General features: G+C 38.9%; 3 protein-coding genes across 4 annotated transcripts; 2 read left to right on the top strand and 1 right to left on the bottom strand.

The window, feature by feature from the left end:
• The first annotated feature begins 109867 nt into the window (after nucleotides 1–109867).
• On the top strand, nucleotides 109868–174631 carry VWC2 (von Willebrand factor C domain containing 2). Of its 2 annotated transcripts, none has more exons than XM_065832054.2 (4): nucleotides 109868–110435; nucleotides 111519–112300; nucleotides 119209–119338; nucleotides 167025–174631. In XM_065832054.2, the coding sequence occupies exons 2-4, from the start codon at nucleotides 111587–111589 to the stop codon at nucleotides 167174–167176; spliced, it is 996 nt and encodes a 331-aa protein (XP_065688126.1). In that variant the 5' UTR covers nucleotides 109868–110435; nucleotides 111519–111586; the 3' UTR covers nucleotides 167177–174631. The 2 variants fall into 2 exon arrangements, with proteins under 2 accessions (XP_065688126.1, XP_071660540.1); XM_071804439.1 differs by lacking the exon at nucleotides 109868–110435 and adding an exon at nucleotides 110668–110759.
• Nucleotides 174632–175890: 1259 nt separating this feature from the next.
• Nucleotides 175891–205858, bottom strand: ZPBP (zona pellucida binding protein). Its single transcript, XM_065832569.2, has 8 exons — nucleotides 205762–205858; nucleotides 200174–200254; nucleotides 197410–197535; nucleotides 189568–189711; nucleotides 187588–187806; nucleotides 186042–186112; nucleotides 184222–184399; nucleotides 175891–176075 (listed from the first exon to the last, which is right to left on the bottom strand). Exons 1-8 carry the CDS (start codon nucleotides 205853–205855, stop codon nucleotides 175984–175986), a joined length of 1005 nt encoding a protein of 334 aa, XP_065688641.1. The 5' UTR covers nucleotides 205856–205858; the 3' UTR covers nucleotides 175891–175983.
• A 2926-nt stretch (nucleotides 205859–208784) lies between these two features.
• Nucleotides 208785–234941, top strand: SPMIP7 (sperm microtubule inner protein 7). The gene is made up of 9 exons (XM_065830513.1): nucleotides 208785–209298; nucleotides 215833–215915; nucleotides 217886–217959; nucleotides 218613–218751; nucleotides 219217–219284; nucleotides 220348–220389; nucleotides 220925–221032; nucleotides 231849–231956; nucleotides 234818–234941. The coding sequence occupies exons 1-9, from the start codon at nucleotides 208785–208787 to the stop codon at nucleotides 234939–234941; spliced, it is 1260 nt and encodes a 419-aa protein (XP_065686585.1).
• The last annotated feature ends 53417 nt before the right edge of the window (nucleotides 234942–288358 follow it).

Genomic DNA, 288358 nt, shown 5'->3' with positions numbered 1-288358 from the left:
TGTTTTCTAAGGAAAAACATGAATAAATCTAACCTTACTCCATCTCAGTCAGTGGAATTAATAGGAATTTATTCTAGGCTCACAGGTGGTTAAAGCCACAGGAAAATTGTTTCATATCATCTTTCAGCTCAGAACAGAGCTTCAGATCTTTGGTCATTGGTCAAACTGAGCCTCAGGTTATTTGGACATTTGGTTCACAGATTTTCTCAACACTATTTGTTCAAGAAGTCTGTAACCTGTTTGCAAGCCCAGCTGGCAGAGGATGATCCTTGCAGTGAGCTCTGGCATGTATATTTTTTTCTCACTTCAGTGGTGCACAAGTTTGTGAAATGCATGCCAAATAATTCTGTTTTGTATCCCAGTATCTGGTGCTTCAAAGACCTGGTAGTCAGAGTGAGTATGTGTCAAGAAAGCTTCTCTGGATCACCATGAGGTATGTTTTCCACTGGATGCTGAAAAATCACACAAAAGAGCTGTAACAGACTGCAATAAGAAACAAATGTCTAACGTAAACTTACAGGCAGATGTAAAATGAGACCATTTTATCAAGATCTTAGTGTCAATGTAGCTACCAGTGACAGTGAAAGAATCAGTGGGCCAGCTAGGCAGAAAGTCATCATTATTCTCATCATCACACCTATGATCTCTAAAGAAATCAAAGTTGAACAGTGCTTTCAGAAACAAGTCCCATTGCATCTGGTAAAAACTATCAGAATCAAGGACTGGTCTGAAGGAGGCGTAAGTCAGAGCACCAGTGCTGAAGTTTACTTAGTCATATAGTTCTGTTTACCTGGCATGCATTTCCCCATTGCTTCTTCAAAATCCAGTTCTTAAGAATGTATCATACACTTCTACACTTAAAAGCATGAGCTACTATGTGGTGAGCTTTCAAGACAGTCTGTCAGCTGAGACACTCAATTGCAACCAGCTCTTATAAAAGAGGCTTATTCATTACTCTAGTGCAACATCTTGCTTGTTTACTAATTTTATGCAATCCATGCATCTGTATTAATTCCTCTAAGAAGGGAAATCTCTTTGTAATAAGCTAGTGATAACAAAAAACTTCACCTGTAGCACCACAACTGGCTCTTTCCTAGAAGTATTTCTTTGATTATGTTACATTAATTACATAATATGTGACAACTAGGAATAAATTAAAGTATCAGTGATGTTGAAATTAGACTCCACTAGTTTCATCTTGTTTTTCTGGAAGACAGCCTTGTGTTAGGACACATATGTAAAGAAAAGTCAGTTCCTCTAGTCAGTACTGGCAGCTTGATTTTTTAAGACTGTGATGCTTTTCATAATCACTAATCACTTCTTAAGTTGGTCTGAGCTTCAGGGTTCTTCAGAATTGAAATGAGCCCTGTGAAACTTCAGCAGGACCATGTAATCTGAGAGAGGTAAAGGACCGATAGTTCGTACAGTTCAATAGCAAGACATGTAGTTTTAGATTCTTTCAGAAGACTTGAGCACAGTTGACCTGGAATAATATAAGAAAGCCTGAACAGTTATTTTTTTCTAATAGGAAGGAGGAACAAGGGACTTGCTTCCTACCTTCCACTCAGATGTTCAGAAAAAACAAACAAACAAACAAACAAAAAAAAAAAAAAAAAAAAGAAACCAACAGCAAAATCAGTATTGGTATTTGTGAACTAGGTACCTAATTGCTCATACTTTACCTGTATAGCTGTGTACTTCAACTTGGAGAGGAATTAACCTGCTCTGTTTTTGCATTGCATAAACTGAGCTACCTGAACCATTCTGGGTAATTTCCTAAAATAATTTCAGTCAACTTACTTGCACTTTGTATCTACAGATGCAAAAGATTCTATAGCACCTTCTTCTGCCCTTAGACATCAGACACATTCCAGATTGAAGTTAACATTTCTGTAGGTGAAAACATCCAAACATGCAACATAATAGGTTTTGGTGGACTTGTGATTCTGTATCCACATCTCGCTGAATCCCTGGAGTATCTGAACTGCCTTTTGAAAGGAACAGTCTCATAAGTTCTGGAAGCACAAGATGAAAGTAATTGCCTGTTTAACAGCACAGAGAATACCCTCGGCTCAGTGCTACACCCTGAGAGCTGTCCTTTGGGGAAATTATTTCATCCAAAACTAAAAAGTCTCACTGGAAAGAAAGAAAACTCTTATCTTTACAATCAAATGAACTATCAGTGAGAAAAATCTTACACATGACTCATTAATTTCCTTTCTAGAATAATACAGAGTTTTTATGTGCAGCTTCATCATGACTTACAAAATATATGTGTGTCTACTTGTGAATAGGAGGTGGATTGGATTTGCATGCCAAGGTGTGGGTAGTGGGGAGCTGGAGGAGTGGCATCCATAAGGAGAGTCTTGGGCTGTCCCATGCCTGACACAGATGGCTCCAAACAGACCCACTGCAGGGCACAGCTGAGCCCATCAGCCATGGATGGCTGCCTCAGGGAAAATGTATCTAACAAAGGGCAGAAAATTCTGCACAGACAGTGAATGAGGGAACAAAAAATATGAGGAACAGTAGAGGGAACTTCAAGGCCAGAGGAGGAGAAGGAGGAGGTGCTTCATGTTGAGCAGATGTCCACACTGCAGCCCATGAAGGATGCTGTGCTGCAGCAGGTGGACATGCCTGAAGGAAGATGCAGCCCATGGAAAGCCCACATTTGAGCAAGGGAAAAGAGTGAGGAGAAAGGAGTAGCAGAGAGAAACTGTTGTGTACTTACCCCGAATTCCTCATTTTCTCTGCAATGCTGGACTCTAGAATGAAGGAATGTATTTGAGTCTATGAAAAAAAGGTGGTGGATTAAGGGTATTGCTCTTTGTTTCTCACCATCTACATATATTTTAATTGACAATAATTTAAATTAATTTTCCCAAAGTCCAGTCTGTTTTCCTGCTGACTGTAACTGGTTAAGCAATCTTCCTATATTTATGAGACTTTTCAGATTATTTTCTACCCCTGCTCTGGAGAGGGTGAACAAGTGAGAGGCTGGGTAGATGTCCAGCTGCTAGTCCAGGTTAACCCACCACAGGAGGGTTGACAGATGTTCCTGTGAACATCTTTGCAGGAAGACAAATCTTATGTCTTCCTAGGAGCATTGCTAATATAAACAGAGTTATTTATTTCTATAGCGTTTGTTATATGAAACTCAGTGGAAAAGTTTTCTGTGATCTTTCACCACCTGGACTCATCCTACTTAATTGAGGCATAGTAGTTAGAAGCTTAGTCACCCTAGTCAACGAAAAGGAACAGCTGCCTTCAAAGGATGATTCAAATCTTTAATTGGACAACATTTCACTCTGGAGGTGTTGGGCTCTCTCCACTCATTATAAAATGATGCACAATCAAGTGCATTTTTAACAAGGTGTTGCAGTTAAGTACCTTAGGTTAAGCAGGATGAACTGGGGTGTCTGTGGCTGAAGACTTACTGTGCTTGATCTTTTTCTACAAAAGGAGAACCTGGTAATAACACTTTATAAACTGCTTTTAACATATTGCTCATGCTAGACATGCAGTTTATTCTAACCTTTAATACACAATTGAAATGTCTCTTTCTCCTTAGTGTATGACACTATTTTAACAGTTTATCTTTTTGGACTCACAGTTTAAGGTAGATGTACATGTTATTGTTGCAGTTCTTTTTTACACAAGCTGTGCTTCCCCAGTAATATTTCTTGCAAAGGAAAGCATTACAATGGAAAGCACGTGAATCTGAAGGGCAGCCTTGGCTGCAATCACCATGAAATGGTGGAGTTCAAGATCCTTAGGCAGCAAGGAGGGTGCATGGCAAGCTCACTACCCTGGACTTCAGGAGAGCAGACTTTGGCGTCTTCAGTGGTCTGATTGGCAAAATACCATGGGATAAAGCCCTGGAGGGAAGAGGGGCCCAAGCGACCTGGTTAATAGTCAAGAGTCACCTTGTCCAGGCTCAGGAGCAATGCATCCTAACAAAGAAAGTCAAGCAAAACCACCAGGAAGCCTGCATGAATGAATAAGGAACTCCTGGACACACTCAAACACAAGAAAGAAACCTACAGAAGGTAGAAACAAAGACAAGTAGCATGGGAATAGTACAGATAAATTGTCTGAGCAGGAATCAGGTTAGGAAAGCTAAAGACCTGATAAAATTAAATCTGGACAGGGACATCAAGGGCAACAAGAAACACTTCTATAGGTAAATTAGTGATAAAAATAAGACTAGGGAAAATGTGGGCCCTTTCCAGAAGGAAATAGGAGACATGATTACCTGGCACATGGAGAAAGCTGTGGTATTCAACAACTTTTTAGTCTCAGTCTTCACTGGCAAGTGCTCCAGCCACACTGCCTAAGTCACAGAAGGCAAAGGCAGGGACTGTGAGAATGAAGAACTACCAATTGTAGGAGAAGACCAGTTTAGGGACCGTTTAAGGACCCCAAAGGTGTACAAGTCCGTAGGACCTGATGAGATGCACCTGTGGGTCCTGAGTGAACTGGCAGATGAAGCTGCTAAATCACTAACCATCACATTTAGAAGTTGTGGCAGTTCAGTGAAGTTCCCACTGACTGAAAATGGGAAAAGTAACCCTCATTTTTAAAAAGGGGAAAAATCAAGACCTGTGGAACTACAGGCCAGTCAGTGTGCCCTCCATACTCAGCAAGATTATGGAGCAGATCCTCCTACCAACTGTGCTAAGGCATGTGGAAAATAAGGAGGTGACTGGTGACAGCCAACATGGCTTAATTAAGGGCAGATCATGCCTGACAAATTTGGTGGCCTTCTACAACAGGGTTATAGCAATCGTGGATAAGGAAGAGCAACTGATGTCATCTACCTGGACTTGTGCAAAATGTTTGACACTGTCCCTCATGACAACCTTGTCTCTAAATTGAAAAGACATTTATTTGACAGATGGACTACTCAGTGTATAAGGAATTAACTGGATGGTCACACTCAAAGAGTTCCGGTCAATGGCTCAATGTCCAAACAGAGACCAGTGATGAGTGGCTTTCCTCAGAGGTTGGTATTGGGACCAGTGCTGTTTAAGATCTTTGTCAGTGACATGGACAGTGGGACTGAGTGCATCCTCTGGAAGTTTTCCAACAACACCAAGCTGCGTGGTGCCATTGACATGCTGGATGGAAGGGATGCCATCCAGAGAGACCTTGACAGGCTTGAGAGGTGGCTCTGTGCAAACTTCATGAAGTTCAACAAAGCCAAGAGCAAGGTCCTGCACATGGGTCAGGATAGTCCCAACCACAAATATAGCCTGGGCAGAAAATGGCTTGAGAACAGCCTTGACGGGAAGGACTTGGGGGTGTTGTTGATTGACGACAAGTTCAATATGAGCCAGCGATGTGCACTTGCATCTCAGAAAGCCAACCATACCCTGGGCAGCATCAAAAGAACCATCACCAGCAGGTTGAGGAAAGTGATTCTCACCCTCTACTCCACTCTCATGAGGTCCAACCTGGAGTACTATGTTCAGCTCTGGGGCTTCCAGTGTATGAAGGACATGGACCTGTAGAGTGAGTTCAGAGGAGGGCCATGAAGAGGATCAGAGGGGCTGAAGCACCTCTCCTATGAGGACAGGCTGAGAGAGTTGGGGTTGTTCAGCCTGGAGAAGAGAAGGCTGTGGGGAGACCATATAGCAACCTTCCAGTGTCTAAAAGGGACCTATAAGAAAGCTGGAGAGGGACTTTTTGGAGGGGAAGGTAGTAATAAGACAAGGGCTAATGGTTTTAAACTAACAGAGGGTAGATTCAGGCTAGACATGAGGAAGGAATTCTTGACTATGAGGGTGGTGAGGCACTGGAACAGGCTGCCCAGAGAAGTTGTGGATGTGCCATCACTGGAAGTGTTCAAGGCCAGGCTGGACAGGCCTTTGAGTAACCTGGTCTAGTGGTAGGTGTCCCTACCCATGGCAGGGGGGAGGGAACTAAGTGATCTCTAAGGTCCCTTAAAACCCAAATTATTCTGTGATTCTATGGTTACCAAAATGAACTAAACCATATTAAAAATGGACATAAGATTAGGAGGTAATTAAGTGGAGGTGTGTAATTTTAAAATCCAAATGGCACAGTTTTATCATTGAGCAAATATTACGTAACAGGTTAAATCATCCCTCTCAAATTTAACTTTTGGATAAAATATTAATTTCATTTATTGGCATGCCCATTCTAGAAATCATGACATAACACTTGTCCAAAACTAGAAGTTGATGAAAGACAGATGATATTTTTTGTAGCAGTGATATTAGTCAAACTATGGGTTTAAATATTTTTGTGTTAAATAATGCCCCCTTTCAACAGTTTTCCTTCTATCCTCTTGAACTGATTGTTGAGATGCTTTCTTTCTTGAGTGTACAGAAAAGAAACACAAGCAATTCCTGTTAAATGAAACTATTATTTTGGGTAATTTTAGTGATTTGATAGTAAGGAGCAGATCTGGTCAAGCTTAGTCTTCATGCATGTTAAGGTCACTTCATACATACAGTGATTAACATTACTGACAAGAGGAACCTGGACAGCTGGAAAAAAAATTTTAAAAAATTTAAAAAGAGGTATAGATCTCCAACGAATTTTTAATGACATTGTTATACCTGGGTTGAGTTTTTGGGTTTTTTTTCAACTATGTACTTCATAACCATTTTTATCTTCCTGTCCGTCTACCTCCCATTGTAAACTTCATTTGTTTAGTTCCTGTTGAATTTCACAGACTTTGGATTTACCTCTATTCCTGTACTTTCATGCACTTTCTGAATTTTTACCTCATAGAGGTTGTTGATGCAGGGTGCTGCATTTTCTTTAACAATAATAATATAATTTGAATTATCTTCTTGCTCTTGAAGGGTGCCAGGTTGCTTTTCTGCTTAGGTTTCCACATATAATCATTTTCTGTAGCAAATTATCTTGTGAGTTTTGTTTTTGTTTTAAATAATGAAAACTGTAAAAATGGGTAAGAGGAAACAGTAAGGTCTCCATTACATTGCCTGTAATTCATCTGGTTTGTTCTCAATTTTTCTCTAGGCAAAACATTGTAACAGATTTGCAGTGGATATGCAGAAGCAGGACTTTGTACAAAAAGCATAGGATACTCCCCTCACCTATTCTCCAGGAAAAAAAGAAGTAAGGCTAGTTTATTTGCTGATATCTTTGACATAACAAAAATATTACATGCAACAAAGGCCAAAAAAAAAAAAGTGCATATATATATATATATATATATATATATTTTCAGTACTGTATTTCAAATTAAGCTTTTATGCTTGCATATCAAGGAAACAAAATTATGAACTCAAAAGGAAACTGTTGAAATTCCTGAAGATAAATATCTCAGTATAAGTCATTTGTACCAAGTACAACATGTACAGTCATAATAGAAGTGCCCAGGTACTGTGATAATAGACAACTCTGTTGACTGTGAGATTGACTCGTATTTTGACAACTGGAAAAAAATGGTGCTCATAGGCAGTCTTATTTTAACATACTTAATGTAAGGCTTGAGCTGGTAAATATTATTGCATTTTGTTTGACAGTTTCACAAGCCACTCACTTCAGACCATGGGCTTTTGAAAACACTTGCTCTTCTGCTGCCTGTCTTTAGCTTTAATTTATATAAAGGGGCAAATGCAAGTGGCTGCATCAAGAAAGACATAATTACCGATTAGAAACATGAAAATGTATATATTTGTTTTGTAAAACTTCAGTTCTCCGTTTTGAGTAGCATAATCTTTTTAACAACATTAAGGAATACAAAATCTGGAGGCTTCTTATTGGCCTTTATGGAATTAAACTTTTTACCCAGTGATTTAAGACATATCTTTTGACACTTTTACTGAACTGAGCTCCCCTGACTCTCTGATTCAGTCACTTACGAGGTGATATCATTCAAAAAGGCAGTGGCTACATATTAAAGACAGGAGCCACAATTGAAAAGAGCTACTTAATTCAGTTTTTGTCCCAGTTGTGTACTCTAATAAGGTAATTTGCAATATGTATGATATTAAAATGAGTCAAATCAGCCTTCTAAATCTGACAAACCCATGTGTTGTTGACAGATGATTGTGCATCCAGGATTAGGTGTTAATCAGCATTTCAGCAAATGTGCAAAGGACTGTGGAATTCTATGGCCGTTGATTGAACTCCTGATAAAGAAACAGCAGTATGAACAACTTCTACAGAAGTTGAATAGTCATTTTCATTGAGTATTTCGTCTAAGATCAAAATGCTTAGCCAATGGTACAAGGTATAAATACATACCCTAAAAGCTATTCGGGATGTGGTAAGGGGTATTCTAGTGAAGGCGGATGTGTCCACTCCCTATTTTGCCGTATGTTACAGGTGCTTACACTATCTCATATGATGTCCTGTTGGAGTCCCCTTGCTTGACTTGGAAATGTGATTCTCCTGATGTCCCAACAGTCCTAAAGCTCACTAGTTGACAAAAAAAGTCCAAACCATCAAAAACTTTAATCATGCTGTGCTGAAACATTTTTGTACCAATTTCCTTTTAGTCCATTGGCACAATAAGGTATTCATAACAATGTGATGAGATCAGGAACACTGTAAGTGTTGCAGGTTGCTTGAGCAATATCAAGATTTTTTTTCTCCCGGATTTTTCTGGTGTAGCTGTCCTGCAACACACAACAGCACTATATTTTCATAGCCCACCTCTCCATGAGACTAATCAGTCACATGTATGCTTCCTGCTTGCTGAAAGCCTTTTCCTTCATCGTGTAGTTGACTTATGCTATTTAGACTTAAAAATTGCTTCTTTGACACTCTTAGAAGAAAAAAACAAAATGAAATAGTTAAATTACAGCAGGAACAAGTTGTACCAGCACTAAGGTTTTATTGCAATATAATGAAATTCTATCATCAGGCAAAGAAAAACACAGAGCTGATAAGAAAAGCAGTTTAAAACTCCTGTATCATAGCTGCCCTTCCTCAAGTGATTACAACATGAAAAGAGGTGTAAGAATAAATCTGTGCTGTTTTTTGTGTTATTGGAACAGAAATTGATTATTTGAATGGTTTCTTGATGATCTAATAATTGACTTGGGGGGCTTAAAGAAGCAAAATTTCTCTGGTGCAGCCTCTGTCTCATTTTTAGAGAAGATAAGGATTAAGAATACAAATTGCCTAATAGAAAGTAATTTTTTTTTCTCTTAACCGTATTTTGCTCCCTCCTGTCACAAGGGAAACTGAAAATGCTTAGATACCTATTAAGAAAAATTTCTTAACCAACTTAAAACACACTCCTATGCCAGGAAAAATGTGTAGTTTTCAGCTTCTTGTTGCATGGCACTAAGTATGACCCTGGTTTACCCTTCCTACTGGATGACACCAAAGTCCTACCTATATCAGTACAATTCCTTTAATGACAAGTAGATGTTTGTGGAGAAGTTCAGTATTCAGGCCTTTCCCAATGTATCATATTTCTAGCTTCTATGGTGCATCAACATAAGGATTTCCAAATCAGAGAACATGACTGGATCATTGTATTTAAAAACATGAATAACTTTAAATATGATTTTTCCAGCCTCCTTCTTTGAACCCTTTTTTATGTTTTCCCTCTAAAAAATTCTGTGACACCGGATTCCACAGTACAAGCTGTATGAAAAGATATGTCCCTTTGCCATAAATTACATGCCTTAAACCTGGTAAGAGGGTCATTGTGTGCTTTCAGCTTCTCGTTTTGTGAGGAATAGTGAATTATGATGTCACAGGCAATCCCACGATTTTATGGACCTGTATCATATTCCTTCTCAGTTAATTTATTTTGAGAAAAAATAATTCAAAGGCTTAGCTTCTCCTCATAAAATACTATTGGCTAAGATGGTCATTATTGGTTTCCTTCTATGTTTTTCTACTTCTATTCTACTTCTTTTCTACTTCTATTAAAATTTGATAGCTAGAGCAGCTATCTGAAGTCTGTAACCAACTACTTCCACAGCTGAACAGAAGCTACCAAAAAGAAAGCTCATTTGGATATGATATTTACTTTAGTTTTCTCTTTCCTTTTGAAAGCTGAATATGTACTACAAGGTGTTTCCTGTGAATATTCAGTAGTAGTTTTAAAGAAATCTACCTTAGTTCCATTTAGCCTCCTGTTGCTTCTTTGGTAGTCATCACAGATATGTTAGAAAATGTCTTTGTTTGCTGTTCTGTTTATTAAAACAGCCTGTGCTTAAGAAGAAATTGTGAAGTTTTGGAAATAAAATTTTGAATTCATGTTTATAAGAATTCACAAGAGGAAACATAAAGGAATAATTTCTATCTACTGAAGTGTGGGATGATTTATTGAGGTTGGTTAATATAATAATTTAGTTACTTCAGGTCCTTGGAAGAAATAAAGGAAGAAACCTTTTAGCATTGATTTCTCACACCTGCTGATTTAAAGGTGACATTGTACGTTTTTCTTGGTGTTAGTGTTCCATTATTGGCTCTTGAAATGAAATCAGACTTCTTATTCAACAAAGAGATTTCTACCAGCTATGTTGGTGCCATGCTATCTCTCTTCTAAAATGAAATTATGGCATTTCATTAGAAGTATTGAAAATGTAAGAGCCATGCATCAGTTCGCACTTCGTTTGGCACATCAACTATAACAAATGCAAAATTGTATGAAACGCTTTTATTTAATGGTCACAAAGGACATAAATATCAGTGTTCAGAAAGCTCTAATGCCCAAATGTAGAGTACAGAGAGACAGAATGGAACTTGCAGAATGTCCTTTTGCAAAGCACAGGATGCTGATACCACCATATTCTTGCCACAGAATGTTTTCTTGTTCTCTCTGTCATGGTTTAACCCCAGCCAGCAACTAAGCCGCACACAGCCACTTGCTCACTTACCCCCCGGTGGGATGGGGGAGAGAATCAGAAGGATAAAAAGTGAGAAAACTCAGGAGTTGAGATAAAGACAGTTAAACAGGTAAAGTAAAAGCCACGCACACAAGCAAAGCAAAACAAATAATTAATTCACTACTTCCCATTGGCAAGCAGATGTTCAGCCATCTCCAGGAAAGCTGGGCTCCATCATGTGTAGCAGTTTCTTGGGAGGACAAATGCCATCACTCCAAATGTCCCTCACTTTTTTCTTCTTCCTCCAAAATATATACTGAGCATGACACCATATGGCATGGAATATCCCTTTGGTCATTTGGGGTCAGATGTCCTGGCTGTGTTCCCTTCCACCTTCTTGTGCACCCCCAGCCTACTGGCTGGTGGGGTGGTGTGAGAAGCAGAAAAGTCCTTGACTCTGTAAGCACTGCTTAGCCATAACAAAAACATCTCTGAATTATCAACACTGTTCTCAGCACAAACCAAAACATAACCTCATACTAGCTACTATTGAGAAAATTAACTCCCTCCCAGTCAAAACCAGCACAACTTCTCATCTTTTCCTTTTAATAAAAATCTTGAAAGAAAACATTGCAAAACACATCCAAAAAGTGGTTATTGAGCACTCAGCAGGATCAATTATAGGATGCATCAGCCTTGCTTCTCAGGTACCACTGATGTGCTTTTGAAACCCTGACCTATTTTTATTTTCCTAGATGTCCAAACAATGACAGGCAAGAGTTATACAACAGAAAAAAAAAAAAAGTAACAAAAGCTACTTATTTGGATAGCCTGAATGCCACTGAAATCTGTTGCAGAGCAGATGGAATTGATCCCCTTGTGTAAGAGTCCTGCTCTTCTGTTTCTTCCATATCTTACAATTATTTCACCATTTGTTCAAGTAAACACAATGAAGGAAGATCAAGTTGACCTTGGGGTATGTAGATGAACAGATAGATGAAAACCTTTGTAGAAAGCATGTAATGTTCTAAATAATATTCCAAAATTGGCTTTGTCCTGGCGTAGAATAGATCCTGTTTCTCTGAAAAGGGTGTAACATGAACCATGATATTTAATAAAATATTACTGTTCTGTTGTGACTTTTTATGTGTCTGAAACTAGCACATACAATGCAGGAGGATATCTGTGTCTTTCATGAAAGGGTAGATCAGTGGTCAAGGGATATACATCATTTGCCTTCCAGTCAGTTGGATAGCTTTGAGAATCAGGCAGTCATGAGTCCAGAAGCTTGAAAACAAGGAATAGCCATAAAGCTGTCTCAGACTAGGGTATGGAAATACTGAGAATCTCTTGAAATAATGTCTGAGACAGAAGTCCTAAGCTAAAGATTTTCATGATAGAGAGCTTCAACTCTTGAAAAAGTCAAACTAGTAGAAGGTTTTGGGTTTGTTTGGCATGGTTTGTTTTTTGTTTATTTTTTTTTCATTTTTGGAGTAGGACACAAGCAAACAGAGCGCAGAGCATGGTTGTGTTTGTTTATAATCATTGAATAGGAGGTAAAAAGGCATATCTAGGTGTTCCTACTCTGGCAGGGGGATTGGACTAGATGATCTTTTGAGGTCGCTTCCAATCCCTAACATTCTGTGATTCTGTGTGTTGAGGGTTTTGACCATGGGGTGACAATAAAACCGTGGCAGATGTATTGTTAACCTCCTCTCCCCCCCACTGCCCTTTTGCCCCTCTCTCTCCCCCCTTCCCAATAAGGACAGGTGATTGGAGGAAAAGAAGGACAGAGAGAAGAGAGTTGGAAAAATTAAAAATGTTTTACTAATACTACTAATAAGGAGAAAATAATACAAAATATACAAAACCAATCTTGAAAGTCTCAGCAACTGCAGAGCTGGCACCCAAAGTCCTGGATTGGACTCTGCAGCCAACCGGAGCTGGATTCAGTCTGTCACTAGACCTCAGTTCGCAGGGACGACTAGCAAGGTCCTCTCCTAATGTTGGCCATAAGCAAAAGGGAAAAGGGACGAGATCCTCGTGATCTCCTACTTTTATATGAAGTATTCACGTGAATGGAATGTTATACACAGTTGGTCAGTTTCTAGGTCACCTGTTTCTCATTGCCCCTCTTGGAAGATGTGCATCCATGCTTATCAATAACTTTGCATTCCATTGCTATGTTTACCAAAACATTTATCTGGTTCTCCAAGAAAATGCAGCTAATATGAAGGCTTTAGCTGACAGGCAAATTCACTAAAAGATAAACTTGCTTTTAACAAAACCAGGACACTGTGATAAGAGGTTAGAATGCCTTCCTAGTCAAAAAGCAGAAGTTCTGTTAATGTTTTTAGGTATAATGCCCTGTTTTCAATTTTTATAGAGAAAAGGTGTTAAAGGAAGAAATTATTCCTTTAGGGACTGTGGGAAGGTTAGTCTTTTTAGGAAAAACTGAAGTGACTATCTCATGGTATTTTAACAGCACTACACTGCCTCCAGCTTCCTTGCAAGATCAGGGTTATAAACTCCTGCAGTAATTTTACCAATGATTTCTCATTTGGAAAGCAGTTTTCATTCTTTTTCCTGTAACCTTTCTTCCATTTTTACCTCACGTTATTTACCTATAAATAGGTTTATTCTTTACCTGCCTTTATACAACTTCTGTAGATTACATGAAAACTGAAGGCCATCTTAACTGAATCCAAGGTCTATGTACCAAGTGTGACTGAGACACTTTCTGTACTTTGCGGACAGATAAAATTCTGGTCATACTTTGGCAACACATACATCATCAAAGCAATTGACATGCAATTAGTTAGGTGGAATGGCTGAAAAATAGTTTGTGATTTCCGAGGACCACACCTCAAGACAAGGAGCATGCTAATTGAAAGCCTTTAATGTGCTTCTTCAAAGGAAAGTATGACTTATGTGCAGAATAATATATTAAAAAAAAAAAAAAGCTCAAAGTCATCTCATGACCTTTTTTATAGCTAAAATTCATTTTAGAAGAAAGTGAAAAAAGTAATTTAAAAACTTATACCTTATTTGTTTCAATTTCAACTTAAGAAAAAAATAGTATTTTCTGTTTCTATATATACTACATTCAATTATCTTTCTAAAGTGTGAAGCACATGAGCAAGTAAGAGACAAGAAAAACAGAAAATTCATATACCCAGTCTAGTATATATGATTGCTCAAGTCAGACGGAGTAGGTTTGTATTTGCAGACACATTTATAAAATTCTTCAAAATCAGCTACAGCAGCAATATACTATTTCAAAATGACTTTTACAAAAGGTTCAAACACTGTGTGTAATTTGTCAGAACTGCCTTGTTTTGTAGCCCCTCTTATTCCTGGGTTACTAGCTTAAAAAATGTCAAAGAAATGAAATCTGGAAGAGCTGTCAAATTTCAGACAAATGCTTTGAGCTGAATTCTCTGTTTATCTGAAATACTGCGGCATGAAAAATAAGAACTGCCAAAGAACTGCCAGTGTTTAAAGAAAATCAAGGTGTCAGCAGAAAGAAATCTGTTATCAATAAAATTTCCATACTAAAAACACAGGATTTGTTTTCAAACAGTGTCACTTTAGATGTTCAAAAATAAAAGGTAGTTTTCCTTCCTGGTAAAGCTTCCTGTTGTGGCTCATTTCACTGTTATAAACTCATTGATGTGCAGTCATTTCACTGTAATTCTTGTCAGAAAGTTCAGCTATTACCCTGGGCTTGCCTGGCATTGGTGACAATTTCCACAGCCTCCTAAAGGTTCAGTTAGCAGCAGATAACTCAGCATCTTCAGCCCTAAACAAAAGGTTTCTCTCTCTATAGTCAAGGGAGAGTTGCAGTCACATGCAAACATATCAGTTTAGTTAATCCCAGACTCTTCATCTAACAGTAAGAACAAAATAGTCAGCCAGAGGTAAAGTCTTAAAGTTTGGTAGTGGTAGAATTAAGATTGTTAGAGCAATAGAAATTTGTCGTCTTATATATGTGCAACAAGAAGCTGTCTTTAACTGCCAGATAGACTCAGCTTTCACCTCATTCTGAGGGTTCCTCCACTGGGCTCCCACTTCAGATTTCTCAGCCAGTCTTTTGCCCTTATTCTCCACCTCTAGGCATGTGTTTTCAATGTCTAATATTCTAATAAATGTTGCTTTTGTATTTAGCTTCAGGGCGCTCTTCTTCATTGCCCATCAGGCAAGCAGGGAAAATACAGATTGGTAGAGGTGCCTGATATACCCACTGCCAGACTCAAGATCTGCAAGAAAAGTCCTGCTCTTCACCAGACAAACAGTGAGGTTTTCTTAATCCAGAATTCATCTTCAATGATTTTGTTTAACTGATAAGACTCCACTCAACATGTGTGAACAAACTTTTTTTTCAGCATGATCCTAAAATGGATAAAATGTATAAGCATAGACAAAAACACATTGTGGTTGGTTGGGGTTTTTGTTCGTTTTGTTTTTTTTTTTTCCCTTTGAGGTTGTTTCATATCTTTGAGTACTTTAATGTGTTCCATTTAAATTTTGTTTATATAACAGTATTATTACTATTAGTACATACTATTAATAGTTACAGTAACACTTGACATGTCTAGTGTTGAACATGCCTGTGCTAATGGCTCTAGTCTTGGCAAAATTATAATTGATGGCGATCAAGTCTTATGAGAAATATTAGAGCACTTTAAGAGGCAGTCCTACTAACACCACTGATAATAATTTTTCATTACTATCTGTTTCTTTACCCAACAGCTATCCAAGAGTCCCTTACTGTTTTACTCTTGAGCTCTAGACAATCAAATACATTTAATGTTTATTTGTTAGTGGATATTTGTGTACCTGAGTGGGATTTGCATTTCCCTTTCAGCTCTGCTAATTCCACAGTTTTTTGTACTATTATCCCTTGAACTGAACACTAAAGTAATTTTCATGTTTAAGAAGTCACTATCTGTAGATTTGTTTAAAATAAGTGAAGATTGGGTTCTTTGGAAGATTAGGTTCTTAGGGACACGGTTTAGAGATGGACCTGATTGTGTTATGTTAACAGTTGGACTTGATCTTAAAGGTTTTTTCCAACCAAATTGTGCTATGATTCTAGGATTCTATGACTGATGCTTTGTGGGGAAACACTGCCCTGAAGAGCCAGATTTGGATGTTTTTTCCATGTGTGCGTTTTTTTACTGATTCCAAAAGTATTGTGATCAATATGCTATTTATAAGGTGAATTATGACCAGGAGCTTTAGAAACTGGCCTGTGTCTAAAAGCCTTCACATCTGCTGGTACTAACCTATCACTTTTTCCTAGAGATCTAGCAAAAGGTGATCTGAACAAGAAATATCCCTTACTGTTCCCACACAGAAGAGCCAAGCCTAAACTCTTGGACTTTGCAGCCTGAGGCAAAAGCTTCCATGAAAATTGAGTGGAATAGGTGATTAAGTAAAGGCTCATGCTAGGAGTTGCATAAACAGAGCATCATAAACATGACGCTGTCAGAGGGAGGACTAAGTGTGCCAAGACAGACCTAATGTAATAAGGAAGTCAAGCAGACTTCCTTATAACTAAACCTTTTCCCTTGAAATACTTGCTTCCGTGTTCATGCATTGAAATCTATGAATCATTTCAAAAGAAAAAAAAAAAGGAGATAGTATAGAATTGTACCCATCTAGAAGACTGTATTCAATCTCACAATCCTCACAGGTGGCATTACCTTCCCACTCACATATGCACACACAAAATTAAAAAAAAAATAAATAGGTAAAATAAACTGATCATCACCTTAGATATTTTTTGACAAATTGTTCCATCAACATATATGCAGCATTCTCAAGTTTAGAACATGACATTTGGATTTCTAAAAAAAGTTCTGGAAAAGTTTGCAGTGCATAATTTTGATAAAAGAAACAGATATTTTAACAATTTCACTAAACATGTAAATTAGATGTATTTCAACTTCACAGTTGTGTTGTGGTTTAACCCAGCAGGTAGTTGAACATCACACATCAATTTGCTACACCCTCCCTGACCAGTGAGATAGGGGAGAGAATCAGAAAAAAAATATATTCCTGTGGGATCACAATGTTTTTTAATATGCCATTTTGAAGCTTACATATGTTTTCTCCCATTTCTGAATAAATGTTTTTTCTGTAGGTGTTATGTGGAGGGAAGTTTTGGAAGTTTACTGTGCACCAGGTGCTCTTGAGTGAACATAACTCGTTTCAGACTTATTTAAAATGTATCGAATAAGATGATTGCTTACCAACTGCAAATACTACTATTTCACTTCTAGGACAGAATATTTCTGTTAGGCCTCTCTGCCTGCCTACACTGCACATTTTGACCTCCACTTTCATTTTATCTTTATAAGCATAACCATCACTATCAAATACTGTGGCAAAACCATTTTAAGAAAAGTGAGAAAAGAAAAAAAAAAAAGCCTGTCTTAAAATCAATGTTTCCTGCCACTCAAAAGAAAAAAAAAAAAAAGAAATCTAGCTATTAATACTAGCCTTCTTTATCTTTGTACTAGCAAGTTATTACTTGGTATAAAAAAGTGATTTTTACATCTTGAAATTTCTTCACTACGAGCCCTCCAAAACTATGGAGTATTTGAACTATAGTTTAGTGTTAGCTATACCTTTTCTGCTTTTTGCCACTGGTTGTTACTAACTGAAGTAGGAGAAGAGAAGTGAAAGTATGGTGGTGCACACTCCCAAAGATTAACTTTTCTGAGTCTTTGTCAGTCTTTAAATATTGAACAGTATGTGATATTGGTTCTTTTTAGTCTCTTTAATGCAAATTAATTAATTGAGAATAAAAAAGGAAATTTTCATAGAAATGTACAGTTTTGGAAAAGTGGCATCAAAAGGAATAAAACCTTAAATCTGCAGTCTTGTATAGTTTATACATTAGTTTTGCTGGTAGTGCTACGTACTTAAAATAAAATTCACCTAGACTTTCTGTCTTTTACAAGTCCTTTGTTTCATTTTCCTCTGCTCTTGCTTATTCTTGTACTTTATCCCATTAAATGAACCACTGATTAACAGGAGGGGTAAATATTGTTTTCCATTTACTTTTTCTAGCCAGGCCACTATGTTGATCTGTCTGTCCTATCAATGACATTTTAATCCTGCAAAAAATCAGGTATGTCCAAAATCAGAAAACTAATTAGAAATTGGGCAATAAATGAAACTTGTTTTACTCACGTTCTGGGCTATTCAGAACCTGAACAGTTAAGCCACATTTCGTTTATTTTAGATAACATAGTCATGGCCCTCTCACAGAGCGTGTGCAGTGACCAGTAAAGGGAAAGCTGAAGAGCTCTTCAGAAAGTGTATTGAGCTCCGCACTTCCTTATACTAAACTAAATTGTGGCCTAAACCCTGTGCTAGGCACGGTATACTGCAGTGAAATGAATATTTTGTGTTAGTTTCTTTAGTTTTCTTTTAACTCTAGCATAACGGTCTTACTCGTAACTATCCATATATCCTCATGTCTATTTATATATATTTGTATGTGTATATTATTCAATATATTCATTAACGATTTAGACGAGGGAATTGAGTGTACTATCAGCAAGTTTGCTGATGACACTAAGCTGGGAGGAGTGGCTGACACGCCAGAAGGCTGTGCTGCCATCCAGCGGGACCTGGACAGGCTGGAGAGTTGGGCAGGGGATAACCTGATGGAATTTAACAAGGGAAAGTGTAGAGTCCTGCATCTGGGCAGGAACAACCCCAGGTTCCAGTATAGGTTGGGGAATGACCTATTAGAGAGCAGTGCAGGGGAAAGGGACCTGGCGGTCCTGATAGACAACAGGATGACCATGAGCCAGCACTGTGCCCTTGTGGCCAGGAAGGTCAATGGCATCCTTGGGTGTATTACAAGGGGGGTGGTCAGTAGATCGAGAGAGGTCCTCCTTCCCCTCTACTCCACCCTGGTGAGACCCCATCTGGAATATTGTGTCCAGTTCTGGGCCCCTCAGTTCAAGAAGGACAGGGAACTGCTGGAGAGGGTCCAGCGTAGGGCAACAAAGATGATTAAGGGAGTGGAGCGCCTCCCTTATGAAGAAAGGCTGAGGGAGCTGGGGCTCTTTAGTTTGGAGAAGAGGAGACTGAGGGGTGACCTTATTAATGTTTATAAATATATAAAGGGTGAGTGCCACGAGGATGGAGTCAGGCTCTTCTCAGTGGCAAACAATGATAGGACAAGGGGCAATGGGATCAAGCTGGATCACAAGAGGTTCCACTTAAATTTGAGAAAGAACTTCTTCTCAGTGAGGGTAACAGAGTACTGGAACAGGCTGCCCAGGGAGGTTGTGGAGTCTCCTTCCCTGGAGACATTCAAAGCCCGCCTGGACACATTCCTGTGCGACCTCACCTAGGCGTTCCTGCTCCAGCAGGGGGATTGGACTAGATGATCTTTTGAGGTCCCTTCCAATCCCAAACATACTGTGATACTGTGATATATATGTGCAGGTGTGCGTATACATACACACATATGTAGTATGTATAAGGCTTCACGTAAGAGAGGATAGTATAAACCGTACTCTGTTCTTAGCTGTATTTTATTTCACTGTTCCTCATTCCAGTTTTCAAAGTATTACGGACTTGCCTTAGCAATGCATCACACCAATACAAAAGATATTAAGAGACAGAGTTTGAGAACACTAGGGTTATTCATCATATCTGAGTACACATAAAATTAATTTGGAAAGGATACAGATATTAGTAGATAGAAAATAATGTGTTATACTTGAGTCCTACTGTAGTTAGTTAAAAATAGAGACAACTGAACTGCCACCAACATAGCTGCAGAGTTAAGCACTTCTTGAGATGAATGGCTTCTTTCTGGATGAAAATGTTGTCATCATTTATATTCAGTTCTTATTTTTAAGGTTATCTATGTCATCATGTGCAGTAAGAACATTTTTTGCTTCAGTGAAAACTGAGATTCTAGGACACACTTGATACAATAATATTTTTTCTGGAGATTAAGGGGATGGAAATGTACAACCACTTAGGTTTACAAATGATAATTTAAATAAGGGTAATGTAACTGTGTATACATGCAAAATTTTAATTTCGGTCCCTTTTCCTCAAGAGATTTTTTTAGTGAATACTTTCAAAGTATGCAATAGCAATTCCATTTAAGGGCAAATATTTCTTTATTATACAAAAACAGTTTCTATCATGTTGATGTCACTATTGTGAAGAAAATGGCAGTTTCAAAGTTTGGTGTTTTAGTCTGTAATAGATATTTGTTCAAACCAGTGGTAAGATTCTGAGTTCATATCCATCATAGCTAGTATGTTGTCGTTTTAAGTTGGTGCTAATCTTTTATGAATATTCATTAACAGATGCCCAAGATATAGTCACAACTAAGAAGATACATACTATCTCATTAGCATTTTTGAATTTGAAATTTTAAGACTTTTTTCTGCATTTTTTCAATAAAGATGTTATTAGGCCAGGACAGTTACCTTTTTTTATGTATCATTTATTTTTCAAAATATCTCTTTTCCCTAGTTAGTTTGTTCAAAACTTGTTAGCTGGAAGGTTTGTGTTGTTTATGTCTGTTTGTCATATTAGATTCAAAGAATCATATTAGAACCATGTCAAACTATATCAATCTAAGCCGTGTCCTGGGCTTCAGCTAACAGAGTGCTATAGGAAAAGCATGGCTTGAAGGTTGCTGGAAGACAAATAGCTTTGTCATCATTACCGAAGTACTATAAGAGATGCAATAATTTACTGAATGTTCATACGATTTTTTTTTTGTTATACCTTAGTAACCTGAAATTTTCAGCAACCTATTCTTCATGAAAAGTGTACAAAACACTGAGCTTAAATTTATATGGGCATTTGTAACCCTTCTAGTGGAAAGACTCTCTTTCTCCAAAGGCAGAAGTTAATGAAGTAGAGATAGTTTTTATTCTGGCCCCAGAAAAGAGACAAATACTGAAACAGGAAATTAAAAAATTCTCCCTGAAGTTAAATATGTTACGAGATACTGCTGCCCTAGCTATAGAGCTAGGAACGTAGCAAAATTGCATCCTCTGTCTGCACGAGCTCTACCAGCAAATCTTCTGGCATAGATGCAGATAAAACCAGGCGGAGTGCCTTTCTGCTTCTGCATTATGTAGTACATGACAAAAGACAGTCTATCAGGAAAATATACATTATCATATGCTGCTGCTACTGCTATGCTTCTGTGCCTTTAGAGTTACGACAAGGCCAGGCACACAGAGAATGAACCTTTCTCATTTCATCCCTGGACTAGTGAAGCACAGAGACTAAGTCTGTCAGAACCAATGAAAAATTATCCTGTTTCTTGAAGTGTGCTATGGCTTTCTCTGGAAAAGTTCATATCTTTTGGAGAAAACTGCTTAATTTCCCCCCCCCTTTTTTTTTTCCCCCACATTTTGTCAATGATTGAAAAGATCTGGCAGGAGATTTCATACACTGCCCTAAATTTTCTCATGAGCAAGCAAAAGTTTTGAAGGGACAAATCTCATTTTTTTTCTCCAACTTCCCTACTCTGCTCAGGCTAGTTACTGTTGCACAAGGCTTAACTTGCATAAATCCCTTAAATTATCCAATATCCTTTTGGGACTGAGATTAGAAAAATTTTCAGGCTGCAATTACCAGCTCATGGAGAGAGGGAAAACAAAAACAAAACAAACCAGAATATATTCCTGAAAGTTGTTTCACAATGAAGGCCAGCAATGTCATCTCAGCCAGTATTTTCTATTTGCTGAAGTGATTCACTCAGTAAGAATGACACCTTATCCAGTATGTATGTTCTTACTATTCGTTTCCCACACATCTTGCCCTAATGAGCCTCCTAGCCAGTGGTACACAGTATAATGCATTGTCTTTTTCATATTGGGGATTTATTGATGCTATAGAGTAAATTATACGTAACTGCTGTTGCAAATCTGATGCTAGGAACATGTTTAAAAGACCATTTATGTGATTCTCTAGCAGTGGATCCATCTGCCTCTGAGACCCAGAAGATTGCCTTCGCTGTATTTAATAGTAACAGAAAACTCAATTTCCTATAGGTCAGTCAAAAACACCAGCCACCTGTACACCAAAGCTCTGTCAACTCCTTTCAGAAAGTCTCACTGGAGATTTCCTATGCAGTGTTCTCTATTTTATTGTAAGTCTTATGAATATTGGTGCTTTTAGCACTCACAGTCATAAGAAAAAAAACCAAAACCAGATATATTCAATATGACAAAAGCAAAGAAATATCTAGCATTTCTTCATTTTTTTTAAAATCATATAGCTTTTATTCCAGTTGTGACTTCAGTAGGATAGACTAATAGATTCTAAAAAAAATAAATATCAATGACATTGGATTCCAAATACAACGTTCTTTTGGACTGAACACACACTTCCCTTGTAGCAAAGGGACTCTCTTTGACTTCTGTGGAGTTTGGCTTAAACTCAGGAAGTCATGTGCATAATCATTAAGGAAGTAAAATATAGCAATTTCATTCCTGCTTTTGGGCTCTGTCAAGTACAGCCTAGGTTTTACGTATCTGTGTTTCCACCTCTCTGGTGCCACCACTGCTGCAAAATGTGACAGTAAGTTTCAACTTAAGGAGGGCTTCTCAATTCTCAAAAGATGTCTCTGAGGTTACATTTTCTGCTGAGTTAGCCTACATTAAGCTAATCTAGTCTGAGTGGCTGCACCCCAGTGAAATAATACCTGAACTCCAATGTCCAAAGTAGTGTCACTAGTTCACTTGCAGCTCTAAGACCTTTTACTGACACATCTTATCATTTTTATTGCTGCAATAATATGATCTACATTAGGAATTCCTTTGTGCTAATACAGCAAAGAAAACTTTCTGTCCTATTGGATACACATGGAAGTTGTGAGACGATATCAGAGGTCTAATAGAATTTGAAAAATTTCATCTGCATTGACACAGCTCTGTGGTTGTTTTAAAACACGATGAGATCAAAATTCAGCTTGTTATCCCTGGACAGGCCAGCTGTGCTGATATGATAGAGAGTGAGTTAATTTTCTTCATGCAGTTAGAAACTTGTATCTTTCATAGCTGGCACAGTTGTTGTATGGATTTAGTTTGAGAACAAGGAGATAACACACCAGGGCAGAATTAATACTTTCTATTCAAGTAAGTTTCCAGTGGTTTTGAGTTGGAACAAAGAGAAAGTAAGAGCTTATTGTTATCTTAGTTGTTGTCTGGCAGCCAAGGTCTTTTTGAGGTCTCTATCTGAAGGTGTGATGCAGCTGGGAAGAGGAGCATAGGTGAGACAACTTGCATACAGACTGATCAAGAAGAATATTTCATGCCATTAGCATCATGCTTCGTGTTTAGGGAGAGTCAGGTTTTCTGGCCAGGAGGACAGGTTATCGTTCTGCCCTGTTTCGGTTGAATTCCACTCACTACTTCCTTTAGTTTGGCCTTTTGCCATCCTGCTGTTTTATAGTTGGACTCTGGGCCTTTCCGCCTTTCTTTCCCCTAGGATCAGCTGTTTTGGACCAGGGTTGCCTCTCTTTTTCTGGGAATGGTTGCTTCCTTGCAGACTGAGTTCAAGAGGAATTGAGCTGAGTGTATTTTATATTCTATTTTCCATTTTTTATATACTATTAGCATATTAGCATTATTAGCATATTAGCATTAGTATATTAGTATTATTTTCTTACTTTTCTAATCTATGTTTGTCTCAATCCATGAGCTTCTCCCTTCCCTTTTGATTCTCTTCCCTGTTTGGGTGGGAGGAGGGGAGAGCGAGAGAACAGCTATTGATTGCTAGTTCAGGTTAAACCAAAACACCAGCAGAACAAGTAAAACAATGTGCTCACAGTTTCAAATGTACATAGACTCTAGCTAGAACCAACCCCCTTGCTTTAACTTGAGTCTTTACAGCAAAGACAAGGCTTGTAACTGTTCAGATTGGGTGGATAGGTCATATTGTATTGTTAAAACTACCAAAGTTTACAAGTTATTTCTGGCATGCTACATGTATGCAATGTTGCCATCAAATATATTACATTGACAAGGAAGGGAAAAAATAGCTTGGGAAACAAGCATGAGCATTTGACTGATTCTGTGGAAAGCCCAGCTCTTTAGTACACACAGTGGGAGTTTTGTCAGTTGGTTATGTTTTTGATTGCAAACTGAAGTCACGAGGGACAAACTACAGTGAAATCAGTATCTCTGAGCTGACTGTTAGACAGCCAGAAGCCCCTCAGCCAGGGAATAGAATTCTCTTTCTTTGGTATAAATTTCCATTGTTTGCTAAATAAATTATGAGGTACATTGGCTCACAGTTTCCAAACTCTTGTGCAGCTCAGTCTGATACCAGGAAATTCATGAATAATTAGGAACTCGTGTTCCTCCCATTGTCTGTTGGTGCCAAAATTCTTATTTATTTTACTAGGAACAGGAGAAGGTCTTTCTCACTCAACCTTGCTTACTAGTAAGAAAAAACAAATTAATTCTAAGGCAAAATATGTGCTAACAACTCCATATTTTTATGGTGACAGCAGTAAATAAACTTAATCTAGCAGTTTTTCAGTTTTGCCAAATTGTCATCTAAAGCAACAATAAGAATATGAGTCCAGTGTGTTCTGCCAATTTCTGAAGGTATCATAGAGGTTAAATAACAAGTACCTCATGTTTCTGCTTTGGATGGTGTTATAAAGGAAATTGGATAAACACTGGAACATAAATAAAGAAAAGGTGCTAGAAAATGACGCCATCAGTTAGAAAAATGTGCCATACTAACACCTAATCTGTCCGCTTACTTGCTGGAAGTAGAAAAGAGAAAAGCATTTAGTATCTTGAGTGGTCCGGGCACTGATTGATTGCATCCCATAATGCTTTCTAATGTATCTTCTAGAATACCTTGTAAATCATATATTGGCTTTTCCTCTTTAAATGCTACTTTATCAATTCTCAATTGCTCAGTTTTCAAAACTAAGAAAGAAAATTAGGGTCTGAGTGATTGGGGTTTATCTTCATACTGCAGGCCTTTATTCAGTTCAGTATTTAGGCACATGTGTAGCCTGAAGCAGTTGTCCAGTTGCATTAAAGACATGTGCTCAAGTACCTTTGTGAATAAAGACCATTTTTGGTCTTTCAAAACACTGTGACATTTGGTGCGTGTTTGACAATCATCCTACGGGAAAAAGTTCACACAAAGAAACAAGGAAAGCAGTTCTTTTCATAAATAAAACCTTGAGCTGGAGTTTCACATCTGTGATATGGTGAGCTTTATATGCCTTCACATCTTGCTGCTGTTGTGTGTGTGTGTCTCTGTGTGTGTCTTCTAGACTAGAGAATTGTAACCACCCTAACGAGCCCCACATCATGAGAGAGCTCTGAAACTCCTCTGCTGTGACAATTGTGCATAGCATGAACTGGAGAAGGCAGGTGTGCTTGTTCCACCCTGCTCTTTGCAAACTTTTTACCTGGCAAAAGCAGACGGGGAGATCTTGAGAGGTTTGGAATCTATATTTATGCGGTGTTGAGAATCACCAGGATCTTATCACAGCCAGTGTCTCAACAGAATCTTTAATCTCTCTGATCTGGCTAACCCTGCTGAAAATTCTTCAAACTAATAAATAAGTCTAGGAGTAGTCCAGCACAAATCATTTTTTTCTTATCAAGCAAGGAAAAAAAAGAGCAAGAGAAGATGTCAAAAAGCAGGTCGCTGGGATAGAAGGAGGGTGCACATTTGAAAAAGAGGAAAAGTAACTAACAGAGCCTTGGCCACTCAAGCATTATGTACATTTCTGTGATGTTCATTTTGATTTATTTCAGGCTCCTGGGCACTGCCATCTCCTTCTCCTGAGCTGTAGTTGATTTCAACCCTATGTTTTCAAATCTGGAAAACTATTCAAGCTTTGGTGTATTTGTAACTCCTTGTGGGGAATGTCTTGCAAAGCCTTCTTTAGGCAAGATCTACACCTTGAATTTCTTTAAGCATGGATGCACACATGGTTTTGAAATGGATTTGGAAATACATAGTCATGATGGAGAATGTCTTAGCTCTGACAGAAAGCGTGGTTCTGCAAAATGTTGATAATTATGGGGTTTTACAGAAACTGCCAATCTCATTGAATAGAGATGAAATAACTGTGTTTAGTACTTACTCCTTTAGCCCACTTTTTAAAAAGATGTAGGAAATAAGGCTGAGAGATTATGTAAAACAGACAACAAAGCAAGTCTGTATCTGAGCCAGGAAACCAAGTTCAGGGTACCTTCTACTGTTACCTTCCCTCTCACCTGCTGATGAAAGAAAGCAGAGCACGATATCCCAGTCAGTATTTGGATCTGTTTTAAATTGCAATCAACTTATAAGCTGTCCTTCTGAAATTCACAAGTGGAAATTTCTTCTAAAAATATTCTAATGTTACATTTCATGTATGGTTATGATAATATGAAATGATATTCCAATTTTCTGTATAGGCATCTTTTGATGTTCTCCTTATTTTTCCATCAAAAAATGTTATTCATGAAATCAGAAGTCATAAATGGAAAACAGCTTATTAGATCACTCAGTCCATCTGCAGTCAAGGGGAAAGACTAATAAACATAACCCTTTTATATATGTATATATATATAAATAGTCATCAAGAATGATGCAGAAAATTGTAAGCAAAGCAAGTCCATGTGTAGCATACAGTAGTGACTTTCCTAACTATAATGATAGGGAAATTCAGAGATTTGTAGGATACTTGTCTTAAAACTGCACTCATTTTGTAGCTAATGTGTGCATGATTTTCCAGCTTCAGATAAAATTCATCTCTCCTTCAGATATGTTATACTCTTCATGCCAGACTTGTTTGGGGGGCTTTGAAGACTAACATGAACTGGATTTGAAAATATTTCCAGAATCTGACTTCAAACTGAATTATCTACCCTTTAGTATGTGAACAGATTGAGCTGGAATCTGCTTATAATCTAGTTCAAGGTGTTTGTCATCCTTGCAGAGAAGAATCATGATGGCTGAGTTCCTCACAAGGGCTATACATGTGGGAGCAGCACATCACACCACAGTTGCAGAGTTAGTGTTAACTGTGCCAGTGTCAAGTAATCCACCCTAGTCTGTCATTTGCCTCTCCTGATATGAAGTCTTGACAGTCCTGGCAGTTTTAGTCATCATGGTGCAGCCTCATCATGGTGCAAAAGCAATTTTCCTGGAATAAACAAGTTCCTTGCAGTGAGAAGGAGAGGGGAAAAGAAAGAAATGGGATTGTTCAGCATAGTACAACAATAAAGCACAGCTTTTAAAAGCATGTCTGCCCGAGGTAGACTTTCCTATGAAGTAACACTGTTTTCCTGCTAAATTATTGTTGAAAGCATTCACATTTAATGGGAGCAATGAAAAATCCTCCTCATTCTTCATTCATCCCATCAATGAGCTCATGTACTATGCAGGACTTAGGGCTTATCACAAAATGCTAGAGGATAAGGGAACTGCAGGGATAAAGTGACTGTCAAGTTCTGCTTAAACTAGAAAACACAGAGCTGTATTGAGTTGCCAGACCTGCTCAGATTATCAATACTGAAGGCTGGTATTGCACATAGTGCTGTATCCAACCTTCTCATAGCAAGACTCACCACTTTAGTAAGTACATTTTGTTCAGGAGTGAGACCGAAGTCTGAAAGTAAGGAGCTTGTTCCTTTCCACATTGAACTGACATAGATCAAGATTAGTTCTTTATAAATCACTGAATTAAAACCAGTGTAAAATAGATGAGACAAAAAAGAGAGACCATTGCTTATTTTTTGTTATGTCACGCTTTTCTCCACTAGCTCTCCACCTCTGAAATATCTGCTTGAGAATATGAGGATTATTGGATGCATGTGGCGACAAGGGTAGAGCTGATACCAGATGCATTGTGTGAACATGAGCAAGGTTTCATCTTCTAAAAACTGTCAGATAAGCACCATATGCCAGAAAGAAACACATGTGAAAATGTTAATTAACAAAGAAAGTAGCCTTTTTAGATGCTTCATGATACAAATTAGTATATTATTTATGTCAGGTACAGTAAAAGTACAGCACTGGTGCCTTGCTTTTTCCTCCAATAATTTGTTCCACATGCAAGAACGGTCCAAAGGATAGACCTTAGTATTTCGTGAAACATTGGTTAAAGGACCATGCACCAGACGGCAAGTAGTTCTATCTGCACTGTTCTCCTGACCATGTGGAATAGGATTTTTTTTTTATGTTTTCAAAGCCACTCCAGTGCTGTTTATGTTCTCTGAGCAGTTCCTTGGAGACAGATATCTTTCTCATAACTGACATGCCAGACAGCACATTTAACAGAGAGACAAAGGATCACAACAGTAGCACAGAGGTTGAACTTCTGCCTCTTTCTCTTCTACCTGACATATTCCACGAACACTAATTTCCATTCAAAAATCAAAATAAAACAAAGTGGTCTTTTCCAGAAAATCCTCCCATCTTGGAAAGAAACCCATTGATCAGGGCAGTAGAAAGCCCCATGAGAGCCATCACTCACAGGGCTTCCTGGTGCTCACAGCATCAGTGCTCCACTGTGTCATGTCACAAAGTCAGCCTCTCTCCTGCTGGGCATCAACTCTGCGAGTGGTCCATCGAACATTGTAGAAATAAAGGAAGTCAGGGAAAGTAAAAATGAGGAGGGACTACAATGGAAATGTCAATATTCTCAGCACCATTCCTTATCAAAAGACTATGAAGAATAGCTATAAAAGTTAAGCTACTCTGGAAAGAAAAGAAAGATGTTGTGAACTGCTGCTCCAAAATATCATATCTCTGATTTGAAAAATGATAAGTCTTATGCAGAAGAGTGCTTTAAAAAAAAAAATAAATAAAAAATTCAGTTTTTGTAAACAGAAAAGCCTGAAAGTCCCCCTCATGACAAACAGAAATTATATAGTGATACCTGCACTTATTTATTACCTGCCTTCATTAATTCAATCCTCTGTGCATATTTTCTGTACAATTTTTTCTCTATATTATAAATACATTCCTTTATAATAATGTGAGCTCTTTAATGTGTTTCACCTAAAATTTTCACAATATGCTCAGTTTGAAAAATTTTATTTTCTCTTCTCATATGTTCAGTCACAAAATCCACATTTAAAAATTTCCTCAAAGCTATGAAAAATGTGGTAAGGTTGAAAGAAATATTCTTCATAGAGTCTACAGAGTTTGTTCAAACAAACATCTGACAGAAAGCAAGACTACAACTCAAGAGTACTATGATTTAGAAAATCAATTTAAAAAAATCGGAAAAAAGACACAGAGAATTACAAAGTGATAAACAACAGACTGAAAATACGGGTGAGAGCTCAGAGAAAACCCCAAACCTTAAGTAATCTGAACAAGTACACAACTACAGATGATACAGAAATCTTAACCACACAGAGTTTATCTTTGGATTAATATTTTTTAAGCAATGTGTGTTATTAGAAAATTGAACCATCTCAAGGAGGAAGCAGAGCTACATGCTGAATATTAGGAAAAAAACAGCCTCTGAGAGAATGTAAGTACTGAGAAAAAGTGAAATGTGAGTTGTTACATCAACATAAAATATAAGCTAAAAAATTTCATTTATTCATGCTGATTTGAAATGGGGATGTATCTGAACTTAGTTATTTTCTTTTCTAGTTATTATGGAAGACAGAATGAACCCTATAGCACAAGACAAGACAGATTCTTTAAAGCATGTAAGTGTGTAGGTTGTTTAAAATAGTAAACAGGCTTTTTTGTAATAGTAAGCAGCCTTGGCTTTTTGCAGAGAGTGGTCTAAAAGTTTAAGACTCAGCAAGGTACCACTCACTGTGCAGGATGAGAAGCAACACAGTTGTTCCTCCATTAAAATTTTACTTTCACTGGAGAAACTGTAGTGCTGAGACAGAGGACTTACAAATAACTTCAGAGAAGGCAAGTTGCCACAGCCTCTGAAGTCGTTGCAGGCAGTGCTCATCATCAACGCCCAAAGGCTGGATGCAGGAGACTAATTATTGAAGCTGTCAAGATGATATGGGAGACACAGAAGTTGCAAGAGCCCACCCGGAGAAGGCCCTGGAGATTCAGTAGAACATACAAACATCTGTCACCCAAACACCTTTAGGTAAAGAGTCACGCCCAGAGTCCTCCTATCTCAGCTGAGGAATGCTGAGCAAGCCTGTATTGCCTAACACCAGCCAAGACAAGGTTTAATTTGAAAGTCTCCATTAGCTGGTGTTCCAGTCTAAGAAAATTTTTGAAAGTCATCTCTCTTTTGAATATCTCAAAAAATGTTAATGGCTCCTTTATGAAGCAACTTTTCAACAACTCTGCATACTATAAACTCTTTCTTAAATTGACATGATCTCCTATCAGTATCAGGGCACAGAAGTAAATTTAACTGTATTGGTGTGCAGATGTGTATGCATGAAAGCTAGATCAAAACCCTAGAGAGTGTATAACTCTCTGCATTCAAGCAACAAGGTTACACCACCTTACATTTTCTCAGAAAATTCCCTACAATCGTATTGATTATAGATAACATTTGAAATTATCTGTGGCCATGTGATCTGGGCCAACCACCTTTCTAGCAGTCCATTCTATAAGAATAATTTTGGCAACTTTAACATTTGATGAGTTGTTAAAACTATGAGAAAACACTGATTTCTGTTACTGCATTTGTTACACATTTCATGCAAGTTATGTTTATGAGTTATTTATAGATTGTATTTACACTGATTGTTATGCATGGTGTGATCCTCTAAATCTGTCAGGTTGTTTCTCCTTCTCTTAAGGAGATTGAAATGTCTTAAACAGGAGCACAACAAATACTGAATGACAAATATCAGACAGTGAAGTACTTCTTCAACACCAACTTTAATATTACTGATGAGCAATTATTTTTTTGTTATGCTTGAAACATGCTGGATTTAGCAAGGCAAATTCACTGCCTGTTAATTGCAACATCTTTTGGAAGGTTTTTTTTTTAAACATTGAAAAGCTCTAATTTCAATTATAATATCTTCTGATGTAGAGTTTATATAAATTATTGTTGCTGACTGAGGGTATCTAAACCAGTAGAAGCACTTCTGTGACTATTCAGATCTGGTAAAGTCAAGTTTCATTTCATTTTAATCACATTTTATTCTTTAAAACTACTCCATTTTTTCACATCAAAGGATAAGATTAATTAACTATTTGGCATGTCTATCCCTGTTCTTTAGTATAAGCATTGTAATTGCTTGTTCTCTATCTATAATTATATCATTTAATTGATGTTATAAAAAGGGGCAGTTCTGGTCTGTATGTTGTCCCATTTGACTCTGTTTAACATGAAGATGAGAGAAGTGACAAGGTTGAGACATGGATTTCAGTTTCTGCACGTGAACAGGGCAGATCGTCAAATAGGGAAGCTCAGAAAGATGCAGTGTGAAGAGGTTGTAGGAGATGCACATGACTGCAGAATACTCCTACTGGCATGTACTCCTAGGAGGATCCGTTCTCTTGAGTTCAGAGAATCAAAGATGGGGAAATTTGTTTCTTCTGTGTATGTCACAAGTGCCAATGAGTAAGGTGTTGGAAGGAATGTATTCTGATAGAGCGACATCCCTCCAAGACTCTCCTTTGCCACTAGGTCACAGCACGGTTGGGCAAATTCACTTGCTTGGAAGGAGATTTTTTTTCATCACTTCATCTGGTGTAGACAAATAGCATATATTATATGATATAGTCCTATGACACAAGGAAAGAAGAAGAGAATCATGGAGCCAAGATACTGAAAAAACAACATTCTCAGTGGATGAAAATTATGTGGCAATTGCTCTCATGAGGGAATTTTCTGCGTCTTAGCTAGTATGTTAGTTTGTCCCTGTGATAGTTGGCGTTGCTGTTTTTCCAGCTTTTTAACACCTCAGAGGTGCTGAATCCCAATGCTGATGGAAATGAAACCAGTTTGTAAAATGCTATGAGATCATTTGGGTTGAAAGATGCTATATAAATATTATTTTTAAAAATAAATGTGCTGTAAATTATGGGACAGCTTTGATTTACAACTACTTCAGGAGTTTTAAATATTATCTTTCATACAGTCACTTTGATAACTTGGATGCTACAAGAATAAGTAGTCTCAGAGCAATACAAAGGCAGAGGGAAAGAAAATTAAAGACCTGTGATTTTTCTTTCCTTCTTTCTTTTGATTTGACAATATGATTCACCAAAACCAACATTTAAAACAAAATGGCTTTTTCATTGGTCAATCATTTGAAGAAATATAACAATTAAATGGCACATTGATTTTAAATTTCCTTCTTCCACACTTCAAATGCATCTTCTCTGGGAACTAACAATGAAATACTGTTATTTTACATCCAATTCCAGCTATGGTGCAGTTCTTCACAAACCATGCTTGCACAGCATTCTACAAGGTGGAGCCCAGCAAATTAAGCTGACCTCACATTCTCCTTAAGAGAATAAAGTATTGAGGGGTGAGAAGCTTGTGTTTGGGTTAAGCTAGGGATAGCTTTTGAGCTAGGTATCTCAAAAGTTGTGTTGAAAAATTAGTTGGAACAGATATTCCAAATAATACTGAGCATTAGACTTCAGCTTTTCTCTCCTGTGGCAAGGGAAGTAGCCATATGGACCCTGCCTGGATTAACCATAAGGCCAGAAGAACAGCTATATCCAGTCCAGTAGAAGATCCCTGTCACACAGCAGCCTGTCACTGACAGCACCCAAGACCAGACACCTAAGGAAAAGTATAAGATTAGATAATGTACATTCTGATATTCTTCCAGTGTCCAACAATTAGGAGCTCATATTTGAACCTAAGGTGGTATCTTTACATTTAATAGTCCTCGGTAGAGGACTATTCAATTTGACTATTCACTTTGAAACCATATAAATATTACTATTCAGAGTAACCTACCACAAGCAAATTAGGTAGCTAGTTCATGCACTAAAACTTAGGAAAAATGCACTTTTAATGTTAATTTTTACTTCATGCAAATAAAATTAAACACCATATAAGGAAGGTTGAGATTTATGTATAGGCAGAAGAGATACTTCAAAATATGATCCCTTTCATTATGTTTTTTCAAATCCATTTGGACCATAGGAAGAAGCTTGTATACATCACAAAGCAGCAATGTAATACGTTGTTCAGCACAAACTAACAGGGATATTTGCTTTCAGGTAAGGAACTCCTTTTTATGAATCAAATAAGAGATTCCTCTGTTTTTTTGGTTGGTTGGTTGGTTTGGTATTGTTTTTGTTGAAGGGATTGTCTTAAAGTCAAATAATAAAATTTTGAATTTTAGATGGACAATAACTTAAAAAGTTATCAGATTAATTTTAATTATGTGATAGCTTTAACTGTGAAACTCTTTCATTTAAAGTGTTGTTTGGCTTCTTTTTTTAAACGAATTGATCTAAAAACATTCTGTGTCTTTTGTTCTTTTTGTGCTGATCAAAATTTAACTTTCCTTAGATGTAAGTGAACTGTGATCTCCAGGTTATAAAAAACACCTTCCACCTAATTTGCTTCTAATGTGGATGCATCCTGGAACTCAGTTCAGTTAAAATGCTGGAGTGCAGTCATAATTTACAGGCTTGTTATGGAGACATGTCTCTCTGCATTTTCAACCACAAAGGTTGCTCTGTTATCAGGTATGATACCAGCTTCACGCTTGACAGCCTACTTTAGGGTATTCACTTCCACTGTAGGTAGACAGCTCAGATGATTAAAGAAAAGCTACTGTGTGTGAGCTATCAGTAATCAAATCTTTCATACACCCTTACTGAAGAAAAATAGATTTTTAAATTCAGATTTAGATAGGAGGAAATGAAAAAGAAATCCTCCATCTTCATAGTCATAAATTCAAGTTTGGAATTGTTATTTTGTGTTTCCCCTTACATAAAAGAGGGGGGAAACATAATTATTATCAGTAAACACAATAGTAAATCCAAGGAATTATGCAATACTCTTCATCTCAAGAGCCTGAGCAGTTTATAATCACTAATTAATTAAGCCTTGAAGCACTTCTGGAAGGGATATGCAACTTTAATAATGCATTTCTCAGAGGAACCAAATTGTAGTCTTTGTGTGACCCACAGGTAAACTGAAAAATTCTATACCCAACATATCTCAAGACCTAAGATGTTAATATATTTTTAAACTCTTTCAACTCCAGAGAAACAGTCCCACTGTGAGTCTTGCCCCACAGAGGTGGAGGAAATAGAGCGTAAACAGGAGTGTGTGGTTATAGTGACTGCAAAATAATGGAGAAAGAAAGTGACGGAAATTTAGAACTGATTGCACTTGACTCCACATGCTCAGTTAAGGCTTGTTTGTCTGGTGTGTTCTTCCAGATTAATTTCTTATCATGCAAAGCAGGCCTGTAAAACACTGTACAATGATTATGTGTCTCACTTTCATTAATGCCTTCCATAAATATAAGGTATAACACAGCTACTTTAAATCTAAGGGCCAGAAGTACTTCTACAGATAGTATGTTTACTGTACCAAAACCCCAGTCTGTAGAGTCTGCTGTCATTTATTCAATCAGTAATCTAGATCAGCTTTGGTAAAGTTGTTAAGTGGGTTCAGATCAGCACATATGAAGTTTAGTCCAAAAGCAAAACGACAATATGAAATAATAATGATCTCTGAGAGACAGAAAAAAAATATGGAGATTTGTGGCCTAATTAAGTCTTTCAGTAAAGCACTTTTTGATGCCCACTCTACAACTGGATTTTTTCCTCTCAGATATATCTGAAAAACAAACATGTCTTTAAGGTTCCTTCAGTCTTTCAATAAACCTAAGTTCTGCTGCTGATTTCTAAAATACTTTTTTATATTTTAGAGTACTTAGAGGACTATAGATCCAAAAGTGTACAGAGAGATTCTCTGAGCTGCTTTCACACTAAAGTAGACAGCTCTTTTACTTATAATACTAATTATCTGATCTATCATTTATAATTTGAATTAGAGTGTTAAATGATACAAGTGAAGATGGATTTGTAGAACTGATTTGTAAAAACTTGAATGGAAGGGAAGATTTATGTTAAAGTACTGCTGTTCTACCACAATGTGTGCTAATAAGGAAGAACACGACAGTGCGCTGATTAATGCAATACAGAAAACAACAGGAAAAATAAAGCAAACTGGAAAAATAAAGGAGTTATATGGATTCTTCTCAATTTAGAAACATGACACTTGAATGGGATTTTCTCCAAGTTAGGGGAAGAAAACCGTCCTTCTCCATTTCAGTATCTGGTCCTCACCAAAACTGATTAACCTAAGAAGTGCTCTCATGTTATGAGGAAGTAGTCAAAAGATCCAAGGTAATCACAAGTAAAAACCAACAAACAAACAAATAAACAAACAAGGACATTGACTGTTTATTAGCTTATTATTCAACAGTCCACTGTTAAGTCCACATAAGTAGGTGAGATAGCTAATCGATTATGTTTGTTCTGTTTAATATGTCTCTGTTTTGCATGAAACCAACTATGATCTGTAGATCTCTTGGATTCATCCTGTGATAAAGCTAAGATTTGAATTTTTTTTTCTTTAATGCATGTACTAACTACATGCATGGCTACATGATTATGCTTTGTAGAAAAATTTGCTTGAAAATGTCCTAATGCTAGCATATTTTCATATTGAGTCATTGGTGTGGAGTTACTGCATGCAGTCTAGTCAGTCTGTTTGCTAATCCAGAGTTAGTCTATTTGATAATCCAAACATTGACCTAATTTTATTATTCTCAAATTTGGACACTTTCTCTGCGTATCCAAAATGATACCAGCTTCTTGACAAGGGTTCAGTATGTTTCTGTCCTCCTCCCCAGTCTTAAACTGAGACCAGACAAAGAAAACCATGCACATATCCTTTTTAAAGGTCAAGTTCTGCTCTCAGTGACAGCAACATACCTGAATATAGATTTAGACCCTAGTGGCTCTCTTCTGTCAGGCTATCCGATGACTAAAAATGGCAATAATTTCTCCCTTTCAGTAGTTAATGAGTTACAAAAAATAACATTAGAACAAGAAAAGTGCTGTTGATGAGTGAAGTTTTGATTGCAAGGGCATAAATATGTTATCATTGATCTAAATCTGAAAGTAACAGAAAAATAGGCGTACTGAGTATACTGACACAGATGACGGTTTGTGGCTTGCATAGTATTTCTTCTGCACCTCTATCCTATAGCAGTTTTGCCTAAATAGGAACAAACAAACATCATAGTAGCTCCAATTGAGTCTGAAGTAGACCCTTTAAAGGCCACCATATCATGATATGGCTGTGACTCAGTGTAAATGCCATCACCAGTAATCACTTGTTGTACACAAATCTAGTAACTGACTTGGTTGCATAAATGTTTTTGTTCTTGGTGGTGGTTTGCAAACTTGAATATGATCTATTTATTTACCGCTCCTTAAATGTTTGCCTTCTTGCAATATTGAGACAGATTTAGGGGGATCTATGTCTGTGATCTGTAGAAGTTTTAGTTCTAAACCAGTACATTTCCACATGCCTCACAGTACCACTTAGACAACAGGCAGCCACAGTCATTGCTAAAATGAAATTGTACTATTTGTCAGTGCTTTTCCAATTTAAGCGAATATAAGCAAAAACCAATATTATGCAAATGTTCTTTTGTTTTCATTACGTCTGGCATTTTTTGCATACAAACTTTACAAAGAGTCATCTAAGGAAAAATGTGGTGAATATTCAAAAAAAATCTATGTCTGTTTTCTTTAATGTCAACTGAAATAATATGTGAAATGCATTTGGAAGTGACATGCAACTGGTGAAAAAAGAAATTTAAATTCAGTGGAAGAATTAGACGTAGTCTGAAACTTGGGGCTACAAGATTAAACCAAGTGGAAAGAATGGATGCACAGGTCTGATTCTTGATGGGGGTAAATTAATGAATCTCCATTGCAGTAGACCTATACCAAAGGAGAGCAATGGGGAATGTAATGACATGATGACATATGGAGTTTGCTATACGATTTATTTTTATGCAAGACTTTTCTATGAAATTTCTCTATTGTTTTTAATTCTTCTGTTTATTCTAATGTTTCCTTATTTTTATTTATGTCACTATTTGTATTTTGTACTACCAGCAAGCTCCAGCTGGGTTGGGAAATCACTGGTTTCAGGCGATTCAGATTTCACAAACCTGTTCTTGTCTGTTGATCAGACAATAACTGTATTGGGCTTTGGGAAAGATATTTAGGACATGAACAGAGTGAAAAATATGGTGTTCTTCAAGTCTAACTCAAATGTCATTATACTTGATATTCTGGGGGATTTTACTTTCAGCTGAGACCAGAAGAAAAGGGCAATAAATTATACATGTCTTCAGCTAAGGACAAGAGACCTTGAAGGAGAGAATTGGAACCAGACTACTGACAGAACAAAGAATTTTCAGAGTAAAAACTGTATCATGGCAAAAGAAAATGGATGGTTCTCTGCTCATCCAGTCCTTGCTATTGCTAAGCTATCTGTACTCACTTACCTTCAATATTCTGACTGACAGCCTCTAGAAATTTTTTCTGGGCATGTGATCATGTTATTTTGGAGGTAGACTGTTTGGAAAAGCAGACTGCACAGTTTGAAAAGCATTTTTTGAATTTTCTCATTCACAGAGAACAGTATCACTGGTAATATCAGAGTTGTGAATAAGAAGTCCTGATGACCATTTGTTTATGATTAATATTTTGTATTCACTTCCTGTTGATGCATCTATGGGTTTCAAAGTGCACTGCAGCCAGGATGGAAGAACAGCTCAATCTGCAGGTAGTATCAGCAAGCAGACCCAGTACAGTTGCCTGGGTGCTCCTGTTCTGCCCTGCACCTACCTACCCAGGGCACAAACACACGAGTGCATGGTACTTGCCTGTGTACTGTGACAAGACCCTGAGGCTTTGCTCTGCAACGGAGGTCATAAAATGCTTTTAAAAGATTTTTTTAGGTCTTTCAAAAGGTAAAAAAGACAAGTTACCCACTCATGAAATCTTTGTTTTCCAATCTCAATGGCATGTTTGTGCAGAAACCTCAAAGAAGATGAATCTTGCTGTTTGAAATTGTGTATGATTTGGGTAATACATGGCCAAGGAAAAGAGGTAGTTTCAGCTTTTAGAGCTTGTGTATAAATCCTGGCATGATTTTAGGTATTTCCAGTAAAACCACAGTGCTGTTCAGATTCTCCTGAGTATTCACCTACTTCAGTTTTCAACAAACCTAGGTGAGCTGCTGTAGAGTTGTCTGCAGGCCCTGACTATGTTTCAGACTTTGGATTACCTGATGGCTCCACTATATATTGTAGCTGGAAAACTAAGACAAACGTAGCCCCAATATTTAAATGGCTTGATGTTCTGCACACACCGTCTACAAGTCAGGGAGGAACTGAAGCACACCCAATATGACCTGTGCTGCAAAACTGAGGATTTATTGAGAAAAAAGACTGATATTCTTGAAATTGCCTGAACTGCATTTTCTCACCCTTAAACAGCTTAGCTCCAGAAAAAACAGAACAGTTTTTGATAAAACTTTGCTGGGGCTGATAAGAGCAGATAAAGACGAAATTTGAAAAATTAAAATTAAGCAGGTACACTGTGATAAAGTTTCAAGCAACTGGAAGAAGAGTACTAATGGAAAGTTTTGACCTCCTAACATATCTGTTGCTACCAGCTTCAGACTTACTCTAAAAAACACCCCAAGGTAAACAGATAAAGCCACTTAGACAGTTTTGGTCTCTGTCTGGGCTTTCTCCAAGTTCTCTGAGCTCTATTTGAGACAACAAAGAATTGTGCTACCTTCCAATGTGTCGCTTATCTGAAGTCACAGAAACATTATGCTTACTCAGCAAAATGTACTCTGCTTTTGAAGATCAGTTCACTGAATCAGATTACCTGCTGCTGGCAAGACTAGATGGAAAAGGATTTAATGTAACCAGTATCTAGTTCTTCAAAAATATATATAAACTCACTTATTTCTATTGCTTAAACAGATCCAAATATTTCCCATTCACAACAACATTTGAAATGTGGAACAGAAAATATAAGGCTTCAGCTTGTGTCAGTTTTCATAATTTGATGTAAGCCCCTGTGTTGCTTTTCTTACTAAAATAGAAAATACTGAAATGATGTGCATTACAGCATCATGGATTTGTCAACAAGCTATGAAATCTTTCAATGACTTCAAAAAAAAGGCAGATAATTTGGTATGGATATTCTTTAGCCACAGTACTATTCACCTAAAATTGCATACAGCCTGAAAAGCAATCCCATAGAAATATAAAGAAGGGGGAAAAAAGTTATAATCACAATTATGAAGCCATTCCTCAGAAGATGAGTTGCAAATTGGAAAAAGCAAACTTATAAAAAGTCTCTTTGTTGATTAATTATTTATTTTAGATTGTTATTGTTTGTCTATTTAGGTTGTTTATTGTCAAAACAAACAAATGGTTCCTGAAAGTGTACCTGACAGTAGGAGGTCAAATGTTTTGAGATTTCTTTTATAAATTATATTTGTGATAAAGGCTTGCCACAACTGGTAAGAAGGAACATTGATAGGACCTCAGTACCTAGAAATAAATTCAGTTCTGTTGTGTGGAGTAGCATATTTCATGTAGGAGAAACAGTCATCTATTTTTGGTTCAGCTGTACTCCTAAGAAATGCACCTTTCCTCCTACAGTAAGAACTTATTGTACTTTCACACCTCAGTGGACTGTTAGTAAAACATTTGAAGCACAAAATCCAGTAAGATTCAGTCAAGTGTATTACAGATTTGAGTCACTCACTGAAAATTGTAAATGCTCCATGAGAGTTAATTAAGTCCAATTCCTCCCTGATTAGCACAAATACTTCAGCTCTTCCTTCTCATTCTTTGGTTAAATCCCTCATGTGCAGTGTAAATCCCTTTTAAGTTTGTTTGTTTGTATTTTGTCTTATGATATTAAAAACTCATTCATTCAAATTCTGTTAAATAGTAAGTTAAGTTTCCAATAACATTCTGTAGATAATATGCAGCCCAAATGAAGTTTTCAAAAATCATATTCTATTTGATGAATTTTATACAGAAGTTTGTTCACTGTTAGAAACAATATTCTATCCACAGAATAAATTAGGCAGCTGGTATTACCATTGAAAAAAAACCCAGTAATGTCAAACATTTTTCACCATATAACCTCTTTCTGAATTGCTTATGATGGGCACAGTAACCATTTGAAAAGAAAACTTGTCATGGCTCCATCATGTTGTTTTTGAGGTGTTTTACTTATTTTATTGAAAGTAATTTGTCCATTTTAAAGTACAAAACAATAGAGTTCTGTCAAAATTTAAGATTTCCTTAGCCATTTATTTGAAGAAGACAAGCAGCTCCACACTTTGGAAGACGTGCTTTTGAAGCCAGCACAAGCATAATCCTGGAGAGAGTTGTAAAATAATCAAACAAGGTTTGGTCACGTTGCACTTCTAGGAAAAACATGCATTTGCATAAGACCAGTACTTGGCAACATGTCCTTACTAAGGTTTTCTTCAGGTTTACCCAAAGTCATATAATCTGTATGATACCAACTATATTAAAAACTAAAACAATACCAGACTACGTCTGAGCATCAGCATTTAATTAACTCTCTCCTTTGATAACTCACACTCTTGCAATTCCTGGAAATGGGTCAGAGTTTAGCACAGGTCAGGAATGAGTCCCAGATATATCGAAAAGTTGGTGCTAATCTGGCATGCTGCGCTGGCCTCATTCCCCAGTCATATCTTAGCAGGCCTTGCCTGTTTGCATGATGCACATGCAATCCCAATCCACCCACAGGAGCAGTGGAGATAGCCTCATTACTTTCCTTGACCAAGCAGATAGGGAGGAGATAGGATCAAAGGGGAGCCTCTCCTCATCCTGGGGGCCCTGCATTGGGCTTGCTCCATGAAGTTGCTCACTAGTATGCACAGGCTGGGGAGCCCAAACTGAATACGGTCCTCCCAGCAAGGTCTCACATGGGCCAAAGAGAGGGAAGGAATCAGCTACACTCTGGATTCACACACTGTGTGAGTATCCTCCATCATCATAGAGGTCTACTGTTAACTTTTGATCAGTTGCTTCTCTACCAAGAACCAAGGTGGTTTTCTGCAAGGCTGATCCCCACCCAGTCTTTCTCCAGCCCACACTGCAGCAAGTGCAGGACACTCCTCTTGCCTTTGTTAAATTTTATGAGGTATCTGTTAGCCTGATTCTCCAGTTTGTGGAGGTTCTTTTGAACAGCGGCCCTGGTCTTCAAAGCATTCACCTATGCCTAGTTTGGTGTCACCCACAAATTTGCTAAGGGTTGTTACCGGTGGAATTACACAGTATTTGTCGTAGCATTGTTCCATGATGGCACCACTAGTAGTCTCCTGTCAGTTTTACACGGGTAATTAATCACAGCCCTTGGTGTTGCATGATCCAGCCAGCAATCAAGCCACTTGTAGTCCATTGTAAGTTCACATCTTATCCATTTCTCTTGCTAAAGTCTAAACAACATTATTTACCTTGCTTACCTTAGCTTTTCTCTTGCCCACCAAACCAGTTGAACAAATGTCAAGCAGAGGGGGAAGAATCTCTTTCCTCAACCTGCTGGCTGTCCTCTTCCATGTGAAGGAGCACTGCTGACTCCTGCCCAGCTAACTGTCCACCAAGACCCTCAGGTCTTATTCTGCAAAATTGTTTTCTAGGCTGTGAGCTCCCAGTTTGTATTTTGCTGCCTGAATCCATATCAGGAACCACTGATGCTGTACAGGTTGGTATAGACACCCATTTGAGTTACTCAACTCTACTGTATGTCTGGCCAAAGGGATATCATCTAGCAACCCATGTCCTGAGGTTTCAATTTAGTGGCTTCCGTGACCCACATCAGAACTGAACCTCATTTCTCTGAGGACCATGAGAGGAAGTGAGGATGCCTAGGAGGATTGTTCTCTTGGTTAGCTCTGTTCACTACCACCACTTGATCACCTATCTCCATGTCAAAAGCAAAGCCAGGGCAATGCTCTGGAGAGTGTCCATGTAGCAGAAGTGTCAGGTTCCGGGCTGACAACTGGGTGACAGTGGGCAACATATCCAGTGGAACTGGATTTGGGAGGGCAGTGAGTGAATCTGCCTTCCTCTTATGCAACAGTCTGCCATTGACCGTATCTCAGATAAAAACATAGCCACAGAGGTTTATCTCTGCATAGCAACCAGTTATATCACGTTTCAGGGTACCCAACTAGGAGCATTTATGCCACAGTAGAGGTAAATAGAGTCAGATACACAGGCCTACCAGACATGAATGATCCTAGCAGAAATCTATAAATGGCTATGCCTGAAAATCTCCACTGACCTGTCCACCTCCAGTAAAAGGACATGCTGCTGTTTCCAGCATGGTTCCAAAGCCACTCATAAAAAAACCAAACCAACAAACAAACAAAAAACAACAAACACCACCACCACCACCAACAACAACAACTCTGACTTTTCCACATACCCCAGAAGCAAGAAGTACAGCTGGTAGATCCAGACTTTTCTTGATTTGAAGGATGCAATTTATACAAAGAAAGTTCTATAGCAACCTACCTACCTCTTTCATTCATGTGTATTCAGTAGTCTGCAGCCCAAACTTTTTTGCAGAGTCTACCACAAAAACACAACTTTTGTTTGTGCTCACTGCATTCTTTGCCCTGCTCTCAGATCCCTTTTTTCTGGCACTTGCCTGGATTACCACTCTCTATCAGGGCTTTGTAGAGTCCATAATAGCACATAAAGCAGAAGGCTTGTGTTTCATCTGTCATTTAGAGGCCAGATCCTCAGATCCTAGGATAGGGAAGGTTCAGTGTCCAAAGATGTTGCAGGAGAGATAAATCTGGATGTGGACTCTTCCATTAACAGGCACATGGTCTCCAGTCTGCATCCTCACTTTCTAGTGAATCATGGTGTTCATGGCTATCTATAGAAGAAAAAGCCTCTCAACGTTCCAAGTGGCTGCCTGGGAATAGCAGGAATTCAGAGGTTCCCTGAGGTGTTTTGGCAGCAACAGTGAGCAGGGTTCTCAAAGGACAACCTCCTAAACCTTATAGGCAGGTTGATGTCTCATGAATGGAACAAACAAAAATGGAATATATGGCCTTAAAATGTACAGAAAGTAAGTGTCAAGGCCAATCACAACTAACAGAGTTACTACACGCCAGTTACTCCAGAGACTAATGAGTTTAACAGACCAGGTGTGAGATATCAGCTGTGCTATGCCAATTAACCTTAAGAGCAAAGCACAATTTTGGAGATGCTTTATTTACTAGTGTAAACATAGCAGAAGAGTTGCCATCCTCAGTAACTTTTCTTTATGAAAACACTAGTGCAGGGCATATAACAGCAAAAAACATTGGGTTAGAGTTGTACTTGGTTGCAAACCTTGAGGAAACCTCTTAGTCTCAACATGTACAGTAACTATTCTTTACTTTGTCTTAATTGTCTTTTTTCTAGTGATCAAGACTTCACATTTCTGACTTATAAAACAAATAAGAATGTAATTTATATGTTAAAAAGAAGGTTGGAAATTAATAGGAAATTAAGACAATCAGTAGTTTGTGCAAAATTATTATTTACAGAGTAGAAAATCTAGGTCTCAGATAGTCTCAGTGCCTTTTGGGATGAATAGGACACAGTTTTGAACTTAACTCTTTTCTCTGGAGTAAGCTTGTTCATTCCTTCCACAAAGTAAATATACCCTCTTTAGCCGGTGGTTTGTGCATGATTAGGAAACTGGGGCATGTCCCCCTCAACAGGTTAGTATTGGTTAAAGGTAATATTAGACCTACTATGTATTTGAAGTTGATCTGTGCTCTAAGAATCAGGGGCTTGTACTCCAGCCTGTTGATAAGAACATGTTAGGAAAATAAGGCAAAAGAGACTTCCAAGTTCAATGAATCCAGCATCCTGCTATTTCTGGCAACCATGGTGATAATTTGCCTAATTTGTTGTTGACAACCAGTAAATGAGCTGATCTTTTGTAAAATTCTTGCTGTGGTTTTGGTGTTTGTAATTTTCTATGGCAATAAGTTCCACAGTTTACAGTTAATGAATGGAAATCTCCTTGAATCAGTTTTTAATTGACAGCTTTTTAATGTCATCGCATTTATTTGTATTTGTTTTCTGAGACAAAGGAACAGAAAGTTCTGATTTCTAATGCTTTTCTTATATAATGTACTTTTATCATGCATTTTTCTTCTGCTTCTTCACGAATCAGTCCTAATTACTCAGTTTATTTTCCTGTGCAAGCACTTCCAGTCCACTGGTCATACCTTTCAATATCCTAAAAACTAACTTAAGTTCTGCAATGTCCCTTTTGGGATAGGTGATCAGCACTGCACACTCCAAATGAGGTCATACCATTAATTATAAAAAGTCATTATATGCCAATGTTAATTACCCTATTAGTCTTCATGTAACCTAACTTCTTGTTAGACTCCCAAGTACAGCTGCATATCAAACAATCTACAGCAATTTCCAGGTCTGCTATTGGAGTGGCTTCCATGAATTTAGAGCCCTCTGAGATGCTGGAGAAGTGGGAACTTTCCCTTTCAATATGAAATTAAAAATTTATTATGTCGATGAGTAAACTACTTGAATCAGGCCTCTCCAAAGTTTCTTTCAATCTCTGTGATCTTTCCTTATTTAAATAACTCAGTGATACCTGGGAAGTTTAATAAATAGAATTACTACTGTCCTACACTTCTTTTAAAACCATTGATAAACACTAGACAATAGAAGTTTCAGTGCAGTAGAGTCCTTGTTCTGTTCAGTTGGTTGTTTTGGTATGGTGTTTTTTTTAACTGATCATGTAATTGTACTCTTTGACCTTTTCTTCATTATAATATTGCTACTCCTCTCAAGATTATTTTATTTCATACAATCATAGAATATCTCAATTTGGAAGTTAGCCATAAGGATCATCTTGTCCAGCTCCCTGATCCTTGCAGGACTACCTAAAACTAAACCATATGACTAAGAGTGTTGTCCAGATGCTCCTTGAACTCTGTCAGGCTTGGTGCCTTGACCATTTCCCCAAGGAGTCTGTTCCAGTGACCGATCACCCTCTCAGTTAAGAACTTTTTCTTAATGTGCCATCTTAGCTTCCCCTGATGTAGTTTCATTCATTTTCCTCGTGTCCTGTTACTGGGCAACAAAGAGATCAGCACCTCCTCCTCCACTGCCCTTCTTGAGGAAGGCGTGGACTGTGATGTGGTCATCCCTCAACCTTCTCTTCTCTGAGATGAACAAGCCAAGTGACTTCAGTTGATCCTCATAAATCTTGCCCTCAAGGCCTTTCACCATCTTGCTTGCCCATCTCTGGACACACTCTAATAGTTTAATGTCCTTCTTATACTGAGGCACCCAAAACTGTATGCAGTACTCAAGGTGGGACCAGTGTATTGTAGAGTGAGACAATCGCGTACCTCAATGAGACAGCTAGAATGTGCTTGATGCACTCCAGAACATGGATTTTGTTTGGTTTGAAACAAATTGTTTGTTTCTTCTGTAGAATCTTATTCCCGAAAATGTCAAAGGCTCTTTGGTAGTTTTATTAAATTATGTGAATCAGTTTTCCTTCATCTATCCCTTTATAGATACATTCAAAGAACTTTAAAAAACAAACAAACAAACAAACAAACAAAAACGAACAAGATTTTCTTTTGCAAAAACTGTGCTGGTTTTATTCAACTTCATGATATCCCAGACACTTTATTTTTGTCTTTATTTTTCTCCCTTGGTAAACAACATTTCAACTACAGACTTAGGCCTTAATTCTCTAAATATTTTGAAGAGTTTCTTACTATGAACTGGACCAGAGGTTAATCTAAGAATTCTATTAAAAATAGCTCTACCAATATAACAAATATAACAAAATTTAGGTATTCCTAAAAAAGAGTAGCATTGATGTTATGGCTTTAATTCACAATAGAAGAAAATTAATTAGCCTAGAGAGGTCATTGTGCTATTAATTTAATTGACTCAGGTTCTATTCTCTCTGTAATTTTTTGGAATATTTGTACCCTGGGATTTCCACTAGTTAAAATGCTCTTACCGTTTTGTTTGAAGAAGAAAACAAGGACAAGAAAAAAATTTTATTCAAAACTGTCAATAACTTTTTCCTAATCTAGAAACTGGTCACACCAAAGGTCTATTGAGCTGAACAGCTATTACAATGGTCAACGGAAGATACCCAAGATAAAGTACAAGGACAAGACAAGTAAACAGCGATATTTCTTCAAAATACTCTGTAGCTTCAGCTTAGGGACTTCTTCAGCTAGATACCATAACTGTTCATTTAATAACCCTTGATGGAATTTTCTATGATATTGTTCAATCACTCAACTTCTGTTAAAGTTTTAGCATCCACATCACCCTTACTAGCTGGAGATTAGGTGATGAGTAAGATGGTCAACCCTGTACTTTTTAGTTCAAACCTTCAGTGAATCTCAACAAAAGCTAACTAATTTTTATTGCTTTGTGGAAGGTGCTCAAGTCACTTTACCGATGTTAGAAATGGTTTAGTAAAATAAGTTTACCTTTTTTTCCAGCACAGAAAAGATCTTAGGGTTTACAGTGAAATTCTGTCTTGAAGGAGTATTTATTTCTGCTGCTGTTAGTGACTATTTTGTGCTTGGCATCAGAGTAGAATCAGTCTATTAGGCAACAAGGCTTTTGCAGAATAAATTATGAGATTCCATGATTTCACCATTAGACCAAATGTGTACAAAGAAGAGCTTATTCTCTTTCTAACATCAATTTGCATATATTACTCCTGCCTGGTATAGTTTCAGGGGTGATTAGTCTTCAATATAGGCCCTGAGTAGTGACCTTAGCAAAGAAGGGAGAGGCCTCTGTCACATTCACAAAGCAACCCTTAAAGACATGGAGAAGGAGTGGAAAAGCTCAAACCTGAACTTTATACTCTAATAACCTTCTGTATAATTTCACTGCAAATACATTTTCCAATTGTAGGCTCATACTGCTCTCTATTAGCATGTGGAACTTTTGTTAGTACTTTCAGTGATGTCAAGAATGTCAACTTTGATGTATCTAGAAGCATTTTTCAGTTATCAAAGTTTTTATTAACCAGAATCTCTCCTGTCCTTGCCTCATAAGTATACTAGACAATCTAATCAGACAGTTCTAAACTTTCTGAAATTAATTGACACCCGTGGATTTCTGTCTGTTTGAGGACAAGAACATCAGGATAAAGTATGATATGAAAGAAGTCATACTTTAACCATATATTTCTAAGATAAGTCCTGATTTTTGTTGCAGGTGGCAATAAAAAAAAAAAAAAAAAAAAAGGCAAAAATTTTGTTTAAAACAAAAGACCCTGACTCGCTCTGGAGATGTACTACTAACATTATGGCAAATCACTTCAATTCATTTTTGTTCTAGTTTGAAACCTACAAATTGGCAAAGCTGCTGCTTAAGACATCTTTCCATAGAAATTGCTTTAAGGTAGCTACATGTAAAGATTCACAGAAAGAGAAATAGTAATTATCATTGCAGACAGCTCAAGCTGAAGAGAACTCTGCACTTCACAGCAGCAATTAGAGAAAGTAAACTTGGTAAGATGGATAATGAACAGGAGATAAAGCACAGAAGTATCACATTGGAAATCAATGGAACACTCTTTTCAGATTCAGTCCTGAAATGGATGAAGAAATAGAGAGTGTCCAGAAACAAAAAATTAGAATGATTAGGTGTATGGCATACAGAAAACTGTTTTATGAAGAGACATTATGAGATCAAGATTTAGTAATCTGGCAAGTTGATTCATACAAGCTACACATTTAAACATATCACAGAGAATCGCAGGATAGTTTAGGTTAAAGAGACCTCTGGAAATCATCAGTCAAGTCCCCTACTCAAGCAGGGTCAACTAGATCATATCTCCACAGATGCAGACTGCACAATCTCCTCAGGTAACTTGCTCCAGCATTTGACAACTGTCATTGTAAAAAAAGGGGAGGCCACAAAAGCTGGAAGGTGTCTATGTAACATGTATATATAGATATCGCTACAGCTATATAGATACATACACATGTATTTACCATCATCCCGCAATCCCATGTGAGCAGGAGTGTATGCAGGTAAGAGGAAAAATTTATGTAAGAATTCTTACTTACAGAATCTTTGTTTCTTTCTAGTATGATATCAGGCAAAGAGGTTATCAGAGGTGGTGGGTTTGCTAAGAATTTATTTTCAAGTTCCAGTACCTATAAGAAGATATGAACTGTCTTAGATTTGTTTTAACTACATAAAAATATTATTGCTTGTTTAACTCATTCTCAAAAGGTGAGGTCAGAAGCTTGCTGATGTTATTCTCATTTTAAATTGATAAAAGAATGTGTATTTCAGAATCAGATTTAGAATGTTGTAACTCTTTTGAGTTTGAAGATATTTTGGAGAAATACTTCCAAAGGTAGAAATATTTTAACCTTACAGCAGATCTCTCTGTAACTGAAGAGTGAAGGATTTCAGAATCTTCCCCTAAATTATCAGCTGTACTTTAGTAACAGAGATTTGTCACTGGATTGTGAAAATGCTGTCTCTGGTCTGTTTTAGTCATTCATGGGTAAGTTCAAACACCATTGGATTTTTCCAGAAAACCATGTTGCAATATTTTAACATTTCTCTTGATTTCTGTCTGTAAATAGTAATTTTAAAAATATAATCGGGAATTTTACATAATGTGAGAAATATCTGATAGCACCTACCAACATATTTTCTCAGTAAATGACACAGAATGGTTTACCAAATAATGAAATGAAAGTGTACATTTTTTTCCAGAATATTCAAAAAAGAAATTTATAAAAATCCTTTTCCCTTTTTGGTTTAGTTTTCTCATGTATCCAAATTTCTCTTGTCCAAATTAATCTCTGCAGTCTGTTCTATTATTCCCACTTTCTATTCTGATCCAGATACGTTAACATTTCTCAGAAAACAAATACTTTGGCTGCAGTGCAGAAAAATAAGAAAGTATCCTGGGGCATCTCTTGTATGTTAATTATAGCTCTGGCTGTTTTCCAGGAGCAACTGTTTTAGAAACTTGTGCATGGAAAGCAACACTGATGAAAGAATCAGTATTGAAAATACTGTTTATTAAAAAATAAAAAAATAAAACAAAACAAACAAACAAACAAAAGATTACTTTCAGACGCAAAATGTAATAGTGGATGCAAGGGTTTAGACACGATAGTCACAAAGAAGAAAGAAGGAAATAAGCAAGCCAAACACTTGAGATCTGTTTAGTGACATAGTAAGAAATATATAGATAGAAAGAATGCAAACATAGGCACCTACAAACACACACACATACATGGACACACACATGTCATCCACTTTATAAATTTTCTGAGTATTGCTTATTATCTTGTCAAACACCATATGCAAAGACAATACAACATCTTGTGTACTAACCTAACCTCTTGTCCAGAACTGTGGCATGTGAGTTGGTTACATGTTATTTTTTTTTCAGAGTAGCCTCCAATTTTTACATCTCAGATTTTCAGTGTGCTGTTTGAGTCTGATTTAAAAAAAAAAAAAAGGAATATTCTTATCCATAAATGGAGAAAACAGAAGTAGATGGGAAGTAGACTTTTACTGGATGTCAAACTCAGACTGATAAGAGAAGAACTTCTTGCCCCTTTGTATCACAGTTGGTACCTGGGAGTTATGGACGATGTGGCACAAGTAGATGTAAGAAAGATCTAGCTCCACCACTCTCAGAAGTTGTGGGTAAAATCTTGAATCAACTGCTTGTCCCTAATGGTAATCATGAGGTGAATTAGGAAAGATTATCCCTTTCAAGTGTTGCCCATTACAACAGTCACTAAGATATTCACCTCCTTTGATATCACATTGTTTATTAAAATAGTGGTCCCCCTGTTTGCAAGGCAATTTATACAATTTGCAGTTTCCAGTATAAAACTATCAAGCCCATTTAAACTCTATTTTGACTATTGTGTGGTCTTGTGCAGAAGAAAATAACATGATCTTGCCATGTCAAGGTAGACCTAAAAACATAGATTTGCCCAGGAACTGTACAGTGCAATGCAAAAGGATTGTTGATAGTGTACCATAGGTTCTTTCTGAAGATCTCAAGAATTTATGCTTCACTCATGATTTTCAGGACTTCTCTCTGGAATTCAGAATAACCATTAGCTTTTGTTTTAGGAAAGATTCCCAATCCTTCACAACTACTGGTTTCAGAATTTCTGTTGTGAGATCTTCATCGATCAGTCCATGAAACCTCTGGTGCCAGAAAGAGAATGGCCACAAGGATGGTGCCTTGCCATAGTCAGCTCTGCTGTAGTTATAGGTCTGCGTATTTCAGGTTAATGCATTTGTAGGTGCTTATTTTCTGCAGCTCACACAGATTACAAAGAAAATAGCAAGTTCACAACAGTTCAGTTTGCTTTTTGTCTAAATTGTTAAGAACGACATTTTTTTCATCACCTTATATAAGTAAAAAGTTATGGCCCTCTTTTGCTCTGTTTTCACTTCCATCCTATGAAACAAAGAGTTCTTGTCTACTTCTTTGAGGAAGGATGAAAAGGCATTTCAGTAATTAGTGTTTGCAAAGTTCTAAGAAGGAGACGTCCTAAATTTAAGTCACCAGGATCAAAATAATAGGAAAAATTCTCTGTTCCAGAACTTTCATAAATGTTCTCACATATACACAGCCTTTGATCAATTGATCAAGACGATTGTGATGCCTTTACTCATGTGGAGTAGATTATTACACAACATAAATAGTCCTGTAGAGATCCCACTGAAAGTACTTGTGGTTTGCAGTAGTATTTGATGCAAGCAAGAGCGTTTACTATCAATTGAAAATGAGTAAAGAGGGTCCACATCAGTTTTAATTAAATCAATAGGAGTGTTGTCATTTGCTTCACTAGGTAGGTGCTTTGCCTTTTTTACAAGCTTTCTAATAGTCCATTGTAAAATATGTTTCTCTCTAGTGAGATCAAAATGCATCCAATACTGTCATAACAGAGCACATTCTCACTGCCATTCTTCAGCTCAGAAAGGCTTTTCAATGTGGTTGCAGTCACTGTGCTATTTTACAGAGTGTAGCATTTACAATGGTTGGCACTTGTTTGGACATTTGTGTTCCTCTGAAATAATGAGACCGACACAACACAGTGTGACATGCAAATATTAAAGAATGCTTTCCTAAGCCATGGAACAGATAATAATATGTTCAGCTCCTCTAAATTAAAAGCATCACTGTTTTTAACCATGAAAACATAAAAAGAAAAAAACATTGTTACACTGACTAACTACTGTAAAGGATGCAGCACCTCCACCTCCAAGAGAGATCTTAAAAACTGATGGGCCTTGTAACTTGCCAAAGCTTCAAACTATTTCAGTACATGTAGGTTTTTTTTATAAAAACTGAAAAAAAACTTAGAACAGACTCATTAAAGTGCATGCAAATATTCAAAGCAAACTTTCACCTAGTAGAGCTTTCTCTTTAAAATGTAAATGTTTTGCCACTTATGAGTTTAACAGTTTGGAAAATCAAAAAACTTTAAGATTTTTATTAAAGATCTGCATTATCTGAAAGTGACTGGGATGGATAGTCCTCAAAAGCACAAAATGGATGGCTTGTGTATATGCTAATACTCGTGCTATTGTAGCTCATATACATCCCAGCCAGCAACTGTTTACAATGTCTTTTCATATAATGCTGGGAATCAGACTCGAAGGGGAACTCTTTTATTGGTTTATAGGGCCAGGTTGTGAAATAATGCTTTCAATTCTATTAGGCAACCCATGCAACTTCTTAGGCGTAGACAAACACCTGGTAACATTTTTAAAAACAGAGGTATTTTCACAGCCTACCATTTTCCCATTTCAGGTTAATTATTATGACCCAGAATTTTAGCTTGCAATGTATGAAATACAAGGCTACTTGTGACCTACTGAGGTTTACTTATTTCTAATTTAAATAATGGACAGATATGCTCTTTGACAATTGCCAGAGCGAGTCATTCAGTGGCCCAGTGTCACTGAGGCTGTACACATGTAAATCAGAAGAAAATTTGGCCTGCAGTCTGGGCTTTGCAGTCTACATTTGTGTTTATTTGTGTTTATATGTGTTCATGAGTACAAACTAGTACTGCTTTCCTTTTGTTTAGCAGGCAACATGCTATCACAGTTGTCTGTAGCAAGTGAGTGGTTTCCAGCGTCTTTAGAAAAAATTGACACAGCAGCCAGGCTGTGTTCTTGAGCATAACACTCGAGGCAAAAACATGCACATGATGAGTATATTTTGTGTATGATTTCTACGTGCTTATTGCACAGGACCTGGGGGTCCTGGTGGACAGCAGGATGACCATGAGCCAGCACTGTGCCCTTGTGACCAGGAAGGCCAATGGCATCCTGGGGTGAACTAGAAGGGGGGTGGTTAGTAGGTCAAGAGAGGTTCTCCTTCCCCTCTACTCTGCCCTGGTGAGGCCACATCTGGAATATTGTGTCCAGTTCTGGGCCCCTCAGTTCCAGAAGGACAGGGAACTGCTGGAGAGAGTCCAGCATAGGGCAACAAAGATGATTAAGGGAGCGGAACATCTCCTGTATGACAAAAGGCTGAGGGAGCTGGGTCTCTTTAGCTTGGAGGAGAGGAGACTGAGGGGTGCCCTCGTACATGTTTATAAATAAGTAAAGAGTGAGTGTCACAAGGATGGAGCCAGGCTCTTTTCCGCGACAAGCAATGATAGGACAAGCAGCAATGGGTGCAAACTGGAATACAGGAGGTTTCACTTAAATATGAGAAGAAACTTCTTCACAGATAGGATGACAGAACCCTGGAAAAGGCTGCCCAGGGAGGTTGCGGAGTCTCCTTCTCTGGAGACATTCAGAACCTGCCTGGACGCCTTCCTGTGTAACGTCATCTAGGTGTTCCTGCTCCGGCAGGTGGATTGGACTAGATGATCTTTTGAGGTCCCTTCCAATCCCTAACATCCTGTGATTCTGTGATTGCAAGAAAGAAGGCTGAAGTTCCTCGGAAAGTTCAGGAGTTTTTAAGTATATTCCATGAATACCAATTCCAAGTCCTCAGTCTGTCTACCTATAATATTTTGGTAATGTAATTTAAGTTTTTCTATTTTATGTAAGACTGGATTCTACAAAGAAAATGCCTTTAAAAGTGTGAATGCACTGACTGAGCTCAATTAAACTAGATTATTGATAATAATAATTATAAATACCAGAAGGAAAAAGCAAAACCAAAAAAAGCTCAATTTACTTTGTTACAGATATGCTTTTTTGTAACTGCAGCTAAAAGCAAAGTCCTGGTTGAATGCTTCCCTTGAGTACTCTAGCAAGCAAGGCCAATATAGATAATCCTTCAAAGTAGACAGTGATAGATCACTTTTTTTTCAGGACAGCACAGGTGATGTCAGCAGTTCAGAAATGGCATTGTAGGACTTCAGACCATTTATGAAATCCATTTGAAAAACTCAAGTAGACTCTCAGGTGAATAATCCACACTCACCTCTGTTTTCTGCAAAAACACAGCCAAGCTTAAAGATAGTCTAGATATATTTACTGGAGCTGCAGGTGTGTAGTGTAAAAATCTGGATCCAGGATATGTAGGTATGTGTGCAATATTATTTTAAATTAAGAAATCTGAAATAGATTTTTCAAGTTGCTCTGATGAATTTGATACAATTTGAACTATATGTCTCGTATGAGACTGCAAACAAACACAACCCAAATTAAAACAAACAGGTTTAGTAGTTTTTCACAATTATAGTATACCAAATTTTATCCACAAGCAGGTATTACAGGGCTTATTAAAACAGACTCTCCTTCCTTTGACAGATTAGCAATGACTCTTTTCCACCTCTCCTTTTAGTTACATTTAATAGGGCTTTAAACCTGGGAGAACCTACCAGCTGCAGCCTCCAGGGACCCATTTCATATTCTTGCAATTTAGTGGTGAAGCCTGTGATTCCTTTTTTCTCTGTATCCACTAAACATTTCGAATTTTGATGGTGGTGGTGTTTTTTTCTTGGTTCTTATCTCCAGCCGCTGATAAGTGTTTGTGTCTTGTTGTAGCTGCTTGGATGTTTTAGAAAAGGATTAGCTTTTCCCTGGAGTGGTTTGAGGCCTTTGGTACTCTGCTGTGTTTGGGGTGAGTTTGTTAAGGAGCTTTTACCCAAGTGCTTGCTTTGCTTCTGTTACCCTGAAGCCAGTACTGGAGACAGCAGGGAATGTCCTTCTGACCTGTATGCATACAACTGTTCTTCTTAGAGGGGTTAGATATTTGTTCTTTATTTTATTATGCATATAATGTGCCTTGGGCTAAAGTAAAATCCAGGTTAGCTCATGATCCTGCTTGTGGAAGAAGTATTTTACTGCCAACAGGTCTATGCAAGGCTTTCTACAAATTCATAATAGGGACATAAACTGTATCTGGTCTAAGTTACTACTTAGCAAACTCTGTAGAAGTGTTCATAGTCTTATGACTCAATATTTATGACTGAACTCTGTTGGGGCTATACAAAAGTAAGAGTAGGATTAGATAAAATGTTTGGTGTGATTCTTTCCTTCTATTGACTGCATTTCCCTTGTATTTTCTCTTTCGTTTCAGTATGGTTTACCAGGTTGGCTTGGATCTAATTGCTGAATTTCATCTTGATTTGTCAGCTTCTCATTTATTGTCCTAATATAATATTGACAGTGTTTGGTTTTGTTACTTTACAAATACTCTGTAATATATACAATATAAGCAGTCAGAAGGATGTAGAATGTAGAAAAAGAAAGCCTGCAACGCAAGCAGTGAGAGAATATGCATATGCCCTGTAATTTTCCAGTGGTAAAGGTACAGAAAAAGGCTGCTTTGTAAATCCTCTGATAGCAGGCTCTATAACCAGGGTTTTATTTTCTGAAATGCAATGTAATTTTCTCTTTGAAATTAATATGAATCTTGATTTTCAAAACATATATAAATAGGAATTTCAGTTGTCAGAGTTCTACTTACTACCTTATGACAGGCCCAGCTATAGTCTTTTTTTGTGGAGGATTATATATTTATTAAGCCATTATAAATAATTGGAAAGAGTCTGAAGAACTGACTTGAATTCCACCGTCAGTTTACTCTGGCATATGTTTGTGCTGCTGCTGAAAAGGTCATTTCTACTCTTGTCTTTATGCTGGACCTAATGTTCATGTGGCCTCAGCACTGACTGATTAAAATGGTGTAAGGTGAAAACTGAGAGGAGTGAGAGGTGATTTCCTGAAGAATTTTGCTGTGTGACTGCATGAATGCCAGCCCTGACAAGTGGTAACTTGGAGAAGGAGCTTCAGGACATGATGGCTGTGACTGCTTCTTGGGGCACTAGCCTGTGCCAGATTTAAACCTGAACCACTAAAAGACAGCATTTGACCCTTCGTTTCCCCAGCCTGTGCTGTGTTACCCATCTGTAACTCTGCCTCAGAGACGTGACTAAGCTTCTTTGTACTGACCCACTTAAACATGACAACAAACAGCACCCAGCCAAGAAGCAATTTATCTTGCAGAAAAATAAAATTGAATTCTTCATGTAGCACACTATATTCCCCAAACCCGCAGGCTGGTTTTGCTTGTGGCCTAGCAGACAGTACTCTATGTAATTTTCATTAATTTAAGTGATTTCTGGCCATGTCAGTTTAGTTTCATGGTGAACTAAACATACAATGTAACAGTCCAAATAAAGGCAGGATCTGCAGAAGCCCAGCAAACATTACTGTGGATCTTCATGAAACAGTGAAGATTGTATGTCCTAATGTGTTTGCAATTCTAGTTTGAGAGAATACTGTCTCTGCCCACTGTGTTTATTCTTCTCAAAATCAGCATAACTGAATTTTGTCTCCAAATACTTTAGAAATTACAGGCACCTTTCTTTGACAAATATTTTGGGCTTTTGTTTGGTTGGGGTTTTTATACATTTAGACTGAATGTGTGCTCATTTTCTAAATCATAATCCTATTCCTCTCTCCAATTTTGGGGTTTTTTTTGTCCCTGGAGTTTAGAAAAACATAATTTCAAATGTTGCAGAAGTAGTATAAAGATGTACTGTCCCATACATTAAAAAGCACTGCCTTTATCTTGTACCTTGGTGACTTATAAGAGCGAAGAAAAATGTCTGTTCACTACACATTAAAATCCCTGGTGAGTTAAATTTTTCCAGTTATAGGGCTGTTTTGAGTGATTTATGGTGTATGGTGCATGGGTGGAAACTCACAAGCAACATTTAATAGGCTTGTTCCAAAATCCAAGCAACAATATGGATTGCACATGCTACGTGTTGGGGTCAGTATTTAATATTATATATAACAAAAGCCATTACTTTATGACAGTAGCTGATGTCAACACAACATGTTCTGCCTCACAGAAGTAAATTTGTGGGTCTCTGTTCCCAGTATTCCAACCAGAGGTTTCTTCTAAGTCTTGTGAGAAGAACACATTTCTGACTGTGCTCACAGTAAAGGTACTGTCAGTATGAACTTAAATGTTTAAGCTAAATTTTATGTATGGTAATGAAGGGTGAAATGCCCATGGTTCTCTGTGCCATTGTCTCCCAGCTCACTCCTACTGGAACTACAGTGCCTAGTGATGGCTCTAATATAAAAATTCAGTTCTGTTTCAGCATGCTTTGTGTTACTCTTGTTAGCCGCGGGACAGCCTTTCATTACTGTTTCTGTACAAATCAGGAACATCTTAAGTGTATTTTCACCATTTTCCTTCTTTATTTAAAGCACTATGAATGTTTAAATGTTTCAGATTGTCTCTACATATATATGTACATAAGTATTTCCCTCTCTCATAATTACTTGTGACATGGTGAAACTGTACTATGAAACCAACTACAATAAATACTTCTCCACTTATCTTGTAGAACTGATGGTTAAGACTAAATCTACATTTTTAGTGTCAAAAACCAGTAGGCCATATTGTCCCTATTGCATTACAGTCTCTCTTCGTTTTAGCCAAACCACACAAAAAAGAAGGACAGGTATCACAGTAGATGTATATGGAATCATTTCTTGAAAGATATGAGCCTGGGTCAAAATAAACAACCAAATCTTAATTTATCAATCAGTTTTAATCAGTGTTTATTTACACAAAAGCTTGCATAGTAGCTTAAAAAATAACAAATGACACATGGCTGCTGGATATTAGCCTGTTCTCCTAGACTACAGCAACGTAAGATATTCTGTGCTGATGCAAGACTAAAATCAGGGGGTATTTTTCAGTCCTCAAGAAGGAAGTGCAATGCAAAAGCAATGTATGATCTTAGATATTATACCTTTGGTGTATATTTTTATGTTGATAATTTTGTGATCCTATCACTGGTGTAAACAATCTGTGCCTACAGTTGGTTTCTATGTTGGCACACAGACACCCTGGGTCCAGTAGAAGTGGTCTGCTGAAAAGTAGTCCCAAGAAATGCCTTAGAGTATGAATGAAGCTGGAGAGATGGACAATTATTGTATTGGCCATATTAGAAGTATAGCAATTACAAGATAGTAGTTGGCATTTCATCGATGATGTTATTGAGAAAAGAGCTTGGAACAGAATGCACTTCCACACACAGCTTTCATTTGAAATGTTACTGATTGGGAAATTGTTTGAAGTGCATATAGCTGAACTGTCATTTGGTCCCATACTGATTACTTGTATCATTTGCTTTTGTTTTTCAAATAGTTATCAAATTGCTCTGAATGAATGGGAGTGGTACAAACATGGCGAAGAATTATCCACATAATTCCAGTCTGTGAACACGATCTACATTAACTTAACAGAAAACCATGCTTTCATGTAAGCGTTCTCAGGCCTAAGGAATTTAATAGAGCCTCCATACAAATATCGAGGATTCTGCGTTGGGTCCCTTGCTTCAGGTTTGTAGCCAAAATATATGATTATAATTAAAATTTGCTCATTTCAACAATTAAAAAATCCTTTCCCCCTCAACATGTTTGTGATAGAGATTTCATTTTCAGAAAAACAAGGCTTTTTAAATGCCTCGATAGCAGATGTTGCTGTTAACGAAGTATCCCAAGGATATATGCATTATGAAACAATCACCTGGAAAAGATGTAAACTGAGCAAGGGAAATTCACTGCAGAATCATAAATATCTCATTCTGCATAGAGTAACTGCTTGTTACTGCTATCAATATAAAACTATAGCTGTAACACAGAAAGAAAAACAAAAGTAAAACAAATTAGCCATAGACACCTGGTCAATAAGAATTGCTGCCAGGGCTAAAGCAAGTAAAACAAAGCTGCAGGCAGGTCAAGAAACCTTCCAATAAGGCAGATCAGACAAGTCTCAGTCTTGAGGCCTTGCAAACTCACTAGAAGTACCAGGAATACTGCATTACAGGGCTACCTGGCTACATAGGTAAAACAATCATAATAAAGGGCGAAATTTAATAGTGAGTCAGGAGAACATGTAAGGACCACTGATTCCTTAATTAATGAAGGGAACAGATGAATGTTTCAATGTGTAATTCTACTTCTTGTTAATGGTAAATGTGAAGTCTCAAATCGATGTATGTAATTCTGACCCCATAGTTATTATTGCAGTTGATTAACTCTTTATTGAGAGTCATGATCCTTCCTAAGTATCTCTGGATATGATATTGAATTATTTTGTGTTTTACACTAGCACTGCTGAAATATTTGAAGTGAAACAAAAGTAAACCCCATCTGTATCTCGGGCAATAATGAAATAAACACATTGCACTTCTTTGCACTTGACCTTGTTTATAGGTTTATATCCTGCAAAGAGAGAGTGGTCTTCCATGGCCTTTACAGAACCAGACACCACTAGGAAAGCAATTAAGAGACCAGTCCGAAGCAGCAAAAAGAAAATCAAAAGCGAATCTGAATGGGATCACTTATTTAATCTCATTAGCCTTTGTAAACTCACAGGTTCTTCATGAGCTTGTGAGACACTCTCTTATTCTATAAAAATGAGTGGCATTTCTGTAAGGAAGCTGTACCTCCATACACTGTTTGGCAAAAGGCAGTAAGAAAGATGAGTTAGCATTCTTGTGACTCGCATTGTTGTCAGTTGCAGGTTCACACCCTGCCTGAATATCAACAAGGAACAATACTACAGAAAAGCTCTACGATGTGAGTTGCTCTTTCCCACCTTTCATTTTGCCTTTCTTTCCTGTGTTTGCTTCACGGTCCAAGTTCATTAGCTTCTAACAGAAAACTTGCTTATTATAAATTCTTTCAAAACTGCAATGCAGTCCAATAGATGCCAAATCTCCTCCTACATTTTGGGTACATCTTAAGCTGCCAACAAAGTGTTATTGTTTTGTTGTTCTGTGGTCTGCTAAGCTCTTCCACATGAACAATTCCAGAATATACATGAATTTTTTTAATAGACAATCTACTTGCAGGACTTTTTTTAAACCTTTCACCATCCCTTCCATTTGGATATCAACTGTCTCCAAATACCCACAATCTATTGTTATAGAAGTAGCTCCAATTCTTGAGCATTCTTTTTACTGGAACTGTGTATGAGCTAAAAGTCTAAGTTCAGTGGTACAGTAATAGTCTTGAACTCCAGAGCACATACGGTGTCTCAGGTTTTAAGCAGGAGACTCACTCTTCTGCCTGTTTGTAGTGGTAGTAAATTCGACGAATCCAGACGCCGGCATAAGCTCTTTGATCGAACGGGCGGGCCGGGCGAGAGTAAGGAGTCTAATTCAATGTGAATTTACCATCCGTACTCTTTAATGAACTCTTAAACAACACTGAATATCAATGTCCCCAAGACCACGTTTTTCCAAGCCTTATATACTCTATACCAAAAGGCCATGCGGCAAGTGCAGGCTACAATTGGTTACACTCACAGTCACTCATCCCCCCCACTATGGTGATTGGCTGCAGGGCACTGTTCACAGACTGTTCATGGGCAGCGGCAACGCCCCTCCTGCAGCCTGGGTCGAGGGCAGAGCAGCTTCTGTTTACTTTCCTTTTGTCTCTGGTGTCTCAGGGAAATCCTTCCGTGTAGCACAGCCGCATCAAGCCCTGGCTTGTTCACAGCACACAGCCAGAGACTCTCCACAATTCCTCCTTTTTTTTTTTCTTTTTGGACAAGCCAGGATTGATTAGCTGTGTGTTCTAATCCTTTTTTGATATGTGATAAAAAACAACTTATACATAACATATAAATAACAACAACAATCAACGTAAACAGTGCACTTTGCAATAAACCTGAGGTATTCCATTGCCGTTTAAATATCGCAATGGATTGATTAAACAAATTCCAAGAACTTTGGTTTAAAGATACTCAACTTATAACAAACGATGTGCTGGGTGTTGATAAACTTACTCAAGAGGTAGTGGTGTTTAAAGATCTACTTATATAACTATAGTACGCATACATGTCACAGCTAAATCAATGCAAAGGTTACACCTCACTCTGTGACCTCCGAAGGTTCTGCTGCAGGGAGTTGACTTGGTTGAGTTTGTTTCAACTCCGGCTTTACTGCTCGGCTTGGAACCCACAATGGACCTTGATCTGTGGAGAGACACAATATACCCTCTACCATTAAAAATAACAGGTACTGGTCCCTTCCACAATCCAGTGGTGGGATCACGATATCTCACCATGAATTCCGGTAAAGTGTTTTTCCTTCCTAGTCTGATCTGATAATGATGAATGATCACAGGAGGCTCCTCATGATCTCCAGTTAGACATAAATAATTCAAGGTAAACAACACCTTTGCTAAACGCTGTTGACAATCTAACTCTTCCTGCTTCTGTTTGCTCAAATACCCTTTAATCATTTGATGTGCTCTCTCGATGATTCCTTGGCCTGTTGGGGAATGAGGTATTCCTGTAACGTGTTTCACTCCCCATTTCATTAGAAAAGTTCTAACTTTCTGGCTAACATAGGCAGGGCCATTGTCTGTCTTAATCTTTTCTGGGACACCCATTACAGCAAAACAAGCTGTGAGATGTTTACATACATGTAGTGCTTTTTCTCCTGGTAAAGCAGTAGCCCATATCATTTTTGAAAAAGTATCAATTGTGACATGCACATATTTAAGTCTTCCAAATTCTGGCACATGTGTCACATCCATTTGCCATACTTCTAAGGCTTTTAAACCTCGAGGATTGACACCGATTCCTATACCTAACATCTGGCTTCCACACTGAGGACATGCCTGTACAATACTTCTTGCTTCATTTAAAGTTAAATCAAATTGTCTTTGGAGACCTCTGGCATTCTGATGAAAGCTCTCATGACTTTGTCTCGCTTGTTGGAATTTATCTGTTGGAGGCCTGTGCTGTACTGAACTTACTAAACTATCTGCAATTCTCTTTTGAACCTTCAATTAAATGCTGTTTCCATTGACTATTCTCTTGCCAGACACATGCTGCCTGGTGTCTTCGTTTTCCTGCATCTGTATATACTGTAAGGCCTTCAACAGGTTTTGCTTTTACTTTGCTTCTCTCTAACCACTGATTTGTTCTAAGGAATTGCCATAGTTTACCTTTTGGTTGTCGTGAATGTACCTTGCCTATAAATCCTAATAATGCATTCTGTATAGGCATCGAATGTCTCAGCCACCATTCTAAATCGGCTCCATTTATCGGAATACTGATGTCATCTGGTTCCTGACCACTAAATTCTAATATTCGAGATCTTCCTTTTCGAATCAATTCTCCAATTGCTTCTGGTCTCGTTTGAATACTGAATTTTGGTTGGACACTGAGAAAAATCCACTCTAATAATCGCAAATCATTTTCTGTTTTCAATCTGACAGTGGCACAAAAGGAAGAATCTGTAGCAACATCTATGGGGAATTCCCCGTTTTTGTTTTGCCACTGGCAGATGATTGCACACGGATGTTCTAGATTGCTAATAAGGAGGGAAATTGGTCGATCAGAAAGTCTTCGGCTAGACCAATTTGTCTGTACTTTTTGTGTAATATCAGAAAGACATTTGAGATGCACGGACTCTAAGCTTATTTTCTTAGCTGGATCACCTCCTTTTAGAAGTGAAGTAAGAGGTGCTATATCATTGTTAGTAATGCCTACGCAATTTCTAATCCATTGTATGTCCCCTAACAATTTTTGGACATCATTTAATGTCTGTAAATCAGTATGTAATTCAATTTTTTGTGGACGAATCTGTGCATCACAAATGGACCAACCAAGGTATTTCCAAGGTGCAGACTTTTGAACTTTCTCTGGAGCTATAACCAACCCCTTTTCTTTGAGTTTGATCGTAATTTGGACTATGGAACTTTCTGTGAACTCAGCTTGTTGACAGAACAGAATATCATCCATATAATGATAAATAATTGTTTGTTTCCATGATACACGAATAGGTTGAAGTGCCCATGCAACATACATTTGGCACAGTGTAGGAGAATTTTTCATACCTTGCGGTAGCACTACCCACTCATACCTTTTAGCTGGTTCCGCTTTGTTTACTGAAGGCAGTGTAAATGCAAAACGCTGTGTATCTTGCTTATGTAAAGGAATGGTAAAGAAACAATCCTTTAAATCTATAATTAGAATATGCCAATTTTCTCGTAACATTACAGGTGATGGTAATCCAGGCTGCAAAGCACCCATGGCTTGCATTTGATCATTTACCTTTCGCAAGTCATGTAATAATCGCCACTTTCCACTCTTTTTTGGTATTACAAAAATTGGGGTATTCCATGGACTAGTAGAAGGCTTGATATGGCCTGCAACTAATTGCTCTTCTACTAATTCACGTGCCTTTTGCAGTCGCTCTTCTGTTAGTGGCCACTGGTCAACCCAAACTGGGCTATCTGTTAACCAGGTCAATGGAGGGTTGGGCAACTGCTTTCCAGTGACCACTAAGGAAAAGGTGAAGTAGTTAACACAGCACCAAGTTGCCCCAAGACGTCACGGCCAATAAGCGCCTCAAGGCTGCTTGGCAATTCCATTACATACACCCTAAGGGTAACACATTGACCTTCAGGGAAACTAATGGAAATGGGATCAACATTTATATTTGGAGTAGTTTGACCCCCTACTCCAGCAACAGTGGAAGAGATTGATTTTTGAAGTTTCCAATTTCGTGGCCATTTGAATTGACTAATGATGGAGACATCAGCTCCAGTATCAAGCATTGCATTTACATCTACAACAACAGTAGAATCAGATTGAAATAGTTGCACACGTAACATGGGACGCTGAGTCATTTATGAGGTGAAGCAAACCGCAGGACCTGTCGATCCAAATCCTTTATCACGCCTTTCTGTTGAGGATGCTGGAGGAACTCCTGGAAGCATTGGTAGGCAGTTTTCCAGTGCTACTACCTGAGCTATTCTACTCCCAGAAGGAATAAAAATTGGCGGATGCAGAGTGTAGGCCAGGATTTGAACAGTTCCTGTGAAATCTGCATCAATTATACCTGGTATTACTATAAGACCTTTGATACTAGCAGAAGAACGGCCAATCAACAGGCCTCCAATGAGACTATCTTGTCGAAATAAAGGTCCTTTAGCATTAGTTGGTATTCTATGAATTGCAGTATTGGTCAATGTTATATCTACTGCTGTCTTCACATCAACTCCGAGGCTTCCTGCGGTGCTTGGCTTGTTGAGGTGAAAGAAGCCTGGTTCACGGTTGGTCGCTGATTGTGATACAGGTTCGGAGATGTTCTTTATGTCTGGTAGCTGCTGAACGTATACCATAGCTTGTGGTTGTTTGTTTTGCTTGCTGCAAAATTTTCCAATTGTGTGGTTCCCATACCGCTGTCTGAGTGTTCATATTTTGAATTACCGGTAGGGCTAATTTTGCTGGAGACCAATCACCTTCTAGAATGGCATCTTTGATGACCCCTGACCATCTGCCACGTCGGGGCTGTGGTTGGTCAGTAGAATCTATAGGTACTTTTGATTGCATTGTTTGTGAAGGGCAAGCTGGTTTTTGAAACTCAATTTGTTCCTTATTTTTCCCTACATTTGACACTCTTAAGTTGTTCAAGCTTGTTGGTAATGACTTGCAGTAACTGCTCTACTGCTTGGGGTGAGCCCAATGATGTAGGAGGAGGCTCACAAAAAACTTCCGCGGTTGCTTGCGGAGGCAAAGTTTGAGGCGGCCCCGGCCCTCGCGGCGGCGGTCCGGCCGGTCCGGGCCCGGCCCCCACGCTTTTCTCGGAGGGAGGGGGGGCGTCCGGCTCGGGGCAGGGCAGAGGCGGAGCGGTAGGAGGACTTCCGCCTTCTTGGCACATAGCCCCAGAGACTCGGAGGGGCAAACTTCCGGTCCTTTGTTTACGAGCCGCGAAGTTTCTAATCCGCGTTGCAGATCGGATTGTGAAAGTATTGGCTGAGCCGGGACCCCGCGACCACCCCGAACGGCAGGCAGACCCCACAGAGTAGCCCACAGGCCCCTCTTTTCTTTTGGACAAGTTTTATCAGTCCAGGTTTGTTCTGGGACAAGCGCCTCCGCGGCTCTTAGGGCGGCACGTTGTTCCGATTTCATAATTTCTAATGATTCTAATACGGTTTTCCACAATTCTCTCACAGCTTTAATTTCTTTCTCTTCTTCCCCTCTGATAGTTTTGTCCCACATAGTGTCCCCCACTGATCTCCATTCCGTTGGGGAAAACAAAAGTGGAACTTCTCGAAAGTGTCCCCACTTCTGAGCTAAAAAAATCAATGTGATTAGCTTTTCCTGTGACGATTCAATACCTCTCTTAGAGAGAATAGTCGTCAGCAGTGCCGCGGCTGTTTCAATATCCATTATCTTATCAGCGCGGTCTTAACGTAGGATGCGAGTGGCCAGCTCGACAGGTGCCCGTCTTTTGATATCGGACTAAGCACACTATCCCACACCCCGGCTTGGCTCCGTTTTTATGAACGCTGCTCACCGCAGTAATGTCGATCCGGAGCGTTATGCTTTGCTAACGATCCATCCTTCTGCTACCATTTGTAGATCCGGAGCGTTATGCTTTGCTAACGAACCATCCTCTGCTACCAATTGTAGTGGTAGTAAATTCGACAAATCCAGACGCCGGCATAAGCTCTTTGATCGAACGGGCGGGCCGGGCGAGAGTAAGGAGTCTAATTCAATGTGAATTTACCATCCGTACTCTTTAATGAACTCTTAAACAACACTGAATATCAATGTCCCCAAGACCACGTTTTTCCAAGCCTTATATACTCTATGCCAAAAGGCCATGCAGCAAGTGCAGGCTATAATTGGTTACACTCACAGTCACTCATCCCCCCCACTATGGTGATTAGCTGCAGGGCACTGTTCACAGACTGTTCATGGGCAGCGGCAACGCCCCTCCTGCAGCCTGGGTCGAGGGCAGAGCAGCTTCTGTTTACTTTCCTTTTGTCTCTGGTGTCTCAGGGAAATCCTTCCGTGTAGCACAGCCGCATCAAGCCCTGGCTTGTTCACAGCACACAGCCAGAGACTCTCCACACCTGTTGTCTTGTGTTTTCCCACTGTGTGGCTTCCAGTGCACCATCTCTGCCCCTTCTTGCACTGTATCTCAGTAACCTGGATGAAGGCCATTAGCAAATCTGTCATGCAACCCACCAAGTGGAGCTGCTTCAGGGAGCCTGAAGCAAAGCAGAGAAAGCTGAAATAATGTTTTAAAGGAAGCTATACTCCTTAAAAGTATCTTAACATTGTGGACCCAGTCCTAGATATGATACATAAACTAAAATTATACACAAAATCAGTATACAGTCTTTCTGAAACAAGACATCCATGCCAAGAGTTGAAACTTCAGTCTCACAGACTGCTTACTCTTCCAGGAGTTGAAGAAGCTTCGTGTTTTCTTCAGTCCCATAAATGGAACTGCAGTACCTTTATGAGAAATGTATGAGTGCTTCTGCCATGTCTTTGTGCGGGGTTAACTCATCCTTTCTCCACCAGAAGCTACTGTGTTTGAATTAGGGAACTCCTTGCTGAACTTAGATGCAAAATGGAAGTAGACAGAAGGTGGAAACAGGGGCAGGCTGTCCAAGAACAATACAGAAACAATGCCTGAGCATGCAGAGGAGGATGCATGCACCTGTGGCAGTTAGACAATGTCACCACAAGGCTGCTGTCTACCACGTTTCAGAAGTCATGGCAATTGGGGAATTTCCCAATGACTGAAAGAAAACAACTGCTATGACCATGTCCAAGAAGAACAAAAAAGAAGATCCAGGTCAGCATCATCTCAGTTCCTGGGGCAGCCATGGAACAAACCCTTCTCAAGATCATTTCTAACTACACAAAGGACAAGATTATTGTGAAATGGTAGTATGGATTCAGTGAGGGCATATCATACCTGGTTAACCTTATTGCCTTCTGCAATCAGAAGAATGACTCTGTCAGTAGATATTGTATACCTTGACTTTGACAAGGCCATCGTCTTGCATAGTGTCCCTACAGCCAAAGTAATGAATATTTGTCTGGATGAGTGGACAATAAGGTGGATGGAAAATTGGCTGAACTGTCAGGTTCAAAAGGTGTTCATCAGTGTCAGAAATTTCAGCTGGTGTCCTGTTATGAGTGGTATCCCTCAGGGATAAATACTGAGGCAAACAACGCTTAAAGTCTTTATTTGTTAATAACCTGTGTAATATTGCAAGTCCACAAATGACACTAAAATGGGTGGGAGAAGGGAGAGGAGGTGGGGGGGCTCATATGCCAGTGACAGGACTGCTATTTAAAGGTTCCTCCATAAAGACCCATTTTGCTTAGTCAAAATATTCCAAGGCCCTTACTTTTTAATTTTCTAAAGCATTTTGGTTGATTCATGATTTTACAAAAGTAGCTCTCCAAGGAAGACAAATGTGAGGACTTTATGGAGAACAGCAACGTGAGAAAACAGCACTGCAGTTTGGCAAAAGCTGAGTCTAAAATAAGCAGCAAAGAAGTTGATCCAGTTGTAATCCCCAGGGAGCTATATCAGCAAACGTTGATTTGGCCCTAAGAGCAAAGGAACTATCTTCTTCCTTCTCTTCTTCTCTTGAACATGTCTCTTACTATCTTTTCTCCACCTGATGATGAGGGGGAGAGAGGGCAAAAGCTATAAAGACTCTTTAATCCTGAAGCTCAGGAGAATTTCCTCATCTTATTTTATCCCATTGTCTATTCTTTTTCTTAGTCTCCACTAAGAAGAATGTCTTAGAATTAAAAACAACAAAATCTCAATTGAAAAACCTGCAGAAAGATAAGAATACCCAGCATTCCTGAGCTAAATCAGGAGTCAGAAGACAACCTGTTTAGCTGCATTTATAGTTTTATGCATTATATCTTCTTTTCTTTGTTCCAGCTAAATTTAATTATTATATTTCCATGATCATTTGTTAATAATACAGAAGATAAATTTAAAAACTTTTCCTTTGAAGTTGAAGCTTTATACCAGAATAAAACAGGTGCTTTGACCAGAGACTCTGTATCCATCACTGTGCTAGGATAAGAATGACCAACCCTTTACAGGATGCCAATGTAGATACGGAATGTTATCATTTGCTGCACAGTTTTATTACATAAATTATTTTGAGTCAATTATTATTTACTCCTGGAATTTAATGCTGAACTGAAGGCAGCCTCCAGAGAACTACTGTCTACTCAACTCACTTGGTGCTTGCTTGTGTTTAATATAAGCAAATTGTAGCATACACTGTGGGGAAAAAAAAAAAGAAAGAAAGAAAAAAGAAAAAAGAAAAAAAAAACGGTGGTAAAGGATTCATGACATGTAGTTGGGCAAAATTCCAGTCATGCTTCATGTCAGCAAAGTGAGGTATTTGGGGATCAGCACGGTCCCTTGATAGGATAAGCGTTCAAAGTCTGTGAGGCAAAGTTTCTAGATGAGAAAAGGATACCTCTGTGGGGAAGGAAAGTTACAGAGACTCTCTCTGAATTGATGACAGCCTTTGATTTAGAGGTGGAGATTATAATTTAAGAAGTGTCAGCCAAAATGAAATTGTAAGCAAAACCCCAAGGGACAGCATGGGGTGAGTGCATCTCCTAGGTAGCAGATGCAATGACCACCACCCTGGCCAGGTCCTGCAGGTAGGAACGCTCTTCCCAGGACGGTGTCAGCAGTGGGTGTAGCAGCACGAGCTTTATAGCAGCGAGACTGAATGCAATGGGCCTCTGGACCCACATACAGATCTAGTTCTCATGAACCTGTAAGAAATGGCGCATAGTAAGAAATTATTGAACTCCTGGAGGGAGTAACTCCAGGTCCATGCAGCTGCTTCGACACTGTTTTCAGGGTTGTGACTATGTGTTGCGATGAAGCCTTCAGTTTTGTGTGCATATGTACTTGGAGAATGTTAAACAGTTTACATTTGTAGCAGTGTTTGTCCTGTGTTGTACTTTTTCATTTACATCAATTTTGCTGTCATTTTGCATGGCATGGTAGTGATTAAGTAATCCAACTTGCTCTATTCTCATGACCTAAACAGAAATTCAGTTATTCTGATAAGTCAGGTTCTGTGTGGCATGGGCACTTAAAGACCTCATTTAATTCATTAGGAAAAAAAAATATGCTCATTATCTATCAGAATTTGTCCTTTTATTGATTGTCTACCCTTCTGCATTTGATTTTCTAATATATTTCTTACTGCATATTTGAACACTAAAGGATATTTTAATATCACTCTGAAACATAATTTATGGAGTTAAAATTAAGACCCTACTTCATTGTGCAAAATATATGCAGCGAGTGAACCTGAAGTATTTTCTATTTTAACAATTTATTTTCATTCCAGTGAAACTTAGTCCAAATCACCAAACTCATCTTCTTGGTTATTAGAAGCTTCAGTCCTAATAGTTCCCCAAAACAGAGAGAATTTAGCAATATTCAACTGTATTCTACTTAATTCAGCGAGTAGAATATTTGTTTCCTTACATTAACATGTTTTGTGGCAGAATATGCTTGTACTTCTGTGGTGACTGAACTCACTGATTCTTTCAGGTCAGGTATTTTTACAGCTGTATAATTTTTTCAGACATATGTGCTCCATGCACCTTGCTCCTTTTCTAATAAGCATTGCTTACAGTGGCGTGGTGCCAGAGTTGGTACCAAAGCTGCTATGGCTTGGAAGTTTCCGTATCACACCTATGTGTCTGCATGTGGTGCTGCTTCTGCCCGATAAACCTCCCCGAGAGCCAGGAGCTGCTGCCATGGTATCAGCAGCACAAAAATTAACCTGTGGGGAATTACTGCTGCAAATTGCAATCCATACCAAGCATTTACAGTAGAGCCAACTCATTCTGAAGAGGATGAGGTAATTCATCGTTTCACAGGATGACATTCCCTCTCCAGTGTTATCTTCAATTTAAGAAGTAGAAAGCTGACTGTGATGCTCTAAATGGCGATCTGTGGTTGGGAGTACTTGCTACATCTGTGTTCAAAAAGGAGCAAACCATTTTTTAGAGCGCAGCACCATTGTGCTGCAAAAAACTGAGGAAGAGCAAAGAACCTGGAACAGATGCAATGCGAAGGAATTCACTGCAGGCAGGCCACTGCAAAGAGGGGTGGAACAAAATGGACAGTGGTAGGCCACTAGGAGTTACATTAAAGAGAGGAGGGAGGAAGAAGGGAAGGATGCTCAAAAGTTGGTTAGATGGAGTGTGCAAGTCTGCAAAGAATCTTCCTGGGAATTGCAAGCACCCTTGCACGAGAAACATGAGAGCATGGCAGACATGTAAAATATGTCACCATCCTGTTTCCACAGGTCACTTCTGTTTTTAGAGGATTTGGTCAAACCTGCAAGGACATTAAGCAAACTCAGAACAGTTTTTAGGATAAACACTGAGCTCAGAGATTAGAAAAATCAGTATTGACAGTAGCTGTGCTTCTGACACTTTCCAATATGCCACATTATCTGTTCTCCCTCCCACCCTCCAGGTATTAAACCTGTTTCAACACTACCATATCCTAATGGGTTGCATTATATCAGAACAAGGAATACATGAAGACTTCAGGTTTTTGGCTTTTGAGGATTTTTTTTGTTATTTTTTCTTTAATAAGCCTCTCCTCATTGCTTGAAAATGTCATTCTAGCCTAAGATCCTTGATAATTAAAGAGCAAAACTGTCCAACTAATTAGAAGTTTTCTCTTGCCCTGAGCATAGCTCTGGGCATAGAAACAGGGAATTTAAGGCAAACTGCACAGCAGTCGAAGTAATTGAATTATTTAAAATGAATGTCTCCTTTCTAAACCCTGTTCAGTGGGAAAAAAAAATAAACAGCAAGATAAGAACAAAAGAAAAATGATAAGAGACTTTCCTTAGGAAAGTTATCAAAGCAAAAGTTACAAAATCCTCTCTAAATTGCATTGAAACAGTGGGATTTTGTGAAAGCCACTTACTGTCAGGCCCCTAGGGCTTCTGGCCTTGATTATGCAATTGCTGCACACTCAGGACTGGCTGCCAGCAGTAGCTTTCATATGAATTTCCTAAATAAAATATTATAATAAAATACAAGTTTAGATGCTTTTCATTCAGAAGATATTGCCTGCAGTAGAAATCCTTGGGGTTGTTCTCAGTTTCTGATGATGGAGGGAGAAAAGAGACTTGTCTAATTAGGCATATCTCAACCAAGATTCCCTCTTGCACATCTCCCATCTCTGATAATGAGGTGTTCCTGCTCCCTCTGCAGGGGCTAAGCAGGCTGCAGTCATAAAACAGGCAGCTTTTGCATGCCTGAGAACCAGGTGAAGGCACAACCTCGACTGTAATTGTCCTCTCACTAGTGCAGCACTGAAAAATTTGCTCGGCTGAGTGTTTGAGCCAAGTATTATTTGGGGTCTTTTATAACTGCCCTTCTCACTGTTTTTTTGTAGTGTGGTAATGGCAAAAAACATGTTAACTTATTCTGTGCTTGTGTTGATTGCATTTTTGTTTTGCTAGGCTGGTTTTCAGAGTATGAAGTGGTATGGCACCCTTAGGGACCGGCAGCTTACCTTCTTTCACTGGTGAAACATCAGTGCTATCAATGCTGCTTGGTAGAAAGGATACAGTTAAATGGGACAGAACAAAAGAGAAGCAATATATAAGCACACCTGTGCTAGCTGTAGAGTAAGTTCCTTATAGCAAACTTTGAACAAAACTCTGCTTCTTGTACAAAGTCCTGGGCTGCACACATGCATTTCAATAGAGTTTCATTCTTTTAATGAAGCTGCATTTCACTTATTTACTTTAAAATACTTATGTGGCTGTCACCCGAGTGTTTGAAATAGAGAAAACAACTACTCCCCTTTCTTCTTCCTCGGAGACAGAAGAAATGGCTTAATTAATTTATCATACGTTTTTGTTTGCTTTATGTTTGCATGGATGACTGGGTGCAATGTGCTGGAGACTGGTGGGAATAAATTATCAAAGGAAAGCTGTAGCAGAGCTGAAAAAGGGAAATTTGCCAATGTTTGTTTCACCTGAGGGTGCTTGCCATAACCTGAAGTGCTTCTGTTAGTGAGTTCTCTTACTAATAGGATGCATTGCTGCACTTGCTGACAGTTTTGAATTTTCAGGCTATCTGGCTTCCTGTCTATATTTTGTTTGCTACCATCAATTCTAGCATCCATCACATATATTTTATTAGTTTATACTCTTCCCCATAATGAGCATCACAATTTTCTGTCCCTGGAATTCTTTGAGTAAAATACTCATCATCGTGTACATATTTTCAGACTTCAAATGAAAAAAAGATTTACAATTACACTCTTATTTGCTGTGATGTAAATATAGTATTCTTAGGATAGAGGCTAAAAAGGCATTCTTTCTTTTATCTCCTTAGCTGTGGCAAGTGGAAGAGGAAATTTATGTCTTACTTCCCTCTGTGGGAAAGGAAGAGGAGATTTCCACTAGAGATTGAATAGATGCCCATCACCTAAGGGAGCTTTTAGCTGGAAAATGGAGATTTTAAACTGGTCTTTAAATGATGCTCCACGATTATTTGGGCCCAAAGTGGTAGAATTTTTTCAATAAACTCAGTTACAACTTCAGCCTTGGCTTTGAAGCAAGTCTCTTTATCCAAAGCTAATAAATCCTCTTCCAGTGGTGAACAGGCTATAACGATGCCTCTAGGGTAAAGAGAAATGTAAACCAGCCAGAGAGACCTTTCCTTATCGCAGTGCAATAGCAGTGATGGGGAGGAAGGGGAGCATCACGACAAACCATGCCACTGCAAGAAGGCCATAACTGCACACAGAAAATGATGTGAATGCTCGTTCTTGGCATCCTTGATGATTTTTTGGAGTACTGTGTGCATGTACATTTATCAGCCAACTGCACACAAGCAGCATGAGAGACAAAAGTCCCAATCTGGTACAAGGTAGAGCCTGGAAGCAACTCTGTTAGAAACGCTCTTGAAATATAATGCTTTCATCTCTTGGGGTTTTATAGCACTTTAATGCCCTAAACTGCATATGCCTGAATGTCTGCACACACACATTTCACTGGTACAAGATTTAATTTAATATTTTCCTAGACACTGAGGCAGAGAGAGGAACTGGTAACTGCTCAGTGAGCTCTCTTGCCTGCTTTCTAAGGTAGCAAAGATGACTGATTAGTATGAAATGGAATTGCATAACCATATTAAAACCTAGAGATTTTGTAGACAGACTTATCTTTGTATTACACTTCAAATTAGCTTGTAATTTCCTTTAGGTCTTTCCTGCACCATCAATGAGCTTCTCTTTGCCCTTGCTGATTACTTTTTCAACTGTTCTTGCCCATGCTCCAGTAGAGTACATAGTATAAACAAACACTGTAAAATTCTAAAAATGGCAAGAGTAAGAAAGCATGTAGTCAGCAAGTTAATTTGGAAGGAGGAGGCAGAAAGAATTTAAAAGAGAAAGGAAAGATAAATCAAAACCAGATTTCATTGCTTAATTTATAATTTTTAATTTATAACCCCTCTGACAGAAATGGATTTTTATTTTGAGGCAAACAAACCTCAGATTATGGCCAAAAAAAAAACCCAAACAAACAAAAACCACACCACCAAAACAAACAAACAAACAAAAAAAACCAAAAACAAAACAAAACCAAAAACAAAACAAAACAAACCACTACCACCATAACAAAAAAACAGAAGCTAGTAATTGTATATGAACAACTGGAGATACCAGATAATGACAGAAGTTTTCAGGGACAAGTGGCTAGGATCTTCTGAGACGTTAAAATTTGATATCTAGATATCTAAACACTAAATAGTTCTGAAAATTTCAGGCCATATTTGGATGATAGAGTATCATTATTATTTCTGTCTATGGGTTATACGTGCATAGGCAAAATCTATTTTGGGAAACGTAGGATTCTCTGTTTTCCACAGTCAGCATTTCAAAACTCAGACATATGCCCCAAGATTCAGGATGCTCATTCAAATGGTCAAGTAAGTTTTTGGTTAATCTGTCTCAAAGGACTGGAGATTTGCATTAACTGTGCATTTGAACCACTTTGTGGAGAATCTAGGCACTTAATTTCTAATACTTTTATTCTTCTCCTTGAGGAGTCAAAAGAGATCTATAGATCTTTGGGGGAAATGGCTGGCTTTATAAATTATTGAGGCACAACTGCAATAATTAGCTGGCTTCATCAGCACCAGACTCCATATACAGCAGAGCTGCTAATCTCTCACTATTTTTCAGTGTTTTTGTCTCTTTAGCAGATTGTATCTGTATGATTGGTTTTGATCACTTTGTAATGAATATTGTATCACAAAGTGCTAAGTAGACTAGTTACATGTTACTTACTTCTTTAGGATTAAAATGTATGTGGGTAGTTTTAAAAGGTATTCGCGTTGACTGGAAAAATCTAGTGTTTTTTAAACTAGATTCTGCAGATTAGGGCAGTCTTTGATTGTATGAGATATTACTCTGATGTTACTGAGCACAGTAAGTTCACATGAAGCTGTTCCAGTTCTAAATTGGCTCACAATGACAATTCATCATTGTCTCCATCCTGAGGTGTATACATTCATCGTGTGCTTCGGGGGATGGTAGCAAGTATTTTAATCCTGCTTTACTGATAAAAAAACCTCAACAATGAGAGCTGAACCATTTTATCAGACATGACAGTACAGACCAAGTGAAGCAAGAAATGGAGCTATGGGATACTCTGATGTCCTAGACATTAGAAGTATAAGGCCTTCCTAGAAAAACTGGACAAAGATGGATCTGCATTTTATTTAATTATCCAGACTCAGCTTTTGAGAACTTCTGACTGTGAAATTAATCCGATTAATTTCAGCATGCTAATAGCTGCCAGTGTCTCAGGTGTAAATCACTACATCCACGCTCCTGGCTTTTCTTTGTACTTACACAGTGTTAGTTTGTGTTGGCTTTTAAAAACTCCTAGGGCATGTGAAACTTCTCTTCTGTGGCAGATGGTGCTATGTTGGCGTGTTACAAAGTAATGATCTTGCTGAGCATGGCCTCCTAACATTTCAGTGGTTTGCTTCTCCCGTCACCATGCTTCAATGGGCCATAGAAAATAGCATGGGGCAACATGTAGGCCATTGTACACAATGAAATACGGTAGAGGGTAGAGAGTCAAATACCAGATTTAATGTTCAGTAGCCCCCTGATTCATCTGAGAAATAAAAATGAGGCCCAGGAAACATTGGTCAACGTGTGCTGAACTGAGCCTGCAACTTCTGCATCTGGTTTGGATGCTCTTCTACAGGGTTGAACAGACATCAAATCCCAAATGACAGAGTCATTTGTCACCACCATCTGAACCATTCTTTCAATGCAGAAGGTCTGTGAAATGAATCAAAATGCTGCACTCAAACTCTTGAAAGCATTTCACACACAGAGTGTCGCTCTGTTTAGCACATTTCAAACTATAGCAACTGCTAATAAGATTAAAAGCAGCGACGAATCAGAGAATATCGCCTCCAACAACCATGCATGACTTACTATGGCAAACACATCCTTGCTGAGGAAGGAGAGCGCTCAGCGTCCATTTCAGGCCCCCTGCTGTAGCCTTTTATGCTTTTTATTTTTATCCCATTTGTCAAAATAACAGCCCTTTATCAGTGCTGATTGCAGAGATTTTGACTACTTGCCTGCTGGGTTCCCCCTCTGCTCCATAGGGGTTTCCTAATTGAGTATTTCCCTTATGAATAGAAAAGCTTTGAATAAGAACAGGAAAAAATTATTAGCAGTCTTTGAAACCCCCCCCAAGTCTTCCAGCCCAGTCCTGCATACAAGCTCCTTTTCTCTCCCCAAAGTGCCGAATATTCTTCTTTCAGTGAGCAGCCTCAGCTCTTTTTCTGAAGCTAATTACATTTATTATACAGTCAACATCGTAAATGAATCGCAGTAAGATCCTAACATGAGGAGGAGGGAAAGGAGAGAGAGATATTACACAGAATCACAAAATATTAGGGATTGGAAGGGACCTCAAAAGATCATCTAGTCCAATTCCCCCTGCTGGAGCAGGAACACCTAGATGAGGTTACACACGAAGGCGTCCAGGCGGGTTTTGAATGTCTCCAGAGAAGGAGACTCCACAACCACCCTGGGTAGCCTGTTCCAGTGCTCTGTCATCCTCAGTGTGAAGTAGTTTCTTCTCATATTTAAGTGAAACCTCCTGTGTTCCAATTTGTACCGATTGCCTCTTGTCCTATCACTGGTTGTCACCGAGAAGAGCCTGGCTCCATCCTCATGACATTCACCCGTTACGTATTTATAAACATTAATGAGGTCACCCCTTAATCTCCTCTTCTCCAAGCTAAGGAGACCCAGCTCCCTCAGCCTTTCCACATTCATTTAAAATAACTTATAAAAGGTGTCTGGTTTGGCTACAGTCACTGATACTTCATTTCTCACATCTGTGAGTCAAAAGCCAGAAACATTTACTGTCTGTGTTAGAAACCTCGAATTAACAATTTCTGCCCATGTATTGGTGAATGGCATAGGACTTTGAACTCATCAAAGGATGAATTACAAACTCTCTTTTCTGGCACTATCATTCCTACTAAAGCACTGGCAGGCTGCATGCTGCGGTTCACTTGAGGAAGGACCAAAAACTCGTGTTTCTGCTCTTGATGTGTGTGGGAGCAGGTACTTTGGATTAAGACAGAAGTAGGACTTTATCTGCCAAGTTCTTACCCTGACCATGATAGCTATGGTAAATGCTCATGTTTCCTTTCTAATCAGAAGCCACTGCTCAGGTGGTCTCACCACATCCCTCAGCAAATGAGGCATGAAAAGTCACAGCTTCAAAGCCAAATATGCAAAGTGGAACCTACCTTGCTTGTCTGTTAAAAAAAAAAAAAAAAAAAAAAAGTCAATCAGGCTGTTGTACACACCTGTCTTCTTTGTCTTCTTCAAAGTAAGGCAGACTTTTCTAGAAAAGGGAGGGTCTGCTGTATTGTTCCCTGGGATTTCTCAGCTAAGTGTTTCCTGAGTTTCAGAAAACTCCCTACACTTTTACACACAAGATGACTAGCTAAATAAATGGTAAATGAATGGAGAGGATATATGAAAAAGGAGTGAATCAGAGAGGACAGAAAAGCGTGGGAAGGATTTAAGAGGGCTGAAGGGAAATTCTTATCTCTACATCCTTGCTCCTTCAGCCTCTATGCCATCATGGATTTTTTTTTTTCTTCATTTTTAAAGGGGGGTTTGTTCTTCAGATGCTTGTGGAAATAGTCTCACAAAGATATTCCTTGTAATCTTTCAATTGCAATAGCTCAAAATAACGAGAAAACCTGAGGTTTTCCCACTCTCTGATCTAGGCCAGTTACATCCCATTGAGGGAGGGCAATCTGCACGTTCTGCTCCTGCTTTCCCACCTCCAGGGTTATACATCCTTTAGCCTTTTCCCATATCATTTTACCTCTGTATGAAGCAGGTTGGTGAATCCATTAATCTGTTATCCAGCTGCATGTGTAACAAGAAGACTGCAGCAGGGAGTTATCTCTCATAGTGAGAGTGAGCAAAGGGCCCCCCCTCAGTACCCATCTTCAAAAATCATCTGTTCTCCTTTCAAGTGACCTGCTGTTGAATTTCGGCTTTGATGTAAAATCATCTTGAGAGGAATGCCTGTTAGGGATACTTAACCAGACTCTAGTACTCCCTGTAGATTATTAACAAAAGGTTAATTGCATTCTAATTCCTTGAACAAGACAGATGAAAAAAAAAAGTGGATTTCAGTAAGTTTCCCTGTGTGTGTACATTGGTCTACAAAGCCAATGCTGGTACAACAGAAAAGAAAGAAACAGAGAGACCTGAGTCTGCTGCAGATCAGGCTCAGGTGTTTCCAGGTGGGTAGGCAACATGGGATTCTGGTTACAGGACAGATTCAGCCATCACCTGAGAAGGAGGATGAGCTGGGCTAGATGACCAAGGTGGAGGGTTCCTGTGGCAGCAGGCTGAAACCACTATGGACAGTCAGGTTTGAAGGAACTCCTTAGCAGCTGAGTCTGCTGTCATTCCTGTCAACATGAGAGCAGGAAACAGTTGCAGTCACTTCTGGGAAGCACTGGACAGAGGCTGCCACCTTACTCACCAGCTCTGCTTCTGTCCCTTACCTGAGCAAAGCAGCAGTGGCTCTGCCTTTGTAGGGTGTATGAGCAACAGGGAGAACAAGGTCCCGGACATTCAGCTGCTCCTGAGAACTTGCTGACAATTTTTGATTGTGCCTGGAAACAGCCCTGGTTGCAGGCAAGAAAAAGTAAATAATTATTTTGTAAATGAAGAAGTTTTATGCAGCTGTACAGGTAGGGAGACTAAAAGTGGGACCAGAGCTTTGAATTCCCACAGGTACTCTTTAGAGCAACATGCTTCTTCTTACGAGATCCCACCGGATATGTGCATGTGCATAGCAAATGTGCTTTGCACTGTGCGATTTGCACTTGCATATGTTGAGTAGCAGAGAAATGGTTAAAGGCCATAGCAGAAGGATGCATAGTGCTACTTGCTGTGGCTCTTCTGGCTGTTCACAAATTTCTCTATAAGTGCAGCAGGAGTGAGCTATTAATAGTTCTGCTCATCATGGCTGCACAGTGAAACATCATAATCCTAGCACGAGGGAATATATGAGGCATGAACTGTAAAGCAAAAATTTCAGGCACAGAAGACAGCCTCAAAACTATGTAATAATTAAGAGGGGAAGAATATGTTTAATATGGGCTATTTGTGAAGCTACAGAAAAACGCCTCTTCATTAAATAAAATTTAAATGAAGGTCTGCACTTGAGTGCTGGAAAGTAAAATGTGGGAAAGCAAGATGTGCGGTTCCAGCCACCTGGATGATAAAGGAAGATTAATACTAACATGACCATCTGGATGGTCAGAGACATAATACTAACATAATACTAACATAATAATACATAAAGGGCCTTGGACAGATTATTTTGAAGTACGTTTCTCATAATTGTAAAACGTTATAGCCCAGACTAGTGAGAATGGTATCTCGGGCCAGATAACCGCCCCCCAGTGCATGGGATGTGTGAACGTCCTTGGGCCTGCTCTGTGAATGAGTGGAAAAACGAGACAAACACCATGTGAGTTTAGTGTGTTTTTAATAACAATTAGTGGAAAAACACCTTTTGTAAACATCTTAGTCCAGGCCCGTACCTCTAATCCTATAAATTGTCAATGGTGAATAAAGAAGGCGACCTAGGTCAGCTCTCTGCTTGGCCAGGCTCTATGCTTTTTTCCAGAACAAGATCTCTGTCTCTGCATGAATCTCTGTCTGTGTCCTGGTATGCGTCGTTCCTAATCGCCGCACTTGAGCCCAAGAGCAGTGTCCCAGCTTACTCTCACAAACCCTATAAATGTTTTTTGTGAACAGATCAATTAAAGTGCCTGGCATACAGATGTCTAATAAATATTATATGTGATGGAATATGTTCAACTCATTTTGATACACATCTGTGTCTTCATGAAGGTTCAAGTGTGCCTCTACAGCTATGAACTTCTATGAATTCTACAAGTCATGTGCTTTTAGAAATTGTTGGCAGAAGAATGCAGGCCTGCATTTCTATCAAAAGCCTTGATAGAAAATGCACATTTGTTCAGTTTAACAACGTCCTCAGATAGTACTTTCCAATTAAGTCTGTGATAAAATAGTATAATGCCATTTTTGTACATGCTGAAGACTTACATAAATACACATCTAATTTTACTGCATAAAGTACATTCACAGTTTCCTGAAATTGCCAATACTATGATCGTGACTTTCAGGCAGGAAGAAGAAGAAAACCCTATTAGTGCATTCACATAGAAAAAACCAGTGTGTTTTGGAATAACTGAAGTTCTTGAAGATTATATATGTAGGACATAATATTTGAGTAAATATAATATTTCTATGTGAGTATTATACAATATATTTATGAAGAAAGTTTCTTTGTTAAATGCTTATACCTTGAATTAAATCCTTTAAAAATGCTAAGTGTATTTTGAAGCAGACATCTATTAGCACTGTACAACATCTGGATCACTTGTATTCAGAAGGTATGCAAATGACTTCAGCTGGGTCATCTTTCAGCTGGTATTTCTAACACATATAATGCCATGGGGCATTATTCCTATTGTCAGAACACATTATCTAGATGATCATGGCTGTATTTTTTCTTCACATATTCTGCTTTGATGATATGCTGAATTCTCATATTTTCAACAAATGTTTACAATACAACCACTTTAAATACAATATGTTTTGATATATAGTGTATTTTATCCCTCATTTTCAGACATTTGAAAGTATTAAATTTCTGACAAAACTACCAAAGCGAACAAATTGGTTATAGCCCCTCTACATAGGTGGAACTATCATTGATGTTGGGCAAAAAAATGTCATAAATGTTAAAAACAAGTACAATAAAGTATGCAAATGGTCACATACAGAGTTTAGAAGAGACAGAGCTGGAGGTTACTTATTTCATTATTCCAAATTAATTAACAATAACAATTGTTAATACAATAACAATCTATAGGAAATGTTATTGTTGAAGAATTTGTTTTAATTCAAGGTCTGGAATAAAAAGAAAAAACAATTTATTCTTTAAAAAAGGGGAGTTGAATATGAATTCTAACCCTCTAAAATGTCTTATTAATCAAACCTTAATGTCATTTCTATTACTGCTTTAACATGAAATGTCACTGTGAAAAAGAAATAAGAAGGTATTTGAAATGTCCTCTATATCCTAGCTGTCTGACTTTTCAGATGCTAGGCTAATAACTCACTTCTAATGGTTCTCATTTGTTTCATATTCTCTCAGTTTTCTATTATGACTTTATCAAAATTATTCTTTTTTTTTTTTTTCTGTTCACTCCCTTCTCTCTCCAAATACACTAACATTAAAGTTTGAAAAATAGCCTGGCTAGGAAGGAAATACATCTGTACTACAGCATGTAAAATGTTTTTTATAAGGTTTACCAGAGAAGAAAGCACAGGATTATGAAAGAATAAAAATTAAGATATACCAGAGGAGGGATTTTTCTGAGTCATCATGCTCCTCTAGAAATAGCTTACTTGCAATGTACAGGAAAAGAGATGTAGCATAAGTAATTAATACCAAATTCATCTAAATCTTGTGGCAATGATTTCATTAATAATGTGATTAATATACTGTAACTTTTGTCCTGGTTGTAAAAATGACTAGCAAATAATTAATTAATCCTTCTATGATGAGTAATAGGCAAGATTAGCCAAATATGCCTGGATCAAAATCTAGGCAGCCTAACGTCAAGTGGGGTCCTGTCAATAGAGCTGTTGTTGATGGGAAATGCCCCAACTGAGTGCCAAACAAGTTCTTCTCTGATAGACCTCATGACCTTAAAACCAGATTAGGGTGAGTTTGGTCTCCTATCTGTCAAATGTAGTATAGGCATATACTTAAATGTTGACATTTTATGGGTATTCTATCAGTTTGCTACAGGCAGTATGAAAATATTGGAAAAAGCAAAGTCTGCAATGATATTGGAGCCAAATAAAATTTTCAGAAATTGATCTTGATTGTCTGGATCTCTTGTTTCCATTTAACCACGATTGCAAAGCTTGAAGGCTACGCTGATGGTACTACAGGCCAGATACATTTCTAGGGAATCCAGTCTCTGGTCTCTGCTAGCCATAAAACATTCCCATAGGCAAGATGAATTATTTCGAATCTGCCATGTTTCGTTGTTTGCTTTTTTGTTTGTTTTTCATGTTAATAATACTGCAGTCCTTTAGCTTCTTAAACACCTCATGACATTTGACTGAGAAGAAGTTCAGAGGAGGACAAGTGAGGATGTGACTGTATAGGGTAGCACATCTGCGGGTGGGGGATGATGCTTGTGTCTGCCAGCATCTGTCTTTGGGCTGATACCACCCTCCCTCTGCGTCATGGCTCTGTCTCGAGGGCACGTCCCCCTGGGGATCTACAGCAGGAAAGGGGTTGGCAGGGTTTGGAGAGGAGCAAGGCATCTGGACAACACCTTCCATTTTCTTTCAATGATGTAGTATGCTTTCCAGAAGAAAATATTCTCCAGAGAAGTCCATAAGCACCAAATATTAACCTGTTAGCAAAAGAGAGAAAAAAAGTTTTCATGAATTGTTTAGTAGTGTAGATGTATTAATCCTGGTATCTTAGACTGGTACCAGTCCTTCCCACACTTTATGTCCTATAATATCTTTGCTTAAGAAAAAAAAAAGTTGTGAAATAAAGTGATGTGCTGTTGAGCTTGAGCCAGTTCCTCTGAATGGGGTTTGTTGCTATTTGATGTTAGTAAATTAGGGAAGAACAAGCACAGAGTTGCTTTAATTACTTGAACTATTCACCTAAAGCTCCAGATAAACTTCCTCTCCAAAGGAAATCACTATTTTCTTTGCTACTGGAAAGGGAGATACTGACCCTAAAAAAAAAATAAAAAATAAAATAAAATAAAATAAAATAAAATAAAATAAAATAAAATAAAATAAAATAAAATAAAATAAAATAAAATAAAATAAAATAAAATAAAACAAAACAAAACAAAACAAAACAAAATAAGTTAGTTTGCCTGAGATTTCTACCCAGAATTCCTCCCGTGACAGCTGGATAAAGGAAGTGAATATTCAAGATGCACAAAAACCAGATCCCATTTTCCCATTTTTGGTAGGACAGGTACTGCCAGCAGCACCCCCTGCTCTCCAGTCTCTGTCTTTTATCAATAGGGGAGAAATGACATGAAGCTGGCACCTCCTGTGATAACATGCAATACCACTGCCTTTTTGTTCCAGCATCCTGGGACAGTCTTCCCTATTCGGCTACTAAAGCTGAAATCATGAGAACTGGACCAACATTTTCCCAAGGAGCTGGAGACAGTTTTGCTTGAGGACGCCTTAGATTTGAAGAACGGAGGACTGTGTTCCTGGAGAACCGACAGAGGCCAGTGGGATGTGCTGCTTAGTTGTTCAGAGGTAAGAAAGCAGTCCAAAGTTCTCTGGTCTGCCATTTATCAGCAACTCCCTGTGGACTTCTCCTTCTGTGTTTGAATTTATACCTTTCCTACCTATGGGTAGGTCATACTATGTTTTTGTGACTCCTTTGTACTAATGCAGTAAACTTTGTAGAACAGTTCTTCTTTTTTGAGTATCATCTGTGCAGCAATTACTTGTTGATGGAGACATGTCAGCAGACTTCATCAGGACAAGGAAAGAGAGGATTTATATGTCAAGGAGACACCTACTTACTGAAAGACAAGCCACAAAGGGGGAAGAAGGAGTTAATTGCTGTTAAAGTTGCTTCTGGTAAGTGGTGTGTTTTGTTTTTCATATAACTAGTTACTGTGTTTCTGCAAGTTGAGGCTGCATCTTCCATAACAGATTGTTCCTGGATATTTTAGAAACTAATCAGGAATTAATTTCAAAGAAATAACAAGATATGGAGAGGTAAAGTCTATTGTAACTGTGAAATCCTGTTTTTCTGCAACATTAATCAACACGGGTATAATTTTTTCAATTTACTTTTTCCATCAGAAAGTACTAGAAAACACATAGCCTATTTTGGAAATATTTAAAGTACAACACACAAGAAAGACAAAGTCAAACCCAATTGCAATAAATTCTGAAACTGGACCTGCGGGGTTATGCAAGACAAACTACTGAAGCCTATGCAAGCCCCTTTGCCCCAAAGAGGCTACCAGAGAGTCTCCTAGGCTGTCAAATAAAGCTGGAAAGAAAGTTGTGTTCACTTTTCAAGCTGATTTCTGTGACAATAGGGGTGATTTTCTCATACTTGACAAAGCAGACACAAAAGAGAAAGAGACAGTGTAGCAAAAAGTAGGGAAGCATGTTTCTGTGTTCACGTTCTCTAAGTGGCAGCTGGTCAGTCACGGATGCCCTGGGCTGGTAGGTCGGTCATGACAGCTGTTGCTTTAAACCTTGGCTTGCTTCCCTGGTCTGAAGCATCACCAGGATAGGATGAATAAACCTCTTTCCTTCCCTCATTCTCTGCAGGCTAGACACAAGTGAAAGGATAATTCTGTAGCATGGCATTGGTGCAGTGCAATGCAGCTCGTTTCCAGGTCAGGAGGAATGATGAGAGAGGGGACAGGACAAGGTGGGTGTCAGTGAAGGATGTACAATCATGAGATGATGGAGCAAGAACTCATGTATCTCAGAGCAACCGAGCTAGATATCCCAACAGCTTAGGCTTTTGCATAAAGATCAGAGTTACCCAGCCTTGTCAGCATTCTACCAGTGTAACCTGCATCAACTCATCACCTCTTCATTTTGGTCCATAGTGTTGTGTTTCTGTTTGAGTGTGTGTATATAAAGCTCCTCAGACTCTAAACTAATGTCTGATATAAATAAAGTAATATATATTGGAGTCATCAATTAGGCCTAAATTTTATCCATTACTGAAAGGTCTTGACAATACCCCAGCCCTTGAAAATTAATAGTTTATTGTTTATTGTATTTGAATTATCCTATAATTGTCTCTTTTTTGTATTCTTTCTGTCATTAGTCATTAGAGACTATCTAATGACCACTGACTACTGCCATAGATAAAGACATACAACATACGATGAACTTTCACCAGTTTCCTACAAGTGAAATAGCAGATCAGTGGCCTCAATTAATGCCAGTATCTTTTTCTATTACAGATGAATGCTACTCAGAATCAAGCATTTGTTCAGAAGATTGCAATCACAAAAGGAAGAAATAAGAAAAATATTACTGATAGCTCTTTGTTCCTTGCCCCAGATCACCCCAGAGACAGTTGTGTACTAAACATCTATAAATGTCCCTTTCCTCTCTCTGTTTTGAATGCTTACAACCTGTGATCCAGCAGTCACTGCCCTGATGTCACCAGACAGGACTGGCTAAATGATCAGGATTTTTAAGTCTCACCTTGGGCCTTCCTATGCCCTCAGCCCCATGGGGCACAACTTTGCAGTAAGACATACTACAACATGGGATATCTGGTGTGAAGACATTGCTAAAAATATCAGCTAGCTGTGCTTCCTGGGTAGGAAGTCCCATGAGGAGAAACTTCCTATCTTAGACACAGAGCTGTAAGTTCTTTATTGCTTGGGGACCACAAGAGCAGCTGTGAGAACCTGTGGCAGGGAAGGAGACATGTAAGGGAGGAACAGCTAGATGTACCCTGAATTCAAGGTGTAAGAGATGATGTCTCATGTGTTGAATGCTGCTGGACAGACTGGGAAAATATCTATGTACTCTGAGCTCGCAGCTGCCAAGACAGAAATGTTTTATTCATAGTTTCTAGCAAAGTCTGGGAGCATACGGTGAAGAACCAGAAGAGCACTGTTGCCTCCAGGAAATTCCAAAAAACTTTTGGATTTTGGTGAAATCATGACTGGGAACTCCTGAAAGACATTTCCTTTGATACACTGTACAAGGGGCAAACATAACTGTATTGCGTTTACTTCCTTCATTTAAAATGTCATCTGCCTCACTGTTCTGGTAATAATTGTTGAGGGATAGGTATGATCACAGCCAATGTTTTCTAAAATAGACTATGTAGATGCCAATCTACATACATAAATAGTGCTTCAGCACAGTTAGTATTCAGTATTCACAGTCCTGTGTTGGTTTGAAATTGGAACATATTTATGCATTTGTATTTATTTAAAACTGTTTTTTTACACAAATGCACTCATTAGAGAAATAATGTTCTGTACAGCTGAAGAAATATAAGGATCTTTAACAATTAATCTTAAAAATGGGATTTATATGTATCTAATGCATGTATGCATAACATTTATATAAGTATGTATGTATAACTCTAACATATGTGCAGATTTTTAATATGGAAATTCAGGAATGATGCAGTGTTTTCAGTTCAAATAGCATGAGCATATTAATTTTAAAAGCATAAACAAGAGCAAAATGTACCATTTGGTCTTCCAAACATTGGAGAATATTCCATTTAAGAGAAAGTGAGGGCCAAAGCATTCCAGCACTTGGAGAATGCGAATTATCACATTGTTAATTTATTCTGGGCAGATGAGCTGCGTTTCCTGGAGGGCAGGGCCTCTCTCTAGAGAAAAAAACACACAGATTACATCAAGTTTACATTTATGAGAAGGAAAAGTTAAATTTGTTTACAAAAACTGAATACAGGGATTTTCCTGCATGCAGAAAATGATGTCTTCCGATTTCATTATGCATGGTCTTTGCCGTGCTGGGAGTCAGGAGCTAAGTAGTGCTTTTCTCTGCTCCTCTACCCCCATCTCCAAGGTACTTGGGCAAATTCTAGACACCCTTCAGTTCCTTGGGGCCTGGTGCAGAGACACTGGCCAGCCTCTTTGGTTTTGTAGCCTATCACAGACTGAATAAAAATATAATAACAAAATGGGATTCCTGAAAAGAAAATTCGATAACCTGGCCTTAGTGGCAGCAGAAGAGAGATTTGTGGCTCTGCCACCCATTGCAGCCGGGCTGCCCTGCAAACAAGGGAAGAGGGAGATGTGCTTTGTACCGAAACCTGCATGACCTATACCCTGGAGCAGCACTGATGAGGAAAGTACACCTTCCTCTCTGCTCTCTTCCCAGCAGAGCAAAAAGGGAAAACCAGCTTCTCCCTCAGTGCCTTCAGAGCCCTGCTGACAAGGAAAATAAGTTGTCAATGCTTCCATTTCACAAAACTTCAGCTAGACAACCAGAGAATTATTTTTCCCACAAAACAAGGCCTCCTTTACCCTCTTTCTGCAAGTTTTGTGTGGCAAATTTGAGGCTTTTTTATATAAAAGTAAGTCTAGATTAACTTTTCTGAAGACAATGAGATTATGCAGGGTTAATTTCTGTTTCAGAGAGGAAGATGAACTGAAAAATGCTGAAAGTGAATAGATGTATAAGAATTTCTTCAGCGTCTATATTCCTCTTCAGCAGATTGTTCAGCCAGGCTGCGTGTAAGACTTTATCTGCTGGGACTGTGGTTTTCAATTTCAGTTTTATTTTAAGTAGCATCCATAGGAATCTTGCCAAGCAAAGCACTTGTGCCAACTCATATGCTGTGTGTGGCCTGAAGTGCTGGTCTCTTTTGTTTGGGCATGGGGAAGAGAACAATGTTTTGGTTCACACATATGATCCCCAAGTTCTCCCATTTCCTTGAGTTTTCAGGAAATGGACATATGGCTTTGGAAACTCCAGCTGTGTCAGCTGTAATAAGGAGAGGAGCAGCACAAAACACAGGCAAGCCACTTGAACATATGTGTCTAGCACAGGAAGGATGTCTTCAAAGAAAGCTGAAGGAGTCAGATGTTTCATTTGGAAGACAGCACTAGGATTTGGCTGCTAAATACTGTCATCTTTCTGGAAGTCAAAGCTGTATGCTTTCAGAAGTCTACAGCTGTATGCTGTAGAGGGGCTGTATTGATCTGTTGTGCATCATTACCGAGAAAATATTACAATCTCTTAATTCTCTAGTCAAAAAACTGGTCTTCAGCACAAAGATAAATGCTCATCTTTGTGAGGGTTGGGCTTCAAGCTACAATTTTTCTGTGATACTGCTCAAGAGAGGTCACAATTTATTTTCTTTAACATAAGGAAATAATTTCTTTTCTAACCCTTGTCCACAAGTCGCTGAAACTGTAATTTTTTCAGACTAGAGAATGCAAACACAGATAAGCAATTGAAACTCTGGGGATTTTCAGCTTGATAGCTGAAATTTTACTAAGAAAAGAAGATAACTCAGTGTGTCTGTGCACTGTGGAAGTGAAGGGGAGCTCTACTGTTTGCTGCGGTAAGTACAGACCAGGCCATCCACTAAATATCACTAGCCCTGTTGTCACATGCTGTATGAAGAGAGTGGAATTCTGCAATAATAAGAAAAACAAATTTTATTCTACTTAGGTTATTTTCAGTAACTATTTCATTTCATTTCTATTATTTTTTTTTTTCTGAATTTCTGGACTAAGGACTCATATCGCACATGTCAAGAAAATAAGCAGTTCCTGAAGAATTTCTAAGCCTGTCGGAAGCGAGAAGCTCTGCATTTTAAAATCCATTGTCATTAAACTAAATCTCAATAACTGATTAATCCCACTATTATGCAAATTTATAGTTCCACTGATGGAGGAAAATAGGACTTTGCTAGTATGTTTCGAGCTTTGCTGTCTAAATGAATGGTTATAGCTTGTTGCTTCATGCATGGTATCTTCACAGCTTCTACCCAGTGAACTTAAAAGGGTAGGCACTTGAAATGAAAATGTGAATGAAGTCAAGTTTCCAGTATCACCTAGTCAGTAAAATACAGCTGCAGTTCTGAAGACTAGAGGACCAAGATCAACGGTGCTTCAGAAGTTCCCTGAAATTGTTTACTGCCATTAAAGCACAAATGCCTTTGATTGGATGTGAAACTAGGGTATTAGATTTCTGCTCTTGTTCCAACATCTCTTAAATGAACAAGCTTTAAATACATTGCTTTTTACACGCTGCACTTGTGCTACTTTTTATGCAATGGATTATTCAGAGCACTTTCTTTGGGATAGAGTTTCTCAGTCAGATGGAAGTTATTTGATTTCACAAATACATTCACATAACGAGACGTGTGTCTTTTATACTGAACATTAATGCAAATACATGCATTCTACCAAATTCAAGGAGACACCGTTCTGTTAGAGCTCCCATGCTAATCTGCAGCTTTGCTCTGGCCCCTTTACACAAAATCAAATTGAAGAAAATGTATGAAGATGTTGAAAAGTCCCTGGCAATAGCAATATGGTAACTCCTCTGACCATGCACAGCAGAAAGCAGTCATGAAATTGCCCTTTGAGTATTTCATGCAAGTTTAAACATGAGAATATGAAGTGTAGGACCTGACAGACAGGTATCAAAAATTATACAGAGTTTTAGGGTGAGTCCGTATTACACAGGACAACTCCCAGGGGAGATGATTGTACTTGAAACATTCTCAGAGCTAAGTTATATGGGCTCCAGGGTAGACAGAAATGCACAAGTATTTATGCCCTATTATGACCTGATCTCAATTTAAGAGTGCTGTTGTTCTTTCTACTTATGGATAGGAGGATGAGGCTCACTATGATCTGTATTTTACTTTTTTTTCCCTATAGGGATTTTCTAGCCAGGAAGAGGAAAAAAAAAATCAAACCTGCTGCAATGTGTTATGTAACTTCTTTTTATTCCTCCGCATGAAAATGTGTTGATCCTTTCCTTTTCACAGGTTGGCTTCCCAGCTGCTGGCTTCCTCACTTTTATTACAAAGCTCTGCTACTTTAATCAGATCCTTTTGCTGTGCTACATCTTTCTCTCACTTTAGCTTGTGAAGTTTATTCCAAGTGGACTTCATTTATTTTAAACAAATTGACTGCTTTCAACTTTAACCAGGCTGAAGTTGTGATTGTGTGTTGTTTACCCATACTATGAAGGGGAAAAATCTTTTTCGCTTGGGAGAGATCAGAGGAGATCATTTACCCTAAACTGTCTCCACTCCCAGAACTGAGACTTCCTTAAGTAAGCTTGTTGATATGTGGAACATCAATTTCCTTAATAATTTGCATTTTTTCCTATCATTTTAATATTACTACCCCCATCTCTCGTGGTTATATGCTACTATCACGAGATGCAATTTATTTGCTGCTGAAAACAGTTAAGATTCTGTAGCATCCTATATTATTTCTTCATACATCGCAGGCAAAAAGTGGTATATTTTCAAACTGTTTCATTGTTTCTCAGCTCCATCAACACAGCTGCTTTCTGTGCAACTACAAACATTTGAAAACATAAGGCTTGTGCATAACAGCCAGAGTCACTTGTAAGAGGTGCTTCATGGCCTATTAACAAAGCTGTCATATATGACTTGTCTGTAATTAAATATTGACAGGGATTTAGTCTTGGTGCAACATTTCAGGCTACTATAGAAAAATCCTTTCAACCTGCATAGCAGGTCAACATGCCACTACACTTCGTATCCCTGTACTTCTGGCTACATGAAGCTGACACACAAAATGAGAATGTTGTTCAGCTTTTGGTCCCAGTTGAATCCCTACTGTCTCCTAACACTACAATTAAGGATGCCAGTTAATATCAGTGATCATTTATGTGAATGGTCGTGTATAAACTATGGTATTTTAATTTCCATGAGGGGAATCACCAACCTGTTTCACAACAGTTTATCAATAGGGTTTTTTTCCTAGGTTTGAATTTACTCCCAAAAAAATAAGAGGTCTGTAGAAGTTTCACAGCTCAGTATCAGCCTTACAAAGTTCAATAAATAAATAGTTTTCCAATGGAATGATTCCATCCTAAGAAGAATTTCATTACATGCTGCCCACTCCCTTGTGCAGGGCAGGTACCCCTGAAGATCGCATGTCTCTCTGGAACACTTGCCTGTAAGTTAGTTATCTTCGTGCACAATTGCCATAGCTGCTAAAGTGTCTTATGTGACTTGGATGATCAATGCTGTAGTGCACAGGAGAGAAAGGACACTCCTCTTTTTTTAAGCCATAGCCTGTGTATTTGGTGATTCTTTCACTTTTAGGCCTGCCTTTTTTCATTAGCCTTTGATTAAGTACTTGTAACAAGTGAGCTGTAAACTTTTTTTTTTTTTAATAGCTCAAGGTAAAAAAAAGATAATGTGCTGACTGGAAATTTTATTTCAGTATTTAAGATTTCTTTTAAGTTTTTAAAAAACACATTTCAGACTCAGGAGACATTCCATGAATTCCAGTAAATTCTGACAAGTATGAATTATTAATTTACACTGTTGTCCTGGTACTGACTGGGATAAAGTTCATTTTCTTCCTAGTAGTAGGTATAATGCTGTGTATTGAACATAGTATGAGAAGAATACAATGATGGTTGTTGCCAAACAATATTTATACCAAGCCAAGGGCTTTTCAGAAGGCTGCAGATGTACAAGAAGCTGTGAGGGGACACAGCTGGGACAGCTGGTCCCAACTGACCAAAGGAATATCCCATACTATCTGATGTCATGCTCAGTTGGGCGAAGAAGAAGGAAGTGGGGGATGTTTGGAGTGATGGTATGTGTCTTCCCAAGAAACCATTATGCATGATGGAGCCCAGCTTTCCTGGAGATGGCTGAACACCTGCCTGTCAATGGGAAGTAGTGAATTCATTCCTTGTTTTGCTTTGTTTGCATGCACAGCTTTTGCATTATTTATAGAATTGTCTTTATCTCAACCCATGAGTTTTCTCACTTTCACTCTTCTGTTTCTCTCCTCATCCCACTGGCGAGGGGATGAAGTGAGCAACTGTGTGGGGTTAGTTGTTGGCTGAGGTTAAACCATTAGAACTGTATTTTTCTACTGTGTGGTGCTCATTTCTTCTGATGCTTAGCTTTACTGGCAAAATTGTCTTTGAAGAGTACAAACGAGCTACTACCTGGATGTATAACATGCTTCATATTGCAACTTTGCATGAATTAGTTGATTAGTCTACTTCTAAGACAAATTTCTTCTAAATTTGCTTTTCTTCACTATATTCAGTCTCACTTAAATATTTTCCTTCCTGAAATGATATAGAATTCAATTAAAGAAAAACATCAACAAGCTTAATTCTATCACTTAGAGCATTTTATTCTTTTCATATCTCATCCATAGGAATGACATTCTTTTCTCTCTCCTAAGCTTATAAACATCAGCCATAGCAGCATTGTACAACATAAGTAAAATGCAGGTCTAGAAACATTTAACTTTAAGAACAAGCAGTTTCAAGTGAGCTGCTTGTTGGAGTCTGATCTGTAAAATCTGGTACAGGCATTTTCCTCAGGAAATGTTTCAGGCCAGCAGTGCTTGACAGAGGTCCTGTTTGCTGATGTATTTCCAAGTGCTGTCGTTCCTTGACCATGTAGTTCTACACCTGTCTTCCTCCAGTGAGGAAACTAGTGTTTTTAAAGGAGAGATCTCTAATGCTATGGCCAATGGATTCTATTTCTTCATGCACTTACCATGTGTTTTTGAGCTGTAGGGAACAAACAAAGCCTATAGCACTAGGTGTTCTTTTAGGATCTAAGCACAGGTTGGAGGGTAAATCCAGCTCTGCAGATGTTTTCTTTTGGCAGGGCTCATATCGACAGAAACGGCACTTTGATTATTAGGAATGCTTCTTCCAGCACTCAGTTCTGAGTTGTTAGTTTTTGGAACCCTGTCCTGAGATATAAGAGGTTCTTACTTTATTGCCAAATCCCTGAGAAATGGGTAGTCTTTACAACTGTTTCAAAACTCCTTCACATTTGTGTTCTTTTGGCCTGCTTTGCATCTGGATGCGTCTGCGTGATCTTACGTTAAGTAAGAAAAAAAATACAATCCAAAACTAAAATTAAACTCAAAAAAACCCTCAAAACAACAAAACAAACAAACTTCATAACCCCCAAGATGCTTCAAGAGGTAAAGAAAACAGAGAAAATTAATAGATCCTAGTTAAGCATTACTTTGTATTGGGGAGTCACAGAAATGTTAGGCAAAGAGGCACAACATGAGTAAATCTAATAATTCTGCAAGACATAATGGTAATATTAGTCTACTTAGTAGTTATTACAGAGCAAAAAAGATGAAACTCATAGAAAGCAGAATAAGTCATAGCAAATTTTTTTTCAAGAGAGTTTAAGAATCCTGCCTATTCTGTAAAAACGAATTTTATTCAGGGATGCTGAATAGCACCTGTAAAGTTGAAGACTTCAGCAAGAGAGGGTGAATATTACAGGTTCAAGAATATATTGATTACTGCAGTGATGAGAGAGGTTGTGCCAGTGAAACCGTGATATCTTCATTCTTCTGAATCCAAATAATGAGACCGTGTGTGGTGCCTCTGCAAGAGTTATTTCAGCACATATAAGATTCACTAATAGGTCTTTATTATCCTCAAATATGTATGGGATAGTTAAAAAGCTTCCCTATTCTGTACATGTAGAATTGAAGGGTAGGCTAGATTAAGAGACTTTCCCAAGGGCATAGAGGGAGACTGAATCCAACCATTGCTCTTGTCAACTGGTGCACCATTTATCAGGTTGCTGATTATGTGGAGAGTTCTACATTCTATTATTGGCGATGCTGGTCTGACAAGAAGAATGTATTAGCCCTGGTAAGGTGGCATACAAATGAACCATGTTAATTTAAGTACCATTAGAAACACAAGACAGAAGGAAGAAAATCAATGTTTTGTTTTATAATAAAGAAAAAATCAATAAGGAAAGAAATGGTATTTTCTAGGAACCCAGAAAATGTGTTGGACAATGGGGAATAGTTAGAGGGAATTTAAACTATTTAATAAGTTTCTGGTGTCCTTTTAGAGAATGATAGTCTAGACCTATCTTTTTGTAATAAAAATCTGAATAAAATCCAAACATACGAAGTTGTGAGAAGAAAATAATATCAAGTAGAGGCTGGTGGTTGGTGGGGTTTGTTGTGGTTGTTTGGTTTGTGTTTTTTTCCATTGTTCTGTTTTATTTTGGGTTTGAGTTTGTTTTGTTTTAAAATAAACTGGTAGCAAATTGCAGTGGATCTGTGAAAACTGCAGAAAATATGCCAACAAATAAAGTTAAAAAATAAACATATATGTCAAATGAGAGACTACATGTTATCCCAAAAAAACCTGGCAGAGGTCCATTTCTAGAGTTGTTTTTCTGTATCTTATGGTAGCCTATAGCAAACGGTTAGGTAAAAAATGTAAAAACAGGCCAAAAACAGAATAAAGTTTTCATGGTGTTGACTCTTTCTCTTGGCAGTCTGCAGTTTAGAGACACCCTGGCCAGAGTATCTGGAGTGTCCTATTTAGTAGTTTTTGACATTGCTTTCATAATTTTTAACTGCTTTTTAATGGCAAGATTCTGTCAAAACAAATCCCACCATTTAAGTATGTACTATATGAAAAATCAGTGAGTTTGGTTTGCATTAAACTTGTTTACTCATCATTGTGTACCCCTACTTTCTACAGAATAACAAATGATGAAAAATTGTTCCCTTAACTCCTTCTTCAAATAGCTTCATAGTTCTGCAACAAATTTCTGTTTCTCCTTTCTTCCTGTGCCCAAAAGTCATATCTGTTGTGTTCTTCGGTATTTATTTGCTCTGAAATATAAATCATCAAATAAATTGTTCTAAATATAATTTTGCTCTTCAGTTTACCTTCATAGGTAATTTTGGTACCATACATAACATTTGGGATACGAATTTCTGCAGTGTCATAATCATGGCCTCCTATTTGTTTTCTGCTTCTTCCTAACTATTTTTTTTTTTTTTAATTTTTGACTGTCAGAGAGTTTTGAACAGTAGATTTCAAATACCTACCAACAATGGCTTAGGAGTCTTTCCTAAGTGATAATATACCTGATGTTGAGTCCATCAGGCGTTTGCCCTTTGTTTTAGTGTTGAATGTCACACTATATGAAACTTTCTCATTCTTCTTTTCACTCCTTCTCCAGATCTCTCGTATTATGTTGGAAAAAAAAAAAAAAAAGCTGCCCCCAGGGAATGCTGCCACTCCTGTCTGCCTGTCTGTCCATGTTGTTTCGTGCATTTTAGACAGTTTTCTGTACAGAGTAGTTTAATTTTTTTAGTACCTTTCGATGAAAGATTTTGTCTACAGTTTTACAGCAAACTGCAATTTAGTCCACTTCACTAGTTGCATCATTCTTCACCAGATTTCCATGTACTGGTTTTTTGGAGAATTTTAAGAAATTTGTGAGGCATGATTCATTCCTTGTTATAACACATTTGCCATCTGTTTATACATTCATGTATGTATCATGGCCTCACATAAATTATATGTTAGACAAATCAAAGTTGCTCATCTACAGGTACTTTCGTATGCCTTTTAAAAATATGTAACTGGCATTATAAAGATATCTTCCATTTCTCTGACAACAAGGCAAATATAAATGATACACTGCATATTACTTAACTGTTACAAATTTAATATTTAAATTCAATTAGAATTCCTGGAATTCAATTAGAAATCTTAGAACTCTGTTTTGATGGTTCATTAAGAATTTGATTTATTTGTTGCAAAGGCTCTTCTGCTGATACTTCAGTTTTGGCCACAGTTTCATAAACCAGTATCCTGTAAAGGACTCTGGCACAGGAATCTATCTAAGGCTGTCTGTTTCATGGACATAAAACAAGATTACTTTGATTTTTTTTTTTCCCTACAGTCTTATGCCCCGACTACTCCTATCGTATCTCTTATTCTATTTAGCATTTTATTAGTTTTATTACTTCTAGTGTTTCAGAGAAGGTTCTTAACAGATTTGAATTGTTTTAACAAGTGTTCCATAAAATACTTTTTTGGTCGGTTATGATCTGAGTTTACATTTAACTTGTCAGTTTTGTGTTTATAACATCTCTGTGTATATAATACATCTATATTGTGTAAATATTATTATATCCCTAAAATACATTCTGTATGGTATACAATTTATTTTAGATTGTATCGAAGTTCTACATGTATATCACCAGCTTCATATTTCCACCATTTGAACACAATTTCAAACATAGAAGTAGTCTACTAATTCTGTTAAACTCTTCTACTTTGCTATTAAAACTATGCCATCTTTCTCTTGTTGTTCTAGTAATGTTTTCTTGATAGGCAATCTCAGTTTAGTCTGGGCCACCAACATGGTGTCTTCCTGATGTTTCAAAGCATTTTATCCTTTCTAATTCTTCTTTCAGTCTTTTTCCATACCTTTTGATGTAATTCCCTTTAGTGAAGCTAATTGTTAGGTAGTGGATGTTTTGGTGTCTTGAGTACTGTGACAGAGCAGATCACTGTCAGATACACATTTACCGGGTTCTGTGTTGCTTGGATTAGATTTTCCTTTCATAATTTTTTTATACTTCCAAGAAGTAATCTAACATAATATGCAAATCATCACCATGTCTAAAAACTTAGCCTCTGCATCAGCTCTTGTGAAATGTATCCAAATGCTTACCATTGGGGATGAGTTCTATTATTGAATTTTCTGTACTTACAGTATATGTAATATTTTTAAGCGTTATGCAATCTTCACCACCACACTGGTTGGGTGGTCAGTTATATCTTATGTAACACATTTGTTATATACTGATCACATTTTGGTATGGAACTTTCATATGTAATGATTTTGTACAGTCAAGATCTCCTGATTCTTTCATGTTTTATCTGTATCCTTTTGCTCCATTCCACCTTGTTCTTTTTCTCTTCCCTATATTTAGATAAAACAGTCCTAAAAGGCATGCCATTCATGGAGATGAAGCACTGCATTGTGCCAGAAGTTGCATTGAAACTGGGAGACACCCACCACTCTGAACTTAAGATTAACTTCAGAGGAACTAAGCACTGTTGGGAAAGACTTTCAGAACATGCAGAATTATTCCTGAAATAGCACTTCACAGGCCTCTTAGAGGAGATGGGGGATACACAACCCCTTGCTAGTGCAGTAAAGGACACAAAAACATCTGTTGTGTTCTAGATTAAAACTCCAAAGCTGGGTGTTTTCCTTCTGAAGTGGGACAAAGGGAGAGTAGAGCTAGCACACCGTATAGCTGTATGTCTCTATCTAAGTCAGTTTGTTTCCTGAAACCATTTCTGTCCACAAGATCTTTGGCAAGCATTTTCACAGTTCAGTATGGAAGATATGGTCAAAATATGTCTTCATTTGCTTTCTTCTAATTCTGATACTATGAAAAAGTGTGAATCATCATTCTCTGTTTACCTTCTAGGTGTCACTCCTGACTAACGTGTTTTCATAGAGTCATCTCTTTTATAGGTTGAAAAGTCCTGGTATATGCAGTCTCTCCCTGTTGGCTGAATTCTTTGTTTGTGCTTGACACATTTTTCAGTTCCTTTCCTCAGCCAGCTATATTCATTAGGAGAAGATGGGAATCAAAAGTGTGTGTATGGCAGTTCTCCATACTTTTCAAAATAATGCCTAACATCCTAGTCCCTTTTTGGTTAGCATCGAGCTGACATTTTCTTAGAGTTAGCTATTATAACTCCAAAATCTCTTTCCTGAGTAGCAGCAGCTACTTTATCTTTCATCATTATGAACTAGCTGGATTTTTTTCCTCATGCTTTACTTTAATGATGCAGAATTTTGTCTGCAATTTATTCTTTTTTTTTTTTTTTTTTTTTTTTTTTTTTTTTGTAGTTTAAGACATCCTCTGCAATGGCTCTCAGTCAGCTTCTGTTTTTACCCCTCAGACTACTTCCTTCCTATCCAAATCCCTTTTCTAGATCATTTATGAATACAGTAGATTGAACAGGCCAAGCACAGATGCTTATTTCCTTCCACTATGAAAACTAATGCTTTATTCCTGCCCTTGTTTTCCTATGTTTTAGTCCATTATTAATTCATGAGAATGCCTTCCCTTCCACCCATCCTAGTTAAAGTCTTTTGGGAAAGACTTTTAAAAGCTTTCTTTGCTTCAGATTAATGTTAACAGCTGGATCACATTCATCTACACAGTTTTTGGTTTTCTCAAACAATCCCAACAGGTTTGCGAGGCATTTATGTCCTTCTTGACTCTCCGTAGTACATGATTGTGTTTAGATGTCTATTAGCCAATACATAAGTCAGATTTTCTTCTACAGATTTTCACATTGTCAGGCTTTTCTGCTATCTCTGGAACCCCATGAAACCCCTACAGAAGTTCACATTACATTCTTCTGATACCAAGGTTGATGTCAGAAATTGCACATTGCTATTATACATCACTATTAGGCTAGAACTCTTGGCTGAATCCTGAGAAAGGGTTGCTGTTCTTACACCAACTTTGTTCTGAAACCTTCAGTTTGAGATACTACCTGGAATGCATCCCTGTTAAAAAGGTCTCCCACAGTGAATAGACATGAAAAATTAATTTAGCTTCTCTGTTATGGCCTTGATTCTCCAAGAGCTCCTCATGTACTTTGTTTCAAAGAGATGTCTATGTTTCTATTTCTTTCACAAAACTAAAACATTGTATTCTCCAGTGAGAGGAACGAAGGAACAGATTATGCTGGGCCATCCTGTTATGGTCACTACCAAGAACATACATGCACTGACACAGACATGCACACTTGGGCTGTACCCGCGTTTTGGATACTGTGGAGGAGAAGGGTGTATGGTATAAAGGGGGAAAGATGGGAAGATTTATTCTATTCTTACTTTACATGCGCACAGGAGTAATTCTGCTGAAGCAGCTGAATAAAATCAATATTGTAACTAAGCCCAGATACTCAAAGAAGAGGAGCGGAGGAGAAAAAGTCTAGTAGGTCTGTCTTGAGGTAGAAGTGAAAGCAAGAAACAGAAGAGATTCTCTTCTCTCACAAGTCAAAGCCTTGCAACAGAGTTCTGCACTCTGCTGGAAGAAGACTTCTTAATGAGAAGTTTCTGTCAAGCGGTCCTGATTGACTGAGTTAGACTGAATGCAGACATAGAAGTGTAGCTGCTTCACTAGGATTTTCATCAAGAGGTATTTGAGTGGCAGTAGAATAATTGTTACTTGGTGGCTGAAGCAATTGCATAGGATACAGGAAATCTTCATGTTTATGTTTTACTGCCCTCATAATTTGCTAGTGAGTAATTTTCTGCATACCTATGTAAATAACCCTTGATTTGGAGACAATGTTGAGGTCTATAAATCATGGATGTGGGGCTGGGCAACATGAAGATGCAGCATTGAGAGTGTTACAGAAGTAACTGTGGCTTTGGGGAATGAAAATCAGATATTCTGGGATGTCATTCAGCCCTTCATGAACAAATACAATTTAATATGAATTATTTAATTTTATTACAATCCAACTTTCTACTTCTCAAAAAGAATGGAAAATCACTTTGTTTATTAGACATCAGTGATCCAGAAACACTGCAGAAGTCTCTCTCAGATGTTTTCTCCCTCCTGAACACATCCTTTCATATTCTGCCTTTCAGGGTGTGTCAATCTCAAACAAAACCCTAAATAGAGACAGTAAACCAGAGGATTGGGCTAGTTCAGTAAATCTACTAACCATACTTTTCTATTAATTTACATACCTGTCAAAAATAAAAGGGTTTTGCAAACACAGTGTGATGATGCTGAAGTTTCCAGCCAACCCTCCCCATGAAACCCACCTTCTGGCCCTCTGTCTTCTTCTCGCTTCCCTGCTTTTCTCCCAGGCAGGCTGCTTGCTGCATTGCCAGAGCAATTCTCCAGGCGGTGTTGAGACACCTTTTATTTTTCATTACAGTGAGGTTTTATTGTGTGAGGGAGGGAAAAGTTTGGAGGAAAGAGGAGGATTTTTTTTTTTTTTTGGGAGGGGAGTGGGGTGCGATGGAATTCTGTTTTGGTTTAATGTTTAAAGCATGCAATTCTGAGACAACATTTTCAGGTCTGTTTTCTGAACTATTCTTAGATGACTAGAGCTAAAATAATTCATTATTTCTTTATGCTAGTTCTATTTTGAGTATGAAAAATCCAAGTTGTGATGCCCCCCAAAATTTGGGCAAAGTACTCCAGCTTTACCTGTATTACTGCCTCTTTCTTTCCCTGATGCAGCATCAGTGCAGCTGACAAAATGTTGCATATATCTGTGCTGAGAGATTTGACCGGAGGCTTGTCATCAACCTCCTACAGTCTTGATATAATAGACTGTTTGGCTTTGACAGCCCTTTTCAGCAGTTGTATCAATTAACCCTAGGGACTGAGGACTCCTCACCCCAGCACAACACTAAATTTTTCTCCTCTAGACAAGAACTTGACGGATCATCTAAAGTGCGTTTCTTCTTGAATCACCTACTGAAACCTCTGTTTAAGATGGAGGAGAATTGTGGGACCTGTTTCCCATAACTCAACAACCAAATAATAAAACTTTTCTAATAATTCAAGAGCCCTTGATTGTCCAGCTGCCAACTGACAAGTAGAAAGAGTAACATACCTATCCACTCAGCTTCTTTGATCTTGTGGTGTGTTTGGGAATCTTGAGTTGCTAAGAATAAGGGTAAGATGTTATTCTCTAATTTGAACCCAACTTTCTGGCAAGTTTATCTCTCTTAGGTACACATCAAAATAGAGAAGCTTTCTCTTGTGTAATCTCAGCACTGCAGCACAAAAGAGTACAGAAATTAAAATACAGTTGTGATCTGTGCAATGTAGACTCTAAAAAGCAATGTATAACACCGAACCTGGAAACCAAACATATGAACTAAGGCAGCAAAGGAAGTTGTGAACATATTCTCATTAAATCTTGCTTCTATCAAAAGCCTGAGTCAACCTATCAAATAAATCCCATTAGTACCAAAGCAAGAACCTAGATACAGACCTGGTGAACTACTACTGGATTTTTGCCTCTGCTTGAGGGATTTTTTTTCATCTACAATTCACCATGGATTTGTTTAACAGCAGGAACTGTTTGTTTAAAAACTCAGGTGTGCTTGATATTTTCTTTTTCCAAAAGCAGTTATAACCTCTGTTTTTCTAAAGAAAAATTAATCCCAACTGAGAAAAAAGCACTGGAGGAGGAAGGAGGGGTTTTTGTTGGTGGTGTTTTTTTTTCCTTTATCTCGTTCAATTCTGTCTAATTGAAAAAGTAGAAAAGTACTGAGAGCCTGCTCTTACATGTTTACTTCTTACTTAAGTCCTCCCTAGGAAAAAAAAAAAAAAAAAGGTGTTTTAAAATAAACTCCAGGCAAAAACCTTTGAGAAGGAGAGTTGGGAGTCTGTGCCATATCTGTGAAAAGCACAAAAGTGTTTTTCACTAGGTTTTTAGCCAAAGATAGCTAGCTCATATTAATAACATATTTGTACTCTGGGAGAAAACCAGCCTAGGGGTCTGAGCTATAGAGGAACCGGTCATCTGCAGCTCTGATCAACTTCAATGGGAAGTAGATGTCTCTGTAGATCAGAATTTGCTGGAATAGAAATTCAGCCTCAGGATAAAATGAGACTTTTTAAAGAAATTTAATTTGTAGAGAGAAATGTGACTATTCAGAGTGGTTGCAAGCTGCTGTGAAAGGATCTTTCCAAAGGCCTCACCCAGCAAGTGTTTGATGGACTAATGGCAAGGGCATCTACTGTTGTGGCTACAACTCATATCAGTTGTTAGTCTCCTTAATTAAAAAACAAAACAAAACAAAACCAACAACAAAACAACCAAACAAAAAAGCCACAATTGGAAGTGATTGACTTCCAACTGATACAGAAGGAAAATGAAACTCCAACAGAATATCAGGCATAAATGAGTGAATGGTACAATACATTTAGTGCTAGGGAATAACTTAGGTTCCCAAATCTTTGAATGATCTTTATGTAGAAGTTACTGGTGTAAAACGAAAACTAATTTCTTCAATAAAAGTTCTAGAATTCATCCCAATTGTCCATGACAATTGTAAATGTGCAAATAAACACCTGTTCTTGAATCTGTCAGGAAAAAAAAAAAAAACTTCAACTGGCACCTTGCAACAAAAAGAAGACAAAAGATGACATGAGGAAAAAAAGAATTGTAATTGCCTAAGTTTCAGAAACCAAACAGCTGGTGAAACAAAGCTCATTTCCATGTCAAAACCTATATTGCTTTCTCAGCTGACAGTTATATTTGAGAAAAAAGTGATGGGGCTGGACTATGGTTAGGAACCAAGTGAAAGAACTGGGCAGTGTTTTAGGGCAAGCTGGGGGCTAAATTTTCGTAAGTCTTGGACATTCATGTCCACTGTGATACTGATTGTCACATTTTTCAGAGAGCTCAATGCCCAGTAGGCTGAGGTCTTTTAACAAACTGACACCTTGTTATTGTAGTTACTTACTTCACTAACTAGGACTGTGGAAAGCCTTCCTGAGCCTTGAAGGTACCAGATGTATTGATCTTCCTTTCCTTTTCTTCTTCTCTATGGCTGCTGCTGTTCCTAGGCAGAAGCTGAGGTATAGCTCTGTATGAAATTATTACATCAGTTCAGCAGGCTGAATCTGCTTTAGGAATCAGTAATCATGTTAAAGCCTCATTAATTTTAAAAATGTGGGAAGGAAGGATGTATTCTGAAAACCTCTAAGGCAAGAGTTTAACACTCCAAGGATTACCAAGTTAGGGCTGGTTGGTTCAGGAAAATTAATTTGTGGCTGATTTGGTTTAATAACCTTATATGTCTCCAACAACCATTTTAGTCTTAGAACAGGATGCAGCTTTTTATTTTTTTTAGCCAGACTTTTTGGCAGTTCTTGGTTTATGACCTCTGTTCGAAAGCAAGTTGAACATGGTTTGCAGAAGTAGGGACTGACACCTTAGAGCACATGAAAATTTATTTGGGTCATGTTTATGGAATATGTTCTGGTTAGGGTTATATTTCACAGAACTATTAAAAGAAAACACACCTAGAATCCAATCTGTTTCTAAGCTCTGAGCAGATCTGTAGACCAGCATTAGACAAAGTTTGCTTACATTTTCCTGCTGGAGTTGTTCTGCCATGACAATGGTGATGACTGACTCCTGGTCTCTTCTCCAACAAAATGTTTTTTAGGTATAAAGCAGAACAGTATTAAGTGAGAAATTAGTCGCCAGTAGCCTCGTGGTTAGGGAAGGTAGGAGTATGGGGTTAAATGTCCTCAGGCAGGGGAGGGAGGGAACTTGTAGTTCTGTATGGTGTTTGGTCTCTGATTTACTGGTCACTAGTGTCACAGGGGAGTTTTTGTGAGCATCTAAGCTGTGACTTTCTTCATTGATCTTGCAAGCATCTAATCTGAAAAGTCAATTATTTACCAGGCCATACTGTTACTAACTTTCAAGCAGTACTGTGGGTAGCCAGGGACATTGCATTGTTCCCTGTTATCTTCTCCCAACAAATAGTAAACACAACTAGCACGACCAACTTGCATTCATTATCACAATTACAAAATACGTCTTTTTCCTTCATGTTAGACTTTGTGCCATGGTACTTCAGCACCCTGTTCCTGACAGTAGTCCTAAAGACATCAGTACACCAAGGCTTGCTGGTAGCAACCAAACAAGGCACCAAGTTTTTGTACAACTGAGAACCCAAATTTTTGTACACATTTAAGGGACATAGTATATCAGCTATTCAGCTACAGAGTCAATATCTTATGAAGGCATAAGTCAATGTGGACTAGTAAATGGAGCATTGAAAAGGGAAGATGAGAAGGAACCAGGAGCTTTACATTAACTTCTCAGCTCAGTTACTGACCCGCTGTACAATTCCAGGCCGCTTGTTTCTGCTCTCCTTTCCGTTCTTTCCTGGTCACTGGAGGATGCACAGATATAGGGATGCCAGTCAATTCACTAAGAGTTTGTGCAGTGCCTACATATGAGGAACCCAGTTGCATCTGGGGTGTCTAGGTCCTGTGTGCAAACACCTGATGGTGTTTAGGGTTTTTTTTCTCCATTTCCTATCTCAAGTTCTAGACCAAAGATTGTTTACTCTGACTTCTTTTGCGTTCAGCAGTTTGTTCAGCTCGTAGCCTAAATTATGATTTCTGAGCCATGTAACATTTTTCATTAGAGAGAAAACTTTATCACCAGCCTCTGTGGTCACAGAAGCTCCTGAATGTAATCATCTCCAGTAATTAGATCTAGAGACAGAACACTTGGGAATCTGCAATTCATGAGACTTTCAAAATGTAACATTTTTCCCAGTTTTTAAAACTATGACATTATCAAATGTGTATGAATTAATTCAAAGGCCTCACCAGGCCTTCAACTTAAAAAGAGCAACAAAATAATCCATTGCTTACCTGGTACAGTATCAGAGGTACTTGCTAAGGGACACAGGGACTTCTACAATAACATAGAGAAGGGTAATGACAGGAAACCAACATAATCTGAATGCCAGAGTTAGCAGAACTTTATTGTAGATTGGTATATTTGAATAAGTCAACCCCAGCATCTCAGAAGGTGTAAGCCACAGCTACCTGGCATAGCCTGGGCATTTCTCTGGGTACTGGCTCATGTGGAGTTGCTGGTACATAACAAGGGATCAGGTCACAGCACTCCTTCGGTGACAACCAATGTAACATTGCTTTTCTCTATCAATCCACCTCTTTTTATGAAGCTTTAACAATTAAATTTCTTTGTCAAGTTTGGTTGAACTTGGCCAGTAGATTCAAAAAGTAAGGGGAGACGTATGCATTATGCATGAAGTGTCATTGCAAAAGCTTCAGTTTCTAAAAATTGGACTGTAACAAGGAGAGAAAAGGAGGAAAAATAGAAAAAGTTTGAAGATGTGTTCTGGAAAGCATATCACTGAAGTTTTCACATCTAGCAGTTAGTGCTCAGTAGGCTTTGGAGAGTATCCCATAAGAGGCATGATGGTTCTGTGAGTCTGCAAACAGTTATATTACAGGATCAGATGCCTGGTAGTTATACTGTAATTCTATAGACCATGGGAACAATGCAGCCTTTCGCACACATACTGTGAATTGCTTAACTTTTGAATTCTTGACTTCGCAAACTTAAGTTCAACATATCACAGAATCACAAAATGTTAGGGATTGGAAGGGACCTCGAAAGATCATCCAGTCCAATCCCCCCGCCGGAGCAGGAACACCGAGATGAGGTTACACAGGAATGTGTCCAGGTGGGTTTTGAATGTCTCCAGAGAAGGAGACTCCACAATCTCCCTCGGCAACCTGTTCCAGTGTTCTGTTACCCTCACTGTGAAGAAGTTTCTTCTCATATTTGAGTGGAACCTCCTGTGTTCCAGTTTGTACCCATTTCCCCTTGTCTTACCATTGGTTGTCACCCAGAAGAGCCTGGCTCCATGCTCGTGACACTCACATGAATGAGGTCACCCTTCAGTCTCCTCTTCTCCTAGCTAAAGAGACCCAGCTCCCTCAGCCTTTCCTCATATGGGAGATGCTCCACTCCACTACTTACTCAGTTTCTCCAACAAAAATGAAAAAACGGAAAAAAGAAAAAAAAAAGGTTCAGTTGTGATACAAAGGATTTTGCATATTGGATGATGAAAAACTGTAAAGACTTTTAAAAATTAGTTCTAAAGGGTTTGTCTTTGTAGAAGACAAGAGTTTATAATTACCAACCAAACAATAAATGTTTTTACGCTAATAAAGGCAACATGAGTATTTGAATATGCACAATGTCTTAAAAAAGAAATCATATATATATACACACATATAACAGTCAGAAAACAATCTATGCTGTGTTTTCAAGTAATTTAAAGAAAAACAAATTCTAAACAGTATAATTTCTGTTGCAGAAGCTTTAAAGACATTTAGAAAATGGAACTAGATACTGTTGTGAGTTACAGTGTTAAATCAGTTTTTACAATAATAGCTTTTCTTTTTCCCTGTCTTCCTGTAGGGTACAAAAGAATTTTTTTGTTTAATTCCATTTACTCATCAAGTTCAGTTCAACGTTTAATGCAATAAAATTCAAGAAATCCTGTGAGAACTGAGGAGAGAGCAAGGCTGAAGTTTTAGGTTTGGGGGGTTTAGTTTTTCCTCAATAATATTAAAAAGCAGTGAAAGCATGAGAACTATCAACTTAAAATGTGAAGCAATACAGAAAATCTATTTGTTTTTCATAAACCTTGTGATAGTTGATGTTGCCTTTATCAAAGAACTTTACTGTAAACACAAATATATCTGGAGAAACTTAAATATAAATAAAACAAGAATACAATTATAAATAATAAAAGGAAAAGTTAATACTAAGCTGTTTTTCAGATACCATCTGAACAGAGCTAAACACAAGCTTAGGAAATACTTTGTTCAGTTTTCCCACAGAATGACAATGTAAAAACTAAAAATGTTAGTAGTGCCTTCTTTGGCTTTGCAAAAGGGAAGAACAAGGTATAGTATTAATACTATGTTTATAGGAAAGATTATATATGTAAATGTTCCTTGTTATTTTGTGTATGTACCTGCAAAAATTATTTGTTACCTCTTTTCAAGCAAAAAGGCACAAATATCCAGTAACATTGTGAGCCATGATTAACATCCGATTTCCCCAGGCTACTGAAATAGTGGTGAAAAGAGGTGCACCAAAATCCATTTATAATCACCCTTATGTTCCATGATTACAAACACAAAATACTGCACTTTGAACAGGCAATTATTTTTTTCCTCAGAACGAGCCCATACACACAGGTCCTGAATTGAATCCTCCTGGCTCTCCAAAGGTTTCATTATGCAAAGTTTTATATTATTTAACTATTGTGATTAAGATGGTAATAACACATTGGTAAAACCTCAATTAGACATGCAATGGGTATGTCAGAATAGAAAAGTGATTTGAAGTGATAGAATTGCAGACATCTCATATACAAAAAGGCAGCATGTTTTTCGCTGTCTCTTTCGTGGACTTAGAAGCAAACTGCTACTTAGGTGGAGGAATATGTGCATTAGAGTCTCCTCGGAGCTGAGAGGGCAGAGAAATTGATCTCACCAAAGAAAGAGAGCTTTTCTGAGTTGGTTTAAACAAAACCAGTCTTCTCCCCTGCATTTTGGAACAAGCCTTGTTATGAATAATTTTAATTAAGGATATTTTAAACTAAAAAAAATTATATTTACATTTGGCTGAATAAAAGAGAAATCATAAGCTAAAGGGGGAGTTCTTGGAACACCAACAAGTAGTAGCAAAAATTTCCTTTAAAAGTTGTTTCATAAATTTTTGACTTCCAAAGTTTAAATATCCCACTGGTCTACAGAAATTTTGGTTTTGTATTACCAGTAATAAGTAAATAAATAAAATTTAAAATTAAAAAAATAATAATTATTTATTTCCCAGCATGCAGACTGTGATTTATAGAAGTGTAGAGTCCTTGCACCGAAGAGCCTAAATTTTAAATGACAGAGGTTTTTAAAGTTTTGTTTTCATGCACATGAAGCAGAAAAAAATAATGTTGTAACATATCATTATCTGTGACAAACTGAATAATTTAAAAACAATTAATGAAGACGTGATTGTAACTACAGCTTGTGTAATACTTCTTCAATAACTAATTATCAGTCAACTAACAAGACAGCAGACTAGTGAAAAAAGAAAGAGCTGGAGCAGTATGTCTTCAGTATCCTTTGACAAGTGGCATAAGGAAAACAGAAGAAATAAAAACGAAAAGATGAAAGCTAACTTAGTTTAAAAATAGTTATGGAAGCTTACTTTTTTTTTAAGAGTTTTTTAAACTGCTTATTTATAATCCAGCCTTTTAAATACACATGATTTGTTAGAGTAATATGTACCTTGGCTTTGTTTCTCTCTTTCTGTCTTCAGACTGACTGCTGTTTGAAGGCCTTATTTTATACAGTTGGACTAATACTATTGCACAAATTGCTACCTTTCGAAAGCTGTGATGTGAACCTCCTTGAACAACTGGTACTTTAGTACCACAAGAAAAAATACCTTTCAAATAACATCTCTCTTCCCTTCAGAAGGAATAATGAAACCAAGCAAAATAAAAACACGGCCATCCTTTTTCCCAGAGGAGTCATGCTTTGGGGATGTTTTCTCCTGTCTCAAGTTCTGGAGCTGCTGAGCTGAAATGGGCACAGGTGGTTCACCCCTCCTAAGGCACTGTTCCCCCTAAGCATGCCCCGTTCTCATCAAGTGCTCAGCAGACACCGTGTCACCAAAGCCCATCTTGCTGTTGTTGTGAGGTTTTCTAAATACCCCCCACAGCCCCAGTTGCACTGGAGGTCCTCTACTGTCCCCCACCTGTCATGCCCTGCCTGGTTCCCCAGGCTTTCGTGGACCTTCCTCCTCTTTTCTTTCCCTCTTCTCACTGAAGACAGGAGACACTAGAGGATACATCTTTAACAAAAGTAGGGATGATGGGGCACGCTCCCTGCATGAGGTCATGCAAAGGGATGTGTGTGTTAGAGTGAGGATGAGTATGTGTGTATCCTCACTTTACCTATATATTAGGATAAAAATGGTTATCCTCAGCACTCTTAGATGTCCAGATGAAGTGCCTGCATAGCTGTGAGGTTTTGTGTTTATATTGATATTAACCAGACAAACAACTGATTTTAATTTGATAAAGAATATATCTTGTGCTTGGGTGCCAATCTTTCACACCAAGGTTACTCTCAAAAACATCGTTCAAAATTTCAGTCTCCCTAATCTCATGGAGTAGATGTTTAACTTTCCCTGACTAATAGCCAGCTGTCTTCAGCAAGGATGTCTATTCTCACTGTCTTGAACCTGATCTAATGGAGATGGTCATCACACCAGTTTAACTTAAGTCATTCCTTGCCAGCATCATTTTTATTTCAGCTGCTGTGTTCCTGTTTGTTTTCTATTCAGCTGTTCCTAGTAAAATTAAGCCAATTCCTAGTAAAATTAAGTTAAACCAGCACAGACTGTTTTGTGCACAGGCCAGCTCTGATTTAGCTAATGCAAAGTTCTCATCGCATAGACAAGACCCAGCAGAAGGGAAAGCATCTTGAGCGAGATGCAGATTTTGATGCTCATCCAGAGACACAGTGGTCCTTCCTACTGCTGCCTGGGGGGAAAGCAGAGTGGGGAGACCTGCGCCTGTGGTTTTATTCTGTGAATAAACAGAAGGACTTCAGTCTCCAGGGTTTTCTGTGTTATACCAGGACTATAAAACTCACATTAAAGACCTTGTTAATAGCAGCCTTCAAGTAATACATTCTCATGTTTCTCTCTTCTTCTAGTTCAGAATTGACACTGAAGGAAACACCAAACCTTTCTTAAATATCTGCTGTTTGACTATAATATATGACAGTTTGATACTAGGGCAGCAGTCAGGTCTCAGTTCTGCAAGGGTCCTAATGTCAGGTACCATCTGCCACTTAATATACCCGTGAATCTGAATAAACAGAAACTGAAGTCCAACGAGAAATATTTTAGATAAAGAAATGAGGGTATGAGGGTATTTACCTCTTACTTTGCCAGGAAGGCTTTGACGAGCTGCCGTTTGTTGCTATGAAAGTGCTCTGAGGCTTTGCCCTTCTTATTACACAGTGGTATCTTGAACTTTCAGCCCTGGCTGATTTGTGTGCCGTATAATTAGATCTGGGTGAGGCAGACCTTCTACAAAGAGAGGTCTGGATGCTGAAGATCTCAGGTCTTGTGCCAAAGTTTCATCTGGAAACATGAAAGTGCTAGAACCATAAATTGGCTTCTCTCTCCTCTTTATTACAGAAGTAGCATTGCCCTCCCAAATCCCCCATTTCCTTCTGTCTTACTCTAGCTACAATTAGCTACTGTTTACAGCAAAACTTACATGCTTGTAAATGCAAAAGCTCAAGTTCTTCTTCTAGAATTAGTGATGCGGTGTCAATGTTTAAGCTACATAAGTCATAAAATTACTGTTTTTAGAAGAGGCAAAGATTCCATTCTTTATTCAGAGGTAATTAGATGATAATTTTAAGACAAATACTTCTTAATTATTATTAATCAGGTAATGAGAAAGGTCTACCTTAACTCTATAAGACTTAGTCTAGAAGCCCCATAGCAATCTGCAATTTCATTTTACTAGCACAACCTACAGAAATATTTGAATTCTTGGTATCCTTCAAAACTTTAGTCTTGCATTTTAAAGTTTCAGAAGATTAAACCATTGTTTAGCTGGTGAATATCTGACTGAGAGATATGAGATGGTGTCAACAGAAATAATTTGGTAGACAGGACTCATAGATGTTTATAGCGAGAACCCAGCAGCCAAAAAAGAGTTTAGCACCTGCATCTTCCTGTGGAGGAGTTCGAGCGTCTGGGTTTTCACAAATAACAGGCACTCATGAAGGTACTTAACAGTGAAACATTAGTATCCAGCAGATTTTCATTGCTCTTCTGAGTATCAATATTGCAGTGCCACCATTTTAATGAAAAATAAAAAAAATCTGAAAATTTTACCTAGCCTTAAAATTTCAGTTATAATGCCAAGTACTTTGGGAAAACCAGCCCTAGCTCTGAGTAGGGCACAGTAGGATATGCAAAAGAGCTACTGCGGCAGAAGGGTTAGTGCGGCTGGGACTGCTCTGGAACATCTGTAAAGCAAAACTCATAGAAGATTATACCGGTGTGTCAGTTAATGCAGCTTAAAAACAAATAAACACATAAATAAATAACCTTTTGGGTTCCAAGCCCTTGCTCAGCTCCAAAACAAAAACATCAAGCTTAAAGATCTCTGTCTCTCTTTTCTTTTGCATTTCTGTCCCAACAGTCTCGCTATCTCTGTTTCAGCCATGATCTTTATAATAGACCATTCTGCCCATTTTCTGTATCAAAAAGTATAAAGGAGGAAAACATAATTATATTTAAGTACAAAAGCGTTCATCAGCTATTCAAAAGAACGGGTAAATATTTCAACGAGCAAATCATATACCACTTCATGGCTAGAAAACGCTGTAGACAAGAGGGAGTTAAAGCAGAGCGATCTGATGCTGCAGTGTGGACAGAGACAGGCACAGCCTGCGCTGCCCCGATTAAGCGCTGCTTAACCACCACCGCCCGCGCCCAGGGCTCGGCTATAGCGCGGGTTTGCAGCTGAGCCCCGCAGGTGCGTGCGGCGGTGCCAGCCGGGCACCCGCGCTCCTCTCCCGAGGGGGCAACCTCGGCAGCGGGTACGCGCCGCACACAGCGGGGAGCGCGCCCATCTCCGCCGCATCGCGCCGCAGGCTTTGCGCGGGTACGGAGCTCACGTCCCGAAGCGGCACCGTTACACCGGCAAAAGTTTCAGCCGTCGTTGTGCGGGACTGACCGCAAACGAGCCGCGCTGCACGCCGTTGCCTCCCGACAGCCACTCGCCCTCCTGCTGCGCCAGGCTCCCCCCTCCCCTGGCGCGGCTGAGAGGCCCGGAGCGTGCCCGCCGTGGAGCCCTGCGGGACGAGTGGGTTTGCCCCAGCACGCACCTCCCCCGCACACACATGCCGCGGGCGGGGAGGCGCGCGTAGGGGCACTGCGCGGCCGCACCAGGCGCTGCCGTCCCTCGGCGAGCGGCGAGTCCCCTCCCCGCCGGCCCGGCAGCGCACCGAACGAGGGGGCGCACCTGCAGTTCTGCCCCGTTGCCGCCGCCCCCGGGGTCGGGGGCGCACGGCCGCCATGTGAAGGAAACGGGGGCCACGGCGGAGCCCGCCCCTGGGGCGGCGGGGCCGGATCGGCTGGCCGCCGCGCTGCGCTGCAGGCTTTGCGGGTCCGCGGAGGCGCGGCGGGCGGGCAGCAACAAGACGACGCCGGCCGCCCGCCCGCGGCCCCGCCATGGGAGCCGAGCGAGGGGCGAGACTCGCCCTTCCGAGCCGCCGGGTCTGAGCCCGGCTCCAGCGCAGGTAGGGAAGCACCGCGCCGGGCCGGGTCACTGCGGAAGCTGCCGGGCTGGGGAAGGGGCTGGCGCCGGCTCCCTCCCATCCCAGCGTGGAGGGGGTCGGGCGGCGCTGCCCGGCCCGCGGAAAGTTTGGGCAGGCGGCGCGGCGGCCGGGCAGCGTGTGGCGGGCGGAGCGCGCTGCCCCGCGGTGCCGGCGGTGAGGGCCGGGGGAGGCGGGCGGACGGGCAGGGAGGCTTTTAAATGGCTTTGAGCAGCGGTACCTCGGAGGTGGGGCCGTGCCGGGAGGCTGGAGCATCTTTGCTTATCGTGGCCGGAATAGCGGAATAGTGTACGTATTGTGGTTTGTGGCGTTTTAATTTCTTTTTTTTTTTTTTCCGATTTAATGTTCAGTGTTTTAAGGACAGGAGCCGGGAGTGCTGCTGAACTCCTGGAATACGAGGGTTAAATTATAACCCTCTGCTGCGGAAACTCTTAACGGCCCTGCTTTGCCTTTAAATCACGGGGAGAAAGGTGGTGTGTGCTTGTTTAGGTAGTTTGGAAGAGAAGTAGTTTAGCTCTACTTGCTTTAATATACTTGTTTTTAGTTGTCTTTAAAAGAAATGTGCTCAGCGGCAGGTATTAAAAAAAGAAATACCCAGCACACTTCAGAGTGAATAAGAGGTTAATGGAAATACCGTTCATGCAGTCTAGCAAATAGGGCTCAATTGGCTGATTTCTGTTCCGCACTCTACTGTGTTTTGGGGAGCTCCATTTAATTTAGCATCCGTACTCTTCACATCTTGTCATTTGAAAGGAAAAATAGCCCCCATATGTCCTGTTTTTGCATGCATCTGCTTTTGCACACCCTAACTTCCCGAGTTCTGTGTGGTGCTCTCACAGAGCCGAAGATGCCCGGTCTGTGTCCAGAGCCCTGCTATTTATAAGACTTGGCAGAGCCAGGGAGGAGGGATGCAGCACTAGGCTGTTGTTTGCCTTTTGCATAAACTACCGAGACAGGTTGCATATTGTTTGAGATGTTGTATCGGTGGAGGCGTGGGGAGGGGGAGAAGTGCAGAAGCTGTAGCATTCCTAATCTTTCTCTTCCTAGGGACTGGGGATCTGAGAAGCACTTCCCTCCGATGTGAATGCAGTGTCCCCTGTGGGATGCAGTAGGTGATGCCCAGCTCTACTGCAATGGCAATTGGAGCTCTCTCTAGCTCTCTTCTCGTAACCTGCTGCCTCATGGTTGCCCTCTGTAGCTCCACCATACCTGTACAAAAACTGGCCAAGGCTCAAGACAAACAGGAGATAAAGGCGAGCCAGGAAAAGAGAGATCACACATCGACACGGGACAGCCAGACAGGCCCGGGGAAAATGAATGAGATCGGCAGGAGCGGAAGGGAGGAGGGCAACAGGGACTGGAAGAGCAAAGGAAACAGGAACTACTCGAACAAGGAGTCTTGGACTAAGCAGAAGCAGGCTTGGAGCAGTCAGGGGACCAGCGGTAAATCCAGGAGCATCCAAGTACAAGAGCAAAGAGATGCCGCTCTCGAGGAACCTCAGGTGACTGAAGATTCGACTCTCCCAGAAGCTGTTGCGAGCGCCACTCCCGAGCCTCCAGAGGAGTACGTCTACCCGGACTACCGCGGGAAAGGCTGTGTGGACGAGAGTGGCTTCGTCTACGCCATCGGAGAGAAGTTTACGCCGGGCCCCTCAGCCTGCCCCTGCCTGTGCACTGAGGAGGGCCCACTGTGCATCCAGCCCGAGTGCCCCAGGCTCCACCCTCGCTGCCTGCATGTGGACACCACGCAGTGCTGCCCGCAGTGCAAGGAGAGGAAGAACTACTGCGAGTTCCGAGGGAAGACCTACCAGACCCTGGAGGAGTTCATGGTAAGGGCTGAAGCCAGAAGTCGTTTTTGTGAGTTCTTCTGTCGTTTCTTTCCTCACCTGCTCTCTCAGAGGGCGTTCTGGGCCACCCCCTCCCTGCTTCATTTCTGTGTTAACGCTGCTTCTTCAGCACTGTGAAATATCCCCCTTAAACACAACCTTTCTTACTCTACTGTAACATCTTTTAATGAGGTGGCTGATCTTGATTAGTTCCTTTGGTATTTACAGTAAAAAATGCTACTTGAAAGGATGGTACTTGATGTTGACATGGATTTTACAAGAATTTCCAACATTATGTTTGTTTCCTGTGAAACTTACACCTTGCAGGAATCAAGCAGGGTTTTGTGGGCTGACTTCTGTTGCTAGTATTCGATCTGTGATGATACCTTTTCCCTAACGGTCATTTTTCTTTTGGGTTTTTTTTGCTGTTTGAACTGTGCTACCAATGTTGCATAATGTTTGCTTTCCGAGAATGACTATGGACCTTCTTTTTCATAAGAACGTGGTGTGCAGTCTGCATTACAGTGATACCTAAACTTGAAAAGCTTTATGTTGAGGGAAGTCCTTTTAGAGCAGGGCCTTTTTAGCATCACTGTACAATGTTATTGCCATTGAAAATGCAGCTTATTGCACTACACTGAAAAGTTTTGGGAGTTGAGGCCAATTCCCTGGTTGCCAGCTTTCCTTTTTTCCCATTAGGATTTTATTGTGGCTGAGATCTGCAAGCACACTCTAAGAACTTGGCTTGTGAGTGACTGTTAGGTACAGGGATGGTTCAAAACCCATTTCTGAATACACCTGAGATTTTTGAGCTGAATATGCTGAGGAGAGTACGAAGTCCAGTTCAGGGTTCTAGCAGCTTGAGTCTCTCTCAGAATGGAGAAGAAGAAATGTGTTTGTGAAGGCTGTAAATAAGTTGCTGCCTCTGCTCTCTGTTGGTATCTCTGTGTTCTTGGAAACTTAATTTTGGTTCATAATGTCTTTCCACATTATTCAGCCTTCTTGAAAAACAAACAAGTGCATTAAGGAGAAGAATCACTCTCTCTGGTATAAATCACAGTGTTTCTCCTTGTTCTCTTTAGGCAGTAATGTGTGAATCGTCAGTGATTTTTCAAACCATGGCAGAAAGCATCATGTCATCCTCCCCTTTTTCCATGTCAACCTCAAGGATTGCATTCAGCTTCAGGGTGACAGTACTTTAAGAGGGAGAAGGTACTTCTAACAGCAACTAGTTGGTATGACCTTTTTGGAAATGGATTGTGAGATCCCTCCTTTTCCAGAGAAGTTAATTCTGAGGGGTGGTTCAAAACAGTGATGCTTCTGCACATTGACTGCATAAGTCTCACGGTCCAAGTTTTAAAGGCTTCTGCTGCATGCTCTTCTAATTAGTTGCTTTTCTTTATGTAGTGTAAAGCAAACCTAATGTACCTTATTGTACTGAGCATGTAGTGAGAGGATAAAACTGTAGGGCTTCTTGTTACCTTGGAACATGTCTGGCAGCCTTGATAAAAAGGGAATGCCGAATGGTGACATTTACAGAAATGTTCTGAAAAGACTTTGGCTTTCAGTTTTCTGTTTAACCACATTCAGTCTTTATCTCTTGTGCTGATACCGTCTTGTAATGAAACATCATTTTCCTTCCTGCTTTACTTTCCCTGCCAGCTTTGGAAACATGAGTGAGAAGGGATGCCCACTTGGGATGTACAAGGAAAGTTACCAGCGCAATTAGGCTGTGGAACTGCAGCCTGTTTATTTTGACATGTGGGGGCCTTGATTTTAAGTTGAGCTTCAATGTTGGTTTCAATATTGTGAGTACAAAGAAAGTAAATGCAGCTATGTGCCCATGCTACTGCGATGTGGAGAGGTAAAGTATAGATGTAATCAGATTGCTGCTGCTCTGTGGAAGCCATTGCAAATGCAAGTAGTTGCACACAATTTCAAAGGTCATTTATAGAGTTTAAAGTTGATGGTCTTGGAGAGGTTACTAATATGCCATTTCTTGATTAAGGTCAGGGAAGGTGTTATAAATGGATCGCAATCTGATTTTTCTCTGTATCTGCACCTACTGTTTGTGGCAAAGAGTACTGAAGGAAGGAAAAGGTGACCTCCTAACTTCTAAGTGACAGTACCTGCACAAACATTTATGCATAGTTTCATAAATATGCATGCAAGTTTGGGAGTTTGCTTATATTAAATTCATATATGGGTTGGCATGGCAAAAAAAAATACCCTGACCAGAGCCAGTGCTAACTCGGAAACTGAGTATGCCAGGGAATGGGAGGTTTGATGTATTTCTTCTTTGATTCACAGACCTCCTGTAGGTTTTTCTCATGCGTGTGTGTATGTGCACGTGTTTTTCTGTTTTCAAAAAGGACATGGATGGTGACACAAAACGTGTAGGGGAAGGATGAGGTCTCGTAAAGCTGTTTCCATCAGCACCCCATCTACTCTTCTGTGCATATCATAAGGCAGGATGGCAGAGGGATCTCAGCATCCATGTGAGTGGAACTGGGAGCAGAAGCCTTTATCAGTGAAATGGAATGAGAATAAAACTGTACGCAGGGGCTGGAAATTGCTGAGCATGTGCTCCACTAGATGTTTTGTAATCTCACAGTAAGATTTGAAAATGCAGGCTGACTTAAAAAGTCTTACAAGGACCTTAAATTCTCTTCAGAAGTATAATATGGTTTGGGAAAGACCTAGTGTTTTTGAAAGCTGTTGTTTTGTATGTTTTGTTTAGAATTTCTCTGCTACCAAATTCCCTATTTATTTATGAGTAACTTGGAAATCTGTAGTCAACAAGTCCAAATGGATATTGAAACATCTGTGACACAGAAGGCACAGAGAAGTAAAAACAAGGCTGATACGTTTATTCTTATCAGCCTAACCCCATTCTTGTTCTCCTGAGATGTATAGGCAAGGGAATATTACTAGAAATTCCAGGACACTAGCAAATCAGTTTGGGATTATGATTGATTTTTTTAAAAAACGTAAATGTTTTCAAGACTCAAGGAACCAAATGCACAACATATATATTTATATATTTTAATTCAGACTTTTTTTGGTTTGTTTTTGGATTATTTTGGTTTTTAATTAGAGTTTGACATGCAGAAAGGGGGAAGAGAAAGCTCAAATTACTTTGGACCAGAACTTCAATGAGTGCAAATGATTTGTCATTTCTCAATTATGGCAATTTAAACTAAGTTGCTGGATAAACCTGCCTTCCTTACTAAACTACTGTTTTCTTCATGGCCCACTAGTGGGAAATCTACCTGTTTACACAATGGTGTGTTTGCTTTCTTACATCATCTACAACTCTATTTATACATCTGGTCATAAACTTCCCTTTAAACAATTTTAAATACATGTTTTGTTTTGTTTGTTTGTTTTTGTTGTTTTTGTTGTTTTTGTTTGTTTGTTTTCCTTTTTTGCCATATGTACTCTATTTTCCACAGGTTTTACAGCTGCCTGGTGAATAGTCAAGACTTCTCTGTCTCTTGTTTTCTTCCCCCAGGTTTTGCATAGGCAGAACTACTGCTGCTGTAGAGTTAATAGCTTCATCTATAGGCCACGGAGAGTTAGCATCATCAGTCTTCAGAGGGAGGTTGATAGATGGTGTTATTTCCAGTCCAGCCTGGTTACGTCAGATGTGCTGAGCCTGAGTGCTGCTGGGCTGGTGGTTTCCAGATGTGCAAGCGGGATGCTCACTGCATTGGCTGCCACTGGGAACTGTGCTGCAGAGAGTGTGCTTACCTTGTAGGAATAGAAGAAAAGATATGAAGGGCCAAATCTGTCTTTTCATTCTGATTCATTTAGCTGTTGTTATATATATGTGCTCCTCTCTCCCTGTCTCTAGTGATGATTATGTTTCCAAGTATTAAGCTGCCATTAAGATGCAGAAAGAAGTGGCATTTTTCTACAGTTCCTGCTACATCCTGATGATATATAAAAAGCCATACACTACCATTTAGTCCAAAGGCTAACAGATAAAAGTTGATGCTAGTACCATTTTAGCAGCCACTGTGGTTCACTTACATGTCGTAAAAGAGCTTTGTACAAATAAGCGCGTGGAGACCTTCCTTAACTCTGTTACCATTACTTGTATCGGTGGGTTGTACAGACTACAGTAGTTCTTAAAGGTGTACTACAGTTATTCCTCTGAAATCCCATGATCATGGGAAGGGTATTAATGACTGCAGTATCATGTTAACAATGTTCTCCATTCATGGAAGACGAAGTCTTCAAGTGTATGTGCTATATAGGATGGAAATGCATTATTCTGAATAATCATTGTTAGATAAACATTAGATCAATGTTGTTTCTCATTCAGTACCCTGTTTCCCTGATAATAAGACCTACCCCAAAAATAAGCCCTAGCATGATTTTTCAGGATTTTTGAGGATGCTCAGAATATAAGCCCTACTCCAAAAACAAGCCCTAGTTACAGTTCATTAAAAAAGTTAAGTTAAATAGTGTCCAGGCAGCTATCCATTTTAAAAAGTAAGTATTTTTTGGAGCAAAAAATGCTATAAGACCCTGTCTTATTTTCAGGAGAACAGGGTAGTATTTTCAATGCTTCATTAAATGGCTGCTTCTTCTAGGAATTTTAGGCTTCTGTCAGATTTGGAGTTCTGGTAAACGATCTAATTAATTAGAATATGTTTGAATTTTACAGTTGAGAGATTTTAGGAATAACATCTATGTGCTGTCTTATTTCCTGATTATCGTCAGATACTCTAATTTCTAATATTGAGTGTCATGGCTACTAAGTGGAGTCCTGGGAGAGGGAATATCTGTAGTAGTTACTGATCTCATTGAAGTGTGGTCATTGGCAAATTGTCATCTTTTTCAAGTGCTGGCAAAAAATGTTGAAAGCAGTTGAAAGCTATAGGCTTGCCTTGTTGAGCCTTATCCTTGGAATGGAGGTCTAGTAGGATTAATTTTTAAAAATCAATCAATTCTCCCCAAAAAGCGTGTTTTCATAACTTAGTAGGTATTGCTGCTGAATTTAACTCCAGAGGGAAGGCTTCTTACTATTGACTTGCAGATACTTAGGAGCTCGGGTTTGCTGACGCTCAAAATTTCACGTGCATTTCAAGTGATTACCTGGAACACCTCAGCCTCTCAGTTCTGAACACCAGATCAGAAACCTCCTCAGCCACTGACACTCTGGTTCTGCAAGTGAACATGGCACTTTATAAACAATCACAGGAGAAATTTTTTGTCCCAAAGCCTGCAATAAAAATCTGCAGTACTGGGCTGTCAGCCTTCTTACTGCATTTTATAAATCTGCGGTGTGGTGTTATCTTTGGTGGAGTGTAAAGAGAAAACTGGAAGTGAGTAGCTGGCAAAGGGAGCCTGAAAGAAATAATAGCAATAAAAGCAGAAAGCAGCACAGTAAGAAACCCTGTTTAGGCTTTCTAAGCAGAGGGGATGCCATGAAAAGGGATGTGAGTGCAGAAGCAAATAACAGCCCTGGCAGGTGGGAAGAAAAGTGGCAAAGCATGGATGAGCATTTAGTTGGAAATGATGCTGTGCAAGCACCAGCATGTTTGAACTTTGGAAGTGAGAAGGATGTGAAAGAAGCAAGCAAGCAGAGAATGGATTTGAGGAAAAATGTGATGGGCTGCCTAAGAAACAGGGAGAAGAAAGCAGATGATGTGCAAGTTAGATGGCTGGATGGTTCTTCACAAAGCATATTTTGTTTGAGGTTACTCTGCTTTTATTGAAGAAATGCAATGGATGGTTGTTTGGCATTAACTGGAGTCTGGAATGAAAAAGGGTCTATAAAAATTACCTCATCCTTAAGTAAACCTAGAATTTGCACAGACTGTAGATTTAGAGGATTGCTGATGATAACATTCAGCTGCATTTTCGTCCTCAAATCTTAGCGTGGATGCCAGTGTGGGTTTTTTTGGAGTACAGCAATGAGATTTACAGTATACCATTTATTGCTCTTTAGCACCCTTGCTTCTCTCTACCTCCAGCTCCTTGTGTGGTACAAGGACATCAGCAATGCAATGTGCAGTGCCTGGTCAGCAACGCTATAGGGTACAACTGGAACTGTACACATGGCAAATGCAGACATTTGAAAGTCCATTTTTTCCTAAATAGGGCCTTGATGTTGTTTTGTTTGGAATTAATTTCATTGAAGTAGGTCATTCAAGTAATCATCTCATGGTACTCCTATTCCATAGAGTTCTTCAAATCCAGTAACATTTCAGTATGTAAAAGGGATGACCTGTATTTTGCTTCACCCATTTCTTTGAATTGCAGTTTCTTTTCAGAAAGTTACAAGTATTACAAGAATGATCCAAATACAATTAATCTATGGGAAATACCTGTATTCAAAGAATGTTTCTTCCCTGACTTCTCCTTGAAAATGATAATTTTCAATAAAATTAAACTTCCTGGTACCAAAAAGCTTTCAAACCTGGAAAAATTGCAATTAGGATTTCTGTGAAAGGAAGTTTCATATTTGATTTAGCAAAATTTTGCTTCCTTAAATACAGTATTTTTTGCTGAATTACTTTTGAACCTCTAATAGTATTAAACAGAATTTCATCTCAGTTATGAACTTTATTTACTGGAAGTTCATTAGAAATGTGTCAGGGAAATTTTTGCTTCATTTGTATTAAAAGTCTAAAGTGTTCTTGTTCCCAGGATCCCTTTGACTTTCCCATTTGGTGTTCACATTCAGAGCAGAACCTGTGTTGTTTTGTGTTGTGGTTTTTACTCTTCAGGAGCCCAGCTTCAATCTCTGCATTATTCAGACCAAAATAAGGGGTTTTTTTAAGGGGGGAAGAAAAAGAGATGAAAGAAAGAGCAACACAGATGGAAAAGTAGTCATTGCACACTTCAGGAGGGCATTAAGTGACGAGAGTTAAAAGATGACTGGATTTGTGTTTCAGGTTTCTCCGTGTGAGAAGTGTCGCTGTGAAGCCAATGGTGAGGTGCTGTGCACTGTCTCAGCTTGTCCCCAGACGGAGTGTGTGGATCCGGTGTATGAGCCTGATCAGTGCTGCCCTATCTGCAAAAATGGTAAGTGACAGCTGCAGAACTAGATGGGGGCTTCTGTCAGAGAGATCCAAGTTGCTCTGCTCTGGATTTGAAAAAGAATTCAAATATTTTCCTTTTTTGACCAAACGCAGATGGAGAAGAGTTGTCTATGGGTGGTATGTTCCCAGTGTGGGGAGCCAGATCTTCTCTTAACTGCAGTGGACTCGATTATGACCTACAGGGATTTTTGTTACCCAGGAGACAATTAGGGTGTTAATATCAGAGATTCATGTAGCTTCTGAATATAAATTTTGCATGAACTCATTGTGGATGTGTTTTATGTAGGCACACAAAACAGAACTCAGGCTCTTCATGTTATCCACCTTTCAATGTGAGCATTAAAAGTTACTTTTGTTCTCCCTTCTTATTTGTTTCCCTTTCAGAGATTCTTCTTTTTATTTTTTTTTCCTGAGGCGAATCAAATGTACCTTATTGAGCTCATTTAATTTTCATAACTAAATGAATTAAACTCCCAAGTTTAATTGAATATTTTTCATAACTAAATTAGACAGAAAGTCTTTCTACTCCCACCAAGGGCTTGCATTAGATCAAAGTCTTGGTCTATTTAGAGGAAAAAATTACATGACACACTAGCTCATCACTTATAAAGAAAAAATGATAATTTATTAATAGAAATGAAAGCTGCAAAATCCCAAATGAAATTATATTTAAAATTAAAAAAGACATTTAAAAATACTCAGATAATTTCCAACCATATGTTATTTCTCTAGAATAGGTAGGTTCCATTATATTAGCTAAAACAAACTGATTGAAATTGTGGAAAAGCCAGAGGAGGAGAGAGTGTACAGCATGTGCTTTCCAAAAATTCAACAGTAGATGACAAGAGATAGTTAATTGCATTGGTGGAGTTTCATTTGTATGGATATAAAGGTAATTGCTTCACATCCCTTAGCTGGTTGGTACAACCCTGTACGAATTTGTTCTCAGCTGTACAGCTTAAGGGCACTCTGCCTTTGGAGATGAGGACAGGCAAATTTTGAGGCATTTAGTGACAGTTCCTGAAAAAGGCTGAATTTGGGTGATGTGATAGCTAGCCCATCCAGAGGATCCTTTAGCACTTGTTTGATGGCAAGAGCTTTCCGACGTGATCACAGGCTTTTTGTGTGCACCGTGCTCTGCATCAGTTCCCAGGTCACGGTGACTCTTGGTGGGCAAAAGGTCTGTTTTCAGTAGTAGGCATGGAGTTACAAACATAATGGAGTCTTTGGAATCTTTCCCACTGAATTTCTCTGGTGGTGTTAACACTGAAGCTGTATTGACTTTACATTGGTGCACGTTCTCCCACAAGCATCAACACAACGCGCTGCAGTGGCCATCCCCCAGCAGTGGCTTGTCTTTGGATTGAGGAGGTGCAGCAGTGCCGGGCATGGCTTGGATGTTCACACAGATCCCTCAACATGTTTCCCAGAAATGGAGGCTGTTTAAAAAATTGTGTATAAACATGCCTTGTTTATGAGGAGGCTGCCCTCTCTGAGTGCTAGAGCTGAACTACCAAAGTTCTGCCTGCTGGAAAAGGGTGGCCTTGTCCTCAGCATCTGAATCCCCAGATAAATGCATATTCCTTGGGTACACCCATAAGCTGGCATCCCTGACCCAGTTTCAGACCAAGGTGACCAGAGCTGACTGTTTCCAGTGAGCTGTACTGTCACTTCTCTGCATGTCAGAGAACCAAGAGTGGCTTTCCTTGTTAGCTTTTAGACAAGGAAAAAAGCCATTAACAATAACAACAAAAACAGGATAGTTCAGAAGCAGCTTGAATTTTCTGGTTCAGCAGTTTCAGTATAGTATCACAAAGAAATTTCTGAGGAATCTTCTCCATCTGGATAGTGCATTTAAAAAATAATATCAGGCTATTTGCTTTCCAGTCTTATTTTAAAGTATGGGACATGTGCAGTATGCAAGGAACTTCAGCAAATTGCTGAATGTTTTTAATTAGATTGAAGCAAAAACCGAGCAGGAAAGCCTAGCCTGCCTTGTCCCCTCATTTTCAAGCCTACTGGAAAAAATGTGCTGTGAATGTGAGTCAGGGAAACAATCATCACGTTGTGCTTCAGCGTTGATAGTTGCAGCAATGACATCAAAGACATCGTGTTAGTGACCCAAGAGAGCTTGAGTGATGTACAGGGAGCTCAGCCACATAACCTGAGCGGTGGGAAAGGTGGAGCTGTGGGAAGCGTGTAAGTGGGGTGACTGCCCTCATGCTCTTCATTCTGCCTTTGGTAGAGCAAGAAGGGGTGGGAGGTGAGGTTTGGGTTCTCTACATGTGCTAACATTTGTGTATTAGAAATGCACAAGCTCCAGCTCAGATTTCCCTCCATTTTCTGGCACTCTGTAACCGATAAGACTTTCCCAGTTTGCCTGACCTGCAGATTGCGGGCGGTGAACCAACGGTGCCAGGGCTAAGCAACTACATCCATCACTGGTAAGACCACATACAGATGCCTGATTAAAAATTATGCAGGAGACCTGGTGAAAGCCTGCCATTATTAGAAATGAATGAATTTGGTCTCTTGGCAGGTGTGAGACACTTTGCATTATCCATTGTGGAAAGGAGTCACTGTAGTTCACTTACCCAGCCTGATTCAGCAAAAGTGCTGGCAACCTTTCAGATGAGGGATGGAGAAGTAACTGTTCATCAGGCTTAGACAACGTAAGAAGTAGTGAATGGAAAACTTTCAGAGTGAAGAACAGTCTTATATATAGGATTTAATAATCTTCTATATCACATCCTGACTTTCAAGAAGGAGCCTAGATACTTCCATAGCTGAAGATGTTTTCTTCTTTGTGAATAGGGACAGGGAGTACTTCAAAGAAGTATCTGCTCGGAACAGTAGTCTATGGAAGGGATAAAAGGTGACACCTCACTGAGAAAATCTTGGGCTGAGGGGAATTTTCTTGCTTTTCATGTCTCAAGTCACTCCAGCTAAGGGAGCAGTTTCGTGTTTGCATGCCCTGCAAGGAAGCAGGGTATGGACAGATGGGGATGGAGGAGAGGCTTTCTTCTTGTGTGGGTTGACATGTTGAGCTTCATGCTTTCAGTAATCAAACAGCAGCAGCAACAAGAAAAAAACATCCAGAAAGTTAAATCTGACTTCAGAGAGTTGCATTAACACATGCCCAATTCATATCTCCATCCTACTTTACAGTATTAGGAACGTTGTTACTTCTGTGGAAGCTGTACCTGTTCACAGCGATATCAATAAGCTCAGAATTGGGTACAGAGAGTTATGCAGTTTGTATAGAATGAAGGGTAGAGATAATTGGCATACAATTCCCTTTCTGTTAGGAAAAGTCTGTGTAGTTGTCACTGATTCATTTGGGGCAGTGGGAGGGGGTGGAGGGTAATACTGAAAGTGCATTATCGTGGTAGATTAAATTACCTTGGTTGTCTGTTCCACTTCTGTTTCCAGTATTAGAGCCCTGATAGGCGTACACAGCTGAATGCCACTTTGCCTGAAGCGTGTGGCTGCGGAGCAGTCGGTGGAGTTAAGGGGTGGCTCTGCTCCAGCCAGTGTCTTTGCAGGAGGATTAAACCTACGGCCCGCGTGGAGTCTGGAAGGGGAGGTGTGGTTGCTGGACGAAAAAACGTTTTGTTCTAAGGTCCTTGAGAGATTTTTATTTCATTATATGGCTGAAAGAATGCCCCAGAGAAGATGAAGCTGATCCTGGTGCCTTCCTAGCATTTATCTGTCTGTGCATCAGTGTGGTTTCTGTGTCTGCAGTAGGGAGAGCTGAACTTCTCTTGTCAGTGAAGGGTTGTAGCTGATCAGTCGAAAAGAAAAGTGTTGATGGCCAGGGGGTCATGTGTGTCCACAGGAGATGTCTTGTCTGTTCTCACTGGCCTTGCAGTAGAGAGACTTTACTCTGGACATAGTCATCTCAGGTGTCTTAGGCAGGATGCATCAGGACTTTATTTCATATTTAGGTTCACAGTTACGGTTGAAATACATGCATCATGTGGTTGAAATGGTGGCCACTAGTAAGGTGCAGGTCATCTAGCATGATGTGGCCAGAGACGATGAATGATCATGGTTTTGCATACCAGTACTGTGAGGCTGACTCACTGGAACTTGCTTTAGTACCTTTATGTACAATTACAATATTTAGGCATGGAGTTACTTGAGAGTGCCTGTGAATGGCAAGTGGGGACCTCCGTGTGTGCGAAAGAGGTCCAGGGAGGGTCAAAAACCTGATAAAGACTGAAGGAGCTGCTGTCTCCTTCTGTGACTGTTGTTACATCAGGACTTTGTCACCACAGGGCTTGAATCTATTAAAATATGTTGCTGGTCAAGGCAGTACCATAGTCCCTGTGAACTGTTATGCCTCTAAAATCCACATGTAGAGAGGGTTTGTTGGGCTGAGTGACCTGTGCAGCCACGACAAGCCTGAGGATGCTTATTCTGGGTGAATAAAGGGAAGCTGCCCCTTGGCAGTGAGCTGGCTTTGCTCTTGCCTACAGCCCCAACTTGGCTCAAGCACCATAGAGAATCTGACCTGTAAAACTGAATGTCTTTCTGCAGTGTGTTTGAATAAAATATTATATTCTTTTGACCATATATGCCTTGATCTCAGCGATGAAGAAAATATCATAATGCTGTCTAGGTAGAGGTCAAGGAAGGACTATTGCAAACATCAGGAGTTTAAGCTGTTGTGAAATTTAAATAAACAGTGCCTTTGATTGTCCTCTTCTCCTCATTCTGTTTTTATTTTAAATGACTTTTTCAGTCATGCTTTGGCAGCTAACTTATATATAGCAAAGATCCAGAAGTTTTAAAGCCTGAGAGTGGTTCTTCAGTCTGCATTAAGTAAGGGATCAAATGTGGTGGTTATGGCGGTCTCTTCTAGATGTAAAACACAGGAATCATAAGATGATTGTAAAGTCTAGTTTCTAAGATTAAAAAAGTATTTCATTTATGAAAAATGGATTTACATTAAAAAATAATAACCTAATGAACATGAAATCACTTTGAGTAATCCCATTTCCACTCATACTGTGTGCGCCAATGTGATTTGTTCCCTTCTGATGTGTTTAGTTCAAGCATTTCAATGCCGGTGTATGTATGGTAGTATTTGTTCCATGCTTCTGTGTGCATGACTTGCTTAACAAAAACTTCTGCACAAACTTCACAGAATCACAGAATGGTTGAGGTTGGAAGGGACCTCTGGAGATCATCTCAACCCAGCTGCTGAAGCAGGTTCACCCAGAGCAGATTGCACAGGAATGTGCCCAGGCGAGTTTGGAATGTCTCCAGAGTAGGAGACTCCACAACCTCTCTGGGCAGCCTGTTCCAGTGCTCTGGCACCCTCAAAGTAAAGAAGTTTCTCCTCATATTCAGATGGAACCTCCTGTGCTTCAGTCTGTGCCCATTGCCCCTCATCCTATCGTTGGGCACCATTGAAAGGAGTCTGGTCCCATCCTCTTGACATACACCCTTGAGATATTTATAAGCACAAATAGCATCCCATCTCAGCCTTCTCCACAGGGCTGTTCTTGATCCCTTCGTCCCCCAGCCTGTATTGATACCAGGGGTTGCCCCAACCCAGGTGCAGGACCTTGCACGTGGCCTTGTTGAACCTCATGAGGTTTGCATGGGCCCACTTCTCAACCTTGTCCATGTTCATCTGGATGGCATCCTGTCCTTCAGGTATGTCAACTGTACCACTCAGCTTGGTGTCATCTGTAAACTTGCTGAGGATGCACTTGATCCCACTGTCTATGTCATTGATGAAGATATTAAATAGTACTGGTCCCAGTACAGACCCCTGAGGGACACCACTTGTTACTGGTGTTCATGTAGATATTGAACCACTGACTATTACCCTCTGGATGCAACTGTCCATCCAGTTGCTCATCTACCGAACAGTCCACCCATCAAATCCATATCTCTCAAACTTAGAGATAAACGTGTATTTTTTACTTTTTTTCACCAGGAAACCATAATGCTTTCAATTGGGAGTTCTGCTGTCAAAAGGCAGCAGTAAGTGTCCCTGAGTGTATAGCATCCTGTTGTTTTGCTCAGACACATGAGGACAATCAGAAGTTATAATAGTGTTTGCTATTTAAAGTGGTACGTTGTACTTTAGTAGGAGGATGTAGAAGAGCCTATTAAAATATAAAAGCAGTGTATCCTATAAGCTTTCCAGAACCCACTTGGCAATATTTTCTCATTACAGGCTGCTATAGTGAGCCTGAGAAGCATTTCTTTGGCAGTCAGTTTTTCTCCTCTTACCTGATACTGCAGGTTTAACTCATATATCACAGCTAAATTCTGCTGTATCAGTCACTTTCATTGCAGCCGTTTGCAGGGGCTGTCACTTTGCTGTGAGTTGAAGCAAAAACCAATGATGATGTGCCCAAACTGTTATTTAGCAGTGACAGTCCCAGGTGAATGTGGGAAACAAGCTGTCAGCGCCTTGTGGTGGAGTCAGAACTTCAGTGTGTCGTGGTTCCTGGGTTCTTAAAAGATGTTTTACTTCAGCTCCAGGAGCAAAAAGATGAAAATGCTCTCTGTGCTGATAGAAAAAAAGAAACACTTAAATCCTTGGATGAGGGGAGATGGAGAAGAATAAGAATAACTTTTCTGGCAACATTCATGTAGAAAAAAAAAAAAAAGACAGGGAGAAAGGGGTCTGATGTACTTTATGCTGCTCACCGTGGCATTTTGACGTATCTGCCATCCTATGTAGTCCTGGATGCTGGTCTGGTTCAGGCAGAAAGGTGCCTTTGTGCTAATATCCACCAGGGTATTGGGGTAAACAGTGTGCTAGTGATTGGATTGTTTTCCCTGACAGCATCTCTTTTACACAGAGACACGTTTGGTGGTTTTCTTGTTTCCTAGTGAAACAGTTAACCCATGCTTCTCAAAATGAAGTCATCAGTTGCTTTGGGTTTTTGCTAGTTTGTTTTTTAAGTTCTTCATATAAGAATAGTCTGAGTTTGTATTGCAGTTTTATTTACACGCATACATGGAGATAGGTAAGATGTTAAAAAAAAAATCCTGGAGCTCATGTGGTACCCCGTTCCTCCTCCACACACTGCCCCCAGCATTTGTTCTTTGCTGTTCAAAGAAAGTTAGAAAACTAACATTAAGGGAGTTGAAGTTTTTCCTACATCCAGTCTTGTTCTTGATGCTGTTCATTAGATAAAGTATTCCCAGTGTTAACTTTGCTCCCCCATTCTGCTATTGCATGTTTGTTTTAATTTTGTGTGTGTCCCTAATCGAAATTGTGGCAAAGATTTGGGGAACATGAACGATTCCAAGGTCTAGAATACTTATGTGCATCTGGATGTATGCTATATCCTTGGAATAATACTCCCTATCAGTAGAACACTATACTGTTTGATAAAATTATGATCTCTTAGATTCTGTCTTGCTCCAGATGGAGTTACCATTGGTTAATGTATTACCCCATGTCAGCTGAGACACTGTCTCTGTCCATGTGAGCTCTCAGTTGTATTCTTTGCAGATAATCCTGTTTCTAAACAGAAACTGTTTACTAGATAAGTGCTACAGCGATACAGTAATAGGACTACATGGCTGATTAGTGTTTTGCAGTGTGATTAAAAGGAGCAATGAAGAGAGATATATACCTTGTGTGTTTTGCTTGGGCTATTTCATTATGTTAAATGAGGCATCCAAGAGTCTGCATGGATTTGAGGGGAGGTGGAGGCTTATATTGAAGTTTTGTGGTATGTTAGTATATTGGCAGTGCATCCGTCTGATGATGAATGATATATTAGAAATCTCCTTTTACTTGTAAGCACAATGTAATTTTCTGTGCGTATTTGTCACAGGAAGTTAAGGTTTAGGCGTTGAGGAAGATGCAAATTGATCTAGGCGACTTACTGATTGATGGAAGCAGGGAACTGGCTGATTTCATTAAACTTCATTTCTCGATCCTTTGCCATTCTATGGTTTGTGCTTTGCAACCATGATGGCCTTTCCATGCAGTGCAGGATTTCTAATGCAAGGTCTGCCTTAACTCCTTGTGACTACTCATTCTTTGGGAGATGTCTTAGCTTTTACATGAGCATGACAGCAATCTCAGAATTTTTCCTCCAGTCCTGTTCCAACTGCATTTGAAAATGAAGTACAGATTTGATGAAGACCAGGAAAACCTGTTTCCTTTCCTGACATCAGTTTGACCAGGGGGTGATTGTATGCCTCTGCCTGTGTTGGGAAAAAGGTCTTGAAAGAAGAGAAGTGATGGCTAGAAAGTCTTTGATGTTTTTAATTAATATTTGTAAAATCACACTTCTTGGGGTTTTTTTTTTTGTTCTAAATAATGTCTTACTGTTTCAAACTACTACACTGGGGAACTCCCCTACACTGTGTGCTGTGAGAGTCCTGAATTAAGTCCCTGACCGTTACCTTTACCCAGCAGGTCAAATGTCTTTATCAACTGGAGACTCAAGTGCTTTCCTAATTTAAAACCTTGATCTTTAAGTTAGAAGCAGCTTTTACTTTGTGAACCTTTGGATTGCTTCCATGGGGGTAATTATCCATGCCATTTTGATTCCTTGAGCATGTTCAGCTGTACAGCAATAACTAAAAAAAAAAAAAAAAAAAGAGAAAAGAAAATAACAGTCTTTAAGTAATTTCTTATCTTCACCAGCACAATTTCCGTAATGATTAACATTCCAAAGCTGATAGACAACCAAAAACTTTGATTTAGGAAAACACACTAATGTTTGTGGCTTTTTTTTTTTTTTCCTACCTGCACTGGTGCTAGTTAAATTTTAATTAGAGGAGTGACTTCCCACTGGTAAACATTGCTTTCTTCTAAATGCCCCATTCTTTTGCTGAGTCTTCAGCTCTGTTTGCTTGTTTCTGCCGGTAGCCCTTGGATGGAGGGCCTATTAAAAAGTTACACATATAAATCCAACTTACCTTACAGTCTTGTAGATGATGAGCATTTTTCTCCTGCATTATTTCCCCTTGAGTTGCAACACATGACTATTGCACCCTGGTTACTGACCACCTTTCTTTGAAGTACTTGCAAGCAGCAAACCGCACACTCTTTATCACCTGTGGAAAAGATATGTGTATCTTCACTGCATGCTCACCCAACACGTGATTTAATTTTTTTTCTTCTACAATGGAATTGATCAGATAGAGCAGTGGCAAGAAGAAAAGAACAAACAATGTACTGTAACAGGACTCAAATTACTGTTTGGTGAATAGCATTGAATAAAGAAGATCTATATCCAAGCAATTGCTTTTGGGCCTCTTGTGTATGAAATACTTGCCTGCAGTGTTATCTCCTTTCTCACACGTAGTTCCACAAGAGTATGGTGTTAATTGCTTTTCCCAGAAAAAGTGAAGGTTTTATTTCTTATACTCCGAAAATAATTCCTTTCTTATAGTATGATTTCAAAGCCCCTGGAACATTTTGAGTTCAAAAGAGAAGTCACTGATTGAGCTAGGCAGTTTTGAGGGAGATACGCAGTTGGTGAGTCCTATTAAAGACAAAAGAGAAAGCAGGAGTAGTGACTGTTAATAATATCTTACAACACCAAGTGATAAGACAGCAGAAGGGTAAATGAAATTCAACAAAACCATATGTCAGGTAGTGAAAGAAATTGCTTGGATATTTTGATGGCCTCTTGTTAAGATTTCTGCTAAGTGGTTTTAGTTAAATATCAATGTGAAATGCTGTATGTAAACATCTGTCAGGCTTCATTAAGAAAAGCTTACATTTATTAGAGGTATGCTATTATATAAAGACTGGGTCCTCCCACCTGATTTGTGTAATCTTCTGTGTTTGCTGAGCACTCAGCAAGAAGAGGTTGCAGAAGTACAGAAGAGAGCAGCAAGAAATCTGAATATTCCCCTGTGAGAACAGTTGAGGTCTCTAGGAGTGATAGCACATGAATTAAAAATTGTGTGATAAAGTGTGATACTGGGAGAGAGGGATAGTACAAATGAAAATTTTCCCTGTTCTGACAATACAAAGTCAAGGAGAAGCAAGAAAATTGAAAGACATTGTACATAAGAAGGTCTTTAATGCACCATGTAATTAATCCATGAGCATACTGTAGAAGACAGTGCTAATACACGGTGTCCTATGATTAAAGTAAAAATAATATATTTGATAAAAGAAATAAAACACCTTAACTTAGCTGTGGTGAAAGTGCTTGGGCCATAGAGCCTAGTAGAAACCTGCTTATAGGAGTTCATTTTCACATGAGCGGAAATGCAACATTATTGTTTCCTACTGTCCACATCTTAGAATTTCCTTTTTGAACTGCCTCTTTTTAAAACACTTTGCAGAAAAATGGTTAGGCTGTCTTGACTTTAACCTAACCAAACCCATCCTGTAAATACATGGACCTTCTTGTTAAGGCAAGAAGAGAAACCCAAGTAAGAGATCTTTAAAACAGCAGCAATTCTTTTCCCACACAACCATTGCACAATCATTGCAGTGTGTGCTGGGACACAATAGCAATTTACTCAGTACATGCAGATGATGGTGAAGAGACCTAATGAGGATGTCTTTTGACATGGTCTGCTTTCAGCTATTCTGTCAAACTTTATTTAAATGACCTAAAGGTAGGTCACCTATAAATTACCTGTGTAATAGCTTTGCACACTGTCTGAGATTTGTCCAAGGACTCTCTGTAGTTACAGTTCATGTGTGTTTAATACAATCTACTGAAGCGCTAATTAAGAAAAAAGGCTCATAAGACAAAATAAATTATAGCATTTTATGGAGTTATTTGTTATGTCAATGTGATAGAGAATGTGCCACCCCACAATGGAAAGCTCATTATTTTCCTGCCATGGCAGCTTGCTAGCCTGATGTATTGCTAATGAACAGTTTAGATGGAGGTTTGGCAGCCCCTAACATGAGCGAGTGATTGTTTTTAAGACCAGTTCATAGTGATGCTGAGGTCCAAGCCACATAAGGATTATGACAATTTAGAGGCCATTTTGCATCTATTGTTTAGTGTATGTATCTTGCTCTCTTCTCCCATAGATATTTAAACCTAATTATACATGTGCATCCCTAAGCACTCGTACATACAGCTGGAGTATGTGAGGAAGTCCAGTTGCCTAAACATTAAATCTGCAGGTTGGGTTTTGATTTCAGTGTGCTTAAATAAGGCATGTTTTCCTTCTCCCATGGCTGTTGTGTTTTGCTGTGATTAGATAAGCTGCTAAAACATAGAAGAATCATCACGTCGAAGCACTGAGAGAAGTGAGGTCCAGGTGTGTTGCCAAAGGCTGCCTGGCTTGCTGGTAAGCAGGCGTTCATCAAGTGCACTGTTTATCTGCTTGTGGTGTCGAAAAACAACCACTTCCTTGATTTTTCATGCTTGCAGCTCATGCAGCAGAGAAGTTTTATCTGTTGTTCAGTTTTCATTGTGAGCAGGTGATGTATTTGTCAGTATGAGAGAACTGCTTAATTTCACATCAGTCGAGTGTTTAATCTTCAGTCTTCTTAGTTAAGTTTGTTCTGACAGCTGATTCTTTCCAGTCAAAATGACTGAAGAGTCAAGTCACTTATCTGGAAATACATGGGTTTGTTTTTGTGCCTAGGTATGACTGATTTGGCTTTGGCTCTGAGGTTTCTTGTGGTGCCTGCTCCCTCAGGGCCCTAGTACTCTATCCCAGCTCTGCTGCTGTCTGTGCAGTCACCTGGCTATGACTGTGCACCAGAAAATGCTTTTGTGAAAATCCCCGTGGTATCAGCTAAGCGGAGGAGCAGTTTAGAAACCTTTACAGTCCTTGAAGCAAGTTTTGGGGAGAGCAGAAGTTTTCTGGACTCTGGTTTTTGAGGACCAGAGACAAATATTCGGGATTGATAGCTGACAAAAAGTTAAAATCTCCCCTGACACAAGTTGTGTTAGTGTAAATGAAATACATGGATTACAACATTAGGACAATGTAAAAGGGAACTCACTGGTATTTACCCCAAGCTGGGATAAGCTGTAAAGGTGGTTCTCACCGTTTGAGATCCAACTGGCAGATTTCTAGCCTCCTAAGCATGTTCTTTATAAGTGTGTGTGTATACACGTCTTTATGTATATAACACATATGCTAGAGGGATCATCAGATACCATGCTTAATGAAAGCAGTTCCCACTTTTGAAACTCTGTCTGGAAATGCTTCCCTGCAGTGGGCCATGGCCATCACCCACTTACTTCACCTCCCAGACATTGGAGACAAGTAGGCCTGTAGCGACAGGGCAAGGGGTAATGGTTTTTAACTGAAAGATGATAGATTTAGACTAGATACAAAGAAGAAATTTTTCCCCATGAGGGTGATGAGACACTAGAACAGGCTGTCTAGGGGAGTTGCAATGCCTCATGATTGGAATTGTTGAAGGCCAGCTTGGATGGGCCTTCGAGCAACCTGTTCTACTGGGAGATGCCCCTGCCCATGGCAGGAGGGTTGGAATTAGATAATCTTTAAGGTCCCTTGCAACCCAAACCATTCTATGATTATATTCTATGGTTCTGCAATTCTATTATGTGATTCCACATGCAAAGACAGCAAGGTGGGCTGTGTACTGGTGTGCCAGCTATAGCATCCTTACTGCTTTCTTTAGACAGCGAGGTTGCCAACTTGCCGTAATGTGCTCATCTTTCCATCTGGACTATATTAAAATGTATGTGTGTGTGAAATACCTGCTTCTGTGGGTACATAGACCATTGCACCCTCGTTTTGCAGAGAAAGCGGCAGGAGTCCTGTACCAAGAGCTGCAAGACTACTTTTCCTACAGAGTATTAGAGAAGAGGTTGCCTTGGTGTTACAGTTCATGAGATGAAAGATGACATTTTGGTTGGCTGCCTGAAGATGTGGGCACTTGTCATGTCACTAGTTGTGCCTAGTTTATACTGTAATACACTTGTTACAGTTGCAAGGCTTGACATTTAGTGTTTATTTTTTGTTGCCTTTTCATCTTTTCAATAAATGAAAGCAGAGGTTTGGATTTAATAATACAATTTCTACAGACCGTAGTGCATCATCGGTAATTCATCTGTGACTGTAACTAATACACATGAGTTGGAGGCCCCTACTTGCCTGCATGCTCCCTTTGGTGTGAGTAGCTATGGATTGGAGATGCAAGAGCAAGCTCTGTAATTAGAGCGGCCAAAGTTGCATTTACCAACTGGGCAGCTCCATAAAAAGGTAAATTCCCACCTATTGTCACTAGAGGTCAGTGTTAAAGTAATATTAAGGTCACATATCTTCTTAGCATGTAGTGGATTGTCTGTAAATTCAGGCCGTGGGTGGTTGTGGCTCAGGTGAGACTTGCATGAAATGAGTAAAATACTGAGCTCAAATAGTTGGGTTGAGTCATGTAATATATTCTTGTAACCCTGCTTGTTTTGATGGAGTGACTGCTGATTTACTTCCAGATAAATCACAAGATGATTTGATCTATTATCTTTTGTCTTCCCTCCCAACTTACTTGCCTGATTTATAATTAAAAATCTGTGTTCCTTTTTAAATTTATGGGTTAGTTCATTAGCAGAGTTCCAATTGAATAGCTGTTAAAATAATTTTCAGCCAGGGGCTGGGAGCAGAAGTTACAGAGGTACTGTATCAATTCTGTTGTTATTTACTGTTTTCTGGACATCAGCAGCTGATTACTTAGGAGGTAGTGTCCACAGGTGTGAGTGCATCTTGCTTGGAGTCAGAGACGTAAATGGTGACAAACTTCTTCACCAAAGCTCTCATTCTTTGGTGTAGGTCCCTTCAATCGCCTTTGAATATCCCAGCCAAAGAAGAACTGTAGGCAGAGCTTGCTGCAAGTTGAATTTCGGTATTCAATTATTTTGCTTTTTTGAATATACGTGAGTTTTTAAAATAAGGATTAACTTTTGATACCAAACTTTTCCTTGTGGAGATAATGTATATAGACATGAGGCTTAAATAGCAAGATGAATCTGTTCATGCAAGAACATCCAGTGTAATGTATGGCCAAGTGGAGCTGGATGTTTGTGTTGGGGTATGTAGCATGTTTGTAGGCTGTACATAGCAAGCTTCTGGATAAACTAAATTTCTGGTTGCCTGAGAATGCCAGACCACAGGGCTACAGGAAAAGATGGAGCTCTTGAGGAACTGGTGTTGTCTTTTGCCTGAGAACTTCCCAAGCGGCTGGTCTTCAGGGTTGTGGTGTATGCCTTGTTCATGGCAGATTGTGCTCAGCAATAACTGGCACTGTGTATAACCCTTCCTGGTTTAGGGCATTTTGGCAAGGAAAACAAATAATATGACATGACAATGCCTGAAAAATAACAGTGTAGCCTCATATAATTGAGATTATTCATCAATATGCGTTGGAACATTGTGGTACACATAGAGCTAGGAAATATTCACTTGGTGGGGAAGGAAATCTCCCTGATTTCGGGAACAGCGTGTTGTCTCATATGGCCTTCATAACTCTAAGGTAATGAACTTATTTCCAAACATAGGATTATTTGATTATATTTGCTTTTATAATTCCAGATAAAAGTGTTATTTAAATGGGTGTCATGCCTTCCATTTGTGGAAGGTGAAATGGCATTTTCATTTTGTGCTGTCTCAGAGCCTTGACTTTCCCAAAATTGTTTTAGTGTGACAAACCAGCCTCAGTGATAATTAAAGAGAGAATAGCTTAGCATAAATGCATATGTATGTGCTTTCATCATTTTCATAGAGAGAGAGCTGAGTAGTTCCCAGCAGTGCCTGTTTGCTGTAAAGAAAATTCAAGAAATACTGAAGAATACCTAGAACCCAGTGATTTTGGCCCTCACGAGATACACCCACAGGAATACCAAGCTGCTGGATGAGTTACTATAGTTGGGTTTCCATGCATTGTTTGGGAGTTTGATAATATGACACAGATTTATTCAGTCAACCTCATTTTCTGGGGTATTTTTGTTAGGAAGGTCAGTGATCTGTCTGAGCCTAATTATCCCATCTGGTAAGCATGCTTGAGGCACACAAGTTTCCTGCACTTCATCTGCACAAAGGAATGATGTGGTTAGCATTTATCGAGCTCTGACTGCTCTGCTGAAGAGAAAGAAAGGTGTCTGCTGGCAGCTGCATTGCCCAGGGTAGCCTTAGATGTGGCTCTGGGAAAAGACTCAAGTTTGTACCTCCAGCTTAATGGGGAGAGCTGCTTCTACTGCTGTGCTATTGAGATTCTCATTTTCATCCTGTTTTTTTTTGACTCATTCTTTCAGTGTCCTCAAAGGACAGTTAAAAGCGGTGTACTGATTCAGAATTTCTTTTTGATTTTTCTGAAGTTTCTTTCATTCTTTTGGTACCACTAGAGCATTAGGTGGACTTGTCAGAAAGACCTCCAGGTCTTCAAGGTGCAGCATCATGCAGCTAGCATTATCCGTTTTAAGTCTTTATGCAGACCTCCACGAGCACAATGTGTAGTCAGCCCAAGCATCTCCAACACAGTTCAGCCACATGGTGCCTCTGTTGCGCTTGGAAATAGTGTTGGAGAAGAACGCTGGTGGAGCAAGTACCATGTCCATGGTCATGCACACACTAGAAATGAATGAAAAAAGGAAATGAACATGCTAACTGTTGGGTTATATATTAGCATACATACTGCTAAAACCTTCCATTATTTCCTGGGGCATCCATTCAAAACGCCAGCCAAAATTAATGTGGATTACACTCGATCAGTATATTTAAGCATTCACCAAGACTATGTGCAAAACCAAAATCTTCAGACATCATTATTAATGAAGCTGCTCAGTCATATGCAGTAATATAGATATATATTTTAAGACATCTGTTTCCATGCTTTGTAATCCTATTTCAGCTCTGAAAAGAATGTAATGTAATTCTTGCTGGAAAATGTTTTAGATAAATCTATGAATTCAGTCAAAGCTGTATGTCCTTTATCTGCTACCAAGCTCTTTCATTAGTGGCTCTTGACAAAACAGTGCTATGTAAAAGGTGACAGTCAAACTGATAAAAATCCAATTTTCTTTATTTAACCAGAAACAGGTGTACAGTCTATGTAGTTTCTCTATGAGTTTTGAGGCCGCTGTCAGGATTGAGATAGGTCTATAGCTATCAGGTTTGCAGCTTGAATTCTGTCACTGGCCATTTTCCCACAATAAGCTTATTGTTCCTTTGTTTGGAAGATAGCTCGAAAACTAAGACTGGGATACCTTGGCTATATGGAACAAAATAACATTCTTTTCTGATAAATTTGATTTGGTACACTGGGCCCATAAGCCATTATAAGTGCATATAATTCTTGATCATCTAAGCTGATCTTTAATTCTGCCAACATCTTAGTTCAAATAGTGCTCAAGTGATTTAAGGAAAGGAGATGGAAGGCATGGAAATGAGGAAAAAATGAGAGGAAAGAATGAAGAGGAAGAAAGGATGGAGAAGGAGTCAAGAAAGATGTGAGAGGGAGAATTAGACTACAGCACACTGAAGTAAAAGGTTGTGTACCCATGGAGAGGTAGGCGAGAGGCACTCTTAATTGCAGCCTGATGTATGTTCTTGTTATCTGTGTTTGGAGGAGAAGAATATACCTGGCCACAAGGTCAAGTCCAAATGTTTGCAAGTGAAGAATTAGGGAGTATGAGGCATGATAAGCAGAGCCGTGGTAGCTGTATATTCTTGCACAGACCTTGCATCTGCTTGGCTGGCTATAGCCCCGCAAGGCAGACGGGAGCAAACTGCACAGTGTGAGCATCTCTGTCTTCCCTGAATCCATCCTGCACTCCTGTGAGCACCAGATTTATTTCATTGTTTTAATCATCCTCAGCAAAGTCATCCATCAGCGTTTTAAAACTTTCCTCCTAGGACAGGAGCTAAGCAGCCATTTTATTGATGAGCTTATTGAGATTTTAAATGCATCTAACAGTGGCTTTCATCGCAGCACAGTTCTGTTGCTTTGGCAGGAGAATGTTATCTAAAATATATGAAACAAATGAAAAAAAGGCTTAGCACATCTAAATGTTTATTTAAAAAAAAAAATGAGGGAAGTTGCTGGTAGAGTCTGAAGTCAGAGGCACTGGGGAATTCAAGAAATAGAACTATTAGCTGAAAATTCATTGGGCTTTTTTGCTGTTTTTTGTTTGTTTGCTTTTAATTAGTTGTTGCCTTTAGTCATAAAAGATTTTTCATGACCTTGGAACTAATTGTGAGCAGCAGAGGAACTTAAGGAAAGATTGAATGATTTCACTGCTGAGTTGTTTATCCTGAGTAAACAGACATGATGTTTTTCCTTGTTGGCAAAGGGTTTCTTTTGGTTTGGTTTTTTGTGGGGAGAGTAATTCTCTTTTTCATCCTCCTTCATTTTAAGGAGACAAAGTCAGTTTCAAATGTGAAGTGTTGAAATGAGCATTTTTGATCTGTCTGGTGACACCTGTAGCTTGTGAAGTTTTGGCAGTGATAATGGATTCATTGCTGTGATAAAATGGCTCTCAGCTGCCTTTGCTTGGTTTTATGTTTACTTGCATAATTAGCTCAAAACCAATTGGTAGCATTGATTTCTTGACCAGATCAAGCAGTGTATCATGACGTCTCAATGCCTCTTTCCTCAAACCACATGGTCAAAAAAGTCTCTTGTTTAGGGAGATTTGAAGTCTCAGCACAGCTTTCTCTAGATCTGTGATTGGGTTGTTTATGTTGGCAACAGCACTAAAGACCCTAAATCCAGGATCTAGAAATAGATTAGCTAGTAAGTATTATGTGAATGAAGAATAAAAATTAAATCCCTGCTTTAACAAGTTTACAGTGTAAATGCATATTTGTCAGAAGGATTACATTGTGATTTTTGTAACTCCGATTCTCAAGGACAGAGTCCCCACACTCTCAGTTCCTAAACTATCGATTGCCTGTCCCGTACACAGAGTAATTTTCTCACCCTGACATGCCACCTTCGATAGCCACAAAACATAGGGGATTTGGCTCATGCTGAAGGGTGTGGATCGAGTATGGAGGGAAGAAATCTGATCATTATCGTTATTTGTGAATGAAACAACTCGGTGCAGCATATGGGTAATCTTGGGACAACATGAAGTTTGAAATTACTGAAAAAATAAGAGGATAGCATCAATCATTTGTCTAGAAGTTTGGCCAGTGAATGAAGCAAGGAACCTTCAGGACACCCTTAAAAGTAATTATGCATTAACATGCTTATTCCAATTTAATAAGCTTGCTTATTTGACCTTGACTTCAGTTTCTTTAATTGTTTTTATTAAGTCACAAAGAAGGTGCAAATGTTTAAGTAAATTAGGAACTTTCCACTTCTTTGTCCAGTCTGTTTATTAAGAATATGTGTACTTAGGCATGTATTAGTGCCATCACTATTGCCTTGCTGCCTAGCTTATTTGAAAAAAAGAAGCCTAATAGGTATTCTTAAATAAGGATTTACATCCAAATGAAGGTTAAGTGTCTCTCAGGTTATTCTCTTGTTTAATATAATTTTGCCAGCCTTCTGACTCACTCTCTTGGGCTGTACCAGGTTAGATTTGGGTCATTGCCTATTTATAGGGTTTTCAAAATAGTGCAGGTGTTGAATTGTATGTACACTTATAAATATTTCCTGTGAGCTTCTGCTATGTGCAGTACACGAGAATTCAGATTGCCATTGTAATAATCTTACAGATTTTATTTAGCACAAATGTAAGGGAGGAGTTTCTTGTCCTGTATATGGACATGCAGATACAATGACAGAGCTTTGAGTTACTGAGACTCATTTGGCTGTACTGCACGGTTTGTGGTCATGCAGTCCTAACAGACTGAAATTAGGACAGACTCTTTTCTAAACTTATCTCTGTAGGAAAAAAAAAAAATAAGAAGAAAGAAAAACAAACAAAGAAAACAATTCAAAGAAGAAAACACCAAAATATGATAGCACTTAATCAGGATCCCAGTCTAGGACAAGGTCCTCTGTTGCTACTCAGAGTAAACATCATCAGTTGCATTTCATCATAGAATATGAAATGACCCACATTGCTGCATATATTACAGTCACTTTGCATAAAAGAGTTGTGTTATTTTATTTTGTATTTATTGGTAATGGAAAGACAGCCATGAAGTGAGAAAGCAGACAACATCTTCTCTGAACAACTCTCACCTTAGATAAACAATTGCACAAGCATAAGGAGAAGGGGAGAAGGAGGAGGGTGACACTGCATTTGCACATACGCCATCCTGATGTGTGAATGTGCTCTGTAACTCAGTACTTCTTAGTGCTGAAAGTTTTCAAGGTATTGAACTATTTGGAAGGTCTCTTTTTCATCTCTGCCACCTGTGAGATTTACTCTCTACCGAGCTGTTGTCCCACATGTCAAGAGCTGACTTGGGAGTGTGTCACACCATGGGAGACAGCAGCATCTTTCTGTGCCTCCCAAGCTGAGATGACATGGATGGCTTGGAAAGGTTTAACTGGGAAGTCCCTGCACCCTTCCTGCCAGCAAAGGCCTCAGGTTCCCTGTGGTGCTGTTTAGTTTTCTCCAAGACATTCTGGCCTCTCTGTTCTACATCCTCAGCCTACACATGGGTTTGGGGGGCAGGAGCTCCCTTCCCTTCAGCTCTTCGCATCTGGGTTGCTGCCACCTCTCTTCTACCTTGCGGGTGTCCTGATTAGCAAAACAAGGTGAAACTTAGTCCCAGCAGCTTGTGTGGCCTGAAACAACTGGCAACGGAGAAACCAACGCCTGAGAGAAATGTGATGGGAGTGCAGAGGGTGGTTGCAGGTATGGCTGGATCTGGAGGCACAAGCCGCTGTGGTGCCGGAGGGATCTGAGCCGGCCACCGAGGAGTGGACACGGCACCACATGGTGCAGGGTGAAAGCGAATCATCTCTAAACTGCCTTGCAGTTTAAATGAGATATATAGGTATATGGCGGTGTGTTAGGTGTGCTGTCAGATGGTCAGTGACAACTCTGTTAAGCTCTGGTAGAAACCAGGACAAAACCGGCAGCAGAGAGTTGGCACACTAGACCTGTCATTCGTTTTCTCTGAAAGTAATTTTTGGATTACTGATAATTAGAGGGTATGTTGACTCATTTGCCCATGCTTTGAAGCTAATGGTTATTTGAAAAAGAAATAAAGTGACCCCTGAATAAGGCGGCGTTGGTTGCTCAGACAGAGGAGCTGCCTCTGCAGGAACTGTGCCCCTAGCTGTAGGTTTGGGATTTCACATTGGTCTTTGCTGCTGGTTTCACATAATTTAAAATAAACAGGAAGACTGAAAGGCGTGCATGGGACAAAGGGGAAAGTGCAACGGAAAATTGGATGTCATTAAACTGAAAAATTCTCTGTTAGAAAGTGCGCAGTCTTTGATGTCTTGGTTGTTTAGATCACATAGGATTAAAAATGGGATTAAAAACATGTGCATTTTATACATCGTATCTCCACCATTAGAAGCACTTTCAAGTTGGAGTCACTTAAGGAGCTTTAACGATAATGACCCAATTATTTTTAAGACTTGGTAGTAAACATATCATGTTGATATTGTAAGCATTTAAAGTAACGATTTCAGTTTTACAACTTGAAAAAGCTAATGTAAGAAATAAGCATGCCATATGAAATGCCATTAGCCAGGCATACTTTAATAATACTCTATTCTTGTTACCACAGGAAGCATTAATTAAAGTTGGAAGCCCGTGAGTAATTATTTCTATCCTTGCTTTTTTTTTTTTGAATAGCATTATGATGTTCAAATCCAGCGTGAAGGTTGTGGTTTAGGTGATTAAATGTTAGTGAAGAGTTTTTAGTCTTTCAGAGGCAAGGAACCATGAACTGGTGTTTTCCTGTATAGGATACTGTCACAGTTGCACGATTCTTTATTTTCTTTAATTTGATTATTAGAGTTTCTGATTACTTCCTTAGAAAGGGATGAGGGAATTCAAATGTATGTTTTATAATTAGTGTAAGACGACCACAGACTCTGCTGATAGCCTTTTGGGGATGATAGTGATTCTGGACAGATGATATTACAAATATCATCATCTCCTCTGTAATAATCGCCCATAAGCACATGCCCAAGAGAACTCCGAAGTAGCTTGTCTCTCTTTTTTTGAGTTTTGAGGAGCAAACAGCTCTATTCCTTGCAGGGAGCAGACTTCACTAGCTTCTAGCTGCCTGGCACCACAGCCCAGGAATGTCCTCAACTCTGATCAGAACTGTAAGAAGATATTCTCTTGAACCAGATGGTTTTGCTGCTCCTTAAAACACCTGCGGTTTCTCTTTTGGGCAAAGGTTCAAGAAAAGGGGCTAAAGAACTAAGAACGGGTTAGTCTACATTGTCCTCCTGTTATTTAGAATGGATTCATCTACATGGTCCTGTAATTTTCTCAGGTGTAGTTGTTTTTGCTCCAGTACAACACTGTTGAAATGGAGGTACCCAGCATAGAGCGAGTGAGAGAGGACTGTGCTAGCTACGTGGAAAAAGAAGTCTGTGCTTGTGCGCTCATGTATTTTTTTTTTGTAAGAGAGGCTGAGCTCTTGTTTGGAATTTTCTGGATAGTGGTATCTTTAAAACAACAACAACAACAACAAAAAAACCCTACACAACAACAACAAAACTACCACCACAACAACAAAAAAGCCCCAAACAAACAAAAACAACAAGAAACCAACCAACAAAACAAAAGCAAACAACTAACCAACAAGCCACCACCAAGTCACAATGAAGCCTATAACTTTAAATTTCATTTTACACAACAAAGAGTCAGTCTGTCAGTCTTTTTTTTATTCTGGCTTTCCTTTGCTCTGAGTTTTCACACCAGATGAGCCAAGGCTGTCTGCTACGAGGACCAAGTACCCAGCCTATGCCGTGAGTGGGAGGACACTGGCAGAGCTGAGCTCTCTTGCAGGAATGATCTAAAAGTGAACCAAGGAGAGCTGGTGGCCTGAATGCCCTTGTCACAGAGTTTGGTCTTTCTCTTCTCAGGCTGATTAGTGAACAGCTAGAGCATGTGTATATCCCTGCAACTTGTACACTGCTTTCGTGTTAGAAAAAAAATTCAGTTGCTTCTAAAGAAGCATGGCATGCCAATCCTAGATCTTGGTAAGTTCATAAAAGAAGAAATTATTGTCATTGACAATCTTCTATTTCCTAATATATTTTAATAATTTACCCATATACATGTGTTTTATCTCTGATTTAGAATATTAAGTAGAATGTTATCTTTCTCTTTACATTTTCTGCAGTGTAGACATATGGTGTAATATATAATAATTGTAAGTACAATACATTATATAATAAGGTACTATATAAAACACACAGCATACAGTTATGCGTGTGCACACATGCACATATATCCATACATACATATATTCTAAATTTTGAAAACAGTGCTCCTGCCCTGAGTTTTGGTGTACTTTCAATACCTCAGTGACAAGGACAGGGTATAAGTTGTGTATAAAATTGTCTATTTATAACAAGATAACGGCAGGATCGCAATTTAGTCCTATTAGTAATGTCTCCTGGTACAAACTCTGTAGTTTCTTTAATTGTTCCATCTCCCAGCTTTCTTGAGCAGAAAATGCCACTGAAAGGCTGCCACAATACATGGTGAACATATCTCAGACCATGCTTCTGAACAGGTAGGCATCATCTCCCAGTCTGTTTCAGCCATTGAGCTGTAATCAGAAATTTCAGTGGTTGTTACAACCTGAGGTGGCAATCTTTTGGGTTGGTTTTGGTTTTGCCTGTTTGTAGGTTCTGGTTTAGCCTGGATGACGACCTCTCAGTGGTAGCCCAGAAATGATTAATACATTCTTAATGATGGCACCCACCAATATATATGATGGAGACATTTTTATTTAAATCAAAAAAAAAAAAAAAAGAAAGAAAAAAGGTTAATATAAGTATCTATGGATGACAACTTTGACATACCAGAGGGGAACTTAATAATTCTGTGACTGATTTGTCAAGAAAGGATGCAAACTTCTTTCAAAAACTCTGGGCTACTTTAGGATCCACTGAATTTCCAGTCTTGCTTTTGGTATTAGCTATCCATCCATAACTTGTTGGTCCTGGCAGGAGAAGCTTGCATTGCAGGAGCTTCCTCTGTATGCCAGACAATTAGAGAGTTAATCGGGTTTTGTTTTGGTAAGGGAGAGTTTGTAGCAGTGTTAATTGATAACAGTCATTGTGCTTTTAGAGATGCGAGGGTAGCATATGAATTCCTGAAATTTCTGCAGAAGAACAGTGAAAGCACAGTGTTCATGCACACTCCAGAAGGATTATATTCCAAATACATAGATGTCTCCATTTTCTTTGCCTGCAAATGCACTAATTGATTATCACACCAGAGTGGCATTTTGATCTGTCAATGCTTTGCAGGTTTTGAGCCCATACATTAACAGTGTGATTAATCTTCTGTTAATTTGTGTTGTGTGCTCTAAATTTCTGCCATTCTGGGCATGTTACATCATTGCAGAGCCCAAACAGAATACTATGCATATATGCATGCAGCACTAATATTAAGACTGACTTGGGTCCTTTGTGTGTAGGATGAAGCCCAAGCAAAGTCATTTGATTGTGGTGTACAGGTGATTTGAGAAGTAGGATTTTCTTGCGGAGGTCTTTGGTTAACTGGAAGAAGAACTCACCAAAGAGGTGGAGACACTGGTTCTGCAGCTGCTCTCTGTTGTTAGATAGGTTGGGCCGGCATTCATTGACCCATGGGTTCATGACCCTTCAGTAAATGTTGATGAGATTATAGGTTTTTCCCACTGTAGTTGTAACCTGTAGCTGTCTGCTCCAAATGAGTGGTTTTGCCCCATCCTACATTTTACATAGTACACTTTAGGAAACTCTCCTGTTAACATAAAGCATGATGTAAGTTCCAAGTGTTTTTTTGCATTTTCATTTAGAGCTGATGGTTGGGCACATTCCAGAAACTGTATAGAGGTTTTATTGATACCATCAGTTCTTTGGATCATGTTCATTTTATCAAAATTTAGATAGATGGCCTTGAAAGATTTTCAGTAGGGCTTGTGCTATACCATTCTTCCAAACGAAAGTGCCCTTTTGTTTTTTTGGTTTGTTGTTTTTTGTTTGGCTGGTTTTTGGTGGGTTTTTTTGTTTTGTTTGTATTTTTTTTTTTAGAATCCCATCCACTGTTACCAGCAAAGTAAGCAAGAGACTGACACACAAGTGTTAGAGACTCTCTTATGTCCAGCACTTTCTGTTTTGAGTGTTGTAAATAGGTCTCAATTAATTTCTCGAGATCTTTACAGAGTTCTTTCTGCAGAGCTCTTGATTTTTTTTTTCCTATTGGGACACCTAATCACAGCGTTGGAGGTAAAAGAAAATGGCTTTCAAGTTGATACTTAATGAAGTTATTGAATGTTTGCTTTTCTACTCTGTGTAGTCAGCATGTCATCAGCAACATCTGGCAGTTAACCAATGTGTCAGTAGACTAACAGGACCTGCTTGAGCAGCATTTGTTGGATTTCTTCCAAAGTGCTTAAATACTGCAAGAAAAAACCTCAATATCTGAGTGATCTTTTCGGATACTAAATATCTGTCGAACTTGCACCTATCCTTTGGGATTATTCAGTTACAACATGTCCCTCACCAGTCTTGGTCAAGTGCTTTGACATCCAAAAAACTATTGTATATCTGTGTAAATTCCCAAGACAGCACCAGCATCCTTATTCACTAGTATTTCACTTTAATTCAAGGTTTTGCCAGGAGCTGCAATTGCACTTTGCATGCACATCTGGGCAGCTTATTGAAGAATATCCATGAAGATATGTCCTATAGTGACACCAGCTGAAACTTATATTTTCTGTAATGTGCATTGGACTGTCTTGCACATTTGGAAAAAAATGTTGAGAATGTAGCTGCTGAACAAATATGTGATGCTCTTCAAGCAAGTTGTTTTTTTTTAAAATGACACAAAGCTTTCCAGCACCCTGTGGACTGATAGTAACTGAAGTACAAATAAAATTGACATACAAAATTGACAAACAAAATTGACACTGTGGCATTCAGCTTTCATCTTGGTGACCATCTTGAAAAGGTACCCTTTTGGCAAGTCAATCCTGTATAGAAAGAGAATTCTGCTGTACAACTGAAACTTGTCTGATTTAGATTTTCCAGCTCAGATCATAACAGTTCCTCTCTCCTCCATGACTGAGAGTTGAGGACCTGGAATAAGTATGTGGCCATCACACCAAGTTAGTGCTACTCAGTGGGAGAAAAAATAGGCTTGTCATTTTGCACAAATGGCTTGCGGTTGATTTCTGTACTCCTGTTACTATATTGTAAGTAATGTGGTGACTGTGACTGGTCATAGCTCCCAATGTTTTTGGTGGTTTGGAATCAAAACTTGTCTTATTGCTTTCTTTTTTTAAAATTGTTTTGGAATTTGCTCCCAGTATTGAATTCGACATTGCTCCACAGCGAACAAACCAGTACTGTCTGAGTTTGCAAAGGTTGGACATCCATGAACAGTGATCTGTTCTCCAGTAAATGAGAGAATGGTGTGTCTAACTTGTGGACTATGTTCTTGCATCAGGTGTCTTTTGTATGTTTTTGTTAGAAGAATCTCTTTCTCTCTGAAAAACTTAAATGAAGGGAGTCTTTTGCCCTAAACACAGACATTCTTCCTTTCTTTGTTTTCTCATCAGCCTGTGCAGTGACAACAGGACTAAGTACCTAGGTAGCAGTGGAAGAGTGTGAGGCCAAGTGATACTGGCTGTCATTCCAAGTTTTTTTTCCACTGCAAGGAACTTTGCTGTGTGTATTTCTGTTGTGAGAGCATGATCCAGCACAGAGTGGTGACTGGGGAGGTTACAAGCTGACACAGTGAGTAGGAGACCCCTGGGTACCTGCTGGGCCTGGGGAGCGGACTGATGACTGGCTGTGCTCTCCTGAAAGTGCTTGGACAAGTTCCATGTTTTGAGCAAGATGGAGACAGAATCATAGAATCATTCTGGTTGGAAGAGACCCTAAAGATTATCAACTCCAACCATAACCTAACCTAACTCTAGCACTAAACCATGTCCCTAACCATGTCTAAATGCCTTTTAAAACACCTCCAGGGATGGTGACTCCACCACTTCCCTGGGCAGCCTGTTCCAATACCTGACAACCCTTTCTGTGAATAATTTTTTCCAAATACCCAATCTGAACCTCCCCTGGCACAACTTGAGGCCATTTCCTCTTGCCCTGTAACTTGCTACTTGTGAGAAGAGACCAACACACTCCATGCTACAACCTCCTTTCAGATAGTTGTAGAAAACACTCAGATGGCCAAGAGCAGTCGTTGAGGCACTTTTTAAGTGCACTCTTTAGCCATGCTTAATTGCACCTCTACCTGGTTAAAACTTTCCTTGAGTTTTAAAAGTCCCTGGCACATACCTGGACTCATGCAGATTAAGGGGTGTGACACTGTTTGAGACTTGCTGTTGTTTGTCTTCTAATTCGTCAAAGAATTTTTCTCTTTAACTCCTTCAAACAAACATATTTTCAAAGGGCTCTCTTTGTTTACAGTCAGCTGCTAGAACAATTTGGCATCAGTGCCTGTTTTCATCACCTGCTGAGAAGAGCAGTAACTGAGAAACAAATACAGGTCTAGTCCAGCATGTCCAGAGATGAGGTCCTGAGTGATTACTACTTTTCCCCTCAACTCTGTCTTTGTAGGAGCTAGTGCTAATTAATGTCATTTCTGCAGGCAGTGTAATGCACTGATGGGGAGAGGGAAGTGATTATTTTGGGGAGATTATTAGAAAAGAATATGTGTATATATGTTTTAGCAGAAAATCATTCTAATAATAAAACCAGGGCCTCAGAGATTTACTGTCTTGAAAAGTGTAGGTACTAGTGAGACAGACATCCCAGATACATACATGATAAAAACTGTCAGCTGCAGATGGTAGGAGAATTCTTTACAAGTGATGTCTGCAGCTGCTGCGAGCAGAGCTGAGGTTAGTCAGTCTGTGAGCCACTCATGTTTCTGGAGGTGGTCCAAAGTGTCCAAAAGCTTCATGCTGTGACTTCACAGCTTTGCAGGCTCCTGGTACCCAGTGTTTATCCTGTGCTGTTCATCCAAGCTCTGCAGAAAGATGAGAGAGATGCAGAAGCTGGTCTTTATTTAGTCCCTGTGTTATCAGCTACCCCATTTCCTTGGGAGAGCTCTCTGGGGCCCCTGCGTGTTTTTCTTTTTTAGTTCATATTCCTCTAGCCGTGCCTTGCAAGGTGCCCAGCATGAGCCCCAGTCTGGCTCTTCGCTTTCAGGGGCACTGGTCACTGGGAAGGACTGAAGGATGCCCCTGGCACTCATGGATCCCTGAAGAGCTGGCAACTGGGTCTGCTGCAGACTCACATTTTTATCTATTTCAGATGTTCTAGAAGTTTTTTTAACTACAAACATGGCCACTGTGTTAGATCACACTGATCCATTTCAAAGCCTGATCCAATTGTTCTCCCCAAATTATCTCAACACATAACAAGTGCCTGCATTAGACATTACCCGCTGTGCCAGGCTGTGTGTCTGTGACTGTTCAGAACTGCGCACCCCCTGTACCGGTCAAGCATCATTGCACCGAGCAGGTTTATCTCCCTCAGGCCAGCCACAGCTTTCCGTCTTTTCTGTTTGCAAAGGTGCTGCTTATATGCTGAAAGTTTAGGCTTGCCTTCAAAAATAAAATATTAATATTTAAATTCTTGACCTCATTCATAATTGTATAGTTAACGACTATGCAGCAGAATTTGCATTCTCAGCAGGGCTCTATTAGTGCAAGTTACTCAAGTTCATACTTGTAAGTCAATGGAGATACTCTGGTGTGTAACAGCCATGGAGCTGGCTTGTTTTTCACATGCTATGAACATTACTAAAAATGTTCATCCAGACCTATGCCTTGCCACAGAGTTTCCTTGTAACCTTGAAAAAAAAAGAGATTTTAGAGTTCCTTATGTTTAAATTGATTGGAATGGAAATACCTTTCTCTTCCCTCATCTGTTCTTTCTTGCTTGACTGTGAATTATGGCAGAACAAGTTTTATTATACAGTGGTGCATTGTATCATGATTAGGGTCTCTGACAGAGCATTAGATGTTGCTATTCTATATAACTTCCATTTAAGCAACCATTCTTGCTTTTCACTTGCTTTCCATGCTGGTCGTCTGTAAATAGTGTGTTTAGGTGCTTCATTTCGCATTGCACAGATAGGTAATTTTTAATTTCCTACTAATTTGAGTGTGCATCTGTGTGCATGCCACCTTAACAGAGAAACAATGATTTAAGTTACATGTGTAGTCTAAGACTCATCTATTTATTGAACAGACTGCCACGTTTGAATGTGACTCAAGTATATTCTCACCAATGCAAAGCACAGGTAGGATTTTATTGACTTCATATGTTCATTGCACATGCAAGTTTGAAATACACGTAGAAATTATTATATCAGTATATGTTCCTAATTTGCAGTTGATCAGTTTTTGAATTATCATAGCCGTATATAACATATTAGTTAAGTGATGGTGCAAGTTTGGGAAGCCACGTTATTCAGAATACCCTGTTCTCCCCTTCTTTCTACCCTCTTTAAAAAAAACCTTTCCCTCCATCTGTCCTGTGCCCTATTTGACTGAATGTGTAGATGCACCCTAAGTCTGGCATCTCGTTCGGTCTTCTGAACCATCAGCACTGCCCATATTGTGCCATGGGCAGCAGGAGGACACGCTGCCTGCGCCATGTGGTCTCAGGAGCCACCCAGTGTCTGGGGTTCGTGGGCTGGGACAGATGCCCCTGTCCATGGTGGTGGGGTCCATGGTACATGTGAGGCTGTTCTGGATGATTTGGGAACGGGGTCCTTGGGACACAGCATGCTACATAGCAGGGCAGTAAGCTGCAGCTACCCAGAATGGCAACCCAGAGCAAAAGGTTTCATCTTTCATGTGGTTAAAGCAGGTAAGTAAAACCCTACACAGAAAATACCATGCCCTTTGAGAGGTCTCTGGAGGTTTACAGCACCAGGGAATTCTATACTTGATGTGACATGATGGTTTTCCAACCTGTCAGCCCCTTGTGGTTAAACATACGTTAGACCACTGTAACTCCTGTCAAAGCGACCTTTTTCATGGCCATTCTGTGTAAGAACTTCAGAAGGTCTTGCGTGGCAGCAAAAGTTGCAGAGCTGACTTACCTGAGAGGTGCGTGGGGTGCAGAGAGGTTCTGGTTCTGCCGCGGGATCACTGTCATGGAACACGCTCACTAGAGGGGGATTTAGGAAGCATTTGGATGGCCCTGGACCCTTTCTTTGGCAAGGTGTGCAGGCATGGTCATACCTGGTGTGTTTGTCCCCCTTTGTTGGCCAAATTCTGTAAAGTATTGCTATAGTTTTGCAAATGTCGGTGTATCTGCTTTGCTCTACCCTACAGACACCTCTGTTTCAGTATCAGCTGAAATAATCTTCATAGGCTTGTACTTACAAGCTGATATGTAAGTAACTGAACTGTTACGTCCATGAGAGATGCTTTTTAAATTTATCAGTTTTATAAGTAAGAAAGAAGCATATGTTCATGTTGGGTTTTGTTTGTTTATTTGTTTGTTTGTTTGTTTTACAAATCTTTCTGATATAATGCCTGTTTTGTTGCAAATGGGAGAGGCTATTTTTTGAGATTTTGAAGTTTTACTACTAAAACTACTTCCAATTTCCTTTTTCTCGTTTTCACAGTTAAAGTCCCTTCATCAATAAAAGCAAAGAGGAAGAAATTAAAAAGAGCATGGGGAGGCACATTTTTCAAACCCCAAAAAGCTTAAATTCTCTTTAAGTTTTTCAAAAATATTTTTGAAAGAAGGGCTGCTGAGAAGGAAACAGGAAGTATTTCTTCTCTCATATTCCATGTAGAAACAGAATAATTTTCTACTATATTTTCAACATAGTTTTAATCATCTCTAATAGAAAAAAATTTCAGCATATCAGATCATGTGTGAAGTTGGTGTTTTAAAAATACCGTTTCTGATCTTGTATTCACAATTGTAGTCTGAACTTCTTTAAATGTTACAAAATCCCACTAGTGACATTGCAACAAGAATATTGTGTATAGGCTGACACATGATAGCAGCGTTATGATGGTTTGTGCTGTTAAATACATTACAGGTTGAGAAAGTTGTGTTTTCATAGCAGCCCTTGGCTTCCTTGTGTCAAATATCTGCATGTAGAAGTTAGGATGGTCCGTGGTTTTGCATGCATAACCAACCACATTTTGTGCTCACATTGGCCTCTGGTGATTTGAAATACGGGATAACTTGTTACTTTATTCATTCTTTTTGCATGTTTTTGGCAAGAAGAAAATGGAAATATTATTCTGACAATGAAAATGTTTCCTTGCAAATGAAAGATTAACCTTGTCATAGTGAACCTGCAGCTTGGTATGCTGGCAATACCTGTCTGCAGGGACATGCTGCGATCCACCTTTCTGGTCAGGTCTGCTGGCTTTACTTGGACAGGCAGCGTGAAGTTGTGTTATGACACAACAGATGGGGTTCTGCAGCTGCCTCAGAAAACCGGCAAGAAAGAAATTAAGGTAAATCTGACTGGAATAGGAAGAGACAGAGAGTAGAGGTGAAGACCAGAAGGTAAATGGAGCAAGAACTTTGAGCTCTTTATTTACACTAATTTTATTTTATGAAACACAGGTAGGAAAATTGCACACAAGATGTTACTTCTTCAGTGTATGTGGAAGGTAGGGGACTTTGGTAGTCAGAAAAATAATGTGCCCAGGGCACTGCTGGGGACCATAATGCAGAGATTTGGCAATGAAGTAAACTTGAGTAAGCTTATCTAGATATGAGGTGCTCATGCTCCTATAGTTGGAGGGAGAAAGGGTGCTCTAAAGTATGATGTATATTACATGAGCTCTTTTGAAATCTTTCTAATACCTTGGGCCTGGTTTCCTGAACATGCAGACATGCACATTTCTGTGTGGAGACCTTTCTTGTTTGTTTGTTTAATTTCCTCACTCTCTAATTTTTCCACAATTTCTTTTACCATCCCCATTCCTCCGCTGTTGCCTTGTAGCCAAGATGCTCTATTCTCTAAAGTCTCTATGGCTGAATGCCGTGCACAATCTTCCTGCAGTCTTTTCATGGATCTCGCATTTGAAAACTGAACACAGGGCAGAGGAGCATCTTAAGGGGAAAAAGAAATTTGGCAGGGGTGGAAGCTTTTCTTAAAATCTTTCTTTTAATAGAAAGCAAACAAATAAGAAACCAAACCTTAAGAAGCCTGCCCATAATAGGGGGCAAATGTGGTCCAATATGGCTAGGCAGGCTAGCCCTTTCTTTTATATGTTTGTTTGTTGTGGGGTTTTTGTTTGGTTGATTGGTTGTTTTTTGTTTTGGTGTGGTTTTTTGTTGTTTTGTTTTTCCTCTCACTTTTTAAGAACCTGGAAGTGGAATGTGGCTTTTAACCAGAAACCTGTGTTAGAAATATTTTTTTAAAAGCAACGTCATGTGCAGGAAGAACTTGCCATGGATTAATTTTTGGGAAAAATAAGTGACTGAGTGCAGCTTTTAAAAGCTCCACTTTGAAAGGAGTTGAAAGCAAAAGAGAAGAAGTGCCAAAGGGATAAAAAACAAAGTTTTAAGTTTTTGTTGCTACCTTCTGTTATATCTGACATTTTGTCCTATTTAATAGTTTGCCCCTTTCTGACTTGTCAGCATACATGTTCAATCATTACTTGTCAACAGTTTTATTCAACATGAGTATATATGCCTTAATTAGCTAAAATACGAGTCTTATAATTACAGGTGGAGGGTTTTTTTATTTGCTAACCTTTGTGCCCAGGGAAGATGACACAGCTTGCCAAGAAGGCTTAAAATCTGAAATCTAAGTTTACCAATCTGGTTATTTAGCTATGATTAGGGTATTTCGACTTAGTCCCAGTACCTTGTGACAGTTCTGATGTTTGCAGCACTAGCCAAAGATGCATTTAACTGTTTGGTTTTTTTTATATTGAAGGCATTTTCAAGAGGCCTTGCTTCTGTTTGCATGTGATTTCTTGAGAGAATCTTATCCTTGCAACTGGATTATTTTGCCTTGCTGCTGGTATGTTTTTACCTGGAGCAGTGTTCCTTATACAGTAGAAAAGAACTGACAGTCATGCTTGAGAGAAGGGACTCCTCAAGGTATTTTCTACCTTGATGTAATTTGCTCTGAATGATACAAATTCTATATAAAAGTTTAAATTCCAAAGTGCTTTAGTCTATTTAAAGCATTTAAGTGGTTTTATTCACAGTATTATGGTCAAGACTTCCATTAAAAATTATTCTGTGTTTTTGTGTGTGTGCGTGATTACAATTTAGAAATAAAATGATCCCTTGTTAGCGTGTAAAATAATCCTGGAAACATTATTTCCTCATGCACTTTAGATAGCAAGAATATATTTAATGGTTGTTAGAAATTGCTTAGTGTCTCTGTACTGCAATTTTAAGAATAACTGTCACTTTCTTCTAAAGGATTTAGGTGATTTTCCCTTTTTCAGAATGTAAGGGAAAAAGGTATTAAAAACCGTTGCTATTCTTGTGCTTAAGAAAGTGAACAGATCCTCAAAATATAAATTCATAGACCTCTGGCTAATCTGACAGCATGTAAGTCCCAAGATATGATTTGAAATCCTTGGCTGGAAGGCATCGTAGAGGAGAAAATCCTTATTATTGAGAACTTCAGCTGTTCATCCTCTGCTGTCTCTCATATTAAAAGAACTAGTCTAGCTCAGTGAACTTACTAGGTGAAGGTTCAATGCAAGCAAGGGAAGTACGTGCTTTTTTGTACATGGCAGAGGGCAACTCTGGAAGTTATTGCCGTGGTTTTCTCTGGCTGTCAGGAGTTTGCATGGATTTGAAAACTGGTTAGATACATTCATGGAAAGAAAGTTGAATAAAACAAAATGCAAGGTGCATGGTGGCCAACGTGCTCTTATGTTGATTCCTGGGGGGGTGTCAACATCTTCATCAGTGAACCAGTAACAGTTGATTTCCATGGCTCTGGATGGTACGAAGCTCTTTTGGATAGTGAGACGCTGTGCCAGTGGCAAAGATCTCCAAAAGTACCAGGGGAGTGAGCAAAAGGGTGACAGACAATGTTCAGTGTACAGCGAAGCCCATAGGGTAAATCACTCTAGTCAATGTCTCTGTGCTAGGCTGCGAAGTGGTGGTTACTGCTCAGGAGTGGTCACTGAAAGGTCTCTGAAATCACCAGCTTGATGTGCAGTGGCAGGTGTCAGAGCCAACAAGGTATTGCCCGTAATCAGAAATAGAATTGTAGAATTGTTTATGTGGGAAAAGACCTTTAAGATCATCGAGTCCAGCTCTTAACCTAGCACTGCCGAGTCCACCTCTAAACCATGTCCCTGAGAACCTCATCTGCACATCTTTTAAACACCTCCAGGGGTGGTGACTCAGCCATCCCAGGCAGCCTGTTCCAGTGCTTCACAACCCTTTCTGTAAAGAAATTTTTCCTAATATCCAATCTAAACCATCCCTGGTGCAACTTGAGGCCATTTCCTCTCCTCCCATCACTTGTTACTTGGGAGAACAGACCAACACCCTCCATGTTACAACCTCCTTTCAGGTAGTTGTAGAGAGCAAGAAGGTCTCCACTCAACCACATACTGGACATAATCAAGAAAGATAATGAGTACTAAGTAGTGGATGCCCTTTTTCCCCACTGATGTACCCACTTGTAGCAGATGTAGAGAAGTGCAGAGAGGCACAGCTGCATGCTGGAGGGGATGGGGCCGGCTGGCGAGAAGAGACTGAAAAGGCTGCCACTCTTTCTTTTGGAAAGAAGGAGGAGAGGACATACAAGGAAGGTTTACAGAGTCTGTGGAGAAACTGAAATATTTGCTAGCTCCCACAGCACTACAACAAGTCGCTTTTTAGTGTTTGGTGGATGGAGATATATATGCAACGCAATCACTGCAGAACCATGCTGTTAATTTTTGAGTGTTAGCTTGTGTGGGTATTTTTGTTATTAGTGTCAGTGCCCTGAAAGCTTTTCTGGTTGTGGTCATTCCTTGTTTCCTTCATCTCTAACACATTCGGCCGTTTGAAGGCAACCACGAGGCTGATGTGTCCCCTGCTGAAAATGAGTTGGACACCCCTGATGTATTTGCAAGTTAAGCCCCTGAGCAAGACAGGAATAGGTCACACCTTGCGAAAGGGAACAAGTCAGAGGAGCTGGTGGTTTCTTCCTCTTGGTCTGATATTCCTCTTTTGCTAGGACTTTGGTTCTTTTCCAAGAAATATTCCCTTTCCAGATCTCTGAATCCCACATGTTTTACAACACTTTGATCTGCTCTCTAATTAACAGCTCCTTCGTTTAATTTAGTTTTGTCTCCACACCAGCTTCCCAGGTCTTCCTTATGCTTATGCTGCGTATGCAGCAGGTGAGCAGTGATCATTTTTATTACCACAGAGTAGAAGAATACTCCAAAGATGAATGGAGTAGCTGACATTGTGATCATAAATCAAGTGCTTAATTGTTATTTGTAGGATATTTTGGAGTAATAACTTCATTAGAAAAGTAAAATGTAATTTTTAGTTTTGCTGCTTTCATTTTATTTACTCCTCTTTTTCTAGTGCACTAATCCAAGTTTTATGAAAATCAGTTCAAAGTGTCTTGGGAATCATTTACCATTTCCTAAGGCTCTGGTTTTGCCTCAGAGAAAACAAACATAGCTTTCAGATAAACATAAAAGCACCAGCTGTTTTTCCCCTGGAATTTTTAGTTACATAATACTTGCCTTTGGAGATAATTTTACAAGAAGAAATGAATAATATGTGGCAATACTTAAAAATAGGTTTACAATAATTCTATTACTGTAAATACAAAGACCAGACTTCATGCCTCAGTAAATGCTCCAGAGGTCTGATGTGTTAGGAAAGAGAAATCTAGGAAGCAGCCCAGCCTCCCAACACCAGCTTGGCCATCTTGGTGGCCAGTGCCTAGAACCCAATTTGGTTTTTGCCAGGACAGAGTTTTCTGGTCTCCTACTGTAGTAAAAGGTGTGATCTGATTTTTTACTTATCCCAGAGCATCTTTGCTGGAGCTTGATGGCTACTTCTCTGTGTAGTAGCTTCAGTGATGTTGGCGATGCCTGCATCCTCACATGCTTTTGGCTTAGGGGTGGGACATTTAAATAGTTAGGCCACTGACTGGGAATATCTTGTCTCTTCTTAGAGGAGCAGACATCATTGTAAGCTCCATTATAGGAATTTCAGGTGCTGAGATTGTGAGCTTGTGCTGACTGAAAACTGTGGGCTCTAAAAGAGTCCCTGTTTCTTTTGAGGTGTGTCTGTATCCTGCTTTCTAACTGGGACAAACTGTTGCCTCTTCCTGGCCAGAACAGCCTGCCCTCTGATATTATAGTTTATGGATAAATATGCAAACCAGATCCCTTATTATCTCTTAAAAAGCTAGAGTAGTAATGTTGAAGGAAACATTCAGCTTATCATCATCACCTTATGTTTCCTTCACTAGACCCTGACCCAGCTGAAATACATTAATGTACAGACCAATCTGGCTGCTCTAAGTGGACTGACTCCTTTGTTGTGCTCTTTCGAGTTTCACATGCCTGTGTAATGGAAAGGAAGAGTGTGCACTCATCACAGGAGAAGAGCACTGCGATATGAAATGGTGGTCTTGACTTCGCAGTACGTGGGAAAATAAGTGCTGAATTCAGACACCAGAAATGAAAAAGTTGAGCAATATTATGTGGAAGATTCCTTTTGGGTAGTGTATATCCTTTTATGTCTGCCCCTGTGAGTGATACGCAATTTCTGTGCTGCCACACTTCTCTGAGATGAAAGGATTTGTATAACTCACAGACACAATCTTTGCATTTAACAAAACTGGTTCCGGTATCTTCTGTGATTCATGTCTCTCACTTCAAATCACCTGTCTTTCCATCTCCACAAAAAGATGATCCCTTAATATCATTTTGGCAGTCAACCTGCCTGCTTTCCTGCCTTTTTCCTTCCTGCTTGCAATCCCACTAATTTGTTTTCTTCCAACACCAGCGTCTTCCTACTGTTTTTCCTTTGCTAAGAATCGCCCTTCCTTCTACTGTTAGGTTTTCTACTCTTTCTACCCCAAAGCATCTCTGTTAGCCAGTTGTTGATTCATGAGTTGTCTAAGGGTGATGCAAATGGAAATGAAAAGGAATTAACTTCTGATAGGGATGGATTTCCGTGTTCCAGCTTAATAAATTTAGATTTGCTTATTCCCTGGCTGCATTATAAACAGCTGTCTTTAGACATGGTCCTAAGTTGAGTATGTGAGGTCTCCTCAGGAATGAGGTCTTAAATTTATAGCTCTGACTTGTTGACAGTTTGTGATCGACAGAGTAATAACTATGTTTTGGTGCACCCCTTCCTCTGCTGTTTTAGCATCTCAGTCTTTATTCTGTGCAAGCCCTCATTAAGGTAAGAGTGCGGTACGAGCTCATGTCAGAAATTGGGCTGAAACGCCAGGAGGGCACCTGTGTGCTAGTGAAGGGGACAACCCGCTGAGCGGGCTCGTGAGCCATTCTGGCAGCACCTCTCTGAGGAGGTCCCGCTTCCCTTCCCTCATGGGGGCTGCAGACGGCAGGCTTGGTGCAGATCCCTCGGTTTTAGGTGGCGAAGTTGGGTGCCAAGTGGTTCATCCCCAGCTCTGCGGCTGCCCAGGAGGAGAGCGCTGCAGTAGAGACCGACGCCAGACCTTACCCTGGTGGCATCCCGGCGAGCTGTGGGAGCAGGGCTGCACAGGGGACCAGGGGCAGGAGGGCTGAGCTCATCAATGTTTATAAATATATAAAGGGTGAGTGTCATGAGGATGGAGGCAGGCTCTTCTCGGTGGCAGCCAATGGTAGGACAAGGGGCAATGGGTTCAAACTGAAACACAAGAGGTTCCACATAAATTGGAGAAGAAACTTCTCAGTGAGGGTGACAGAGCTCTGGAACAGGCTGCCCAGGGGGTTGTAGAGTCTCCTTCTCTGGAGACATTCAAATCCTGCCTGGACAAATTCCTGTGTAACCTCGTCTAGGTGTTCCTGCTCTGGTGTGGGGCTTGGACTAGATGATCTTTCGAGGTCCCTTCCAATCCCTGACATTCTGTGACTCTGTGAGCTCTTGCAGCAACATTTTTCTGGTATTTTCTCTCCAGCTTCCTGAGCGGTTGCAAAACACAGTCTTTCCAAAGCAAGCTGTCTCAGTGCTGTGCTTCATAACCACCAGGGGAAAATCATTAAAGGGGAAGAAAAGGTAGGATTATTGATTCAGCAGCATGGAGAGCAAAGCATAACTTCGCTTTTGCTCATAAAAGTACTGTGATTTTTCTCAATTGCAGAGTAACTTGGGCGCATCTTAAAGTTGGCAGAGATTTTTTTCTTAGGAAAACTTAACATCTCTGTTCTCTACGGGTATATTCACATAATGTTAGTATCATGTTAAAACAACCAGCAATTACAGCTGTATATTTTGCAAATTTTCATACCTAAAGATAGTAGAAATTCATTAAGACTGGTTTTTCAGTGTCCATTCTGATTCCCATGCACTACATCTGTATTTTAGAAATACAGCTTTTTATTTCAGTAAATGAAACTAACAATCCATGGCAAAGATTGTTGTTCAAATTCATTATATTTTAAAGTGAAGTATGATGTGCAGACAATTCTTTTTTTTTTTTTTTTTGCATAGTTCCCTGACGCTTCTATCCTTGTAATAAAGGGTATTATTTATCTGGTTTTAGGAGGCAGATTTTTGGAAACATTCTAAATAAAAAAAGGTAGGAGGAAGAGAAGGGGGTCTGTCTTCAGTATATATTAAAGAAAGTCCTTTGTGAAGCTGTTTTGTTATGTTTCAAGTAACAGTTTTGCTGGGATTGGTCTCAGCTGGGTTCTCACCTTTTGTCACGTAACTCAAAGGAAATTGATAAAATGAGCATAAAATCACAGATACAGTCCAAAAACTGCTGCAGGACCACGGGATACCTCTCTGCATATGGAGCTGATCAGTTCTGATGCACTGATCCTCCACTTATTTCTGTTATTGCACGGGCTTTATTCCCTCTAAGAATCTCAGCTTCTGCTCCCTTCTCCTGCAGCTGACAATGCTGCTCGCAGTGTGTCTGTATGAGAGGGTTACACCACTGTCTGAGACCCCAAACCGCTGCTCCTCTGGTGGAGATGCCTTCTTCTCTCCAGCAGCAGGTTACCTGGAGAGAACCCTCAGGTTCTGTACAGCTGCACCCAGAGCAAGCCAGCTCTAGGGAATTTGGATGAGGGCCTAGGAATTTGTCTGTGCAGACAAGCCCCCAACTAAAGCAAAAAACCCAAAGCATTGCTTATGATGGCAAAACCCAAAGTAACAACAAAAAAGCCAAACCAAGCCCTTATAACGCACCTAATTTTGCAAGTGGACTGTTTAATTGGGAGAGTTGTCACTGTCTGCTGTGGCAGTCTTTCTGGAATTGAGTGACACTACATTCAGTATTTTGATATAAGTAATTCTCAGTAAGAAAGATAACCCGTAATTTAATGATATTCAGTGTATTTATCCTAAAATGGGGTGAAAAAATGGCTGATTTTTGACTGATAATTATTTGTTGGTTTGACTGAATAATTCCTTGTAGGAATTATGCATAGCATATTCTTGCTACTCAGTGTTTTATAGTGACTGGAAAATTACGCTGATTTAGATTCCACTTCATTGCCAAAGCAGCATTATACTGTACTTTGGTACCACTTTAGCTTTCAATTTAGTTGAAGTCTTCAGGGATTTTTTCCATAAAATTTCTTGAAATCTTTCCTTCATTAGCATCTTGCATTTGGGATGTGTTTCAGTACACGTACTATCCTGTGCCTTACTACCTGGATTGCTGTACACTTCTCAGCGACCTAACTAACCTGCCTGATAGACACTACAGCCCACCAGCGCTGCTCTGTTTTGGCTAATTAAAATGTACTTTTAGTTCCAGTGTTTGCAGCAGGTCTCTGATGCGTTAAATTACTGGCCTGTAGCACATGCTTTTGGAAGTACGGAGTCTATTTAAATTTGCATAATAGTTTTTAGCGTAACTTGTTGAGGATCTTTCCACAAAGGCATTTCACATGGCTTGCTTAGGCTGAAGAGTAAGCTGATGCTTCCCAGTGCGAAGAAGGTAACTTAGCACTGAGCAGGTCTGTCATCAGGTCCCCAGTAACCCTACTGAGCCAGGCAGGGTCACTGGAATGAATAAACAGCTTAAGAAAGGAAGGATTAGCCCCGATCAGCTCAGCAGCAGAGCTTTTAAGCCCCCACGCTATGTGCTCTGGGGCAGGCAGCAGCTCACCCCACTGCAGCCCACACAATGTCCCACCACCATTGTCAGTCCATCTGCCCCCGCAGTGCCTGGCAATGCTTCTGCAGCTTTTGTGACCAAGGGGGAATTTAGAGATGCATCAGTTTGTTTTCTTAGATGTCACCGCCCTCTCTGGGCTTCAGAAATAGCTTCCAAGCGACTAGCTGATGCTTTTGCTGTGTAACCCCAATCCCACACAGCTGCTGGTCCTGCCCCACCATGAGCATCTCTGCAAGATGCTGCACTGTGGGTCACATTTAAGACCAAAAACACTCTCCTCTCTTCCAGGCCAGCTTTAGCCCAAGCTGGGTCACCGTCTGGCCTGGTCAGTGCAAGGGGGAGCAGAGAGCTGGGGGGGAATGTGGGGGAACACAAGCAGGCAGCTGTGTGTGTAACACAGGTGAAAACCAGGTTCCACAGGCAGGACTGGCAGTGAGTTGGGCTGCAGGGGAGCAGCACCAGCCCCTGAGTGTTTCTGTTGTCTGAGGCATCTGAGGTGAGTTTTCCTGATGCATTCAAGCCCGCTGTCTCTAATTTCCTAATCGTCTGGGTTGTGACTGAGCTACAAGAAAGCTGGGCACAAAATTGACACAGGCTTGCTGGATTCTAAGTGTTTATGTAATTTTTTGTAAGATACACACAGTGTTCAGCTCATGTCTAGTTGGTGCCGTTTCTGGGTGGAACACAATATCCCTTTACAAGTTGTAGGACTTTTGAAAATCATTTTAAGTAGTGTATTGAAGTCTTTCTATATTTTCTCTGATAAAGGAAGTTATTTGATGTAGTTTATTTTTATGGCACTTGAGCCTCCTATTTAATTGGGCCCCTTTATGCTCCAAGGCTTTCTGTTTGGCTGATGCGGTATTGGATTGTGTAGTGTTCAATGTTCCTTTGCTTCCTTTTGTTCGGTACACAAAAAGCAGATATCTGGAATTCTGCTTCTCTAAATATATATGAAAGTCCAAAAGGACAGCAGTGGCATCAGGATTATAGACTGTTTCCTTCCTGCAGACAATTTCTATCTGTGCAAAAGTAATTGTGCAGCTCTGGTTTTGGTAGCATTGGCATTGTCATTCCAGGGATGCTAATGCTACCAGAAAGTGCAAGGCAGTGGACAATCAGAGCTGGGAAGAAGCAGTGGTGGAAAGGATCAGTCCAGTGGCCACAGTGGCTTTGTTTGGTGTGCTGTGGGATTTTTAGACACTCCTCCGATTTCTAGGACTGGGGCTGAAATGCTACATGAATCAATAGTGCTGTCACACTGATAAATGAAGAAGTAAAGGAACAGAACTTAATCATAAATGGGGCTTGTGAGTCTCATAAGCGGAATATTAAAACCCAGCTCTATGAAAGATTGTAGTTTGTTTTATCTTCTGGATTAAAACGTGTGCACACTCAGAGGCATGCTTAGACTACAGCAAGTGCTGGAGCTTTGATACCTGCTTTGTCACAGCAATGCCGCTGAGGACAATGATCACCCCTTTTAGTTACAGGATAACTTCATTGAGCTTTCTTCTGTCTCTTCCCTCACAGCAGATGCTGCTATACCTGTCCTTCTAAATCAGGTGGCAAAAGATTGTTTTCAATTATTTTGCCCTTGGCAGATTTTCTTTCAATCAGCCAGTTCCCTGTGCATCTAACAAAACATGACCCTAACAGAGGGAGGGGTTTTATTATATTTAACTCTATCTAACATGAACAAAATGCTACTTTCAATAAACATAGCCCATTGCACACACTGCCTTTTGTTACTTCCCACAGCAGTGAGGTAAAAATTGCAAAATGGATGGAAGCCTTTATTTTTCTTCTCCCTGTCATATATATGCACATTTACTGGAAGTCTGTTAGGATGTTTGCCATGGTTCTCTGGCTGCCATATCTTAAGGCAGTGATAAAACACAGAAATAGTACATGGTTCTTCAGGGTCCCAAATTGCTCTTAAAATCAGGCCTACCTGAATCCTTCTTCTGTGATTGAAAACTCTCTTTTGGACTTGGTTCAGTAGCGTCCAAGGGTACTGAGGCGAGTAAAAGGTTGCACTGCATTGAGAGCAGGCAGCACAGTGACAGCAGCCAGGGTGATGAACTTATTTTTGTGACAGAATGAGAGTCCGCTGTACTCCCAGTCACAGACTGCTTTTGCCAGCTGCTTTTTGTGCTTTATGTTCCGAGCTGACGTTTCGCAGGAGATAGGTGTGTTACATATATATCTGCGTGAGAGGGAAACAAAATCAAGATAGGCAGATACAGACCCTTGAGGAGAGATTAGAGATTGGAAGGGCACAGAGTAGGTACCGATACCATCTCTGGAGGAAGTGATTAGATTTGAGAGGGATGAGGACGGTAATGCCTGCATCTCAATATCTTGGTGGTGCGGTGCTGCGTGGCAGAGCAGCCTTATTTTGTCTCGCTGTGCTGTGCTGGCATGTTTTGAAACCCATCTCAAATATCTCAGCAGGTGTGTCAGGGACTTTGTTCCAGGACCCTTTACCCATGGTTTGGTTGCCCTAGCTGTCAGGTGTAACTTCCAGCTGAGGTAGGGAAGAGTCCTTGGGTTTGTGCTGTGGCATCCCAGGTCAGCAGCAGACTGCTTGAGATGCAGGCAGGGAGTTTGTCTCTATCTCTTCTTTCAGCTCAGTGTTTCATTAGTCTCTCTGGCATCCACAATAGATCCTGGAAGAAGTCATGAAATGTCAGAAAGAAGATCTGAAAGATGGGAGGGAAGGCTTTGCTTTCCATGGCATGTTCCTGAAATTGCTGAACAACAGGAACACTCTTGCTTGTACATGGAAGACTGTCAAGTAGCATTGCTGAGAAGTGGAACTTTCCTGTAATGCAGAAACACTGCAGCAGTGTCATGAAAATGTCAGCTCAACTTTTTCATCAGTGGTCACAACAAAAAGATAAATGTCAGGAAGAAAGAGGGAAATGGGAAACAAAACAGGGAAGATGAGTGTGCTACTGTACGAGCCCATGGTGTTTCTACAACTTGAGCATGATGCACAGGTCTGGTCCTCACAGCCCTTAAAAAGAGGCAGAAGAACTTGGAGAGGTCTGAGGAGGTCAGCGGCGTTGGTGGGGGTGCAGAACTGGCCCCCTCGTGCTGCAGGTGAGGTGATGGGAGGGAAGGGAAGCATAATATAGGTCTATAAGCTTATGAATGGCATGGCAAAAGTGGGGTGGTTATTATTGCCTCTTCCAGTCTCAGGATTTGGGGGTACCAAGTTTAGGCAGCAGGTGGGAAGTGTCAGACAACAACATAAAACTGTTCTAGCCCCTGTGCAAGAGCTGTGGACCTTCTTGCCATCTAGTCTTGTATGAGAGTTCAGCAGGATCTTGGAGAGATTAATCATAAAGGAGTCTATTAACTCCATCCATTAACTTCATTGACTCAGCACACAGGAGCCATTCATGAATTATTTCATGCAGACAGTGCTGGAAGCTGGGTGTATGTTTTAAGAACCATGCTTGCTCTGTTCCCATACATTCCTCATGCACCTCCTTTTGGCTGCTGCTGCGAGTGAACCTCTGATCTCATCCAGCACTGCTGTTTCTTGTATAATGTCATGGTTCTCAAGACTTCCAGGGTGAAGTATAGGACCTGTCTTTTCATGTCGTAACAGTTGGAAGTCCATGACATTTGAAAGAAAAAAAATAGGGACTAAGCCAAATGTTGAGGTTATGTCATTTACAAAGTGCTCTAATATCACAGTGATGAATGCCATGTAACTGTCAGAGTAGATAGGTCTGCTATGAGGTATGTTGTGGGTGACCTGTTTGACTGCTGCAAGGAGCTATTAAAAGGGCAGCTATTAGGGAGTTCAGTATAAACCAGAGCCCAAAGCAGTCTTACATCAAAGTGTTATATTACAGAGGTTGCCACTGTAGTTCTAATTGGCAAAAATATGCTGTGACTTATTCTCCAGGCAAACACATGAATTTGCACTTGAACAGATTCCTTTGTTCGTAATTTGATTTAACACTTGATAAAAACAGTTGATTAAAACATGATTTACCAAATTGCTGTATCTTATATTTTTGAACTGATTGTAACGCATGCCCATGCAAAAGCAGGGACGGGCTGCAGAGGAAACAGGCATCACTCTGTAGAGTACAGCTGTGGTTTTGTGGAAGGAGAGAAGAAGCTTCAAAGAGCCTCTCGCGAGGTTGTCAAGGCTCAGGTGCCATTGCTTTTATCTATGAGTGGTTTGGGCGTTCTCTGCTGATAATTGGTATCAGCTGTTTTCTTCCGAAATAACAAAATTTGCATTTTAATTAGATTGTTGCATTTGTCAACATCAAAGCATAAAATATAAGTCATTGGAAGTTTTTCACAGGATCACTGTAAGGACTTTGAAAAAAATCACAAAACAAGCATTTATCCCAATAACATTTTTAAACTTTTTTTAGTATTACGCATTTAAGAGGTGAGAATCCTGTTGTAAATTCTCAATGAATTAACCACCAAATATGCCTTCTTAGGTCCTCAGATCCCTGTATAAATGTTGCTTTTGGAAGCTAGGATTCACTGTTTTGGATGCGGGGGAGCCGAGAGCTGCGTGCCAATCTGGTGCTCAGCATGAGAACTGGGGATTTGCACTGAACTAGCTGCTTCAAGACATCGCTGAGATGGCAGCAACTGTGCCTTAGCCCTAGGAAAGAAATCTCTGCTGATACCAGCATGGTGTGGCTTAAGCGGAGCCTGATAGTGCCAGGATATACTTTAGGAAAACAAATTATGCTGTGGTAGATTTCAAGCTGCGCTTGGAATTGGTACAATATGTCACATTGAATTTTCTGCCAGATTTAAGAGTCATATGGCAAGATCTTCATCTACTGTGAAGATGTGCGACACTGCTGACTTCCTCAGAGCTAAATAAGTGCGTACAGTTGGGGATGGGGCCCAGGAGGTTTATGCTGTAAATCAAACAAGTTCAAACAAGCCACTGCTGCACTGAGCAAGTACCGGGTGCTGAAGTCAGGCAGAGTAATGGTGTTACCAAGCAGGAGCTCAGAAAGCAGGCAGCCTGCTCTGTAGGCCAAAGAGAAGAGATTCACAGCTCCTGCAAGAGCAACACCTGGTTGTAAAGCCTACTACCACTCTGGAGCTGGAATAGCCCCTATTTACTTGGAGATGCTTTTCATGTGCTGGGTCAGGTAATTTTGCAAACTTTTTTTAAAACTCACAAAATGTCTCACCCTTTGTGATGCGAACTTGCAAATCATGCCAAATCAGCTGCCCAGCCTGAAGTGAAGCAGTAGTTTGAGCAAATGCCGTGCCTTCAGGGCAGCTTATCCGCTCTGAATGTGGAGGAAACAACTTGCTTCAGCTTCCCTCTGCTAAGGGAGAGTGAGAAAATGTCACTCTTGAGCCTAACTCCAGCTTTGTGTGCCCTCCTTGCCCCATTGTCTGCTCAAAGTCTTTAATTCCTCGGTTTCTCCACTATCCTTTTAGACAAATGGAGAATCGACTTGTTAGCTGGTTCATCAGCAGCGTCCATCCAGCTGGCAGGGGCTGGGCAAGGGCTGCTGGAGATGTAGGTGTATATCTGGTTTCTGTGACTGCTCCTCAGAGGGAAGGAAAGGGATGAGCATTACCTGCTTGGTAGGAAGAGAGCCACAGGACACCACAAGCCAGGACTAGCTCCTAACAGCTTCAAAATTGATTGAGGTTTGGGGCACAGTTCATTTTTTTTTTCCCCTAGAATAACTCTGAGGCTTTGGAGAAATGATAGAAGGAGAGCTGTGGAATTACTTTCCTGTATTTGGACACTATATTGTACTGACATTTATGTGCATGGTGTTGCAGTAATATAGTCAGTTCAGCCTTTTTGTTGGTGACCTTTTCTGTAACATTAACCACAATATTGTGCACACACAATATTGCAAAGAAAAAGATGAAGCAGAAATGCCAGTTGACTATTGGCAGCATAAGTACAATATAGAATTTGCATTTACAGTAATGATGAGTGCAAAGCAAGAACCAGAAAATAACCAATTTTCTACAGAAAAATTGCATAATAGTAAAAAAATTTCTAGCTTGCTCAATAACATACTTTGTTGCTCTTATTTATTTTGTAGGGTCCCTTTCTTGACTAGATGGTTATTCTGTAGATTTGCCAAAACAGTGACTTTACCCTATATTAAATAGATTAACAATTTAGGGCTCACTTGTATCTTTACATTTAATCAGTTTTGATGTAAGAGGGACTTGTCACACATGGCATTAAGGTGCTGCTAATTGTGAATGGAGGTATTTACATCCTAGTGAACTGTATTATGTGTGTTACACTGTTTTTACTTCATTCTCTGGTTGGTTTTTATAACCAAGTATAGCCTGTAACATTTACTTTCCCAGAATGAAATAAATCCTGCACAGGGGATTGACATCACTTTTGTTGCTCTTGTCCCTTTTACATAGTTTTTAAATTTCAAGTGGTTTTGTAGGTTTCATACAAATTCTTCAAGGGAAGTAGATTCTGCTTTTAATATTTTAACTCTTTATATCACATAGCTTTGTAAATCTTGGGTCTGTTACAGGTCAGCCTGCAAAACACTCATGTATCTTTACCTAATGTGTGAGTGAACCTATCTTGGGATGAAAAATTATTAGGTACAAGAACACTGTATTTAACGGAAATAGAATTATATAGATTAGAGTTGAAATATTTCGGAGTTCCCCTGAGGACAGCTTAGTTAATAACGCTGATTTATCTCAGTTGAAAGCTAGGACACCTGCCAGTGTGCAGTGGGACCCAGGAAGAGTGTCTTGTACCCCAAAGTCCTCCTTCCTGCATTGTCCAACCCGGCGGTACTTTGCATGGACAGATGGAGGAGGCTGAGAACACAAACATACCACAGTAACTTAAGTTAGTTACTAAAGTTAGTAAAGTACATAACTTTACATGAGATGCTATATTTTGCTATCCATTCTGCATCCAAAGACTTGGATGGGCCTGAGGCCATCCAAAACTAGGGAAGGTGCTACATGGTAGAGATCTTTAGCAACAGTCAGTCCTACAACAAAATATTCTTGAATATTCAGAGGTTTAATGGATATAATTTGGTGAAGCAAATTTCTGCAAGTCTTGCAGGTCCCTTCTTTCATCTTTATTGAGAAAGGGTCTTTGCTGTTGTCAATTTGACAACTGATTCTCAGACTGCAGTGTCAGTACACAAACATGCAACCTGATCCAGAGAGAAAGCTATTACAGTTGATTCGTGAACTATTTGGTTTGTCTTTTAAAATGTGCAGTGTACACCTACCCTTGGTTTATTGGAGGAAGCACTTATAAAACACAAATACATTGCCTTAGAAAAAGAAGCTGTACTGTTTGTCTTCAGTCTTACAGTAGAACCCTGGCAATGGAAGACTGAACCTCATCTGTGACTGACTTACTTGTGTGGCAAACAGTTTGGCAGTTGATAAACATTTTCCGCACCCATATTCTTTCAAGTGTTTCAGCTGTGTCAGATGAATACAATATATCTGACCCCTACTGCACACATCCTATGGGGGTAGACAGTGGTACCAATGTGCTGTGGAGTGGCCAGGCTTTAGTGCTGCTTTGCAAGCACATGTGGGTTTTCAAGGCAGCAATAGGCTTACTTTTTAACAGAACTGTAAGTAATCCAGCACTCGCAGCCTTCTGTGGCAAAGAGATGCAAGGATGTTACCTTTTGAAAGAACCAGATTTGTCTTGTGAGCATTGTGCTGATGGGTCCTTCTCCTGCCTTGTCCTTGGAAATGAAGCTATTTGGGTGTTCTATGAAAAGGGGTGTTTGTAGACTTGCTGGCTTACCTAAGATGGAATATTTCATTTTATACATGTAAAGTGTCTTCATATGGATGAGGCTGAAGCTGTTCCGTTCTACTGGAAAAGGCCTGGTTTTGCACGATATGAAAAATAAGCTAACCTGATACTTTGATTATTACACAAAATACAATGTTTCTAATGGAGAAAAACTAATAACAGTTACAATCAGCTTAGAGCTCTAGTAGCTTAGAGTTTCACTGTTGCATTATCAATAGCTGGCTTTTTCTCTAGCTTAAATCTGTATTAATCGGCGTCGTCAGTTTGTGCCCAGGTCTCTGTCATGGTTGCATGTTTTGCAGAAAGGATTTATATCGCCCTCCCCTGGGAGGGCAGCGTGGTCCGTACTGAAAACATCCAGGCACAATGGAGGGCAGGATCCTTCCTCTCTTTGCTGCTTTTCTGCCTCATGTGCAATGTTCACCTTTGTTTAATGTGGCCAGCATTACTCACTTGGCGTTAGGTTTTCTGTGCTGGAGACTAAAACCAATCTGTGCTGGATTACAGTGTGCTATGGGTATCACATAATAAACTCCTTTTTTTATTATTTTTTTTAGGCCCAAACTGCTTTGCAGAAACCCTTGTCATTCCAGCAGGCCGGGAGGTGAAAACTGATGAATGCACTATATGTCACTGTACTTACGAAGAAGGCACTTGGAGGATTGAACGGCAAGCTATGTGCACTAGACATGAATGCAAACAAATATAGGAAATACACAAATCTAAGTACTTTTTCGTGTTTTTTATAAAATATCTCACAACAGTGAGCATCCTAGATGACCCAGGGAAGTCTGAATGAGAAGATGCTGGTGAGGAGCAAAGAATAAAATATTGATATTTTGTTTTTCAAAGTAACATGCTACTGCAAGGCAAAGAAGTGCATATATTTAAAACGTTTGGACATAAGAATACCTGTCTTAATAAATGTGTTATTTTCACAGTGAGTACACTAAAATACACTCTATAAAATATTCTATGTATTTCTATAATGCCATTATAGAGCTTAAAATAAATGTTTTATATAGACAATACAGATTAAAGTACTGTTATCGTTGCCTGTCCTGTTGTGCACCATGACTAAAACATTACTTTTCTATTCTAGTTTCATCATCTGAGGGTTTTCTTGGAAGTTTTTTTGTTTGGTTTATGGGTTTTGTTGGCTTTTTGTTTTGTTTTGTTTTTTTCTTTAGTTTAGTGGGTCAGGAAAGAACCAGTGTATGACAAAACTTTAATGTTCTCACTTTTGAAAAAATGGAGTAGGATATATTTTCAGAGAACATGCACTCGTTTATGAATATTGCTGTAGTGTAGAAGTGGGTTGGCCTTTCTTAGTTCCAGTGATGCCTCTCTGTTGGTCCACCGCTAGGATAACTTGGAACAGTGGTTAATATGAAACTGGTCTCTCACAGCAGTTGTTATAAAAATTTAATGGGACAAAATCAGTTCCTAATATTCAGTTCAGTCAACACGTTGCAGCAGGACAAATTCCTCTGTGACATGAACAATATCACATCACCCAGTTGGTGGAAATGATGGTAAGTACCTACAAGGCATCATTAATGGCAATACATAATGAATGTGGAGAAGCACAGCCTAGAAGGACTAGAACAGCCAAACAGGCCTCCACTGATATGGCTCCTTGTTGCCAGTTCACGGGCAGGAGAGCTGGTTAATCGCTGTGCCATTCTCTGGGTCTTGCTCCTGTCACTTTACTGGTGCTGGTTCAACTTTTCGGTTCTTTCTGGTAGTCTGTGCAGGGTCTGTGACACAGTGTATTGAGAAGAAAGGTCAATCCATCAAAGGATTTCTAGCACAGAAGCTGACCTTGACTACAGCTGAGGCAAATCATGTCTGCTGCTTCAGCCGTCAACAGCCTTTGCTTAGATTCACATTGGTTTTAGTTTCGTTTATCACCAACTCCTACAATACATCTGCTCTGAATACCTGTTAATGCAAGGCTTAAGAAAACAAACATAGACTTGCCTTTAAGCTTTTGCTAGAGGGAAGACTCAATCAACATCTAAAACCAGAAGACTATTGCTTAAATTCCCACCTACCCTTTGCTACTTACTCTTGTGGTGTAACCTGGTTACCAGGTTTGCAAGCATACAAAGTATGGCTTTTTGGTACTTCTGAAGACCATGGGATTTTGCCAGTGACTTCAGTGGATCCCAGTTATCACCTCACACCTGTATTTTGAGCATGTGTCTGTCTGTCACTGGCCATTATTTTCCCCAGTGGTGGTACAGGAGAGGAAGAGCAGTGACAGAATCAGAAATCAAGGAACTGTCTCTCGCGTGAACAGTCCTGTGGCAAAGCCATGCATGGTATTGGTGTAGTCACAAGAAGAATAAGAGGAAGACAGATTGTTGGATTTGCATAGTTTCAAATCACACAAAAATTAAGTAAATAATAACTTTCCCTGAACTGGATTCACACATATGTAAATATTGTGCTGGAAATGCTCTTCTCCAGTAGCTGGAATTCCTAGCAGGGGCGCAGGAAATGTTATGAGTCTGCTGGTAGCAGTGGAAGGTGACACAGAGTACAGCTTATCTTTTTTTTCTTGGAAGAGGGGAAGAAGTGTTTCATGTCTCATTTGTACCCAGACCATAAGTACACTTCCAAATACAAATACTTCATTTTGCCATTTTATAAAAGGAGTACCTTATCCATTGTATACTACTCATTAACACAGTGAGACACTGCATGTTTGGAAGTAAAGAAGGTATGATTTGGCTAAAAATTGTATTCTTTTAAGTACACCTATCCATTTCATAAGATTCAGTAGTTGCCTGATAGACAGCTAGCTTTTAAATCAGTAGGACCCGTGCCTCATGGCTGTGTAGGCTTCTGCTTACTGAAAGCAAGTATCTGCACAGCTCTGGAGAAGTGCCATGAGTGCCTGTGGTCTTCCATGTGCGTTTCCTCAAGATGAGTGGAAATGCCCACATTGGAAGCAGCCGTGTGATGAAACAGTAGAGCAGGTGGACTTGCAGCTCAGTGTGGGACTACCCTTCCCAATGGGCTGCTGAGTGTCTCTTTAAGAGGCACACCTGCTTTCAGTGAAATTATGAGAGACTCCGAATTTGTGTCTTTCACTGTATGGCCATAATGTGTAAGTTTTTAGAAGTCTCACCTTGGACTACTCACCCTTTGCTTCTTCACTGGAGGTTCTTGTGAATCCTTATACTGTTTCCCAGGGCTTAAATTTCTATTCTTTTTGGAAGTTCTGTCTTCATCGAAATAGTGAGTGCAAAGTTAAGGGAGGGATAATTTAGCTTGTTTCTAGTGTAGTTTTTATAAGTATTTTCTATTGCACATTTTTCCAAAATATTTTTCCATCTCCCTGTCCTGGTACCAACATATTAATGTTGTCTTTACTGCAGTGATAGGCTGGTCATTTCCCATTTCATATGGAATATCCTGGGCAAATTCATCTTGACACCGAGCTTTGTGGGTGATTTCTTAAAGAGCTTCTATTTTGAGATACAGTATCTTTCTTTTTTGAGAAATAAACTTCAAGTCTTTTGAGAGCCTTTTGTTTGAGTTTGGTTTGTTTTTGTTGGAGGTTTTTTGTTGGTTTTGTTTTTTTAATGTAGTGAGGTAGAAGTCATAATGAGCTTTTCACCTTTATGCTGAGATCGCTGGCCACGTCCAGCTTTGGCCTGTAGTATGAGAGCTCTTTGGTTATCTCTGAGATGGGCAGATAGGCTGAGTGACTCTTCTTGGGCAGATCTCACCAGCTTCACTCAATGGTGGAACCACAGTTAGTACAGAGCGTGTTGTGGGTTAACCGCCCACCCTCAGTGGGACAGGGAAAAAGAATGGAAGAGTAAAAGCAAGAAAGAAGATGAAAATAGTTCAATCTGCAGAGTAGAAGAAAAAGTAAAAAAAAAATCAAACAAAAATATAAAACAAAGTGCTGCAATGGCAATCACACACCACCTCCCATGGGCCATTGGGCAGACAGCCAGTTCCCAATCAAAGATAGGTAACCTTGCCTAAACCTTGCTCCTCTCCATTTTAGTTCTGAGCAGGACATTACTTTGCATGGAATATCCCTCTTGTTAGTTTGGGTCACCAGCCTGGTTGTACCCCCTCCAAAGCTTTTGCGCACCCCCATTCACTGGGGGCGAGTGAGAAACAGAGAAGACCTTGATGGTGTGCACACGCTGTTCGGCAACACCCAAAATACTGGTGTGTTATCAGTATTGTTAGGTCACAAATACAGCACCAAGCCCCCTACTACAGAGAGTAGCTCTATCCCAGCCAGACCTGGTACACACTGATACCGTCAGCAATCCCAGCACATAGGCCAACACACCTAAAAGCCCAAGAAGCAAACTCCAATGGTTGATTGCACCAAGCAGCGTGTGGGCCTTCCGCAGTGGAGCTAGGGAGCTGCGATGTGCAGCCTGCTGCATAATGTCACTTCACAAAACAGAAACCTTCCTTTTGTTCGAGTGCAAAATGAAAATGTAGAAATTAAAAGATTAATAGTTAAAAATTAGCCATTATGTAATGTAATCAGAAACCTTTAAACAAATTTAATTACTAAGCAAAAAAAACCAGAACTGGTCTAGTGGCCACATGTACTTATCTAAATGTTATGATTTGGTCATGTAATACACCTGCTTCTATTTAACCCTCATCATTTCCAGTGAAACAAACTCGAGAATATTGGCTTCCCTACTGAAGCTGATTTTTGCTTCAGTGCAAACAGTATTACGTGTCCTGCACATGAGTTGTTCTTCAGCTTTCAGGTTGGTTGTGTCTGTAAAAGCTGTATTTCTGGACACACTGATAGCTCATGAGTAATTTTGTATTTTTGTATTTGAAAGTCTGTTGCTCATGAATATTCTTCTCAAATGTTCTTACGTCGCTGCATTGGCATGAATATGAGATTTCTGCTTCTACTTCCCTTGCTTCTGCTTATTTCCCAGTTGAAATCAACGCAAATTAATTCTTGGTTTGGCCTCATCCACTGTTGTCAGAATGCACGATCATTAACTTGGCTTCAAACCTGTGTCAGAAGGTACCTGAAGAGATTATATTCTAGATGGTTTCAGGTAATTATAAAATTGCACAGTTTGTGTGCAATAGGATTCTTTATACTACTTGTTTAAACCATAAAAATGAGTGTACTGGTATTCACTGAAAAGGGAAAAGGGGAAAAAGAGGGCAAATATGAGACAACGGAGCTGAGCATTATGATAGGAATGTTCCAGAAAAAAAAAAAGCAAAATAAAGATACAATGTCACACAGGAATTTCATAGGGAGATTTTAAAAGAATATTATAAGAAAAGTGAATGAGAAATGTATTTGGGCACCAACTGAAATACAGGAAATTCTAGTTGGAGATGAAAAAAAAAATCATACAGTAGAAGTGATTAAATACTGGAGGATGTTGCTCAAAGATGTCGTAGCATCTCCATCCTTGAGGATGGTCAAAACCCAACTGGTCACAGCCCTGAGCAGTTTGCGGTGGCCAAACCTGCATTCAGCAAGTTATTGGACTAGATGATCTCCAGACATGTAAAATGGAAAGCAGGTTTAAATGACATCGCATTAAAGTTTTAAGACAAATAAGAAAGAAAAAGAAATTATCAAAGGTTCCCTCACTTTGGAAAACAGTCTCTTCTGTTATTATATGGTGTAATATAAAGTATACTGACAGGATTGTAAAGCATTTTATGTTACTTTTTGATGGTAATTTTAATGTCTGAAGTATGATAGCTCCATAACACATAGGAGGCTTTGAATGGCACATATTATTTAAGAATCTAATGCAATCCAACTAAATGCTCCAGTTATTCTTCTTGTCAGGCAATGAATTTTCTTCAAAGCCTGTGTTACCATGGGTTTTCTGTCTGCAAAAATACACCTTATGCCCTGTATTCCTGGTGCATTAAAAACAAAGAACAAACTGGGGAGATGTCATTGAACTGAATATCACAGACTGGGTATCTAAAAAGTCAAATTTTCATCACTTTTTGATAAAAGAAAGTATCACTTCAGAAAGTTTAAAACTTGTTTAGTTTTGAGAAGACAGCCACTCCTCCCCAGAATCCTCTTTCCTCTTAAAAAATACTTATGCTCAACTACAGTGGAAATGTAAATTTACATTTGCCACGCAGTGTGGCAAATGTAAATTTTAGGTCTTTTGAAATGTCACATTAAACAACTCCCACAGCAAAGAAAAAAATAAACACAATCTATTATGTTTTTCCAATTGTCCATATGTAATATGTGCCTCATTCATTTTATACACTTACAAAACAAATACAGGAAAAGTCCCAACTTGTATGTCAATTATCAGTTATAAAGAAGCCAGAAGTCTCTATTGTTTACTTGTTGAGCCTATGTGGAAATACTGATATGAATATTAATTAATCAGTAAATAGGAAAACACTGATATAATTAGCATCACAAACACTGATGTTTAAAAACAGTCCACTCTCAATTTAACATAATTATTTGTCACATTGTTCATTTGGGGCTATCAGCTAATAGTGATGCTACTTCTATAACACTTAACAGTTTCCTGTTTTTAAAAAGATCATTGCTTTTAAGAAATATACAGCATTAATAAAACTATTGTTGAAAAGAGCCGGCAGACTATAGTAATGGAATAACGAATCAGTTTTGTTGAAGATGTGTAATCTATTAATCATAAATGTTGAGTTTCCCACTTACATCTGCCAGTAATCTTGTCAATTTAGTAGAATTCTAGAAGTTGGCCTGCTTCATGTTTCTTTGGCAAAAAGGGAAAAATATCACATAAAACAGTAAGCACTCCAGTTCCAGCAGGATACAGAGCACCACTGCAGATTTTGAACAAACTGCAGGACCATCTGCAAAAGCAGAGTGTGCTGAGTGTGTCCTGTGTGCGCAGATTTTACCTTACGGCAAAGAGGTGAATTTATGAAAAACGATGAAAACAGGAATGTGACTATCAGTTCACACACAATGTGGCAAAATAGCAAACACCTAGCAGATATAACGTGGGGAAATGAAAGTAAGTTTAACGTGTAATTATTTTGGAGAACAGATAAGCAAGGAAAACTTTTTTCCATGGTCTTATATGCAAGGAAATTTCTTTCTTCTGGCTCCAACCATACAAGATACAACCTAAAATATTTTAGCAGCGAGAGATGTATATCCAGCATGTATGCATTGACAAATGGGAATTCTTTTCTTGGTTAAACCAGTATAAACCAAGAGTAATTTTGAAACCCAGGTTAATACAATTAACTGAGATCAGGATTTCTTCCAAGGATTGAAATCACAGAATGACAGAGAACATTCACAGACACTCGTGTAAAGTGCTTTTGTTCATAGTAGGCAGAATTAGAGACAAACTTTTATAACCACGTACTTCTCTTTTTCCAGTAAGCCTTAAAGGATGTGCAAACCTTGTGAATTAAAGTGAATCTCAGCTACCAGGAGGACCAAACCCCATCATTTCTATACTCTCCTAAAATCCACAAATGTACGCATAGATGAGAAAGCCAATCTTCTAGTGTGTATAATACCCCAGTGAAAACTACATCAGCTTTATTATTCTCTTTCAAAGTATAGATGCAATTCTATAAATGTCTTTAATTGACAAAATGGTCTGCCAACCAGAGCTTTCTCTTTCTGTTGTGCAACAGGAAGGTAAATACATTAAAATGTAAAAAACGCTGCCTAATCTATGTTACTATGGCCTTCAAAAGCTGCATTCATTTCAGAGGGTAATTCTCAAATCAATTTGCTATCCATCCTGGAGGAAGTTCCACATGCTGATATTATTTTCTTATGGTGGTTATTTAACAAAAATAAAGTCTGTATTTTCAGAAAGACCATACTGCATACTATGCTCTCTCTTTAGCCATTGATAATTCAAACTAATGATAACTAATTTAGCGCTGTTGAGAGTGGGAAATCATGGACATAACAAATGGACCTGCAATGCTTCAGCCTCACGTAACGACCCTGTAGTCCATTCATTTCTAATTACAACATCAAAATAAAGAATAGGTAGCCTTCAGACATTCTATGGATTACAGTTAAATAGAGTTTAATTTCTTAACTGCTAAACATTTTTAACATGCTCTTTCCCAGCTATTTATTTTCAAATGGCATTTGATGAAAAGAGCTATTTTATACATTCTGATAGTTATGCTGTTTGTACTTGTGTTTGAACAATAAACAGTGTCACTCTGTAGAATCCTAATAATGCATGTTTTCAATTTTTTTGAATGCCTTACTTGCATATGTTTTATGAAAAAATTAATTTAGTTCATCCAAACTAGAAAAGCAAATCATCCAGTCTTACTAGTTACTTTCTGAGGTACTGTTTTCATTTTTTGTGTCCTTCACATGAAAATACAATATATTTGGAGCTTCAGGCTTTGTCACATAAACAGTTTATTAGTGGAATCCTATAGTATAGTATCTTAAGATAATGCATCATATTGACAAAGTGCTTCTTAGTGTAGCATGGTATTTCTTTTTATTCCTTTTTTCAGAGCACAGTTCCTGAAGATATACATATTCAAACCTGTGGTCCAAATCTGTGCTTGAAAAAACAAACACTTCCAAAACTCATTTTCCAGATAAAGAGCTAAAAATGGCCTCTACATCTAGCTCATTTTTATACATCAGCTAGATAGGAAGAACAGCTAAGGGGAAAAGAGTATAAACTCTGTAATATTATTAAAAATTTGTAATTTGAATGGGGTATGATGCATAAATACAAACCAAATAGGATTTTAAACAGTATTCTGTTACTGAATACCAACTTAAATAAGGCTGTTTATGAATGACAGTGACAAGGAATGCATTGAGTCAACTGCATAGTAATTCTCAACAGTCTTACAAAAGTCAAGATGAGTGTCATAAAAACTACCACAGTATGTTATGTTACCATTTGTTTTATTCACGTAAGAACAAGTGTGTTACGCTGAAGCTGGTATCTTAAAGGTGGAACAGATGACTGTCCCAAGTGGAATTTTACATTCTTTAGGAAGAAGTTACCAACTGGCCAGTACTGATATTACAATTCATCCTGAAAGAAAGTTATTAGGGTGTTTTCGCATTTGAGGCTACATTGCAATATTCATGACCTCTCAGTACTGGATGTATATAGCGTTGTTCACTATATTCCTCTTAACAAACAACTGAGTGGGCAGGTAAATGAAAACTACACTATAGACTCCTTACACCAGTCCATGCTGAGAGGAGCTGAGGTCTATCAGCAAAGGACTAAGTATGCAAAATACTTCTGCGTTTGTATTGATGTCATTTAAATAGTTGTCCCTATTGGTTATTAACCTAGCAGATATTCTAAAGACATTAGAAATGAAGTAGTCCAAAGTGGTATGACCTAAACCATTTTACCAAATGCTGATGAATCATTCTTTCATAAAAACAAGCGTATTCTATTGATGTAACCAAACTGTACACATTTTAATATTGTGATGCTGAAATACATAAGAGCTATTGCAAGAGTGCAAATCCCTCAGCCATTAGCACTTTGTTGCTCCATATATCAAACTGCTGTTACATGGAAGACAGTGCATTCCTTCACTGGGATTGTAGGATCCTGGGCTGCATACAACTACAGACAACAAAAAAAAACAAGGAAAAAAAGGTGGAATTTAAGTGTTAAAAATATTTACATGTGATTAAATTTGATTAAAATGCATCTTTATCTATTTGAAAAAAGATCAGATTTTTTTTCCAGTATTCTGCTAGTTGCTTATGTAAAAAAAAAAAATGTACATATATTCTAAATCATCTACTTATTACACCATATTTTTCTCTTAATCACTTTTCACTGCATCTATTTACAGGGGATATTTCCATCAATTACATTCTAATATGGCCTATATCCAATGATGTTTTAAATAAACTGCTATAGCTGCTTGTATAAGTAATACAAGACAAAATAAAGCTGAAATCTAAGCTCTTATTATTATTAGGTAGTGCAAAAATAATACATCAAACCAGAAATCAGTGTATGATGCAGAACAAGTGTTCTGAATGAAACATTTTTTCTTGCTGGATCATGTTATGCCATTTGTCATCTGCAGAATGATTTCATCACGAAAGACTAATTCAGCATTGTGCTCTTGGCAGAAAAATAAGCAGAATTTGAGCTATTTGGTTATGCCTACCCTTCCTGAATCATGCTTCAATATGGCAATGGTAGCTTTTCTTTAGGGTCGATCTTTAATTAACAGCATTAGTATTCGGTATGCAAAGGTAATTAAGACCTTTCTCCCTTTTGCAAAGTTGGTGCTTACCTGGTTATTGGGGTTTGCCTGGCTTAGTGACTTCGTCACTACTGCACAAACCTCAAGCAGGATTTTCAGTGTTTGGTTTGGTTTATCTTCATTTGTTGAGGCTGGCAGGATTCGCTTGATCCCCAGTGCCTGTTATTAGCTTGACCTGGCATTTTTGCCACTGCTATTGACTGAAGAGGGTTTTTAGAGGTCTTGTGAAATGTAAGAGAGAAGGAATCCTCTGCAGATGATGTCAAAACCTTGCCTTTTTTGTGCATTAGTACACGTGGCGGGTGCACTCGACCAACCCTCAGCCAAATCAGCAGCAGTTTGATCCAGGCTCCAGAGGAGGTAAAGGCCTGAGCTGCAGGTAGGCCAAGAACTCCTTCCAGGAGAGTCACAGGGAAGCAGAACGCACACTGAACACCAGTGGCTTGTGGGAGCAGGGAGTCTCGTGCAGACTTTTCCTACTCTATGCAATTTGACTACAAGTCAGTCGGTTCATTCTATAAATGCAACAGCTTGGATGAGCCCAATTTGAGCTCTCCCTGCTAAATAAGTGAGCTGTATGGCAATGGTTTTACTACTCACAGATCAGTGGATGAGCTCAGTTCAAGTTCAATGTTGATCATTTAGCTTAAGTAGATGCACACCAAATGTAATAGATTATTTAGAGATAAAAGGTTGTATGATTTTTAGTGTACTCTTTAATTCATGTTACTTGGTAGACTAAATTTGCTAAAATTTTAAGCTCTAAGGCGCTGCTCTTATTTACCAAAAGCAACTGCAGATTACACTAAACGGCTGCAAGATAAACTCTAGCTTGCGTTTTGCTGGGAAAAATTAGTCTGACTGGGAAAACAACAATCCAAGGCTAACGCAGAGATATCACAGACATCTGCAAAGCAGGGCTTGTTTTGCACTTCGCTGAGAAGAATGCATTTATCCAGACAAAATGGCACCTTCAAGGATATGGACCAAAATCAATGCCTACAACTGAACAAAACAAAGGCCCACGTGAAGTCAGGGAAAAAGGGCCCAATAGGGAGCAAAAGGACCTCGTGGTAAAATTTTGCTATTGTAAAGATAGAAAAGTCTGTAGTTTTCTATGCTCGGGCAGACCTCTGCGCAGGTACCCAGCTTGAGCCAGCCCTTCTGCTATGCTACTCCATTAAATTTTTTATTTTCTGAGAGTTTTGTTTCCTGAAAGTCTGTTTTGCATGAGGTTAAGGGCCTCACCTTAAAGTTTGCCACTGAAGCTTTAAAAATAGGCTCCAGAGCAAATGGTTATCAGGGAGAGAAGAATCCTGAATGTTTGCACCGTGATGGACATAAGCCTTGCCTGAGAGTTTGCCTCTGGAGCTCCAAGACACAGCCCCTAGAGCGAATGGTTATCAAGGGAGGGAAGACACCTGAAAGTTTGCTTCATGAACAGATACAGGCACCTGGAGAGAAAGTAAGGAGCGTTTGGCTTTGCATATTTCCCCCATGCAGTAAAGAACAGAGCAAACCTGCCACCAAATTCTTTAAGGTCGCGCTTCTCTTTAAGAAATCTAAACATTATTCTGCAGCAAGCAGAACCCTAAAATCACTCCCCCGTGACAGTACAGGCAGACCAAGATGACTTTATGGGAAAGAGGAAGCTTTATAAATACATGTAACTAAAGTTTTTTTCCAACCTCTGCCTGGAAAATCAATCATCTTGTGAACCAGAGGAGTAATTCTACTATTTTTATTGAAGGTTACAGGTACACATCTAGTAAATCCTTCAGAATGTTGTTTATTTTAATTGGAGTAAGGTAAATTACTGTCTAGCAGAAAGGATGAAAAAAATAAAGGAATCTGATGTACAGACCTGTAGCTTATTTAGCCAGCTCCTGGAAAGTTTCTTTAACCAGTAAACTTAACTTGTTTCAGTCTTTTCACTAATGGAAATTTCCTACTGGGTACACCTTCACTTTGACAGTATAAACTTCTTAGCAAAGTATTCTATCTTTATAGCATATTTTATATAGTTGCCACTTCACACCTCACAAACTGAAATGTACACAACATCTTAATTTGTTCTTGTATAAACTAACCACTATTTTGCACTCTTATGATTTTTATTACTATTTCAATATTCTCTTGAATAATGTATTTCCTTTTGAACTTTCAAGATACTATGTTTTAGTAATATAAATAATCACCATACTGTGAGAAGTAACTGAAGAAAACCAAATTAGAACTGACTATTTAGTATCTAGTCTACTAAAAATAGCACAGAAGTCAAGCTCTGCAGAATAATAATACAGGACAAAAAATATTTCATAAAGCTAGTACAGGGTATGATATGAAATTGTCCCTCCAGAGAAGCCCTAAGAAACATGACATTTTGTACTGTACTAAACTCACAGCTGCATCTTATTTAAAAAAAAAAAAGTATTTATAAAGCCAAAAAATTATGTGACTCAATTGCCTATGTTAAGTAAGATTTAATGGTGGAACATACCTCATGTAGCTGTTACCAGAATATTTTATTAACTTATCCTGGAACAATGTGCTTTATTTAACATAGAACAGGGCTTTAAAAGCAGAAAAACATTAAAATTAAGATAAAATCATATGGAAGAATTTATATTATATTTGTACTCATCAATTCTGTGTATCCAAGCCCGCTTTACAGAGGCAGAAGACTAAACAGAATTATTCATTGGTAGTAACTTGGTGTCTTTACTTCTACAAAATCACACAGGAAAAGGTTCTGCCTGAGGCTTATCTGGTACCTGCTGAACAGGTATCACCTGTATCACCAGTGTTTTCTGCTAAAAATATCTCTCTATTGATACATACATCACACATCAGGTTAACATGTTTAATTGGACTAATTCAAAAAGAGATTTAGACTAGAAAATGGGAGTAGAAGGTGAGACAATAGCTCAATATTTAATGTAATTTTAATATAAAGAGGGAGAAAGAACAAATGAGGATATAGTATGATATAAAAAAACATGAGAATGAAGCATGGGAAAGAAAATGCTTGCAAGTTCTAAGGAGATTTTGACTGGTAGATGATACAGTAAGTGAAAGGGTTATGCTTAGTGCACAAATGGGGTGATGGCCGTGTGAAATACATAGTGTGTTGTTCACAGAGTGCTGCACAACAGCATGAGGAACCAGAACTACTAAAACTCTACATGAAACTAGATATTCTAAAAATAATGTGGGGAGGACAACAGGTATAACTGAATATCCAGCTATTTTGCTGTGTTGGAAGTTAAAATAGAGTAGGTTTGTTTATGAATTCTGCAGAGGATATGCATAGGATTTTTTATTTCTCCATATTCTTGGGCCTACGCCAAATGATTTTCCATTTTGTTGTATCCTTATCAAGACTCAGAGACTAGAAACTGTCACACTATTCAAAGTTTAATCTACTTAAATTAGAAAGTTTGAGTAGCATCCGTTTCCATGTTCCAAAATAGAACTCCTCTGTGAAAGGGTAAAACAGATGATAATCTAAGGCTTGCAATGGGGTGATGCCCTATGACTTGTGCTAACCTTTGATTGCCAAGAAATGTATTACAAATTTTTGAGAAAAGGAAAAAAAAATCCAAGAAACCACAGAACAGCTGACCAGACTTCTATACTACATAAGATTTCATGAATGAATGCTGAAACACATGCAGGTGAACGGAAGGTAATACAATTTGATGTCGGTTTACAATGAAGATAAAAAATTAATTTGAAAGCACCTGATATGGCAGCACATACAAATGTAATAAACTAAACAGGATGATGATTAGAATGGATTTTTTTAAAACAGTACTAAATGATGCTTAAAAGGGAAATAAGAGTCAGAGAGAAATTGCTCATGAGCTTGCTCTTAGGCAGACATTACTAAATATTTCCACTAACAAAATTATCAGAGAAAGCCACAATGAACAATGCTAACAGAACTGGGAGAAACTGTGAACAAGGACAAAATTTAAATAGTCAGGAAGAAATAAAAGCATAAGAAAGGACTGTACACTTGTTTCTATTAAGGTGGACTGTGAACACAATCAGTCACAGTGAAAAGAGGAAGTGTGGTACCATTACATCATATAAGAGAGAGATTCTTAGGAACAAAAGAAAAACACTAATGATGTAAAAGGCACTGGTAGGAGCTCATCTGAAATACCATGTTAAATTCTATTCACCTCTGTGCAAGAGTATTTAACTCAGAGCATGTGAGATATAGGTTTGCTGAATGCAAACTCCAACAGAAGCAGATAGAAGGTAGTTGACTTGCTCTGATTATAAAACAGGAGACAAAAAAAAATCTACTTAAGCTAAATGGCATTCTCTCTATCAGGGCAAATGAGTATGAACTTTCCATGAATTAATTTAGGCTGAAAGCTTGATCTTCTAAACAGAAAACAATACTCGCTAAAGAGACCAAGACTCTCAAAATTGTTCTAAAATGAACTTTAAAACTGTTTTAACTGAATTACAGGACCTGTTTCCTGCAGTTATTATACAAGGGAGACTATTGGATAACTCGATAAGTTGAACTCTGCTATACTTCCGTGGAAATGTGTTTATCAAAATATTTCTATGAGTAAGTCCATGTTTCATAAAAAGCTCCACCACAAAACAAAGATGTAGAGAAAATATTTTCTGTTGAAGTAACAGATATTGGGATTATAGCAAATCACAACTAATTTTCCTATGTTAGCATGATCTCCTGAGGACTACTGCATGAAGTCTGAAACATTGAAAACAAATGAAGAGAACCGATAGTGGACAGCAATCAGGCTGAACAGAGGTCTATCAAACACCACCAAAAAGGCTGAACTAGAGGTTCAGTTCAATAAAGATGATATCAGAAAAAGAAAATAGTCACAGTCTTCTAAGATATGCAGAAGCTATTTCAGATATAACTTTAACAGAATCATTTCCAGATTTACTGAGGCAGGACAAAAAGTAACAGGTATAAACTACGTCAAGGGAAATTACATTAATATCTCGGGAAAAAAAAATACTTCCAATGATAAGGATGTGCAGTACTGAGGTATATTTCTTTGTGTGCCTATCTAGTCATTTGAGATTTTAAAGATTATGCAGGATACATCTCTCTAGAATAACTGAAGCTCATCTATTGCCTTGAGGTAGAATGACAAGCAGAGGACCCTTTCAGTTTTAGTGCCTTCAGTATTTTGGTTTGGATTCTGGTAAAAGAAATTGCTAATTTTACCAAGAGGTCAACTAAGGAAGAGTGTCTGTTTGACCATGCTGAGAGAATGACATCCTCAGTTATGGGAAGGAGTAATCAGTCCAGTTTCAGGGCTGACTGTTTCAGATTCTCTGATACCACCCCTGTGTCTGCCAAAAAGATGTCTGTTACGATCCCAGCTGAACAGGGATCAGCTTCTTGTGTCGACACTGGAGTAGGGCTGTGTAGTGTTCCTGTCTAGTGCAGCAGATAAAGTAGAATGGCAGCTAAGAGAACAATTTTTTTACTATTTACGTTAAGCAGCCACCAGAGCAAAGATGAAAGTTGTGTTTTGAAGAAAACAGGAATACAAATTAGTTTAGAATAGAATAAGATATTCTAGGGGAAAGGCCAAAACAAAACTGCAGTGTGTACAAAACGTCCTGACTAAGGCAGGCTTATCTGAACTCGATTGTCATGTACCTTTCCCTGAAATCCTATGCAACAATATTCTGTATTACAATAAATGTAATCAATTTGTTATTTATTTATATATACCTCTTCCAGATATTTGTCATTTTTTGCTGGAAGACATGGACCAAAAAATTTAAGTTCCTTCTGAATAAGACAACAAATTGAAAAAAAATATATGGAAACGTTTTGCATGATTTGCAATTTTAGATTTGTCTCTATTTTTTCCATATTCTTCTTATTTCTTTTCAAAGTGTATTCCATTCTGTAAACTTTTGTTCAATATGTAATCCGGTGTTTTCTTTCACCATTTCTAGGTCTGTAGGGAATGACTTCTGTCAAAAGCTTGACTCCATGTGCCTTGTCTTCCATTGTTCCCTTGAGACTTCAGGCTCAATATTTAGGAATCACAGAACGTTAGGGATTGGAAGGGACCTGGAAAGATCATCTAGTCCAATCCCCCTGCCAGAGCAGGAACACTTAGATGAGGTTACACAGGAATGTGTCCAGGCGGGTTTTGAATGTCTCCAGATTAGAAGACTCCACAACCCCCCTGGGCAGCCTGTTCCAGTGTTCTGATACCCTTACTGAGAAGTTTCTTCTCAAATTTAAGTGGAACCTCTTGTGTTCCAGTTTGCACCCATTACCCCTTTTCCTATCATTGTTTGCCACCGAGAAGAGCCTGTCTCCATCCTCATGACACTCACCCTTTATATATTTGTAAGCATTAATAAGGTCTCCTCTTCTCCAAGGTAAAGAGACCCAGCTCCCTCAGCCTTTCCTCATAAGGGAGATGCTCCACTTAATCATCTTCATGGCTCTGTGCTGGACTTTCTCCAGCAGTTCCCTGTCCTTCTTGAACTGAGGGGCCCAGAACTGGACACAATATTCCAGATGTGGTCTCACCGGGGCAGAATAGAGGGAAAGGAGAACCTCTCTCGATCTACTGATCACCCCCCTTGTAATACACCCCGGGATGCCATTGGCCTTCCTGGCCACAAAGGGACAGTGCTGGCTCATGGTCATCCTGTTGTCCACCAGGACCCCCAGGTCCCTTTCCCCTACACTGCTCTCTAATAGGTCATTTCCCCAACTTATAGTGGAACCTGGGGTTGTTCCTACCCGGATGCAATACTCTACACTTTCCCTAATCGTATGAAGAACCTTTTCTTGGGTGAAATACGATCTGGCAAAGCCCCTCTTTAAAACATTGATCCACTCCTTAGCATCTAAGGAAGGTAATGTCACTTGTTTTAAAATGAGGACTGACAAAAGTAAAATTACCAGAATTCATCTCACCTTTCCTTTGTCAAACTAAACTTTATTTTGCAAAGCTATACAGTCATTATTTTATCTGTTATTCTGACTTTACTCAGATCTGGAATGTAGCATATAAGTTTGTGATTAGATGAAAGCATTGCATTATTATGCCGCTTTTTATGAATTTTAGAACAAAAATAATTGTCTTGTCTCACTGTAAAACAGCACTTGAAACATACCTTGCTAGACTACAGAATTTCTATGCTAATTCCAAAAAACCCTACTGCTATCTGGAGGACTGAACTTAATCTGATTTATTTTAATTTAAATCAGTCCATAGAACTTGTGGGTTTGACTTAAAATCTAAACTAGCAAGGTCTTATGAAAGTTCCACCCAAGTACTAAGCTGATTTAGTTCTGGTTACCTTGACAGACTTGACAAGATCACAGTCCAAAACAGTATGGCATAATAATTTTATAAAGTTAAATAGCGAAGTACTAGAGTTCAATCAGAGTAAAAACCATTGTAACAGTATTTAATACTTTGTACAATAAATGAATTTGTCACTTACCACAACACTCTGGACAGTCTGGATGCACCACTGCATTAATTCCATACCCTGGATGGCAGCGATCAATCGAAACGAATTTCAAAGTACCATCAATGTAGTATATGTCAGGCAATGGTTCAGAACATGTCCTGCTAACTTTCACTTGTCGCTTAAAAAATTTCTTTATAAAGTGTTTTGCCTACATTGAAACAAATAATATTTTTGTAGAGTCTTGGATGGAAAGAGGTCAGAATACAAGAAAAGACAAAAGAATGTGAGTTAGGAGTAAGATTTGAAGGATGTACCACTGAACATTTTGACTATAGCTGAATGATAAAAGGACAATCTGATATTCTTGGATATGTTGGTTTTAATTTGGATAAACCTTGATCAATTAATGCAATGTCTTTGAAAGTGTTCAGGATTATACAAATAGAACTTTAAAAGCTAATGCACAGTGATTTTGCCTACATGAGACATCTGTAGCCTTGCATCAGTAGACTTGCAGCTTTCCCAGCTACATAGGTAGTATTGTTTAGGTCAACTTATGTTTCAGACGTACTTTCCATCTTTATTAGCTATTTCTGTACAGTAAAAAGAAAATGCCCAAGTTCTCCTGAAGCCAAGTTAAGTAAGGGGATTATTATTATATCAATCAAATATAATCACAGAAGACTAGTTCCCTTACTCAAAAAGATTTGCACTGATACAATCCTAGATAGGAAAAACATTCCTTTCAGTCAATCCAGAACCAGCAGCACAGTATCACAAAAATGTTATGATACAAGGGAGCTCAACTCCATCTCATCTATTCCATCACCCTAGCAAAAGGCGATGTTTATTTTTTAAAATCCTTTATTTTCTCTGTATTTTTGGACCATTATTTAATGAAGTGTCTGCGACTGGAATGTTAAAGACTTTAAGTCACACTAGTTAAAATTAAAAATGTGACTTCTAACTGGCTAAGAAACAAAACTGGCTATGTAACAAAAAATAGATCCATTAGCAATCAGATAAAGTCTAACGGTGAGAAATATGAGTGCTTTGAATCCAGACAGCGTTTCGTTTGTATACAGGGATTAAATATATGTATAGAAAGCTAAATATAAAAAGAAAAAAGAAAAAAACCTTTAATAGGCTTGCAAGGTTCAGTACACACACAAATTGGCGAACTCTCCTAAATTGATCCTCTTGGCTGTATGTAAAAGATAAACTTTGATCATGAGCTTTCCCCACAAACTTAGGTGTCTTTTTTCAGTGGACAGGATGGAAGCTGCTTAATAAGTACAATATTATTTTAGACTCCTTCACCTCTCCACAGGGATCCCAGAGCATGATTTGCATACCTGTTATTTCTTGGTATTCCTCCCATGCTTCCCTCCCCCTTTCTCCCTTCCCCTTTAAGAACCTCTGAATTAACAGTTAACCTAGGAAGCAAGACTCTGAGTTCTTTTTCTCTACTGTAAAAGGCAAATGTCTTCAAGCAGCTAAAATTCTGCCAGATCAATAATAAAATCACTTTGAATTGATGGAAAGGCACTCCCATTGCAAACCAGCATGTTTGATATCTATAAGATAGCATATGTTCAAGTTTCTCAATGTCTTACCACTTTTCATGGTCTTAATATATTGTCTTTAATATAGACTGATAGTGTAATCTCCCTTATCCATAATGGCCATAGAATATTAGCAATTTTAACTGATGCAAATTTTATATCCACTAAAAAATTTATATTAATTTATTAATTTATTAAACAAAGTATGTTTCAGTTTTTATGTATTATACTTTATTGTGAGAGTAGCTTATTATGTTAGTTGCCCTTTTGTTCTGTCTACAGTACCTTGTTTAGTCTATGAGATGCAGCACAAGCCTTTTGCTGGCATTTGTGTTTTCCTCTGCGTAAGGGAGCAACTGTAAGAAAACACAATCTGTTTATAGCAGAACAAAGTCAATGAAATTAACTTTTCTTTTGGTATTTACTCGTTTAAGAGTCTAGCCTGTTCTGATGCAAGTATTTAGGACTTTTTACCATATTTCAGATGTTTAACTTGGAACAATTTAAAGAAATCACAGAGACTGTCCTCTTTTAATTATTACACATCTTGAAAATATTACACATATTTTCAGTATACTTATTTTTTTTATGGGAACTATTATTTCTTTGTAAATTCTAATGACAAGGAAATACACAATTCTGGACTCTATATGTGAATCCTTTCAAAAGAAACAAGCTACTCCCTCTCTAATTACCTGCCTACTGTTGCAATTTTATGGAGACTCAGGTTTTAAAACAGTCATCCTGAAAACCTAACAGTTCACGCTTCTGACTGTTCCTGCAGTGGACTCAAGTTTTCTCTCCAGAACAACCAATCAGGGCAATATCTAATGCTTTTAAACATTTTCTCTGCTCCCTCTGTGCACAAACACATCAGCTCCTGAGCATCACCCACTGAACTCTTTACATTCTCATAGGATGCCTGTGACACATAAAAATGAAGAAAGACTTCAAGTACAGACTGAAGAAAAAGTGTGGTTACATTTTAGTAATCGATGTGCATGAGTTCACATTCTTTATCAACTGAATAGTACAGACATGTTATGGCAAAGGCTTGGGAAATAGTTAACTAAGCTGCTGGATTGCTCTCCAGAACTGACATTACATTAAGCTGTCATATTAAAAATAAAATTAAATGAATCATACTCAGTAAGAATCCTTAAATATCCCATAATTTGGTGACATCTTCTCAAGCCACCTAATGATTTGCTTTAAATTAAGCCAATTCAATATTTTTTGGCAACTCAGTTTTACCCAGGTCTCCTTTAGAGTCCTTTTCTTTTAAAGAAACGGAAAATTATGAAATCTCCCTCTTTTATTGAGGCCACTTCGAGAAGGAAAAGTACGGAAGTTCATCACATTTAACATCAGTTCTTGAAAATTAGACATCCAGCCTCAGTCTGTCATTCAGAAGCTATTTGTAAAGACCAAGACACATCCATGCAGTGATTTATACACCTGTTGGAGATGGGTAGATGAAGGTAATCTGGGGAGTTACAGAATACGCTGTTATCACTTTGCTTCCTATGTTAGTGTGCAGCAAGGGACATGATAATGTTTTACGATATAAAATAAAAACATATCGATCTATCCACATCTATCAAAAGTTCTAAAGCTCTTCTGAAATAATGTAAAATACACAGTTTTGAATATATAAACTATCTTTTTGCGATTGACATGAACTGCACATGCAATACTTTGAAGCATTTTTACAATCAAGAAACTTTATTATTAAACCCTTGAAATACTGTCTGCAAAGAAGTAACAAGCAAAGACATCCATTAACTATAAAAAATTCTAACCATTCTTTAAAAGCAAGGCAGATTCTTACCTGAAAATGTAAAGAAGATTTCATTCTGTAGACCTCCTCTCTGCATTTTTACATGATGACATTCTGACTTAATTAATTTAACTTCACAAGAAAGTCTAGCAACAAGTTTTTTTAGTAGCTGAAGCAATGCTTTCTTAAAAGAAGCGTTCTGAGAACTGTTGCAGGGGGCTGCGTGATACTGGACTGTGAACTCATAGTAAATTTTAGGATCAGAATAAGCTGCAGGAAAAAATGTGGAGGATGATGAGGAACATATATGAAGTAAAAAAAAAAAAAGTAATTTCTGCATTTGAAAATAAAATCTCCAATTTAAATCCTTAATTTATAAATAAAACCTATTTTGCAATCCTAGAGAATATTTAATTATAAAATAATGTATGCTAGGCCAGTCAGAAATGCTTAAGACATTTTTACAAATCTACATTCTTATATGTATTCATAGGTAAGTCTTACTATTTATTAATGCAATACTCAAATTTTTAAACCAACAGGAGATTACATTAAAGGGATCAGGAATATGAATGCTAAGGTTAAGCATACAAAATACCCTTTAGTAAGCGACACAATATTTCATCTCACACATTATGGCCAGTAATAGTAGTATTTTTCAGTCAACTATTTTAAAGAGCTTAAAATCTTAATCCTCTTTCTCATAGATCAATAGAAGATAAACTAATAAAATCAACAGAAATTTCTTCTCTGTGAGGAGAAATAACTGAAAAAGCTACCATATAGGTTTGACATTTACTTTTATGGATGGATCAGCTATTTCACTTTTACTGTATCATAAAATGGGTGTTTCTAATTATTTCATGAGAACCACTCTACCTACTCTAAACTGAAGATCAACAGAGCACAGTGTTAAATAGAAAACAGGAGCAAAAGAATGAAGAACAGAGGTAATGACATGAGTATAATCACAGAAATGAGAAGGGGACATTGGAGAAGAAAGAAGGAAGGAATAGGAACTGAACCAGATGGAAGAACAAGCAGAATATCTGAAATATGGTACCCAATTAAGACAGCTCATTAGGTCCTCTACCTGGCTTTTGCCTCCCCCATTTCCTTTCCCTTGCTGCTCCATATTCCAGATTTTTTTCTATATATATGTATGAAACTTGAATTTTGTGTACTAACATGCAGGTTGGATCCTTATTGAAGGATGTCAGTCTGCATTACTGAAAACTTTAACCTTTTCCTTCAAAACTCTTTCAAAGAAACTTTTTTCTTTGCAGTTCTGTCAAGCAAGCTAGCTGCTAAAAGTCATGGTTATTCTGTATGAAGGCTGCTGTGCCAAAGTAAAATTAATTTACATCAGAGGTTATTTTGGGTTATTGTGCTCTACAATGTTTCTAATTGAGCACTGGTGTGAATTTTCAATTCAAGATCAGACGTAGCTCCTGCTGAAGGCAACAGGAACTCTTGTCTACGTCTCCACAAGAATAAACTACCCTTTAAAGAAGGAGAGCTAGTAATGAATAAGCGACAGTGCCTTTGCAATCTTTCCCTTTACAAAAGACCTTTTACCTGCTGACAGAGGAAAGAATAAGCTACAAATATTACATCATTAAATGATATATACTTAAAAAACACAATCAGGTAATAATTAAGGCATTAACATCTAGCTGTGCTAAAATTAATCTCATAAAGAATAAATCAGTTTAAAATTGTACTATTTTAATGTTATTAAGGATTAGTGCGTATCCAGTTCATTACATTTCATTGTGTTTTATTTTTCTTTCTTTTAAAAGAGCTATATTCATATCTTCTCAGTCAGCCACTGAGCTTCATTTAAGGTTCTGTAAATGACATTAAATGAACTGCCTGGTAGTAACTAACATTAAAAACAATTTCCCAGAGAAACAGCATGTCTTTATCTCAGCAAATTAAATTCTAAATAAGCCTACTTATTTAAAAATAGCAACACACATTTTAAAAAATAAAACTTTTTCAAGGCACTTACCTGGATTGATAACTTACCATAAATAAGATATTTTATTATGTGTTTTCTACGAAGTTGTATTGTTGTTAGTTTATAAACAATGGAACAATTGTAAGCTCCACTCAGGTTAAAGTGTTTCAATATTAAAGTTCCTGTTGGTGCTATTTCCACATTGCTATTTTCTAGTAAACACAATAATGAAATAAATTTAGTTGTCATGAAAAAATGGAAGAAGTAAGAGTTAAAATGTTTATTTACTGTTAAGCTGTGCACAGAATAATAACATGGATTCAGCTGAAGGCACAGGACTCAGAAACTGAAGCTGAAAAGGTGGCAGTTCAGCACTGCACAAATATGCCCTATTGCTGCTGTGTAACCACTTCCAAGAGCAAAAAACTCGCAGGAAAAGGGACAAAGTGGAAAAATAATGTCTTTTTATACCTCTCTATAGTCAAACTGATTACTAACTATTCATTCTTTTGGAACTGCCTCATGAATTAGCTGCTGGTGGCATTTAACATGCAGTAAACTTAAAAGTAGGAAAGACAGGAAGTTCAAGTTAAGCAATTACTGTATAACAGACCTTCCATATATCATATGTATATGCCAAAATGAGAATCATGTATGTTTAGGATTGTAAAAAAAACTTCTGTATGGAAATATATGCATTATTATGGCACCCGAAGTCTTAACACAACTCGTTAGTTCAAGGCAGAGAGGAAGTAGGATCCTACTTCAAAGGACAAATCATGAGCATGGTTCTTCAACTAGGGTTTTGAAGAGACAGGAAAGCACAGGGGCAAATTTGGGCACTGATAATGAGCCATACAGTTGTCCTATGTAGCCTGCATGTGGGTTACATTATGACAGTTGCTGAATTCTTTCCTGACTTGAAAAGACCTTAGGCAGTAACAATATAAATATGGGTTTCCCAAATATAGTAGTAATATGCAGCCCATCTTGTTGTAAGAGAAAATCTTGGGAACCACTAGATTAGACTTGATTACATTAGAATTCGAGGTAAAGTAGTCATTCTAATAAAATATTTTGAGAATGCATTTCTGTTTCCATTTTTGTATGCCAAAGAAATCTTTTTAACATCTTAAACAATTTAGACCTTTTATGTAGATGATGGAAGCTTAGACAATTAGTGTGGTATGAAAGCAGCATATTTTTAGACTGAAAAAGTCAATACTAAGGACATGAGATCTATACTACACACATCTTAGGGCTTCTACTTCAGACCAGCCCTAATCTGCTTTTAAAGATTGAGCGCTCATTCTTTCTCAAAGCAAATATTTCCAATTAGTCTCATCCAAACGGAACCACGTTTGTGTACTTAAAGACCAGCCCATGGTCAAAAAAAAAAAAACCCCAAACATCAAAAAAAACCCCAAACCCCAAACCACAATCAAGTGATTCAGTTCAAAACCACATTCCTACTCAAACCAACATGTTACTGTAGATACATGCTGATTTTCCTGGTCTACAATTTTAAGAAAGATATTGGGAAAAAGTACTCTGATTGAAATGCATCTTTTTACATAGTTTGCAGGAGGGTATAGGGCAATTTTGTTCCTGAATGAACCACTTAAGCTTTTAATTAACTCAATTTTGTCATATGTATCACTGTGTTTAAAAAAAAAAAAAAAAATACTGGTTAAAAAGAGTACTATTATAGAGACTGAAAGTGCAAACTCTTTGACAAAAATAGTCTGGGATTCCATATCAGCCTCGGCTCTCATATTAATGGCATACTGTCTTTCATTTTTTGGACAATGAAGAAGTTTTTAACTGATGATGAGCTACTCAGGATGCTAAGTCTATAAACTAGGATGGCATTTGCAATTGTATGCTGAAATAGCTATCAGATTAATATTGCAGAAAAGCAGCAGAGATTTAAGAACTATAGTTCTGACCTTTGACATATGCAACTACCCTGTGGGTCAAAAGCAACACCATTAGTTGACTGGATAGCTGGAGCACCTTTAAGATGTATCACAGACAGCTTTGCTTTACTTCTAAAATGCATTACTGAACTGCAAAGATGACAAGAAGCCTGCAAAAGACAGAGCTTGGAAATCCAGTGAAGAGATTTGGTCACAAATGTTTTTTGAAATTCATTATCCGTCACTGAATTCTGCTTTACCAGATTAGGAGACTAGTTTAAGTAATAAACCGAAACTGACAGTATAGCTAAGCATCAGCAGAAATGGAAAAGTGAAATGTTCTGGTGGACTGAGTCACTGACTTGATTACAGAATTTTATCCTACCTTGAGTAATGAATGCTTCATATACCAGAAAAGATTAGAATTTTTACATAGTAACCATTAATTATTTTAATGGTATGCCTGTGTGTAAAGAATCTCCTTTCGAATCATCAAATCAAGAGCCTGTTTTGCTTTGTTCTGTTTGTTGGGGTTTTTTGGGGGGTTTGTTTGTTTTGTTTGGGGGGGTTGTTTGTTTGTTTTTCGGGGGTGTTTTCTGTTTTTGTTTTGGGAGGGTTTTTGTGTTTTTTTTTTTTTTTTTTTTTGTTTGGATTGTTTGGTTGGTTTGTTTGTTTTCCCTAGTGTTATAAAAGAAACCACGCTTAAAATGCCTTGCTCCATGGGATTGTCTGGATGAATACTGCTGACTCATCAGATATGTCTGGGTTCACAAACCAGAATAAGCTATAAGACAAAATTTTGTAAGTGATTAAGCTCCCCACCCTTTTCTTAAATCTAATACTTTTTTCATGTTACTCCTCTGCAGCAGGTTCAGTAAGAGAGGTGAGCAGAATTTCACATCATAGTTTGTGATGTGAATTACATTATATGATTTAATATGCCTCTATTACACAGGAGGCATTTCACATGCATGATGGACAAAAAGCAATGTGAGCAAGTTCAGAGGTTCCCTGGAGCAAGTGAAAACTGGCATGATTTAAAATAGAAGTTCATTTTAAATTTGTGCCAAGAGAGCAAGCTAGACCATTTTGCAGGATCCTCAGGAATTAAAAGGATGCAAAACAGAGCTATTCCTATGAGAATTATGTTATGGAGAATAAACCTGTTAACTTTACATACGCTTGTAAATTTATATTTAAAACTGAATGTTCCTATTTTTTAGTTTCTCTGTTTACTAAGCTTAAAACCAACAGATTGATTCTCCTTCCATTTCTTTCAGTGCAAAAAATAGTTACTTCCCGCACTACCACCCCATCTGTTATTCAGACCAGTTTTACAGTAGAGCAATTTCTGTGTTTTGAAACTATATAGTAAGAACAAAAGTAAATGACAGCAGAATCAGGCCAATGGTATTTTCAGAAACAGATTTTTCAGACACTTAGAAACAGCTATCAATCCACATAAAATTCTAATAATCAGATTAAACTACTAAGCATGTTCAAATTTAAATATGCAGTATCTAAAGATGTCCAAATAGGTAAATTCAGTGATTAATTATACACATACAGAAAGAAAAGCTAACACAGTATATAATAAACTTGAGTTCACCTGAAAAGCTTCTTAGGATTGAAACACACTCTGTTTTGTAGTCCGGACAGGACTCTGACAGTCTCTCAGGAAACACATAAAAGTCATGTATCAATTATAAGGGTGACATGAGTATATGGATATAAACATATACTAAAAGCAGCTTAGTATTTCTTCTCATTCTCTTTCCTTCCCTCTCCACAGAAGAACTGCTTGATATGCCCACAGTAAGTTTTAGAATATCTGAGGTTTAGCTTGTAGTTGAGAGGTTGAGTGCAGGTATTTGTCAGTTGCTCTGTTTTAAGAAACTATAGTACACACTATTTTCAGTCCTATGAAATCTTCTGACAAAAATATTCTTTCTATGCATACATTAGGTGGCATTGTGCATGAAAAGCAGTAGCTTTCCTGTAAATCCAAATTCCTAGGTTCACTTTCACCAAACTAGAACAGGATGATTCCATTGTCTGCATTTGGAAATAAAGATCAAAATGCTTTCTCTTTTCTGTTCTATTTAGCTGTTCAGAACACAATCAAAAATGCTGGTATATGCAGTAAAACTTTAAGAACCAGAAGATAAGGAGCAATTATTTTGAACTTTTTTTCCTCCACTTAAAGTATATTTTTAAAACCTCTTATTCTCAACCAGCCCAACAGCTGTTTAAAAACTTCAAAGTACAATTTCCGGATCTTAGTACAAAAGAGTCACTATGCTAAGTGAAGAAAAATTACTTGCTAATTTTAAAGTTGTAATGATTCTAAATTACGTTTTGTGCAGTATTTAATTTTTCATTACTCTTTCAACTGCATATAAGTGTATCGGAACTACGTGTGAACAAAGCTGCCTGTTCAAAAACCCAGAACTGTTTTCTAATGGCAACAAAAAGAAAAGTGTTTACTGCTCTTTGTGAGCTTTTACTGTGGTCATGATGTTTGACGTTACATAGCTAGACAGATTTTTGGGGCACAAAACACATTCTTAGGCTGTGTGTCAAGGGCTGGTGTGCCTAAAAGAGAATCTTATTTTTCTGACAGATAATACAATGAAAGATAGGCTTTCTTCCTAAAGATTTTATGCTTAAATATTGCATTTATTTTGAAACATTCCAAACAGCAGTATTTTGTTAGTCTTTCCTAAAATTCAATTCATAATTCTACATTTCCACTGAAAGGATTCTTTTATTTCCTACAACCACACTGAAAAAATATGAAATAATATATTGAGCAAGTTTTATGCATCCTAATTTCCCACTATTATGGAGATTCAGTATGACAGGTATTAGAGGACTAACTACTCACACCAAAACCCAGCTAGTTTAGAGATAATAATGCTTTGAGAGGATTACATCCATTCTAAAAGGAGGCTGAGTGATCAAATTCTTTTACACATCAAACATTTCATGAACTAGAAGCTTCAACATTTTTTTGTCTGTTTGTACTTAAAAAACAGATGTGACAACAGCCCTAGGAGAGTAAGAAGTATATTTGCAGTACCTACCCAAAACTGCAGTGGCTGAAGCTGAAGTCCTCTCATGACCACATTTTTAAAATACTTTTTTTGTAAAAACCTCTCTCATCCCTGTAGAAAGTTATGTCAGGAAAACACAAGTTTTCTTCTCTTACTGAAATGTTTTTTGCCCACCTGCTACTGATACTAATATACCTGAATTTACCACAAAGCCAAGAATCCCTGCCACCATAGCATTTTTGCTAGTGAACTGAGGCTGACATAGAAACTTGGAATACTACTGAAGCTATCTGCCCAAAGAGATTTAAACCTGTCAACTGAAAGCAGTCTGAGGTCTCCATGACTTTCTGTTCTACAGTGCTGAAACTGCAATTTGAGTAAACAGAAGCCACAAGAGTGAAATGAGCATTTTTTTTTTTTTTTAAACTGTGATTTAGGAGGTTGTCTTCTGTCTGATCAAATTAAGCTCAGTACTTAAACACATGACAATGTATCTGCTACTGTGTCTGTCATGCATTACAGACTGGGCATCAAAATATATCAGTTACACTGCAGGGCACTCAGCTAACCAGTATATATCCATCTCAAAGGAGATTAACAGTGTCGTGTAAAACCACATAGCCCACAGGCTTAAGTACAAGCAAAACCACCTCTACCACTTTGAGGCAAAGAATGCTAAAAATTCTGAGGGTGAAGTCTGATATCAGATTCAGAGCAAAAACAGAGTGTAGTGTTAGATATCATACAAATGTGAAATGTTCTACTGTGAAGGCTGGCATGTAGAGGATTATGAATGAAGAATCACTGTTGTGTAAATGGTATTCCAAATTGTATAACATGAAAATATAAGACCAAGAACAGAGTTCTGATAGGCATTAGTATAGACTAAGAGGAAAGCCAATAGGATTTGAAAACACTGACATTGTAAAAGAATGAATGGTTCATAACCTCAATTGTAAACTAAAACAAGAGATCAAACAGCCTTATAAATTCATCACAATGATTATTGTTCTTTTAAAAACAAAGGGTTAATGAGACACATAGGGAAGGAAATAAAAGCCAGAATTTAGGTTCCCTGCCCAGACTTGGAAAGATACGGCTGATGAGCCAGTCAGGATCTCAAAGCAATCCTTACTATGCGAGAAAAAAAAACATATGTACAAGTAGCCCAACATATTCCATACAGAAACAATGTTTTAGGGTTTTCCTGCCATACTGTTAAGAGCAGATTAGAGGAATTATTTCATATACAAATACATAGACCAGAATGAGAAATTTCTGAGGATGCTGAGTGAGCTAATAATGACTGTTGTCTATTTTAATGCTGATGAGGTTCCAAACAAATAGAAAGACCCCTCAAATACATCCATAGTAGAAACAGGCAAAGAAGACAACCCAGGGAATCACAGATCAGCCATCTTCACCTCAAGCTCTGCAAATATGATAGAGCTGCTGGAAGTAATTTCCAGATGCTTGAATGACAAGATGGTGATTGAGAACAGGCAGCATAAATTTCTTCTTGGCAAATCATGGTTGACCATCCCACGTGTCTTCAGGAATTATATGACTGAGGATAGAAGGAAAGCAGTAGATATCATATATACTGAAAGCAAGGATTTAGCAAGGATTTCAGTATGTTTCTCTATCACATCTTTGTAGCCCAGCTATGGATATGCAGACTAGAAGACTGGAGTGGAACACAAGATGGATGAAAAACTGTCTGCATCATCATTTTTAAGACTGGCCTACCTAGCAGTCAGTTATGAAGGGCTTTTCTCAGGACTGATAAAAGCATCAGAACTGCTTAACATCTTTACTGGTGATGTACACTACAGAACTGAATGCCACCTTGTCCACTAAGCAAAAGACATCAACTTGGCGGGAGGACTGATACGTTACAGGACACTGCTGACATTCAGTGGGACTTTGCATTACTAGAGAGGAAGTCAGCCAGAAACCTCATGAAGTTCAATAGTGGCAAGTGCAAAGTCCTGCACCTGGGACAGAATAAGAGCAGAAACATATACTGCTGGGGACCAGCTGACTTGGGAACAGCCCTACAAAAATGTACCTGGGAGTCCTGGTGGGTTTTAAACTGAATATGAATCAGAAGCACTCTTGTGCAGCAGTGAAGGCTAACTGTATACTGGATTGCATTAGCAGGTTGAACAAATTTGGGGCACTCTGAAACACTGTGTCCAGTTTTGACTCCTCAGTACAAGATAGATACTAACAAACTGGAGCAAGTCAACAAGAAGGTTTCAGAGATGATTAGGGAGTTAGAGCAGAGGACAAGTGGCAAAGGAAACTGGGATTTTTACCCTACAAGGGAAAAAATAACCCATACTTTTTAAGAGGTGCACCACAAAAGGACAAGCAGAAAATACTTGACAAATTAAAATCAGGGAAATTATTATTGAAAATAAGAAAAAAAAAAAAAAAAAAAGAGGAACAGGTTGCACAGAAAAGACAGAAAATCTCCAAGGATACAGATTCCCCCAAACCAAGTGGTCAAGGCCCTGAACAACTTCATGTCTGAATGTAGTCTGCCACTGAGCAGGCAGCTGAGCTACATCACATCATCCATCACCCTATTATTCTTTCCTTGCAGAATGCTCCCAGCTGTCTCTCAGTGCCACAAAGAATGTCATCCTCAGCTTCTGTTGCATTCAATACGCCCTGCTCCATCTGGCACTCTTAAAAGATGGCTCCATTCTCTAGAGAGACCTGCAAATGTGTTCTAGTTTGGTTATCCCACCCCATCTTTTCTGAAAAGTAGAAGTTAATTTACATGAATACATACAAACACTCAAAATGTATCCTCGATACTTCTCCACTTACATTCTCACATTTATAACCTTCATGCTTCTTTGGGAGGAGCGGGGGGAGAAGGGGAGAGAGTGCAGGGGGCACATGTAAGAAAATAAATCCTTACCTGAAGAAAGACTACCACCTGGTCCGTACCACTGGAATATTGGATCAATAACTTCTACGTTTTCAAGATGATTTGTCAGACATAAAATAGGTGGACTGTTGTGATTCAGCTTGACATAAACTTTGACTGAAAAAATATTATCATTAGCATCAAGTATTTATCAATGGTATCTTAACACTAAGCTATATAAATTTCAAGACAGTGGTTCAAAGATGATCTTGAATGGACTTCTGATTTTGGGACTGGTTCTGTTATCCCTACCATCAAAATGAAATTAGGTTGGTGCAAAAGGAATTGCGGTTTTTCCGTTGTTGAAATTTGCCATTTGATATTGGATACATTCTGAATTAAATGTGGTTATGTTATACATCATTTGAATGCACTTTTCTCACTTTTTTTGCTCCTGACTTATTGCTTGCTGTTTATTTTGTATTTATTTTGGACTATGGAAATTATGTTAGACAAAATGCAAATTTGAATTATTTTCTTCTTTGAATCAAAAATGGGTCATAAAGCAGGAGAGACAACTCTCAGCATCAACAATGCATTTGACCCAGGAACTGCTAATGACCGTAGAGTGCAGCGGTAGTTCAAGAAGTTTCGTAAAGGAGACGAGAGCCTTGAAGATGGGGAGCATAGTGGCCAGCCATGGGAAGTTGACAACGACCAATGGAGTGCAATCATTGAAGCCAATCCTCTCACAACCACACAACAAGTTGCTGAAGAGCTCAACATTGACCATTCTACAGTTGTTCAGCATTTGAAGCAAGTTGGAAAGGTGAAAAAGCTTGATAAGTGTGTTCCTCAAGAGCTGACCAAAAACCCAAAAAATAATCATTTTGAAGTGTTGTCTTTTCTTATTCTACACAACTATGAACCATTTCTCAATCAGATTGTGACGTGCAAGAAAAAGTGGATTTTATATGCCAACCAGTGATGACCTGCTCAGTGGTTGGACCAAGAAGAACCTCCAAAGTGCTTCCCAAAGCCAAACTTGCACCAAAAAAAAGGTCATGATCACTGTTTGGTGATCTTCTGCTAGTCTGATTCACTACAGCTTTCTGAATCCCAGTGAAACCATTATATCTGAGGAGTATGCTCAGCAAATCAATGAGATCCACCAATCCTGCAACACCTGCAGCCAGCATTGGTCAACAGAAAGGGCCCACTTCTTTTCCACAAGACCACCTGATGGCATGCTGCACGACCAGTGCTTCAAAAGTGGAACGAATTGGGCTACAAAGTTTTGTTTCATTCGCCATATTCACCTGACCTCTTGCCAACTGGCTACCACTTCTTCAAGTATCTTGACAACTTTTTGCAGGGAAAATGCTTCACAACTAGCAGGATGCAAAAAATGCTTTCCAAGAGTTCATCAAATCCTGAAGCATAGATTTTTTCTGATACAAGAATAAACAAACTTATTTCTCATTGGCAAAAATGCATTGATTGTAATGGTTCCTATTTTGATTAATAAAGATGTGTCTAAACCTAGTTATAATGATTTCAAATTCAAAGTCCAAAACCACAATTACTTTTGCACCGATCTAATATCAAATAAGCAGCATGGGTTTTTTCTCCAGAAAATAAAATTAAAGTAATTCTTTCTAGTCCTAGGCTTATCTGGTTGTGTAAACAAGAACCACAGTGCACTGTAACATCCTCCCAAATGAATTATGTCACTTTTATCACAAGCATGGACTTTGGCAGTGTTCTGTCTCAATTGATGTCCAACACATGCATGAAGACAGTGAAGTTGCAGTATGTTAGTCCAAGATAGTCAGATTTGAAAGCTTGCTGTTTCAATTCTACTAGCACTTGGCTTTTACTGGTGCACAATGTGTTTGTTTAAAAAGGGTTTAGTGTTGTAGCTCTCTAAATGGTGAGCTCCCTATTGTTTAATTTGGAGATGAGATGGGAAGCAAACTAAGGTAAAGATTTATTTAGTCTTTTCCCACAGGAAAGCAGGTGTGCATGTTTTTTATTTCCTCAAGGTCACTTTGTTCCGTCTTAGAGCAATATGGAAAAAAAAATCCATAATAAAAAGCAACAAAATAATGGTGTCTTTATTATCATAACCTGCCAAGATGGTAAATTTTGTCCCACCACTGTAAATTTCCATGACAGTTTTGTAAGCAGGTATCATAGGATACAGAAGGGCATCTGATAGAAATAATGACTGAAAAAATATCTACCAGGTATAACCTTATTCTTCGTGCTTTCAAAATAAAGTCTTACTCTTTTAGTTAAAGTTCTTTACTATTTTTCTTACGTGTTCATATTCTCTTCATTATAAAAATATTTACCTCAAATAGTGATCAAAAAAAGAACAATTATGTCAGGTGTTTTTTAAAAGCGGGATTTTAAAAGTGCAGGATAGTATTTAACCCACTATTGTTGAAAAAAAAAACTCAAAATAGAAACGTTAGCCAACATCTCAAAAGAACACTGGAGTCAAATCTAGTGTACTCACAATGTTCTCTCCCAGAGAAGGTAGAAACTTTCCCTATTAATACTAAATTGTTTAGAAACAGAGATGGGATAAAACATTTTAATCTTGCCTTCTAAATTGCAAATTGCCCTGTGCCATTCAAGTAGTAGCCGTGTTTACAGACATGAGTCAGAATCAGAAGAGAGAAAAAGTGCACCAACAGAATGAACCTTCATACCACTCAGAGCCATTATTTAACATTAAAGAAGGGCCTTTTTTGGTAAAAACAATATTTTCAATAACATTTCTTACATTATGTTTAAAGAAAAATACCTGGAAATATAACAGATCCCACTATATCTAAGTCATTGTTGCTTGGCCCTGCACATCCTAAAAATCTCTCTGAGGGCTGAACTGTTAAAAGAGAAAACAATGACATTAATACAACTATTTAATTTATCAGAAAAAGCAAGCAGCATACATTAGGTTAATCTACACCCTTTGATAGATTCATTGTTCAATGAATATTAAGTTAATATCTGCCTAATATCTTACACAATGCATGATTCTCATTGAGGCAACAAAAAAAAAATGGCAAAGGCCTGATACCAGAAAAAGCATCCTTATTCTAAAGAGCACTTAAGTAGATTTAGCTTTAAGATAACAATGGCGACCAGACCTCTCAGCATTTTGTGTTCTTTGTCTCCACCTCCTGCTTGGAAAAAATGTGAGTTACTGGGACTTAAGGTATGCTTGTTATTTCTAACTCTTTTGAGGAATATGGGTAAGAAAGTAAATATCAAAAGAATAAAAAATCTTGAATACAAAAGATAGCAATAAAATACCAAATATATCAGTAGTAATTATTTTATGAAGAGGGCCTAATTAATTACGTGATACCAGACCAGTGCTTGTTGCCAACTTAGGCTCAATATTCAAAAACTGAAAGCAACAAAAAACAGTCTGGCAAAGAAATAAACTGGTTATAAATTTAGGCATTTGTTGAGGGCAACAAGAGAGATACGGTCAAGTCCCAGCTTTGTTTTGATTTATGTTGATTTAAGCAATAACGGGAAGTCATCAATTAATTCTATCTATTATGCAAATGGTAATTGTACTTCTCTACAGTGTTGTTATGGAAAAAAGAAGCAAGGCAGATTCTCCAGTATGCAGGACAAGATAATCATGGTAAATTAAAAGAACTGCCTGTACTTGTCATTTCAGAATGTAAGCAGAATGCGCCATTAAAAAATATTTAAAAAGTAGGAAGAAATAAAACCTCACTTGAGGAAAAAAAAAAAAAAAAAAAAAGAACAAAGTAGAAAGAAGATATCATAAGAGTAGTCTCATATGTGATGGATTTCTGTGATTAAGTTTCATTTCCTTCACATTTGTTCATTGCATAAACTTCCACAACTTTGATGAGCAAAATTTTTCAAATCACTTTCCCAAACACCTCCTAGAAGGACTGGAGGATTTCTATTGAAAAACAAAATGGATTAAAATTTTCTCACTGGAATATTTATGTTGTCTTTCAGAATGCTGCTACACTGGCAGAAACAAAACTAATTTTTCACTGAAATTCAGCTCCCAAAAGAACATCATCAGATTTTCTATAGACAAAAACCAGCATATGCTTTGATTTTAATAAAAGCCTACTAATTTACAGCAAATTATAAATCCTATCTGAAAATCAGCCTGTTTTAAAATTCCTTCTGCCACTGTGATCTGTCCACATGGTCCATAAATATTTTATGAACTCTCAGGTTGATTTACGTATCATAATAGGAGAGGAAAAACATAATCCATCAAACCCAAATAATTTAATGAGAGAAAAACTGAAAATAACAATCTTATACAGAAAGTATTCAAAGTTTGTCAAAAGGCAACTTAACAAATGCATCTAGAAAAGTTTAGCACTGCAAACTGACAATGTATGAGTAGATATACATAACTTTATGGAATGCTTAAGCACTACTGAATCAATGTAAAAAGAAAGCAATTTATTTTACCATAATAACTTAAACCCGAAGATGGAGCTCTTGAGCCGTTCATTTTAAAAGAACCAGAAAAAGAGGAAGCAATATAGTTACTGAAGGAAGATTATGCAAAACTTCTGTAATTACTTTTTTGGTATCTTTAATACATTGCATGCTAGACTTTGAGAAAGCCAGACTAAATGTTCTTTCATATGTATACACATTTAACTTGCATAGCAGCCATTTCAGTCAGTAATTTTTTCTGTCCACATATGAATCCCAACTCTCATATACTTCTCCCCTCACTTTCTACACTGCCTTTTACATTTTTTTCAAGCATTTTTTTTCAGGTTACCTACTCGAATTCCTTTGCTCTTCTTCTAATCACCTGGAATTTAAATGACACTTCCTATAGCAGTCTCTAGCATAAATGATCTTCCCATTCTCCTTCTCTGTTTTAAGAGTGCATGTGATCAGGTTAAAAAGCACTTTTCATTAAAAAAAAAAAAATAAAAATCAAGACGTCATTAGGCCCCACAGAAAAAGCAACAACAACAACAAAAAAACAACAATAAAGGACAAGGGAACTGCTTAAACTGCATTTTATAGTCATATATATTATTCCATTCCTTCAATCTGAACATGCACTAAACAAGCAGTAAGAAAAGATGTTTTGCTCATTTTTGAGTTAATCAGTTTTCTGAAGAGCAGGTTTCTGAATCAATTCCCCAAATTAATTTTTTTAAGCAGCCAAATGCACTAGAAGTACATGGGGCCTGATTCCTCATTCTCTTGTACTTCTTACAGGCATTACACAAGGTGTGAGCAACAGTTCCTTTTGCAGAAGAACAAAGATGAAGAAAAAATACATTTATATCACTATCAGACACATTTGGGGATAAGTCTGGGATAATTCAGCCCCAAGTCCAGGGTGATTCAAACTTCGAAGCTGCCTGAAGAGTCATTCCCAAAGACTGGAATTCAAGGGTGCATTTGCTGTATAAATTATCTGTGTTACTTGAGGATTCATCAGGCAACTTAAATATCTGATGGAATTAAATTCAACAGCTTTACTACTAATTTATGCCACTGAAATAGGCCAAAGATCCTGCAGTGAGTTACATTTAAGTGTAAAATGCTAACAGCCTGTTTGATGCATTTAAAATCTATGTGGCAGGTGTATGAATTCTACGCAAACACTAAAAGAGAAATTAAGCTCATGTATTTCTAAGGTGTTCTGCCCATGGGAGGCAGAGGAGGCTCAGCTTGAAACCAGAAATATAATAGGTGGATTTTACCTGCACAGACAAACAACCCTTCTGCTCCTCTCTGGACAGACAGAGTTACAACAGTGCCAGGTACAGAGGGGTCACCTCCTGCCCAAAGGAGGAATCCACATGGGTTAATACTGACCAAATGAGCAGTTATTCCTATGGCCATTCATTTGAAAGGGAATGCCATTCACCAACTTGAAGTTTCAAATAAAGTGTATTCTACTTTTTCATAATCTATTTTATTATGAATCTTTTAGTCTTAAAATGAGCATTAAAGTCGCAAAACTAGTAATCCTCACAACAATTCATCAGAAAATTACATTTGGTCTGGAAATTGCAGTGTCAGGAAACCAAGTTTAAAATGAGCTTTAAACAAACAATGAATTTATTAATTAATAAAATACCATATTACCAGAATGTCCAATTGGTATAGTTACCAATTCATTTATTTAGAAATGAAAATCCTATGAAGTGATAGGAAAAGATTTATTTAAGTTATGGTAATTGTTAAATTTTTTTTCAAAGTAACTGTTTTGAGTTGATTTTTGTAAAGAATATATAAATAGCAACACTACTTACTTAAGTTATTTTTGCTCAATCATGCTAATAGTCAAGTGTTTTTTTATATCCAAGTATTTTAATTACGGCTGGCATTTTTAAGCTGCCTATTGATGGTAAGTGCTGTGCAGAAATATTACCATTTCTATTACTAGTTACATGAAAGTCATACAGCAGAAACCGAACTTCAGTTTCTAATCTCTCAGTGAAGTTTAACCCTTTTTACAAAAAATCTGCAAGATATGAACCAAATTATGTTTTTCGAGTAGGCCTCCGTATTTCCTTTTTGACAAATACACCACTAACACATTCTGTAAGTTAAAAAGGAGAGTTTTTTGCCAATCATATTGCAAGCTAAAGTTTAGAAAGTTATATTTTTTCAGTAAGATGGAAACTTCCTTCAGATGGCTCAGAAAAGTCAAATGTAATTAAGCCATTTTAAAAAACATGGTCCACAATGTCCTCAGAAAGTTTAGTTATTCACTTCAGGAAAAATGCACAGGTCAAAACTGTCAGCATTAGTAAACAAATCACAAAGTGAAAAATCGTTAAAGGTTCATATTCTTCACATCAGTTTGAACTCAGAATATATATACGTAACACCCCAGAACAATAAAATTGAAAAAAGTGTCTTTATGAAGTTGACAATGTCTATTATGCCTACTAAAGCCTAAGACAGAAGAAATACTATGACAACAAGGTTTAAGTGAATATATACTGAAATATTATACGTGGTTTGCCATTTTTTTGTCACAGAGTATAGCTTTGAACTTCACCTCTGATCTTGATCCTGCAAAAGACCTTGTTTTTCTCAAGGAATTGGTGAAACTTGATCACAAGCTGATCATGAAATAAGATCTAGCACATATGCACACTATCGTACAAATTAAACAATCTAATTTAATACTACCAGAATGCCTTAGTGATTTACTGCATTCAAATTTCAAAGCCTCACTAGGAAGCAGAAGCTGTTATTTCAGACCATTCCCAGTCCTGGAGTTGAGAGGCCAAACAACTGAATTTCCCAATCAGCGACAGCTGACAGCTGCAATTACCCAGCCGGTGGATGTAAGATCAGCACTAGTACACCAGAAATGTACAGTCTTGGCATCTTACCTTCTACTATGTAACTACTTCTGTACCTCAGAGCTTTCAACAAAGTGATACAGCTCTTTCAGCTGAGTAACAACGTTACCAGCTACTCACTGCCTACGCAACCGGTCTGTGGTGTTACACCTCAGGCATGCAACTTCTTTGGTAGGTAGAAAGGAGGAACAATCCCCATACCCCTGTCCCCAGCACTCACTACTTAGATAACCCCTTTAACTTTTCTGCATACAACTCCACATGTGGAAAGTAAGTTTAATCCCACAGATGGATACAGTGGGTGTAGGTGTGGAAAAACACTGGCAGGTATTTAACAAAACTCACAGGGAAAAGCTGGAGGTTGAAGGGCACAGCTCCCTGTGTTATGGTACAGCACACCACAGGTAGCAACACAAACTTGAAACTACTGGGCTGCAAAGAGGGTCGCATATGTAGCGACACATACATCTGTTTCTGTAGAATCACAGAATGTTAGGGATTGGAAGGGACCTCGAAAGATCATCTAGTCCAATCTCCCTGCCGGAGCAGGAGCACCTAGATGAGGTTACACAGGAATGCGTCCAGGCGGGTTTTGAATGCCCCCCTGGGCAGCCTGTTCCAGTGTTCTGTCACCCTCACTGTGAAAAAGTTTCTTCTTAAATTTAAATGGAACCTCCTCTATTTCAGTTTGTACCCATTGCCCCTTGTCCTATCATTGGTTGTCACCGAGAAGAGCCTGGCTCCATCCTCGTGACACTCACCCTTTATATATTTATAATCATTAATGAGGTCAATAGTGTAAACAAAACCAGGAGGGCAAGGACAAAGGCACAGGTAGGAAGTGAACTAAGGAAAACCTTCAAAATTCACTCCCGATGCTCCAAGCAGGGCAGGGACGGGAAACAGCGCTGCGCCCAGCTGGGAAGGGGCAGCCTGGGGCTCGACCCCGCCGCCCCGGCACCTGCCCGAGCTTCCGCGTGTCGCCGGCCTGAGGCGAGAGGCACCCCACCGTCCGGGACGGTACCTGCGGGGGGTGCCTGCAGCAGGATCAGCAGCAACAGGAGGAGGAGGAGGCGGCCGGCGGCGGCCGTTGCCCACCGGCAGCCTCCCGCCCACATCGCCCAAGGGCCCCAGCGCCTCTTCCGACCGCCGCGGCGCGCGGCAGCCGTTAGCCGCCCCCCAAGGGCCGCTTGGCGGAGCGCGCGGGCGGGCGCGGCGCGGCGAGGCCGGTGTCGGTGTCGGGCTGCCCGGCGCAGCGCGGGGTCGGGGCGAGCCCGGTGGGTGGAGGCCGCCCTGCTGCCCTCCCTGCCGCGGGAAGTCAGCGGCGGGGCTTTCCCAGCCGCAGTGCCAGGCTCTGCACTCGCACCTCTGGCCAAAGAGGGGAGGGGAGGACAGGCTTTCACATCCTCACACCCCGGGGAAACATCTGCCGCCGCGGCAGCTCCATCCTCCGTCGTCCAGCTGCCGGTCATACATAATTAATCCCAATCCAATAACGCACCAGCACACCCACACCACCGTTCCAGGAGCTGCTTTGAAAGAGCCAGGCTGCAGTGGTGCAGAGACTGCACCTGGGCATGGCCAAAAGTGCCCAGAACTTGCTGCATAGGACAAGAGGAAGTGGCCTCAAGTTGCACCAGGGAAGGTTCAGATTGGGTATTAGGAAAAAATTCTTCACAGAAAGGGTTGTCAGGCACTGGAACAGTCTGCCCAGGGAATTGATTGAGTCACCATCCCTGGAGGTGTTTAAAAGGTGTTCAGACAAAGTTATTAGGGACATGGTTTAGTGCTAGAGTCAGGTCATGTTTGGACTCAATCATCTTGAGGATCTCTTCCAACTGGAATGATTCTATGATTCTGTGATTCAATGCAATTGTTCCTAAAAAAACCCCAACCAACCAACCAAACAAAAGAGAGTAAGGAAGTTTCCATTGCAAAAACAAAGAACTGTGCTGGTCTAGTCACTATCATGAGCATTTGCAGCTGTGCTGCTTAGTCTTCATTGATCTGCTACAAAAAGGCAATTAAGAAACTTTCTGGAATCCCAGGATATTTGCATGTTTTCCATGGCATGAGAGTATTTAATTTGCAGTAGGTTACGGAAAGAATTTTTTGAAAGAATGACAGAGAGGGGGAAAATGGGTTATCTAGGAAGCAAATAAGGTCTGATAGGAATATTTCACTGTATTGGAAAATCTAGTGTGTTGTCATTGTGCCAGAGAAGAAAAGTACCTGTCTACTTCAAAGAACCCAAAAGACTTCTCCACGGGAAACCTGAAGCAAGGTTAAAAGACGGACATCTAGTAAAGAAGACTACCTTAGACACATGACCAGCTCATCTGTGTGCATCCCTACAGCACAGATCACTTCTAAAAATTGACAGAAAAAATAATTCAGCCTTACGTGGCAAATTTACTTCCCAGGATAATCTGGACAGAATGTGAAATCCAAAGTAAAGATTTAATTGCATTTCACTCTGCAAATGAATGCAAAAACCATGAGTCATCTTTGCAATGCCTTACCTCCTGTACCCTACCTGGGTCCTGTGTCTTTGCTTCTCATGCCATCTCTGTCTAAATCTTTCCAGAAGAAGGTAGGCAGGGGTGGAAAAGATCATTCTGCAACACTGGATGTTGCTTCTACAGTAAAACTGAATGTATTGTCACGGACATTACAGAGTGTCAGTAAATATAGACACCAGTATGGCATGAAAGGCTTGCTACTGGCAGAAAGAAAATTTTGGAAGTATCTTTTTGCTAACTTAAATGTATAACTATGATAGAATGTGGACACAAGACATGTCAGATAGACAATTCTGTATTTTCATGTTGTTGGCTTAGCCTTACAGTGCTGGTACTGCATATATAGTGTTTTCATCTGTCATGTTTTACCCATTTTAGTTCTTGTGATCTATATATAAAAGCTGTCTTGATAAAGAAGAAAGCTATATTTTTTTTTTATCTAGTCCATCAGCAAACTACTCCAAAAAACACCCCAACATGGTTCTGCATTATGGAACACAACTTTTTATTGCTAAAAACCTATACTGTAATAAATGTTAGGCTTATTTGTGATTTCATGTTAGTCAAGAGCATGTTGGCAATTCAGGAAAGTTACACCTGTGTGAGACTAACATAAATGAGAGAATAATCAGACACTGTACCCTAATTTCTCCTGACAAGACCACAAAATTAAGGCCACCATAGTGTGAAAACGAGCTGTCCAAATAACTGTAGTTTCATTTTTCCAAAGTGCCAGACCTTCGCACATGGCACTGAATTAGTACAGAGAAGACCTCTCTAAATCAAACTGCTTTTTTTTTTAGATTGGTAAATGAAGTCCCTCGAGCTTGGGATTCAGAAATGAGTACTGCATATTATGACCTGAGACATTAATGGATTTGCCAACCTGATAGAACAAATGCCAGAACTCTGGAGGAAGTTATACTGCACAGAAAACTCTGGTGTCAATGTAATTTGCGTATTCCAAGTAATAATTGTAAGTTTTCTGGATTTGCAGTTATCTGTAATTTTATTTGATATGTTTTGTTTGTGTTAAATCTTTCCATTTAATTCAATTTGTGATCTAGATGCCAACAGAACATCTTACTTTACTTCAATGAAAACATCATGTAATTCTTATTAAGACTGAAAACTTCTTGATTTTGCCTCTGCTAGATGGATAATTGGTAGTGCCATTTCAAATCGCTATGTGTATCCACTTGAAGGTCTAGATTACTGTGGTATGCATGAACCATGTTTCACACCAGGAGACATTTCATTGTGAGGTGATTTCCATCGTTACCAAGCAACAAAATCTTTCTGCTTGTTCAGTGGCTCTGATCTTTTTGTGCCATACTTGATAAATTTATTTTCAGGAAAGAATTCACTACTTAAGCCACTGCCTTGCTCTTTGCAGTTTCTAGGTACTGATCTTCTGGAGCATGACCTCTAGCTTTACTGTGGTTTTTTGTCCAGGACTTCAGAAACTTGGAGAAACAGAAGTGGAGTCTTTTAAGTGTACTGCCGCATAAAGATGATAGAACCAATGACCATGGTTTCTCCTGGAGCTGAAAGGCAGGCAAATGCCTTTAAAAAGTCCACCTTGTCAGTTGAACCAGTTCACAAGATGGATTGCCAACAGTATCGAAGTCTGTTAAAGAAGATGTGCATGCCTGTTGTGAGAGGTCCTGAGAACAAACATAACTTCACCAGCCTTGAATTGAAAAATAGTAATTCTTTCCTTAAATTCAATCCATTAGCCCCTGCAGAAGGGCCGAATTATCCTTTATTCCCACACCGGGATGATGTGCCTTTAGTAGATCCCTGCTCAGGTTTTGTGAGTGCAGGAGCAGATGCGGACCTGCAGCCCAATGTTGGAAGAGCTATTGAATCCCTGGTGGACTACAGTGACGTGAAACCTCACCAGCGGGTCCCCATCACAGCAAGGAATGGCCTGACTACGAACAAGCGGCACATGGTCCTCCTGGAGGAAACCAACCAGGACAGGAGGTGGAACTCCAGGGCTGTGTCAGCTGCTTCTGTCAGGGCACAACTCGGAGGTAAAGTGAACTACTATATGTATTTCTTAATCACCAAAGAAATTAACAATGCTTAACAAATAAACAAAACTAGTTTCTGAACTCCATCCCCCAAGGGCCTGAAAGATGAGCCTTATAGAATACATTTGCCATGGACGTTTGAACTGAAAATAACAACTGCAGTAGAGCATTTGTATGATTCATTGTCCCTGCTGTAGCAAGGAGGTGCCACCCATCAAATTCCAATAATACTAAATGAAAATAAAAATTCTTGAAGCTAAATAACATTTAAAAAAAATCTATTTAGGTGAATTGTGAAATTATATACAGTAGTCCTAAATAGCATCTCTTTTAATGCAAACCAAAATAACAAATCACTCCGGAGCCAGGAAATCCCCTGGATATTTTGGTGTCTTTCAGTATTTCCTGCAGTGCAGCACATTTAAAGACCTATTCCAGTGTCTAGTTGATTGGAGAACAGAAGTTCTTTAGGACTGCCATCGTGTGTTGGTTAAAGTTCATATTATCCTCTTACTTTATATCAATGTGTATTGATTAGAGCATTAAAATTGAAATTCACTCTTTTTAACATGGAGGAAAATTGGGCTGGTTGGTAATACTCAGAATTTTCTGATGAAAATTCTGGAAAGCAGAAATATCTACCCAGGGCTTCAAAAGGCAGATGTATTTATCAGTAAGCTATATGGTTAAAGATTAATAAAGATTAAACTGATTCTAATGATTTTCACAGAGAAATGCTCATTACATCTAGAACAAAATTTTATGAGAACTTGGGCTCGTAGACAGGGGGAGACATTTCTTAGAACATGGTAAAGAAATGTTAATAAGCTCCTTGTTCCATTTTACTGTATGGAGATAACACTCTCACTCCAAGTTAGCTATACTTCATTCATGTTATTGTCACCATAAAGTATCTAGGTGCTATAAATCCACAGAGTGGTTTGTTTACTTGTTGTTTTCAAACTTTTCACTTAAAATTACTTTGAGCTTGCTGCAGTCATGTGACAGAAGCCAAAAGAACCCAAGAAACCAAGGGATAAAAAAAATACTTCATAATTTTCCTCTTTTTTTCCTGTTTTTTTCTTGCTCATCTGATATAATTTTCACTCTTATTTCTCAGTTATAGTGTTCTCCATTTGCATATGAAATTAGACCTCAAACACCAATCAGAACTGATCAGCTGTTTTGGTTTTTTTTCTGCAAGCCTCTGGAAAAGCAACGGTGAAAGAAGATTTGAGATATGGAATTCTGTCTGACTATTAATTTTTGCAATGCATAGAAAAGTAGTCAGAGAGATAGAGATACTCTGGCAGATAGAGCGAAACCTGAAATGAACACAGACAAAGTTTGAAACTGAATGTCATCAAGTCAGTAACCCAGGCTACATTCAAGAAAGTGGTCTGAAATGGAGAGTAGTTCCAGAAAACAGGTAGAAACTGTCTGGTGGCTTTCTGGTGATTTTTTTATTGGGTAAAGTTCACTACTAGAGTGAAATACTGACTCCACCAACGCTGTTTGAAAAACTCAAACTTAGCTCAGGAACAAAACCTTGAAACATACAGTCCAGCATAAATTTTTTAAGGAAAGCTGTGCAAATGTTCTTCCAAACCTAGTATTCACTTACAAGTTTTCCTGTGATGACAAGGTATTAACTAACCAATGCATAAACATAGATATAGAAAGTAGTGGAGTTTTAAGCTACTATCTCTAATGAGACTGCATAAACAAATTCCAGATTTCAGCTATATTATTTAGAGAACCCAGCTACCAACCCCCAGGCACATGATGTGATGAAAGTTGTTAGTCCTTCTAGATACCAGTCCTGAGACATTCGACAGCTCGGTTGTTTGGGGAAGTTGTGCTGTGAGAGAGATCAGTCAGGCATTTTGCAAGCAAATTCTACAGTCACTTTCTCCACTGTGGTGGGGTTGAACAGAAAAAAAAAAAAAAAAAACAACAAACAAACAAACAAAAAAAAACAACAAAAAACAAACAAAACAAAACAAACAAAAACAGAGACAGAAGCAGCCTTTGAGATGGAGGAGCTGAGGTATCTAAAACATCTGCAAGAGACAGAAGATTCTCTGTTGTGAGATGTAATGCTACGGCTTTTGCAGTCAGTGTTACTTTGAACTTCCCAGCAGCCTGTTGCACCTCCTGAGCAAAGCAAATTTATCGAACAGTGAGGCTCTGTGATAACAAACTGAAGGTCAGAAGCTGACAAAAAAGGTCATTCTAAGACCAAAGAATCAGATCCTGCCAGAGAAAGGAGACAGCTGAAGAGCTTTTCTTCATGTATGGAAAGGTGGTCAGTACTAGAAGACAGGGTCTTTAGGAAGTAGATGGTGTTTGTCTGTAGAATCCCCCTCTCTCACTCATATGACAACAGAATTTTTTAACCTTTTCCCTGCGGTCTCAAGTTTCTTTGCACTGTTTAGGAGGACTTCATAATTTGACTGTGCAGGTATATTTGTATCTGGAAACCTGGTGACAAAGCCCTCATATCCAGTTTGCAATTACTATTTTATTTTGTATGACTTAAAACAGAGATGGGTATGAGGATTGCAGAAGAAAAAAGGGTATTTGATATGTCTGATAAGGAGCAGAGATGATTTCTTGCTTCTACTGGAAACTGACACACCTGTAGATACAGTTTTCTTCAAAAACTAGGAAACTGGAAACTCTATAGAGTTTGCCTATAGAGCTGATAGTAAACATTTTTAATAAGAAATAAGCAGTTAACTCATGTCACTACTAGAGTGGCCATGTTTGTATTTGTCCAAAAGCCCAACTAGTCCAGTATTCCATCCAAGACTGTGGATAATTAACAGAGAATGTCACCATACGTCTTCTGCATATTTTCCTATCATGTTGTAATTTGTGGACAAGGGATTCATGACCAGGAGATGATGTGTTTGTAGTTAGCTTTACTTTCACGAATCTATCAATTTGCTTTTTAAACCCATCACTTGATTTCCAACCCATGCTGTGTTTCCAGGTAATTTGTTAATATGTTAAGCATTAAGCAACAAAGTCCTAAGCCCAGATGGGTTGCCTCCAGGTCTTTCTACCAGTGATCTCCATCCACCTGGAAAATTGATCATTTACCCATTCTCTCCTTCTCTGATCTTCAAATCAATTATTTATCTATGTGAAGACCTTGTATTTGTTCCATTGTTATTTTAAGAGGCTCTGCTGAAGAATTTTATTCAGAACTTGTTGAAATAATTGTGATTGCATTATACTGATTTCCTAATGGCCTTTATATAGGAAGCGTTCCCTTCCCAGTGCTTCCTCTCCTGAAGCAAGGAACATTTTCTCCAGAGTAATCATCATGGAGCAATCCAGGATTAAGCAGCACGCTGAGTGTGAGGCATATCAAAGTAGGATTCCAGCCTCTTCTACCTTTCAAATAATGTTTGAAAATGACTGTAAGCAATACTGGTGCAGCCCTAGTTTGTAACATAGGTGCTTAGTGAGATGAAACCTTTTGCCTGCCTGTAGAAAGAGAAAGAAGACAAGTTAGTCAGAGGTAACAAAATGTAAAGCAAAGAGGAAAACTATGCAACTTGAAAAACAGCAAATTGACAATTCAAAGGCACTCATTAATAACATGCATAGCGCATAACTATTGTAGCATATGAAAAAAGTAAACAAAGAATGCAGAATGGCCTACAGTAGGCTCAAGAATGTCTGTGCTAATAAGTAATTACCCACATCACAATTAAATGTGTAATAGCATACTGTCTGATAAACTGGTAGTTCATCTTGAAGTAATGCATAAAAATTTGGAATAATGTCTTGAGGGCTGAATGCCATTAAATAAAACAACTGTGGTTAACTAAGGATTTGAGTATTTATCGCCCCTACAGTTATGTATTTCACTGTGCATTTGTTTTTCACTTGCTGAGTAGCAGAGTGTTGTTTTTTTTTATTCAATAACTTTGTTCTTTCTCTGTAGGTTCTTTTGTCATGCACATCTTTCCAGTATAAATTGATGAGGTTTATGCTTGTTTATAATTAGTTTTCAGGGGGTGGCTTGTAACCTTTTATTTCAAAGGAGAGAGTGCACAGTTTTCGAACGACAGTGATGTGCAGTGAAACTTTTAAGGCTGCTGGTTTTGTGAAACCTCTCTGCATATATCTTTATGTGGTGACATAAGAATCTCTCTGTGTTCTTTAAGAACAAAACGAAAAGATGTTCTGTCTTTCATGGTTTCTGGGAAACGTCTTAGAAATGTGAATGACTACATCTTCAGTTTCAGACTTAGAATCCAAACGAGAAATTCCCCAAATTCATTATGCATCACTGAATTCTGCTTTGTCAGATTAGATTAGTTTAAGGAATAAACTGAAACTAACAGTATCATTAAGCTTGTCATTAGTTAAAGTGACAAGGCTGATACACGGAGTTCCCAATTTGGGCAAGAAGAGATCACGCAATTTTCAGTCCTGTGGACTGAGCAAATCATTGGGAGCTTTGAAACCTCCAGAAAGCTGACTTAAATAGAACAATGTTACAGTTTTTTCTGCTAGTTCTTCCCACTGAAAACAAAAGGAGAAGTAAATGTTAGAAGATGAATCATCCCAGCAGCAGGCCAGTAGTGTCAAGACTGCAAATGACAGTAGGCTGTGCAAGAGCAGAGGTCTCTAGAAATGTGTATGTAAAATCACCAAAGCAAATGTAAAATTATATACATGTACTCGTAAGGACATTGTAGCTGACATGAGTGTTTTACACATACAACACAAGCAATAAAATTTGTAACCTTTAGCTCTTTAATTAATGAACCAGAGGAAGCCTATTTTTATGGAACTACTAGGATATGTGGATGGATGGATAAATTTGAGCCCTCTACCTCTTTAGAGAGCACTAGTATATGGAAATCTATTAAGTAATTACAACATTTCAGACATAAAACCTAATGGAAACTTTCCCATATGAGTGCAAGTCATATATTTGCAAATAACATTTGAAGTTTACACAAAACTGAGGCAGTGCAAATGCTGCCAACATCTTTCCTGCAAGTACATTACCTGCTTAAGAAGCACTTTTCAAAAGAATTCTTTTAATTGGAGAGTGATTCAATTTGAAAGCTCTTCACAGTGCAAAGATCCAAAAATTGTTTCAAGTTTTCAAAAGCAGCAACTTATAGCACACTGTGCAAAATGTCTTCTAAAACCCGGGTCATATTATTTCAGTTCCTACCTATGCCATTAGGATACTAAACCTAGTCCTTCTTACTGAAAGCTGTGATTTTCTTTTAAACTTTGTCAGAGTGATTAGTTCTGCAAGAACTAATTTTGCATTCTGCATAGTAGTTTTCAACTTTCAATCTTTGAACTATTTTCTCCAATGTATACCCAAAATTTCCACACCTAGAAAAAGTAAAACTATCATAAATCAGCTTAAATTTGCCTCATAAAGGTCTTCACATGCACTGGAAATATTTAGGGGTCTGAAAGTAAAAAGCAGGTTGAAAACTAACTAAGTAGGATGTTCCTGATACTAAACAATAGTTTCTATTCTTCATAGAGTAGAGTGATATCTCTGGGGCTGCCTACCTCTTGTAGTACAGTATAACAAGGTCTGTTTAGAAATACACCTTTCTCAAAACCACCAAAAGCATTATGCTAGTTAATGGCATAGCAGTTTGAATTATGCTTTCATACATATCCCTTACCTTATTTATAGGACAATTTTGTGAGTTTTATCCCGGTTCCCTAAGGAGACAAGTTGTTTCTATTTGTCTTCTTTTTTATTTATTGGTTCTCCCCTAGTAACTTTTAACCCCATTGGCCATTTTCTGCCATATTTGATGGAAATATAGACAACTTAAGGATAATTGCATCCCTGCAAGTTTTTTAAACTTTGAAGTCTGGGGAGAGGAAAGATGTAAATGAGTGTTCCTCTTGAGGGAGCTGAAACTCAGGCATTTCTATTTGGCAGCAGCTCACTTAATTATCAGCATGTGTGTACTGGCTCACCAGTCAGCATATATGTGACTCTACAGTAACCACAATATATGGCCTCCTGGTGAGTAAGCCTGATTTATAGGACCTGGACAGGAAGAGCTCATATTACTAGAATATGAAGTTAGGAGGATGAAGGAGAGAGAGAAATACCTTTAGGAAATCAATGTCCTACTGCTCTTGGAGTAGCTTCTTTATTGGTGTCAGGGTTGGCAAAGGTTATGTAACTGTAGAAATGCAATATGCAATTACTAGTTCAGGTTGCATTAACAAGCTTTTATTATTATGTTTGCTAATTTGAATAGCTTCCTTTATACTCTTAGTACTGTACATTAAAATATGCAAAGTAGAGCAAACCATAGCAATGTATGTTGTGATATTATTTATCATCTTCCTTGCAATTTAGTGTATTTTGGTGGAAACTTGTAACTCAGAGTGGTAACAGGTAACTGAACATTGGTGCATCAGTTCTTGTGGGAATCCATTAATTGTTTTCATCCAGTTTAAAACAATAAAGTTTGCTACAAATCGATTAATAAAATATGAAGCCCTTTCTTTCAGGTTGGAGGACTCCAGTGAAAGTTGCTCCTGTTCTACCTGACAAACCCCATATTTTTGCATTTTGTATGGATCCTAATCTCAAGGCAAGTGTCTTGCGCTCTTTTTGTAATGACAGAAAACATATTTAAATAATTTTGTTTCTAGTCTGTTTTTAATTTAACATTTTCATCAGTGATTACAGTAGTGTAGTGAAACCAGAATTTTTCATTTCTCCATTTGATTATATTGAGATAAGTGCTGTATTTCAGGTAGCTGCATGTTGGCATGACCAGATTTTAATGGTGGTCATCACTCCAATAATATTCACATTTTGTATTGTTACTCTGGTTAAAGCATTTAGACTGTAATGTGGGACTGATACTACCAATGTCATTTATGTGTAACTGTAGGCAGAGTTAGAGAAAAAATACCTGAATGAATAAAAAATACCAAAGCCTCATATTTGGCATAATTACTCATATATTTAATACTTAGACACTGCCTTATTTGGTGCAAGTCACAAACAATGAAGTAAATCAAAATGTATTGATGATTTCATAGCACAAGGCTAATTAAGACTTTCCCATACTGAAAATGTAATTACATCCTTCATCCTTCTACAATGATGAGACTATTCTTAGTTCTTAGTGTTTCATATGCTAGAATAGAATAGAATAGAATAGAATAGAATAGAATAGAATAGAATAGAATAGAATAGAATAGAATAGAATAGAATAGAATAGAATAGAATAATTTCACTTGGAAGTGACCTACAACAATTGTCTATTAATAGTTCAATGGTCTGACTAATTCAGCACTGACTAAATTAAATAATGTTGTTAATGGCAGTGTCCAAATGCCTCTTAAACACTGACAGGCCTGGGACATCGACCACCTCTCTAGGAAGCCTGTTCCGGTGTTTGACCACCTTCTCAGTAAAGAAGTGCATCCTAATGTCCAATCTAAACCTCCCCTGGTGCAGCTCTGAACCAATCTCACATGTCCAGTCACAGGATCCCAGTGAGGAGAGCTCAGCACCTCCACCTCCAATTCCCCTCCTCAGGAGCTGCAGAGAGCTATGAGATTGTCCCTCAGCCTCCTTTTCTCCAAACTAGACAAGCCCCAAGTCCTCAGCTGCTTCTCACAGGACATGCCTTCCAGCCCTTCCACCAGCTTTGTTGCCCTCTGAACACATTCAAGGATCTTCACATCCTTCCTAAATGGTTGGGCACAGAACATCACTCAGGGTAAAGCTACACCAACTCTGAGTGTGGCAGACCAGCTGGTGATGCTGTGTTTGATGGCCCCAGGATGCGGTTCGCCCTCCTGGCTGCCAAGGCACACGCTGCTGATTCATACTGAGCTGCTGCCAACCAGCACCCCCAGGTCCCTTTCTGCAGGGCTGCTCTCCAGTCACTCCTCTCCAGTTCATACTTGTGCCCAGCAGTACTCCATCATAGGTGCGGAATCTGGCATTGTGGCTTGTTTAATTTCATCCAATTAACCATTTCCCAGTCCTCCAGTCTATCTAGATCCCTCTGCAAGGCCCCCTGTCCCTCAAAAGAGTCAACAGTACCTCCCAGTTTGGTATCATCAACAAACTTGCTATCGGTGCATTCAACTCCACCCAGATAATTGATAAATATATGGAACAGAACTGGCCATAGAACTGAACCCTGAAGAACACAATTTGTAGCAATGAACATTATACAAATACATCAGTCATATGTGAGGGACTGCAAAGTGTGTTTGCTATTCTATTTTATAAATAATATAACAAAAGGAAAGCTACATTCCCGAGGATTAGAGAGGTAAGGACATTCTATTAGTTTTTAAACTTGTGTTCACTGTATTAAATTTTCCTTCCTGAGTAAAACTCCTAAGAAATAGATCCATTCTTGATCTCCAGTGCTGGCTGGTGAAGTATGTGAAATGGCATGTTTCACATTCTGATGCAAAATAAGATAGTAAACTAGGAAAATGCAGATACATACAGTTGACTCTTTAAACAAGCAATTGTAGTATCATATACATTGATTGCATTGCTTTCTGCCATGTATTTTATTTCTCCTAGGGCTCAAGTGATCCTTGTACAAGACGGAGAGAAGAAAAAGCAAAGGACTATGTTTACAAGTCAAATACTCAAAAGTAAGACATCATTTCTTTTCAAAACAGTTTTTATTGTGCTTTGCTGCTTTTTTTTTTTCTTTTTTTTTGCTACTACGCACATTTTGGTTGCAGAACACATAAGACTACAAGCAATTTTTCTATCATGTGGAACTTGTGGTGTTTTAACAGTATTTAGCACAGGATTCATCTAATGAACTTTAGTTATCTAAAAGCTTGCATCCAGTCTGTGTCTTTCATCTCCACTTCCTCTGTAGGCACTGAAGAGAAACTGGAGTTTCCAAAAGGGCATTCTGTACATCTGTCTTTAACGCCTGTCACAGTCATGATATGACTGGTGTTTAATCTCTATTTATGTCTCATCTCAACTCATTATTCAAATTTAAACAAAATAAATCCTATCATTACTGTAAGCTTGTTGGAAGATAAACTACCTCTTTCAATTAGTGAGTGAAAAAGTTTTAAAGAAGTCTGTGAAACTGTACCATAACTACTTGTTTCCCAGCCAGCAACATATAATTCCAGGCTTTTCATTTCCCTTAAACTAGAAATTGACACCTTTGTTATTTTCTACACCCTTCTTTGTCACATGATTTCTTATTATCCAGCTACCCATGTCATGTACTAATGATTACACAGGAACCTTTTTCTCTTATTTTTTGTTGTTGATCTAGAGCTTATGAAGAAGTTCCTTGGGACAGTATGTTACCTTCCAAAATCCAGCCTCCAGAATCAACAGTGGAAGTTTTGGCTGATCCAGTTTCCCAGTGTTTCACACAGAAGAGATACAACCCTAAACCTGAAATAAGCCAAGTTAGTGAGCAATTTCTTGCCAGTTGTTTTTAGATTTTCCTAATGACATGTAGCCTAAGTTTTGTGTAGGTCATGCACTTAAATCCACAGCAATGTTTTCAAATAAAAACAGCCCCAAGTGAGCATTTAAGGTCATCAGCATACTCCACTAATTGCCTCAAATGATTTCATATTTTTTTCCTTCCCCCTCCCCTCTAAGTTGACACAGAAGATATGCATACACAGTAGCAAAGGAGAGGACAAGGATATTGATGAAAAATTGATTGATAGGAATGATGCTGTAGCATAAAAAAATCTCAAGTTAAATTATTTTACTTGTGATTATTAACTGTAATAATTATTATTTTTATTAAACTAAAATTCAGTCCTGTAATTGGTTCTGATTGCTGCATAAAATTTACTAAGCCAAATTAATTAGGTAATGTTGCCTTAAAACGTCTTTCATGTATCTAATTATGATTTTAGGTTGTTGGACGCATTTGGGACAGATTTCAAACAAGACCTTTTCCCTCTCCACAGAGACCTGTTAATTTGTAAGTTTCATTATTTTGTGAATATTGGGGTCCTCTGAATACTTCCTTTATGAAGTCTGCATAGAGTTAATTATTTCAGAAGACTAAATTCAGCAACATTCTATAACTAGAGAAGTTAAAATATTCAATCAAGAACTATATGAAAAGTATACTCTGATGTGCTTCTCCTGTGAGAGAATTAAATATAAAAAGCAGAACAGAAGAAATCTGCAAAGTGAATGGTTGTCATTACTTCATACATCTGATGTTTTCCTTAAGACATGGCATTTATGAAAACACCACGGTAATCGTACACATGTACAAACTCAAGTTTTTATCCACTGTCTGTAAAATCCAAACCAGCCACCAGTATGTTGGTGTCTTCACTCTATCTTTGACCTATTCTATAAGCCCAGTAAAGGGTAACAGGAGATTCAGAAGAGCTCAGATAAGAGACAAGTAGACACGGGGAAAGGAAGGTTGTTTGAAGCAAGATAGGAAAACTAGAACTTGCCTCCTTTCCAGGCCATGAGTTAGTAGGTTTGCTTGGGAAAACTCAACGGACAGGTGTGCTACTGAGCACAGTCAGACATACAATGGGAGAGACAGGTACCTCTACAGGGTGGAAGCAAGATAGAAAATCCTGTTATTATGGCTTGGGTACTGTTCTTTCAAAGGAATATAGGCATAGCCAGTGAGAGCAGCTCGCAAGGGCAAAGCAAGGTCAGACCTGATGTTAAATTTTCCCATGTTCTCCAGAATTGCATAAGAGAAGTGTTACAAGCAGAGAAGTAGTTTGTTTTTAAAGAAAACTTGCTTATACAATCCTAGGAAATTGACTGAAGTCCCAATATCTGAGGATGAATGTTAGAAGACAAGATTCTGCCTGCTAAACTGGGTCATTTAGCATATATGTCAACCTAATCATTTACCATGGTCTTTTACCAAATTCAAATGAGCATTGCATCATTCCAAGAGCAAAACTTTGACTTGTCACCACCTCTCTTTTGGGACCTCATAAATATTCTATCAGAATATTCTGTCTGGCGAAAAAAAGGTGATTGATCTATTTTGTCTTTAACAGTGTAAGCCAAAGTTCTCGAACCTGTCATATTCCTCTGTATACGTAAGTACAATGTCCCTGGGTTGTTTCTAGTTTCTGCATTTTTTATTAAACCCAAGCAATCCATCTCTCATTTTCTGAAGCAAAAGTTGTAGATGGACTATGTTATCTAATCTTGAGGTGTTTTCTGTGAGAATGTGTGCTGAGTCTCCTCTGCTTGCACGTGACTCCAGCCTTTTCTCTGTGAACTAAAAATCAGGATCCTTTATGTCCTCATTGGAAGAATATCTCAATCTGATTATGGGCAAAGCCAAAAGGTCAAGAGATTACATATTTCTATCTTGTTTCTGTTCTTCCCAAGCCTCCTCTCTGCACATATGTACTAGAACTGTCATTTGTTTTGTGCTGCAAGTTCAGCAGATGATTGTTTTCATCTTGGGACATGCCAAGCACACAGGGCAGTTCATCTCCATGTTTTTTCTTGTGGACCATTTTAATAAATAACTAGAATTTTGGAGCATGCAGTATATGATTCAGCTGCCTCCACCAGCTGTCTTATGAATAATGTACGTCTTTGATTTCCTTTTTATCAAAACAGTGGCTGTGTTGGTGCAGTAAATGTTGAAGACATTGACAATGCTGATGTAGACTTCATCCCACTTAACCATGTGCGAACTTCAAAGCCTCGCTACACAAACACTGCACAGTATGTTTCTCTTATTAGCATGATTTTGATACTACCTCTTGAGTTCTTGTTCTTGGGAAAGGGGAAAATGCAGTCAAAGATCTGGTCTTGGGCCAAAAGAATGAAAAAAATTGAGAGGAACACTCCTTTCTAATAACTTGAATGAGGTCTGTTAACATACAAAGCAGATTGAGCTTTTGGATTCAAGGTTGAACTTAGAGTCCTTTTTAATAACTGAGTCAGTAGTAAAAGGCCTACAGTGGTAATTGCTTAAAGTGGTCAGTGTTGGTCTGTATTAATCTAAGGGACCATTCAGCCTGGATATACAAAATTAGTCAAGGAAGCTGATACAAAAAGAACAGCAAGGTGTCTACTGAAATGATGGTATAACATTTTATGCATCTACTTGTATTATGGTAAATTTAAAGGCAACCTGGTTTGACTAAGTATGAGTTTGTCATAGAATCTTAAGGCCTGATTCTTTATTGTATCATATCAGTGTTACAGTTTCAGTGAAGTTATGCTCCTAACATCATGCATCATACTTTTCAACAAGAAGTGTTGATTATTTTTTTTTTTTATCCAGAAGTTGTTCTGTGGCCCACGTGACCCTGCCACCTGTCTAGTACAGAATGGTCATAATGGACTGACAGTAACTGATAGCTGGACCAAAAGCTATACTTAGTGCACCCATCTTGAGAAGTAAAAGCTGCCCGTGGTAGCACCAGTGCAGTATACTGTCTTGGTATAATGAATTCTTCACGATCAGCAGGCTTTGACCCAGGCTGGGGTGGAAATCAGAGTATAGTCTCCTTCCTGCTGTTAACCTAAATTAGTGCTAGACTAGTTGCACAACCCAGTTTCAAGAACTAGGCAGACACTTTGCTTTTTTTCTCAGTTAAGACAGGTTGCACGTGAAGCAAGCTAGTCTGGGAACATCAACTAGATCATGCTCCAAAACACCTTACTCATGGTTCCTAATGATGCTGAGACTACCTAACACAGGCATTCCTATAAATGACCATCAGAAAGAAATAGATTTGTGTACATTCAAGACTGAAGTGGGGAGGACATGGAAGAGATGTTTCTGAGCTTAAAACACACCAGAAATATCTGCTGGTGCCATTCTGAATAGAGTCCTTACTTCCAAAATTAACTGTGTTTATTCTGAACTATGCCATATGTTCATACTTCAAATACTTCCATTGTTTGATAGGTAGTAATACTTGAGTATAAAGTTAAAAATGTGTGATTTTTAACTTTAACCACTAGATGGCCTTTGAGTTTGCAAAAACTCTCTGAATGCCATTGAGAACACCTTATTTTTGGTTAGATTGCAAACTTTGAAATTCAAAGGATTTCACTTTAAGCTTTTCATAAAGTTGTCTTTGGTATCTTGAGCTGATATTAAGCATTTATTTGCAAACTTTTGAGAAAATAAAAAGGTTAAAGTAACAACATAATGACAAGAACTAAAAATGACAAAACAAAAGCGGAGATCATTCTGTTTATTTGATCAGCATTTCTCTTTGCATAAGCCTTTCTTTCTGTCCTTTCAATGGTCTTGCACAGTCCACATTTCTAAAGAAACTACAGGCAGAATACTTCATTGGGGGAAGCAAAGGGATGGAAGCTGTAAAACTGTTGCCCTCTCTGTTCTGAAGAAAAAGCATAATGCTGGGCCTTACCTACAGCAGAGTATAGGCTAAACATTCCTAGTTGTTGGGAGCTGCCCTGGAAGTAGCTGTAATTTCTGATTTCCACCTTAGGTCTGTTAATTTGTGTTTCTTACACAAGTTTCAGGGAGAATGCTTATCCTTTTGCAATGTATCACATGCTGTCACACTTGTGGGGAATGGCTCATCATTCTTCACACAGCCTTACTCATTACAGCGGTAGGTTCACAGGCAAAGGAGGGTTCTAAGCATTGTAAGATGGTAAAATTTGACCCATATTATCTCAACCAAAGCTTTTATGGGCAAAAGACACCATTCTGATTGTTTTACCTGACCTCCTGGCCAAGTCATCTGATTTTTCACAGCCTTCATATAACTTTTAACTTCTACTTGAATTAGAACATAAAATAGTATGAAACAATTATTGAGAAACGTGTTTTAAAGCACACATAGCATACAGCATAGTGCTGAACAGAGATTTCTGAGTTTGCAGGGAAGTCAGCAGACCTGTTAACCCTTAGTTTTGCCATGTCGTGGTGCTGCTGCTGTAGGGCTTTGAAGAATAGAAGCTGATGTAGACACTGTGCTGCAAACAGACAGACATCTCATCCTGGAGCTCTTTGGAGCATATGGTATCATGGTAGATTGATAAGTTTGAGCAACAGGTTCTGTATTGCCTTCTCCGGTATTCTCCATGTCATTTTCCTCTTTTTAAGTGAGTGAGATTATGGATTTCACTGATTTCTGACAACCAGCAGACCAAGATCTCTGAGACCTGAAAGATTCTGACATCTCAAAGCTGTGAAAAACTCAGTTCCACCTGATAAATTATATTAAGTTCTTCATAAACTATATTTATTCTCTGTCTCTGATTGTCAGGCATCAACATTGCTATGATTTTAAGCAGAAGAAAGAGTAAAGTTAGAACACATAAAAGTGATCCCTATAAATTTTTTTTTTTTTTTCACTTTGTGTGTTTGCCGGTAGTTCCATGTAAAGATATTAAAGCTGCTAGGGAAGTTGTATATATGGTTTGGATGCAGAAGCCTAAATAAGCTTTGTAAGTCTGTAAAATGTAAAAACATCTTTGTAGACAGTCACTTTCACACTTTTACGGTCTAGCAGTTGCACCTCCTGCCTCTAGCACTTGGGCAACAGCATCGGCACTCAGCCATTACTCTAGAGTGAGACACTATTCTTCCCCAGAGCATGCAAGAAAGTGGTTGCCATTCAAATTATTAGCAAGGCTGAAACTAGCTCAGAGTCATCTGTCATGTAGTTTTGCAGAGACAAACAGGAAGAGTGGTGAACCTGTATGTTACTCTTGTGCCCACCCTCTCTTCCTTTTGGCAGAACAGGAAACCATCTTCTGTTTTTCTTCTTTTTTCTTAAGGAATTAGAAAAAAAAAAAAAAAGATGAAAGTCATACCTCATGCTGCAGTTGAGCCTAAAAACCCCTAGTATAAGATTGTTGTTGTGAAAAGCTGCTGTGCTAATATGCAGCAGTCTAGATAATACTCTCAAGTCCTTACTTGCAATTTGGAAGTTTTACAGATAGGAATCCAGGTACAATGGGATTAAATGTTTTGCCAGATCCCACTGGGAATCCATAGCACAGTTAGGAATGAAGTTTCATGTATTTTGAGTCCTAGCATGTGCCTTTTTTTTTCAGCAAATAATGAGCTTGGAGGTTTTGAAATGGTGTTCTGCTGAAACTTAGTTTCAGAAATAAGTTAGCACAAAAATGTGTCCATTCTTCTTCTTGAAAGTTAGACTGGGACACAAGTGAAGACTTAGGAATCTAAGTAATTTTTTATCCAGTTTTTCTCTGGGATTCAGACATGAAACAGCTGTGGGAGCCTTCACCACATGTAAAAAGCCATGTCATAAGTGTTGTGACTCATCTAGAAGTGCTAAATTTATGAATCTGAAATTATTAATCAAAACTATTTTAGTGATCTCGTGGCAGACTGGAATAATTGGTGGGCATTTCCCTAAAGGAGTCATGGAAGTACTTTTCTCAGGTCAGAGTCTTCATTTTTGCACTTACCCAAAGATCCTCAATAGTTATTCAGTTGCTCTCATTCTCTTCCAGGCTCTCATTAGAGCCTCTCTTGGGGAAAAGGTGCCAATCTCATAATCTCTTGAGGTCTATTCCAGCCCTGGAGTGCAGAATCATTCTCAGTATCCTTACTTTGTGTAGGGATTCCTGAATTTGCTTTAGGTTGAACTTATTCCTTTCTTTCATCCTTGGTTATGTTGCAATGTATGCCTAAGAGCTGGGATCTTCTAGCAGTTCTTTGCCAGGGGGAACATACTGCTTGTTTTTTAAAGAGCCAGTCAAAAATTAGGCAGTTGTTTTGAAAGAGTACTCTGAAAATCTCTTTCTAATGCAGTCCTTTTTCATCAACAAATCTCCAAAAATCTTTTATGAAACTTTTCATGATCTCGTTTTACAGATCAGTGCTCTATCAAGTGGACTACATTGTCAGAGCACAGGAGTTGTAGGCCTGAGTCTTGTCTTTTCATGCCACTAAACTGAATGCTTCGATTTTCTTGTATTTTCATTGTACGTTGCTTGTGTAATTTTGCTAGGTATACTGGACAACGATTGTCCTGTGGCTTAATTTTTTTTTTTTTTTTTTTGTATTTTCAAATTTCCTGGGTTTTTGTGTGTAGTTTCTTTTTCTTGTGTTGATTTTTGTTATTGTTTTGTGTTTTGTTGTTGTTTGGTTTGGGGTTTTTTGGGGTTGATTTGGGTTTGTTGTTTTGTTTGTTTGGTTTTTTTCTTTTCTTTTCTTTTCTTTTCTTTTCTTTTCTTTTCTTTTCTTTTCTTTTCTTTTCTTTTCTTTTCTTTTCTTTTCTTTTCTTTTCTTTTCTTTTCTTTTCTTTTCTTTTCTTTTCTTTTCTTTTCTTTTTTCTTCCTGCTTTCTCTACTTGCCTGCCTACTTTGAGGTCTCTTCTTGTCCTTGCTTTCTTTCGAACTCATGAAGTGTAAATTCCATTGGAATTACTGAATTAAAGGTATCTGCTTAACAAGATTTCCTGAACATGAATAGAACTGAGTATCTGTTCATATATTTTTCAGAACTTAGACTTCTGTGATTTGTTTTAGAATGTTTTGAACTCTGAATCGATTATGTCTGTTTTCTTTGGTAATTTTTTATTTGTTACTTATTTGATTATTAATTGTTTTGGGTTTTTCTTTTTTGGGGGGGTGGGAGGGAAGATGAACACTGCATTTGGTTTTATATGTCACATAGTCAACCATATACTAGATAGGAAAGCAACTGAGAGCTAAAGCTTATGTTCTGTGCAGCCAGCCAGGCTTTCAAAAATAGTTCAGAATCACACATGAAAACCAGAATTCTGAAAGAGCTCACATTCTGAGCGCATGTTGATTGCTAAGCTCCTGTGAAAATTTGGCCACAAACACCACAATGAAACTTTTAGATGCTGAGGACTTTCAAAAATCTGATTCCCTGTGTGTAACTGCTGCTACAACCCAAATGTCAAGGAAGAGGAGGACAGTCCAAACTCTGAGGAAACACTGTATTTTCACCTTCCCTGGGAAAGTTACACGGAGGAGGAAACTTTGCAGCACAGCTACAGTGACTTCCAGGAAGGCTCAGACTCTAAGTTCTCTGGGCGCTTTTGAGAGGCTCCATGTTACTAATAAGTGAAAATCAGTAATGACCCAACTCATTCTTTCTTGTTATTAACAACTACTTTGAAAAAATCTCTTTCTTATTCAGAAGTACATTTTGAACCTAATAATTTCAAAAACCATACAGAAACTGGTTTTACTGCATCACATGGATTCCCAATATAATCTGCTGTTCTCTTTTTTCTTAAACATCTTTATAGGTATGTAGTTTTGTATTATTCTCTTCCATCCCTAGTCGCCAGTTTTTCTCCTTTCTTGACCTCTTCCCCAATCAGCTGCTGAAACAAGGTTGTGCTCTATGTGGTATTTTAGTTCTGCAGGTGTTTTAAGGGTCAATGGAAAAAAGCCTCCCACGCTGGTGATGGGGATTTCCTCTGTAGCGTTCAAGGGCAGGGCTCTGGTAAATGCTCAGTCTGACAGACACAAATAACTCTCCTCCTTGACATTGTTAGAACCCCCTTAAACGCTCCCTGAGTTTCAGTGTAGTAATAGTGTACACACTTGGTCCATTCCAGCGAACACAGCAACAGTTCAAATTGATCAGGTGTTATATCTGACTTGTGCTTTTCTCTTTTGTGTCGCTTTCATGTTATAGCACAGCAACTTCCTGATTTTCACTGCAGCACTTATTGGAACCTATCTCTTGATATCTGACAAAAGCTGTTAGGACAGAGATTATGTTTTCTTGTTCCACATTAAAAGCCTCTGCCTCCAGAATTAAGTAAAAATCTGACAGTAATTAACATTTTAAAATTTGCTGCTCATAATTCATCAGCTCTTGTAACACTCAGCAGAGGGCAGTGCTTACACAATACATATACATTCTGGAAAAGTGTTATTTACTTAGCAGCACTTTTAAAGTATGAACTAATTCATTGCCATAACACTGGTAAAGTAGATTATGGTATTAGTTTTTGAAAGACAAAGACTGAGGAGGCAGCAATCACATGTCGAAAGCTGCAGAGGTTGTCTGTGTCAGAGAGAGGACAAGATCTAGCCAAAATCCATTTCTGGAAGCAGTTGATTGAATGGGAACGTAATACACACAGTTTCTAGGAAGACAAAGACCTGAGACTTTCAGGTCCTGCAGTTCTTGCACAAAGCTATTCTCTGAAACTACCCTTTATTCTTGGTTTCTCAAGGGTATTGGGCAAAGTGCTACTATCGCATCAGTATATCTGTAGTGACTTCAGTCATATTTCTTCAGCATAGTCAGCTTCCAACTGACTGTGTGCATGTGTCCCTTATCATTTCAAGTTACCACAGAAACCTCACAGACCACAATTAGCTGGGGACAGGACCCTCTGCTGCCTTGCACCTTGCATAGTCACTTTCCTGGGCTGCCTAAGAGTTTTCCCACAATGTATCTTTTCTTCAGAAACTGACAGCCTGTCTACAGTGTAGACATTTTAGTGATTTTCCAGTTTGAGTCATTCAGGAGGCTGAGGGTAGGGGATGCTGAAATATCCTATTTCGATATTTTCCAAATGAGATTTTATTGCTAGCTTGAAATGCTTTCTTCTTCTTCTTCTTCTTTTTTTTTTTTTTTCTGAAAAATATTGCCGACTACTAAAAAGGGAGGTTGAAAAAGTTGAAAGCAGGGTAAAACTGCTTCAAATTGTAGAAACAAATATTCCATTATTCGAAATATTTTGTGAGAGTTACCATTTTGATGGTTTTATCCTTTCAGAAACCCCAAAACCATTTGTAAATACCCATTCCCTACTCTGCTTTGATGGCTGAGAGAGAAAGGTATGAAATGCATCACAGTATGGTCTGCTCAAAACTCCTGTTGGTCCCATTTTTTCACTCTGCGTGAAGCACCATGTTTTGACTTCATGAGTTCTCTCAGGCATATTCTTTCTCAACACAAGAGACTGTATGCATTGAATTTCCTGACATAGGATCACATTTGAAGCATTTTTACCACAGGTTATTCTACTTGGCATATAGAATCATGGAGAAAATAAGGGCCACAAATATGTGGCATGTCAGTCTTCCCGGAAGGGAATTTGAGGCAGAAGCCAGTTGCAAGTTTCCTGTGTTATAACTGAGACCTGAGAGGCCTGTTTCATAATTGCAGTAACCAGAACAGCTAGTTAATGACTTAATCTGGTGATTTAGCTCTATGAGATTTATACAAGAGTGTTTCTAAGAAAGGGTAAGATGTCAGGAACTCTTTGCTCAGAAGTGCAAGATAAGAATCTACCAGATTGCTTTGACTAGACAGAGTTTTTGCACAAAATCTTGGATACCTCAGTCACTCAAGCTGAAGTCATAGATCCAAGGTTTTCAATAATTATTTGGGGGAACCTTGATTTTGGTCCCATAAAAACAGCTGACATGGAATTAACATGGCAAACCTGGACATTCAGTGCCCTGGAGCATCACTTCCAGCTGTTGCTTCAGAACAGTATGGGTTTCCTGCAGTTCTTGTGCTATAGGAGGTTGTCTCAGATACCCTAATGTATCTCAAATAGCTCTTAATGCCAGTATGGGTGGCCAACTAAATTAAGCCCACGCTGTTTTTCCTGAATACTACCAGGAAAAGAAAATCTTCAAAGACATACCAAGATGGACATATGAAACAGGCACACCAAAGCAGAGGCACCCAGAATCACTACATTCCACTTGAAAAATCTTAGAGCTTGCACAGATTCAACTGTCAACACTGTATATTTCTTATTGTTGGGACCAAGAGCTGCTAGCATGATAACAAGGAAGTGTATGAACAAGAGAGATGTCATGGTTACGGAAAGAAAGCTCAATGACGACAACGTAACCACAGAGGAGTTTTGAATGTTGCCCAGTGGTAGCCTGGTGCTTAGTTGTTTTCTTTAGCAGCAACAAGCTGGTTTAGCAGTTCATCAGAGAAAGCACACAAGAGCTAGACAGCTTGATCCAAAACAAAAAAACAAAGGGGTATTTTTTTAACCTTAGTTTCTTCTGCTTTATCACACACATAACCGCAGCACATTTTTGCATCTTTGCAGGTTCCTAGGTCAGCAGCTGCTTTAGTGTAGTGTAAGATTTCTTACTTCGCTGGTACTTTTAGCTTCTCTCTGCCCATCTCTCTTCTCTTTCAGAACCATATCTTTCCCACATGTTATGAATACACCAGCTTCTATCATTCCTTTCTAACAAACAGTCTAGAACAAGTCTTCATCTTGGGTCGTCTCTCAGGCTTGATTATCGGATAACATTTGGCCATTTATTATGCTTTTCTCTTCTAGTTCTGCAAGCTTTAAAGATCAGAACATTTTATCAATCAGAAACCTCACAGTGCATAATGTATTTTAATATCTCCACAGTTGTATAGTTATTATGTGAGTTAACGCCTAATAGGCTTATAAAAGTTATGAAAGTTGCAAGTTAAAATGGGGCTTCTTGTTTTGATCTCCATCTCTTCCCTGTAACACTCATATAATTTCAAGGAAGTCAGTGGAATTTCTTTATTACACGTGAGAGATGTATCTTGGTATGTAGCACATCACCAGGGTAATAAATCTCTCTCCACAGTCTGACTGATTCCTTCAAAGTGTTGCCAGATTTTCAGTTTTGGCTGAATGCATGTGCTTATACTCACACCAACTCAATGTCCCTTGTGTCCCTCAGTGGGATCCCTGCATATGCAGATGAAATTTTCTATAGAGAGTTACTTCATCTGCACATAGTCTGACAATTGTCTACTTTGAAATGAAAAAAGAAATTTGTCTGCAAGCCATTTTTTCCAATTCTGAAAAGAAGTTCCACTGCTGCATCATATTTTCAGGCCTACTTGTTACCCCTGCATGGCTGTTATCAAGACAGAGAAGAGATTTTTTACTTGCTCAGCTGACTACTTGGTGATTCCCTACAGGTGACAACTTTCCCAAGTGCTACAAAACTGCTGTACTGATTCTATAGAGCCATCTTCTCTGGAGGGTTATGTGCTGGAGCATAGGCCAGGGAATAAAGCAGTGTATGGATGCATGGGTTTGTGCAAGGCTACTCCAAATTGAGACAAAGAACTAGACGGTCTTTCTGCTGACTATGGGTACAAAGACAACAACGTATACCACCAATGTTCCACCAATGGCAAGTATAGTTCACCCACAGCCATTTGTTACAATGGTGTTAGGTAGATACAGCGTTTTGTCATCACCTCTGCTATTCTGGTGAGGAATTTCAGAGCCAAGTTTCCTTGTGCCCAAGTCAATGAATTTTCTGATAAACCATGCCTTGTATGTTTGTTCACTTTTGCATCCTGTGTTGAAATTAGTTGTGGAGAAGTAGTTGTTCAGCTGCACTGAAACTCATAGCTCTATGCTTTATAATTAAAGGAACTGTTTATTTTTACCCAGAGTACAGGGGAACCAAAAAATACCTCAGAGATTATTTTAAAGGAGGCATTGTTAACATTCACATGGTTTAAAGACCCACAAAGGACAAATGCAGGCAAGATTTACTATCCCAAATATTTAGTGGATTCAGTAGATGAAACAGCTCATAATGAGCTCTTACCTTCATGTATGGGCAGTCTGTATATACGTATTATTTAGCAGTGTCCTATTTTGTGCTGTCAGTATAGAACAATACTGATGATACTGTCTGAATTGCTTTGTGCCACAAAAAAGATCTCATATTGGGGGGTTATATCATTTAATTTTTAATATTCATGGTTTATCTCTCTGAATTCCTATTGGTATGTTTTTCTTCTTTAATTTTGTACACCTCTGCTTCATCTTGCAGCAATTGCTATCAAAATTTTCTGTTGTGCTACCTCAGATAAATAGAATTCCTCCCTCCATCTGTTCAAGGAACTTTCTTTTTGAATTTCACATTAAAACTTAACATGAGAATTAACAAAAGGCTTTCTTTTTCTGAGATGTGGCACATACTGTCTCAGTTCACTTGTGTACTCGAGCTAGAATTTCAGTTGATGTGTCTGAGCAGTGTTAATAATATTACATGTAAAAACATTCTTAATAAATTATGGGGTAGATTTAGTGAACTTCAAAATAATTTTGGAAATCATTTGTCTTTTAGGCCATGAGCAATGACACTGTTAGCAACCTAAATATGGGCTACATCTGTATAACATTTTTAAAGAATGTTTCCTCACTTTTTGTGCTCTTTGTGAACCCCATTACTCCGTATTTTTTTTTAGATGAAATGTTGGCTGTAATCATGAATATAATACAGATATTCAACCTAAATCACTCAGGGAAAAAAAAAAGGAGAAGTCACTAAAAAACTCATTTTTGCCATGAATTACCAAAGATTTTGGGTCAGATCATCAGCTAGATCATCATAACATTATTTCACTGGTCTTATAGAAGCTATTCCAGTTCATACTTTCTAAGGACTGCTCATAAATTTTGAAGAGTTTCTACCCCATCCATCTTTGGTAAACCCTAGCTGTTTTAGAACTGATCTGTAAGTCATATTTCAAGCCTATAGTCATTTAATTTACTCTTTCTCCACCCCCTACCCTCCCTTGAACTTTTTTTAGCACTCCAAATATCCCTGGATACACTGGCAAGGTTCATTGGTCAGCAACCCACCCGGCAAATTCTCATCTTCCATCAACAACCTCATCAATAATTGCACGAATGCATGGGTAGGTATGAGGTTTATTTCTCAGCTTGTTCAGAAAGATTTCAGGGAAAATTTTAATTGCTTTTATTTAGTTAAAGAACAATTAAATGTTAAGCATGACATTCCGTTGGCTTAAAAAATACAGAACACTTGGGGTTGGATCCCACCACATTAGTGCCATGCTCATCTGCAACTCTTTAGAGTTTTGGAATTTTTCTGGAATATTATAAAGTATGTATTGAGAAAGTACCTTAACACTGAGGTTAATAATGATTTCTAAATGTGGATTGTGCCTACACTGAGAATTTTTTTCTTTGGCTATGGTCTCTAAGTCATGGCTTAAGTGACTATTTTTTCTTTTTATTGATTTATCTGTGTGTGTTTTGAAAGAAGCCCATAAATGTCAAAGTTAAAAATTCCCAGAATAAAACTGTGTGGTGTTGTGTTTCCAAAGTGGTGCTGTCAGATGTATGAAACGGGTGTTTGCTCTAGAAAAATAGTTGTTAAAAATGAGTAGGTTCACTCAGAAGGCAGTGAGAGGCAAAATCATGCCATGCCCCACACTGAAGCATCCCAGGACCATGTGACTATGAAATCATCATAACTCCACATCACTGTTGTGGCTACCTCATGAAGTGAGTTAATAACCTTTATTGTCTCTTGCTCTTCCATATAAGCTGAACTTGGAGCAGCCTGATGAAAGACTAACTTGCTTGTAAATGTCACAGATAAATACAAAGGCAACTGCCCCTTAGCAAAGATCATTGACAGACCTCACACAGATGCCTGATTTCCAGAGCAAAAGGTGCCACTGTGATCTAAGGAAGGAGAACATCTCTGTTACTTCCTTTTCTTTTCTACAGATGTTACTGTGGGTGTAGTTCATAGCGGATGAAGTTTCTCAGTTTTTAGTGGACAACAAGAACAGGGTTCTCGTTCTGTGCTGATGGAGTCTTTCTAGAATCAGAACAGAATCCCCTGACTTTTTGGAGGAAGGTTGTGTAGGTAATAGCAAGAATAATCATACCTGGTCATTGTAGATCAGGTTTTACCACCCTTTTTCTGAGCTGAGTGGTACGTTCACCTGAGGGTAGTACTACTGGTTACAAAATTGTAACAGGCCTATTTTACTTTCTTGGGGCCTACCTGTGGAGTAAGAGAGTGTTCCCTGACTTAAGATGGAGGATCATAACTCTCTATGAAAGTGCTCTGTAAAACTATTAGGGATGATGGGAAAATGCCCCCAACATTAGTTAATGATGCCTATAAAAGCGAGATACTTACCATTTGATTCCTTATCCTTGTATATAGATTATAAAAGTCCCACTGATTTCAGTGGTCATAGGTCAAGCTAGACTGTAGTGGAGAGGTGAAAAGTTATTCCTGGAATTTGTGGTCAGAGTGCCTCAATTCACTTCCACATGCTTTTCATGTGGGATGTGATCTCATTCTTACCGTTTCTAAAATGGTGACCCCTTTTTTTCTCTCTTTAATCATTCTCAAGCCATGACTGTAATAATTTGTAAGAAAGCAGCAAGTGATTGCATGTAGTGGATGTTTTTATAGCTGCTTTATTTGACATGCCTACAATATATGGTCAGTCTCCTGAAGACAGTTATGGGTATTGGAGGGAGTCTCTTGTCTACTGCTAACATGGTCTAATAAATGTTCCTGTCAAAAGTATCAGCACTATCAGATAGACCAGGCAGCATGCAACCCATTCGGTACTGTATCTTTATTGCATGGAGCTTCCAGAGCTGTGGGGCAATATCCTTTATACCTGTTTTAAGCATTTTGAACTAAACAGGATTGTGTAGGATATAGAACAGATGAAAAATTATTTCTTCATCTTCAGTTATGAATAGTATTTTTATAAGTCAAGCTTTATTGATGTATTTTTATTGTATTTTTATTTCCAGGTAACCCCAAGGTGAAGTCAGAACATTAGGTTTCAAAGTCCTTTAGTACAATTAAATTCTGGAAGCATTGTTTAGTTTTTGCATGGGAAGAGATACTTAATGTGTTTTTTGTGGTTTGTTTTGTGTTTAAATGAGCTGTCCCTTGCTACCCAGAAAACAGAAATTCATTTGCACCATGAGTTATTTGGAAATGTGTTTGCCTTGCTATAGTTAATATAAGATAGTACTGAATTTAGTTTGATTTTAGAGACAAGGGTTACCCTTTCAGTAAGTTGCTTTGGAGATTTCAAAAGGGATCTTTAGCTCAAAAGAAAATATTTTTTGTTTGGAGAGTAACTGATCATAAGACCCCGTGTTCAGTTCTGTGTCAGCCCTGCTTTTGGTAAGGTGTTTTGCAGCAGACAGACTACACCTGCTTAGGTTGTAGGTATGAAATTATTCCTAGTGCTCTTCCTGTAAAAGATTAGAAGAATATCAGAAGTCTAGCAGAAATTGTTCCCTTCCAGACAGTCCCCAGCATATTTTCTAATCCCCATCCCAGTATTCTGTACCACAAGGACGGGGCATCCCAAGCAGGCATGTCATGGTGCCAGCAAAGTGTTTTTCCTAGGCTTGAAAGCCAAACCGCAGGTTGGTTGTGAAGCAACAGTGTGTGTCCAAGAAAGGCTGAGAAGAGGCAAGACACAGAACATATCTTTCTTACAGTTGTTGCAGGGATCTGTCTTTCAGCACATTACATATACCCAGAAAGTAAGATTTAAAACTCTTAGGAAGATTTGCCACCATTCTTCTTAAGGGGGCTGATTTTAATAATATCAAATATTGCATATTATTACTATTCTCTGAGGCCAATGTGCATAACTCTCTATGAGAAATGAAGTGAGAGGGAAGAAGAGGGAATGTGTAGCAATATGAGAACACATTTTAAAAGTCTTTCTTTTTCTCTGTCTTTTTGTCACTACAGATACATAGCAAAACACGGAAGGTCGTCTCAATATAATCACCAGGGACCTTTTTCTCAAATAGTGACTCCAGTTAGTCCTCAAAATCCTTTCAACAAGAAAGAAAGAAAAACTATTACAGTTTAAAAAGTGTCAATCCTTTCTACCTGCATTACTGAGAGGAAGGAAATGTATGAAGATAGGTGGATACTTTAAATACGGAACAAAAATAAAATAACATAGAAGTGGGTGTCTATGGTAGTCCTTATTACATTATTCTCATATTTATGACTTACTAGTGTTGACAGTTAAAACCATATTAAAAACAAGAGGACTCATAAGTCAAAGATTTGAAACTTTCTCTCTGCACTGGATTGCCTTGTTTACTAAGGTAGAAAATGATGCTGTAGCTGTTCTATTAATTCACAGAAACATTTTGTGTATATACATGTATACAGGCAGACACACATATGTAAATGCATTATTAACTAGGAAATCATTACAAAGTATTATCCCTTCTCACCAGCTGTCCTGAGTGTGCCCTGCAAAGATGGTTAAGTGTCACAGAGTGAGATTTTAATCTTTATCTGGGCTGGCTCTGTGAGTAGTAAATAAAAGGAGACAGTTTTTGTTCTCTGGTCTAGAGGCTAATTAAGACTTTGTGGTTTGCATCCATGCTTAAATTCTCTTGGGCTTAAACTGAAAACAGTTAAACAGGGAAGATGGTGGGCCAGAACTTAAGCCTTTGTCTTGGCACTGTTTTATTTTTTGGTGGTGGTGTGGACACCATGAGGAAGTTGCAACCCTGAGAAAAAGAAGACCAAATACAAATTTGTAGTTCAGGAAGTTGTCTTGTGCTCCAGAGGCCAAAACAGTCCAAATAGTGGATTCCAGTTTGGACAGCCTGACAGCTTGCTCAGAAGTTTCTGTCCCAAAGTCTCTGGTATTATCCAAATCATCTATTTTTCCTGCTCCATTACCCCTCCTGCTTGCTTTTCTCCAGTAGGTTTTTGAGGTGCATTTGCGTGTAACATATTTGTAAGAAATAACTTTCACCTAGCCATTTAAGGGCTTTCTGTGAAGGATCATAAAATGCACCCATGGCAAAAGGCCTTTTTAAGAGCAGACCAAAGACTCATTGGAAATACTGAAAGGTAGGGAACATAAAGCACAGAGCCAGAAGATAGCAAATCCACAGAAAGAACTAACATCACTCAACAAAGGGCTTAGGTCCTCAGCAACAATAACTGGAACTGAGCATCCAAATCCCTGACAATGCTGAGCAAATCTCAGTCATAGAGGATAGACAAGTCCCTAGGGAATGTGAGACAACAGCTAAACAAGACAAGCACTGATGCTAAGGTATACTATTTCTCCTAAGAAGACTGTAGCAGATTGTTTATCCTAAAGTGGAGCAAAAAGTTTCCAGTTCTTGGAATGTTTGACCTAACACAGAAAGGATATCACTTTTAGCTTTCTGTATTTCCGTCATGCACAAATCACTGATACCTGATTTTTTAAAAGAGATGGTCTCATCTAGTCAGTTTATCTGGATGCATTCGGTTAGAACTTAGGGGTATATATGCAAAATTAAAGCATATGTACAAGTACAACCTGCCTTTGCCTTTTGTGTTTGTCCATTTGGGAGCTGTGCATGTACACAAGTCAGTGAATATTTTTAAATGAAAACAGAGCCTCTTTTGCAAATTGGGTTTATTATTTCCTGTTCAAATTTTATGTATCATATACAATTATTTACAAATTTGTTACTGGTTACAAAAGCTGTGGCAATACATATACTCGAGAAGGATTCCAACTGAATCTTTTGGAGCTCAGCTCTGCAGTGGAGAGTGATCTGACTTTGGGTAAGAATGTAGGATTTGTCTTTATGCAATGCAATACAGCATCACAGGCTATATCTTGCACAGAAACTTAGAGTCCATTCAAATTAGCAGATGAAAACTGATCACATGTTAAACCAGCAGTGGACTGAGAACATTGGTCGCCAAGACAGGTGCCATCGCTTGAGTAAGTTCAGATTGGTTACTTTACGTATAAAAGCATTTTACACACAGCATAATTAAAACACCATAATCCAAGGAGATGGGAGCTATATTTAAAATAGAGCAGGTTGTCATCTGAATAACTCAGCATAGTTTTATCTGACTTTACAGGTTGGTTAAGAGACAGAACCTCTACATCTAGAGAGTGAAAGTTGTGTGTGTTAGAAATCCTCTAGATAAATCAAAATTGTAAAAAATGCGTAAGGATGATTTACACTTCTCCAGACTGCTAGATCAAGCTGAGGAAATTTATAAAAAAAAATAATAAACAGTGGGGAGGAAAGGTATTTTTTAAAGTCAGTTTCTAGGTACTTTCAGTTTCTCTGAAAACTTGAACAAAGAGCAACAAACCCTTGAGCTTAAAGAGCAAATGGAAAGGAAATGCTTGTATCCAAACCATAAAGAAGTCCCTAATTAGAGCAACAAAAAGCATGTTTTCAACTGCTTTTCCCATTAAGAAGTTCTTATGATTTTGACAAATCTATGTTTTGATCTTAAAATTATAAGATAGTATTCCTTGAAACTTTGAGGAGGAAAATTTTTAATACATTGAAACAGAAGAACTTATAAACGTAGCAATTAAAAAATAAGTATGTGACGCATTCTATATAAGGCTTATTCCGGTTTCTGCTGGCTGAAATAGCTTTGCTCTTGATAGTAAAGACAGAAGGGAATTCTTGCCATCAGGTCAGTCCTATAAATAGCAGATTCATGTGATTCATGGTATGGTGAAGTGGTTATTGCTATTTTAAAATTTTGTGGCTCTTCTATGCTGTCCTAAAGAGAAATAAACCCTCCCTTGGAATATCCTTTCACTTCATACTGTGGCATATGATAGAAAGTATATGATCTAAAGTATGTGAAAGAAGGCTGCTGTTAAAGAATCTCAGTTTTGCCTCCAGTTAGAAACCATTGAACAAAAGCTTTAGTTCATGGGACAACTTCTGCTTTCCATCTGTTAAAAGCCTTTCTGAATCATAGATGATGTTAATCTATACATGGTGTTTATAATTCAGTCAAATTTCAAGTCACTAAAAATCATTTTTGGATCTGTTCCTTTGAGTTATGGCATCGACACCGAGATGAACAGGAACAGAGTTGGCTTCCGCTGTGTAGTAAAACCACTGAAAAACAATGCTGCCATGAGAGAAATGGTTTCCTGGGTAGAATGTAGTTGGTTTTCCCTTCTACATTCTTCTGAAGGCTTCAGAAAGAGTAATCTTCTAAAGCAGAGCATTTATATCATGCAAAAAGTCACTACATTTGCATCTTGTTTCACAGGATTTCTCAGCAGGCTTTGGAAGTTAAATAATTTGAAGTCATTTTATGTAAAGTAGTTGTTAGCACAGTGACTGTGCTTTTAATATGGTCACTTCAGTGTACACAGGTAAATAAACACATTTTAAACTATTATATTTCTTTCTAAATATCTCTAAACAGTATCTATATATTTTTTGTATGCATAGCTACTAAACCCCTTAAAATACATTTTAGCACTACGTTGATAGATTGATCATAAAGAAACATTTTTACATAGAAAAATAAGCTGCAATGGAACAATTATCATAACTCTAGGTAAAGTTCATATTTTTTAGACTAGATTCTTTTCCTTTTTGCTCCTTTCAGAAATATGCATTTTAAAAAATTGGTTTCCTTTGGTTTGTTTGTTATTTTATTCCTAATGCTTCTCATCTGCCATCTACTAAAGGTCATAGAAATATTAATGTACTTCCAAAGCAAGAGGACCAAAAAGCTTTGCTTTCAACATAGCTTGGAGTATGGGGATGCAAATTACAAAAGATCAGTGGCCTGTATCTTCTCACAAAATTATTTAGTAATGAATATACCAAGTGAAAGAGAAATGTCTGTTGGGTAAACAATACACATAAACAACTTCATGGTAGGAAAATAATATGATATAAAAGGCTGTGGTGATCCTACCCTGAAATCTTGAAAATGACTGGAGAAAATAAGGTACTTATAGAGGAGACAGAAACCAAAAGCATATAATAACTGGAAACTTTGTTTTGTTTCGCTGTAGATGGAAGCTTTTTTTTAAAGTACAATTAAAAATATAAAACCACCTTAACAAGTAGAGAATTTGTGTTGCTTTCAGAAGGTATTTGAGAGATAAAGTATTATTTACTTGATGAAGTTTGGCAGAGCAGAGGAGAAGGCAAAGTTTAAGTGGGGTATTCCCCTCTGCTGGTGGCTAGAATCTGCTTGCTTTGGTCTCAGCATCTCTCAGCCGCTGCTGTCTTTTCTGTCCCCCCAGCAATGCAGGACTCCAGAGACTTCGCTTACACTTTAGAACAGAACTCAGTCTTCCCCAGTGTGCGGAAACACAAAGCAGCCCTGCAAAGTTTGTATTGAGCCGTCCCAGAGGAAATTGCTCCCGAAATACTGACCTGCCTCATGCTGAGGCAGGACAGCTGCTTACCATCCAAGCCATGGCCCATTTGTACTTAGAAAATATAATCGTTGGCTTTGTTTTAAGAAATGATGACACCCCTTCCCTCACAAATACCATTGCATGACATTTAGTGACAGAAAGAAGTCAAGACCGTGCCTCATATCTTCTCTGAAAAACAGCAGTTGCTTATGGAACCCGACAAAGCCGTTACTGCTGCTGTGTGCTCATTATTAGTCTAGTAATGAGCATATGTAGTAAGTTTATGACAGATATCATATACATGTAGGCCCTAAAAGTCAAAGGCCTTTAAGCCCCCATGTTCCACAGACTGGTGGTTTCATTTTCCTGTGTGTGCGACTTTGGAGAATCAGTAACTCAGCAGCTGGGTAACATCAGGGCACCCTGAGCGGTGTTTCTTTCACCCTGTCCTACCGCTGCTGCCATTAAAATTATAATAATCAGGCTGCATCTTTAGATAAAAGGCATTGTATGGCTCCTTGTTGTCACTCTGCATGAAACAAATCTGCATGTGTAAATTGCATGTACTCTCATTTGTTTAGGATTTTGCCACGAATTTATTCAACATTCTCACAATTAAAACACAAAATGAAATTTCCAGGACTTCCTAATAAAGATCTAGACCACACAAGTAGCAGTATGAAAGAACTCAATGGAACTATTCATGTGAAATTACATTTGTGCAGCTTTTCTCATCTTTGCTTTGGCCCTTTGATTCAAGAAAATATCTCTATACAGGCAAAGCTGAGCACAAGCACATTGCTGACTCTCAGTTCTTGAACAGCATACACCTTGCTGAATCTTGTGGTGTAAATCTTCTTGTTTATATCAATGACCACCAAAAAACTTATAGATCAGTCACTCAACAACACTTAAACTAATTAATTGCTTCGTTGCTGATAGGAAGTCTGACAGTATGCAAAATATTTCAGTTATTCAGTAAAGCAAGGATATGTCTATTAAATTCAGACATTTCCTTTGACAAGAACCTTTGAGTATTCAGTGAGTCCACTACTTTTAGTTAGAAAAATAATTTTAAAAAATCTTAGACTTTCTCCTTAAAAACAGAACTAAGTTTCTTACAGGACCTCTATGCTTTTGGAAGAAAGAATGTCCAATGAATTCTGAACAGGGTAAAAGTAGAACTCTCAGCTGACAAAAGTACTTGCAGCTTACTCTCATGTTCTGTTCACGAGCGACTGCCGGTCAATTTAGGATGAAAAGCCCACCCAGGATCAGAAAAAAGTCCAGTCCAGTTGACCAGGCCCAGACCTAAGAGTTAGGGCTTTCCAGTTACCTATATCATGCCCTCAGTTCTCTTAACCTTCCTCTCTTCCACACACATACTCTTTTAGTATGGAATAAGGGTGCCGTGCTTTGTGAAGAAGAAAAACAAGCAGGAAAAGGGATAGACAAAACACAAGCACTATTACTATTATTCTGTATTTAAATTAAAATGGGGGCTAATTTCTTTTCCTGCAGGTTCCACATTACTCTTGGTGTTTCTCCATTTGTCTAATTCCAGCCCTAACCTAAAGAGCTGTTAGTGTGAAATCTCACAGAAATTCCTAGGCTCATTTTCATATTTTTTGCTGACAGCCTTGCGTGGGACAATTAAATAATTTGAGTAAGCAGTCACCCAATCAAAATATTTTCCAGTTAATTAGCAGATCAGACATCAGTGAAAAAAGCATATAATTGTATTAGCCACCATCAGTTTGACACAGTAAATATGCTAGTATGTATACATCTCAAATAATGACACAGTCAGCAGGCTGTAAATCAAACTGATTTACATTTAAAATAATTAGAGAATAAAGGAGAAATGACTGGAATGACTGAAGATTTTGTAGAAGGCAGGCCACATAACAAATGTAAATTATTAAAAAGAAAAGTCTTAATACAGCCTTGCTAAAGCTGCCTAAATGCAAGATAACTCCAACTCTTTACCTTATCAGTAGACTGGACAAGCTCCAAGTAAAAATAAAATAAAATTCAAAAGCATCCACTGACTTCAGTGTTATGTAAATTGGGCTGCAGCTTTCCAATGGCTAAAGGGTAGGTGCGTGGAGGACAATATACGCCAAAAGCAGAAGTCAGGTGGGATTTAATAACTCAAATCAAAAACTGAGATTAAGTCTCCTCCCCATAATACACATCAAGCTGCACAATTGCCAGTGCATCCTGTAGTTGACTCTTTTGTCTGAACATTCCCTGAACACTGAAGCTGTGTCTGCACTGGTGAATTAAAACACATCAAGGGCCACTTCATGGCATTTGGGTCAAGGAATTGCCAATATCCATACTGTTACCTCAACAAGACTCCAAGACAAAGAAACCACAGGTAAATAAGAATTGGTAACTCTTACCAATTTCTGAATTGATGTTTGAGATGGTTTTGGGTGGGTGGAGAAGAATGGTCTTCAGAATGAACCAAAATATCCCAGATGCCATGTTAAAAATACAATAGTGGATCTGGTGCACTTGTACAGCCAGGAACAATTTCGCCAGTGGTGTTTAATTTGCTCACACAAACAGAGTTGCAGAAATTTGCTCCAGATCTTGCACAGAATTACCTGCCACAGTGCATAAATAAGCAAGATCAAGTTCCAGAAAGCAACAATAAAGAACCAATGTCCCCCAGCAGCCTGTCCCCTGGGAATTAGGATATGTACTTGGGAAGAAGAGATATGGGTAGGAGTCACGACTGCAATGGGAATAAGATGGCCATCAGCCTCAGAAAAAAATCACAGAGTCATAAAAAAATACAGTTTGGAGTGGAGCTCTGGAGGTCACCTGTATAAACCCCCTGTTCAAAATGAGGCCAACAGTGAAAGCGAAGCATGTTGCTCAAGGCCTTACCCAGATGGATTACGAAAAATCTTTAAGAATGGAGACTCCACAGCCTCTCTAGGCAGTATGTTCCAGTGCTTCCCAACTCTCCTGTGAGCATCTTCTTCTCATATTGTCTATGTTATGGTTTGTCACCATTGCACCATGTAACTTGGCATCGCACCTCATAGAAACATCTGTGTATTCTATAATCTTTCTTTGGTTAGTTAAAGACTGCAATTACACCCTCCCATCTAACTCCTTTTCTTCAGCCTAAGGTAACCCAGTTCCCTAGTCCTTAGATTATGTGCCTTAGCCCCATAACCATCTCTGTGGCCCTGCTCTGGACACTCTCCTATTTTTTAGTAGAAACTCCCCTATATTCAGGCAGTTTATGGTTCATGTGGCCTTGTTGAATGCTTTAAACCATGAGATCACTGAGCGTCCATATCACATAACAGAGATGTGGGAAAAAAAGAGGAAAGAAGGGGAAGTAGCTTCCCCATGTTCTTTTTGATTTAAAAGTCTCCTTTTTTGATTAAAAAGTCTCTTTTTTTGATTAAAAAAGTCTCTCGTAGACTTTTCTTTTCTTTGGTTGGTATTGTAAATGCTGTGCCCCTCAGTAAACAATAGGGTTTTATACAAACACAGTGAACATGCTTGTACATGTGTGCATGTGCCTGTGTGCGTGTCTATATGTATGGATACACGTGTCTATCTCCCACAGGCTGGGTTAAAGTGGCTACACACTGAGTGCTGCAGGCAGCCCAGCTGCAGGTTTTCACCTGCTCCTGCAGGCCCTGTGTCTCCTTAGGCACTCTTTCCCACATTCCCTTTGTCTAAATTACGGATGTGGTTTCCCCTATGAGACAGGGACACCTCTGAATTTGACCCTGCACTACCTTTAAGGCACTTAGGCTCTTTTTCTGCTTTGTCCCCAAGTGACTGCTCATTATAAGAGAATTTACTTACATATTCATTTTTTCACTGCCCCGGGAGCGATATGTTACCTTGCAACCCTAAAACCTGTGCCTGAGAGGCAGTTCTGTAGCACGGATGCTGTTTTTCAGCCCAGGACAGGGTATCAATTGACTTGCAACAACTAACCTGCTTCCATACACGGATCGCTGGCAGTGTGCTATGAATTTCCTTTATACCAGCTACGCCTCACTCCAATTTACCTTTTGACTGGGCTAATGAAATGCAGCACTACAGTCCAGTCATATTAAGAAAACAAAAACCAGAAAATCAAACCCCAAAAAACCACTCTATTTCTGGAGTACTGAATAGCAGAGAAAAAGAATCTAATGTGACAGAGACAGGCTCCCATCATATTTGTAAAACTTTCCCAGGAAGGAATTCCTGTCAACTTCCTGAAGTTTCTCATCTATCCAGACATTTCAGTTAGAGCTGTGTTTTTGTGTATAATAAATTGCTTCTAGTTGGCTGAAAATCATTTTTTAGCTCTTATCTCTGTGATCGGTTACCTCTGCTGTTCTTTAATGGCCTTCACCTCATTATGCAACTAGTCATTAAAAGCTTAGTACCCAGTACAATGGTAGCTTATGTAAAGTGATCTATGAGAGCTTTATACAGGCTTACCAGCCACAGCCTTAATTTTACTCATTCGTCTTAATTTTTTGTAATCATTTTTTGTAAAGAGGGTATAATGTCAGGCATGCTTCCCTGCTACTGACAGATCCAATCTAGCAGATAATTACCATAAGGAAATTGATGCTTTAGTGTGCAGGGGAGAATTTAATTTACTCAGACATCCTACAGTACAATGCATTCCAAAAGATATGAGGATTTAAGTTCTTAAGAAATTAAATTTCACTATTTAACATGATTACTTATGTTGAACATCATTAACTAGCTTTTTTTTTAACTATTTGATATAATTACAAGAACAGTTATTTGGTCTAAAATCCAAAGTTGTCTTCAAATAAGGGTTAAGGATCCATGAAGTACAGAAAAGAATGTTGTATTCTTTCTCTTCCCCTCTCCAACACCAGCCTTCCAGCAACAGCATTAAAAAAAATCTACAGAGATTAACTGAGCCAGTGCATGAACTATAGAGCTTTTTCCAATGATGTTTTAATAGATCCTTTGTTATCAGCCCATTCCACCTCAACTCCATCGGTCAGAAAAGCCTCTTTAGACCTATTCACAAATACAAATTGCTTATAATGTTTCAAAAATGATAGAACCGTGAAGGAGTTGCTGAGATCCCAATTAAGGAAGGTAATTAACTTATATTTAATTGTAGGCATTTGATAACTTCAAGAGAAATCCATGGGATTTAGAATTAGATTAATTTAATTAATCTCTATAAAACTGTTTACTCTCCATGAGAAAGCATTCTTCCTAACTTACAACATATATACCTTGCAAGTAGAATATGCAGAGCACAACCAGAAAGGCCCAAACAGTTTGGTCTTTTGAAAAACCAAAATTTTTTAAACCTGAAAAACCTTCCTCTATGAAGTCCAGAAGCTTTGCTTTGATCACTGAACTTCCTTATTAATAATACTTCAACCAGAGAATTAGGGCAACAGAATTTTGTAAGCCTGCTCTTTGTTCATCTTGGTTTATTCAAAGTTCTGCTAAACAGTTTAAGGCAACTTTCCCTGATTTCCATTTGTCATGAGGTTGTACAGTCAGAGAACAAAAAATACAAAGCTGCCAAAAGCATGTGACACTCATCTGGAAGTCTCAGGATCTATCAGTAGAATTTGAATAGCATCAGCAGCTACCTCATCTTTGTAACTGTTGCACAAGTAGAGCTAATGTTGATTTAAAATATTCTCTTGGGACACATTTTTATTTTGGATGAAAGCATCCCCTCCAAGGATAGGAAGCCCCTATCACATGACAATAGAAATTTTGCTGGCCAGAGCCTTGACTGACACCCCATTAGGAGCATAGTCAGAATGGAGGGGTCTTTGCTTTAGTCTGGAGAAAGCACATGGGCTCCTTATCACCCATGGTCTGATGGGCATTTCTAGATGGTACATCTGATCAGATAGTGTTTTCTCTTATTTTTTAGTATTTAAATAAAATACATTGAAAACAAATAAAGAATAGTTTCAGTAAGGATAACATAAGGCCAACCGTTGATATCTCAGATAATCTACTTGAAAACAGCTTCTGTCTTTTCTTAAAACAGCTCAGTCAAAGTCACACTTTTCATATTTACCAAAGAGAAGCTAAGAAACTGTAAATATGAGGAAGGAATTGTATGACTCAGTATTATTTCTAAAGTAAAAGGTAAAACCATGCCATTTTTAGGTACAGTCATAGATACATGACATAAAATGGAAAGAGCATAATGTCAGCAATGACATCAGCGCTCACTTCGAAGTAGTTGTTTTTTAGAAGAACTGCACTTGTAAGAATGTCCCAAAATGAAGAAAAGGGCCAGTCAATAACAGCGGAAGCAGGGAGGATGTGACAATGTGCCCGTCTGAGGGACTGCACGTCACTGGAGTCAACATCTCTCCCAGGTCACAGCTTACCTGCGTGGGATGGCTAACAGGGATGGAGGAAGCAAGAAGGAGTCAATGGCTATACCGAACACTGACTGCTGCAGTGCCCTGCTCAGGTTCCCTTCCAAGTGAGCAGATCCACTTACACCAGAAAATATTTTCTCAGTTTTTAACCATGATCAAGCTTCTGCTAGCAAAATTCTTCTACAGAATTTCTTAGGAAATTAAAACAAACAAGCAAGCAATAGTTTAAAAGTAATTATTTCACTTTCTGAAGCTTGCCCAAAGTACACTAGCTTACATAAAAATCCCTTGCTCTGAGAAGAGATTTTGTCTGGTAGATATTTATTTGCCTAAACACTTAGCTTGGCTTGTCTGTGCTACAGAATGTGGGGCCTTGGCAACTGAGAAGATGAGCAGCTGGGAGAGGCACATTTATCATCTGTGCAAACACACCAAGGGCTCTCTCCCACAGGTGTTCACAATCTTTAAGAAATCCTAGTCCTAAAACTTTCAAAATAAGTAGATGAAAAACTATGAAATTCAATGAGCCCTCAATCAGTATCCCTAACTTTACTTTCTGAATAATTTTATACCTTGGACTGGCTGGATGGGAACTTGATTAGGCCATCACATCCTACATGTTCCTTTGCAAGGCACCACATCACCTGCTCTCAAACATGTGATTCTCTATAGGCACCTTATAAACTTACATATATGATATCTGTATGGAGAACAGTGTACAGTTATACATACTTTTTACTGTATATGTATAAACGTATATAAAAGTAGACATATTGTAAAAAGTATATATTTTATACACCATAAATGTAAAAGAATATATAAACACACACTTCAGTTGTTTACTAAGGCAAGCACAGACGCATGCTGCTGCCAGGTCCAACCCAGCAGCCTTTGAGTTTAGGAAATATTCTGTTCTTTCACAAGACTATTCTTTTTTTATATATATCTTACACCATACCCAGAGCTGTGAAAAAGTGGTGAGAATTTTTTTTCTTAACACAGACAATTGTGCTTTCCTTTCCCCTTACACTCAGAAGATAGTTTTACCTCACATTTCCAAAAAGTTGTAGGTTCATGCAGAGGCCAGGCATGGAAATTTTTAACCTGAAGGGTGAAAGTGAACAAGCCGTTTAGGTGGGTGACAAGAAGAGTGGGCTAGAGTGGAAATTATTGCACAAGATTAACACAGACAAGTAGGGGGATACCACTCTTGTAATAGTCTGGTTTATTAATGAGAATATGTAATGGAGTGTGCTGTTCAGGTAACAAACCCCCTGATTTCCACCGTCTTCCTTTCTTCCTTCCTTCCTTCCTTCCTTTCTTTCTTTCTTTCTTTCTTTCTTTCTTTCTTTCTTTCTTTCTTTCTTTCTTTCTTTCTTTCTTTCTTTCTTTCTTTCTTTCTTTCTTTCTCTCTTTCTCTCTTTCTCTCTTTCTCTCTTTCTCTCTTTCTCTCTTTCTCTCTTTCTCTCTTTCTTTCTCTCTCTCTTTCTTTCTCTCTTTCTTTCTTTCTCTCTTTCTTTCTTTCTCTCTTTCTTTCTCTCTTTCTCTCTTTCTTTCTCTCTTTCTTTCTCTCTTTCTCTCTTTCTCTCTTTCTCCTCTTTCTTTCTCTCTTTCTCTCTTTCTTTCTCTCTTTCTTTCTCTCTTTCTCTCTTTCTTTCTCTCTTCTTCTCTCTTTCTCTCTTTCTCTCTTTCTCTCTTCTCTCCTTCTCTCTTTCTCTCTTTCTCTCTTTCTTTCTCTCTTTTCTTTCTTTTTCTCTCTCTCTCTTTCTCTCTTTCTCTCTTTCTTTCTTTCTCTCTTTCTCTCTCTCTTTCTCTTTCTCTCTTTCTCTCTTTCTCTCTCTCTTTCTTTCTCTCTTCTCTTTCTCTCTTTCTCTTTTTCTCTCTCTCTCTTTCTCTCTTTCTTTCTCTCTTTCTTTCTTCCTCTCTCTCTCTCTTTCTTCCTCTCTTTCTCTCTTTCTCTCTTTCTTTCTTTCTCTCTCTTTCTTCTCTTCTTCCCTTCTTTCAGCTGAAAGAGCGAACAGTTCGATGTTGCCTTTTTTAGTCAGAAAAATAAAGATGACATTCCCTTCACTTGTGAAAGGCAAGGACCAAACTCTGAGGGATTTCACTGGGAGCACAAAGTCTTAACTCTCTGCTTGAGGTCTTTGGGCTCCTGGTGTTCAGAAGATATCAGGATATTGTACACAAAACAATTCAACAAAGTAAAAACCCATGGATCCAGGATACTTTTTGGTTGGAGCCATGTGAGGCAGAGCCTGCCACTGCACACTGTGGGCAGCCAGGGGCACACCAAGAGGGAGCACTGTTTTGGGTAGAGTATGGATCTGAAAGGCAGACTCTTATGAGGACTGAGAGAGATGGGTCTGTTCAACCTGGAGAAGAGAAGGCTCAGAGGGGATTTTATCAACATGTATAAAGATCTCAAGGGTGGATGTCAAGAGGATGGGATCAGACTCATTTCAGTGGTGCCCAATGACAGGATGAGGGGCAATGGGCACAGATTGAAGCACAGGAGGTTCTGTCTAAACATGAGGAGAAACTTCTTTACTTTGAGGGTGCCAGAGCACTGAACAGGCTGCCCAGAGAGGTTGTGGAGTCTCCTTCTCTGGAGACATTCAAAACCCACCTGGACACATTCCTGTGCAATCTGCTCTGGGTGAACCTGCTTTAGCAGGTGGGTTGGACTAGACTATCTCCAGAGGTCCCTTCCAACCCAAACCATCCTGTGATTCTGCGATTTGGAAACTATGAGAAACAGAGTTGCCCCTCACTCAGTGGAGAAGGGCAGACAGCTTATCATCTTGCTTCTTTACAAGAAGACAACAAATACAACAGCTGTGGGATAAGCTAGAGGTGGCAAACTTCCTGCCTGCCTGTCTGCTATGCTGCAGTCGTACAACTCACCCTGCAGAGCCCTGGGTCCTGGGGAGGTTTTGGGACAAGCACACAGCCATGACAGTGACATTGCACCACCACAATAAGAGCAATACCACAACCAGGGCACTGTGAGATCGCATGGGCTCTCCCACTGCCCAAGGGGTGGCCATTTTGCAGCAGTGACAAATCCCCTTCAGAGAGGCCCTGTAAAATGATGTCAGGATGCCGAGAGCATGAAATTGGTGTTGATTGCCCTGAGCAGCGTCATCTGGGGCTTTCACCCACCCCTGTGCCCAGATGCCAGACCTCCATTGCAGGCACACGGCCTGCCCTATACTGCTGCCCCAGCAGGGCTGTCCCTTGGAGGTTTGTGCCCAGCTGTGATGGGCACGGCCACCATCAGGCCCTGGGTGGCCTCATCCTGCACAGTTATGCAAAGCCAAGCTGCCATTTTGGGGGCAGCAGGTGGTTCCCCACCAGTCCTTGCTCAAGTGTGGTGGTGCTGGAAAGCAGAGGGTAGTAGGCTTTGTCCCAAGCAGCACAGATCTTCAAGCTGTCCAAAAGTTTGTGCTCTATTTTTTTTTTTTTTTTAAGTACAAGGCTGTGAAAAGGTTTCTTAGAAGCTAATATTAAGTTAGTCTTAAATATATATATATATATATATATCCTATAACAGATTTTTCTTTAAGGCTTTCTCTGAGTTAAATTCATTTCAATTCTGGTTTTCTTGTCATTAAGTAAATAAGTTTGTGGGTTTGATTTAATAATTATGTTTTATTATAGCTGAGGCTGTCTAATATAATAAAGGATGGGTAGGGTTTTTTCCCTCTGGCTGTGATCCTGGTGTGTTTCCTGAAGCCTTCTGCAGCAGTCGTGCCAGGGAAGCGCAGGGCAGCACAGCAATTTTTCAAAGAGGCAGCAGTCGCTGGCCCCGATTGTATGAACAATTATACATGTATTTACCTTCATCACATTAGAGGTTTCTGTTAATTGCAATAATGTGCTTGTTCCAGTAAATGTGTATATAAGCATGGCTAGCAAACGGCTAGATAATCATCTTTTCTCTGCGTTCAACAGTTATCAATGAATTTAGTAGTAACAAAGTTTCTCCATAGCTTTTCATATTTTTTTGTTCTGCAAACCCATGACCATCTATTTACAAAGTCATGGGAATTTTGGCATTTGACTTTGCTGGAGAGGAAGAGGTGAAGGAGAGAGGTGGCCCCAATGGGGTCAAAGGGAAGGGATCTTTCCCAAGTGCTGGGGAAGCTCGAGACAGGGACCCGTTGCTACTTTCCTCCATGACACTATCAGCACAGACAGGCTGACAAGCCTTCCCATGCCATATGGTTGCTCCAGGAAAAAACCCCGGAGTGGAAAATTGAGCTGTGCTCCACATTTGACATAGCCTTCATCCCCAAATTGTAATTACTTGTCTGCAAATTCCCTACTCAAGGAAGAGGCAGTAAAGGAAGATTGAGGATTGGGAAGGGCAGGAAATGAGCAGGCTCATGGTGTAGGAAAGATTGCAACCCAAGCAGTGAACCTTGACAACTTTGAGAAAGAGGGAGATGTGGTTGGAAAACACAATGACCAGAGGAAGAAGTGGAGATGAGGATAAAATGGCTGGTGACAGCAGGGCAACAGTAAAGGAAGGGGTGTAGAAGTGCATGTGAGTACAGGGGCAGAGCACAAATATCTCTTTGTCAAAGCAGAGAAGCAAGTGCCTGGGTGTTTTAACAGGTAGGAAAGGATAGGTGTAGGGAGGTATTAGGAAAAAAGTTATTTCTGCTAAGGGCAAAGACAAAATTCACATGACTTTATAAATAGATGGTCATGGGTTTGCAGGAAAAAATAAGAAAAGCTATGGAAAAACTTTGCTACTACTGTGTTAATTGATAACCACCGAGTGCAGAGTTGGGTTAATAGTAACCACCTGAAAATCTCCCACACATTATCTAGAGACAACACGACTGAAAAATTTAAGAGTGCCACCCTGCCACTTCCCAAACCAAAATAGAAACAAACAAACAGAACCACCTCACTCAGCTGTCTGAAATGTCATGAAGCTAGACACAGGAACTGGTTTGGGTTTTTTTGTTTTCTGCTTTGGGCATTAGCCTCAAGAGACAGAGGAAATGAATATCATACATCTAGGAACTAAAACGGGAAGAGATTCTGCTTCTATCTGAGTAACCACCAAACTGTTTGGTGTGAACATCTATAGTAACTTGGATGCTTACTGTTCTGAGATCTGTCAGCTGATATGAGTGGTGTGTTGCTTATCACCTTGCTATTTTAAAGTATTCTTTTTCATTAATCGAAACAGAGGCTATTGGGAACTGAGCACTCTTTTGTTTCAGGCATACACTGTAGTTAGGAGCTGGAAAAAGAATAGTTGAGATAAACTGGATGACTAATATTTGGATGTAAGGTAGACTTACTTTGTTGTGGCTTAAAGCCTTGCCTCTTCTTCTTCCAAATACATGACTTTAAAATTATGATAAAAAAGCCTTCTCAAGAGATGTTTGTCTTTATTTATCATTCTTACATGCAGTTAAATATTCTGATTTATTTGTGTTAGAACTTGATTTAATTGTGATGTGGCCAACCAACAGAAAGACTGTTGCTGACTTCAGTGGGCTTGGAACAGGCTTGTTTGCTGGCAGGTAGCTCAGGTATTTGAACTATGTCTGCAACAAAATCAGAGCCAAAGGTATAATATCATACTAGTTACCAATTGATAAAACAGGCTGCCCAGGCAGTTTCTCACTGAAGTCACAGAATTCAGGCAGTGAAATCCTTGGAGCAGTCACTCTGCTGCAAGCGGTGCAAGTGCGTGCTGTGGTTTGATATTGAATGGGTGAAAAAGAATCAAACTAGACGATTGGTAGCTAGGTGCTCGAGAGTAGATAAATAACTGTTTAGGATAGTTCTTTCATGGAAAACTCAGTTATTTTTAAAGTAAATCCATCTTTGTAGCCAAATCAAGGAAAAGATAATAAATGTATTAAAATTCTCCTTGCGTTCTATTTCTCATACTACTTCCCTTTTATATGGGAATTCACTCATACTTACATTCACTTTCTTCCTCTTCTATAAGCAATTTGATATCTCAGTGATCTGTTATTAGATGTCTTATTAAAAAAAAATCCTACAAGGAAGAAATTAAAATGAATTATCAGAATCTTCAGTTTGTAGATATCTAAAAGCACACAGGTTTCTTGTGCTGACTCAAGTCAATAGTTTAGAGCTTGATAAGAAAGGATCTAGTAAATTAATATTTAATCATTTTATGTTTAGTAGTCATTGAGACAGTTTCCAAGTTGGGGAGACATCTTTTGACCCAGAAGTGTTTCCCTAGTCCATTGAAAATGGAACAGGGGACTAAGACAGCTTTAGATACAAAATAACCTATGGTCTGATCAATAGGACACTTTCACCAAAGAAGCAGGTTCAAGTCCTCACAGATGAAGAAAACGTCAACATTCTGAAAGATTCCTGTAAGCATTTATTTACAAGTAAGGCTGTTCATGTTCTGCACAGATCCTTGGCTTAGATCCGTAAATCACGACTAAGTGGTATATTCTTGAGGCAGGGGGAGAGGTTTCTCCTTGTAGGAAAAATGCCTCATGCTCTTGTAGCTGGGGCTGTAGATGCACTCCCCTCCTTGGCAGTTTTCTATGTGCTCTAGACAGCAGCTGATTCTTGTGGGGTCCCATGCTCGAGCACTTTACTTCTCTGTATGGACTGTGTGTGCAATTTGAGTGCACAAGTCAGAGCTGTAAGCTCTGCTAAATTGCAAGGAAAATGTGTCGATGCCTTTGTTCTGCAATTCTAGCCTTTTGTCTGTATTCCTGATTCTCCATCTAAGGATGGCAAGTACTTTCTGGTACCTGGTATTTTTTTTAAGAGGTCCTGATTCTTTCCTGGAGGCTTTCAAACAAAAACCAGACTACAGATTTGGATAAATGTCCCAGATAGTGAGTCATTCCAGTTAGGTTCACAGTGAGGAGTAGCATGCAGTTTTAAATATCAGTCATTTGTACCTAGTAGATAATATTTCTAGTTTCAAGATGACTAGCATAAGGGCATCTGTGTTTCATACTAGAGCAAAGAGAATCAAAGGAATCTAAAAGAAAAAAATATATATATATTTAGCAACAACTCTTTTTTTTTCCTCATTTGACTATGAAAAAATTACATATTTATGCAAAGCACAAATGTTCAGGGCCACCTAGTTTCACAGCTGACCTAAACTGGCAGGGCTTCCCATTAAACTGTTTTGATAAGCACCTTGCCTTCACATGGGGTGCAAGAAGGGATCATATGGGATTGAGTTGTTTTACATCCCTCTGCACCAGAGTGCCAAAAAAACCCTGAAACTCAGCAGTTCCCTTCACATCAGAGGAATCCTGGCTTGCAGTGGAGCCAGCAAAGTAGCTCTGTTGTGCTGTCTATCTGGCAAAAGAGGGGCCAATGGCCAGAGAAGTGCTGTATAAAGAAGGTTTCTTCCTGCTGGCAGAATCAGTCGCCCTCTGTGTGCTGCACTTGGGACATGCTGTGCGTGATCACAGCTCTAGCTCTGCCTCGATTCAGCTGAGCTCAAGTACCCAATGCCACAGTAACCAGGTCAGCAAAATGTCAAAACAACGTGGGCTGTACAGATCTGCCTGGAGTCCCAGGGCAGCCAGAGCGAACCTGCGCTGGAGGCCGTGCTGCTGTTACAACACTGTGAGGCTGAACCTGTCTTGGTTAGGCTGGTCCATGCTGGAGGGCTGTATCTCCATCCACAATTCCAAACATGCCCTGTGAGTTGTTAAAGTGGCTGACGAGCTCCCTCACACCAGCAGATCTGACTTCATGTCAGTTGTTCCTCCCAGCCGTACTCTGGCACCATCTGACCAAAGGCCAGAACCTGCACTGCAAAGCCTCGGGTGTGCTGGAAGCACATTTCTGTATCAGAATGAAGTGTACTGTGTATGTTTTCTTTTATTATCTCAATTTCAGTGTTGAAGAAATCTAAATTTATTGTTTTATTGCTGAGATTTGGCTTTCTTCTTTGTGTTTGTTCTTGTTAGATTTTAGGAATATAAGCTCTTGATAATGAACTTATCCTTCCTAGATTTAAATACAAGTTTTCTCAAACTACCTCTTTTTAAGATCAACTTGATACAGATTCAGAGCTTGTAGTGAACAGGGTAGTGAATTATCTCTGTATATACTGAACAAGTGAGGATTGATGAGGAAAAGCACAGCTAAAAGGCTCACTGTGACTTTTATTGGAACCCTCTCTATATTTTAATAGTAGAAATCTTCAGAAATCCTGCAGCCTACTGAGGTTCTCAATACTTCCTTCTTTCAGACACCCTGATATATTTCTGGAAAAATCTCCACCATATTTTTCATATACACTTCTCTTTCTAAACCGAAAAGAATGTGGCACAGATTTCTTCTTGATAACTGTGTGCACAGGCAAGTTCTTTGGCCTCCCTTTTCAGGGAAATCTCTGCCTTTGTCTAAAAGTGGATGCATGTTCTCTGAGCAGAGAGTCATTTACATTTTCAGGGTACCATCTGTGCTTCATCTCATAAGTCCAGGAAGAGAAGGTACACTTTAATATTTGTGTTAAACTTCCAAAACTTTGACATAAAAGAGTGTCAGGCTGTTCTGTCAGTGAAAATTTGAGATTTTTCCGCTTACAGAAACTGATGAAACTGTATTTTGTCCTAAGTGTCAATAATCAAGTTTGATATTTTCTATCATGTAGATAAATATTAATTATAACCAGAAGTAGAACCGAACAAAGAAATAGATTCATATCTGGGCACTCAGAGTACTTGATCTGAATCTAGCAGATTCAAATCCTGTGTTCAAGCCTTTGTCCTTGGTTAGACTTACATTTCATCCAGAGTTTCTTGGTGCTCTGTATTTATGACAGAAGAGTGATAAGAACCTCTGCCACTGACCTACCTCTCCAAACCAAATGTTTAAAATAGTTATTCTCACAGCATGAGATGTGCAGGGGGGAAGCAAAGAATGGAATCTTATCAGTTGAGAATTTGATTTCTTTTATTTAAAAAGGTTTTGCTGTTGTTGAACCTACATATACGTATTCAGGTGCAATTTCACAACACTTCAGACAATGCACTTGCTGGCTTTAATACATTGAAAAAAATGTGATTGAATTCAAAGGTGTTTTCTGTTTAGGAAATATAATAATGTTCCCCTTTTCTGTGTGTTTTAACTTCTATGCTTTGCAGCACAGAGACAGTTTTCAATACTGTGATTTTCCTATTGTTAGCTCTCTCACTCAACAAAACTACTATATGTGAGAATGCTTACTGTAAAATAGAGGTTACTGAGCATCATCATATTCAAGAATTAGGCATACCTATATAACAAATGTCTTTTAGTGATCTGATGATCATTACTGTTGCAATGGAGGAAATTACTATATTCCTTACTCAAAACATTCCTATGAAGTCAAGCATGACTATCAACTGTACATTTGTTCGTGCAAAAGAAGCCTACAAAATGTAGGTGTTCCCCTTACATCAGCTTATATCCTGTTGACAACTCAAATGACACTAGGCTCATTTATTAGTTTCTAGTGGTTTAACTGACAACTTTTGGTCTCATAAAATGTGCTATAAATACTATCTGTAGCACAGCTTTTCTGGTCAGTGGTACACCGAGTGTTCAGATGGTTGAGAATGCTGTTTCCCATTGGGAAATGTGGCATTTGGCAATCGTTTATTCCAGTTTCCTTGGAGGATATGAAGGAAAGGTTTTACCAAAGTAATCCCTGAGTAAAAAACAAGCAACAAAATTCTTAATACCAAAGCATTGGATTACAGAATGAATGATAAAGTGCAAACTTTATTATACCTTAAAAGTAAATAGGGTGGTTGCATACTTCTGCCTCTATAGGGAAATACATGTTTGTTCTTTCTATGCACACGAGGTTGGTGGGAAAATTGCATAGGATTGATTTAATGAATCTGGAAATGAGCCCTGGGATTGAGAATGACTTCACAACCCCCAAATCCAAACTCACTTGGCAGTGTGGATGTAGGAACCTCTTGTTCCCAGCGAAGTCAGTTCTGCCAGTGGTTTCAAAACAAAGAGGATTTGGCTTGGAAAGGACAAGTTGTGATATAATGAAGTCCCCCCATGCGGTGAAAAAAACCTGGATTTGTTTTCATCTGGAAAAGGACAGTTTGTAGGGAGGGAAGAAAAAACAGCCTATGCACTTTTCCTCTTGGTTCCTCTAGAGCTATGCTGCTCCTATCTTGTCAGGAAAAGCAAAGAAATGGAGAAAGACTGTAAAATGCAGGTTTAGCCAATTTAAGATTCACGCATTTTCTGAACTTTAGTCTCACTTTTGCAGTTCCTAAGTTTACCATGTTCCTCATCTGCAGAGAGTTTATAGTTGATCTTTTGTTCTTCTTGGCCTCCTTCTGGGTTATGGGGTTGTGCTCATACACCACCTTAGGCAGCAGGCGAACCAGTTGGTGACCTTCAGCTAAACTTGATGGAGCGTAGGGGTCACAAGTATATTGAGTTCCCACCAGCCTTTCTAAAGAATTCGTGTCTGTGTGGAGAAAAGAGCCTGAACTGAGAGAAAGCAGAGAGAAGCTGGCCCCTGCCCAGCCTAATGGCAGAGGGGAGGTGACCAGACAACATGTAGTATCCGCAGGGCTGCTGACATGTGTCACTCTAGAGGCACCGACTGAGCACACCACCCCGCTCTCCACTAAGTGTGCAAGAGATGTGGGTAGAGTAGAAGGAGGGGAGAATGGCAGGGAGGCATACAGGAGGGTCAAGGTGGCCTGTGGGAGGCTAGGGTTTTTAGGAGCAGGGCATGTGAAGAATTGGGTATTTCATTCCAGAGGAAACAATGCTTCATACTCAAAGAATTTCTTTCCTATTTTTTTTTTAATCTGAATATTTTGTTTCTTTTTTTCACAGTTGGTTGTTGTTTGTTTTTTTTTTTTTTTAACATGACCTTTCCCTCCCCACACTCATTAACCCACCCTGTGACAACATGGAGTTAGCAGTTTGGGTGGGCTGTGCATTTTCCTCAGGAAGATTTTAACCGTCACTTAGAAAAATGAATTAAAAGTCTCATGTGAATGTACAGATGCAATGAACTGAAACAGTTAAATGCTGATCTCAGAATAAGATGTGAGACCACAAAACCATTTTTTTCAGCCTCAGAATAATAGTCTCCCTGCTGAAGCGAACAGAAAATGTGTTGCATGTGCAGATAAGAGAACCTTAGAGTACCTTTGAAACTGTGATTCAGCACACTGAAGTTACTACTGTTTTACAAGAAGATGCTGACTCATTTACTAATTGTGTGTCAGTGGCAAAAAAATCAAAAAGTGTCACTGTTTTTCTCCAGAAGAAATTAGACGTTACTTTTGGTACTGATCATGAGCAAAGAAGGGCCAGAAATGGCTTTTGAGAAGGCAAATGATTCTACACTCTCCAAAGCTGACTGGCTGGTGTCGGGAATGACGGACAACTTTCAGTAACATATCTGATTACTGGTAATAAGAGAGGTGCTTGTTCTTCTCTGATTTTAGATGCTTGGTCTCTTGTAATGTGTTGAGGAACATCTGAATTTGAAGAGGATCCATCAAATTTTGAACGTCATCCTGAGGAACCATTAGAGATGGAGAGAAGTCCATCAGAGACAAGTTCAAAATTATTCTTTCTGCTGTGTCATGCTTTTTAAGGCAAACTGGCAAGTTAGGTCAATGACTACTTTTTTTCTTTTTTTTTCCACAGCAGCAAAGAGATAATGTCCCTGCAGAGATCTACCGAATTCAGTAAATGTCTATAACTATGTATTTGTTAGGTTTCCTTATTGGAGACTAATATGTTTCCATCAAAATATAACATGCTGAGAGTTTATTTTGTTTAGATATCACGATAGTGGGTGCACTAAAAATCAAGCAAATGCCAGTTAAGCAGTCATTAGTATTTGGACAGTCAGTCCCAGTTGATGTAACATTCAGCATTGTACTCTGATTTTATCCAGGAGAAGTGATACTGCACTTCTCACAAATGACCACCCATACTGCAAACCTTCAGTTACTTCCACACACCCCCAAATTGACTCCAGCTTCAGTAATGTGAGATGTCATATGGTAACATGGGCTTACACTGTGGCAACACGGTGTACCTGGAAGTTTTGAGCTGAGCGTTCAAATTGGAAGGCAGTGCTGAGGAGTCCTCTGTCACTTGTGCCTTGCTTCCTGATTTCCCACCTCCGAACAGGTTAAATACCTGTTCAGTAATTTTGGAGCCCTCCTGTGGCCTCCTTGTCTTTTACTAGAAAAGTCAGCAGAATGAATGCCAGAATAGCAGCACTATGGACATGGTGGCTCCACATTTCTGGGTTTGTAGAGCTGGTTAGGCCACTTTTTCAAAACTCATATTGTGTCTGCTTGAGACATCTGTGATTCACTTTGCGTACAAGGATGTGGTCCTAACTAACTCCAAAATGCTTTTATAGATAACTGTCTTAGTTGAAACGCTTCAGGAATCTGAAAGCAAAACCAGGTTAAACTAGTATTGATACAACCTTTTCAGATCCCTCAAAATGGGAATGAGTGGTGAAACTGTCTCAAGGCCCCTCTTCAAGAGTTCAATATTTACATGAAAAACACCTTTCTTTCTTGCAAATTAGACTAAGGCAGGGCAGGTATGGAAACCGTGAGCAACGACCAATTCACAACATTGTTCTCATTCTTCCTCTAGACAAACATACGTGCCTCACACACAGGGAAACTGTCTCCTCAGCAGACAGGGGCAGTGGATTCAAAGTGCTCTGCATCTATTAGAGTAGGGATGAAACTTGTATTTTCTGTATTCTAGCTGAGCAGTTTATGTTATGTGAGTCAAACGATCCTACTTATGCCTTTTTTTTTTTCTTTTTTTTTTTTTTTCTGTATAGAAGTCACTGTACTAAGAGCCAGCGACCTAGAAGTAATATAAATCCCACCATGGCTTGGAAGGGGTGAAGTGCTTAGCTGCTCAGAGGAATAGGGACTCTAGCAGCTGTCTGGTGTGACTGGAGATCAGGGATTTGCCTGAAAACAGCAAAAGTACCTGCAGGGTTAGGCAGCTGTTGAGTGGAATGGACACCAGTAGTGTGTACATGCTGGATTTGTATGCCCCAGTAGCTCTGGTGAATCTAACCCAAAGCTTTCCTATATTGGCCTACCAAAGTGCCAACTGAGAGATGAGAAGCTAGGTCACTTTTTACGCTTTTTGCTTACAGTTCCCTGAATGGTTAATTAGTATACAGCAATAAAAACTCCTTGGTCTATGTACCATACTTTTCATCAATGGAACCCAAGATTAGTTTTAGGGAAACTAAGGCAAAAAGCAGATATTTACCCAAACTCACACACATAGTGAGGCTTAGCAGTAAAGGCAGATCTGCTCTGTGTATTGACTTTTCTTTCCATGTGCCCCCAAAGTCTGACTTTGGAACTCAACACTTAAAATTTCCCTGTATTGCACATTCCTGAAGACTTATACTAGCTAAAAATTAGAATTACCACGCAGTATTACAGAAAAAGAAAATCTCAATTGAAATTGTAAGGAACTTGGACAGCAAAATCATTGGAGCAGGATTTTAATTCAAAATAAAAAAGCCTACTTTCCCGTGAGTATGTATATGATATATAATTGTACTTGTATACTTGTGTGGCATTACACAGCCACATAATACAGCAGATAATCACCTAATCCACTGTAGGAAATACATAACCAGAGGACAGTCTCCATTGGAAGTGTTTGACACTCAGGTACTTTGTAACACAGATATAGCAGTGCATGCACTCTCCTCTTCATTTGTTTTTCGTGGGGTCTATTAAGAGACAGGACAATAGGGAATTGTAGCCCTCCTCCATGTGCTCAGGAGAGTCACAGGAATATTAATCTAGTGTTAAATCTGCAGCACAGTGCCTTAATTTACTTTTTTGGGGGGAGTGGGGTAAGGTTGATTTGAAAGTGCATCAATGTCTTCTTTCCAAAACTTATTTTGAGAAAACTTATTAAGCTTGGATTTTCAAATCTCAACCATAGTTAATTCCTCAGATGTATGGCTATAATGAAACTTATTGCATCATGACCTTGGTCTTCTCTTCCTATAGCAAATTTACTACCTTTTTTTTTTCTTCTTCACCCATCCTGTAGCATTTTAATATTGTCTCTTTAAATATATGAATCTGTTGTGGATCTTACAATGCCTTTAGTTCTACTAGTTGCCAGGAACTGCTATAAACAGCAGCTAAAACCTGATTTGTTTTTTTGTCTGTGCCTTGAAAACAGTTAGTTACAGCCAGGAGGCTTCTGTGAATTTTTTTTATCTTATAAGGACCTAAAGATATCCTGTGTCTTCTCCTCTAGTGATCTGCTACCTGGCCTTTTCATTCTCTCTTCCTTCAAAAAAGCTCCTGTCTCTGCTTCCTCCTGAAGATTCTTCCTCCCCACCTCCCTGGCATGTATTTTCACACTATGCCTTGTAGCATTTGATCCAGTTTAGGAGGCAGTAAAGCTGCTGTAGGAACAGGAGAAGCTCCTTGTCAGATTCTCAGGTGATCTCTGTAGAGATGAGGATTCTCTGGGGAGAAACTGCGGGTCCTCATGGCTCCCTCTATGCTGCACAGTCAGTACCATAAGATGTAGATGAACGGAGAACCCAGTGAAATTTTATCTTTTTGGAGAAATATCTGTTTGAAGAAAAATGTGGTGGTAGTTCAGAAAGTACCTCACTCTCTTGAGCTGCTTTGGCTGATGCCTCACTGTTGAATTTTGCTTTCCCTACTGTTTCTCATGGTCTCTATGTGACACTTACACAGGCAAAAATGAGGTGTTGCTCACAAAGTTTCCAGAGCAGGAGTAATGGGGGGGTTTGTTTCCTGGAGATTAGTTTATAGCTGGTGTGACTCAACCTCGATAAGATCAGTTTATAAAAGGCTAGCTGATCATGATTTCTAGTTGTTTTTTAATTTTTTTTATTTTTAATATTCATTTTTGACCCAGAGTGTGATTTTGTGGTTTGCATTTGTTCCTAGAGAAGCCAGAACACTCTTGCAGTCAACAGCTGAAGTGTTAGATTTTAAAGGATGAGTCTTCATAATCTCTGTATTGCCTTGTCTTTGTCACATGGCTCATTGAGGTGATACTGCCAATGTGCTCATGTACTGTATCTATGCTTCAGAGAAAGTCTGTATCTGATTGTCTCCCTCAAGAAAAAGAGTTGTGTTCAGAGACAAGGCTGTAGTATCAAGCTGCATAGGACCAGCAGCTGAGTACTCCCAAAATCCAGGATAGGGCTCCTGGTTCCTCAATGTCACTTCATATAAGGCTGTATGTATGAAGTAGCGGGATTAAAGATCTGTATGTAGTGTTAAGAGGAGGACTCAGACTGGGAAAAGATTTGCTGAAGTTAGTGCAGAACTCTGTTTCAATGGGAACACTTTTGGGTCGAGAGAGCCATCACTGCCAAATTTTGCCAGCATTGTTGCATTAGTCAAGGGTGAGAAACTAACCACAGCACTGTATATGTATGTCCCAAGACACTGCAAACAGCCACCACCATCCTTCTTCTGGCAATATATGTGGTGTTTGAGGAAGGGAGTTTAGGAGTGCTAGCATAAGAGCTCTGTCAGCAGAGACTGTAAGTGTAGTCAGAGGATTTACAAAAGGATCAAACAAATTTTGGGGAAGGTGATTAAAAACAGAAAAAAATGTGGATTCCTGTTGCACATAGAAAATATTTATGTGCCAAATGTCCACTTCTAGTGAATATTTGGAACGTGGAGCAAGTGGGAGAGAACGGCTGAAAAAGGAAAAGCATAATAGATGAAAAATTCCAAATTTTTGAAATCTGTTATAAAAAGATTTTGGTTTATGGTTGGGTTTTTTGTTTGGTTGGTTTGGGTTTTTTTATTAGTTCCTCAAGAGGAAAACAGTTTTCCCAGTAAAGTCTGTAGTTGAGTGGTACTGTGAGAACTGACATTAGCTATATGGTATGTATAGTAAATTATGTCTTAGATATGCTTTTAAAAGCAACTTCAAATATAGAGTAATGCATAGTTTTTTGTTATAACTACCTTTTCCCTTTGGAGATAGTAAAAGATTGTGTTCATAGGTAAAAGACCATTCATAGATGCATAATGGTTCAAGTTTAAGAGTCGCTAAGTAGAAGAGTATCCACTCTGAAGTGTTTATGGTAAAACTGTTGATGCTTAGGAAGACCCACATTTTCTGAGACAAATCTGAATGTGCTTCCTGCCCAGCAGGGTGCAATGCTCAATGTTCTCTTCTCCCACCTCCTGCCCACCCAGATTATGTGAGAAATGTTTGAGTGCCTTACTATATATAGTAAAGACTTTATTCTGTCTTGCCAAGGTGGGAAGAGCTGAAACCAAGATGGGGGAGGAAATGAGCTGTGTTGCAGTGAGCTGGTGCATCCAGAAACTGCGAGGAACTGGAAAGAGATGGGTCAGCTTCAGCCATCACATCCAGCAAACCTGTCAGTGGGAGTGCAAGGCAAAGTGATACTAATACTTGTGTGGAGGTGCAGTGGGGTGTTTGCTTTAAATGAGAAGCTTGAGCTATATGAACAAAGCTGTGGGGGAAAGGTGGGACTGAAAGACGCAGGTTAGAGGAAATTGTGAACATGCTTGCAGCTCCCCTTTGAGAGCTGGCCAAGTGTGTGATAGGAAAATCTCCACATGAGTTGCGCAGGAATGATGCAAAGAAAGTCATATATTCCAGTAGCCATACGTGATAGGGCAGTTCCCATGGCTTAAAGCTTTGCCACGTATAGGTTAATCTGTCACTTGTAATAGGTATTATTGACATAAACTACATAAATGATCAGACAGTATTCCCCAACTCAAAGAACTTTACTCCCCTCAAGTTGAAATCTGGTAATGGAGAAAGATACAAATTTCAAGTTAACACTTTAAAAAAAACCCACCTTTTTGTTTGTTTGTTTGTTTGTTTAGGATTTTGTTGTTTGGGTTTTGGTTGGTTTTGTTTGTTTGATTGTTTTTAACAAAGTAAGTTTTGTTGTGGTGGTAGGGTTTTGGTTTTGGTTTGGTTTAGTTTGTTTTTTAATTAGAAGATTCTACCTGCACCAGTGATTGATTCTTACTTGCACTGAGATCTCCTATCTTGAAGGGCTGAGTGCAAAGGAGTCCCTGCTCTGAGCATCTCTCAGACTTGGAGGCTGAGACAAATGGTGCATCTACGTTGAGAGGAAATGGGTGGTGTGTTAATATTTTTTTAAAATAAGTTTAAGCTCAAGACATATTAAACAATGAAATTACAGGGGAAACCTAACACAGCTTTGAATGGCAAACGCAATTTATTCTCCCTGTTGTTGATAAGTATGATGGCTAACCATGACCACTGAACAAGGATTAAAGTGACTTCTACATAACTTCATACAATCATAGAAGCATATAATACCAGGTTGGAAGGGACCACAAGGATCATCTGGTCCAGCCTTTCTGGGAAAAAGCAGTCTAGCCAAGATGGTCCAGCACCCTAGCCATCTATCTTAAAAGTGTCCTATCTTGGGGAATCCACCACTCCCCTAGGGAGGTTATTCCAATGGCTGATTGTTCTCACTGTGGAAAATATCCCTCTTGTGTCCAATCAGAATTTTCCCAGCAGTAACTTGTAGCCATTGCCCCTCATTTTCTCATGTGACTCCTGGTTAAAAAAAAAAAGTCTCCTTCTTCTTTGTAGCCACCCTTTAAACTTGGCATGTGCTTTTTGAAAATAAATTATTTTTCTAACGTAAATAAAACTCCTTCTGTGAGGAAGGAATGTGCATCATCATAATTTTACAATGGGAAAATGCTTGTGGTCACAGAAGAAGAGCTAAGTGAGGAATTGAACATGGGATTTCTTGGCTGGAAAACCTTTATTTGCTGTTTTCTCTTAGAATTTGAGGAACATTTGTGAGTTTATATGTGAAACAGGCTCTGCTGGGTTGGGTAATACCCACTTACAGTTCAAGGAATCTTAAACAGGTTTAGGATGTCAAATAGGTAAAACTTATATAGTATATCATTTGTATTTCAGAAGAATACATGTGACTAGTATATTCATTGGGTGAATTTTCTTTCAAAACCAATGAATGAAAAAACAGTTGGTGTATGGGCCAAAACACTATGTTTTGGAATTAGAAAAGAAAAAAAAAGGAAAAGTAGGGTGGAAAAGAGGAACTGTTTTATTAGCCTGCAACTTGCATTCTTTATTTGGCATCTATTTCATTATCTTCTATTTCCTGATGATAGCGTAATGTCCTCTCTTTTCCTGTTACCCAAGAACTTTGCAGAACATGTGTTGCACGCCTGTTGGCAATCATGGACAATTTGACATTCTCAGATTCTTTTTACATGACTTCACATCAGTTCTTTTTCAAAATAACACCCTCACCAGCAGAATCCATGTCCCCCTTCCCATCACTGAATTACACGTTGAAGCACGGTAGGTGTTGTTTGCAACAAATTTCAAGTTTATAGATCCATTTGTGCATGCTTGGGCTGAGCTACCAGCCTTGGCTGTTACCCTTTCGGAAGTCAGGGGATGCTCTTGGTGGTCCTGAGGGTAAGGGACAGCCTGTGCCTTTCCTTACAAGGAAATTATCCTGTCCCAACCTCTTCCCAGGGTGGGTTTTAAAAAGCCGATTTAAGGTCTTCTGCAATCACTGTGGGCGTTTCACAGTGTTTCTTGGGCAGTCTGGACAGGTTCTTTATGTGAGACCAAGAGATGTTCTCTAGCTCATGTCAGGCATATTTCCATATGTAAATATGATGTCGAGCCAACAACTGCTCTTAAACCTGCTGAGATGGGTTCCTCTTCACCCTGGAGACCCCACTACCTGCCAAGAACAGGTCAGCAAGCAGCAGGCAGCTCCGTCTGTTCAGCAGACACAGAACTTTGAAACGTCACCAATTCTGAACTGCTCTGACTTGCTTCTCCCACCTGGTGCTTGGGTACATTGTCTTTCCTGACCCCTCAGAGAGAGACAGAGACAGAGACACCCACTGTCCTTTTCCACAGCCGCCTGTTTCTGCACTGGGAAAGCCTGCCCCGCTCAGAGCGTTTGTCATCACGGCTGTCTTGGCTTGACCAAGCCTTACCCCTGCATCATAGTAGTTTTGTTTCAAATGTGTGGGTTGTAGCTATGTGTATCTGCACCACAGGGACTTCTTTACTACATTTTCTCATAGGTAGTGATCCAATGAATCATTTCTTCTGAGGTCAAAGGCAGGACTGCTGAAGCTATTACCTGAATCTATTCCTTCCCTAAACTTTTTTTCAGGGTGTCACCAAGTACAAGTTTAGTATATCATCCTCTCATCTCAGCTTGTCATCTTTGTGAACATAACAAGGAAGATACAAGTATCTTATCATTGGTAACAATCAGTGACTTCTTTTCAAAAATCAGTGCATTCAGGTCAATGCAGGTCCATAGTCAACGTCAGTATTTTCTGACTGATAAAAGTTTTCTGAGTTCAGCGATTCATTTTCTTGTTAGGTTTGACAGTTCATACTGCAAGAACTCCAGTGCAGGACATGAAGTGGTTAGATTTCCTTTGTCACTTCCACTCCTGCCTTATGTCCTGGTGTTTTTCTTTCCATTTTTGATTATTTGTTCTGCAATGTACACACTGGATTGGGATTGTTGTGCATGTGTTCTTTGCTGGTCTTCATTTTATTCTCTCTGGACTGAACCAGTAGCTGTTAGGATTTGTTTTGCAACTTATTGGCAAGTAAAGAAGAAGTTGTTACCTGGAGTTTCTCTAGAGTAAGGCTTTTTTCCTGCACGACCCTTGATTTTAGGAGGAGTCATTCTGATGTCTCCAGCAATGCCCAGTGGAGATCCATGTGAATGTTAGCATCCTCAGGTATCTAACATAATTATCTAGTCTTCCTTTTTTTTTTTTTTTTTCCCTTTGGTTTTCAGGTGAAAATAACGAACCCAAAATCCTGTATTTCTCAGCTGTCTAATTCTGCCAGTGATCACTACTGGTCCAACACAGCAATCAGGATTTCCTGCTTTTCAGCCACTAATACTGGCAGTGTTCACTACAAAACTGCTATGGTGGTTATTGAACTAATTGCCAGTAAGCCCTGAGTGAGCTGCTGAAGACCACACTTCCTGTAAAAATTATTTAAATAATTAATTTATGGCTATCAGATATTACTGTGTAGAGCAATAACGTGATGTACCCATAGCCAGAGCAAAGTGCTATTTTATCTGTAACATACAGAGCACCTATTAATCAGCAATGGTTCCTGAATTGCTAGTAAGTGGAATTTACATGTCATTTAATATACAGTGGGTTTTACTAAATCCCCCAAATTCTCTGTTTTTTAAGCTACTTTTAGGGAGGAACTGCGATATACCCTTACTTGGGTAAGTCCATACTTTTGTTTATGTGGATATAAATACATATCTTCTTACTTATGTTTCTTATTAAAGGAAGTGATTAGATGTGAGAAACACTCATGTGGGAATTTGGAGAATTACTTATGATCTTGACTGTTTTCCAGGCATAATCTGAGGGAAAATAATTGTTGTATTCCAGAGATGGTATCAATTTACAATATCACATCAGCTAAACTAGCAAACTTCCTATTAAAGTACCTTACGTGTATATATTGTGGGTTTTTTACTAAACACCATCTTGGATAAAAATGTTGTAAAGAAACCACTCTTGCACCTTACGATTGTAGGGTTTGTATGATTCCTCTTGTAATCTTACTGGACATAAAATCTGCAGTATTCCAAGGCCTTAGCTGAGGAAGATAAATGTGATGATGGTAAGTGTAACAGAAAGGGCCCTCTAAGAGTATGTATGTCCAGCCCTTGCAGCCGAAGCAGCTTTCATGTATGAATCCTCCATTGGTTCCTAGAGCAGCAAGTGAGTGTGAGTTTGAAACGATCAGGTCTAAGAATAGAGACTGAAGAATAAGAAATTCCTGTTCATAGGCGTTTTCTGTCTCATCTGGAACATCTAGTGCTTCAGAGGGGGGAAAATACTACGGCAATAAGGGGGTGGAGGAGGAGGGCTCTGACTGCCTACACTTTTCCCCATGAAAGTACACCAGCCGAGTGCAGTGATAGGAATGCAGGAGACCTGAATAAAAGAACCCCTCTTGTTCCTTTTGAGCTGTGTAAGCTTGGATCTTTGGCCAGAGCATCTATTGTATTGAACAGTGCGCAGCTGCTGCTGATTTGCAATTGAGAACTGAAAGCTATTTAGAGAAATAATTGCTTTAGTTTCCAAGATGCTCCTGGAAATAAGATCTAAATTTCTCATTATGGTCTTACCTGGCAAACTACAGTATGTTCTAAACAATAATTAAAAATTGTTAAATTAAAAATTCTTAAAGAAGGTGAGTTAGTCTTCCAGGTTTTTAACGGAGAAAAAAGTAGGAACAAACAATCCTCTTGTGAAGGGGAGAATACTAATTGTGTCCTGTTCTCTCATTGGAGTGAGAAATGGAACATCTGCGCTCACCCTCTCCCAAGTAGTGCTTGGGACTGTATTCACATGGAATATTTTTCCTTGGAAAAAAAAAAAGGCAAAAAAGAAAGAGAAAGATCCTGGAGACTGTTGTTTTTTTTTTTTTTTTTTCCACTCCATCCCACAGGATGAAATTCAGAGTGCTTTATTGCCAAAATTTGTTCCATATTATCTAGTGCATTTAGGTCATTCTTTCTTAAGTTGTCCCTTCCTAAATTGCCTTTAAGATATAGTGCTTTTAAAATGCATGCAAAATTACAAGTAACTTTTAAAAATGTAGCAAGCTAGCATGTTTCTTGCATCTTACTGTTAAGTGCCCTTGCTTCTTATGCTGATTGACCTTTGGGAGACATTTTCAGAATGGTAGATCTGACTGCACACACAGTAGAGGAGCACAGGTAAGGCCCTAAATGCACACAAAAAAGTTGTTCGTATAAATATTGTCTTAGAGTCATTTCCTAAATACTATCTAATACTGGGAATCAGGACATTGGTTAAGAGGTTACTAATTCTGAGAATTCATCTCCTGCATTTTATAGTTAAGAAATTCTTCCCTTTTTTTCTACTTCACAACAAAGATTTTAACACTTGCAATCTCCCTTTTAAGTCTGGTAGAGGGACTAATGATGTTCTCTAAGGCAGTTCAGTTGAAAAACAAACTTCCCTTACATGAAAACCAGGTTCTGAACCAAACTTATATACACTATGACTTCTATATGAAATAACAATAGATGGCTTTGCATTTTAAGGATTTGCATCCTACTTTTTTTTTTTTTACTTTTTTGGTTTTTTCCCCTATTCCTTCTAGCCCAGATGGGTAGGAACTAAGAACTGCAGCAACAAAAAACATATTTCCAGAATTTTAATTTTGTTTGCCCAGCTGCCCTTTAAAAACTCTTTGTTTTAATGAAAGACCTACAGTGACTTCCCAATAATCCTGTCTTACTCTAAATGTTCACCTGACTTTCTCCAGAAGTATGGATCACTCACAGGTCTCACAGTTCTCAGCTGAAATTAAGCCTTGTGAGTGATTTTTTTTTTTTTTTTGAAGCACCGTTTTTTTCTGAGTGAGATAAAAAATGTCCAGCCTTTATATCTTAGTACACTGGTTGATGCCAGGCAAAGATGTGAATACCAAAGGAGAGCGTTGACTGGGCTTCTGCCTCACAAATCTCAATCCTTCCCTTTGCTGTTTGTCGCACAGGGGGAGTAAGAACCAGAGCACCATCTTCCTCTGTGCTGTGAACTTTCTGATGTGCCACCAGCTGAACACTGGTGCTGGTAGGGGCCTTTGGGGGCTCCTGTACCATAAAGGTTAACTGTGGAAAAAGTGTTAGTATCTGCTGTTTGGATTCAGACACTGCCCTGAGATTCCTTCAAGTGCAACCTAGTTTCAAACAACCCACATCTTCTGAATGCAGATAATCTCCAAGTAGACTAGGTAAGGTAAATACATACCTTACTAATGACATTGGAAAAACAGCTTCCCACTACAACACCTCCTGTTCCCATGTCAATGTCTTGGGGAAGGACAGTGGATATTCCTCTTTATTAGTATAGCAACAGTGTTGAGTGTCAGTGGAGCTGAAGAGTTCCAGCTCACCTGTGTTATATCACAAGACGTGATTAGGTTACTGGAAAAAAGAGAGGGAAACATAGAGAATAATTGATAGCACATTTCTATGTGCCATCTCAGTTATGAAATCAGTTTTCATGGCTTAACTGGTTTCCACCAATGCAGACAGATAAGATGGATAGCTCACAACCTGTTTTAAAAATTGCTGGGGAAGTACTTTCTCCTGTGAGTGAGATTAGTCTTCTCAATGACTGAACAAGTCCAAGTCTAGATAGGGCAAATGAGGCAAAAAATGGTTTGGAGGCCTAAGCAGCTTCCCACTGTGGTAGTACCCATATCTCCTGTGCCTCAAACAACTGAAAAGGAAAACCGTACAGATATTTATGGGGACTTTGTCCCGAACAAGGAAAATTGAAGGGAAACAGGATCTTAAGCTAGTGACAGGAAGGTAACCTACCAGCTCCCTGATCTCTGATTAGGTTGAAACTCTGTTAGCTTACCAGGCATTAAACCTATTCTGTAATCTTCCATTATTTCCTCCCCGCTCAACAACTTTTGTTCTCTCAAACTGTTGGAGCATATTGTCAGGGTGCCTGCAGGAGTGGTGAGTTACATCAGCTAACACTGAGAAAGGTGGGTGATCAGCATCTTGCAGCTTTGGGCCCTCCCACCAAGACTTTAGTGAGTGGAGGCAGAAAACAGGTGGAAACCACTCTCACTACAGTCCGGTTCAGAGTGCTGACTGCTTTGAGTGATGCTGATAGGGGGCAGAAAGCTATAAATCCCCTCTGCACCTCACTACCCTAGTAACAAAATTGCATGAGTTTATCTGTGAGCTGACAAAGACTCTAGAGCAGTTAAAATATAAGGATGCTGATTTATAATTACCCTAAGAATTAGTGTGAGACTATTATTACTGTTACAAAATGTAACAGCAGTATTACATAAACACAATAACAATAGTACATCTCTAAATGGTTGCAGACTGCTTCTTTTGACAGCTGTGGTAGAAAATGGATCATTGGATGGTCATGAAATGAATATTTTCCCTAATCAGAATGGAGAGCTTTATTACCCTTACAATTACTTGTTTAGCAGTCACTTATTTTTTTTTTTTTTATGCCCATGAGTAATAAAGTGCATCTGTTTATTAAATAACATTTTAATTAGGAATCATTTTTAACATGTGCCAAGTTCTTAATGGTTTCTCCTATGCAATTACTTAGAAAAATGCTTGTATTTCTGATAACTCCATTGGCACCATCAGCACAACTAAGCCTTCCCTGGTATACAGCTCATATAAAATAACAGATTCCAGATAGCTTAGCTTCCCCAAACAGCTAATTTTTAACATATTGCAATCGAATATTGCTTATTTTACTAAATAGCTTTTACATACTCCTGCCAGATACAGTGTATTTACAGCTCATTTGAATTCAAATGTACTATTTTTGCTCAGCTAAATTTCTATTGACTGCTCTGGAAAGCTTGCATTTAAACATTGTTTTAGGAAATTTCACATTTTCATTAAAACACACCTCAGAGACAATGTTGACAAATTGTTTTGCAAATGCCTACATACTATTTGGCCGTGTATAAAGCTTGTTTAAAACATAATGAATGTTGATGTAATGTTGAGTAAATATTTTAAGTGTTGACCTCAAAATGAAATAGTCATGATCATTCTGATGAAACAAAAATGTCTGTCTTTTGTCTCACAAAAGCTGAACCACCTTTTTTTTCCTTTTTTTTTGGCTTTTTGCTGCTATTTTTTTAATGAGAATCAGCATCATTAGAGCACCCGCTTGTTTACGCACAAGATATTGGCACATTTTCTTCTCTTGTCCTGAGACTGAAACTCTTGCTTAAGTCGAGAAGAGAGATGGCTGTCTGTTCACTAACATGGAACATGAGTAAATCCAACACTTGCTTTTTTTGTGCAAGTAAAGTCCTATTTGACCAGCCAGTAATTTTGACATAGGAATTTGGTTAATGAAGTATGAATTCTGGTAATAGCATGGGATCTACAGATTTCTTGCACAGCACCATCTGATTTTAGTAAGTGTTTGCTGATTCATGCTCACCAAGAATTTTTCTTTCTAAATACAGCTTCTACATACTTATCTATGGCTTCCCTAGCTCTTCTGTACAAGTTTGAGGCAATACAAATTGTCTTATGAGACTCAGTTTCAAACAAGGGTTTATATTTCAGTCATTTGTCGTTTTTAGGAGTTACCACCTTGTGTCTCAGAGCTGTCTGGAATACTAACCATTCAAAAGTCAATGCAATTTCACAAGAACAATTTAGCCACTGTGAGGCATCCCTAAACAAGGGATAACATGTTTCCCCTACTTTTCCATTACAATCTTTTCTTTGGGATAATTGCGGTACATGCTATTTAGCATTTCTCAGTAAAGACTGGATGCATAAATCCTTGTTTATAAGTCAAAACCCAATTTTGAAGGAAAATTGAAGTGGGTTAAGGGTTCAAGCTGACTGTAAATGAGAAGCACATTCTGTTCTGAAATGAACATTTCCATTCACGCACAGGAATAAAGGAAAGAAGCAATTGTCCTTTTTTCGGGAAACTTTCTACAGTATTTTTCACCATATCATATTACTGGGGATAAGATTATAAATCTGTGAAAGGTCTACATGTATTTCTTTTTTATTTGTGGATTTTGGAGGGCTCTAAAGAGAGCAGTCTTAGCTCACATGTATACCTCAAATTCTATGCATCAGTGACGATGAGAACAGATTAAAAACCCACCAACCAAACAAAAAACCCCAAACAAACGAAAGGCCACCAGACAACCACAAATGAACAAACAAACAAAACAAAACAAACAAACCTCAACATGTCCATGATTACTTCTCTTGGTAGCAAAGAGACTTTGGAAAATGAAACTCCCAAAAATTTTAGAATCGAATGGACTTGACTGAGGACTGGTATGTAGACCCAACCGGTGGCTTGTCTGCGTGCCAGATAAATGAAGCGATTTGCAAAAATTGAGGTGCTTTCCTTGATTTTGTGCTACAGATGCCTATTCCTGAGGCTTGTTTCTTCTCTGCTTCTACTTAGTTTGTGTTCTAGCCAGTCTTGTATGGTCAGTCTCACCATCCCATATGACCTCAATCAAGTTTTCTCTCCTTATAGTTGCATACTGTACCTGATAGTAGAAGCTTCAGACCAAATAAAATTACCTTGGATTCTCATAAAAGGATAATTGTTTGACTGGCATCACTTACAAGTGAAACCTTTATTATATTGATATTTCTTGGTAGTTTCTCCCAGTTTATCTCATGCTGAAGGATGATGGAATTGAATGCACATTTTTCATGTAGTTAGAAATGTGATTTGAGAACCATATATGGGTCCTGGACCTTCTTTGGCCTCATTGGAAATCCTCTCCAACACAAAGATGTTGCTGTGTTGAGTTAAAATGACAATTCAGAAGTTCTCTGAACTGCTGTCAGGTAGGGCAAATATTATTGTCTATTTGTCATGCTGCCTAATTCCCGGCAGTAAGGAAGACACTATCACGTTCTGCTATCATCAGGGCTCTTTGGAGGCTCTCTAAAGTTGACTCAGACGCTAAGCAACCTTAGTTTTAGGGGAGACCTGTAGCGTCACTTGAGTGCAAAAGCCACAGACCACTTGGGCACTGTTGCTAAACTTCTTAGAACATGATCCACCCAGGTCAGTGCATGAGGAGAGAAGCACCTCAGCCTTGTTCATGTTGTCTAGCTCATGGTCCTTCTCTTAATCAGTCACACATATAACTAGTCTGCTGGGAAATGCAAGCTGGTACTTGATAGCCTCAGTGCTGAAATCTCCTTTTGTAGTTTAGTTTTACCCTACAATGTCTGCTTTTTTTCTGACAACACACAGCACAAGTTCCTCCTCTCAACGTGCTTCCTGCTCTCCCCACACAAATTTTTATCTGATAGTCCCTGTTACAGTTCTAGGAGACCTGGGTTCAAGTTCCCCATCTGCCTATAGGAAGGAACCTGTCCTTGCCATAAAAGAACATTGTCAGTTGATTGAACTGCTGAGTTATTGACAATTCAGGTAATGCTGTCTCTGTCTTACCTATTGCATCCTAACAGCTTTATACAAGTGGTGAAGAGGCTGAAAGGTAGGTCCTGCAGCTGAGTGCTTTCCATGGCTCCACAGAGTACATGGGAGTTGCAGGGATTTAGCCTGCAGAGTGCACAAGTAAATCTGAGTTTGCTCAGGCAGAGATGTCTCTGTGGATGCACAATCAGTGTGCATGGTCTTAACTGCTGGCTTGTGGGGCCAAACCAGGGAGCTGACGTCTCTGGGGAGACACAGCTGAGGGGCTGATAGATTGAGGTGGCAGATGATGCTTGGTTCGAGACTCTGGATTGTTCCACCAAGATACCTAAGCATGTAACAGCAACATGAATGTCAGTTTAAGACCTTTTGTGCGTCAGCTCCCTTGACAGTTGGATCTGAGGCTTGGACTCTGCCTGTATCTGAGCTGCTTCTTCCTCTCTGAAAAAGCCTCCTGATGTGAAGATTGCCTTATCGTGACAACCTCAACTCGACGGAGAGTTTGGAAACGTTTTTTAGACAAGATAAGTTTCCTTTTCACAAGAAAAAAAAAAAAAAAAGAAAGAAAAATGAGGAACACTGGTGCACTAAGGATTAATAGAAGCTTTTCTACTTAATCAGTTTTAAAGTCTAACAGACTCCTACAATGTCTAGCTGTTCTGCTTTCAAGAAGAGAGGCAAACAATGCTTGTCAAACTTGACTCTGAAAAGACACTAGCTTTTTCTGTGGTGGTACCCCTCAGTTTCCATTGCACTGGCTTGTCCTATTTTAAATTTGTAATGAAAGGAAAGATTCTAAGGCTGGTAATCATGCGCCTTCCTTGTATAAAAACACATCTTGTTTTTATCATCAGTAACCTGTACTACACAAGAGCTCTGACACATACATTTCAGGATAGATTAGGAATTGCCTGCTGCATTTACATAACATTAAAATCACTGTCTAGATACACAAAATAAAATGAATACCTTCCTGATTCTCTAGTATGGGCTTGCATGAAAACGATTTTACCTTGCTTTCATTTTATCTTTTTTTTTCATGAATGCAACAGCCCCTCTTTTTATTTAGTAGGCTGGAAGAGAGGGATTTGATAGCTGAGTGAGGGGACACCTATGTAATTCATTTTTCTGGCAGATTTGAACAGCAGGGGTACCGCATTAAAAAAGAAAAAAAAATGGGAGGAGGGGAGGGAAGTGTTGTGACAAAGCATATGGAGTGTGTGACAGCCTGGCCATATCTGACTCCCCATCATTCCTTGCAGCTGCCGGAAGCCAACTGCTCGTCTTTCCAAACCGCAGGCTCATGTGGGTAATGATACGATTTCCTCTGTCTTGTGTTTTGTGTGTGTGCTTCAAGAAAAGTAACCCTCTCCCCTCAAAAAACAAACCTCTACACACCCAGTTAATCAAGACAGTACTGGCTTCTCTCATCATCCTGAAGTGATTCTTGTAATGCTGGAACAAGAAGCCGGAGGCTTCATCTTGTGTCACAAGCAGAGTGTTTGCCATCATTCATGTTTTTCTTGATTGCTTTGGGCTTTATCCTTCATCTCACTACTAAATCGTGTCATTACCAATTGAAAAAAATGAAAATGAAGTAAATACAGTCTGGTTTCAGACTAGTATAAAATCTTTAGTATTTTACTTTGTTGTGAAAATCATTCGCATATTACATGGAAAAAAATGCAAAATCAATACCTTTTTGTTGCATTTATCACTGTTCTCTACTGAGGACCTTTAAAATGCTGTCTGTGTGTCTATAAATGTTGGAAATAGTAGGTGTTTTACCAAGAGAAGTAAGGCTACGTCAATCCTGTTGGAAGTATCCATATACTGATCTCTTGTGATTGGAAATACCACACAGTTTATCCTGCAAACAACCATCTTGTAGTCCACATGAAGCCTTTCCCACTACATTATAACTTTTGGTGCTTTCATGACTATTAAAAACAGGCTGTTGATTTTAACTTTAAGAAACAGTGACTCTGGTTTCCCACAAGGCCATAAGTGAGAACTTCGAAACAGAGAAGGGAAGGGTAGAATCAGGAGCCGTTCTCAGAGACGAGCAGCATGGGAGAAAGAACAAAGGTTCCTGTTTGAAAAATAAATTGCTGGGTTGTGAAGGCAAGTTTCAAAGGCTCACTGAATGCTAGATCTTACATTTCAATAGGCAACGAGAGATTATTGGCCAGAAAGGACTCAAGAAGACCCCAAATTCCTTCCTTTTTTAAGTGTTAGACTGAATGTCTGACAGTGGTAGCTAGGAAAAGATCTAAATTGGTCAAGCATAATGACCTCTGTAGCCATATTCTGAATGAACACGAGTGCAGCTGGACCGTTTCTCTCATGATTAGAAGCAAGAACATTACAGTAATCAAGATACAAAGGGAGGAAAGCTTGGTGTTAATAGTTGTAGCTGTTGAATGTATAGTAGGATCATTTTTATAAATGTTCTAAAGTAGTTTTCAAGTATTGGAAATAGTCTGAATGTGAAAAACATGAGAGACTTCTAAGTTGAGGATGAGGTTTTTGGGTGACAGTCTGAGTAAAGAGGCAGGATGCTGGTTTGGTGTACTATGATTCAGAAGGAGATCATGGTCAGAACTTGAGGGAGAGGAATGATACCTGTTTTGGCAGTGTTGAACTTGGGCTTAGAGAAATATTCACAAAAACATGTTAGAGAAAGCTGAAATTCCAGTTTGGACAGAAAATGACAGAAACCAGACAGGAAAGTCTTGTTGATAAGTCTATCAACAATCAACATGGAACTGTTAGCTGAAACTGTAATTGTAAAAGCACCTTGCATCTTCTTATTTTGCAGGTGGTGATGGGGAGAGAGGTCTGGGACTGAGCCCAGAAGCCTCTCCAGAAAAAATGCTCAAAGAAGAAGAGAAGCTTCCAAAATGTGATGAAGCTAGAAGGAGGACCAGAAGTCAGTACTGGTTTTGAAGTCATCAAGAAAAAGGAGATTATGAAAAAGGATGCAGACAGGATAAGAAGGAAAAAAAATAAGCAAATTCTAGCTCAGAAACTTCACTGGAAAGTGATCATTAGAGATTTTGACCAGAACAGCTGGAGATGGTGGGGAGAATATCACTATATCCTTGCCCATACTGATAGCACTTCACAGGCATCTGGTGTCGGCCACTGTGTAAGACAGAATATTGGGTTAGATGGTCCTCTGGTCTGACCAAGTTCAGCTGTTCTTAATTTCAGAGAAGTAAAAGGTGCAGAAACTAGATTAGACACTCTAGGGTGGAAATGGAATACAGGAAATCTTATCAGTGCTTGCAGACAGTACACACAATGTGTTCAGATACGAAGGGGAAATGTAGGAGGTAACTGGACAGGCAAGGGAAGTCAAGGATGGAAGAGACTAGTGCAGAACTGGCAGGGGAACGGGGGAGATAGGCTATACAGAAATGTAATGAAGGGAGTGAGAAGGGGTGTGAGGGAGATCAAGGGATGATAGGGTGGAGGGGGTCACTGGGGACACTGGAAGAATTAGAGGAAAACAACTGGAAAATTCCTGCACCTGTGATGGTGGTGAAAGGAAGTCGCAGGAGATGAAGGAGGCAAAGTGGTGCTACTGGGACCAGAGAGGTTGTACTGGGCCAATTTGCAGCTGTTAGACCTTTGCAAATTGTGGACAAGAATCTCACAGTGAAGTGCAATTGGAGAAATCTGTTATTTTTCACACTTTTTATTAATAACAATGAAATTATGCATGCAGTATAAGGAATGTTATGCACTTACGACTTGCAGTGCTTTGGTCAAACAGTGGTACACAGAGGTGAATGATTGCTGCAGTGGCCTCAGAACATGTAAAGAAAGTGTGATTCCCTGGATGCTTTCCCACTCATCCTGGGAGATGCCATATGGGTTTCTCATTCTATGCCTCTGGAGCAGCAGCAGCCACCACCTTTCCCTCCACTCACCCTCCACCTCCTTGGCCAGTGGGCATGTAATTTGCTTAGTCCTGCACAGTCTCACTCAGAAATCTGGGGTGTAAAAGAGATTGACAAGTGCTGGAAGGTGTGTGTTATATTTTGCTCTTCCACTGAAAGAAGCATATTTTGGGGGACTATTTCTCCTGAAGTGAAATAAGTGATTTAGGAAGCCTGTGACACTGTTCACTGGCCTTAATTTAGAGTCTAAAAATTCAGTCTTGGTAAAAAATGGCAACCTAATGGCAAACTAGTCCAAATGAGAGTACTTTAATTTGCCATATAGCAGCCAATCAAAACAGTGTAAAATGTATTAAGGTCTCAACTCACATGGGGAATACAAATTTCAATGTAGCAGCATGAATGTGTCAGATGAACTGGAAGGTGTTTTTACCTGGTAGTACTGGCAATTGAAAATCAAAGTTTCCCCTCAGCAGACAGCTTCTGGATTTGGTTATGCTTTACTGTGATAGGAGAGAAATTAGAACCGTAATTACAGTCCTTTAGAGGGCAAAAACTGGGTTTTTTTTAAATTATTTTACTCTGTTACGCATTAATTGTTAAGATATATTACAGCTGTATGTTCATGGATCTTTTTCCTTCCTCTGCATTAAAGTAGTTAATAATCTTAAGTCACTTTATTTCTGTAAAGCATTTCTGTTCTTAAATTTTCAAAACATAGCTATGCTTCTGATATTTATTTCTTTTCCTAATTCCGCATGATAAAAGAAGCTGTCAGGGTTTTATTTTAGATTGTTTCAGTTTGTATATTGCAATAGTATTCTTAACTTTTTTTTTCTTGTGCATTTTTCCATGAAATATTACCATTTTCAGAATGAGATCTACCAGGCAAAATTCTCACTAACTATAGAATAGACTAACACTTTTGCAGCTGACTAGTTTGCCTTACTGAAGTGTGGAATTTATTTATGTGATGGAGCTTGGGAGCGGCATCTGTGAGTTTTGGTTTTTGTTTTTACTAATAATAACCTGTAGCAGCAATCACAAGAACAATTAAGTGGCAGGAAATCTTTTGTAGAAAATGATTTCTGCATGCATTTGGAATAAAGAAGAAAAAATATGAAAATTACCAGACTCTGAAAATGCTGAGGTTCTGAAATAATGGTCAAATTCTCATTTCCTCTCTTATTTCAAAGTCAGGCTATCAGTTGCAACTGAACAATAGTTAGGATGAAGAATTTGAAGATATATAATCACAAAACAGGTCCCAGTTCTACCAGTTGTTTAAACATAAACACAAAGAAATACTCCAAGAAGTTAAAAATAACCAAAAAAGCAGTTGTATGTGGAATATTGACTGCTTCAGCTGAGTTCAGCAAGCACCATTGTTCTCTGATTATAAAACTGGGTCATATATGTGGGTGTTCATTATATTAGCTCAGCAGATATGAGTGATAGTATTTTCTGAATCTCGTATGCAGCACTCTACATGTTTGGTCAGAATTTTTTTTGAAAGCCTGAGCCCCACAATTGTTGGATGTAAGCAAGAAAAATGTTCTCATTTACTGTATGTCTACTTTTATCCAATTATGAGCCAAAATTTTCCTTTATGTAAGAATAAGTACTTATTGATTTAAGAAGAAACAGGCATATTGATCCAAAGGGAAAATACACTGTACATGTTGATCAATATTTACCTTGCAGGACAAACCATCCTGATATTCACTTCAAGGCATCAATATATACATATTGCTGCATGTTTGTGTCATTAAGTCAGGTGGCTCGGCTAGATTTCCATCTAACAATATAAACTCTCATAATGATTATTTTTCTAGTCAAATATTAGTCTCTAAAGGGAAGAAGGAGTTAGAGGACCAGAAAAAGAATAATTGTTCGCCTCCCTTGAGATAAATAATACTTCTCATTAAACTCAGCTGATGCCTATCAAGAGCTGCTAGACTGATTAAATAATATAAGCAGTGAGAAGTCTTCCAAATTCCTCCTAAAAGCATTTACCTGTACTAAGGTAAAACTGGAAATCTATGCATAGGTGTCTAAAGATATTTAGGTGCCTAGCTTGTAGTTAGTTCAATGCCAATGTACTTGTACAAGAAGAAGCTGCTTCCTTTTAATTTCTGAAGTCGCAACTCATCTGAGTTCCCAGAATATCTTTAAAAATTCTGTGCAATCCAGGCATCACCAGCTTGTCTCTTTCAGCCTCACTGCAGGCCAGAGGTTTCTTCTTGATGGAGTTCATTGACATATAGCCAACCATAAATTATACAAAGATAAACTAATTATAGCATAATGGGGCAGTCATTGTACACATTTTTTTCCTCTGACATTTCTTTACTGTCCCATAATAGCTCTAACACTGGGTTAATCATTTTTATTTAAATGTTTTCTTTATGGCTAATTTCACCCTAATGTCACCCATCTCCATTTTGAGTCTCCTGAGGCGCTCGCTGTGAAGGACACACCCAGGGAAGGGACAGACATGGGACAAAGAGATGCTGTGACAGCTACACAGTTAATATGTGTTCTTGACATGATCAACTCCATGATAAAAATGTATAATATCTGTTGCTTCAGACCAGAATAAATAATGTGGCCCTCCCTTCAAACTGCCTTCATTGACTCCTCCTCTAAAGAATGTATCTGAAAGCTGTGGGTCCTTTCTGCGTGGCTTTGCCCAGATGGAGCCCTTCCTAAGCCTGACCATAGCTGAAATTCATGTTTACATTCTAAATACCTTGTGTCTCAGTCACTTCTTGCCCTGTCCCTAACCCTTGACAGACATAAGTCTATCCTGTCCTGTCTTGTCCATGTCCATTCAAAATGCTGGAAACATCATTGCCTTAGCACATGGTTTGGGAGTTTGTATCTACTCCTGGCTCTCTGTCCTACATTTAGTCTAAGATTTTCTTTACATCCCATGCTTCCACTGGGAAGCTCTTGAATACAGGACTGTTCTCCCCAGCCTGTATATTCTCTTTTCAAATCAGCGCTTTCTCTGGTTACTTGTGGAGAGGGGGAGGATGTATCTGTACATACCATCCTGGCTGCTTCATTTTCACCTTTGAGCCTGTTCATAGCTGCGATCCCTATGAAATTTGATAAAAACTATAATGATGTTGTTCTTCAAGCCCTGGCTTATTGATTTACCTGATAATATGTCACCATTTCCTTGTGTTCCCTGAGGTGTGTGTAGCTGTTTGTTATCCATTGTCTGATTAAATATAGGTCATAAACTGCACACTGCCACAGATGATGGAGTCCTGGTCCCTCAGAGGCATCTGCTTGTTTTCAGGTAATGCAAATGATAATAATAATCTGAAGTATGGGCTTTTAGAAGCCTAGGTTGTAAAAGGCTGCCCACTTCTCAAATGCGCATGCCTGCACACAGATGAAGGAAAGACAAAGGATGTTCCCTACCTGTGCTGGGCATCCACTGGAGAAAGCCACTTTACAATATCAGACAGCTGTGCTGGTATCTTCAAGCTAGCATCAGTGTGGCTATTTGTCTTCCAGCTCACTGGGTTTACATGGCAAGGTTTTGATATGAGGGAAGTTGCAGGGGTGCCTTCTGTGAGCTCCCGTATGTCAGACAGAGACAGTTCCATACAGCTATAAGACAGATCTGCTGCTGGCCAAAGTTGAGTCCACCAGCAATGCTGGTGGCATCTCTGTGATAACATATTTAAGAAAGGGTAGAAAATGCTTTGCAGCATCTGTGAGCAAATGTGAGAGCAACAGCCCTGTAGACACCAAGACCAGTGAAAAAGGAGGAAAGGGAGGTCCTCTGGGCACTGGAGAACAGATGCCCCTGATGCTCATGGTGAAGCAGGTTGTCCCCTGAATCCCATGTCAGGACTTCAGTGCAGTAGTCCTGCGGACCATGGAGGACCCTATGCCACAGCAGGTGGATGTACCCTGAAGAAAGCTGCACCTCATGGAAAGCCTGTGCTAGAGCAGGCTGCTGGCAGGAACTGCAGCCCATGGAGACGACCTCATGCAGGAGCAGGTTTTCTGGAAAGACTTGTGACCCCGTGGGGGACCCACACTGGAGCAGTCCATTTCTGAAAGACTGTTGCCTGTGGGAAGGATCCGTGTTGGAGAAGTTCACGAAGGACTGTATCTCATGGAAGAGAGCCCTCACTGCAGCAGGAGAAGAGTGTGATGAGGAAGGAGCAACAGAGATGCAGTGTTATGAAGTGACCACAACTCCCATTCCTTATTCCTCTGTGCCACTTATGGGGAAGGAGGTAGAAGAGTCTGCAGGGTAGAAGGGTTGTGGGTTTTGTATTGTTTTGTTTATGTTTTTGTTTTCAATTTCCTTACTATCCTATTCTGTTATTAATTGCCACTAAAGTAAATGCATTTCCCCAAGTAGAGTCTGTTTTATTCATCATGGTAGGTGGTGAGTGTCCTGTTAGCTTTGTCATCATATTTTCTCCCCCTGTACTGCTGAGGGACAGGAGTGAGGGAGTGGCTTGGTGTGCACCTGGCAGCCACCCAAGGTTAACCCACCACAGACTCACAGCTGGCTTGTCATCTGGTCAGCTCGAAGTGAAGGCAGAGAAGCTTGAATCTGCCCTGTAGACATGCCCTTATAATGGATTTCTTTATCACACTTCCTGAAATTTTCAAAGTTTTTAGAGTGTTATCTGAATATCCTTGTGAAATAAAGATACGTTGATATTGCCATTTTTCAGAGAGCTGTGATACAGGGAGACTGAACTGTTCAGCCAAAACTGCACAGTGAACACTGTCCAAGCCTCTTGCTTATAAATTACAGCACTTATCTCCAAAGCTTGCTTTATTGCTCTGTTATAGAAGAAAGCTCCCCCCTGGATTCCTTACAGAAAGTTTTAACTGCTATTCAACAAAAAAGGTTTCCAACAAGTGATAGAGATCACAACGGCACTCTGACCACAACGGCACTCTGACCACATACCTGTCATCATTAACTATAAATAAGATAGTCCAGAGAGGAGATACGTACTCTCAGCTACATTGAAATACATTGGAATAGGAAGGCACAAAGATAAGGGGTACAGTTCACTTAAAATGCAGACTCGGAATATTTGGCACATGTGTGCAGCAAGTGTGAGAAGTTATAATTCATCACTAACTATATTCAGAGATCTTAATAGACAGTCCTTTGAGCAAGGTGTGGCCTGTAGAAGATGGTAGACCTCATAGACACCAGTATTGCTTTCTAGGGCCAAATCAGTGTATTTATTCTAAAGCTGAGTTGGATTTTATTAATAGAAATGTTCAGTGAAAGTAAATATCTCATAAAATGAATACTAGATTCACTAGAATGTGGATATTCTTGCCATTCTCTGGCAGTTCAGAAACAACATTGTATGATTCACATAATCAAATAGAACAACTGAATGTTGAACACCATGCAATGCAAGTGTGCAGAGATATTCACTGAATAATTATAAGTAATAAATTAACCTGGAAAAGTCTGGATTTCTTACTGAGACTTTTGCAAGCAGAGAAGTTGGAGTAATACTTCAAGTATCAGCTGTATTACTAGTAGTATACCCTTTCTGAAAATCAAATGTAAAATACTTCTAAATCTAAGAGCTTTGTGATTTGAAAGAAAAACACACACACACACACAAAACCAAAACAATCCAACCAACCAACGAAATAACCCCCTCAATATCACCCCCCCCAAAAAAAAAAAAAACCAAAAAAAACCAAACAAAAACAAAAACAACAAACCAAACCAAACGAACAAAAACAACACCCAAAACAGGCAAGAGACTTTAAGAGACATTTAAAAGAAAATGAAGAAGCAAATGTCTATGAGCGATACTTTGATTCATTAACACAACTTTTCATTGCTTCCTGCTTCTTTGTAGAGAGCACTGAAATGACAGCAGACTTGTTTAATTTCACCTTTTCCAGAAAACCAGGCAGATCTCTACTTTCAAGTTTTTTAATCTGTCCATATGAAGCTTTAGAAAGTAATCATATGGGTATTTGAGGAAGAGGATGAACTATCCATTTGCCAGTCAACTATCATTCTGAATTCCTAATGTCTTCCTTATCTAAATAAGACCAGAATAAGGCCATACAAAAGTGGACCTATATTTTTTTTCCTATTTCCAGCTGTCTTCTCAGGTAGGATTAATTTTGGGAGTCATCTATCAAAAGAAACATTGTCAGCTCTCACACAACTCTGTTAGTGGAGAAATGACTGATTAACAGTGTGGATCGTGGAATAGACCAGTATCTGACTAGATTAAGGGACGTCTTCATCTCTGCCTGAGTAGATTAGGCCCTAACCACTGTGGTTGTCACCCTGCAGACAGCCATAGCACCTCCATGATATAATATGCGTGCAAAAAAAGAAAGAAAAAAAAAAAAGATTATTTGAACTTCACATGCAATGAATAGCACGAAGGAAGAGTGATAATCCCTCTTAGTTCAACCTCTTGTATATATTAATGCATAGAAAACTTCTAGCCCTCTTTTCCAAAAGGAAAATGACTTGAGAAATCTTAACTGAAGTACAAGTTTGAAAGCGATCAGTAACAGAAGAACTAGCATGATAGGACATTTGTCTTTTTAAATTTATACAAAGATTTGATGACCTCTGGAAAGCAGATGATTGTTTTTTTTCTAATAAGAGGCTCTGGAGATCATCTTGTCCAAACCCCTCTGCTCAAGCAAGGTCAGCCAGAGCTAGTTACCAAGGACCATGTCCAGCTGGGTTTTGAATATCTCCACAGATTAAGACTCCACCTCTCCAGTTAACCAGTTCCAGTTTTTAAACACCCTCACAGTAAAAAAAAGTACATTCTTGTATTCAGGTGAAATTTTCTGTGCCTGTTATCTCTTGTTCTATCAGTGAGCACCACTGAGGACAGCCTGGCTTCCTCTTCTTAATTTCCTTCCTTCCTTCAGGTATTTAGACATATTCATAAGATCCCCCTTGAGCCTTCTCTTCTCCAGGCCAAACACTCCCAGCTCTCTCAGCCTTTCCTCATAGGAGAGATGCTCCAGTCCCTTCATCAACTTTGTTGCCTTGTGCTGGACTTGGCAAGTTTTCCCTCATGTCTGATAAAAGAGTTCTTGAAACTTTATTGATAAGTGTTAATACAAAAGTCATTATGATCCTGTTCTGAGGTATTTTAAGTAATAGAAATATAAATTAATTTTAAATTTGCAACTCTGACTAAAGTATTTCTGTCCTCAATGTTCAAAATCTGGGGTAAAAATTGGTCTTCAGAAACTGTCTACAGATGTAACTGGAAGTTGATTTTTGTGTATATTCTATATAAAACTACCTACAGAAAAGAAGCACGAACTAGAAGCATTGTTTAAAATGGATGAAGCAGTAAAACTTTTCTTCCATAGGGGGTATTTCAGAACAGAGAGTCAGAATTTTAGTTTCAGTCACATTAAACTAAATCCTACATGCCATATTTTTATATTGCAGAGTAATTGCCGGGCAGTCTTTGAAGCAAGAAGTATGGTTCCCGCAACTCATAGCTGTATGCTGGCTGAGGCTGCTGTTGTTGCCTTACTCTTCTGCAGTCAGAACTTTCTTATTGTAAAAGAAAATTGTGTCCAGTATTACTGTATGTAACGAAGTCCCTGACAAGATTAATGAGCCTGGGATCAAGAATGTTACATATTGCCAGATTCACGTTCCCTGAGAAGACAGTAAATTCCTTGGAACAGCTTGTGGTAAAGTGACACCTATTATTTAGCACCCCTGTGCACTACCTAAACATAACTAGCAATAATAACAGTGTGTCTATGAAATGGAGTGGTGGTGTGGCTGGTTCCTATCTCCACCATACTTATCCTGTAGGCAGACCCAATGGCCAGTAGTTCCTTCAACAAGTTCTTCAGGTTGCCAGGGCTATCTGAGGGAAAATGTCAGAGATCAGCCAGCAAAACAAGGAGATAACAGGTTGGATGCAAGTAAGAGCTCCTGGATTTGTTCTTCGCATGCATTTAGCTTTGGTACAGGTGTGAATATGAGCAGCAAGTTCTAGAAGGGATGCTCTTCAGCCAGTGATATGATACAGTCTGTGGGACTGATTATGCCTTTGGTACCTCTCTTCCCAAGTGTTCTGTGCATGTGTGTGCATGTGTACACCCATAACCAGAGTGTTTAATTCCACTAAAACTGTAAATACATGTAAACATGGGATGCTTCTTCCTGAATAGCAGATGTCGTTCAACTTTGTGGTTCTACTCCAGTCAGTCAGTCATGAGTCATTCAATATGCACCTGTAATTGATGCCAAAAAATATCAGCAGTCATATTAAGCCTCTTACATACCCTTACTGTAAAATATTTTTCTACCTTAAAAACAAACAAACAAAAACTCTCTCTTTGCATTTACTATTCCTAAAGCAGAAAGAAGCTGACAAAGACACTGATGACAAACTGATATTTTTTCTCTCCTTTCACCTACGTAGAGATTAGAATCCCGTGTATCTGTTCAGCTGTCATCCGCATTTCCTTGCATTATTGCAACAATTATTTATCTTTTGTTTGTGGTAGTGTCCATAAGGCACTAAGAGCTTCTCTGTCCTGTAGATAAGAAGCTCACAAAGAAAGAATTGAGAAGCTGGGGTATAGAAAAGAGCAAGGGTGGCTTTCTAATTGTACACAGGTGATTAAAACCTAGTACGGTAGAAGTCAACGGAAAATACACAGACTGAAGAGAGCAAGAGACTTGTAGGTGAGTTCAGGCAGGTCAGTTAGTGAAGAAAAGTTAGACAGAAAAAAGCCTAGAGGTGGTTGCCTGAAATACTTACATGTAAATGAGAAATGAGAATGACAGGAGAGATCAAGTAAAGGACAGTACAAAGCCAATGTAAGATAAGTTGGGAGAGAGGTGAGTTATAAACATGTTGCAAGAGTGACTGAGGAATCAGCACAGCAATGCAAAGAGGAAAATGACATGGACAGATTGATGGGAAAGAAAGAAGATTTTGGTGGTGATCTATTGTATTTGTATGTCAGTAGCATGGGTGGTATTTCCCATGATGTGTCAGTAGAGGAACCCATGGACCTTTGAGATGCTTCTGAGGTAAAAGCATTGGAGCTTTGTTAAAAGGTACAGAGTATTTTTCTGGAGTTAAAAAATTTGAGACTACAGTTTAATGGATCAAAAATTATGAACAAAGGAAGATCTATTAAATGTTAGACATTATGTGGAATGGCAACAGCAATCTGTATTTCCTACATTATATTCAGATAGCTGCCAATCAACTGTTTAGTGTGAAGTCGGTGAAATTTTCTTAAGCACCTCTGACACTGCAAAGTATGAAGAGCCATCTGGCAGCAAAATGGCACTGTGGGGGGTTTCCTGGGGCAGGGGGACTAGGTACATAAGGATTGTGAAACAAGGCTGGTTACAGGATTATAATAGAATTCATGATTTAGATGAGATTTTGGGTTCTACAAGACAACATCCATGACCCTTTTGTGCCTCTGGAAATTTACTATGCTTCAGGTGATAATTTTTCCCATCCTCATCTTGATCAAACTTTCACTTTTCAAACTGAATGGGAACTACTCACCCAACAAGTTCACAATCCTGCAAGCAAATCCCCTGGACACTGCACCAGCCATTCTCTGAAGAATTAGGACTACAACATAAATCTTGTGGTGGAAAGGCAAAAGGAACACCTGTCTGCTGCACTCCAGCTGTTGTAGAGAATATGCATGCTCTGTGCTTAAAACATTTTGTTGATTCTCTAATGTACAAAACTTTTCTGTTCTATTTTTCTATTTAATGATCATCACCTGTCTAATAATGGACAGAAGCAGCACAAATGTGGCATGCTGTCCATTTTGAGGATTTGGGCTGATAAGACTGCTGTAGGAAAACAATAAATGGAACATGGTAATACAAAGCAGTAGAAACATCGTACCTCTTTCAGTAACAATTACTATTTGAATGCAAGAATCAATCTGAAAGAAACCATTCACTGTGCAGCCTTGTTAGATACTCCCCGCAATAAACCTGATGGCAATGGAGAAGTTTCTTTAGCAGATTTAGTCTGAGAAATTATTTAGCTGGCAATGAATTAGACAACTGTAAGGCCACTTTTTTTTTTCTTTTTTTTTTTAATATCTATATATCGCTCTACCTTATCTCCTTTACAACCCCCTTTATCTCATTCAAAATTCCCAGTAATGTCAGTGGAAATAGTGCAAGAAAAGGATTGCAGAATCTGGCTCCTCAGGCAAGTGCCTAAGCATGTATCTGCGACTATACCTGAACAGATCTGCTTGAACTAACTCTAGCCTTGGTAAGCATCACTGAAGCAGAGGAGCTCTCTTCAGACTACCCACTACTGCTATCCCAGCAAGAAACCTGCTGCACATGAGAGCAGGATGCCAGCAGTGAGCTCAATGCTGCCATGACTACATATCTAGTAGTCCTCAAGGGTGTCAGCCATAAAAGGATCTTCACAACATCTTCTAAGACCTGAGAGCTCCTATGAGCTGTTAACAAACCTCAGTGCAGCGACTTGGAGAAGATGCTTAACATCTTACAAGATTTGACTTCAGCAGGCTCAGCTCACACATGTTCAGTAACTTTATTCTGACCTAAAAACTCTTATCAAATGTTTAATAAAAAATTATGGCTTGCATAGTGTGAAATCTACCTTTAAAAATAGGTGCCAAATCAGATCCCCCAAGTAGGCTGGTGCACTCTCAGAGCCTCGGGTTTGCAGGCCTTGTGGCAGCTGGAGCACAGGAGAGACACACACAGCTTCTGAAAGCACCGTTCCTCAGTGAAGTGTCACTACTTTTACTTTAAAATATCTGGACACACATATTTGTGGAAAGTTGCTATGTTCCCTTGAGTTTACCAGCTTCTGCTTTTCAAGAGGGTGGTTGGTGAAGCTCTCCCCGCCTGTATTTCTCAGCCTCTCTGAGGCAGAGCTCTTCGGGATTTCCTGGAGAAAGGTACTAACTGCTAAGTGTATGGTGCCACTTTTTTGCGGGGATCTTTTCCTTTTCCTTTTCTTTTTCCTGTTCTTCTCTTTTTCCTCTTTTTCTTTTTTCTTTTTCTTTTTTCTTTTTCTTTTTCTTTTTCTTTTTCTTTTTCTTTTTCTTTTTCTTTTTCTTTTGATCTTATGTTTTCTTATCTTTTCTTATCTATCTTTTCTTATCTATCTTTTCTTTTCTTTTCTTTTCTTTTCTTTTCTTTTCTTTTCTTTTCTTTTCTTTTCTTTTCTTTTCTTTTCTTTTCTTTTCTTTTCTTTTCTTTTCTTTTCTTTTCTTTTCTCTTTCTTTCCTCTAAATGCCCAGGTGTGATTCCACTGATCAAATGCTCTTGTGTCCCCGTATGCAAACCTACTGGAAGATGCGAGGGTATTCTGGAATAAAAACCAGGAAATTTTTGCTTTAAGTGTCAACTGTATCAGATCCATAAAGTCTGCTTAGAAATTCTGGATGGTTCTGCATCTCTGTAAAGACCCAGTGAGTAAAATAAAAAAATACAGAAGCACTATGTGCACCTGATTCACCTTGAGTGTACCCAGCTATTACCCTGGCTTGTGAAGCACAGAACAATCACGTCTGCAGAGCTTCTCTGAGGGAAGCAGTGCCTGAAATAAATTCCCAGGTACAGTCTTGCCATTTCTGTTCTAAAAGAAGCCCAACTTTGTGTTGGAGATCTCAGTTTGTTGTACAAT

The sequence above is a fragment of the Patagioenas fasciata genome, chromosome 2 (genome assembly GCF_037038585.1).
Source record: "Patagioenas fasciata isolate bPatFas1 chromosome 2, bPatFas1.hap1, whole genome shotgun sequence".
Classification (NCBI taxonomy): Eukaryota; Metazoa; Chordata; class Aves; order Columbiformes; family Columbidae; genus Patagioenas; species Patagioenas fasciata.
The sequence above is the reverse complement of the archived record's forward strand: the minus strand, read 5'-3'. Positions and strand labels throughout refer to the sequence as shown.

Coding starts and splice junctions, on each gene's coding strand:
- VWC2 (XM_065832054.2), top strand. CDS start 111,587: ATGCCCAGCTCTACTGCAATGGCAATTGGAGCTCTCTCTAGCTCTCTT. Junction 112,301..119,208: donor AGACCCTGGAGGAGTTCATG/GTAAGGGCTGAA, acceptor TTTGTGTTTCAG/GTTTCTCCGTGTGAGAAGTG. Junction 119,339..167,024: donor CTGCCCTATCTGCAAAAATG/GTAAGTGACAGC, acceptor TATTTTTTTTAG/GCCCAAACTGCTTTGCAGAA.
- ZPBP (XM_065832569.2), bottom strand. CDS start 205,855: ATGTGGGCGGGAGGCTGCCGGTGGGCAACGGCCGCCGCCGGCCGCCTC. Junction 200,255..205,761: donor GCTGCAGGCACCCCCCGCAG/GTACCGTCCCGG, acceptor CTCTTTTAACAG/TTCAGCCCTCAGAGAGATTT. Junction 197,536..200,173: donor GGGATCTGTTATATTTCCAG/GTATTTTTCTTT, acceptor ATATTTTTTCAG/TCAAAGTTTATGTCAAGCTG.
- SPMIP7 (XM_065830513.1), top strand. CDS start 208,785: ATGACCATGGTTTCTCCTGGAGCTGAAAGGCAGGCAAATGCCTTTAAA. Junction 217,960..218,612: donor TACAAGTCAAATACTCAAAA/GTAAGACATCAT, acceptor TTGTTGATCTAG/AGCTTATGAAGAAGTTCCTT. Junction 231,957..234,817: donor ATAATTGCACGAATGCATGG/GTAGGTATGAGG, acceptor TTGTCACTACAG/ATACATAGCAAAACACGGAA.